The following is a 288,358-nucleotide window of genomic DNA, read 5'->3' on the forward strand; positions in this document are numbered from 1 at the left end:
GGAGTCTCCTCTCTTGGCCAGGTGCTTTTATATTCAACAGAGAAGGAGAAAGACAATTCAGAGGGTTATTGTCTTCTACAGGGAAGAGGTTTCTCTCTGCCAGTGACAAGTTCTGAGAGAGTCTCAGAGTGCTGGGAGCCGTCGCTTTGAACCTGAGTTTCACCTCAAAGAGACACAAAGCAGCCACAGATTCTGAGCCTCCACTTATGGAAATCCATTGCAAAATTTCTGCCCAATTTTACAACGCTCGTCCAAAGAAGGGAATAGAATATAAAAACCATTCTTTTTGAAACAAAACCATCTTTTCCACAATTTGTGTAGAAATATGCTGCAAGTACCAGAAGTGTAGCCCACCTGAGACTACTTAAGGTGTTTCTAAAGGAAGAAATTTCTGCCCTTCCTCCCTTCCTGCTGCCAGCCTGGCTTTTAAAATAATTTGAGTACAATCATGAACAAGAAGAGGGACCATCAAGACTTCCAGAAAAACATCGGGCCATGAAAAATCAAAAGAATAATAGAGTCAGCCTACACCAACAGTATGGAAAAACCAGAATTTTTATATTGAAAAATCCAGGTTAATTTATATACTGGGTAGACCAGCATATCTTACAGAGTGATATAAGGATTAATTGCATTGATTATACTTAGAGAGTGCTTACTACTTATCATTAAAATGATTATGAAAAGAAATAACAGTTCGTTGTGAACTGATAGCAGCATTTTAAAATAGCTTCTTAGCTTTTCAATATGCATAACTTTAAAAGGTTCATGCCTTTGACCTTATAATTCTTCTTCCTTAATTTTCACACTAAAGAAGTAATCCCAAATGCATACAAAGAATGATATTTCAAAAAACTGAAAAAAAATGAAATCTAACATTTGAAGAATAATTATGTTTCAGAAAAATTCATCCAATGGAATTTTAATATGATAAAATTATAATATGAGCCAAAAAAGGGTGGGAGGGGATAGAAAACTGTAGAAATATGACCAAATAAAACATGCCAAAACAGTGGATGCATTTGAATCGTAGAAACATGGATAATATTTCCCATAATAAACATGATGAGGACCGTTAAGTAAAGGCATGTTAAAGGCATAACTTCTCCTGTAGTTATCTTTATTCTACGTGAAGTACTAAATGGGTCACAGAGAAAGGAAAAAATAGAATCTGGTTGTGTCTAGACCTTTACATCTTGCAGGTACATGACACTGGTCACTTTAATTCATGTTTAACCAGCTGAAACCAACTGCCTCAGAATGGTTGTGTCTGGACCAACTTTTCTGTTGGTCTTGACAGCACAGCAATCTGCCACTTTTTTTTTCTTTCAGATTAATTTTCTTCTGCTATTGGAGACTGAAGTCCCGGAGACCTCACCAGCCTTTCCACAGAAATGCCATGTTTTCAGAGGAAGCTGAGTTTGCTTCAAGATAACACGAGAGAGACTTCCCTGGTGGCGCAGTGGTTAAGAATTCACCTGCCAATGCAGAGGAAATGGGTTTGATCCCTGGTCCGGGAAGATCCAACATGCCACGGAGCACCTAAGCCTGTAAGCCACAGCTACTGAGCCTGCGCTCTAGAGCCCACAAGCGACGACTACTGAGCCCGCATGCCACAACTACTGAAGCCCGTGCGCCTAGAGCCTGTGCTCTGCAACAAGAGAAACCACCACAGTGAGAAGCCCGCACACCACAACGAAGAGTAGCCCCCCACTTGCCACAACTAGAGAAAGCCCGTGCGCAGCAATGAACACACAACACAGCCAAAAAATAAAATAAAAATAAATAAATAAATAAGAGAGAGAGAGAAAACACGAGAGATGGGCTGGGGCATAGAAAAGCATCAAAAGCCTCAATACATGAAATACACTGAGAAACATCAAACGTGCTCTGGAGAGGATCCAAGTGCAATTATTACTTACCCGAGTGGAAACAATTCCCATGCTACTTTTAAAATCGGCATTCCTGTGTCTTGTACCAGAATTACTTTTAATTCATTTCCTCCTTTGCCCTCTAGCTCTCTTCTTCACTTAATTCTCTGCCCTATTTCCATCACAAATATTCGTTTCAACTGTAGCTAGGTACAATCCAGCCCTACCCTCACCTCAGGTGAAAAGACTGTGTCCTTAAACAAACTTCATAACTCCCTGTTGGGTTTCAGGCACACTTCTGGATGTTTTCACTTACACATATATTGACCCAGTTAATTCTCATAAAAACACTGCTATTATTTCTATTCTCTAGATGAGAAAACTGAGGCTCAGAGATTTTAAATTACTTTTCCATCACTCATGGAAAATCCAGGGTGTAGAAGAAGATTGTTAATTCTAAACCTCTTTTTTCTACTCTACCAAAATGGATGTTCCCTGGATGACATCTGTTCTGGCTTCCCTACAAATAGTATAACCATAAAATTTACCATCCAAATGGGGACAACTTTTAGAGGGAAAGGAGCATTGTTCATAATTGTGCTGGGACAAACCGGCAAAAATTTGGACCAGTTGGGGAAACCTGGAATAGTTATCCGAACTAACATGGGAAAGATACAAAATGTAGCCAAGAGCCTCCTACAGTCCACCACACACACAACTATGTGTGTAAGGAACATGTCACAACCTGACAAACAAAAAGTTGTCGGCTGAATGGGAGTCATTGAGCCACTGATGTGTCCCAAGGAGCCATACCTAACAGAACATGGGCAGGGACAATTCAGTCAGTGAAGCCACGCAAAATAATCATGCCTGAAAGGAAGCCACACTATTGGGATATCACTAAAGAAAATCGGGAAGAAATGGACAAATTCTTAGAAGGGTACAGTCTCCCAAGACTGAACCAGGAAGAAATAGAAAATATGAACAGATCAATCACAAGTAATGAAATTGAAACTGTGATTAAAAATCTTCCAGCAAATAAAAGTCCAGGACCAGATGGCTTCACAAGTGAATTCTATCAAACATTTAGAGAAGAGCTAACACCCATCCTTCTCAAACTCTTCCAAAAAATTGCAGAGGAAGGAACACTCCCAAACTCATTCTATGAGGCCACCATCACCCTGATAGCAAAACCAGAAAAAGATACTACAAAAAAAAGAAAATTACAGACCAATATCACTAATGAATATAGATGCAAAAATCCTCAACAAAATACTAGCAAACAGAATCCAACAACACATTAAAAGGATCATACACCATGATCCAGTAGGATTTATCCCAGGGATGCAAGGATTCTTCAATATAAGCAAATCATTCAATGGGATACACCATATTAACAAATCGAGGAATAAAAACCATATGATCATCTCAATAGATGTGTAAAAAGCTTTTGCCAAAATTCAACACCCATTTATGATAAAAACTCTCCAGAAATTGGGCATAGAGGGAACCTACCTCAACATAATAAAGGCCATATATGACAAACCCACATCAAACATCATTCTCAATGGTGAAAAACTGAAAGCATTCCCTCTAAGATCAGGAACAAGGCAAGGATGTCCACTATTGCCTCTATTATTCAACACAGTTGTTGAAGTCCTAGCCACAGTAATCAGAGAAGAGAAAGAAATAAAAGGAATTCAAATTGGAAAAGAAGAAGTAAAACTGTCACTGTTTGCAGATGACATGATACTATACAAAGAGAATCCTAAAGATGCCACCAGAAAACTACTAGAGCTAATCAATGAATCTGGTAAAGTTGCAGGGTACAAAATTAATGCACAGAAATCTCTTGCATTCCTATATACTAACAATGAAAGATCAGAAAGAGAAATTAAAGAAACAATCCCATTCACCATTGCAACCATGGCAACAAAAAGAATAAAATACCTAGGAATAAACCTACCTAAGGAGGTAAAAGACCTGTACTCAGAAAACTATAAGACACTGATGAAAGAAATCAAAGATGACACAAACAGATGGAGAGATATACCATGTTCTTGGATTGGAAGAATCAATATTGTGAAAATGACTATACTACCCAAAGCAATCTACAGATTCAATGCAATCCCTATCAAATTACCAATGGCATTTTTTACAGAACTAGAACAAAAAATCTTAAAATTTGTATGGAGTCAGACAGAAAAGACCCCGAATAGCCAAAGCCATCTTAAGGGAAAAAAGACGAAGCTGGAGGAATCAGGCTCCCTGACTTCAGACTATACTACAAAGCTACAGTAATCAAGTCAATATGGTACTTGCACAAAAACAGAAATATAGATCAATGGAACAGGATAGAAAGCCCAGAGATAAACCCATGCACTTATGGTCAACTAGTCTATGACAAAGGAGGTAAGGATATACAATGGAGAAAAGATAGTCTCTTCAATAAGTGGTGCTGGGAAAACTGGACAGCTACATGTAAAAGAATGAAATTAGAACACTCCCTAACACTATACACAAAAATAAACTCAAAATGGATTAAAGAACTAAATGTAAGTCTGGACACTATAAAACTCTTAGAGGAAAACATAGGAAGAACACTCTTTGACATAATCACAGCAAGATCTCTTTTGATCCACCTCCTAGAGTAATGGAAATAAAAACAAAAGCAAACAAATGGGACCTAATGAAACTTCAAAGCTTTTGCAAAGCAAAGGAAACTATAAACAAGACGAAAAGACAACCCTCAGAATGGGAGAAAATATTTGCAAATGAATCAATGGAGAAAGGATTAGTCTCCAAAATGTATAAAAAGCTCATGCAGCTTAGTATTAGAAAAACAAACACCCAATGAAAAAATGGGCAGAAGACTTAAATAGACGTTTCTCCAAAGAAGACACACAAATGGCCAAGAGGCACATGAAAACATGCTCAACATCACTGATTATTAGAGAAATGCAAATCAAAACTACAATGAGTTATCACCTCACACCAGTCAGAATGGCTGTCATCAAAAAATCTTCAAACAATAAATGCTGGAGAGAGTGTGGAGAAAAGGGAACCCTCTTCCACTGTTTGTGGGAATGTAAGTTGATACAGCCACTATGGAGAACAATATGCAGGTTCCTTAAAAAACTAAAAATAGAACTACCATATGACCCAGCAATCCCACTACTGGGCATATAGCCAGAGAAAATCATAATTCAAAAGGACACATGAACCGCAGTGTTCATTGCAGCACTATTTACAATAGCCAGGTCATGAAGCAACCTAAATGCCCATCGACAGACGAATGGATAAAGAATATGTGGTACATATATAAAATGGAATATTACTCAGCCATAAAAAGGAACAAATATTGGTCATTTGTAGAGATGTGGATGAACCTAGAGAGTGAACCTACAGAGTGAAGTAAGTCAGAAAGAGAAAAACAAATATCATATATTAACACATATATGTGGAATCTAGAAAAGTGATACAAATGAACTGGTTTGCAAGGCACAAATAGAGATACAGATGTAGAGAACAAACGTATGGACACCAAGGCGGGGAAGCGGGGGTTGGGGGTGGGATGGGGGTGGTGGGATGAATTGGGAGATTGGGATTAACATATATATACTAATATGTATAAAATACATATGTATAAAATACATAACTAATACATACATAACTAATAAGAACTTGCTGTATAAAGAATATAAATGAAATAAAATTACCAGAAGAGACCAAGAGACATTTTAGAAAAGTCTTTTGGAAAATCAAAACCAATAATCCATGTTAAAGCTGGAATCTCTAGTAGGATCTCTAGCAGCTTAGGAAATTGACTGGGTTGTATTTAAATCTATATGTATCCTAGTTCCTGAAGAGTAGCTGTGTGCAGTCACTATCTCCAGAATAGCTGATCCCAGTTCACTGAGCACTGATGGGCTTGTTCATATGTTTTCACTCATCACACCCAAAATAGTGCATCAGAGGGAGGTAACATCACACAGTAGTCAAAGAGCTGGAGTCTGCACTCAGAGAACATGATTTCAAATCCTGGTTCCACCTCTCATTAAATGTGTGACTGCAAGCACTACTTAATTGCTATAGGTTTCAGTTTCTTCCCCTTCAAAAATGGGGAAGGGGTAATAATGGTGCTTACCTCACAGTGGGGTCTGAGAGTTAAATGAGTCAATATATGTGAAATGGTAGAACAGTGCCTGGCCAATACTATATACCAAGTAAGTGCTGATTCTCATTATGGATAATAGAAACACATGGATTGCTTCTCACAATTGGACAAATTGTTCATACTTCTTGTTGTTTGAATCCCTGTTCCGGAAAGAACGTGAGGCAGCTAACAAAAGTAAAATACAGTAGAATAGCATAATTTTCAAGCGGGAGCAAAAGAAATAAAAGCAAGGGTGGAGCTAAAATTAAGCTAGCGTACTTACTGCATTTTTTTATTGTGAGTTGACCTCGTAAAGGAAAGACAATAGTTAGAGAAATAGGGAAGCTGCATCCTCATGTACAATAAGCCTTATAGCAGATGCTACAGCCTATTCTTAAATAATTTTCTGGTTGGTGTGTCATTATTGCTTCCTTTGAAGTGAACATTTTTGCTGGTTTTGTTCTCTTTCCTTTGCATCACTGATCCTTAACGCTCATGCAGAAATGTAGAGCAGGGATGAGGAACCACTACTAGAGAGAAGACGGGGAGAAGGTGAGGAGGTGGAAGGTTAGAACAAAGGCAGACAGTGCAAAAGGCAAGGAGGAGAATCAGGGCGTCTAAGGGGCTTACAGCACTGCCTCCCCAGTCCTAGAAAGATGTGCTCTATATACGCCAGAGTCCTCTGGGGCTCCCAGGATCTACAAGGAACTCCCAGCCTGACTTCTGCTTCCAATTAATGTTGCCCATTAACATTTTCATGAGGTGATGCATTTGTCTTCTGAATATGGTAATGATCTGAGTTCTTCCTTGTCTTGGGAGAATTTATTCACCAAAAGTGTCTGCTCCAGGAACCAATTAGGAGAGCACTGTCTTAAAGAATTTTACTATGGTTCCATCATCAGGATTAACTTCAGTGTAGGTCATGTTTACATGTCACAGAAACAAGGAAGTTACTGATATTCTTCTAGAACTGGTTGATTACAATAACAATTCATGTTTAGACTCATGAAACTAGAGGGGACCTTTTAGGGATCATTGAATTCTGCTTCCTTATTTTGCAGCTGAGATGAAATAACTTTCCTCAGACCATCTTACACTAATCTTATTAGAGTAAGGGTAGATGCACAAAAGTGAATTTTTCTGTCACAAGAGATTATTGGAACACAATGCATGATTTTCCTCATGTTTCAGTTTTGTCAGTGTCTGAGCATCTTTCCTGCTCTAAGCTGCTGTCTCGGGGGCTAGATGTGTCAGGATGTTCACTACAGTTGTTCTGAGGGGGCCATTCAGGACACTCTGTTGATTCCTTTCTGGCTGCCCAGCTGCCGTCTGTCAGTGTAGCCATTTTTATTTCTCATGAGAATCAGCTATGACTTGAGGTGAGTTCCTACTCCTCAAGGGGAAACCACATCACCAAGATTACTACACTGGGAAGCACATTTTGTTCAAAATGTAATCAGTCAACTCTAGCTGGGGAATCAGAAGGTAATTCTGTACTTGTGTGCATGAGCATGAGCTTTACGCCACCTATTTTTCTGACTTCTTAGAAACATGGTGGCAAAAGAAATGGCCCCTGGCAATAGACTGCCTTGGTTATCAGCTACATGATCTTAGGCTAACCTCACTAAGCTTCAGTTTCCTTATATGAGAATAGAGACTCTAACAATAGTACCAATGACATATGGTTATTGCATGATGTAAATGAGATAAACCAAGTAAAGCACTAGTACATGTAGGCATTAAATAAAGCAAAAGAAGTATCTCAAGCCTGGGGAGTAGACAGACACTCATTTAACATAATAAGGCAATTAAAAAGAGATGCCAAGCTATCAGGAGATTAACCTTTGTAATGCAAGACATCTGACTGTGTTTTTTTAAGATATTTCACTCAGAGAACAGACCTCCAGGCTTCTTCTCCCTCCCCTTCTTTACCCTCATGACTCTATGCTTTCAAGGCTACCACTCCCCCCCACCACACATTCCATTCAGCAAAAAAAAAAAAAATACTGGATTGAGCAAAAAATGACTATCACCCATGTTTTGAGGCTGGACACAGGAAAAGGCAGAAACATGAGGGGTGGGGAGCAAAGGGGTTAAAGGCACTGAGAAACTGTAGGGATTGCCATAAGGAAGAAGGAGGGAAGGCCATCCATGTATCTAACACCCCCAAGAATCTAGAATTCAACTTGTGGGCAAATTGAATAGATCAAGGAATCTAATTTTGCTTCATGGGCCAAATGGGGATTGGGCAGGGGAGTACATGCTGTTTTTCCCCATCCCTACCTCTAACTTCTATCAAACACTTGGATTTCTCCATTTGGAGCTCGGGAGGTAGAGAGAAACAGGTACAGCATTTAGCAACCATCATAGTAATAGCTGACTCAAACAAGAATTATCAAAGGATGATAAAACAATTGGGTAAAAGTTTGATGGAAAACAGGGTGCTTATGTAGTTTCCAAATACTAATTACAAAGAAGAAAGTGTAACTTTACAGTGGATGCCTCATAACCACACAATCCAAGCTAACATCATCAATAACGAGACAAATGGATATTACCTGTCTCCTGATATGATGCATTAAGATGGATACAATATCACTTGTATAGTATTCCTTCCAAAAATGCATAACGTGAAAGTAATCATGAGGAAAGAGTCAGACAAACACAAATCACTGAGCATTTCACAAAACAACTGGCCAGGTACTCTTTCAAAATGCCAATGCCATGAAGGACAACTAAAGGCTGAGGAACTATTCCAGATTAAAGGAGACTCAAGAGTACAATAAGTGATCCTAGATTTGATCCTGAATCAAGAGAAAAATGATACGTATAAGAGATATTATTGAGATGAGAGCTAAACATGAACTGCATATTAAAGACTACTGTTATATCAGTGTTAAGTTTCCTGCATCTGATCATTATATTGTGGGTATGTAAAAGAATATTCTTGTTTTTAAGAGGTACACACAGAAGTATTTAGGGGTAAAAGTTATGGCATCTTGGGCTTCCCTGGTGGCGCAGTGGTTGAGAGTTCGCCTGCCGATGCAGGGGACACGGGTTCGTGCCCCGGTCCGGGAAGATCCCGCATGCCGTGGAGCGGCTGGGCCTGTGAGCCATGGCCGCTGAGCCTGTGCGTCCAGAGCCTGTGCTCCGCAACGGCAGAGGCCACAGCAGTGAGAGGCCCGCATACCGCAAAAAAAAAAAAGTTATGGCATCTCAAATCATTTAGCAAGTTTCATAAGAAGGAAGAGGAGGAGTAGGAAGAAAAGAAGTATGTGCAAGGGGTGGTGAAGCATGTAGAAAGAGAGAAACAAAGCAAGGACTGCAAAATGTTAACATTGGTGAATCTAGGTAAAGGGGTAAGGAAGTTCGTTACATTATACTTGCATCTTTCTGTAAGTTTGAATTTTTTCCAAACAAAACATTGTGTAAAACATTAGAGAAAAAGAGAGAGCAAGACATATATATAAGACAAACAACAAGCTGATTGCAAGATGGACTTTCTGTGGAAGGCACCACCTCCTTGCATGAGAGACACGCTGGCCTGCGTCACTTGGGGTGCCTGGCTGAGCTCCCATATTGTTGCAGGCTCCGAGGGTGTGACCACCAATCATTGTGCTTTCACGGCAAAGACAGACTGCTGATTTTGTGTGGACTTAATTCTTTTGGAATTTACTAAATTTTTTTTTTTTTTTTAGTAAAACTCCTCTTATGTTACCTACTGATCAGGAAGAATAGCTAACTGGTTAACTGCAAAAAGTTTATGAAAGCAGCAAACCATTTTCAAAAATTACGCATACATGGCTTAAATACTTCTTTTCCCTTGAAACTTTGTGTATTTTCTTTGAGTGGGTGTTTGCCAGTTAGAGTTGCATGTTGTCTTTCTTGCATCAAGTACATTCATACAACCCATACATCACCAATTATTTCCAGATTTAGTTTCTTTAAAGTTGAAAGTGCATTTCTTCTAGATGTCTACTTCTTTTCAATCATTTACAGGTGTCTCGCCCACTAATTTTACATAGACTTTTTAAGCACTTGACTTTATCGAGTTCCTCCAGAGCATTCAGCTTATTTTTCATAGAAAAAAGAACCTCTTTCCTTACATGTATCATCAGTTTATGTAATATCTAATTAAATTCTATAATTACAATCTGAAGCACAACTGGGAGGAAGAGATTTGGAAACAAATGCAACTGGGTCTTGGTTAGCACACAGGCATACAGCTCACTCAGGAAGAAGAACGAGGGCGTGATGCTGAGTTGCCGACAGGCTATATGCATTCAGTGGCCATGAGCTCCAGCCAACATGTGTTAGAGAAGAAATGGAAGAACACCGGTGAATTCCATGGGGAGTTGGGTGTCACTACGTAGAGATCATTAAAAGATTTTCTGTATTTACTGACTTTCAGCCAGCAAAAAAAGATTTGATACTCCAAGGATAAAAATACCCTTCTGGTGATGAATATTAATTCTCTATGAAATTTACCACATATCAGAGAAACTAAAAATAGGAATTTGGTTACATACAGAAAATTGAGGGCCTACTATGTGCCAGGCACTGTTCTATGTACTAGGGTACAGAGCTTCCAACATCATGGGTCTAGTTCTGTGGTGGGCCTGCTGGGCTCGGTCTTTCTACCCCGGAGGAATCTGCAAAAAATGCTTGCTTGACTGAATAAGCAAGAAATTAATTCAAGGCTGTCCTTTTTCTCTTCTGAGGACCTGGAAGGATGACAAAGAGGGAATTTTCTTACCCTGTGTCGAGTTAAATGATGTTATCATTTGCCACATATGCAACATGTTGTTTATGGTATAGTCAATTGATCATGACGCCTGAAACCAAGTGATAGATGGGATATGGCTGGAGCGGCAGCAGAAAAACAAGGAAAAATAGCCATAATTAACATATGGAGGCACACTGATGCAATTTGGTGTCTTCTTTTACTTAAGCAATTTTCTAAATTTGAGATGATTCCTTTAATTAATCATAGAGCCAAGGCTTTTCAGTTTCCAGTATTTATCTTTACCTTCAAATTACATCGAAAAGACTGCTGCTGCTTTTAATAGAAAGAACCTTGCCTTCAAGTGGGAAAGGAAACTGGGAAGGTTCCTGAAATATTTGGGTTAAAGAACATAGCTATAGGTTCCAGCATTGATTTCTGCATTGCCTACCCCCCCAACTGGGTCTACCCCTCTTTGCCTGTAATCTGTCTCCACTCCCCTCCTTCCTCAGCTCCCATCCCCACAAGGCAGGCCATCCCCTCTGCAGACATACATCCACCTCTAAGCCCGATGAATAAAAGTGGCCCTGCTAAGAGTGGCTTCCTCCTTCCTCTCCCTGAATTGAATCCTATACTTTGCTAAATGCTCAAATCAAGGCTCCCTTCCTCTGAGCAATTTTCTGTCCCCACTCCTGTCTTATGGATACATAAAAGTGCATCTCATGAATACTTTTTAGAAATGACCAAGTTCAAACTCTTTTATCAGAAGAAAACCGAGGCTGGTAGAGAATGAATAGCACAGCCCCGGTCATATGGTAGAATGGGAGCAAAACTCAAAGTATCCTCTTTCTCAGCTAAGGGCCCTTTCTACTCTCTTATTTTTATTACTTTAGCACTTATTCATATAGCCTCTGCATAAGTGCCCTGAACTTGCTTCCCATCAGAATCCATCTGATTCAGTTATGCGAAGCCTGCCCACCCAATTAGCATGCAGGTTCCTTGAGGGTAGGGACTGTGCGTTTCATGTCCTCGGCTTGTACAGAGCGAGAAGACACTGACTAAAGGACAGTTGAATTTAATTAGCTAAATCTCAAACCAGACAGCATCAGATCCTTCCTCCCAGAAACCTCCCAGTGCCCCAGTAATCTCAGCCAGCACACGTCTTCTGATTGCATTTCCAGGCCCCCCTGTGCTTTTGATTAACTTCTGTATTTTTCAGCTGTTGCATTGCCAAAGCATCCATTTTGTTTCCCCAGGTGGGATATAGAACTGGAGGTAACAGGCAGTTAATAAGCTTAACAGGTAGGGACAGAGGCTCATTAAGGGTTGCTCTGTGATTTGTGGTCAGTTCCCACAGCACCTAAATCTTGAAATAAATATATTCCGAGACTCCGTGATTCCGGAAGAGGACATGGATCATTTTTCTTTCATTAACAATGAGCCACTACAGCAACATTTTTATTTATATGCACACTTCCAAGCCTAAAAGCTTGTCCCTTTAAACCTGCTCGCAGTAAATTTTGATCAGCCCTTGATGAAAGAAGACTTATGGATCGGAGACAACCTGGTAACCATCTGTGCCCAATGCATATTAAAGGAAATGTAAATTCACAAAATCCTCCCCAGCATGTATCAGTTTATCCACTCTGGGAAGACAGAGGATGATTAGATGATCGGGGACCAAAGCTCCAGATTCAGCAGGGCCATGTTAATGAGGAACTTTGCTGAAGTACACAACAGGGAGGTACCTTCAAAAACAGAAATTTCTAGCTAAAGGGTGTGTCCAGTTATCCTTTCTCTGGTTATCTATCTGATGTGGTAGACACTTACAGAGGCCCCTGTCTAACCATAAGATCTCACACACACACTCACGCACACACACATGCATCTCTGAGCCATAATGAACATGGGTCTAGGCAGCCATGTTAATATTGTACGACCTCCTCTCTACTACCACCACCCACTCTCCTCCCTCCCCCTGCTGCCCTACGTCCATAGCCTTGGAGCTGCTTTGGACGCAAGCTGCTAGGCCTATCTATGATCAGAACTTGGGTAATCGCCATATCCCACCCTCTGAACCCTTTGAATTTACTCTAACTTAATCTCAACTAATCAGATTTTCTTTTTTCTGTGACTTTGGAATTGGCACTGAGAGGACCAGCTCTGCTGTTTGCCTGAACTGAGGGCTTTGTAAAATTGGGAGCTAAGAGGTGGCGTCTTCTGCCATGTGCTGGAAGTAACAGCAAAGGTTGGTGCAGTGAGAGAAGAAAAAAGCAGGTACACAGTGACAAGTTGGGAGCCAGAGCCTGGCAAGTCTTAGAGGGAGGCGGAAAGAGAAAGAAACTGTGTTGCATTTTGGACATTTTCCAGGTGCTGGGCCCAGCCAGCCCTGGGCCCATGCCTAGCCTTCCCTTGAGTTTCAGGCAGTAGCCCCAGTTTTGTAACATCAGTCCTTCATTCTGTTTAGTTTGTGTGCAATCAAAATCAGCTTTGAGGAAGACCCCGGGCCAGGTAAGGGCAGGGTCCAATCCAGGCTTCGCGGCCAGCCCTCAGCAAAGTCACGCTGGGCTGGGAGCTTGCCACCACCTGGCCTGACCAGTGCCTGGCCTATTTCAGAAGCAGACCCTCCTGCTGCCACTGAAAGAATCTTTTCAACGCTCTGTCTTTGCCTGAAGCACGTGGAGCCAGAAGACTAAGGCACAAAGGAGGAGGGAGGGAGCCTCCGGCAGAAGTAAAAGCAAACCAGGAACTGCTGTTGACAACTGTGTCTCTCCCTTGCTGTTCTCAAGCTGTAAACTGTTGGGACTCCACCGAAGTGTTCTCAGCTGAATTCTGTCCTGGGGTCAGGGACAAAGAAGCAGCCCCACTTCCCTACAATGGACAGTCAGTCGGTCACATCTAAAAGCTGCAGGGTTGAGTGTTCCAGTGTGGCTGGAACACAGTCCTCCTGCCAGAAGGAAAGAGAGGTGGGCAACTCCCCGTCTCTCCACCACAGTGAAGGTCTGCCTGTTCTTTCTTTAGAAGTATACGATAGGCTCAAGGATGTACTGTACAACATGGGTAATATAGCCAATATTTTGCACTAGTTGTAAATGGAAAATGACCTTAAAAATTGTACAAAAATTTAAGACATCCTGACATATGTGCCCCTAATATGATCACTAAGAAGAGCACGTCGCCCCACAGTGTGCCCGCCAAAAACGTATTACCTCATCCTAACCTTGAGAACACTTAGGCTAAACACAATTTGAGGGGCCTTCCACAAAATCCCTGTACTCCACAAAAGTGTCAAATCACAAGAAGACAAGGGAAGAACAAAGACTTGTCAAAGATCGAAGAAGACAAAGGGAGACGTGACAACAGACTACAACATGGGATCCTGAACTGGATCCTAGAACAGGAAAATGACATTAATGGAAAAACAGGTGAAACCTGAATCCAGTCTGCTGTTAATAGCACTGCACCAATGTCAATGTCTTAGGTTTGATAGCTGTGCAATGGTTAGGTAAGTTGTTAACACTAGGAGAAGCTGGGTGGGTGGGAATTCTCAGTACTGTTTTCCCAACTCTTCTCTGAGTCTAAAATTATCTCAAAATAAAAAGGGTTTTAAAAAATCAAAAAAAAAAAAAGAAGAAGATACTTTATACACTATCCCATTTTCAGTGAAAATTCTATACCCAATCTGGTCAAAGTTCCATCTTTCCTTAGCTCCAATACAGGTTCTAAGTCTCTGATCACTGGACTCCAATCAGTACCAAAAGAATTTCACTTCCCCCAAACAAAGCGGAAGCATGTCCACCCACAGCTCCCTCCAAGGCGATGCCATTCCCCATTGCCCCATCTTTACCCACCATACTTCCTCGATAAGCCTCCCCATTCCTTCTGGAGACCGCCAGAGCAACAGGGAGAAATTTAGTACCACACAGGACACTTTATCCTTGGAGTGCTAAATACAAGTTAAGACTCGTGACTCTTTTCAGCTCTAATCACAGACTAATTTCTCTGATAAAGCCACTCCAGATTTCGATTCAGCTCACACCCTTGGCATCAGACCTCGGAGCTGTTCCCAGCCCAGGCTTCATGGCACATCCTGTGATCTGAGCTCAGGCAGTCACCACATCCCTCCCCCCCTGAACCTTTTAACCTGTTTTGTTTTGATTGTTTTAAAATCCTGCCAAACCCATTAGGGCTAATGCTCAGCTGAAAGCAGCCACGACCTCCTGTCAGTGCTTGGCATGGCAGGGCTATCCGCGACAAGGAGGAAGCTCAGGATCTTCTCCAAAAGAGGCCAGAACCCTCTGCTTCCAAAGTGGGGGGAGCAACAGTGGAAAAGGCACCTCCCGCCTAAACCTCTAAAGTCAAAGTCTCCCCTCCCCCTACAGCTCAGTCCTCAGCTCTCTGAAGGATTTGAGCAGCTTCTGAAGCACCATCGGCCTCACGATTCAAAAAGCCGCACCAGCAGCTCTCTGAGTTTGTAATCAAAACAAAAGCACATCAGCTCGGTGCTTTGTGACCACCTAGAGGGGTGGGATAGGGAGGGTGGGAGGGAGGGAGACGCAAGAGGGAAGAGGTATGGGAACATTTATATATGTATAACTGATTCACTTTGTTACGGGGCGGAAGCTAACACACCACTGTAAAGCAATTATACTCCAATAAAGATGTTAAAAAAAAAAGCACACCTGTGTTTTGGCAGCTTCAAAGGGGTCACAAGTGGGGAGTGAATGCCACATGGTTAAGAGAGAAGCGCTTTGAGTCTACGACTGCTGCAGATGCACCCCAGCGTTCTGGCACCAAGGATGCGTGGTGACCTTGAGGGGTCACCTAATGGACCCTCAACATGAGAGAGTCATAGCTGGTTTGCCTTGAAACAAAGGTGCCCTCAGGAACTCAGTCTATAATTAAAGCCACTCACAGCCTGTCTTTCCAAGGCTTGGATTTGTACCACTTCTCTCTAACGTTGAATCAAAGCTTCCTGCAGCCTCCCCTTTGTTCTTGGCTCCTGGAATGTCCCTCCCTCCCGCAACTCAAATCTGGCACATTCTCTAAGACCCAGCTTTAGTTACTTTTTCTCTAAGGCTTTCTTGGCTGCCTACCACAGCCCTCAAGGCTCCTCCTACAACCCTTTCAGGAGGTTGCACACAATTCTGCAGTCATTTTAGATTCTTTTCTATTGTTCTCAGTCATTATGTCTGTGTTAATATTGTGTCCCTCAATGTCATGAGCTCCTCCAGCCCAAATCATTTTAGTGCACTCTTAGATTGCATGATTGATTAGAAGGAAAGAAAATCATAAAAACAGTGACAGTGCGCATCTCAGGGCATGGTTTCCCAGCCACCCTCCTTAGTATTCGTACTCTGCATCACGAGAATGAAGCGCTGTGTAATTTCCAAAGGTCAGAGCAAGGTGACTGTGGTTGGCCACCAAAGGTCTGGCGAGCCATGACCATCTGTATGTCCCTGCTGTCTATTTCTGTGTAATCCTCCCCTCATTGAGGGAGTCTGCACTGCAAATGGTGGTGGCTTCCAATCCACAATTACATCATCTTTCCTTTAGCCCCAAGTGTGGATCATTTCTGGGTCCCTGCCTTGGCAGCCACAGGGCTTATCCAGCTCTTATCAACTGCAAGAAGTAGTGACAGGACCATAAGGCTCCTACAGCTGCAGGAAGGGACCACAGGTGACCGTAACCACCAGAAATGACCAAAAGGACTCTGCCTGTTTGCTTCACCTTGGGTGTCCTTGGAGGGCCAGGCCTGGCTGAGAGAAGAGTTGGGGAAATCAGAAAGGAGGCTTTGCAGTGTAACGCTGAGGAAAGCTAGCCCTGTGGACCCCCAGAGGTAAAGAGTCCTGAACAGTAGGAAGATAGCAATCCGCATCAACACCACACTCTCAAGGACCCACAGAGACGTGCCCCTGGCTGTGGCTTACCAAGAGTCTTACCTTCCCAGGGAGCAAGGGGCAGGGCCCTCACTGGCCTTGGAATCCCTGATCACTCTCAGTAGTGGAGAAGGAGGAACAAGAAAGAAAATCCACTCAAAGTCAGCTCCTAGCAGAGTCCATATAAGATTAAAACAAAAATTTTTAAGTCAGTTTAGAAGGATCTAGGAGCTCAGTCACTGGCTCATTTCTCTGCACCCAATCCATCATGGACAATCAATGTTTTGGCTCAAGTGCTTCTAAACTGAGGTATGAAGTAAGGGAAACATTATACGTTTTATTTTGTCCTGAGGAGGGGAAACCAATTTTCAGGGGTAATACTGCTGAGGAAGAGGAAGATAAACATTAAAAAAAATGAGGTGAGGGTTTCCCTGGTGGCGCGGTGGTTGAGAGTCCGCCTGCCGATGCAGGGGACGCGGGTTCGTGCCCCGGTCCGGGAGGATCCCACGTGCCGCGGAGCGGCTGGGCTCGTGAGCCATGGCTGCTGAGCCTGCGCGTCCGGAGCCTGTGCTCCGCAACGGGAGAGGCCACAGCAGTGAGAGGCCCTCATACCGCAAAAAAAAAAAAAAAAAAAAAGAGGTGAAAAAAATCAAAATGAATACATCCAAAAAAGCCTCTAAGGCTTCAAATATCATCCTAGCATATACATTTGACAGAGCTGCATTTGCTCTAGGAGGGCTAGACTTCTTTTTCCTGGAAATGTCCTGTTCTCTGCCCACCACGGCCCTCCCATTCCACACTCCGGGACTTCTGTAGACCACCCAGCCCCTCACCACTCACACACCAGCCCAGCAGCTCCAATGGCTGTCAGGAGAATTGCCTGTTATCAGGCTTATGTGAGATTAAATTTAGTCATTATCTTGGAAGACAATTATCCCATGTTGACAAAGTCCCTCAGAGTTCACTGTAGAGAACTTTAATTTCCACATTCAAATGAGATTTGAATTTGATCAGGCATCAATTAAACACTGTGCATTACACAGTGACCTAACTTCTGAAGAAGACACATTACCTGCTCTGGGCTTGTTCAGCTCTAAGGTTTTATTTCCTCCTAAAACTCTAGTCTGAGGTTATAGGGCAGACTTGGAAATAATGGGCAATACATTTACAGTAATACACATGGGTTTGATTGCTGCTTTTAAGAAGAGCCATAACATTCTAAATTACAGGCTAACTTTCCTGGGTCAGCTCAGTCTCAATGAGGATAATACCATGTGGCAGTTAAGAGCAACCAGACAGACCTGAATCCAAATCTCATGCCATTACTTTTAGCCATGTCAAATCAGGCAAGTTAATTAACCTCTCCATGTTCAGTTTCCTCATCTACAACATAGGAAATAACAATGAGATGATGATTATAAAAGGCATAGCACAATGCCTGATATAGAAGAAGCACTCAATAAATGACAGCTGCCACTTTCAGTACCCCTCTTAGGATATTAATCATTTTCTACATTCAATTATTTATTTATTCAATCATCAAATGTATGTTGAGTACCTACTAACCCACTGGGGAAGATAGTAGGTATAGAAAAATAAAAATATGTGGCCTCAAAGAGCTTATAATTTTGAGGTGAGACATACTTCTCATCAAGCTTATGAGACTGTATACACAGTGTTATGAGCATATTGGAGAAGGAGCTTTCAAATTTGACTGAGGAAATCAAGGAAAGCTTTATAGAAGAGGTTGCTCTTAAACTCACATTTGAAGGGTAAGCATGTAGTAAGGACACAAATGCAGGAAGGCCATTCCCTTCAGAGGAAATAGCTTGTGCTGAGTCTCAGGGGCTTGATAGAGCACAGCTCACCCAGGTAACTCTAAGCTGGTCCATCATGCCTGGTGAGGAGAGGTGAAAGCAAAGGTAACGGAGCAAACAAGAGCTGGATGATAAAGGACCACTGTAGACTCTCAGTAAGGAAGAAATTACTTTAGCAGTTTTGCACATTGAGGACAAGGCCCAGATCTTATTCATTTGTACCCAGCACAGAGACATGCTGTGGTGGTGAATTTTATGTATCAACTTGAAAGGGCCACAACATGCCCAGATATCTGGTTAGGTATTATTTCTGAGTGTGTCTGTGAGGGTATCTCCAGAATAGATTAGCATTTTAATTCATGGACTGAGTAAAGCTTCCCCAAAGTGGGGAGGCATCAACCAACCCACTGAGAGCCCAAGTAGAACATAAAGGCAGAAGAACATTGCATTCACTCTCTCTGCCTAAATGCATGAGCTGAGACATCAGTCTTTGCAGACTGGGACTTACACCATCAGGCGATCTCAGACCTTTAGACTCAGACTAGAATTTATACCATTGGCTTTCCTGGGCATCCAGCTTGCAGACAGCAGATCATGCGACTTCTCAGCCTCCATAATCATATATGTATCTGTATCTATTTTGATATCTATCTATTGCACCTATTAGTTCTGTTTCTCTAGAGAAGATTACCTGCACATAGCAGATGCTCAATAAATGTTACTTGAAACACAAATTAATGAATAGATCATCCCAGGATTACTGTCTCACTTTCAGGAATTGGATCAGATTTCGGGGGGGGGGGGATTAAAAGGGGAAAAATGGAAGTTGCCACAGAAATCTGGTCCTAAACCTCTGTATTTTCCCCAGGGAAAGCCAAGACCTCACATGTTAGATCCTAGGACACACCTGAGCATACTTTTCAAGCTATGGACTATCATACAATCAGTTTATACTCAGGTGACATTGCTCTCTGAACATCAGCATTTCCACCCCCAAAATGGGGAGCACTTACTGTAGGGTAAGTCAGTATCTTTGGTAACAAAACAAAACAAAACAGGGGCTTCCCTGGTGACGCAGTGGTTGAGAGTCCGCCCGCCGATGCAGAGGACACGGGTTCGTGCCCCGGTCTGGGAAGATCCTACATGCCGCGGAGCGGCTGGGCCCGTGAGCCATGGCCGCTGAGCCTGCGCGTCCGGAGCCTGTGCTCCGCAACGGGAGAGGCCACAACAGTGAGAGGCCCGCGTACCGCAAACAAAACAAAACAAAACAAACCCAAGCACCTTTCAAAACAAAGGATTTACATGTATGGTTCAGGAATTCAGATGAGCCAGAGCCAGTCCTCTAGTGTGCAAGCACATCTGAAGTGGGAGCAAAAGAAGGGCTGGGCTGGTGGGGCAGGGAATAGAGGAGATCCCCGAGGGAGGAAGACGGTGTCTTCCGGGTTCCTCTGGGGAAAGAAAACCAGAAGGGACCCAGGCGCTTGTCCTCATCCACTAAGCACTGCGTTTCTTCATTAACCATTTTGCTCTGCATTCGTCATGCACGTCCCTATGGGCAGAAATACTACCTAAATAGATGTTCTGTACTTTGCTTATTGTTGGCACCCAAATAAATATTGAATAATAATGAAAATTGTACCTATATAAGTACCATCCGTTTAGCTACACATGCCACAGAGAAGAGGCCTTATGAGCTGCCAGTTTTGGGGATTCACCCACTTACTCCTTGGCTATTCAAGATTACACAGTAAATACAGTAAACCAGAAGGCATAAACGATGTGTTTTCCATATTCATTGGTTTTGGTAGGCACTGACTGAAAAGTAACTTTAGGATCTGGGTAAAAGGGCAGGGTAAGGTGGCTGGTTCTAAGAATTCAAGGGAGCAGAACCCTGTTAATTATGAGGAGAGGAGACCAACAATGCTTTGCTCAGTGGAGTGTCCCATGAAGGGTTTGTCAAGATCACTTTCCCAGAGAAAGAGTGACTTCGATGCTGTTTCCTTTGATTTTGTGTTCTCTCTAAGTTCTTCTGTGGAGAGGATTCTAAATAGAAATTAACTTCCAAGGGAAAAGTAGCAGCATTCGGTAACCAATATTTTTTTAACTTCATTTATAGTCTGTCCTTTCTCTGACCTTCAGCATGTATTAGAAGGAGAGAGCAACGGACAGAAGAAATGCATTTTGAAAGCTGGAGAGTCCTTCGTTGTTCACTTGAAAGAGTTAAGTCTGATTCTCCCAGGCCTAACACATCTTCCTGCCTGTGCTCGATAAAACAACCAGGCTGCTTCTTCCCGTGAAATAACCATACTTGCCACTCAATGAGACTCCTTTTTCCTTCAGAAGGTCTCCCTGGCAATGTTAGCATGCATGTGAACTCTTATTCTCACGTGTTGGTCAAGACGGCGCTTGTTAATTAGATTCCACGGTGGCTTGGGCGAGTGGTCAAAATCACCTTGCATTTGTCTCACTAACAACTTCACACTTGGAGTCAGCCTTCCTGCAAGTCACAGCTGCCCAGAGAGGCTGATCTGGGAAGAACCAGAAAAATCCCACAACCCTTGCCCAAAGATATCTGCACCAACCAGGAGCTACAGGGCTAGAAATGTTGACATTTTCAACTTGTTTTTTTGCAGAGGTAGCATAACCTTTTCAAAGAGTTCTGTATTTTCCATTTGGCAAACATACGTTAAGCATCCTTCAAGCATGCACAGGCATTATGAGAGACTCTGCAGTACGACAGCCTACACTATACAGAGTCCACATGGAAGATGGATAAGTATCAATAACCATGTCTAGGATGAAAAGTATAAGTGTCTTAAGAGAGTTTCGGGTAAAATGCTTTTGGGAACTCAAAAGAGGAAGTTATTGATCACTTTTGACTCAGAGGATCATTTGACATTTGAGCTGTGCCTTAAAGGGTGGGTATGGTTTGCACCTAACTGTAAGGCATTCTAGAGGCGCTGAAATTTGTGAGCTTTTTTCCTGTCTTTTTAACAGTGAATATCCTAAAATAAATAAGTGATTTTGTCTTTCAGATAAATTTTCTCTGTGGCAAGAGAAGTCTGGGATCAGCAAGTGTTTCATCAAGCACCACACCAATCACTTCAAAGGAAAGGGCACCAAAACAGCTGGACTGGTGAACTTCCTAGATTCACATTTTTACCTGTACCAGGCAAAACTTTGATATAAGTGATAGAAACTGATATTTTCCAGTAACTCCTTTGGGGGATATATGATCCCATAGTAGCAGGGGGGCCAAAGCCCTGTCAATGGCTGGGTATGGGGGCTTGGGGAAGGACTGCCCTCAGTCTGGAAGTATATGTAGGAAAGGTGGGCTAGCTATGGTCAATCCAAAGTCAGCAGGTGCGATGTCACAGAAAATGTGGGGCACAAGGTCAATTCTAGCAGTTCCTTGAGATACTGAGACTATGCCTTTTTGTAAAAATCTTTTTTTTTTTTTTTTACTTCTAGTTGTGATAAAATATACATAACATAAAATTCGCCATCTTAACCATTTAAAAAAAAATTTATTGGAGTATAGTTGCTTTACAGTGTTGTGTTTATTTCTGCTGTACAGCAAAGTGAATCAGCTAAATGGGTTAAGCTCATTCACATTGCTGTACAACCAATCTCCACAACTTCATTCACCTTGTGAAACTGAAACTTTACACCCATTAAACAACTCTGCATTTCCCCCTCCCCGCAGCGCCTGGCAACCACCATTCTATTTTCTCTCTCTAAATTTGACTACTCTAAGTACCTCATATAAGTGGAATCAAACAGTATTTGCCCTTTATGTGACTGGCTTTTTTCACTTAGTTAATACCCTCAAGTTTCATCCATGCTGTGGCATATGTCAGAATTTCCTTCCTCTTTAAGGCTGAGTAATATTCCATTGTATGTACCTACCACATTTTGTTTATCCTTTCATTCGTCGATAGGCACTTGGGTTGCTCCCACTTTTTGGCTGCAATGAATGTGGGCACATAGGTATCTCTTCAAGACCCTGCTTTCAGTTCTTTGGGGTACATATATCCAGAAGGGATATATATATATTCCAGAAGAATATATATATATATATATATATATATATATATTCCAGAAGAATATATATATATATATATATTCTTTGGGGTACATATATCCAGAAGGGAAATTATTGGATCACAAAGTGATTCTACTTTTAATTTTTTGAGGAACGACCATACTGTTTCCCGCAGAACTGTACCATTTGACATTGCCACCAACAGTGTACAAGCGTTCCAATTTCTCTACATCTTGCCAACTCTTGCTATTTTCTGGTTTTTTGAAAGTAACCATCCTGATGGGTATGAGGTGGCACAGAGACTTATAATATTGTGCCCAGCGGATGAACCTGCCTCTGCAGGGAGGGAGCCATTAGACAGGAGAACTGGTGCAGCTTCAGTCTTAAAATAGCGATGCCCCTCAGCAAGCCTGCAAAATAAGGCAAAAGAGAGGCTGCCAGGGAAGGGTTGCCTGCCAGCCTGCCTGATCAGGCCCACTTTGAAACTCCTGAGATATGCATGAGCCATCCGCCATCTGAAGCTATTGTCCTGTAACTCAATGGAACAGTTTCAACAGGAAAGGCCTGCATTTGGCAGCATTGTGAAAGGGGAACATATTGCTCAAAGAAGCAGTGTTAGGAGGTGAAGGCGAAATGCCCAACCCCTCCTCCGAGGCTTGATGTACAAGCACAGGGCAGTGCCACAGGCATTGCCAAAGGAATCCCAACCAATGGGGGGCAGTGTGAGAGGCTGAAGGTGTAGCTGGTTCTATCCTGAGCTTAAAACAATCTATAGGTCCTAGAACTGCAATTTTTTTAGTGATACCAGATAATATAATTAGCCCACCATATTATACTATGAACTCTTGGAGGGAGGAGGGTACTGAATATTTTTTTTAGAACACGGGCGTGAATGTTTTTGAAGGGGAAGAACTGGATTTGAACTGCTTTTCTGGCCCATTTAGAGAAATCCCCAGGATTCTGAGTCAAAGCTTCAACCACAGAAATGTGAATCCTTTGAATGTAGATGGGCCCCTTTTTTGCTGGCACCTCTACCCCTGAGATGACACTAAAATTTCCTCCAAATGTCACTGCTCTTAAATAGGCCATCATCTCTCAGCCAGCTTGAACTCTGTCCACCCATGGCCAAAGTGTCCAGATGCTGGGCTCCGTCAGTGTAATCTGAAAACACAAGCATCCAGGCAGTTCTTACCCTGGTTCATAATGATATTTTGGGATACAATCTGCTGTTTAAAACAGCTGTTGTTGATTTACTTGGGACACATGCTGATTTTACATCAAACAGAATGTCACGCAAACTTCTCAAGGAGTCCTAGCGAAAAGAAAGAAGAGCATTTATAAACATTTGCCTACATTTGAATCCCCTGTATAAAAATTTTCAGACATTCTGGGAAATAATGTGCCTATCTGACTTCAGATTTCCTATTTCATCATGCATGCTCTTATGCTTATGTGAACCAAAGAGGAAAGGAAAATATATCTTCTGACAGTGAAGCACTAGTTACACTGAGGAAGCCTCTAATAAATACTGAAATAATAATGAAAAACATTATGACAATTCTTTATTTTCAGGGAGGGACCTTACCTCCCCAAGTCTTCTCTTTTCTGTTCAACCTTCCTTTAGTCCCCTAATCTCAACCACTTTTCATCATCTTTTTCTTTCCAAAATGAAACCAAATTTATTTGGTTTAACAAAGACTTCTTTCTTTGTAGGTTTATTGAGCACAAATAACACAGACTGTGATCAATTTGAGGATATAAATAGAATGGATCTTTTAGCTTCCTGTCAGAAAGACTGCCAGATGTGGGCGCTTAATAAATTCCTAAATAATCAATTAGGTTGAATGAAGAGTTGGTTAGTGCTCCAGAAGGCATCATCTGAGGGACTTCCTGAGTGGAAGTTTGTCTCTGCCTTACCACTCTGCCCTCTCTCCTGCAGATAACTATCTACTCCTATGGCTCAGCCCTGTACTCAACCCCTCACCTTGCCATTGGCCATCAATAGCCTTCCACCTTCCAGCTACTGGGCCTCTTTGCTCTGTCTTTAGGTATCATATTGGTCTGTGCACAAGGCTATCAGTTCTGCTTTCTTCAATGTGCTGGAACCATCCCTGTCCTGGATTACTCTTTTTCCAGTTCACTCTCCTCCATTCTCAAGTTTAATTGGTTCAAACCACAGTCCTCATACTGACACATCTGTGTTTCAGGAAGGTGGCCAAAAAAGAAGAACCGGGTTTTTTATAGTTTCACCAAAAAGCCAATTCCAAAGCACATCCAAGTGGTCAATTTCCCTTATGATCTATGATACACTGACATATCTAGGACTCCTTAGGGAGAAAAAAAAAACACAGAAGTTATAAAGAATCAGTCACGAAACAAACACTGCTACTCAAATTCACTATGATAATAAAGGATAGCATATTGGAGCTATCCAATACAGCAGGCACCTTCTGATTCCACAAAGAAGACCTGGTCTACTTATGGATCAAAAATTCAACATAACAAAGCAATTTTGAAAAATTTAAAAGGTGTGGTGAATTAATCAGAGGTAAAAAAATCACTATGTAGCATGTCTTAATCTATTCAAGCTGTTATAACAAAATATCCCAGACAGGGTAGTTTATAAACAACAGAAATTTATTTCTCACAGTTCTGGAGGCTGGGAAGACCAAGACTGAGGTGCTGGCATGGTCACATTCTGGTGAAAGCCCTCTTCCTGGTACATACCCAGCACCTTCTAGTTATGTCCTCATATGGCAGAAGGGGTGAGGGAGTTCCATGGGATCTCTTTTGTAAGAACACTAATCCCCCAATATAAATCAGTACAATTATTATGGAGAACAGTATGGAGGTTCCTTAAAAAACTAAAAATAGAGCTACCATAGGATCCAGCAATCCCACTCCTGGGCATATATCCGGAGAAAACCATACATGCACCCTAGTGTTCACTGCAGCACTATTTACAACAGCAAAGACATAGAAGCAAACTAAATGTCCATCGACAGAGGAATGGATAAAGAAGATGTGGCACATATATACAATGGAATATTACTCAGCCTTAAAAAAGAATGAAATAATGCCATTTGCAGCAATATGGATGGACCTAGAGATTATCATACTAAGTGAAGTAAATCAGAAAGAGAAAGACAAATATCATATGATATCACTTATATATGGAATCTAAAGAAAAATGATAAGATGAACATTTACAAAACAGAAACAGACTCACAAACTTTGAAAACAAACTTATGGTTACCAAAGGGGAAAGGTAGGGGGAGAGATAAATTAGGAGTTTGGGATTAACATATACACACTACTATATATAAAATAGATAATCAACAAGGACCTACTGTATAGCACAGGGAACTCTACTCAATATTCTGTAATAACCTATATGGAAAAAGAATCTGAAAAAGAATGGATATATATATATGAATAACTGAATCACTTTGCTGTACACCTGAAACTAATACAATGTTGTAAATCAACTATACTCCGATATAAAAAAATGTTTTAAAAAGAACACTAATCCCATTTATGAGGACTCCACCCTCATGACCTAAGCACCTCCCAAAGTCCCCACCTACTAATACCATCACCTTTGGGGTTTGGAATATTAACATCTGAATTTGAGGGGAACACAAACATTCAGACCATAGCACAGCACCCATATAGGCTAGGCTTATCCTAGATACTGAAGATCCAATAGTAAACTTTAAAAGTCCCTGCCTATTGAGAATTTACATTTATTTGGGAAGACAGAGAAAAGCAAGTAAAGACAGTAACTGAAAGATGTACCTTTAAATACTAATAAATGCTCTGAAGAAAATATAATCAGGTTGAGGGATTGTAGTAAAACAGCAGTGGGGGCAAGGACTGTTTTAGGTTGGATGGGTGGGGAAAGAGTCTTTGTGCAAACTCTTTCAAAGATCTGGAAGAGGGCTTCCCTGGTCACGCAGTGGTTGAGAATCCGCCTGCTAATGCAGGGGACATGGGTTCGAGCCCTGGTCCAGGAGGATCCCACATGCCTCGGAGCAACTAAGCCCGTGCGCCACAACTACTGAGCCTGTGCTCTAGAGCCCGCGAGCCACAACTACTGAGCCCGTGAGCCACAACTACTGAAGCCTGCGCGCCTGGAGCCCGTGCTCCGCAACAAGAGAAGCCACTGTAATGAGAAGCCCGCGCACGGCAACAAAGAGTAACCCCCGCTCGCCACAACTACAGAAAGCTCGCGCGCGGCAATGAAGACCTAATGCGGCCAAAAATAAATAAATAAATTTATTTTAAAAATAAATAATAAAGATCTGGAAAAGACTCTTCAGACAGAGGAAAGAGTAATTGCAATAATCCTGAGGAGGAAATAAGCCTGGTGTGTTCATGGGACCTAAGAAAGCTCACATGACCAGAACAGAATATGTAATAGGGACAGAAATTGAAAATTAGATTAGAGAAATAGGAAGAAGCCAAAGTATATGGGCCTTGTTGGCCATGATAAAAATTTTGATTTTATCATAGGTATGATAGGAACATACTGGAGGATTTTGAATGAGAAGTGGCAGAATCTGACTTAGGTTTTAAAAATACAATTGAGGCTGCTGTGTGGAGATTGGATTTGGGTCAGTCTCAACCAGAAGCAAAAAGATTCATAAGGAGGCTTTTGCACTAGTCCAAATGACTGTTTATGGTGATGCAATAGGATAGTAGTTTTGAAATTGAGGAATAGTTAGATTTGAGGTGTAATTTGAAGAATAGACAGGATTTTCTGATAGATAAGATCTAGAATATGAAGTCAACAAAAGACTAAAAGGTGGCTCCTATAGTTTTGACCTGAACAACTGAGTAGATTTATTGTACATGCTAAGTTTGATAAATTTATTGGACATTGGAGATTCCAACAAGGCACCATGCTGTGAATTTGGAGTTCAGATGAGGGGATGAGGCTGAAGGCAGAGGATACACATAATACTTAAAGACATGAAACTAGATGCCTAGTTTCTTAGATGGAATCATCTAGGAATATAAGAAGACAGAGATCTGAGACATGAGCCCCAGTGTACCCCAAATAGTGGTCAGAAAGAAGAGGTGGAGCCAGCAGAGAAGGCTGACAAGTAGTTGAGGATACAGAATGAATATCAGAAAACTGGGATGGCTTAGAAGCCAAGAGAAGAGTGTTTCAAAAATAAGAAGTGAAAATTTGTGTCAAATGATGCTGAGAGTTCCCCAAAGATGAGAACTGTAAGGTGGTTACTAGAGTTGGCAATAGGGAAGGGACTGGGGACTTGACCAGGAGTGGTGAGGACAAAACACAAGGGAATGAATTAAGAAGAGATTCAAAGACGAGCAAGTAGAAGCAGAGTATAGACAACTGTATTGGAGTTTCTGTCATCAAGAAACAGTGAAAACAGTTTGAGCAGTGAAAATAGGATGTAGGTGAAGGAAGACATGGGACTTGGGGTCAAGTTTTCTCTCCTTGTTGTTTATTTTAAGATAGGAAGTATTAAGAGTATTTGTATACCTATGGGAACAATCCAGTAGAGAGGAGAAAATTGATTATATGTGCTATGGACTGACTGTGTCTCCCCAAAAGTCATGTGTTGAAGTCCTATTCCCCAATGTGATGGTATTGAATATTGGAGGTGGACCCTTTGAGAGGTGATTAAATTATAAGGGCAGAGCCCTCATGAATGAGATTAGTGCCCTTATAATAAGAGACACAAGAGAAATAATGTCTCTCCACCATGTGAGATACAGCAAGAAGGCATCTATCTGCAAACCAGAAGTGCTCTCACCAAGAAATGAGGCTGCCATCATCTTGATCTTGGACTTCCAGCTTCCAGACTGTGAGAAACAAATTTCTGTTGTTTAAGCCACCCAGTCTACGGTACTTTTCTTATAACAACCCAAACTAAGACAATACAGGACGGAAAATGAAGAATTGCTGGGGTTTAATTAAAAGAGGATAAGCTCCAGTTCCTAAATGAATAGAGTCATTGGCTTTGATAGGACAAATGCTTTCTAATCTAAGTGTTTTTTTTCCAGAATAAATATACTAATTGCTTCCATTTTTTCCTCCTTTCATATGGGCTACATATGAAACATAGGTATTATTTATTTCCCATTTCACCAGGAAAATGAGACAATATAGTTAAGCAACTTTGTCTGAAGTCAAACACCTAATATCAGTATCAGAGCAGGACTCATACTCTGAGCTTCTGAGGCCCCATTCCTGGGGGGGTCTCCCTACTTCTCCACACAGCACATGTGTAGGTGACATACAATGGAAATGCCACTCTCAGGGGAATGAGTCAAAGCCACCGGTTTAGTAACTTGTGGAAATTAAGTAAGGCAAACTTTTGACAAATTCATTCAAAACGAATGTTTTCAACTTTGAGCTGTACCTGTCTTCCCCAGTCAGCCTAGCCCAGAGACTCAGTACTGACAGATGGTCATTACGACTTACCAACGGAGCACTACTATTCCTTCTCTTCTGCCAGTCCTTCCAGATGCATTTCTTCCCAAATGGCAGACTTATCAAGGATATAGTGTATTCTGCTAGCAAGTAGCCAAGTGATGGACCAGAAACATATTAGACAGCAGAGCAAAGATGGTCTGGAATTATCAGTTTGCTGGGTCTAATGCTCAAATGCATAAGTAACAGCTGACAATAGTTCTGGGTTGGGCACAGTCCTGAAATGGTCAGATCAAGGCATCATCTATAGCACTTAAACCAGGGCATTTGCGATTCTTCTCCCCTTAATTAGGAAGTTGGAAGCTTTCTATCTTAAACAGCTTTTTCTTTTCCCTTTTTTTTTTTCCATCTCTACCACTACCTAACTTGCCCTTTAAAAATATGCTCAGTTTCTTCCAAGGATAAAACCAGAGTGAGAGATAAAGAGGATATGAATCTGAAAGGTAGTCTTTGCTGTTTTGCTACATCTGCTTGAAATTCCACAGCTGGCACTGAATCCTAGAGATTACTGGATGACTAATGAGTCACACAGTTCCCAGTCTTAAATGTGCTTGTGAAAATGTTTAGGGATTTGACCACAACTTTTCAGCATCAAGAATGAGAGGTGTGAGAGCTCTCAGACATCAGCTAGCTCACCTCTTGCCAGGTCTGGATTTTTCCCTTCTGGATGAGATTCTAGTAGATGCTTTAGCTAGTCTCGTTTTATTTATTTTTTAATTATTATTATTATTTTTTGCAGTACGCGGGCCTCTCACTGTTGTGGCCTCTCCCATCGCGGAGCACAGGCTCTGGACGCACAGGCTCAGCAGCCATGGCTCACGGGCCCAGCCGCTCCGCGGCGTGTGGGATCCTCCCAGACCGGGGCACGAACCCGTGTCCCCTGCATCGGCAGGCGGACTCTCAACCACTGCGCCACCAGGGAAGCCCTAGTCTTGTTTTAAATATCTTAAATGATGGCACTCCTTCCCCTTTCCACTGAAAGGCTATTTCACAGTCCAGTGGATCTTATCACCAGACTGTGTTTTCCAGAAAGTTGCCTGAAATTCATTTTTTGTTAATTTCTTAACATAACTCACATTGGCAACTCACCTGTGAGTAGCCTCTCTCCCTCGATGGCAATTAAGCGAGTAAATCTACAACGGAGAGATCATCAGCCAATCACTTCCCACTACTCCTTTTTCCTGTTGGATACACCCAGCATGCTGAGAAGCTTTGGGCACTGAACACCCAGTGGTGTTCTGTGGCTTTTACTCTGTCTCTTCAATTATCACCTCATCACTCTTAGCCACTGCATGGAATGTACCCATCTACCAGGCTTGGCAGGGGATTCAGTCATTAACACAACGCCGTTTATTCACACTGATTCCCTCCCTGGCCCTGACCCCACAAGGATTCTTAACAAATTCTACTGACAGTGATTGCAGGGTGGGGACAGTCAGCAGAAGGTACCCACTGCAAAGGTGGTCAAGGTAGAAGACTTCTCCCACCTCCCTCAAGTGGCTCCCTGTTTCCCACTGCCACAGTGTCCTTGTCCATTCTCATGACAGGTCCTCTGGACTCAAATTCACTGATGCTTTTCCTTCCACTCATCCTCCTCAGTCTAGTCACTACATCTGGCCATCTTTCCAAATTTTCCCATTTCTCTGAACTCATTTCTCTTTCTTCTTCCACCTTACAACTCTTATCTCTGAAATACATTAATCACTTTCATCTTTCTCTCAGGTGATAGACAACCCTGTGGGCTATATAAGACAGACAGTATTTCTTTCAACTTTTCACATACTGGGAAACTGAGATATCATGGTCAAGTGACTTGTCTGAAGTCAAGCAGCTATTATCAGTATAAGAGAAGGACTCCTACCCTGAGCCTCTGCAGCCCCATCCATGGCTCTCCCTGCTTTTCCCCACAGCACGTTCCATTGTGTGTTCATGAGACACAATGGAAGCAGTCTTTGCTATCTACTACCCTGTTTTCCTAGGAGGTACTTCATATCTAAATATACTTATTTTAATGTCATAAAGAATCAACCTTCTAACTTTCCTTTTGGGAAAAGGAAATGCCCAGAATTGGGTATTCTGGATCTGGTTTTAAATGGTTAAAAACAAAGGAGCAGTTTCTTCCAAAGTTATTTCTTTTTCTTTTTGCACTTAGGCTAAATGTGTTTCACTATCTAGAAATGCTTCAGTACCTTATATGATGACTGAAAAGTAATTTAATAGAATTTACATTTTGAATCCAAGAAAATCCCATTAGGCTAAGGATTTATAAAGACAATTTTATTTTGCTCAGTTCTTGCTTGAACTAAACACCCAACTTGCCACAATCAAACAAAAAGCTTTTGTCTTCCTAAACTGATGTCACGTGAGTTGCTCTGTTCTGCTTTAGAATTCACAGGACTAGAGTGAAAAAAAAAGAAACAAAACCAAAACAAAACCAGCAGTAACTGGAAAGCTAACAGGATCAGGAGGATGTGACTAACATAACCTGCATACTGCTTACTAAATTGCTTTGAATTTCCACACAATATGATCTACCGGTCTACTTCAGTTTCCACACTGCACTTTAAGAGTTTTTGCTTCACTACTCTGGTTTAATTTCTAAAAAAACACAGGATTTCAAAGTTATGGCCAACTGCTTATCCCAGGCAAATTAAATTAAGCCCCTGGCATGCAACTAAAAGTTTGTTTCACCTAATTGAGCAGCTAATGGGTATGGATGAATTTGAGGTACAGATAAAAATATTGTTTTCAAAGAGCCTTTCTGATTAGCATGCTCTGAAATGGGCAAAGAAAAATATTTATGCAGCCATTTTTATAAGCACGTTCAAATCCATTCGTTAAGCTCCAGGGAAGATTTTGAAGGACTCTGTCCTGTCTTTACATGAAGTGATCTACTTATTTCTGAAAGAGGACTAAAATCCTTCACCAAAGACATTCTGACATTAGGCTGAATCAACACCCAGCCAGTAGAAAATGTGCTTTTCCCATTACCAGTTTGTGTCTTCACTCGAGGAATGAGTGTGTCTCCATTCCGATGAAACTCTATTGTTTCATCTGATAAATGGCCTCATCTAATAAATGGCTTTAGTGCTACTGTGCCACTAAAGCAGCTCTTAGTGGGATAGAGGAGCAAAGAAACAAATAGCTGGGGAGGATTCTCCGAAATATTAACATTCTGGAACTTGTTGCATTAATTCCCTAGCATTTTGCTGTGTTTGTTTTATAGTATTGAATGTCAGGGCAGATGGCTGTTTCTCCCTATGAATCTCCTTCTTCAATATTGTCTTTTTAAAATAAGCTTTTGTTAACAACAAAACCATATATGTATTATTTTCTACATCTAGAAAAGACATGCAAAAAGACACCATGCTTCTAGAATTCACATGCCATTTTAAAGTCAGTTAACAAAACCTTAGAGACACTATTTTAAATGACAGCTATCACTGTGACAAATTTGCCTCAAATTCTATTATTCCTGTACATCTACAACCTTCTGAGGGTCTTGTGTTTGTCTGTTTGTTCACTGTAGTTCTGGTTTTCTGTTCAGCTCTCCTGCTCATTTATAATGAAAGAACAGAGGAAATACTCTGGGGTGGAGAGTAGGATACAAAAGGCACACGGATTATGTCCCAGCAGCTACATTCCCTGAAAACTAAAGTCAGGTTGTCGTGGGGATAATTCTCTAGCAAATGCTTGACTTGATGGCCTTCCATGCGTTTACTTCATTTGGTCCATAGGTGAACCTGTCATATCACATTTACAAGGAGCAATAAACCTGTTTCCAGTACACCCTGAACCTTAAGGGAGCTCCTACTAAAAACATTCTCTATCCAAGTAATCTGTTTTCCATACCTGTGTCCAGAACTGATTGTCAGAGATGCAAAAGTTGCCATCTTAATACAATTTGTCTCTTCTTTTGCTGAGCTAGGAGCATAGTATCTAGTGGGCACTTTCAAGTTTCAGAACTGTTGTGCAGTTCAGTTGAATTATATCCCCCAGCCCTACCCCAAATTCATATGTTGAAATCCCCAGTACCTCAGAATGTGACCATATTTGGAGGCAAGATCTTTACACAGGTAATCAAGTTAAAATGAGGGCACAGTGTGGGTCCTAATCCAATATGACTGGTGTCCTTATAAAAGGGGAAACTTGGAGACAGAAACATATAGAGGGAGGATGATGTGAAGACACAGGGAGAAGACAGCCATCGACAAGTCAAACAGAAAAGCCTGGAACAGATCCTTCCTTCCTTCACAGCCCTCAGGAGGAACCTGTCTTCAAGATGCCAACATCTTGAACTTATAGCTTCCAGAACTGTGAGAAAATAAATTTCTGTTATTTAAGCCACCTTGGTTGTAGCACTTGGTTATGGAAGCCCTTGAAAACCAATACAGATAATCATTTAATCATCTACTTCCTGTGCTCATTTAATAAATAATCAAGACTGACCTGAAAAGGCTTCCACATCTACTGGTGGGAATCCCTCAGTCTGGCTATTGAGCAATCTTTATAACAAGAAATTCTAATTTTTTGGTGCTGCTCATCAGTCTGCCGCAGATTAAATTCATTCTTATTCCTGGCTTGAGCAAGAAAATTTCACTTCTGTTTGTCCCATTAAGGTGCAGAACTTTTCTTCCCTAACTAACATTAGCGCAGCAAGTAATCGCTCTCTACACTGAGACCAAGATTCCAATTCCATTCTCTTCTGGGTGTAAAAGTAACAGATGCTAATTACACATCATTTTATTGTTCACTTACTACCTCAAAATGCATAGCAAATATAACCTTCCCTTTGTGTGACACATGTACATCCATGAGCCATATGCACACACATACACACACATTTATCAATCTACTTTCCCCCTGTCTACAAACTCTTGCTATGTACCCAGAATTGGCCCATCCTGGAGGTCACAGGTAGAGCTCTCACCTGGAATGGGAGGGAAGAAAGGAAGGAACTTAACACATCTATACCACCTACTATATGTATATAAAGTTAAGACATATACTATCCTAATTAATACTCAAAACAATGCTGCAAGGTATGTACTATTACTTTTACAGATAAAACAAATGAACCCAGGGTGGTAACGGTCACTCACATTTAAGTGTCCTGGCCAGGATAGATACCTTTCTTTTCCCCCAAGTCTTCACTGCAATACCACCCATGCATGTATATCCAGGCTTCCTCCTCAATCAGAGAAAATATCTGACATGTCCAGAAAAAGAAGCACTGTTCAGTCCTCATGACCACAGCAGAGTTTCCTCCTTGAAAGTTTCCATGGTAAGACCATTAATTGGGGCCAACAGCACCTGGAGGCAGGAGCTCTCTTCTCCCCACCTGTCAAGACTTGGCTCACATGCCATCCATCTCACAGGACCAGGGAGTGTTTAATGGAGTGGATTGGGATCAGTGGAGATTGGTGTTTAGGCCGTTCTCCAAGACCTCTAGAATGGCTGGGAAACATGCCTGTTTTTGGCAAGGAGTCCAGTGCTTATTGTGGTTTTAATTTTAAATAAACCTCTCTGACATTTTTTTTAGTTTCCTGTTCTATTGAAAGCTCTTTCACTTATTCAGATCAATTCAATCAGAATTTATTGAGCACCTATTCTGTGCCAGACAGAGCTGGGGTATAAAAAGATCACTAAGATACTGCTCCAGGAACTTGAGGAATGAGGAAGAGGCAAAGACGAGAGCAATGAAGGGTTACAGATAAAGAGCTATAGGAACTCAGGCAAAGGAGGCATCACTTCTGGTTGGAAAAAAGACAACATGCATAAGGAGCTAGCATTCGATACAGACCTTTAGGAATTCAGTCATTCAGTCATTTAGTCATAAAAGATTTAATGAACATCTCTCATGTGCCAGGCATGTGCTAAGAACTGGAGACACAAGAGGGACACAGTCCTTGCCCTCAAGGGATCTGCATTCTAGTGAATAATTATACAAGGGGCAAGTAAACTAATTAATTAATTATAGCTTGTTATGGATATGAGAACTGAATGAGCAGAAGGCACTGATAGTATTAACCAGGGTAGGTGGTGCCGGTGGCAGGGTAGGGTACCTACTTTGGCAAAGTGGGCAGGGAAGGCCTTACTCAGAAGTGAGTTTTAGTGGAAATCTGAGGCATGAGGAAGAACCAGCTATTTGAAAAGCAGGGATTGGAATGATCAAGATTCTGTGAGCATTAAGTGAAAAGTTCTTAAAAAGAAAAAGAATTTGGGATTGTCAAGAAAGAGTCAAAAGGTCACTGTGGCCAGAAAATGGAAGCAATGGGACAGCCAGCTTGAGAAGGGCTGGAGAAATAGGTGGGGTTCAGTCTTGCAAGGCATTGGTCATAGGAAGGAATCTGGATTTTCTCCCAATTGTAGAAGGACCGTTGACGGGTTTTAAGCTGGGCAGTGGCATGAAGCCAATTTGCATTTTGAAAAGAAAGGTCCTCATCCACCAGAGGGCAGAGAGCAGAAACAAGAAGAACTACAATCCTGCAGCCTGTGGAACAACAACCACATTCACAGAAAGATAGACAAGATGAAAAGGCAGAGGGCTATGTACTAGATGAAGGAACAAGATGAAACCCCAGAAAAACAACTAAATGAAGTGGAGATAGGCAACCTTCCAGAAAAAGAATTCAGAATAATGATAGTGAAGATGATCCAGGAGCTCGGAAAAACAATGGAGGCAAAGAGCAAGAAGATGCAAGAAATGTTTAACAAAGACCTAGAAGAATTAAAAAACAAACAAACAGAGATGAGCAACACAATAACTGAAATGAAAAATACACTAGAAGGAATCAATAGCAGAATAACTGAGGCAGAAGAACAGATAAGTGACCTGGAAGACAGAATGGTGGAATTCACCGCTGCACAACAGACTAAAGAAAAAAGAATGAAAATAAATGAAGGACAGCCTAAGAAACCTCTGGGACAACATTAAACTCAACAACATTCACATTATAGGGGTCCCAGAAGAAGAGAGAGAGAAAGACCAGAGAATATATTTAAAGAGATTATAGTCAAAAACTTGCCTAACATGGGAAAGGAAATAGCAACCCAAGTCCAGGAAGCGCAGCGAGTCCAATACAGGATAAACCCAAGGAGAAACACACCAAGATACATAGTAATCAAATTGGCAAAAATTAAAGACAAATTATTGAAAGCAGCAAGGGAAAAATGACAAATAACATACAAGGGAACTCCCAAAAGGTTAATAGCTGATTTCTCAGCAGAAATTCTACAAGCCAGAAGGCAGTGGCATGATATACTTAAAGTGATGAAAGGGAAGAACCTACAACCAAGATTACTCTACCAGCAAGGATCTCATTCAGATTCGATGGAGAAATCAAAAGCTTTACAGACAAGCAAAAGCTAAGAGAATTCAGCACCACCAAACCAGCTCTACAACAAATGCTAAAGGAACTTCTCTAAGTGGGAAACACAAGAGAAGAAAAGGATCTACAAAGACAAACTCAAAACAATTAAGAAAATGGTCATAGGAACATACATATCGATAACTACCTTAAACGTGAATGGAGTAAATGCTCCAACCAAAAGACACAGGCTTGCTGAATGGATACAAAAGCAAGACTCATCTATATGCTGTCTACGAGAGACCGACTTCTGACATAGGGACACATACAGACTGAAAGTGAGGGGATGGAAAAAGATATTCCATGCAAATGGAAATCAAAAGAAAGCTGGAGTAGCTATACTCATATCAGATAAAATAGACTTTAAAATAAAGAATGTTACAAGAGACAGGAAGGACACTACATAATGATCAAGGGATCAATCCAAGAAGAAGATATAACAATTATAAATATATATGCACCCAACATAGGAGCACCTCAATACGTAAGACAACTGCTAACAGCTATAAAAGAGGAAATCGACAGTAACACAATAATAGTGGGGCACTTTAACACCCCATTTTCTCCAATGGACAGATCATCCAAAATGGAAATAAATAAGGAAACACAAGCTTTAAATGATACATTAAACAAGATGGACTTAATTGATATTTATAGGACATTCTGTCCAAAAACAACAGAATACACATTTTTCTCAAGTGCTCATGGAACATTCTCCAGGATAGATCATATCTTGGGTCACAAATCAAGCCTTGGTAAATTTAAGAAAATTGAAATTGTATCAAGTATCTTTTCCAACCACAATGCTATGAGATTAGATATCAATTAGAGGAAAAGATCTATAAAAAATACAAACACATGGAGGCTAAACAATACACTACTTAATAATGAACTGATCCCTGAAGAAATCAAAGAGGAAATAAAAAAATACCTAGAAACAAATGACAATGGAAACATGACAACCCAAAACCTATGGGATGCAGCAAAAACTGTTCTAAGAGGGAGGTTTATAGCAATACAATCCTACCTTAAGAAACAGGAAACATCTCAAATAAACAACCTAACCTTGCACCTAAAGCAATTAGAGAAAGAAGAACAAAAAGTCTCCAAAGTTAGCAGAAGGAAAGAAATCATAAAGATAAGATCAGAAATAAATGAAAAAGAAATGAAGGAAATGATACCAAAGATCAATAAAACTAAAAGCTGGTTCTTTGAAAAGATAAATAAAATTGATAAACCACTAGTCAGACTCATCAAGAAAAAAAGAGAGAAGACTCAAATCAATAGAATTAGAAATGAAAAAGGAGAAGTAACAACTGACACTGCAGAAATACAAAAGATCATGAGAGATTACTCATGATCTTTACAAGCAACTCTATGCCAATAAAATGGACAACCTGGAAGAAATGGACAAACTCTTAGAAATGCACAACCTGCCAAGACTGAACCAGGAAGAAATAGAAAATATGAACAAACCAATCACAAGCACTGAAATTGAGACTGTGAGTAAAAATCTTCCAACAAACAAAAGCCCAGGACCAGATGGCTTCACATGCAAATTCTATCAAACATTTAGAGAAGAGCTAACACCTATCCTTCTCAAACACTTCCAAAATATAGCAGAGGGAGGAACACTCCCAAACTTATTCTATGAGGCAACCATCACCCTGATACCAAAACCAGACAAAGATGATACAAAGAAAGAAAACTAAAGGCCAATATTACTGATGAACATAGATGCAAAAATCCTCAACAAAATACTAGCAAACAGAATCCAACAGCACATTAAAAGGATCATACACCATGATCAAGTGGGGTTTATTCCAGGAATGCAAGGATTCTTCAATATACGCAAATCAATCAATGTGATACACCATATTAACAAATTGAAGGAGAAAAAACATATGATCATCTCAGTAGATGCAGAGAAAGCTTTCGACAAAATTCAACACCCATTTATGATAAAAACCCTGCAGAAAGTAGGCATAGAGGGAACTTTCCTCAACATAATAAAGGCCATATATGACAAACCCACAGCCAACATCATCCTCAATGGTGAAAAACTGAAAGCATTTCCACTAAGATCAGGAACAAGACAAGGTTGCCCAGTCTCACTACTATTATTCAGCGTAGTTTTGGAATTTTTAGCCACAGCAATCAAAGAAGAAAAAGAAATAAAAAGAATCCAAATTGGAAAAGAAGAAATAAAGCTGTCACTGTTTGCAGATGACATGATAGTATACATAGAGAATCCCAAAGATGCTACCAGAAAACTACTAGAGCTAATTAATGAATTTGGTAAAGTAGCAGGATACAAAATTAATGCACAGAAATCTCTGGCATTCCTATACACTAATGATGAAAAATCTGAAAGTGAAATCAAGAAAACACTCCCATTTACCACTGCAACAAAAAGAATAAAATATCTAGGAATAAACCTACCTAAGGAGACAAGAGACCTGTATGCAGAAAATTATAAGACACTGATGAAAGAAATTAAAGATGATACAAATAGATGTATAGATATACCATGTTCTTGGATTGGAAGAATCAACATTGTGAAAATGACTATACTACCCAAAGCAATCCACAGATTCAATTCAATTCCTATCAAACTAACACTGGCATTTTTCAGAGAACTAGAACAAAAAATTTCACAATTTGTATGGAAACACAAAAGACCCCGAATAGCCAAAGCAATCTTGAGAACGAAAAATGGAGCTGGAGGAATCAGGCTCCCTGACTTCAGACTATACTACAAAGCTACAGTAATCAAGACAATATGGTACTGGCACAAAAACAGAAAGATAGATCAATGGAACAGGATAGAAAGCCCAGAGATAAACCATTGTACATATAGTCACCTTATCTTTGATAAAGGAGGCAAGAACATACAGTGGAGAAAAGACAGCCTCTTCAATTAGTGGTGCTGGGAAAACTGGACAGGTACATATAAAAGTATGAGATTAGAACACTCCCTAACACCATACAAAAAAATAAGCTCAAAATGGATTAAAGACCTAAATGTAAGGCCAGAAACTATCAAACTTTTAGAGGAAAACATAGGGAGAACAATCTATGACATAAATCACAGCAAGATCCATTTTGACCTACCTCCTAGAGAAATGGAAATAAAAACAAAAACAAACAAATGGGAACTAATGAAACTTCAAAGCTTTTGCACAGCAAAGGAAACCATAAACAAGACCAAAAGACAACCCTCAGAATGAGAGAAAATATTTGCAAATGAAGCAACTCACAAAGGATTAATCTCCAAGATTTACAAGCAGCTCATGCAGCTGAATAACAAAAAAACAAACAACCCAATCCAAAAATGGGCAGAAGACCTAAATAGAAATTTCTCCAAAGAAGATATACAGACTGCCAACAAACACATGAAAGAATGGTCAACATCATTAATCATTAGAGAAATGCAAATCAAAACTACAATGAGATATCATCTCACACTGGTCAGAGTGGCCATCATCAAAAAATCTAGAAACAATAAATGCTGGAGAGGGTGTGGAGAAAAGGGAAGATTCTTGCACTTCTGGTGGGAATATAAATTGATACCGCCACTATGGAGAACAGTATGGAGGTTCCTTAAAAAACTACAAATAGAACTACCGTATGACCCAGCAATCCCACTACTGGTCATATACCCTGAGAAAACCATAATTCAAAAAGTCATGTACCAAAATGTTCATTGAAGCTCTATATTTGCAGTAGCCAGGAGATGGAAGCAACCTAAGTGTCCATCATCGGATGAATGGATAAAGAAGATGTGGCACATATATACAATGGAATATTACTCAGCCATAAAAAGAACCGAAATTGAGTTATTTGTAGTGAGGTGGATGGACCTAGAGTCTGTCATACAGAGTGAAGTAAGTCAGAAAGAGAAAAACAAATACTGTATGCTTACACATATATATGGAATCTAAGAAAAAAAAATGTCATGAAGAACCTAGGGGTAAGACGGGAATCAAGACACAGACCTACTAGAGAATGGACTTGAGGATATGGGGAGGGGGAAAGGTAAGCTGTGACAAAGTGAGAGAGTGGCATGGACATATATACACTACCAAATGTAAAATAGATAGCTAATGGGAAGCAGCCGCATAGCACAGGGAGATCAGCTCAGTGCTTTGTGACCACTTAGAGGGGTGGGATAGGGAGGGTGGGAGGGAGAGAGAAGCAAGAGGGAGGAGATATGGGAACATATGCATATGTATAACTGATTCACTTTATTATAAAGCAGAAACTAACACACCATTGTAAAGCAATTATACTCCAATAAAGATGTTAAAAAAAAAAACCTAAGGGATACAGCAAAAGCAGTTCTAAGAGGGAAGTTTATATCTATGAAAGCCTACCTCAAGAAACAAGAAAAATTGCAAATTAAGAATGTAACCTTACACCTAAAGGAACTAGAGAAAGAAGAACAATGAAAACCCAAAGTTAGCAGAAGGAAAGAAATCATAAAGATCAGAGCAGAAATAAATGAAATAGAAACAAAGAAAACAATAGCAAAGATCAATAAAACTAAAAGCTGGTTCTTTGAGAAGATAAACAAAATTGATAAACCATTAGCCAGACTCATCAAGAAAAAGAGGGAGAGGACTCAAATAAATAAAATTAGAAATGAAAAAGGAGAACTTACGACAGACACCACAGAAATACAAAGCATCCTGAGACTACTACAAGCAACTCTATGCCAATAAAATGAACAATCTGGAAGAAATGGACAAATTCTTAGAAACGTATAACCCTCAAAGACTGAACCAGGAGAAACAGAAAATATGAACAGACAAATCACAAGTAATGATATTGAAACTGTGATTAAAAATCTTACAACAAAGAAAACTCCAGGACCAGAGGGCTTCACAGGTGAATTCTATCAAACATTTAGAGAAGAGCTAACACCCATCCTTCTCAAACTCTTTCAAAAATTTTCAGGGGAAGGAACACTCCCAAACTCATTCTATGAGGACACCATCGCCCTGATACCAAAACCAGACAAAGATACTACAAAAAAAGAAAATTACAGACCAATGTCACTGATGAATATAGATGCAAAAATCCTCAGCAAAATACCAGCAAACAGAATCCAACAACACATTAAAAGGATCATACACCATGATCAAGTGGAATTTATCCGAGGGATGCAAGGATTCTTCAATATATACAAATCAATCAACGTGATACACCAGATTAACAAATTGAAGGAGAAAAACCATATGTTCATCTCAATAGATGCAGAAAAATCTTTTGACAAAATTTAACACCCATTTATGATAAAAACTCTCCACAAAGTTGGCATAGAGGGAACCTACCTCAACATAATAAAGGCCATATATGACAAACCCACAGCAAACATCATTCTCAATGGAGAAAAACTGAAAGCATTCCCTCTAAGATCAGGCACGAGACAAGGATGTCCACTCTCACCAGTATTATTCCACATAGTTTTGGAAGTCCTAGCCATGGCAATTAGAGAAGAAAAAGAAATAAAAGGAATATAAATTGGAAAAGAAGAAGTAAAACTGTCACTGTTTGCAGATGACATTATACTATACATAGAGAATCCTAAAGATGCGACCAGAAAACTACTAGAGCTAATCAATGGATTTGGTAAAGTTGCAGGATACAAAATTAATGCACAGAAATCTCTTGCATTCCTATACACTAATGATGAAAGATCTGAAAGAGAAATTATGGAAACACTCCCGTTTACCATTGCAACAAAAAGAATAAAATATCTAGGAATAAACCTACCTAGGGAAACAAAAGACCTGTATGTAGAAAACTATAAGACACTGATGAAAGAAATTAAAGATGATACCAACAGAAAGAGAGATATACCATGTTCTTGGACTGGAATAATCAACATTGTGAAAATGACTCTACTACCCAAAGCAATCTACGGATTCAGTGCAATCCCTATCAAATTACCAATGGCAATTTTTACAGAACTAGAACAAAAAATCTTAAAATTTGTATGGAGACAGAAAAGACCCCGAATAGCCAAAGTAGTCCTGAGGGAAAAAAACAGAGCTGGAGGAATCAGACTCCCTGACTTCAGACTATACTACAAAGCTACAGTAATGAAGACAGTATGGTACTGGCACAGAAACAGAAACACAGATCAATGGAACAAGATAGAAAGCCCAGAAATAAACCCACGCACCTATGGTCCACTAATCTATGACAAAGGAGGCAGGGATATACAATGGAGAAAAGACAGTCTCTTCAATAAGTGGTGCTGGGAAAACTGGACAACTACATGTAAAAGAATGAAATTAGAACACTCCATAACACCATACACAAAAATAAACTCAAAATGGATTAGAGACCTAAATGTAAGACTGGACACTATAGAACTCTTAGAGGAAAACAGAGGAAGAACACTCTTTGACATAAATCACAGCAAGATCTTTTTTGATCCTCCCCCTAGAGTAATGGAAATAAAACAAAAATAAACAAATGGGACCTAATGAAACTTAAAATCTTTTTCATAGCAAAGGAAACCATAAACAAGACGAAAAGACAACCCTCAGAATGGGAGAAAATATTCGGAAATGAATCAATGGACAAAGGATTAATCTCCAAAATATATAAACAGCTCATGTAGCTCAATATTAAAGAAACAAAGAACACAATCCAAAAATGCTCAGAAGACCTAAATAGACATTTCTCCAAAGAAGACATACAGATGGCCAAGAAGCACATGAAAAGCTGCTCAACATCACTAATTATTAGAGAAATGCAAAGCAAAACTACAATGAGGTATCACCTCACACTGGTTACAATGGGCATCATCAGAAAATCTACAAACAACAAGTGCTGGAGAGGGTGTGGAGAAAAGGGAACCCTCTTGCACTGTTGGTGCAAATGTAAATTGATACAGCCACTATGGAGAACAGTAAGGAGGTTCCTTAAAAAACTAAAAATAGAATTACCATATGATCCAGCAATCCCACTACTGGGCATATACCCAGAGAAAACCATAATTCAAAAATACACATGCACCCCAATATTCATTGCAGCACTATTTACAATAGCCAGGTAATGGAAGCAACCTAAGTGTCCATCTACAGATTAATGTATAAAGAAGATGTGGTACATATATACAATGGAATATTACTCAGCCATAAAAAAGAATGAAATTGAGTCATTTGTTGAGACGTGGATGGACCTAGAGACTGTCATACAGAGTGAAGTAAGTCAGAAAGAGAAAAACAAATATCGTGTATTGATGCATGTATGTGGAACCTAGAAAAATGGTACAGATGAACTGGTTTGCAGGGCAGAAGTTGAGACACAGGTGTAGAGCACAAATGTATGGACACCAAGGGGAGAAAACCGTGTTGGGGTGGTGATGGTGGTGTGCTGAATTGGGCGATTGGGATTGACATGTATACACTGATGTGTAAAAACTTGGTGATTGATAAGAACCTGCAGTATAAAAAAACAATCAAGAAAAACAACTAATACTAAACTTTCTTTGGGTTATTTGTATGGAAATATGTTAATATAAATGTTTCAGATATTACATGAAATTTCTAAAAATCTTATATGTTCTGGTATAATGTTATAAGTCATAGTTCTAGTTATTAGTTTAAAATGTATATCTGAGAAATAACTAAATTTCCTTGTCAATTGCATTATTACGAACTTTCATCAAATCTTTAACTGTGGTCATTTTTAAGTTTTTTGTCATGTACAGACAGTTCTGGGTGTACTCTGAAGCTTTTGCAAAAATATTCCTATAAAAAAAAAAGGAAAAGAAAGGTCAAGTTGGAGCACCATGTGGAGAATGGGCTGGAGCTGGGAGGGGAATAAGGAGACTGTAGCATTTGTCCATTTGAGACAATGTGTTTTATACAAGGGTGAGGCCCAGAGATACAAAGGTAGATAAATTTGAGACATATTTTGGAAAAACAAACAACAAGAACTACTGGATTTAGGTAGAACACGGCATTTAAGTAGATAAAACCACATAAGCAAAGATTCAGAGGGGAAAAATGGTGGCTCTACGTGGGTTTCATTGAGACTAAAACAGCATAACTCTTCTTTGTAATAGAGCCCTGGGTCAAGGAACAGCATTATCCTCACTTCTTAATTGCAGCTTTACTCCCCACCCCCGCACCTCCACTCTCCACATACGACTCATCATAATAAAAAAAGTAAAGGTTGCTGGAGTTCACAGACACCTAAACAAACATTGAGGCCAACATTCCCCAACATATAGTCTGTGAAATACTTGGTATACTACATGCTTCTTGAAAAAAAGAAAGGGGGTTTGTGGTCAAATAAGTTTAGAAAATGACTTTCACATCCCCTTCCTAGAAAACTACAATGCACATTGGCATACTAAAGACTCCGAGATTTTTTTTTTTTAACACAACAATCTATTTACTTTTGTTAACAGTTAACCCATTTTTTTCCCAAACTGATAGGACTTTGGGTCCCTTATTCCATAGAACAACCCTAGGGATCCTGTAGATCACTGACCTGGCCCACAGGACCAGCTACATAATTTGCACGGCTCAGGGAAAAATGAAAATGCTGGGCCCCTTATTCAAAAATCATTAAGCACTTCAAGTCAGTGACAGCAGAGTACCAACCCAAGGGTAGGGCCATTTAAGCATGGGGTTCTGAGGGACCGCACAGATCTAGTACAACCATGAAGCCAGCCTTGAAGGTCCATCATCTTCAGGTTACAGAGGAGAGAACGACCCAGAAAAGTGAAGTGGCCTCCCCATGATCTCTTGTTAGGTCAGTGGTGGCACAAGATCTGCCCCCTGGGCCTTGTGATCATTTACAGTACGCCAGATTGGCCTCTACAGGGTGAACCAGATACTATGGGAGATGGATCTTGTTGCTACCTCTGTAATTCATGTCACTCCTCAGCCAGGCACTTCAGCAGGCTCCCTACCACCCTAAAGGACCAACTCTGGCACAGCTTACTTCTCATTTGCTACTCAAGCCAATTCCACTGCTCTCTCCAGTCATCACTCTGGTTTATTGAAACTGGTCACAGAACCTAATTACTACCCTAACAGCAGTGTGGGAATAAAGTATGGCTTATAGAAATACTGTGAACTGCCTGGCTACAGATGAATAAGAAAGCCAGGTTAGAGGAGTGGAGGAGAAGACCATGATTATTTGACTCTTCCCCTGTTTGTGAGAAAGAACAAATATTTCCTATCCATATTCCACAGACACATAACACAATATTTTGTAAAGAGCATGTGTCCAAAAAAGAAAGTGCTCTTTCTCCCTTAAAGGTAGGGAAGCTGAAGAAGTCTATGTGGAAATAGAATGAGCAAATTGTAAGGAAACTCCAGTGCCCTGTGAAACTATAAAGTGGGCGATGCCTAGTTCTCCAAGAGTAAAAACAGGGAGTGCTTCAAGGAAAGGATATTAATGAGCTCTAGAACAGACTGCCCTGAAATAGACATATTTCAGGGACAGAAAGGAGAGAATGCAGGTAGATAGAACACACAGCCTGAAAAGGAATACGAAGTCTTAGAGAGAAGAAATGGGGAGTTAGTCTACTGTTTTTCCTGTTATATTAGTTAGCATTTTCCAAAGAAACAGAACCAGTCTGTACACATGGAGAGAGAGAGAGAGGGGGGAGAGAGAGAGAGAGAGAGAGAGAGAGAGAGAGAGAGAGAGAGAAATGGTTCAAGTTATTATGAAAGCTGACAAGTTTCAAGATCTCAACAGGGTGAGTTGGCAAACTGAAGAACCAGGAGAACCAATGATGTAAGTTCTAATCCAAAGACCAGCAGGCTCAAGACCCAGGAAGATACAGGGCAGGAACAGTTGGGGACCACTATGTGAAAAGGACCTACCTGAAAAACAGAGCTGAGAGATGAGGAGAGAGAAAGAGAGAGAAAATGAGTCCTGGTGACATGGTTTGGTTTGACCCCCTGATTCAACTTTGCTTGGACTTTTTAGTGGCATGAGTTATGTGAGTTAGTTGCTTGAGTTTCATTTCATGTTTAAGTTGATTTAAGGTAAGTCCTTTTCTTTTATAAGCAACCAGTCCTGACAGATGCTGTGAGCACATTATGCTCAGAGAATAAGCCAAGGGAATGGGCCTCCCTTATCTAAGGAGCAGAGAGCAAGCAGCTGGCAGTTCTGCTTTCCAAATGGTCCTTTTAAACTAAGTTACAGTGTCACTGAAGGCAGATGAGTGAGCTGGACTTAGCTCCTGAGGCTGAAGTTAAATCTATGAACTACTAATGTCACACTATTAACTGGAAATCATTTTGTTCCTGAAATTCTATCACTTTGACCATGAAAATCATCTGGTGTCATTTAATATGAGCATATATAGTGTACTGTCAGGGCTGGAATGGGGAGAGTGAGCATAGAGCTCAAAATCCAAATACTATTGCTTTGAGTGATAGGAACAGAATTTGGGACCCCGGATGATTCCAGGGATGAGTTAGAGGTACAGGTCAGGGTTACTTGATGTCAGCAAGATGGTGGGATAGGAGGCCCTAAACTCTCCTCTCCTCAGACACACTGATTCAACAACAACACATGGATCAATACCCTTTGTGGGAAATCAGAAACAAGGTGACAGGTTCCTACATCCTAGGCAAGTACAAATCCAGCCACACTAAAACAAATAGGACAAACAGAGAATACCCTCCCACCATCATTCCCACCCCTAGTAAAGGGTCATATGATCAGGAGGGAACCCCCAGCTCAAGGATTCTCCTTAAGAAGCAAAGGAGTTAGACCACACACCTAGTGTCCCAACTTCTCTCAGTGCTACCCAAGGGCCTGGTTTGAATCTTGCCTGTCTCAGAGAGTTAACAGGATCTGGCATTTGCTAGTCCCTGGAGTTACAGAGAACAAAATGATTTGAACTGGTGTACAGGCACTCACCACGGCTCTTCTCTCCAGTTCAGCACATAGTGACAGGCAATAAACCCCAGCTTCTAGCTTCTCCCTGAGGAGTAAAAGAGGTGAATCACACATCTAATGTCCCAAGTTTTCATAGTGCTGCCCAAGGAACTGGCTTCTCACTTGTCTCACCTGTACTGACAGGACCTGGCATACTCTAGGTTCCTGGGGGCTGCTAAGAATAAAGAAAACAGGTTGAACTAGCACAAAAGTTTGAGAGGCCTCCATAATCTCTATCTGGACTTATTGGAGGGTCTTCTCCTCTACAAGGTCAGTCCATGAAGGTTGGGAAAAGTGGCTGTTTTATGTAATGCACAGGCACAAACATAGAGACTCAAGGAAAATAAAGAAACAAGAAAATGTGTCCTCCCATGACCTCTCCCCAAAAAGAACAAGATAAACCTTCAGAAACCAACCATAATGAAATGAAGATATATGATTTACCTGTCCAATGGAATTTTTTACAGAAATAGAAAAAAAACAATTATAAAATTCATATGAAACTGTAAAAGACCATGAATAGCCAAAACAATCTTGATAAAGGAGAACAAAGCTGGAGGTATCACACTTCCTAACTTCAAAATATATTACAAAGCTACAACAATTAAAACAGTATGGTACTGGCATAAAGACAAACATATAGACCAATAGAACAAAATAGAGATCCCAGAAATAAATCCACACATATATGGTTAACAGATCTTCAACAAGAGTGCCAAGAATACATAATGGGGAAAGGATAGTCTCTTCAACAAATGGTGTTGGGAAAACTGGATTTCCACATGCAAAATAATAAAATTGTACCCTATCTCATACCATACACAAAAATCAACTCAAAATGGATTAAAGACTTAAACATAAGAATTGAAACTATAAAACTCCGAGGAGACAATACAGGGGCAAAACTTCATGACATTGGTCTTGGCAATTATTTCATGGATATACCACTAAAAGCATAGGTAACAAAAGCAAAAATAGACAAGTAGGACTACGTTAAACTAAACAGCTTCTGCACAGCAAAGGAAACAATGGAGTAAAAAGGCAACCTATGGAATGGGAGAAAATATTTGCAAACTGTGTATCTGATAGGGGTTAATTTCCAAAATATGTAAGAAATTCAAACAACTCAAGAGCAAAAAAAGCAAAACAAAACCAAAAACACAAAAATCAGAAATGAAAACAAACTAATAACTTGATTTAAAAATGGGCAAATGGGGCTTCCCTGGTGGCGCAGTGGTTGAGAGTCCGCCTGCCGATGCAAGGGACACGGGTTCGTGCCCCGGTCCGGGAAGATCCCACATGCCGCAGAGCGGCTGGGCCCATGAGCCATGGCCGTTGAGCCTGCACGTCCGGAGCCTGTGCTCCGCAACAGGAGAGGCCACAATAGTGAGAGGCCCACATACCGCAAAAAAAAAAGGGCAAATGACTTCAACAGACATTTCTCCAAAGAAGACATACAAATGGCCAATAGGTGTGTGTGTGTATATGCGTATATATATATATATATATATATATATATATATATATATATATATATGGTATAAGGTGTGGATACATAGGATATATAAAGGTATATATAAATGTACTCAACATAAATTAATCATCAGGAAAATGCAAATCAAAACCACAAGATATCACTTCACACCCATTAGGATGGTTATTATCAAAAAAACAAAAGACAATATATTTTGGTGAGGATGAGGAGAAAGCAGAACCCCATAAAGAGTTGGTGGGAATGCAAAATGGTGCAGCTACAATGGAAAACAGTACGGAGGTTCCACAAAAAAATTAAATATAGAACTACCATATGACCCAGCAATTCCACTTCTGGGTATTTATCCAAAAGAATTGAAATTAGGATACAGAAGAGATATTATCACTTTCAGATTTGTTGTAGCACTATTCATATTAGCCAAAATACAGAAACAATCTAAATATCCAAAGATGGATAAATGAATTTTAAAATGTGGTATATACATGCAGTGGAATATTATTCAGCCTTAACTAAAAAGAAGGAAGTCTTACAGTATGCAACAGCATAGATGAATCTTGAGGACATTATGCTAAGTGAGGACATTATGCTAAGTGAAATAAACCAGTCACAAAAAGACAAACCTTGCATGATTCCACTTATATGAAGTAGCTAAAAAAGTCAAATGTATAGCAGCAAAGAATAGAATGGTGGTTGCCAGTGGCTAGGGTTGGGGGAGAGGAAATGGGCAGTTGCTAACCAGTGGGTGTAAAATTTCATTTACGCAAGATGAATAAGTTCTATAGATCTGCTGTGCAATGTTGTACCTATAGTTAACAATACTATAGTATTTTACACTTTAAAATATGTTAAGAGGGTAGATCTCATGTTAAGTGTTCTTGCCACAATAAAACAAGATAAAATAGGAATTTCAACTCCAAAAAACAAAAAATGGCAGCAACAACATAGGATGGGAAGCTGGAGCCACTTGTGCGTCACTGTTAACTTCAAACAAATCCATGTTGATTACTATGTTGTTTTCTTCTTTTCCTCTCTCCCCTCCTCTCTCTTTTCTTACTTTATTTTTTTCCCCACAATTTTTGAGCTCTCAACTGTTCCAAGAACTATGCCAATCACAAAGTTTATGAAAACAAGCACTAAAGACATTCACAAGCTGGGATTAGGAAGGTCATGGTGGTGGGGAGAGGATAAAACATGCATCACTATTACACTACAGTAAGAACAGTGTTGTAATAGTGACACAAATTGCCTTGAAAGCACAGGGAAGGAATGACTCATTCACCATTTGTAGGGTGTAATCAGGAATGTTTTCCAATGCTTTGGGTCTCAGTATCAGGGGAAAAGTAATTCTGAAAAAATAATTTCTATTGCTTAACCTTGGAACCTTGTAATTGGTCACATTTTCTTCTCTGCTTTGACCACTAGGATGCTCAGAACCAATACATGGTCTATATTCTAAAGTAACTCTAGTTCATTATGACAATCATTTCATATCTTAACCTGATCACTGGATATATCTTATTTTTGTAATGTTCTCACTTATTTTCATTCTGCTGTGTTTTGTACATTTGTGTAAAATATTCCAAAGCCTTTGGTAATGAAGCATGAATAAAGAAATTATGTCCATATATGCCTTAGTGAGTAATTTTAGCTATTTAAAATAAATAATATTCTTAAATGATAATTTGAGCAGATAGTAATTCTTTTACAGTAACCCTATGATTCTTATTTAAATAAATAAAGTAATATGTACTGCTTAAAGAAACGATAGGTAAATCAATAGGATAAAATAAACAGCCAAGAACTTGCCAATATTAGTATATATAATAATTTAATGTAAGACAAATGTAGTATCACACCTTTGTGGGGGAAAATGAATATTCAATGAATATTCAAGTGTTGGGATAATTAGCTCATCTTTGAAAAAAAATAAAAGTTTACCTTAATCAGATAAAATTTTTGATGGTTTAAAGAGTGAAATGCTAAAAATTAGCCTCAAACAAATGAGAAGAAAATGTATTTAGTATTTATCAGATCTTAATGTTTGGAATGCCTTTTAAGGAATTAATAAATATAAAAATCAAAACAGAAAAGGGCAGTAGAATTGGTCATAAAATATAAAACTTTCTATATAAAAAATACCATAAACAATTTTAAATGGCAAACAATATACTGGGAGCTGTTACTTGACATGGAATATGCTAGCTCAATACATAATATCTTAAACATGTAAAGAAACAAGAAGAAAAGAGCCCTAACATGGTTATAAAAGTGAGCCAAGGGCTATAACAAAGAATTCAGAAAAGGGAAAGACACAAAAGGCTATTAAGAACAATATTTTAGGGCTTCCCTGGTGGCGCAGTGGTTGAGCGTCCGCCTGCCGATGCAGGGGACACGGGTTCGTGCCCCGGTCCGGGAGGATCCCACATGCTGAGGAGTGGCTGGGCCCGTGAGCCATGGCCACTGAGCCTGCGCGTCCGGAGCCTGTGCTCCGCAACGGGAGAGGCCACAACAGTGAGAGGCCCGCGTACCGCAAAAAAAAAAAAAAAAAAAAAAGAACAATATTTTAACACATTTGTCTCTGTAATCTCAGTTTTTAGGATTTTACCTAAGAAAACAACCTGTGGTAAATCAGATAAATGTTATTAGGATTTGGATGGAGCATTATGTAGAATAGTGAAAAACTGGAAATATCCTAAATGTCCAGCAATAAAGGAATCATCACATAAATTTCAAAGATAATGTAATAAAATGGGAAAAAAACTCATAAAACTTTCAAAAATAACTTTATAAAACTAATAATTTTAAAAATAACCTTAAAGTGCTAAAAACTATGATTCCAAGGCTAGATATGTAAATAAATATAATAAAATAACAGGTAGCAGGAATATAATCAATTTTCAAAGCAACTTTTTTTTCTCAATCTTCAACAATGAGTATATGTTAACTTTACAGACAACAGCAAAGTTTCTTAAATATTGAGGAATTTTGAAAAGATTTTCAGAGAGAAAGAAGACGAGAAATACATTTAAGAGGAGTGTATTTAAGCCTCCTGTTCCCAAAGCAACCTCAGAAAATATAGTCCCTCAAGCTTCCGTGTCTTATTCAGAAACACAGGCATTGAACATGGTCTTACATGGCCTGAATACAGTCATGGCCTCCTGCAGCTGCTTGTGGTAGGGGGCAGGGCAGCAACACCTTTCCTTTGCAGATGCTCAGTTCCCTGGTCTTCTTGCAGCCTTTTCCAGCAGGGCCAGCCTCACAGAATGAGGGAGGGTCAGAGGTTATATCTAAACTTGGTTTAACATCAGACTAGGTGCTAAGGAGCTGGATAAATGCAGGCCTGGCTGACAGGGAGGCCTCTCTTTTGTGTAGAGTCTACACAAAAGAGCCTGTGCTTTGGCATCTTCCAAGCCTGGGTGCCCTCCAGGTTCCCCTTCCTCTCTGTCTCCTCCAAGTTGAGCGACAATAGCACAACTACTTAACCTTCTTGAGTCTCAGTTTCCTCAACTATAAAATAGAAATGATAATCTCTGCCTCATGGTGTTGTAAGCAGGGCTTCCAACCAGGCAGCCCTCAATGGTTCAGCTGTATTGATTGCTAAAATATTAAAAATTTTCAGTACAGGTTGGTAAATAATCACTGCCCAAGCCTCTACAGCCTCCCCATGGCCCCTACTCACACTTCTCTATAATCTTCCAACTAAAGACACAGAGGGGAATTCAGGTCCCTGCTCCAGGCCCTGTTTGAGGGTGCCATTTGAATCATCCATGAAGTTATCTTATTAGTTGTTAAATGTTTTGAATATCATCCCTTGTTGTGGGAATTAAATATGAATGAGGTGATTCACATCCGTGAGATTATAGACTGCAGAGATTTGGAGATTTTTTTCAAGACGCATATACTTGCAGTAACCGACCCAGGTCAAGAGGATATTTTTGCTCCTTGGGACCAAGATACCTCCCCTAAAAAGGTAAGGAAGACTTGAGGAGTGGGTGAAAGAGAAGTGAAGAGTATGACCCAAACGCAACTCTCTTGGCCTTTAATCACTGCCTATTCCAAGTTCAGAGGATTGGGCAAGTCAACCATTCATTAAGCCTTATTATGTAATCACCAGAAGTGACCTTCCTTAGCCTTGTCACTTTGCATATGAAGAAGATAACTAGTTTTTTTCACAATAAAAATAGTTTCTCTGAAGAGAAAGTATACGGCCTCAGAATTTAATAGATCATCTGAGAGTTTCTGACACTGATAAAGTTTAAGTGTTGAACTTATGGTCTATCTGGTTTCAGAGCTGGGCTGCCAACTCTTCAGAAAACAGAGGTGCTAAGAAAAAAAACCCTTAGTTTATGATTCTGGTCTTTTCTCCAGCGTATTTTGTCCATTCCTTACAAAGATGGACCTAGAAGAGTCTGCTCAGAGATATTTCATGAGAGTGATCACTAATTCTGGTAGACACCCCTCATAATGGACAATCCACACCCTTACTCTTTTCCAAAGCATTTTTTTGCCCTTTCATGAGATAATATTGAGAAACCTTCTGGATACTGATGATCTAACACAAATTTGTTAAGAAAAAATATTGTCTACATTTTCTAGACATACGCACATTAATGATACCAAAGTGAGTACAACTTACATAGAATTACTTCTTTCTTGTTCTTGATGTAAATGCTACAAAAACATAACATGTGATATTTAACTGGCCCAGCTTCCAGAGACATTGTTATTCAGTTGGAGTGAGAATTATATTAATCTGAGTGTACTTAAATGGGACAGAATTCAGATACTTTTCTTTCACGTGCTAGGCTTCCTGTTAAAAAATGTGCCTTTCTTAACACTATATGTTCTACTCATTCTCAGTTGTTATTAAGTCCTGGGGAAAAGAGAACAATCCAAATTCTTGTGCCCATGTCTATTCTTTTGGCACTTAATTTTGCACACCTGCTCTACCAATTTGGAAACCTGACACTCAAAAGGCTCCAGTGCCCCTAAAGACAATTTCATGAACTATTACTGTTCTTTTCCTCCAGGTAAAAGGTTCTTTTATCTTGTGAACCTCATGACCAAACTTTGGAGGAAGGCAACCTGCACTTTTCACAGGTGTTCTTGTTTGTCACAAAGAACAAATTAAGTCTCCAAAAAGACTCATCTGCTAGCTTTTTCTGATGACTTCTATTTCAAGGTCTTCTCTAATTAGCCTCCCCAAATGGACTGTTTAATGCATAACTAATCTTGAACTTGCTCTTTTCTTTGACTGAAGAGAAAATTGCACTTCATTTTGTTGAGCTATGGTGCTTATGTTGCACATTTAACAACGAGTGATATTTTAGAATTCTAGATGGCAGCTGTTCAGAGTTTTCTCATTGGCACTATTAGATTGGGAATTACTAATGGTGAATATATAAGCCCTCTTTAATATGCAATCTAATTAAAAATTTTCTAAATATTTAGCTTCTTAAATTCAAATTATTTTCCAAAGTATATTAGTCTAATGTGAAAAAGGAGCATTCTTTTTCGGATCCAGAGGAAAGTTGAAAGCATTTATAACCTTTATCATGTGACCAGATAAATCAATGATGACAATATAATACAGTGTGTTGATCTTAACATCTTCCTAGCTCTATACTAACATCGTTTTATCTATTTCTATTATTTTCTTTTCAACAGTAAATAAAATACTTCAAAAAAATTTAGTGTGGAAAAAAAAAAGCCATACTTTCTTTGTGTTGTTTTACCAAAGTCATTTTTTTTAAGTTTGTTTTTGTTTGTCATTCTACTGCAAGTAAAGAAGTGGAACAAAATAAATATACACAAGCTGAAATACTACAAGCAAATAGAGTTCACAAAATGATTCCTTTCAATGCTTGATGCCACACTTAAGTAGCCAACAAACAACAGTGTCTCTCCTGTCCCTACAAGCAAACAGAGTTCCCTTGAAGCAAGTAAGAATCTGTGGGCAAAGAGCCCAGCATATTGGAAAAACTTCCTAAACTTTTCTTTCTAAGAAGTACAGCCCTTACCTTTTTAAAGGAGCCTTGAATTGAATAGAAAGTGGGAACAAAAACTAAAAATCCTTAGGTTTGGGGGTGGGGAGATATCAACCAAGGAAATAAGAAATTGAGAAGAGTTGCAAAATCAAAGAATTTTATATCAAAAATGGTATAAAACAGGTGCTCTAGGGTGGACTTCACAGAAGGAGGAGGCACTTATCAGGTGGAAGAGAAGAAGAGAAAGTCCCAGACATAAGGAAACAGAGTCGCATGAGTGCTCAAGAGTTACATACACACCACGTCGCCACCCGGCTGTACAGATCTGTCTCCAACTGAACACAACAGGAAACTAAAATGGATCTGGGGCTTGGTTTAGACTGAAGCTCTAAGACTATAGGCAGAAACTGCTCCCAGATTCCAAAATGATGCACCTCTGCAAGGCTTGTATCACACATGGTCCAAAGCCAGTCTTGCCTTTTTCAAAAGAAGGGTAGGAAATGGTTGAAATGAATGCCTACCAGGTTGCTAAAGGAAAAAATGGGCTGTGTTTGGGGAAGATATTGTATTCAAAGATGGAGATGTACCACAAGATATCCAGGGACTGTGAGAGGAAGCCAGTGATTGCTAAAAGCTTGTGTCCACATCAAGGGAAAGGTCAGTGAGAGAATACCAGCAATGGAGAGGGTTCCCAAAGAACCCAGGAAAATGTCCCATGGCAAAGTCAACTTTAAATGTCTACCATTGATTGAGGCCAGTCAGTGAAGACCTTCCCCCATTCTCTTGCCTCTCCTGCCTCCCTCTTACCTTGTTAAGGAGTTGGAGAGTCAGGCAGAGAAGAGCTGGCAGAACAATGAAGCCAGTCACATCCTCTTCACCTTCTCACGTTGGGCTCTGATAGGCCAAAGCTGGAGGAAGGGAGAAATTATAAATTTGAATAAAATTTGGAGTTATGACTGGAAATCCAGGTGATTGAATTGAGACTACTCTGCAGATTAAATATTTTAATTTTCTAACTGTGACCAGAAAAGTCAGTGGTATCTACCTCCAATTTTATCTGGGGAGAGAAATGAACCAGCTTGTGGAGTGGGTTTGCTGCAGCAGTTGTAAGAGAAAAAAAAAATTTAATTACTTTGTTTGTTCCTTATAAGTCCTGTTTGTTCATTGTAATGGTAACATAGAAATGCATATAAACAGTTAAACAGGTAGGTGAAAGAATAGCAGGCTGAAGAATAACACTAAAAAATGAGAAAACATTCCACAGAAGAGATGCAGAATTAGGAAAGACTGAAAATCTGTTGGAGGTACAAAGAAAAATCTGCACTGCATTTAGGAAAATATAGAAATGGAACTAAAGAGGCTCTGATAACAGTAACTGTTTCATAGTAACTATCTTTAAAAAAAAAAATTGTCTCTGGGCTGAAAGACTAACTTCCTTCTCTTGAGGAAAACAAAATAAGAACAATCTACTGATGTGGAAAAGCATTTCTCACTTAATCCTTAAATAAGAAGGGAGTGGTATTTCTGGTGGGACAACTGGTCTATGTTTGGGGGCCACGTGTACCTCCGTGTAATGCAGGAAATCAACTTCCTAATATAAAGTAGTCATGTGTGAGTTTGGGTAACAAGTCAGTTCTCCCAGAACCTCACAACTAGAAGTGTGCTTTCCCCTGGTTCCTTCAAATGCCATGCTGGCACCCTCTGCTGAAGTTTCAGCTCTAGTTGTAAGGTCATACTTGTGACTTCTTTCTCACCCTAGGCCTCTTCTGGTCCACCACTTCTTTCATTTCTCATCCCTGCCAGGGATATAGCACATGGTAGGATATGAATAAATGGGGTGATATCTAAAGCTCAGCCCTCTAGACACCTTCCTAAGCCATTTCTAAAATGCTGTCTGGCACCATGCTAGAAGTAGTGTCATGCCAACTGTGGGGATGCTCTGAAATATATGCTAGGATAAGCCACTGTTCTGGAACATGTTTTTGCCACGTATTCCAAGAAAGTACAACCCCAAGGGGGCCAGACAGCTGGGATATTCATGTCTGATGATTCGTATTTCTTCTCCTTTCTACACTCAAACACCTCCTCTCAAAAATGGAAGGGCCTTGGGCTTCCCTGGTGGCGCAGTGGTTGAGAGTCCGCCTGCCGATGCAGGGGACACGGGTTCGTGCCCCGGTCCGGGAAGATCCCACATGCCACGGAGCGGCTGGGCCCGTGAGCCATGGCTGCTGAGCCTGCATGTAACAAATGTCAGTCCTCTCTACACTATGGCTTAAGATAAAATGCAGTGATCCAGATTCCCTAGGCTTAGGATTTGATTTGTGAAAGGAATTTTGGCAAATTTAAACAACTTTTTTCCCCCTCTCAACAAAGCCTGGATTTCAACACTGTAGTCTCACTGTGAATTTTTTTAAAATACAGTTTTCCACTCACCATCAAGAAATGACTTCTCTGTTCCAAACTCCCATGACGTGATGAAGTCCATTGATTTATTAAGTACAGAGCCACATGACTTCTGGGAATGAAAAAATGTCAGTTTAATGTTTGCAAAAATATTATTCCTGTAAAAATAATAATCTAGATATATCTGCCTTTGGGGAATTGTGAGCTAAGAAAATAATTTATGCAAGTATAACCATTGCATCTAGGGCCATAGATGATAAACAGCTTAAGACCAAATATGGCTGAGTTTCTACAAATTTGGATCTCTTGCAGATGCTAGAATCATAGAAACATAGGGAATAAGACACTGTAGAGATTATTACAGAGAAATTTGGTACAACGAGAGATGACTTCTCCTAGGAAACTAACGAGATTAGTAGTATCTATTCTTTCACAACTTGACCCTAATCTAGTACTCCAGCCATATTTCCCATTCCTCACCTGTGTCAACCTTCTCTTTCAACAAAGCCTGCCAACCCATGGGCCTTCACATCCACTGATTGCATTCCTATATTTGTGTCTTTGGTCTTATTACAGTCACTTCAGTCCGAATGCCCCTAAGTTAGAGCTTTAAAGAGCAAATCCATGAGGATTGAGTATCACAAGTCTTGCCTCCTTATATTTCCATCAAACGAGGGAATCTTGTGTTTCTATAAGAATGGAAGTACAATATTTAGTTAGATTTCCTAAAAAAAATTGGACAATTGTGGTATCATACTTTGAGGGAAAAAGAGGTATGTCCAATTTCCATTTGCTATAGTTTGTCTATTCCTTTCAAAAGGACATCTGAGTGGGAGCCATAAAGCTGAGTCTGGCTCTGAGGAGAGGGAAAAAATGGGAGCATAAACACTGAGCAGAAAGCGGGGAGGCCATGGTTGTTACCATAGTGATGAACATACAGTCCGGATGGTGTTGTTGCCGGCTTGCGCTAGTGAGTGGGAGAAAAACCACCTTCCTTCTGGACTAGTGGAGCTGAGGACAGAAAAATCTGAGTTGACCAATTTAACTCTCTACTTGAGAGCTTAAATTGTGTCTCTGCAGATATGGCCAATGTTTATTAAGCACCAACTAAGTGGTTGGCAATGTGCTGGGTATTTTAGAGGATTTAATGTATGTAAATCCCCAAAGTTAGGGACTAACACCCCTATTTTAAATATGAAGAAAGTAAAGTTTCAAGAGGGTAAATAACTTGTTATTTAATGACCTAGCTAGTAAAAAGGCAGGGCTAAGATTTAAATCCAAGTCTTTAACTTAATTTAATCAAATTTACTTTCAACATAAACCTATTTCCACCAAGCCATAACTATGCCTATCAAATGACAAGGCAGGAAAATTGTGTCCATTTGAATAATGCAAACTTAGGAAATCCATGGTTATTCCAAGCTTTGACATTTTAGTTTTCCTTCTCTTGCAAGTTTCTCAGAAAAATAATTGATGTTAAAGCTTTCTTTCCTTCATTTAAAATAGAATTAGTTTTCTGATAACAAATTAATTGATTAAGAAATGATTCAAAATGACAGCTTTCAATGTATTTTGCATTAATGTGACAGTATCTATGATTTACTGACTGCAAACATCATCTTATAGATAGGCAAAGGTCATTGAATTATCTCATTTGTTCTTTTTCTTCCAAAATAGGGGAAGCTTTGAATTTTTAACAACAATCACTTATTACCAGTAAACATAATAAACAATATCAAGATATTAAAGGCCCTAATAGTTCTATTCCCATTCCCATCCCTAATCTAAAATAATAACTGTTGGCACTTGTGCATTTCGAACATTTATGCACAGTGTAGTGATTCAGAGTGTAAATTCACACTCCAGCTTTACCACTTATTAGCTGTGTGACTAGGCAAATTAACCTTAGACCTCAATTATTTATGTGTAAAATAGGGATAATAATACTACCTAAACACATGTGAATGTTGTATGGAATAAACGAGATGAGATAAATTATGTTAACTGTATAGCACAGTACTTGGCACATTGTAGCACTTTATAAATGGGTGAATACATGTATCTCTTTATACATTTTACAGAAATGGATCATGCTATACATATTGAACTATAATTCTCACTTAACAAAATATCTTAAGACATATATCCATCCATGTCTGTATGTAAGAAGTCACCCTATCAAATGCTGCATAATACTTTATAAGACAATGTGCCCTCACATGGCCTTTCCTCAGTGTGTGTCTGTGGAGGGAGAGAGAGCGAGCTTTCTCATGTCTGTTTACAAGGGCACTAATCCCATATTGGAGGCCCCACCCTCATGACCTCACCTAACACTAATTACCTCTTAAAGGCCCAAATACCATCATTTTGGGGGTTAGGGCTTCAACATATAAATTTTGGGGAGATACAAACATTCAGTTCATGACACATTAACAGAGGGACAAATTTTTAAATTGTAAGTGTTGATATGCATCAGCAGAGTTTCTACAATTTACACTCCTATCAAAATATGTGAGAGTTCCCATCTCTCTACATCTTATCATTAACAGTTTTTATAACTCATTTTATTATTTGATAATCTGATAAAGCACTATATCTAACTTTGGTGTGCATATATTTGACTATGCATGAGGATAAACATTTTTTCATATATTTATTGGTGAACCATATTTCTCCATTTGGGAATTTCCAGTATATATCTATTGTTGATTTTTCTATGTTAATATTTTTCTCATTGATTTCCATGAGTTATTTATACACAAGATATTAACTCCTGTCTGTCAATACTTATCCACACCATACTTTTCCCATGGCATCCAGGCTTGACCTTTCTAATACTCATTATACTTTAAATTGTTCAATGTGATTCCTTACTTACTAAATCACAAGTTTTACACTGAATAAGATCTGTACTTATTTTATTCAGTGTTTTGTTTCCAGCACCAACTACAGTGTCTGGCCCATAGCTGGTGCTCCAAAGCTGTTGAATATATTAATGAATAAAACATATATTGCAAATATTTACCACGGTATATTGTTTTGTTTTTCTTTTAACTCTATTTCTGACATCTTGGTCACACCACTTTTAATTTTTATAATCAAATTTGTCAGGATGGGATAGGGAGGGTGGGAGTGAGGTGCAAAAGGGAGGGGATATATGTATATGTATAGCTGATTCACTTTGTTATAAAGCAGAAATTAACACACCACTATAAAGCAATTATACTCCAATAAAGATGTTTAAAAAAATTTTGTCTAATTGTTTTTACAGCTCTCAAGTTCTTACCTTGCATAGAAATGCCTTCTTCAATCCTAAGTGATTAAAATAGTCTCCTGTATTTTTTCTATTATATGTATAGTCTTAATTTTTGCAATTAACTCTTTAATCTGCCAATTATTTGCATTGTGTGTTTGCGGTAGACATACAATTTCATTTTTCTCTAAATAAAGACCATGCTATTTATTGAATGATCCACCTCTTTACCACCAATGTGAATTGCAATCCTTATATTCTTTACAAGATGTTATATCTGTATGTTTTGTTATGTGATAAGGCAAATCTCTATTTTTCTTCTTTAAAACTTTCTTTCCTAGTCTCCTTCAAGGACACAGCCAGGTAACTGTGTTGTCAATTTATCAAGTCTCTGTTGAGTCAAGTCAATCCCTAAAAGGTAAGCCAATGAGCAGGGCATTGGATCAGGAAAAATTATCTGTCAATCAGGCTGCCTTCATTAGTTTTCCAGTTTTAAGTCGCACAGCTCTGAAAGATCCATAATCATACCTATCTGACCTGCTTCACAGAGATATTATGAGAGAAAAGAGTGCAAATTAATCTTCATATTAATAGTGCTCTAAAAATTAGAAGTTCCTAAGAAGTGAAAATTATTCATATTCTCCATTATTGACAAGTATCCAACCATTTCATCTTGAGAAGACTTTACTCAAATTTATTGGAACTAGATGAATAACTTTCTGTGGTAAGTGGTGGCAAATCACTAAAAACATTTTCCTGTTTTTATTGCAAGTCGTACTCTAAACTGCCAGCGGATAAGTAATCCCACAAAATGAATCAAATACCAAAGGGGTTCCTGTCCAGTTCTGTGCTTCTCTGTTTTTGGCAAAGTGCTGTGTCTGCCACAAATCAACATAATCCTGCAGCCTTTCATTCTCTGACAGGATCCCAGGGGAGACTGGGGAAAGCCCCGTGTGCTTCTCCAGACAGGCAGTGGGATGGTTAGATGTATTCTGAGTACTATATTAGTTTCCTGAGGCTTCTGTAACAAATTACTTCAACTGGGTGGCTTAAAACAACAGAAATTTATCCTCTCACAGTTCTGGAGGCCAGAAGTCTGAAATCAACGTGTCAGCAGGGTCACACTCCCTCGGGAGGATCTAGGGGAGAATCCTCCCGTGACTCTTCCAGCCTTAGGTAGCTGTCAGCGTTCCTTGACTTGGGGTCGCATCTCTCTAGTCTCTGCCTCCGTGGTCACATTGCTTCCTCCTTGCTGTGTTTTCCATGCTGTCTCTTATAAGGATATTTGCATTAGATTTAGGGCCCACCCAGATAATCCATCTCATCTCAAGGTCTTTAATTCAATCACATATGCAAAGACCCTTGTACCACATAAGGTAACATAGCAGGTTCCAGGGATTAGGATATGGACAAATCTCTTGGGACCCCTCCCCATCCCCTGCTTCAACCCACGACACATGCCTATGTCATAAGAGATCAGGCTCAGGATGTGCAGTGCTTTACCAACTTGAGACCTGACAGGACACAACTGACATTTGCCAAATGGAAGTTCATTCCTAAATGGTGGACATGAAGTTCTGACGTCTTTCTCTTTCTAAAATATACTTGTAGCTTCTCTCACACTCAAACTTGACTCAGGTTGAATTCAAAGATATACATCTAATTATTTCCTTCCTGCTCCCACTCCAAATCTTTATGCTTTAAAAAGAAAAGAGTCAAGACAGGATCACCAAACTAACACATTTCTTGCTTCAAACAAACACGACGCAGTATTGGAACAAGATACAGGTCCCATCACCAGCCTTCTCATCAGGCAGTAGCTCAGGCACTTATCACAAGGCAGCTTGTATTTTTTCCCCTAAGCAGTCCTTTCCCTTAATCTTTCAGGGTAAAGCTACACCAGGACTGATTTTTCACCACAGATGGCAAAAGACTAAGATTCCTTGAGATTTAAAGTGATTTCTTAACTTAGTCCTTCAATGGAAGAATCTCCTGTTCCACAGGTCCCTGCACTGATCTGGAGCCCACAACATGTAGGTGCTGTTGGTGCTGACTCACAGCTTGAAACTCAATGGTTTTTACATAATCCTTTTGGGATTTTTTATATTACTCTTCACATTCAGCCTTCAATCTCCCTAGAAAAAGCTTCAGGCTTAGGTGGTTTCAGTGGAAGGAAACCCTGGCATTCACAAAAACAAAACAAAACAAAACAGTTTTTGCATTAAACAGAATATTCCCATTCTGAAACATCTTTCTACCCAAAGGTGCCATACCCCAAACATGCAGAAATAGGACTTCAAAAGGTTATTTGGCAAGAGCTGTGAGCGTTGCCATGGAGAACTGGTAAAAATGCATTTTATTTGATCAGTTAAAATAGCTTTTTGCAAACCAGAAAAACTGTTTAGGAAATCTTTTAATTTGGAAGCTTGGCAGTGTGGCTTTAATGAGCAGATCAGGAAGAAAGATTTCTTAGGAGGTGGAGTGACTTTTCCAAGGTCCCAGTTACTTTTTGCAGAATTGAGACAAGAATCTAGATTGTCAGGCTCCCAGTCTCATGCTCTTTCCACTACTGCTGCCACATTTTCCATTCTTTTATAGTTAAAATGTTCTCAATATTCACTGAAGTGACAAGTCTGGGGATTCCACATCAAGTGGACTCTATAGTCAGATAAAAGGTCTACTTTTTTCTCTAAAGGACCATCAGCAAATATTTTCAGCTTTGTGGGCCATATGGTCTCTGTCACAACTACTCAATTCTGCCTTTGTGGCCATACAGTACCCATAAAAAGTATGTAACAAATGGTATCACTGTGTTCCAATAAGATGTTATTTACACAAACAGGCCGTAGGCTAACTTTGACCTGTGGACTGTAGTTCTCAGACCCCCAGTAGACGAAGACTGGAATTGTATTTCTTTAGCCTTCACTTTCCTTTTCTGTAAAATGGGTATAATAATAGTACAGCCTTTACAGGGTGGCTGTAAGGCATACCTAAGTATGCCATGTATTTACAGTGCCTGGTACATAACACTTAGTAAGTGTTGGCAATGATTATTATGATCATATTTTACTTCTGGCCATGACTTCTGAAAAAGGAAGAGAAAAGGGAATCAGCATTTAGTGATTCTTTCTTTTCCCTCGTCCTCTGACAATATTTGCCCGCTCTCACGAGCCCCCACTGCTCTACCAACATTATCAGGTAGCTGATTGTCATAACCACACAGATGGCAACACCAGACCCTACAGGCCCGAGAGAGACAGTTTGCCTTCTATTGGGAACCCTGGCAAGTTTGGAACTCCTACAGCCTCCTGGCTCCATGGTACCAGGTGTTCAAGTAGGTAGCTTTCTTTTTAAATGTTGAAAAGCTTTCATTTTCATTGTTTATTTCTAGAGATTTTAATGAAACCAGGTGCATATTTTCAAAAACCAGTCATTTTTGCTGGTGCCATCTTGCCCCTTGTGTTCCCTTCTAATTTGAAGTGTTGGCCTTCAAAGGGCTCCATGTCCCCCATACCTGTTAAAGCTGTAAGAACTGGGGCTACAACTTTGTTGAAATCTCAATCATCTCTCATCATGCAAACAGGGTGGGGTTCAGGATCAGGTGGGCTGGTCTTTCACCTTATGTAGTTTTTACTGACTTACAAAACCTCATCATTACGTTTCAATGACACAGGCCCAAGAGACTGCATATGACAAAGTTTTACTAAACTTTAAAATAGTAGACCCTTTTAAAAGTATTTTAATAACGTGTCTCATTAATTCTTTGACCTCTTATCTGGGTGACAAATACTCTAGAGTTTATAGCTGACAAATTAAATTGTAGAGACAGTCCTGAAGTAGATGCACTATGGACTAATGAAAGGAGCTAGTTACTTCGATACCCTGTAAAATGGTTCCGTCCAAGCTTAGATTACTATTTCACTAATAAAATCACTATAGAGTTCTGAAGTCAACAGTCTCATACACAAGAAACTAATTGCCTTAATCAGGCATCACGTGGCTACAATGAAAAAAATCAATTCAGACATATATGCTTCCCTTTCTTCACAATTACTGGCAATTATTAAGGGTTCCTGAAAACTACACACATGCTTCTTTCCTTTCACCTTCTTAAATGTGTTGATCAATCAATATCTATGTGCATACTACCGCATCTCCATTTTCTTCTGTAGAGTCCAAAGTCTAGATACAGATTATGGGGGGCCTTTAAATTATACAAAAACATTTCCAGTATAACTTCCAATGATTTCCCTTCATAAAATTTCCACCAGACATGAGATTTCTTGTTTTCATGCTGTTGGTGCCATGCCACCCTCCTCTCCCACATCTAGTTGGTGATATACTTATATCCTTCCAGGCTCAGCTCAAATCCTCCCACCTCCTCTTCTCCCCTCATCACTCCATATGGAAGCAAAGTCTCCTTCCTATGTGCTTTAAGTACCTTATCATTTGTGCCGCCAGCGCTAACATGGCCCTCTTGCCCTCTGGTCTTCTAGTACCTTAACTCCATGCACGATTTCTCTCCCTTACTAGACAGGAGGGCAAGATTATTAAAATCCCACTCCCCCAGAGCCCAGCACAGGTACCCTGAGCAAATGACAACTTCCATGAATGTTTATTGAAAGCTCAATGCAAAATCTAAAACCAACTGCCTTCAGACTCTATTAATGGGAGCCCACACATTCAATGAAGATGAATTTGTAGATTTTTCTTAAGAAAATAGATTTAAACTTCAAAGTAATCTTATTAACTGCACTTTAAAAATCCATCTAGGAAGATAAAATAAACAAATGAGTCAAATCACTTTTTTTGAAAACTCACTTCCATAGAGCCAGCCCAAAATGTTTTCAATCCTGCATGTGACAAGGACATCCATCCCAAGAAAGGTGAGTGCTCTGATCTGCTCCAGTTGGGGGGGAGTTTTGGATGAAAACAAAGGCCTCCTCACAACTTCAGATCATGCTCTGAAAGTCAACCAATGAGGGCTCCATTTGGTTTAGTAAAAGAGTTTTCACACATCCAGACCCTAGAGACACATCTTGCTTGCTAACATTGCCACTTAGATTTGGGACCAGAAAATGAGCCCCAAGGCTAAGCTTATGAATAAAAAATTGGAAAGCTACATAGAGCACGGGAGCCAAGAACACTGGGTTCCATGTAAGGCCCTTAAAATATGCCCTTTAAAATAGCACTGTTACAATTTCCTTCCTTTGCCTGGTTTGGAGATTCAGAAATTCACTTACAGTCCTTCAAAGATTTAAATCTATTTGGAAAAATCTTAAAATAGTTAAAGAATTAGCTGACATACTTCAAAGAGGCTAGCCTCCACCGACTCATTGCTCCCACCCCAGCCCCTTGGTTTTCTTCCCCTCTGCCTCCAGATTTTGCTTATCATTTGGTTAACATAAGGTTCACCATACTAGAGAAGCCAGCCCCAATTCCACATTTGAGTTGACACTCTCTGAGGGCATATGCCAAAGGAGCTCTGCAGTCTTCAGGCATTTTGCTAGTACACACATCCTGGATTCATTTTGCATTTTTAAAAATCCTGCTTATCATATTTGAAAAAATGTCTACACAATATCATTAAGAACAGTTTTATTTAATATTTTGAGCAAATGTGCAAGGTGGTGGGAGCAATAGGGACAAAGTAAGAGGCTGTGTTCTGAGAAACTGACTTTACAACTAAGCTTTAGTCAGGCAAGTACACATGTACCCATTCAAAACAAGAGAGCACGGTGCTGAGGCAGCAGTGAGGGGCATCAGTTTAAATGTTTTCAGCTCTTTGTAACATAACACTAAACTCGAATTGTCTTAAATACTAAAGTGACATTACTTCATATAACAAGAAGGTGGGAGTTGGTTCATTCAGCAGCTCAGAATCATCAGCTCTACTCATTTGTTATTTGGTCATCCAGTTGACTTTTGTCGTCAGGCTTGTCTCTGCAGGGTTGCAAAATGGCTGCAGCAGCTCCAGCATCAACACTTACACAAAACTGCCTTTGAACTTTGTTGCATGAGGATAAGATGCTCTGCCCTTTTGAGGAGGAGTCCTCTCCCAGAAGCCCTCAACAGACTTCCCATCATAGTTCATTGGCCAAAATTGTGTCACAAGTCAATTCCTAAATCAGTCATCAAGCCTAGAGAAGGAAATCATCGTGACTAATTTAGACCAATCACAATTCACCTCCTGAGGCTTATGACTGATATGTGAATCAAATCAGGATTTTATTAGCAAAGAAGCCAGAGGGCCAGTAGCTGGTTGTTAAGCAACAATATCTTCCATAAAGAGGTCACATCCTTTAGGCAAATTAGGAATGCAGCTTGAAACGTTTATACTTTAATTTCTGGTAATGGGACTTTTCAGCAGGAAAATAACATGAACAAATACAATTAAGATGTAAGGGACTTCACAGCCTTCTCATTCTGAAAATTGCGATTTTTGTTTCTCAACACTTAATGGTGATAAACATTTTCATCAATTTATTGAACACCTATTTTCTGAATGTCTGCTGTTGCAAGTGTGGGGATAACAAGGCTGAATGAACAGCTGGGGTTCCTGCCTTCAGTAGCACTTATATCAGTGAGGAAGGCAAACTGACATGATTTCACACTTGGCTCTGTTAGGAAGAAAGGAAGCAGGGTAATGAAATACTTAGTGAAGAAGTGGAGGTAGGACTTGTATAAATTGGCTGGTCCAGGGAGATTCTTGAGAAGGTGACTATGAACCAAAGCAGAATAACAAGGAGCCTGTCCCAGGAAGGTATGAAAGTAGAATCACTGAAGCAGAGGGAACCAGTGCAAAGCCCTAAAGAAAAGGAATCATAACAGTGTATGAAGGTTCCCTTTTCTCCACATGCTTGCCAACGCTTCTTATTTCTTGCCTTTTTGATAACTGACTTTTTGATAACAGCCATTCTAACAGGCGTGAGAGACTTTGTTTCTTGAAAAATGTTCTAGGCTGGAGCTTTAATATGCACGTTAATCCTCTGGGGGTCCTGCTAAAACGTAGATTATGATTCAGCAGGTCTGGGGGCGGGGAACTAACAAGTTTCCAGGTAATGCCAATGCTTCTGGTCTGAGGACCACACTGAGTAGCAGGATTGTAGCAGAATGTGTCCTCAACTTGCATTTTAAGTTGTATTTCCTATTAGTATCTTATAGCTACCATGTGCTCCAGACCAGGGTTAATACTGTAGACACATGTTGCTATTCAACTAGAATAAGCTGTTCAGTTCCTTAGTTGCACTCTCCACATTTCAAATGTTCAAGAGCCACATGTGGCTAGTGGCTACCATACTGGACAGCACATGTAGAAAGAACCTCGCCATTACCACAGAAAAGTTTTATTGGACGGTGCTGCTCCAGACAGAAGGAACTATTTCTAGTTCTTCAGGCTTGCTGTTACCATGTCCTTCCTCATTCTGGTCTTTTACGGAGTACACGCATATTGTTCTACCTCCTAAAGTCAAATGCATCTTTTAGGAACTATTGATATTTCAAGCCTACCTCTTCTATGAAACCTTTCCTGAAATGGAAGCTAAGTGTGCTTTCTACTTCCTTTAAATTTGCACATTTGTTTTTTCTCAGCAATATTTCGTACTGTATTTTGCCTGCCTAGAATCCATAGTATCCCAGTATCCAACTCCCTTTCCTCTGGTTGTAGAATCCCATTTTCTATGAGATGGGGGGATGATGAGAGGACTATTTCTCACGCTTTTTGCCCATGGGGTTCAGTTGAACCTAACTCTACCCTTAGCCACCATCATTAGGATATGAGCAAGATGACGGCCAGTACTGTCAATCCCAGGACATTTGCTGAAAATGTGGATGAAGGTGCTCTTACCAATGGGGTCACTAAGCCGGCTGGGATGCAAGTCTGAGTCTGCTGGTAGCCATCTTGCCATCAAATGTGCAGTCCTTGCCTGAGAAGAATAACTCAGAGGAAAGCAAAACATGAGAAAAAAAACATATCCTGGATGACATCACCTTAGAGTCGGCTACAGCTGTATTTGGAGTGCTGTCTACCCTTGAACCTTAGGTACTAGGGACAATAAATCACCTGTTTTTGCTTAAGCCAGTGTACGTTGAAGGAGGCTCGTCCATTACCTCTCTTCAGGCATTCTCTATATAGGCTATACGGCAGCATATGTCATAGGGTCCTCCTCCCACTCCCCTTTGGGCCACTACTTCAACCATTCACAGCCACAATCACCCTTAGTTGGTTTCACATCGCAGCTCTGTAGGAGGAATGTGAACATATGCCCACCTACACAAAATTTTTCTTTACCAGTTTTAACATTCAAATGATTTTGACATGCTGACCATCAAATATGCAGCCAAAAATAATTTTCACTATCTGATGATGAAATTAGTATTTTTATTAATATTTCTCTAGGGTTTTATAGCTCAGTACATACATATTACAAATTGATTAATCTCTTTACTTTTTAAGTCACTCAAAACAAGTCCAAACTTCCTAGTCAGCATGTATCATTTGCCTGGGTAACCCATATGTACCTCTGGGATATTTATCCCTCCCCCTCCCCCACCTCCTGGCTTTGAAGGAATTCCCCCCAAACCACTAAGTTGTGTGCTGGTCTGGGCCAGCAGGCTGGCAGAGTGCCTCCAGATTCCACTCTTCCAACACACCTTACCTTCCGGATCAGCTCACACGGACCTTCTTCATTTCACATCTTGGTTTACTCTCATCTTATCCTGGAATACATGGAATGTGACCACAATTCTCGCCCTGCTCATTGGTTCAGAAGGTCCTACAGGCACGGCGTTCCTGGGAAGGTTCCTGGACTCCAACCTCAAAGCTGACCCCAAACCCAGATGTGAAACTCACTATCACCCCCACCTGCTACTTCCTTGCTAAAACTATCTTTTCTAACTAGAATGGACTGAAGAAGGAGCGATTCATTCATAATGGAAGAAAGAACAAGCCCTCACACCTCCACCCTACCCCTCAAAATGTTTTAATATATCTTGTTTACAAAATAGGACTTAAGAACTACTCTAGAGGATCATGTACATGATAATATTTATCTTTTATTAGATATATTACATATTCCCAAAAAGATATAAAATCTTCCAAGAGAAAATATCAAAACCTATTGATTTCAAGGTAAGCAACATAAACAAAATGAAAGCAAAGAATTTCTTCCAGAAAAAGGAATGTGAAAACATTTCAGCACAAATACAACAAAGACATGGGAAGGTAATTACAATGTTTTACATTTTACAGCATTTTGTTTTAATCAGTATTTGTAGAAAACAAGGATGCTGAGTTCTCAAACACTGTAGTTATAAGCACAAATTAAATTTTCAGAAAAAAAATAAGAGAAAGTAATGAACTACTGAACATCTGCAATAATAAATGTAATAAAACATAAGCAAACAAATATGCCACTGAGATCACAACTGAAGTGTATGATTTTTAGTGTGTGCCAGGGTCACTAAACCATTTAATCAGTTCTTGACCACAACCCAAAGCAAAAGCATCCTCTCTTCATTTCCCTGATGATTTATTCTAAAAATAAAAAGCAGAAACTTGCTGGTAAAAGAGAATTTCTGCTTTATCTGTGAGCAGCTCGTGGCAACACACACTGAATAAGACCCCAACCAAACACGGGACAGATCCATCTCAAACAACCGGGAGTGGCAAAACCACTATTATTGCATCAAGATTTTTTTATTTCAATTGATCAGAAATTCCAGAACAATTAAGCACACCCACTTAAACCACAGAACACAGTGAACTCCTATAGGAAGGTTCTACATTTAAGACACAACGAAAATACTGATCTCATTCCTGGGATTTGCTTCTGGTAATCCTAACACCTGTAGATGTCCACAAAAAGGAAGCTTTTTTTTTTTAAAGTTGTTTATCCCCCCAAAATGAGGAAGAAAACTTACAGTACATGTTTATTGCATGAAATTACTCCCTTGTAATATCTCGATCAACACTAGTATTGTTTCCTTAATAATTAAAGGAGAAAGAAGTTTATGAATTTAACATAACAATAATCTTAGGAGCTGCATCCTGACTGAAAATCCAGATGATAATCAGACTACATGATAACATAGAAATTGTGTTTTATTTCTGTATGAAGATGTTGGAATGGCAGGAGGTATAATGGAAGTTTAAAGTCAGGTAATACTAAATCTATTAGTTAACACAAAGAGAATTTTCAGAAGTGCATATAGTCAAGAATCCTTGCTATGCTAAAACTGAATCTTCTAAATGTTGCTAATGTTGCTTTTATTTTAATGTCAAGTTCACGATGATCCCAAATAAATTTTATCAAGAGTACTGTAATGGCACATAGGTTTAGAGCTTCACTTTGAGGTTAGCATGTACAAAAGTCTGGAATTCACTGAACAAACATACTCTTTAATAAGATAAATTATGATGAGCTACGTGTAAGTGGGTTTAAAACAGGGTCTATTTTAAAGCATTCTCTCTTCAAAATGGTGAACTCCTGTGAAATGGAAACAGCATGTGGATTCTGCATGTTACAAAATCCTTGCTTCACGTTGCAGTCTCCTTGGCAGCAGCATATTTTACTTAACAATATTTTTCTTCCTTCTTTTGTTTTCTGACATCTCAGTACATTCAAATAGTCAAAATGTTTAAAGTAACATCACCACAAATTTAATGAAACAGATCAGAACGTGGCCAGCATTGTCAGGCAAAAATTATACAATTTATGTGTCATAGAAAGTACCCACCCCTCCACCTCCCCCCAGCCTCTTCCCTTCCCCCAACCATAATATGGACACCAAAAGATTTAACAAGACTTATAAAAAAATAAGGCACATTTATTCTGATACGATAATTTTAAAATAGAAAACCCCTTCTCAGAACATCTGTATTCAAATGAGCTGTGTAAAAAGACACCTTGTGGTACCTAAAAGAGGTCATGGTACCTATGGAATTGCTTCTTCTATTTTAGTGACAATGGAATAAATTGCACCTATCCCACACTGTCAAGTAATGAAAATATGCCTCTTTGTCTACTACTGAATGAGTCAAAATCTGATATTTCTGGAAATACTTACAAAGGGTAGTAGGGGAGGGGTCAAGTGGTACAAGTGGTAGAAAAACACATAGTCAACTATGTATAAGGGTTGACGGATTGCACTTTTCCACATATTTCAACACATAAAATTTTTCTAACATGTATGAATGATTGCAACCATTTTGGCCATTAGCTATTACCCACCAGCTTTTTATTCCATTTTGGTAAAAATGGGTATTTTTGTAAGACTAACAAAGGGTCAGCAACATGAATACTTACAACAATCTCTTCACAACCCCCAACACAGATATAATTAGTTAACATTTAACCTGAGATACAATCTGTTGAGAGGTTGTCTTTAGACATTTCTTTGTTTGTTGCATCAATTCATACTGACGATGGTAGTTCATGGAAGGAACTTAAAAAAAAAAAAGTTTATAGCATGGCTTTTTTTTTTTTTCCTCTCTTACTGTACTGGTTTAAAAAAAAAAAATCACAGATTTCATGTCCTCACAGTAGCCAGAAGCTAAAATAATGTGCTTCTTTATTGCACGTCAAACCAAGAAGTGTATAAAAGCCAATGCTTCCCAATCCAAATCTGAAAGCCAGGTTCACCTCAACTGGATTCGGAATGTGCTGATTTCCATGGGACTCAAGTTGATCTCACTTATATTTCGGGCGTCTGGAGGTGAATGCATCAAGGATAATGACGAAGGTATGAGACTTACAACAGTAAACTTGTTAAAAAGTTTCTGTACCAATATCTAAAAAGTAAATGATAAAAAAATTGCACGTTTAGAACAACTTTGAAGAAAGATTAGTAGCGCATCTATATATTCAGTGGGAGAAAAAGTGAAAAGTATGTTTGAAGTTCCCTTTTAATGAAAAATAAGGGGAAGGGGAGGGAGATTAAATCCACCTCTACATACTTGAACGTGGAGACTAACCCTGGAGGGAGACACAGGAAACTGTAACGGGAGGATGATGGGCTCTGGATTCCTTTTCTGTTGCTTGAGAACACATCAGGTGCAGGGGCCATTTTTTCAATAAAAGAAAGCACATCTATAGGCCAAGAAGCTTTAAACACATCTATATCCTCTTTCAGTCAATACTTACCCCTAACAGTGGTGCTCATCCACCATATTCCCTGTGCCCAAAGAGCTGGGAGATAGGACACAGGCTGCCACAAGGAAGGCCCATCATGTCAGTGAGTCCCATTTATAGGGTGGGGAGGTTGTTTAGAAAATACTGTCCTCACTTCTAGCAGGTTATTCTAATATGTCTCTCTGGATCGTATAACCCCCTAAAGACTCAATGCCTTAATGTTTGAGTACAAATGTTCACAAGCAAGTATTCTCAGATCATCACTAATAAGGGAGAGTGCAAATGTAATGAAACAAAGATATCAGTGCTTTCTTAGCACCAACCACATACAGGGTGAGGAACAGAAATGCAGAAGCTTATCTATCTAAGCAGATTTAGGCCCCCCTACTATATTTTCTTTTCTTTTTGGGTCCTATGCACATACTAATTTTGTAAGGCTGGAACTGAATTACTTGAGTCTGGTCTACACTATGTCTATTAGGTTTTGGAGAAGAGCTGGGTCCCCTGAGCTGACTTGGTGGAGGAGACCCGCCAGTGTGCTAGAATCAGCCCAAGCATCTTCTTGTAGTTACAGCTAGCTCAGAGCCACAGGCATAAGATTGGAGGCTGATTTGCTTCCAAGGAGAGTTCTCTGATGAGAACTGTCAGCAAGACCGCCTTGAAGTCAGAAATGCGCAGCCACCAAGCAGTGGTCAGCCTGAGGATCTGTTTGGTCTGCAGAGTGTGGACTCATATGCAAATCTTGCTTAATCAGAAGATCTAGCCCTGCATCTTTCCCCTGGGGAAACAACTGACTGGAGCTAAGTACAGCTGCCCTGGGGTCTTCGGTTGAGTTATCCCACTGGCCACAGTCTCATTGCTCCCTCTCTTCCCATACTGCAAGCCAGCACCCCACTTTAGTTACTGTAAAACTTGTCTTGGCCCCTGTAGGACTTGGGTTTGACACTCCTGAACTGGATCATACATGACCATGTCCGAGAGAGGTGGAAATGAGGGGGTGGGCAGGAAGAAGGTGCTATGCAGGTTGGAAATGGAAGACCTAAGAATCGATGAGGACACTGCCTTCAAACGTGTACATGTTTGCCTATGCATTTTAATGGTGACAAGAAGAGACTGAACGTTAAGAAAGGGCTTTCTTAAGATGGGGAAACTTGAACTAATTTGAAGTTGAGGGGAATGAGTCAGCGAAGAGGCAATGAAACATCTCATTGTCAAGATTATCTGCAGAAAGTAAGGATTTCAAAGCACACTAACTCAACAAGCAAAAATAAGCTTTCAGCTCACCTTTCCCTGGGTAGTGGAACAAAGCAGCCCCGTGTCTCTGCTAGAGAAGCAGCAATCAAACCCCTTCCTGTGGAGGATCAAGGCTGCCTCATTGGAATGCTTGCCATCCACCTGCAAATGAGCAGAGCGCCAACACGCCACGGTGACATTAAGGCAAATACTGACACTATTGCATACCCTTGACGTCAGTGTCCCCAAACCACAAATGCTCATTTTATTGAAAAGTGAATCCAGGCAAATCCATTTCCATTCAGGTTCCATGCTCACTGTGCCCACCCACCCCCTGCTACACTCCCTCCCACAAGGAGGCAGGTGATATTATGTTCTAAGAATCCCTGTTAAGTCACTCAAGCCTTGGTTTCCTCCATAGTTCCTGAGGACGTGGGTTATCTTTCGTCCACATATTATATATCGTTTTATCAAAGTTTCTTCAAATAAAGCATTTTATTTTATTTTTAATAAATCCATCAACTGAATAAAGTATACCTGAATTTAGTCCTTATCTTGTCATTGAATGATATATTATCCATCTTAAAACTGAAACATGCTTCTTCGTTGAATACTAATTTTTGCTAATTGCATTAACATTTTTAATCTTTAATGTACTGGTTCATTATTTTTATATAAGAGGCATTTAAATTGAATTAGTTATGCTTATCACTTGCTAAGCCAACCACATTTATTAGATTGATATATCATTTAAATTCACATTACAGAAGCTATTCTTCTTGTGCAGGCAAAAAGGAAAATACTAAACATGGCAAGTCAGCTACAGGGATCAGTATACAGTTTCTTGCAATGAAATTTCTTGTACCCATTTAAGTAGCAATGTCACAAATGCTTCAAGTCCTTGAATATTTAAAATTACAACTATTTAATAAATTTTATGTTTCTAAACTGGGAAAATGTTTATGATAAATAAACTGAATTAAAAATCCTTGGAAAAGTTAAGAAGTGCATATTTATTCCAAGGAGAGTCATGTGCTGCTTGGCACTGACACTGTGACGAAATTGGTCCCTTTTTCTTTTTTGTGGCCACAGATATGAATATGCCCATGTTCTTGATCATCCTTACTAGGGCATAAAATTTTTAATGTGCTACAGAGACATCTTTTCTGAACAGCTGCCAGCATTCCCATCACTGATTTGATTTTAATGTGACTGAACAACTTAAAGCTGTCCTCACCTCAGATTCTTGGCTGGAATAACCTGTTTTATGACATTTAACACTGGTATTTTGCAGTGGTACTGCTGAAATTTTGTTTGAAGGGAGAGAAAAAAGTCATTTAAGGGATTCTGTGAGTCATCACAGGACCACATGATACACACAGTAGGTTGAAATCACATGACAGAGATTTCTAATGAAATTTCAAACAATTTCACAGTCCCAAAATGGCACTAAAAGAGCACATAAGAAAACGCTTTATTTATTATATACAGAAGGATAATAGTTGTGCCAATTGTGAAACCTTGGAATAGTCCTTTATTCTTCCTAATTGTCAGTTTCCTTGTCTGTAAAATGGAGCTAATGCATGTCTACCTCCTTCATGGAGTCATGGTGCAGGTTAACCCATTGAAAATACTATGTAAGGTAGCCCAGCTTATAGGACAGAATGTGCTAGTTAAGAAGCTGTAGAAATGAATGGTTCAGAATCTGAGCTGGGAGTCAGACAGCCTAAGATCTGTATCTTAGTTCTGCAATTTACTAGCTGCTGATTTCAGCAAAACAGTTTTTCCTTTACCATAAAAAAAAAAAAAGAGAGAGAGAGATGAAATGAAATGAAATAGCATAACAAGTACTTAGCCTAGGGTTTGGAGCAGAGGAAGCCCTCAGTATATTGTTATTGTTTCTATCAACATCATCCATCAAATAAATAGTGATTATTTTCATAGTAGTTACAAATTAAACAATATTCTTATCTAACTTCTCATTCACAAATTTCTTTTATTGACATCATAACTTTGTAGCTAAGGATCAGGGAAGCTCCAAATTATATGTCCACAATTATACATCAAAATCAAAACAGAACCCTGATTCAAATTCACAAATTAGATGCCCTCTTAATTAGACTCCAAAAGCACTTATCACTATTAACCTAAAGCATCTGGCCATCTTAACTCACTAGACCATCCTTAAAGAAACACTGATAAGCAGGCATTGCTAAAATTCCTGCAGCACATTTGTTCTTGAATAATGAATATGTAAGGCCTTTAGCAGACTGAAGGTGACAAAAAATTGGGAAGGGAAACACTTTTGGAATTCTGCCACTGAATTTGGTAAGAGATTTAAACAAACAATACAAAAGTAGAGATTAAAGTCATAAAAATTAATTTTCACCAATGGGAAAAAGTTTTACTTTCTCTGAAAACCAAAACTGTACCACTATTCATAAGGACTAAAACACCAAATGAAATGGCATTCATCTTGTGTAAGTTTTAAAAATCAAGTATTCATGAAAGTATCAGTTTTCAAGCAAAAATACCTGAGGCAAAGCAGCAGTTTTTCAGTTTCAAAGTCTGTCTAGACATTTTATTTCCAAGAAAACTGTTTTTCAAAGTAGGGAAACTGTGAATTTAACTTGAATATGTGTACAGGAAAACAGATACCTTCAAGTAGTCACACTATATACTCTAGGAGAGTAAACAAATTTTGAAAGACCTGTTTTTATATTCATTAACACATTAGTAGCATCCAGACCTCAGAAAAGAAGGGGAGGGTGTGGGGAAGAAAACTTACAAATTTTGAAATTGCACCAGGCACTGTGCTAGGTGAGCTTCAAATGAAGTGTCTTTGTAAAACAGTTCAGATCACCATTGAGACTGAACCCCTGCTTGGATGTTCCCAAGTTGCACCAGGAAAATCCACTGTAGAACTTATTTCAGGGGATAAACCAACATCTAGCTCCCAGACTAAGGGGGGGGCCTATGAAATGTCTCCAGCAACTGGGGGAACTAGGGGGGAAGGTGATCTGGCTTACCAAATGAAGCCATCAGGCTCAGAGAAAGCTAGACTGGAGGCAAGGTTTGGTTCCACCACGAATCAGTTAAGTGACTGAGTCTATCCTCTGAAAATTCAGGGAACTAGGTTAGACTTGTGACAAACCCCTTTGAGGATCCACCACAGGGAGGACAATAACAGTAACTGCAGCTAACACTTATTGAGCACCTGCTGTGTGCCAGTCATGTACAGAATGCTTTTCATGGATTAACTCATTTCATCTTGCAACAACCTTTGAAGTAGCTGAGGTGATATACAAGGTGTATTGCTCTCTTTAAAGGTAAAGGAACACCCCTATCACAAAACATTCCCTCTCATACTCAAAGTGCAATTATCACTAATGACTCTACAACGGCCCTTCATGACCGTTCCCCATCAATGGCTGGTGAACACTTCTACGGTGTCCCATCATTATTGAGCAGACAAGAAGAAAACAGGCAGTGTGTTCCCTAACATTTTTAGCACTAGTGCTCCCCTCGTCTTCTCAGGCAGTATAAGGTTCTGAGTAGGGAGATCTGGAGTCAGGCTCTTTGCGGTGTGGCTCCCAGCACCGCCGCTTACTGGCTGTGTGACCTGGAAAGTTACCCCAGCCCTAGGTCAGTCAGTTTTCTCTTCCACACGATGGGGCCCAAATAGTGCCTACTTCCACAGTGTTGTCGTGAGAGTTAAATAAGGCTCACGTAAAGCACTCAGGGTAATACCTGGCATGGAGACACTTCTAGGTACATTGTTTTGGAAAATCTGAGGAATCAGTAATAAACTATATAAGGAATACACATCACAATGATATCAAGATTTACTTTGGCAATACACTTCAACCTTCTCCAATTTATAAAAAAAACAGTGCCAAGATTTTCGCTTCATTATTAGTAACAATCACAACTGCTTATGACTGAATGATCACAGCTGAGAACCTTTATTTGTCAAGCACTTAGTGCTTACTACATGCCAGCTGTTGCTCTAAATGCTTTACAAACATCAACTCATTTAATCCTCTCAGAACATCTCTAAGGTGGGTACTATTACCATTGCCTTGTTACTCGTGAGGAAACTGGGACTCAGAGAATTAAGAGATTTGCTCTAAGACACCCAGCCAGCAAGTACGGGGAATGCACTCAAACCTAGGTGGTCTGACTCCCAAGTCTGTACTTTCACAACTACATTCTCCTGTCTTTGCTCTAGCTGTGGATCCGTGCTCAGAGATACTTAGCTTGGAGGGCAAAGAGGAGGATTGCTTTTGACTTAATATAATGAAAGGCTATCAACTAAAGGAGATCCCCCCTCTGATCCGAGGCTGGAAAAAGGGAGTATTCATTAATGGTTCCAATAGAGCTAAAACCATGATTTACCAAAACATATTCAGAAAGAAAGGTTTAGAAACTATCATTTCTTTCCATCTACAACCCTCCCACCTATCCACTCATCCCATTTTGAAACAGGATTTAAAGTCACTCTGAAAATTACACACACATCTGACAGTCTCTTCTAAGAAAAGGAAGAGCCAAATGTTCCTCTCCTGAGGTGGATGAGAACTCCGCAAAACGTGAGAGCTGAGCTACTCGCATCTCACACCAAAAGAAGCTGGATTTGCTCCTTACAAAAGTGAGGGTCACAAATCTGTAACGCCTGGAAGCTGTGCTAAACAGCATACGTACACACGTTGTTTCTGAGGAAGAGAGGGGTTGTAACTTTGACCAGATTCTCCAAGAAGAATGTGACCCCACCCTTCTCAGAGGATGTGTAAGTTGTACACAGATAAAGGCACAGCTAAACACCTGGTGGGAAAATTTCTCCAACTCGCCCAGATTCTTTGAAAATGCCAAACAACACTCATATTTCAGTGCATTCTGGCAGCTGGGAAGGTTGGGAAATAACCAGTAGAAATTCATTTTCCAGGGCACTCGTTAAAATGTCAATAACGGTTATCCTGTTTTAATCAACAAGATAGCATGACAGAAAGAAAGGGGAAGGTGAATAGCTGTTCTCAGATATGTACAACAAAGGACATTTTTTCCCACAATTTTCACCTTTCGAGAAGCTAGGGAGATCAATAAAGCACCAATCAATTCTTATAAGAAGGGCAAAATAAAGTAAAACCTTAAACTGCCTCTTACAAGAAAAGGAGGGGGTGGTATAAACAAGTTGAGAGAGAAAATCTTATTCAGTAAGTGGTGCTGATGTTGAAATGACTGGTTAACTATTTGTAAGAAACAGTTAAGCACAAATCAAAATAAATTCCATACAGAGTGAAGAGTTAAATGTAATACATAGCTATAGATAGAGAGTATAGATATAAAGATATATATCTAAAATTAAATTAAATAAAAATATATGTAAACATAAAAGCAGTGGAAACAATCTGCAAAAAAAAATTGAAACAGATATCATTGTTCAAAACATCAAGGCAGAATGGCTCCATGAAGCCTAGATGAACAGCTTAATCAAGTTCCTCCTCATCTCTGGAATGTCAGCATTCCAGGATGAACCTTTCACTGTAGCCTGACCCATGATCCGTCCTCCCATGAGATTCTCCCAGCATCCTCTCTACCAAGCCTCTCTTCTCCCTAAATCATTACCCTTTCCTAATGACATGGTTTTCCCGTTTAGTGCACTTGAGTGGTCCTCTTATTCCCCAGTTTTCAAATCTTTATAGAAGCTTCGTTTTGTATCTCAAACTGTTGATAGTGTAAGAACAGAGGGTGATAAAGAGAGCTGGAGGCCAGGCATATAGGATGAGAAGGCTAACATTTAAATTCCTAGACAGGGGCTGGAGCATGCTGGGCCATACAGCTATGAGGCAGGGTTTTAAGAGATGTTTGTTTCCCTCTTCATCTGACTACAAATATATGACATATAATTAAGTTTTTTCCAAAAAAAATTATAAACTAGAAAAGCAAGAGATGCCTATGTAAAAATAAACTCATCTACCAATATAGAACAATTTCTGAAAAACTGGACTTTTTCTCCTTGAGAAACTGGACTTTAAGAACAGATTTAGTAAGTCTTAAAAGGTCAAATACCACCCTCTGAGGCTACGTTCAGCACCCAGGTTCAGAAGACCTGGATGTGGCTCCTGATTCTGCCATTTACTGCTGGGTAGTTTAATTTTAATCATTTAATTTCTCTAACCCTTACTTTCCTAATTTAGCCAATGGTGATAACTCAGCAATTTCTAGAATCATGAGAGTTATTGAAAATTACTGATTCCTAAGCTCTCCACACCAGACCTACAGAATCAGAATCTCAGAGATGGGGGAGTCTGTAAAAGTCTCTTCTTGTAAAAATCTCCGCAGTGTGATCTGGACACAGTGAGTCGGAGAATGATAGCTTGAAATGCTGAACCAGCTCAGTGGTTAGCAAACCTCCAGCCCCCACCTTCCTTCTCTCACTATTGCTTGAGCCCATAACTCCTTTCTCCTCAAGGAGTGAGGGAGACTGAGGCTTAGAACTGAGCAACCTTCAGACAGCAGCCTGGGCATGGGCAAGCAGAGGACGTGTCCTCTGTTACACAGCTGATGGGGGAGGTCAGAAGGGAAGACAGATGTGCCCTTATCATGTCAAGGGGGTCCTCAGACACTTTTCTCATGGAAATACTGTGAGGTGATGGTTAGGAAAATGCTTACTTAGATATAGGCCAATGTAGACCTCTAGTCTTGCTTGGAAGCAGCCAACACCTCTGTTTACATAATTTCAATGGGAAAAATGCACTGCAGTCTCTGAACAACTCATTATTGTATGCTGGAAGCTGCCAGCACACACAAAAAAACAAGAACACAATCCAAAATGATTAGCTCTGGCTTCTGGATTGAGTTATTTTTGTCTTTCTTTTAGTATAATCATGAAATTACACTTGACACCTTTTAAGTATCAAGCTTTCTTTGAATGAATACCTACATTAGCTTCCTTCAATGATTACTTTCCTATTATCAGAGGTTAGGGGACAGAGAGCAATTCTTTAAAGTATCCCTTCGGACTACTGGTAAGTTTTTTCTTTTCCCCCTGCAATTTTATTATTTATTTATTTTTTACATCTTCACTGGAGTATAATTGTACTGGTAAGTTTTTGAACAACTGTTAGAAATACGTGCTAAGAGTCAAAGACTAACATAGAACTGGCACCAATTTATATGATAATGCAAAAAAGCCCCAAATATTTAGTTCTGATCACGTGTTAGGCATTAACCTATGCCTATGGTTAGGCATTTCAGTCTTTATTCTTCCTGGTCAAATTGTTAAATTGCTTTTATTCCCTCTGCTAAAACTCCAGTTTGCACCTGCGTTGGCATGTACTGTAAGCATCATCAGGATAACAATGTATGTCTACAAAGCACTTCTGTTTCAAAGGGCTCTCACAGCACTATTTCATCTGTTTTTCATACTAGACCTGAAACAGGCATATCTGATATCAGGCCCATTTTATAAATGGTAGCTGAGTCAGCAGTCACGCAGCCAGCAGGGAATGAAGGTGGTTCACCTTCCAAAGGTGAGAAGGGCAATGGGAAGCCAGGTGGCTACAGCCAGCGAGGCCAGACTGCAGAGGGACTGAATGCCCAAGGGTCTAAATCAACTTTGTAGGCAATGGGATTTTTAATCCCGAAAGTGATTAGATTTGTATTACAGGAAGCTAGCCAACAGCAGGAAGAATGAAAGGAACAGGTAATCATAAAAAAGAGGTGATCTGGAAAACAAGCAAAAACCTTGGAGGGTAAAACCCTACACTCACCGATTCTGGAGTCAGCTGGTGCTGCTTCCAGAAAATAATCATGGGAAAGAGTCATCTAAAAGTGAGGCTAAAACTTCTCCATGGCCGCCATGGACCCCAGAAGCCCCTGGATCCCTCAGCTCGCTAATGTCCTCTACCATCCATGCCCCGAGGTGGCAGCCTCAGGCTCAGAGTCTGGTGTCTCCACCCTATCCATTCTCTTTAGCCCATGAATTAATGACAGGTTACCTCAGGGAGGCTGCCCATCTCTAGTGCGTTCTTTCCCTGAGTCAAAAAGTAGACCCACAAAAGACCATAGTAGAATCCTAGAGAGAACGCTCGCAAGGTCCATTTGTCCAACAAATTGTCACCGAGCCCCTACTAGGTGCAGGCGCTGTTCTCGGCAGGGGGATACAGCAAGGCATCAAAGAACAGCCCAGGTTTCATGGCTCTTCCATTCTGACCAGCATCTCCTGCCTTCAGGCCTTCCACTTGCTCCTAACTCTTCCCAACCGCTCTACCCTCAGAAATCTGCATTTCTTATTCCCTGACCTCCTTTGGATTTTTACTCCATTATCACCTTTTCTGCAAGGCCTTCTCCAACCACGCTATTCAAATCACCTTCTAAAACTGCCCTTCCTTCCTTCTTCCCCTTCATTATAACACTTATCATCATCTAACATATGTTTCTCTTATTTTTTCATCTTCAATTATTTTTCTCCTCTCACTAGAATCTAAGCTTCAGAAAGGCAAGGGCTCTTGTCTGTTTAGTCCATGACTATACCCCAGTGCCTTTAGCAATAACTGGCATGTAGCAGGCATGAAATAAATCCTGAAGTTCACTCACGTGATCAAACAAGCCCTTTTGACACAGAGGTACACACACAGGCCTCTAACGTTCACTTGCATTCATTATTATTAGACACATGTATTTTCCTACATAGTCAGGCGTAAGTTCCCTATCTTGGACATATAGTTTTAAAGCCCTAAATGTCCAAATTTGTAGGCATTGATCCTTCCTTTGTTTGGTTCTCTTCAGTTCTTTGTTCTTGAGCTAAACATTTTTTCCTCTTACACTCTCTTCCAACATGAACACTCTTCTTTTCGCACTCAGGCCATTTATTATAAGACATTTCCTACAGAATCTATAACCACTCACTATTTCCGGCTAAGTGGATGTCAATCCACAAGATGAAACAGCTTTACAAAACATAAAAATGATGTCAAACCTCTCATCTTTTCTTCTTTTCAAATGCAGTCTCTGACTTTAAAAGTAGGCATGTAGGTAAACTCAAGCAATCAAACTGTGTTAAAATTCCATCCCTAATAAAATCTTCCCTTGTTTCTTCCTCTGATGTGTTTTTATATCTCATCTACATAGCTGGATTCTCAATGCAAAGATTTGGGGTTTTTAGGATTTTTTTTGTATTTTTAGGAGAAAAGATATGAACGTACAAAGTCTCTGGTACAGAAATAATTACACACTATACCTTCTGTTTCTCTAACTCCTGAGAAACACTGACTAATAAGGAGAAACAAATGGAAAATGCCAGTAGGGCTGATCTTAAGGCCTGGTTCTCCCACCTACTAATTATGTGACCTCAGGCCAGTCTCAGCTTCCTTATCTGTAAAAAGAAGCTGATATTCCCTGACCTGCTCACCACACAGAACTTTTCTGAGAATAAAATAAATCAGTCTAAGGAAACACTCTAAACTACAGAGCAACAGTCAAGTGAAAGGTACAATGATGTTGCCTAAAGGTGAAGTCCTCTTAATCATTCTTTGAAGCAGAGTAAAATTTACAGTTTTATTCCTTCCACCCCCTTACACCAAGTATACTACAAAAAGTAATTTTTTATAGATATGTTTTGGGATATACCTTTGATTGTATCGTCCTCAGATTAACCAGATGAATGTCACAAGGGAAAGATGACATTAATGGAGAGAATTCACCGAGCAGCTGAAGGGTGGGCACAGGGACCTTTTCTGTCATTGGAAAGATAGGATGATTCAGGAAAGAAGAAGTTATGTGGCTAAGGAGGGAAGGATAACTGACCGACTTCTTTTCTTCTTCCTATCAAGAAAAAAGAAAAATGCTTAAGAGTTATATATTTGCAGTTCTTACAGTATTAATTGAATTATCAGACAGGGCTTAAACAGGAAAAAAATATACAAATATATTAATACTTTGATTGCATTATATTTTATAAATAAGTCTTAGACAATGCACAGCAGATTACCAAGTTCAGTTCTAAGAAAACAGTGTCCACCTAACTCCCATGTTGAGAAATATCTCTTTTCCATTGCTTTAAAACTAAAAATCCTGACAACATTCTCAACATTCTAGGACAAGGTATAACTTTTTATGAAAATTCTTCCTCAACCTACCACAAAACTCTTAAAGTAGATGGGTTGGGATGTTCATGTATCTTATACATTGTCAAATGCTATCTCTTCTCCCTCAGGTTTTACCCATCATATTCTTATGGTTTCATTTATACACTTAACTAGACTGTAAAGTTATGTATTGATCCAAAGTTATGTTTTATAAATGTTACCCAATGATAGGATTTTTTAAAAAAAACTCAGAAATAAATATTTAAAATAACACAGGTAGCGTAACTAGATCATCTGTTTTTTTTAAATTTGGTAAAATCATTGTCAGTTGCTTCACTTTATTCCAAAAATAGGAACTACTATATGTGTTATAGAATAGTTATCACACATTTACATGGTACACAATTTATTCAGTATAATTTTTAAATACTTTAGTCTTTGCTATGGTGTATGCTTAGAGCCAAGTATTTCAGCATGTTCAAACATTAAGTAAATCTACCAGAACTAGGGATATACATATGGTAGATGACATACACAATTAATTAAATCAATGACTAAGTAGAACCTTAACCAATAATGCCTAAGGTGTAAAAGCAGACACAGAAAAGCACTAAGAAGAAAACATAATTTATGTAGAAAGGTCTTTTGATCACCAGCAACATTTACAGAAAATTTAATTTTATATCTTATTTTTCGTAATGACTATTTCACTGATATCTTCTGATTTTGCATATTTTTAATAGAGGGCTCAAATAAAAGGTTTGGCTACTTATCTGTGTGAAAAGATAAGATTTACAGAAGATACAGAGCTTAAAATTCAGAATGTCAGATTAGCATTGAACAGAGGGTGGTAGCAAAGAGTGAGGAGCATCTTGCCAGCAGCAAACTGTAGATACCATTACAATTCAGACTATGAAGAGAGAAAAGAAAATTTTTTCAAGGCAACAGAGGGACACTACAATATTAAGATACTGACAAAAAATATTAGGTATAAAAAGCGTGGTTAAAAAATTTTATCCATTCCACATTCCTTTTTTTAAGGAAAGATTAAATAAAGCATATAAAATAATATTCTTCAGCAATATTGAAATTTAATGCAGCTTGTAGAATAGCATGAAGAGAGAGGGAACAGTTTCAACAAGAAGCTTTAAGTATACTCAAATATCAAAGGACTTCATAATCTAGGTCAGGATTGCTGACAAAATCACTTTTGAGTAATAAAAGATAAAAGCTTTTTAAGGCAGGAAAACACCTGCCTTATCAGATTCCGGAGGCATTAAGTCCATTCTAGGTCAAGAAACATTCAGAAAAAGCTTTCTGGCTTTGTCTTATGCTCTTGGAGGAATCCTTGGACGCTTCAGTGAGTACGTAGGGTACTTCTTGATAGATTATCTATACCTTAGTAGCAGTGATGTGCATATTTACTATTTCTCCAAACCCAAATCAGTTCTGACCTTCAGTGCTTCCCCCACATTGACCATACATCAGAATCGCTTGGGGAACTTTTAGAAAACACAGATCCCTGGACCCGAACCCAAATCTACTGAATCAGAACCTCCTGGGGTGGGGCCCTCGGAAGGTAAAGTTAAAAGCCCCCCAGATGACTGTCACATAGTCAGTCCCACACCGCTCTGCTGACCTGTGCTAGGAACTGCCACCCCAGACATCCTCCCAACCTTTTAGAAGAAACAAAGCTCCCTTTGGAATCAAAAGTATAAGCCTCATCCTTTAACTTGTTTGGGATTAAAAAAACCAATATGCAGACTCGAAAACATGTTAATGAAAAGTCTTGTCAAATGATACAATGCCGTGAATGTAAGCACTTTTAGCATTCAAGAACTGTGCTATTTATTGTCTCCTAAGCAAGATAAAGAAGAAAAGTTTATATAAGAGTTGTGGTTTGGTGTCAGAAGAGCTCCTTGAACAAGTAACACTGCTGGACACTGACCAAGTCAGGTGTGGCAAAGTCTCAGGCAGAGCGCCATCATTCCCACACTTTCTGAACATATTTATAGCAGTAAGGGGCTAGCAAGATATTTAACTGTGGAGCTATCACCAATCTTTTAACCATAACCCTGATGATAAACCCAAAGCTTATAAAATACATTTACTATAGGAAATTTTACATGTTCATTTAAGCTATAAATGAATTTCCCAGCCTTATAGTAACTAATATACTACTCTAAACATTATTTGGTTTCTTGTAGGTTGGAAGGTTTCAGACTGTACAGGTCTGGTTTTCTCCCTGCATCCTGTTCAACATTAAAAAGAGTTTCTAGCACATTCTGATCCAAACCACACCAAGTTGCGATCTTCTCTATTGGGTTTCAGCCCTTATTTCATAAGTCAGAACTTCTTGCCAGGCTCCTTCGTGCCCTTCATTAAGCCCAGATGAGTTCTCTGATTCCTAAACATCACAGGTTTCCATTCTGTCTACATCAAAACCTGCTAAATTATTAAGAAAAAGATCGTGTTTTTAGTCACCTTTGTTTATTCAGAATGACCTGACACGCGGTGAGAACTTGATAAATGTTTGTTGATGATTAATTAATTTATTAATTACTACATTAACAAGCAATGCAGTATAAATGAAAGAGAAAATTACTGTAGGGGGAAGGATGGGGTAAAAAGACAAAGAGGGAGGAGAGAGAATGAATGAAAATATGTAGACCTGTAAGATTTAGAGATAAATATCATTTAGCGCAGAGCTGAAGTCTAGTAGTATATGGGCCAAGCTGGCCTATTAGACATGTTTTGGTAGCTCTGTATGGTATCAAAAAGTTATTTGTTTTTCAGCCACCTCTCAAAAAAAGAAAAAAATCCAAGAGATTTCACATTAAAATCATCAACACAACAATAATAACAAAAACTCCCCTTAACAGATAACTGTTTTTTTACCCCAAACACTGGAAAATGAAGTCACACTGGGTCCCCACATTCTCATGTGGAAACATCATCTAGGGCTGAGCTGTGGCTCCTAAGTGGTATGTGTCCATCCTCATGTTCACCACAGACCCTCTGGTCACCTCACGTAAGCATTTGCCCTCAAACCTGAACAACCTCCCTCATGCCATCACTTCCCTGAGCCCTGTCAGCATTTGAGTTTTTACCTGATCTCTGCAACTTCCTCTCCTTATATGTGAAGAACTGGTATCCAGAGGTAAAATGACCCAGTTGTAACACACGAACACTTCCTAGTTCAACGCCCCCTTTACTATTATACTAGTCGCCAGAAGAAAGGGGGTAGGAAGTAAGGGTCAAAGAAACAAACCCTGAAGAGTAATGCTGATAAGACAGTTCCTATTTTCCACTTCTGCTGAGCCTTGAGCATTATTCCCACGGATGACAGTCAACCTCACACAGCCACAGTGCTTCACTGGGCATTTACACCTCTCCCAGCAATTATTTATCATTCCAGTCTTGTTCTCACTGCCTCTCTGCAGAACGCTCAAGAACAGGACGCTTTCATTTAGTCATCCAGGATTATTCCCATGAGGCTCAAAGCTTCCCACTAAAATGCGTTCCCTTCCAGGGAGTGTCTCCCCACCTCAGTTTCTACCATTGATATTTTAGTCATAAGTCTGAGTTGAAAATAAAGACACTTTCTAGAAAATTTAAGTTACATGATGACATATTAACATTTCTTAATCAAATGTCTTTTTAATCAATTTTGCTAGAAATTAAAATGTATTTTCTCTTCTCTAGTTCATTTCTTATTTAAAAGAAACTATTGATTTAAGCCCAAGAATTTATAGTTTAGCAAAAGAAAAATTTAACCAACACAGGATTATAAAATCTTTGAATCAAATTTAAATCAATTACTACCCAAAGAGTTCTGAATGACAGTAAACAAATTATTTAACTTCTAAGTGAAAGCTTTATAGATCTGACATGAACATTTTTATTGCCATAGTTAACAGAAGTTTTGTAAATTAGTGTCTATAGAGAGAAAAATCGTCAAAGCCAGAAACATTTCAGGAGGAGCAGAAGATAGTAGCTGCCAGCACTCAGACAATGATTTTTATATAAAGTTTTAATCCTAAAACTAAGCTCTTATCAGTAATTGATTTAAACCACGAGTCTCAAGAACTGGTATAAATCTTGACATCTAAAATGGATATTAAAATCTTTTCCTAAAAGGTTCTAAATACTGGGAGAATTCTTTGCCATAATTAGCTGTTGCCATTTCATTCAATCAACCAGTATTTTATTTATAGAATGCCTACCACAGGCAAGGAGGCCCTGTGGGGCACATGCAAATGAAGTAGACAAATCCCTAGAATCTAGTAGGGGGAATAGAACATGCATACGGTGACAAGGCAGTAAGCAGTAATTGCGATAAATACAGTGGTGCAATGTGCTATCACAGTTCATTCATTTGTGCATTTGTGTATTCATTCACAGAACATACACTGGGTGCTTGCTCTGCTAGGAATAATCCTAGAAGCAGATAGAGACATAAGCCATACTCCCAGTGGGTTTACGGTCCCAAAGAGGAGAAAAACAATGATCACATAATCACACAAACACAAAGGAGAGGTGCATGGTTCTGAGGGAGCGCAGAAGGGGATCTGACCTGGTCAAGCCGAAGCAGTTGATGAAGTAGGCCCTGATCTGAACTATTACTAAGAGTCGCTGGGCAGAGAGATTGAAAGGCGTGTGCAAAGGTGCTTTGAGGGCTGGGTGCATGGGAAGTCCCTATGACTGAAAGAAAAACCAGCTGGCCCAGAGCAGAAACAGGGAAAGCCATGTAGATGAGGATGGGGGACAGGCAGGGCCCATACCACGAGGAGATCTGTGGGCTATGGTAAGGATTTGGCTTTTATATTGAGAGCAATGAGAAGACATAGTGGGGTTAAGCAGGGCACAGGGAGGACAGATTTGGTTTTGAAAAAACAAAAAACACTGCTTACTGGGTTAAAAACAGATATAGCAGAAAGAAGAGACAAGAGTGGATGTGTATAGGCTACCTCCAGGAAACACATGATGCTAGTTTAGATTAGAGTCGCTGAAGTAATCAAGTTCATAGATTTGAAATATTCAGGCAATGAGATAGCCAAGCACTGGTGATGACTCTGCTGTGAGAAGAGAGCAAGCAAAGGAGAAGTGTCTATCAGAGATGACTCATAGGCGGCTGGACTGGATGGAAGGTGGTGCTAGTTATCAAGAGAGGGAACACTGGAAAAGGGCCAGGTGTGAGGGGGAGATCACAAGAATGATATTGGATATGTCGAGCTTGAGATGCCCTTAAAAATGTAGAAAGAAATGCCAGGAAGCAACCAGATAGATGGGTCTGGAGGTGAGAGGTGAAACCGAAGCTGGGGGCTTGTATTTGTGGGTTCCAATTGACGCAGAGGAAGGCCGTACAAAATGAGAAAAGGAAAAGGCCTGGGGCCGAGCCTTGAGGGCTCTAATATTTAATGGCTGAATAAAGAGCTATGAGAGAGACAGAGAAAGAACTACCCCAGAGTCAGGAGGAAAACCAAGTAAAACCAAGTAAGTAGGGCACCATGGAAGCTCGCTAGGCAGTGTTTTAGGATATGACAATGGTCAGTGTCACATGCTGTTGAAAGGTGAAGTAAGATGATAACTGAAAACATCCACTGGATCTAGTGACACTGGCAAGAGCATATGATGGGTGCTCAAACCAGACTGAAATGATCTGAGTGTGAGAGGGAGGTGAGGACACAAACTTACCTCATCAGCTCTGGCTCAGTGGGGTAGAGGAGATAGTGTAGGGGAAACAGAAATGAGAGTCTGAGTGAGGGCTGTTTTTTGTTTTTGTTTTTCATGATAGAAAACGAAGAGCATTTAAAAGCCAACTGAAAGGCTATGAGGAGCAGGGACAGGGAAGGAGGGAGGATGATTAACAAAAGGATCCTCAGGAGGGAGACTGGGGTCAGTTCCAAGGACACTGGAGGGACTGGGCTACAAGGAAAGGAAGGTAACACAAGGGAAGAAGGACAAGGTGGGAGTAGATGCTTGGTATCTAGAACAGAGAGCCCTATGAATGGCTGTTCTCTCTACACAGTGGATGGTGAGGCCACTGGCTGAAAAGAGTAGAAAAGATCTGAAATGGTCAGTGTGGAAAGATGAAAAGCAGAGTAAGTGAAAACGAGCCATGTCCAGGGCCATCTGAGGTGGGTAGTCAGCAGTCTATGGGGGGCTCTGAGGTAACTTTTCTGCCACCTGAAGGAGTATACTGTCAGGTTGGTTCATGTCCGATCAAGCTTTTGCCAGACTCTTTTACATGGAATGCTAGATTTTTGCTTTGAGTAATGAAAACTGAACAAGAAAGCGTTCAAGTAAATCTACTTTCAACAGATGAGCCTAAGACTAGAATGAGTATACTAAGGTTTCAAATAAATTTTATTAATCAAACTTAATCTCCTAAGTACATGACTAAGCTCTATCCTTTAAACTCAATGCTCATTTCTTTCAAAGTAATTTCAGGAAATTTCACCCAAGCTGATTCCTTAACATTATTTTATATCTACACAATAAGCAAAACTAAAAATTAAAATGGCCTGAATGTAAATCTTACACAGTATATATAAATGAAGTTCTCTTTTTTGTGAATACAGGCTAAGTCTATTACAAAAATATCTCAATATTGGAAAATGCAAAAAATAAAAAAGTATAAAGTCATAATTTTGGATGGCAAAGAACAAACAACGTCCGAACATGAGAGCTTTTTTCCTACCATATTCATGACACTTCTTTTTTCTAGTAGTATTCGAAATAAATTAGCTGTAATCTTGTTATCATGGACACCTTGCTCAAGGCCACGATTATCATCTTGCATGAGTCTTCGATCCATGATAACTTCAATCTGACCTACCAAACAAACAAACAGGCCAGGGTTATTCATTGAGAACCTCATAATACAAGGCAGGGTCTTGACTGAAGTTTTTCCTCCAGTCAGGGAGACAGACCTATACAACCCACAGTACCATGGGCTTCCTCTCGATAATAGCGCAAAGCAGCTAGTATAAACTCATAAAGCAAGATTGTATTTCTTCTTTTCTTTATCAGTTTCTAGTAAAATCTAATAAGAAATTTAAAAATGGGACAGAAGAGATCAAAATTAAAGTGAAACTTACAAAAAATGAATAGAACCAGTAAATTAAATCCTCCAAAAATTTAGTGGCTTCATTTGGAATTTAAAAATGTTTATGAGGTTCATTAAAAAATGTACATCACGCATGGAGTAATAAGACAAACACAGAAGGACAGAATCTAAAAAGGATTTGAAGTAAAATTTTAGGTTACTTGATATGCTGTGATTCTCTGAAGCCCTAGAATTTGGAGACACCCACCATGTACCCCCTTCCCTCTCTGATACTGTGTTAGTTTGTCTTTTCTCCTATGGCCCCAAAAGTTGTCATATTTGGCTCCTTTATTTGCTATGCAATAATTCTACAACTCCTTTAGTTTAAATTGTAAGCTAATGGTTAGGTTATAAAATTACAGACTAAAAAAAAAACTGAAAAGAAATCACCCAGAGACATATTTATATGCTTAAGATTATACTCCCCCCAAACCCACTCAAGTTATATGTGTTTAAATATATATATTCATCTATCCATTCATTCATATTTACTACTGTATTGAGCAATCATTTGGCATAAAAGGGAACTACATAAAGGATTTTAATAACTATTATGCTTACATAGTCAAACCAAGTCTGTTTAGTTTCTATCTTCTCAGTTTAGGTATCCAGTACATAAAATTAACAGTGCTGGTTAGAATTTTCATTGTTGTTTTCCCCATATTTCATAAGACAATTGTCCAGAACATGCTCTTCAGGCACTGGGGCTAACTGTCCCCATGCCTATGTAGAATTTGATCTCTTCACACACAAATTAGTATATCAATCTCTTGGTCATTTCTAACTCTTCTCTCTGCCTCCAAATGTTAGCTCATATACTATGTGACACTGAGTAACTTCCTGGCCTGTACTCAAATTGTTTTTATGTCCATAGCTCTCTTGATCAGGGAAGTGAGATAATACTGTTTGGTTCATGACTGCTTGAATCCTAAGGTCTAGTCCCCTATTTAAGTAGAGCCCAGTTTTGAGAATTTAAGGCAGAGTTTAAAAATGGGTAGCTCAGGAGTCATCTCTGACACAAAGAGGCTTTATGTTCTGATTTTTAAAACATTATGTCACAAGTTACAGAATGGGCAACTTCTCATAAAATTCCAAACTTCTGGGCTTTTCTTCAAAAACTGAAAAATTTGGCAACACTGGGCCCCTTTCCCCATGGCGACAAGTAGCTGACACAAAGCAGTGGCCACCCCAGTGTACAGGGGGGATGTGCTCCGCAATTCACTCAAATCCCAAGCACTCCCCACTGGAGCCCCAACATGAGGCCATTATTATTTTTATAACTGTATTCATGTCTTCATGACATGATCTCATGATTTTGTCTAGTGAAGGCCACAAAGAAAAATGATAAGTAGTAAGGTTTTCTGTGTGTGGAAGTACAGAATGCATGTATATACATAATATAAATAGTGGGATTGTATGCATATACCCAATATAAAATGAATATGCCAGGCATCTGTACACATTTATTATCTGCCTGGCTCCATAACATGCTTGTCTTAGCAACTCTTAGTATGTAAGGAAAGAAGAGCAATTGACACGTATATGATAATTAAAAACATGTATTATGAGGGAGAAAGTCTCCCAATAGAAAGTTCTAAAAAAAAAATCAATCAGCGTCTACTATCTCTTTTCTCTTTCACTCCATTACATTCTCTCTTTTGGAATCTGTAAAGTCATGTCTGTCACCTCTTTATCCCCATATCTGTATCATCTCTACTCCCTTTCTTCTTTTCAGCTGGTAGTGTCCTAGAAGGATGGGATTCAGAGAAGGACCTAAGTTTGAACTGTAACTTTCCACCTTTGTAAACCTGGTTAAGTTATCTGAACTCTATCTAAACTTAGTTTAATTTGAGTCTGAATTTCCATTCCCAATCAGTCACAATAATGACAGAATTCTGCAAACAATGAGCCATCAGGTGAAGTAAATTATCTTTAAAAATAATCAGTTTCATGGACTTTTAGGTCCCTCTTTTTTCATCTGAAGATTAAGGAAATTTATTATTTTACATTGGTCTCATAAAGCTCAAAATTAACTAACAGTCTGGTTCTCAAAAGAAGAAAGCCTGTGACTGTGGATGATAATTAACACATATTACCAGCAGAAAGATTATACACTGGGGAGTGAAACTTATAAGAGCAAAAAAGAGTCTAAACAACACACCACTTTTCAAACTTGAAACACCTAAAGATTGAGCAGAGAGCAGGGTCAAGCGATACTCAGCATCCTGGACATATGCCATTGTAGTCATCGGATAAACGTTCGCCTGGAGAGGCAATTTGCTCAGTGTCATTCTAGGTTGAATCTGTAAGACCAAACAGTTCTCGTTAAGGAAAAAAAAAAGCAAGTGATATTTACACATGTACTTAAAAAAATTACTATCGACTACAGATGGTTTTCCTTCCAAACAAAAAAAGGTACAGCACCTTTCTTGTCCAATAGAACAGCTAACTTAGAAATGAAAACATTCTTCAAAACAATATGAAGAAAAATCATGAGCATCTTAGAAAACAATTTTTAAGTGAGAAAGGTAGAACTTGTCCAGATTTTTAAAATAGGCATTACCATTTAAATTCAGAATAAAAATTCTTAACAAGTTTTCTAGCTCTCCAATATTTGCATAAAACAAATTATAAAGGTATTAAGGATTCACTTCTCATTTACATCTAACATACTGCTTTTGTAATGAAGGCTAAGCATAATAGCTCTCTATCCCCTTTCAAGAAATATCTCTTATGATTCTTGTATCAGTTTTAATAAATACCACACATCTCCTCACCAAATCCTCTAACATACTATGTTATAATAATCAAATGCATATTTATATTTAAAAACTATTCAAGGCTTACTCTTCTTGTTTAGTTTCAATGTAGACAGTTCCAAATTCCAATTTTTCTTGGTCTAGTATCTGAATGCATGAAATACAACTCTAATTTTATATTTTGAGAGACTGACAATGCACTAAGCTGATCTGGGTCAAGGAGACTCACTCAAACCTCAGGAGGAGACATCAAACAGAGACTTTGTTATCAGAAATCTTATACCACATAAAAATGCCATCTCTTCTTTTAAACTCATGAAAGTTCGACATGAAACTCAGAAAAGGAGAAGTTCAACATAAACATAATAGTTAACATGTACTGAGTAACCATTAATGCCAGGCACAGTATTGAGAATTTCACAGATAAGATCTTTAATCTTCACAACAACCCTGCAGTAGGTCATTCAACTTACTGGTTCTGAATAGTGTCCCCCCAAATTCATGTTCGCTCAGAACCTGTGAATGTGATTTTACTTTGAAATATGGTCTCTGCAGATAAAATCAAGTTATATTGGATTAGGGTGAGCGATAACCTAAAGAATGGTGTCGGTGCTTTGTGACCGCCTGGAGGGATGGGACAGGGAGGGTGGGAGGGAGGGAGACGCAAGAGGGAAGAGATATGGGAACATATGTATATGTATAACTGATCCACTTTGTTATAAAGCAGAAACTAACACAGCATTGTAAAGCAATTATACTCCAATAAAGATGTAAAAAAAAAAAAAAAAAAAAAAACTAGATGTTTGGGACTTCCCTGGCGGCGCAGTGGTTAAGAATCAGCCTGCCAATGCAGGAGACACGGGTTCAGTCCCTGGTCAGGGAAGATCCCACATGCCACAGAGCAACTAAGTCCGTGCGCCACAACTACTGAAGCCCGTGCGCCCGCACGCCTAGAGCCTCTGCTCCGCAACAAGAGAAGCCACCGCAATGAGAAGCCCGCGCACCGCAACGAAGAGTAGCCCCCGCTCAACGCAACTAGATAAAGCCCGTGCACAGCTATGAAGACCCAACACAGCCAAAAATAAATAAAAAAATAAGATTAAAAAAAAAAAAAAGAATGGTGTCCTTACAAGAAATGGGGAATCTGGACACAGAGAGAGACATTCAGAGGCACAAGGAGACCATGTGACAGCACAGGCAGAGATTGGAGTGATATGTCTACAAGGCAAGGTGTACCAAGGATTGTCTGCAACCACCAGAAGCTAGAAAATGCAAGGTTATACTTCCCTAGAGTCGATGGAAGGAGTGGGGCCCTGCCTACATCTTGATTCTGGACTCCTAATGTCCAAAACTGTGAGAGAATAAATTTTTGTTGTTTTAAGCCACCCAGTTTGTGGCAGTTTATATCACAGCCCTAGGACATTAACAAACTGGTGGAAAAAACAACTGTAAAACGTTAAAAAAAAAAAAAAAAAAGGAAGGAAGGAAGGGAAACTAATTAGAAAGAAATCTCCAATCCTGATCTTCCTACTCCATTTAGTTGTATACTTAAAAAAAAGACATTTAAAACGGTCACAGTTGTGTAGCTGTTACCCTCACTCCCCACCTGCGGGTCTAGATTTCTAGTTTGGCCCAAGTAACTACTCTTTTCAAAGCTTAAGAAATGGCCTATTCTAAAAAAGAGGAAACACTTAGGCTATAGACTTAAAAATAATATTTTCCTATTTATTAAAATGGTCGAACCTTGTAAAGAAAATTCACATTTTTATTCATTTTTACTAAGTTTTTTCATTCATGTATACACCCACACATACATATTACTGCTTCTGTAAGACTTTAAGAAAAGCCTTTCTTTTGTACACAAGGAAAATGAATCACCATAAAGCCAGGGCTTCATTTGAAAACCAAACAGCTGTAGAAGAATTAACATGTTAATTCAAAATGTATGCTGCAATTTTTATGCTCTGAAAAGGTTTAAATTTAACTTTTGCAGGAAATTGTAGAAGAGAAAATTATCACAATCCCTTCCACTCATCCCAGTTGAAAATCAAAGTAACAGCATTTGTGAAATTATTTCTATTCGTAGCCAGAAATTTCTAAAATGCTAATGCCTCAAAAACATGCTCATGGGGCTTCCCTGGTGGCGCAGTGGTTGAGAGTCCGCCTGCGGATGCAGGAGACATGGGTTCGTGCCCCAGTCCGGGAAGATCCCACATGCCACAGAGCGGCTCGGCCCGTGAGCCATGGCCGCTGAGTCTGCGCGTCCGGAGCCTGTGCTCCACAACGGGAGAGGCCACAGCAGTGAGAGGCCCGGGGACCGCAAAACAAACAAACAAACAAAAACAAACATGCTCATGTTTCTAATAGGATTATTTCAAAGATATGTTGTTACACACATACACTCTGAATACAGAGATTTAGGTAACACTCAAAAGAGCTCTAGTAAATTAGAGAAATGACAATCTTAAAAATTTTTATGAATCAATTTTCCCATTACTATTTTAAACTACTTCATGAAAATTTTGACTAAATACACACCTACTCACATTTCTAAACGGATGTTTTTATTTGTATATCTATGTCTATGTACACATATGTGTGTGTATGTATGTACACACACATATACATCAGAGAGAAGAGTTTTCCTGAAATTTAAAAGAGCCCAGTATTAAATCATACATTTAAAAACATATGTGGAATAAACTAAATATACATAGACCAATTCCTTGTGAGGAAAAAAAAAGATATACTCCATCAGTCCCTAATTAATATTCCCTTTCTATTAGATAAATTCATATACATTTTAGCATCAAGGTATTTAACATGCGTAATGGTCACTAAATCTTCCTTTGAAAAAATAAATCCTTACAAATAGACATTTCACAAAATAGTCTTGCAAATATATTTGTTCTAACCTTGAAAATATGGTTGAATACAGAACCTAAAAGTGTGTTAAAATTCAGTTTTATTTTAGAAATAATTTGCAAGCTTAAGCATATTTTTTCAAAGATTCCAAAATTAACTGGCCCATCATCACATATAAAAGTTACATATTATAACCATTACTTAAACATTTTAAAGGGAAATTACCTGGTATCCATTTAGGTCAGTATAAAATCTATTTTGGTTGTTGATGCTAGAAGAAATTCTCATTGCAATCTCACGGTTATGTTCTTTTCGGATGTCCACAATATTGGAAATTTCCACAGACTGTCCTTCTATTCCTAAAGTTAAAAGAATATATACATTAATAAAAAATAATTGACGCGCTTTTCTTAAATATACTATACAGAACTCTTTCTAACGTTACAGGTATTTTCCTGTTTCCTACTTCCTATCTTTACTATCTCTCATATGCCAAATGGTGTCACAATTCACCTTTTTTTAAATCAGACAATAGAAAACATTTATTCAGGGGCATATATAACTCAACAGAAGGATGAAGAGGCTAGAATGAGATAAATGTAGGTGAAATATAACATGCAAATGATTCTGCAATGAGATCCAGAGGGGAAAGAGGACATTAAATGAGAAAAGGTCAGCCACACTACAGGCCAATCCACCACTCATGTGCACTGCCACTCCCCAACAGAGCCATTCAAGCCTACTTCTTCACCAGGCTCTCCTCACACACTGGAAATTATGAGTGGTGAAATTTACACCCTGGTGGTTCAAGAGACAGTGTATTACTGCCCATGATCTATAGCCAGGAAAAGAGACAGGAGGTCCAATGCAATGATTTATGGCTAAAACTGGTATTACCATATTAGTATTTGTGAAGTATAATCTGGAGAGCTCCCCAGAACTTAAATCAATTTAAATTGAGTTTGGTGTCTCTTAGGATCCCTTGTTATGGAGTGATTCATTTTGCCGTTTGCTATATAAAGCAGAGGAGAGCTTGAAAAAGTCCCAGATGTATCGAACATTTTTGTTTTTTTGGATAAGCCTGAAGTATTTACTAATTTCTATCTGTCATGCTACCCTAACTATATCTTCAGGTCCTCAGTGAACCCTTGGGTCTATTTCAGAGCTGGAGAGAGGAGTTATGAAGAAACCCAACACTCTTAATACAGATTTGAGTGGATATAGAAGATACTGTAGGATTTTCTAAGGAAGAGAATGATTACGAAAGTGGTCAAAGAAGAAAGATTGGCCATATCCTATTTCATAGAGCTGAAGTTTTTTGAGGTTCCAAGAACCCTGGACACTTAACCACCGTTGTTATTCATGACCCACCTCTCCCCCTTCTCACACACAATCTGTCACTCTGCTGATAACCAGTATACTCTCTGGAGAAAGAGGGCTGTGTACAGAAAAGCAGGGAGGGGAGAAAGAGGGTGAGGAAGGCTTTTTCCAGGAGCCAAGAAGAATCCCCAGAGTTCAGACAGCAAATAGAAAGGAAGTTTGGATCTGTGGGATTTGTGGAAAAAATGTAAATGCAGCTGGCCCAGGCATTATAGGTTTATGTGAAAAGTACAACTGGAAATTGTACACCATAAATAATAATATGGTAACAATACTAAATGGGCTGCAGTTTCCATCAATATAATTTTCAGCATGCTCACAGAAATTCTCTTCTGGTAGATGTTGTCTTTCCAACTCAACAACCTCAACCAGAGCCAACTTCAGTTTCTTACTATGATGAGCATGATCTCCATGGGTGGGGGAAGGAAGTGCCATTTTTTTTCCTGCTTTATAGCCACAGTCTGAACCACTAACCTCTGCTAATTAAATGCATACATACATTTCCTTCTGAGAATTACCAGAACCTGCCAACATAGTTGATCCAAACTTCTTCACCACTATTGGGAAGTTTGGGGGGGGAAAAAAAAGCAAGTGCGTATGCTGGTGATAGAACAATAGTGTGTTCTTTGAACTGGGAAATGCATTACTTTAGATGCAAACTTTCCTTCCAGTATACTTACATTGTCCAGAATATTTTTCTAAAACCAAATGAATTGTATATAAAATTTTAAAAGACAAGCATCCACAAATGAACCAAAGATGCCCAAAACCCAACATGTAGCACTAGAGATGCTAGTATTAATGCAGCATTAGGGAAAACAGCAGATGGCAAGTGACTCTACTTTACTGAAAGCATTCATAGTGTTTTTAGTACTGCTTTATGTTTTCTCCTCTCTAGATGGACTATTATCTCAGGGGTCAACAAAATACATGAAATGAAATAAAGTCTTCACAAAAGAGACCATCATTAATTTCAAGGTATGTATCTCTGGAAAACATTTACAAAAAACATGCTTCGAGAAAAAATTAGTAATTTCACATTATCTCTAGCAATGATAAATTATTTCCATTGAGAAAATCATCTTTCTCAAGCTCAGTATTATGCTCAGATCCTGTTGGGGCAACAAATGCTTAAAGCTCCTTTAAAAGGAGCCTTCACGTCCATTCACAATTCAGCAAGACATTGATTTAAATTCTGTGCCAGGGTAGACTTAAAATAAGTTCAAACTTAATATACTTATTGTGAACAAACCAAACGAAACCTGTAATGGTAAAAAAAAGCAAGGAGGTATCCCTGAGTTCTCAAAGAAAAATAATTATCTTTAAAAGAAGAACATGTATGAGGGAGAAAGAAGACTGCTGACTTTTCCTATTCTGTGTCAAGAATTCCTAAGATGTGTCAGTCCCAAAGAAGCTCATGGGACTGAGGGCAGAACTCCCCAGGAAGCAGGGGTACAAACCCAGTGGTCCCAGTGATATGCTGGATCTTTGCAGGATGTGGCAGCAAAAGATACTTTTGCTAAAATGGTTCTACCTGAGCATAGATGGCCAGGGCTTTCTAAGTCCTTCTAGTTTTTCTTCAATCCTGGGAAAGAAAATAGCTCCTACTTAACAAGAGTAGTCCATGGGGGAGGGGGAGCGGGTGTGAGGCCATTCCCAGGTTTCAACAGAGAACTAAGTGCCCTTTTGCTAGCACCTCACACTCTGTGCCCTTGGAGAAGAGAGGATGGAGATTGTTTATCCTTATTAACACACAGGCAATGCAAAGTAAAATTTAGCCAGTTCACAGGTGAAAAGCTATAACAGAGAAGCCAAACGAGTGTTTCAGAACCCTGGAGCTCTTTAATTTTTCCTCCCTAGAGCCTATGAGCTGCTCACAAACACAGACTGTCTTATACACTATCTCATATTTCAGTTTTTAACAATGTTTTGGGCAGGTGGTCGGTGCTGAATCACTGTTAAACAGAATGAGTAAAGATGTGAGAGGCTGTCCCTCATGATGCAGAAGTTAACTGGTTGGGAGAAAGCAGATGGGCTATAGATAAGGTTCAAATAGATAAAAGATGAGTAAGTACTTTCATTTTGAGCAAACACATGCATGTTAGAAGGTCAGTTCCTCAGGTATAGGGACCATGTCTTATTTATCTTATGCTCCCAGCACATAATAGGTACACAAGAAGTGAGTGAAGGGTTCAGCTGCATAGGGGAATGACAACAGTCAACAAGTACCAAGTGCTTACTATGTACCATACATTATAGGCTTTACATATAATCATTCCTGACCCTAAGCCTAGGAGGAAATTATCTGCCCCAGATCACAAGGCCTGGCAGAACCAGGACTAAACCTCTCAACCATCATGTCTCAATAGCAGACCAACTACTGGAAAATGCTGAAATTACTTTGGGACCAAGGATTGGGAAAAGCTTTGTAGGAATGCTTAAGTAGAGAGGAGAGCTCCAGACTATTTTCAAACAAGGAGAGAGGGCACTGATCTGGGATCTGATAAGCTGCGAGAGTTACTGAATTGAGTGAAATAAAATTAAGGGACAAGGCTTGCCAGAACCCAAAACTTCTTTAAAACAATCCAAAAATCTCTTCCAAAACGTCACAGTCACTCTAGAAGCCAATAAAGTAATATATATTAAATATTAAAGACACATACCCTAATTACCTCTCTTATCTACCTAAAATGAACACTAATCACGAGCACAAGCATGTTTACAGCGAGTGCACTGGTGCCAAGAGTAAAAAAAAATGGGGAAACATGCTAGATGTCCATCAACAGGCAAATGAATAATAAAATCAGGTACACCCATGCTATGGAATGCTGTGTAGCAAATGAAAAGGAGGAGGCAACTCTGTCCTGGCAGAGAAAGATCTGATGGGAAAAGCAAACAGAGCGTTTGCACAGTACAATAAACTTTATGCTGACACAGACACAAACATAATACTGTACATTTCTGTAGGTGTGTGTGTGTGTGAGAGAGAGAGAGAGAGAGAGAGAGAAAGAGAGAGAGCGTGCAAATATCTGTATTACCTCTCTTGACCAGTGGATAGGGGCCAGACACAGATTCCAGAGAGACTTTATGTTATGTCCATAATGTGTGTAATTTTTGTCAAAAGAGTATGTGTGTAAATAGACACACACACATACATGTATATAATTTGCATTTTATACATAAAAATAATTTTAAGCATTTTTAAAAAAGATTATTTTCTAAGATGGCAGGGAAAAATGAAACTAAGGAGGCAAGGGATCAGGGTCGGAAGGCAAGACCCTCTTGACTCCGTTGATCAGCACTGGTCTTAAGGAAACCAAGAAACATACTCCTTTGAGTATGGAGAGAAAAACTGGAGGGTGCCTTGAACACATGCCCTGTGCCTGAAAGAAGAGGTGGAGCAAATATCCAGGATGGTCTAATGACTAAGTCATGCAGATGGAAAGGCTGGGGTCATGGCTCTGAGCAGCAACTGAGGGCCTCTGGAGAATCCTAGGCATATCTCCTCTGCACAATCTACTCTCTTCATGTCAGATCATTCTAAAATCTATCTGGACCAGCCTAATTCAGCCCTCTCCACTTGCCTAGACCACCTTATTCTAACAATTCTGAAATGCAAGGCATACTTTTCCAAGGAATATAAATCGGACGCCTCTCTCACGACACTGAAGTAGTTATAGGAATAAGAGGCAGCAGCTTGGGGAAAAGAGCAAGAGAGCCCCTCTCTCACTCCAGCAAGAATCCAATATCTTATTAGTGGCACTCAATGTGTGCTTAGGACAAGTTATCAGATCAAGATGGAAAAACAGCAACTGGCCCACACCCACCTGGGAAAATGAAAAGTGAAGGTGAGAGCCCTAAGAGAGGTGTTTAAGCCTTCAAACAAAAGTCTAACTGAAATGTGACATAGATAGGAAATCAAATATAAAATAAATCCTCAAAAAACCCACCCAGGATTTAAAGCAAGGTCTTTCAGTGATTGTCCTTAAAATGTGTGCTCTGGGGCAAAAATGGAACCTTGCTATCAACCTGCTGTCCTCATCCCTTTTCCTCAAATCTGTGTCTGAACGGAGAGAAGGCCTGAGCCCTCATGTCATAGCAGAAGTAAGGCAATAAGAACTGTCATGAAAAACCAGGGCTCCTAATTTTGAATATCTCCCCTTCAATTTTCGGAGTATTTTGTTTTGTATTTAAATGATCAAAAATATAAGAGTAACTCTCCTAGTGTGTATTTACTTTGTGACACTGTTTTTGTAAACTTATCCAACTTAACTGGGAGTTGACACATGATTATTAATTAACACACACTGCTTAGTTTGACACATACACTTAAATGACAATACACAACAATGATAAATTTAGTAGGTCAACATGTAGATAATGTTTCTAAAGAGCAAATATTATCATGACTATATTAAAAAAAAACAAACAAACTGTACTCCCATCTGAAAGTACCAAGAATAGAAATGGTAGTAATTCCCACAACCGGATGACCTTTTTATCCATGTTGACTGACTCAACTTATCATCCATTACAAGATCTAATTTATTCTCTGAGGTACCTGCTGATTTCCAGGCCTGTAAATGTTCACGTTGATTATTTCTCCACAAGTGAAAATTTTAACGTCTGCTTTCAGGAATACACAGTTTAGTAAATTTCATTCCAAGACTCAAATTTAAGAAAATAATGATGCATCACTGTGTTTCATTTATAAAGCACTAGATAAATAACTACCACTGCTGACTGATCAACGTATGAGCTAGGCACTAGTCTACATACTTTATGCTCTTCATTTCAATATTTCTCACAATAACACAAAAGTAAATGCATAATAAGAAAGGTATAGCATTTCGATCACACAGATTACAAATTCTGGTTAAAGATTCTACCAATTAAGTATGATATATGTGAAAAAGGCCTAATAACTGAAACATACACAACAAAACTGGGAATCTGTCATTTTTTTTTCTAATAAACACTGATTTTAAAAAACAACAGGTTTTTTAGAAGCCCTGTTTTGGAGGAACATAACACCTACATCAGTAACATTCTTTTAAATCCAAAACAGACGTGGTCTAACTAACCTGGGAGGCGAATAAACAGCTCATGACCCACAGTCCAGACTTGGGCTGCTCTAGTACAGAGAAGGAAGGATGCTGGAGCAATCTCAGTGGTCTGCCTGCCTCCACACTGACAGTCACTCTGGAGTTGCCTACTTCCTGTTCTTGCAAACATACTCTTTTCCAAGGTGCTTTTAGATAGGAAGCTCAGATTCCACTGAAACAGACCTGCCATGGAAGCATGTGGTTCTTCCTTTTCTTTTTTTTAAACCACACTTTCACTATTCCTTCTCCCAGCTTAACCAAAAAAAAAAGAAAAAAGAAAGAAAAAAAAAGGCAGCAGCATGCCTCTCACCCACCCTAACTCAAGTGGGGCTGAACAAAAACAATTTGAAGTATTGGTGTCTGATTGAACTTCAACAACCAGGGAACAAATATTTTTGCAAAACACATGGTTTTCCAATTGTTGGCTTTCAACAAAATTGAAGGTTACCTAGTAAAGTTGTCAGACAGTAGATCATTAAAAATAATTGATTAATGTTTGGCAATAGATCACTGTGATTTATGGAATATAACTCAGAAGGAGTTCAAGGAATTAAATGGCATTCTCATAACTAAACTCCTTCAATTTCCACCTACTTATTTATGTTAGCAACATTCCTTTGCCTTTCATTTATAAGAACAAGAAGAAAAAAATCAATGCTGAAACCTATCTCTTCTAGCAATAAGTAACATTTACCAATGAATGCATAAACATTTAGGATACAAACGGTACAATTCATGTCATTAAGAAAAATATTTCTATTAAAGTTTATAAATGATCAAAGTGGTAATATATATAGATCAATTATACATTTTGATCAATCATATACTATAACAATTTTTATAACTCAATCCAGAAGAAATTTAATACTTCGAGTTTTAGGATGACAGAATTTTAAAACATATATATATATATATTTAAAACACATATATATATATTTCTTTCAGAAGAAGAATGAAAAGTTGACCAATAATAAGACTCTCAAGCATAAAGTATTAAGATAAAATTTGGTGGAGGAAGTAGAATGGAAATATGAGTTCAAGGAGAAAATAATGCTATGAAATTTGACTGTTTAAGAAGAGTTTGTTGAGGGGCTTCCCTGGTGGCGCAATGGTTGAGAGTCCGCCTGCCGATGCAGGGGACACGGGTTTGTGCCCCAGTCCGGGAAGATCCCACATGCCGCGGAGCGGCTGTGCCCGTGAGCCATGGCCGCTGAGCCTGCGCGTCTAGAGCCTGTGCTCCGCAATGGGAGAGGCCACGACAGTGAGAGGCCCACGTATCGAAGAAAAAAAAAAAAATAAAAGAGTTTGTTGAGGCTTTTAAAAAATGCATGATTTGGGCTTCCCTGGTGGCGCAGTGGTTGAGAATCTGCCTGCCAGCGCAGGGGACATGGGTTTGAGCCCTGGTCTGGGAAGATCCCACATGCCACGGAGCAACTAGGCCCGTGAGCCACAACTACTGAGCCTGCACGTCTGGAGCCTGTGCCCCGCAAACAAGAGAGGCCGCGACAGCGAAAGGCCCGCGCACCGTGATGAAGAGTGGACCCCACTTGCCGCAACTAGAGAAAGCCCTCACATAGAAACGAAGACCCAACACAGCCAAAAAAATTTTAAATAAATAAATAAATAAATAAGTCAGGAGCTCTTAAAAAAAAATGCATGATTTAGTATCAAATTGCTACCCATTGGATATGCTTATCTTAAAATGTCAATATTTACAGTATACCAAAAATAAAACCCTTTGCAAATATTTAAATGTATAAAGGAAAACTAGATGTCAAATTACAAATATGTAACGGACACAGATTCTTCAAATTCTTATAGGAACAAGGGAATTTGATCTCACCCACACCACTTCACACTTTGTGCTATTCTTTTCCTCTTTTCTGCCCATTCAAGTGACATTTCTCTAAGACCTAGCATCTCAGAAACTCACTTCCTTTATCAAATCTTCTCCAAATGCCTCAACCCTCCAATGACCACTCTCTCAGGCCTGCACATCCTTCTTAAGGAGATACAACACTTAGTGTGTGTCAGGTTTTATGTACATTAACTCAGTTAATCCTCCAACACTCCTATGAGGAAGACTCTATTATTGTCATCATTTTTAGGATGATAAAGCCGAGACCATGTATGTAATAACCTGCACAAGGTCAAACACCTGGTAAGCGGCAGAGCAGGTTTGGAAGCTGGGAATGAAATGTACATGGGCTGACTCTGGAGTCGGAGCTCTTAACCGTCACACTTGCCTGTGTTTCCCATCCCTATTCCCTTCATCTGAGTTTAGTACCACACATATTTGTGGGAGATGATGCTATTTCCCACTAAGAAGCCATGCCTTCAATGCAGCAGCTGCTGTCAAACAGCCCCCAAGATAACCTCTGAGTTCTGAATTTGTGTAACCAGAATGTGCTTATAGTCCCTTAAAATAACCTTCCTTTTCACGCCTATAGGGAATAATCAGATTTGACACATAGCTACTTATTTCATTTTTTAAAAGTTCCAATTAACGGGAAAAAAATTCTTAGCAGTCAATTGCATATTATGATATTCCAAAAATGTTTTAATTACCTAAGTCTGCCTAGCCATAACTTACTTAATGCTTTTTACTCTTAAATCAAACTAAATATGGAACGTAGTCCTGGGAAAAATGAGAGATTGATTATAAACCATTTTAATATCCTCATGAATCTTTTTATGGAAATAAAAACAAATTCAGCGAAGCTGTGAGACCTTGTTTGTAAGTGGAAGGACTCCAGGGATGAGGGCCGCAGATTCAAGCATCCTTAGAAGATGAATTTAGGAGCAAGGAGTCAAGCACCAAAGAAACTTGATGTGAAAACAAGTGTTGTTAAGACTCTTTGATGGTGATACCTAATTGACCATCTAGTCTTTCTCTCCTAAGAAGTTAAAGAACAAACTCAAGGTCACTCTAGTTTGCTTAGAGGTGAAACTAAGGATTCAGATCTCTAATTCCCAAAGTGATTCTCTTATATGTTTAACTGGATACAATTCATTTTGACTCTCTAAAAGTCAAGGGTCATGTTATGAATCCATTTAGATTATATATTCAAAACAGAAGAAAAACAAAGCAACTTCTCTTTGATTGCTAAATATGTCCTTGGAAGGAAATTATCAGTCATTTCAGCCAAAGGAAAGTCTTTTCTTCCATACTTCTTGATGGCAGTTCATTATATTTTACCCCCAGGCTACTGTGTACTTTCTTTTGGCAAGATCCACTACATGCAGTACTTTCATAATATGTTGGTGGAAAACAGGCAAAAGTATTTACTGCGTTTAAGGTATTTCTCCTAAGGGCTGAAACATGGTTTACACAGACACATTCACTCACTCACTCACTCACAAACACCTGCCTAGGAGAACATAGTCCTGAGGGGGGAAAAATACCTTGAAGGTATATATTAACAGATCTGGAACCTGAACCTTGTGCCAGTGAAAATGAACATGATACATTGGTAACCCATAGCAACCTAATTCTTCAAAGTAGCAGTTTATGTCAGAAAATAGCACCAGTCTAATAATTACAACTCTGAAGACAAATGAAACTACGGCTCGTGAATGTCACTTACTGATCATAACATCACAGCAACATACGTATTTTTTGTGATGGTAAAATAACAAATTCCTATAACACAAGGTGGTACAGGGGTTTCTGCTTGTATTATATTCTATCTTCTAATCCAAGGTTAATGATAAAAGCTAAAGCAGCATATCTGGTAACATTTACAGCTTCAATTTAATGAAAGATGATTACACTACAAGAAAAATTAATCCCCACCTCTCCCACCTTTTCCTCCAGAAAAATGTTATTTTCTATAAATGAAATAATCTTTTAGAAATCATAAAATAGTCCTAAAAGGGCATTTCATTAAGTTATGGTCACCATAAAAAGGATTTATTTAACTTGATATAAGGCAAAGCATGATGTTTCATTAGAAATCTCTGATCTTTTGAAGCTTTTAAAGCTTGTGAGCACAAAATTTCCTCTAATTTAATATTTCTAAAAACCTTTTGAATGTAATGTCTGAACAATAATGAAAATAAAATCACAGTGTTTTTAATAGCTTAAATGATGTTAAGAGAGAGATTTTAAACTGTACTGCTTATTATTTTCAGAATCTGGAGAGAACACAAATAGAGAAACTGAAGTTAAATACCAAACCAAGAACAAAATCAGAAGTCAGGCTGCACCCGGGCCTCCCAACTCAGTTTGTTTCAAAATCAACAATGATCACACAGTTTATGTAATTTGGGAAGTGTTGGTTGATTTTTGTCCCTGACTTTGTTTTCTGCTGAAGATTAAATTGGGCAAAAGTTACTTTATGGAGAGAAGGATCAAAGAGTAACTAAAAAAGGAGATTGAGAAATTTAAATATATTTTGTCAGGTTTGCATTACCTTAGGTTTTAAAAGAATGTTTCAAGTAAATGGAATTTGAAAGGTTTAATATGAACGGATACTCAGTAAAGACAATCTATAATAAAACTCATTTTCTGTTTCTTCACCCTTCTTGCTCAGAGATAATAAAATCTTTTGTGTGATTAACTGGTTTAGTAAACATACAATTTCAGTATGTAATCTTAAAATATTAATAGTCTCCCTCCCCCCAACCCCCATTGATCAAGAATTTGGTACTAACAACAGGCTCTAGTCATTAATACTCATCCAAATAACCATATCCACTCAGTTTAAAGGGGGCAAAATTAGTTTATGCCTGAAAATAGTTTAATAAGTTAAGTTCAAGAATAGATATTTTTGTTATCTTAAGAACTTTAAAAACAAAGCCAATCTATAAAAGCTTGGAAGTTGGCTGAAGTATTCGTAGCACCTAAGGTCAAAAGTCAGTTTGTCTATGCATTTTGATCAATCACTCAGAAGCGTAGTTTAAAGAGGCCAAAGTTCAAAAGAGCTGTCAAGTATTTCTTAGTACAGACGCTTTAGCGCTGCATAACCAAACCCTTTTCAGGTACTATGAACACCTAGAGAGTCAAACACCCTGAAGATTTCACATCTCTGTCACAGGCCTGGGTTAGTGATTTAATTAAAACCCACTAAGACAGGATCCAGACAACCTGCACCCTCACGCAATAGTGTATGAAAGAAAAGGACAGATGGAAATGGGTCACAGAGGCTACCAAGAAAAGGCTCTATCTCTAGAACTGGGCTTTTTTTCTTTTTTTTCCCAGGAGCTCAGATACAAACATGGGAGGCTATATAGTTTGGAAGAAAGCCTTTCAGGTGATCTAATATCTCCATTTTTCACAAACTGTAGTCTTGTTGGGGAAAAAAAATGCTCTGGGCTTGAGACAGCAAAAAGAAAGATGGATCTGCCACTTTGAATAGTTACATATGCTGGTTTCAGGTTCAGTCCAAGCAAGTACAGTAAAACTCACCTGAACAGCACTTTAAGTTAACTTCACATTATATCCAACTTATTTATCTGTCATTTCCCACAAACTTCTGAAGCTTCCTGCTTCCAAGCTGCAAAAATCTACCATCAGCAAAAAAGGCTTGAGCTCAAGTTTATTCCACTCATTGAGACATCCAGAGGCAATCTGAGGTCTGCATATTTATTTTTTATTAGTATTTTTGTTATGCTAATACTCTAAGTACTCCGTTCAAAACAACCTCTACTCCTTAACTGACTAATCAGAGCCAGATTGCCACCTTGGAGAGCTGGGGCTCAGTGAATTCTCCGTGGCCCCTGCTCCTGCTAAAGGGCTGCTGTCAGCCACTGGGCATTTCTGACTGCTCAGTAGGGGACAGGAGGGGAGGGGAAGAGGAGAAAAGACAAGCATTTAGTTCTGATGAGTGTGTTTATTGGAATAAGTAAACGGGCCAAGTCAGAGCCTATTAATTTCCAAATTGGCCATTGAAGCATGACGGCAAGCTAGGCTACAGCCACAGAAGCAGAAGCGGGCCCTCTAATTTACAGAAACCACCCTTTGATATGAGACCCAGATCCCATGGCCAACAGAAGAAAACTCAGAAGTTGCATTGATGGACGGATGCAATTAAACAGAAGCAAAAGCAATTAAGCAAATACACCTGTTGAGAAGTTGGAATTTTTCTGATGAGTTGCTTCAGCAACTCTGAGACACAGCCTATCCCCAAATATAACTGATGAAAAGCAATAGTAAACCAAGTCTGATGATGGAGATCTGTGCCAAACGGTGCCATGTTATATTCAAGGAAGAACTTCTCCATTAAAACACAATAGTTTTAGCAAACTTACAAAGTAGATAAGCACATCTCCTGTGTGATCATGCTATTTTCTACCCATAAAATGAAACCTTTGGTGAAACATAGGTGAAGATGGAGTTTTAGGGCTCTCAGAAACAGTAAACAATGGCTTATGCAAGAGTACAAAGAGATAGCCAAAAATAGTGTTTCTGACTTCAAAGGTTTTGGGAAACTAAATAAAAGATTATTTCAAAACTACAAACTTTCTTGTAGGTAGCAAAGTGATTTCAGATAATTGCAAAACACACATAGTTAGTGTCTAATATGACTTTACCATCTTCTAGAAGACCTTTTACTTCTTAATTCAACATACAAATCATGGGTAATCCTGAAAACATATCCCATTACCACCTAAGAAGTCACATGAGAAAGTTTGTCCACACCTGAAATTCTACCAAAAGGCAAACATCGTTGAGATTTGAAGTTTAAGAAAGTTAACTAAAAACAAAATCAAATTTAGACACTGAAATTTGAAAACTGAACTTAGTTGTCCAAGAAATTCCCTGAACACAGCAGCCTTTGCTTCCGCACAAAACCTAAAAAGTAAACAGGGCCTGCCCATTCATTTTATCACTGGTTTTGAAATGCTTTATTGTCTACCTGCCTAAAGATTCTGGGAAAGAATATTTTCCTTTTCTAATTTTTCATCTTAGCTAACAGCAACAAAACATTTAAAGTGGCATTTTTATGAGGTCTTTTCTAAGAGAGTTGATATAATGGTAAATGGCCTGGTTATCAGGATTAAACTTGTGGTTGGAAGAGTACTCCATTCTAAAAAGAGCAAATTCAAAATCAACCAACAAAACTGTACAATTCTGAGATTGTTTGGGAACCACAGCTCCACCCAAATCCTATGGAAGGACCAGTGCCACGGTCCACAGTTCAGTTTCTAATGAGATCAAAGGCCTACTTCTTATCACTTGATTAACAAAGAAGCTGCTTCAATACTGTCCTAAAAACAATGAAAACTGCCTGATTTTATGCTCTATAAGCTAAAGAGTCATAAACAAGCAGAACAAGCAGAGAACATTTTTCTTTTAAAGTTAAATTCTAGTAGTACACTATGACAATACATTCTATATTTAAGGCAGGCCGTGTGTGTGTGTGTGTGTGTGTGTGTGTGTGTGTGTGTGTGTGTGTGTGTGTGTGTGTGTGAGACAGAGCTAGTCAGTGATCCATTAATTGAAAGCCACATTTAATATAATTTCCATTTTATAAAATAAAACCACTATACTGTTTTTAAATCTGAGAAATGAGCACATGACTTAAGACAAATACTGTAATAGTAAAGAGAAGATATACAGAAGAAAAGAACAAGTATATGTAAGGCGTTAAATGTTTTACCATTTTTAATTATCAAAGGGTAAATACTACATTTTAAATCATATGATAAGTCTGATGTCAAGGTTAGACAGATGATTGTCATCTCCGAAAACCAACTGCTAATTTATTAAAACCAACAAAAGAAAAGCAAGAATTCAAGAAAAGCAAGAATTCAAGAAACAGTATACATTTGTTTCACATCTGCGTTTCTGTTTTCTTACCATGTATGTTGTACAGTCGAACTCTGTGGGTAACATGTTCAAAAAAGCAAGTCACGTCCGAAAAAAACCTTCCATGTTGCACTATGACAAAGGGTGGTGTTGTGTAAACATAAGGCTGAGGAGGAAATCACATTTTTAAGAAAAGTATTTTGGCTTTTAGTTTTTCCAAGGAATGTTTATTATAGTTTCCAAACTGGCAAATGTATATCACCTGATATTTGTAATTTTAAGTGAAAAGCAAAATTTACGAGGTATCAGAATATGTGCATGCTACAAAAGTTGAATATAAGGTTTTGCACTAGACAAAAACTGCTGAAAATAGAAAATAAAAATTTTACAACCTGATTGGCCTAGATGATCTACAAACATTTCTCCCAGATATAAAAATTTCTAATTAAAATCTTTCTATATTGTCCATATGTTGTTTATTAGAATGAGCAATCGTTCTATAGCAGTGACATTTTCTCAGGTAAACATTTATTATAACCATGGCTCCCTAAAGTTCAGGGGTTGGGAAGGTGGCTAGGATGACCACAGGGAATCATCTTAAGCAAACAGGAAGCAGGAATCAGAAACATAGTTTAATCACAGTCAGGTTTACTACTCTAACACTGCCCTTTTACTCACAAGAACTAGCTGAATATAAAGCCAACTTCCAAACTCGGAAAAACTATGGCAACCACTGGTTTAGTTTTCATTATTTAGAATCTAGATTAAAGAAACTATGGGAATAAAACACATAGCTTATATGACACAGAAACAAAATTTAAAGCATTTATGAAGAATTTTATTTTCTTAAGTATTACACACCTTAGAAAGCTCAACAATAGCCTAAAAAGCTAGGCTTGCAATGTAGCACAAGATTTTCAGAACTGTGTAATTTTCTTCCAAATTTACCTCTTTGGCTAGAGAAAAATATTCTGAAATTAATATAATGCTTTATAGTTAACAAAGTTCTTGTACCTAATTACCATATAGATAGAAAGTAATGGAGGAGAATGAAACCTAGGACGGTGATGTCCGGGCCTTTTTCTGATAAACTCAGCTGTCTCTTTCCCTGATGTTCTTTTATTTCTTCTTTGTAAACATATGATGATTCTCTTTATCCTTCTATCTAATATTAGAGCTATTTAAAGATAAAATCATTTAAAATAAGTTAGTAATTATAATTGTCCATGTATAACATTCTATAGCATAGCTACTTTTTTTTTTAAAAGAAAATGTCAGTCAAAACAAAATGCCTGTCTAATCACAAAAGCTGTTAAGTGAGAAAACACTGATGTAGCTTATACTTAGGATCCACACTGCCTATCCTGAAATGCCTACTATGAGCTGTAGCTTATCTTTAATTCCTCACTGATTTAAAAAAACAGAAACAATGACAAATAACTAGAATCCTGAGTGTGGCCTACACAATCTCTTAAAATCTATATTTGATTTTGGTTAGCAAGCTTTTCTAGAACAAAAGTAACTTTTTCAGGAGACAGGACCCTAGGCAACAAAATACGGAGAATATTTAATTTATCTTAAAGTGGAGAAAACCTGTGTAAGTGTAAAAGCAAAGGAAGAAACTCTAAAGAAAAAAAATACAAAATTGACTACACAAAAATTAAAAACTACCACATAACAGAAAAATAAAAGAATTAACAAACTAAATGACACATTGAGAGCATAAATAGGATATAGGATTGCAATAAATAGGAAAAAGGATTAATTTTACCATATATAAAGAATACTTACAGATCCACAAGTCATATTGATAGAAAAATGGTCAAAGAACTTAAATAGGAAACTCATAAAATAAATATGAAAGATAAAGACATAAAAAAGTTCAACCTCACTAATAATCAAAAAAATCTTAACAGTAAAATATTTTTCACTCATTATTATAGGTAAAGCATTTAATATGGCTAATTCTCAAAGCTTAGAATAGCATACTAGAGAGCTACTCTCAGAAAAACACTGGTGGGAGTGAATATGTATGCCATCTTTCTAGAGGGAAGATAAGTAGTACGTATATGTCAAAAGCCTTAAAAGGCTTCCTCCACTGACACAAAATGACTCTTCTGGAAAGTTATTCTCAGGAAATAATTAGCACTGTACAAAAAGAATGCTACAGAGAAAGCTTATCACAATGTTACAGCAGTAAAGTATTGGGAGAAAATGTACATATGCAACAATAGGAAATTCTTTTTTTTTCCCCACATATATACACACACACACACGTTTTTTGTGTGAGAACACTTAAGTTCTACCCTCTTAGCAAATTTCAATTATATAATACAGTGCTATCAACTAGTTACCATATTATATATCAGACCCTCAGACCTCATTCATCTTATAGCTAAAAGTTTTAAAACACAAAAGTGTATATTAAAACTGTGTTTTCAGGGCTTCCCTGGTGGCGCAGTGGTTGAGAGTCCACCTGCCGATGCAGGGCACACGGGTTCGTGCCCCGGTCCGGGAAGATCCCACATGCCGCGGAGCGGCTGGGCCCGTGAGCCATGGCCGCTGAGCCTGCACGTCCGGAGCCTGTGCTCCGCAACGGGAGAGGCCACAGCAGTGAGAGGCCCGCATACCGCAAAAAACAAAAAAAAAAACAAAAAAAAAACCGTGTTTTCAAAGAACATATCAAATTGTGAGCACTGTCTCAATGAAAAATAAAATATGTTCATGTAGGAAGACAAAAACTTAAAAATGGGGGAAAAAAGATATGCACAGAATAAAAGACAGTAAAAATATATCAAAATGTTGGCAGAGGTTTTCATGGGCTTGTGGAATAGTTGGCAAATTTTATTGTTTTCTTAGTTTTCTGCATTAAATGTGCTAAGATTTGCATATACTACCTTTACAGTCAAGGGTAGGAAAACATTTTTTTGTTTGCTTTTTAAAGTGCTAAAATTTAAGGAGAAAAATGGCTCAGTGGTCAATCTATTTTTCTCATATGGCTAGGAATTTTGTGTCTATATATATGCCATGCCACATATGTACACAACAACACAGCAGCACCCTAATCTTAAATCAAATCTAGCTTCTTTCCATAGAAAGCATTTGTCCACTGTAGCATCCTAACTGAATTTCAACTCTGAGAAATTATTTGTTTATCTAACATTCAACTAGAAATTGCTAAGTGTCAATAATGATATATATAATGGAGCCAACTCATTTATTCCTAATAGATAACAAAATGTTGAGATGCATTTATTTTGCTCCTCATTATTCTTTCAATAAGTGCTTATTCACTGCTCAGCTCACCAGCACTTACCTTGGCTTCCCCATCTGGTAAGAAGAGGTAGGCACCACTTTTGTCCTTTTTACTCGTGGTTCCATACCATGAAAACTGCACTTTTACTTCATGACTTTTACCATCTCCTTTATTTATCATTTCCTAAGGATAAAAAAAAAAAAAATTAAGGTAACTCACAATTAAGACATTAACAAGTTGTATCTAGTTACACGTATATGTCAATTTCAAAAAAAAAAAAAAATTACCAGGCAATAGATTCAAAAATGATAACATTCACCCTCTAATAGTCACAATTCTTAGATAAACACTCAAAATTTTATACTTAACCTTAGGATTTAAAATCTTTGCCATAGGAACAAAAAGAACACATTTCACCAAGGAAGAAAGAGATACACAAATTAAGAGATTAGACCAGTACTTCTCAAACTTTCTGTAGCAAAGGAGTGGATTTATTTTTATTTCCAATATGCATGGAACAATATTTTTGTAAAATACAATGAAAGTGAATTACTAGAAAAATTAAAGTGATATGCCAAATATACACTCAAATTTTTTATTATTAGATTCAATAGGCATAATTTTATTCAGTCAAATTACTTTAAAGTTTCCATAAACATTTCTAAACAGCCACAGCTTCCATACTTATCTTGTGGACAAATAACAAACAGTCCACTGAGCAGCACCCCCCCCAGACCACACTTAGAAGGAGCAAGTGGTCACTGTGGACCACAAGGAGAAGGTACATATAGCTCATCTATCCTTTCTCCCAGAGAATCTGTGTCCACTTTTCCCACTTTGCAGAAGTAATCTGCATATATTATAATAAAAGTGACAAGACTTCTATAAATTTCAGAACTATTCAGAACATACCTCCATAAGCCCAGAGTGACCAAACCGCAGCTTAATAAAGGAGTTCTCTAGAGTTATATCTTCTTGAGCACTTTTTATATTATTCATGTTGAAAATTCCTTTATTTGCTATATGACCATTATATAGGGCATATTCAGCTAAATGTGGATTTGAACTTGCTGTTTCCAAAATCTTATATACTTTCAGTCCCAATGGTGGCATCTGTGCTAGAAAAGAGATCTTTACAAGATAAAGGAGAGAATTTATTAAAGAGAAATGTATCTACTGAAAGGAAACCATATATACTTCTAGTAAAAAGGAGAAACTACCATATTTAAAAAAGAGAATATAGTAATATTCCATAAATATATTTTGATAACTTATGGGTAGAGTATCCACATCTCTGTTTATCCAGGGAAACTAATAACTTCAAGTGGGTAAGACTATCAAAGACATTACTGCTTTCATCCAATATATGAAATTATGTGACCATCCTCAATTGTCCTACGGTGCTCATAATGGATGCTCAGACAGGGAAATTCTCCATGAAGGTAAGGGTTTATTGTGAACAATGATTTTTCCTAATTATTAGGAATCTTTTAATAATACTATAATATTTCAGTACATTAAAAATAAAAATGGTAAGTGTAACAGTATAAAAATTAAGCACATTAGTTCAATCAACACCAGCCATCAAATGCCTGGGGGCCAGCAGACACTGAACAAGGCATGGAGGATGCACCCACCATGAGACATGACTCCTGCCTTCCAGGAGCTACTGTTCCATTCTCTAAATGGGGTGTTTCCTGTAAAATCTGACCAAAACTGGTGTTATACTTTCCTTTCTATCTAAAGGATTATGAATTTATAAGAGCAGCCAGCAATGGCTTTTAATTTTCTTTTAGAGTTCCTAGCTTATGTCTGTGTCTTTAGGGTTTGGAGAACAATTTAAATTGTACTCCAAACTGTAAAATTTAGATCTTTCCAGTGATATGGGGGTTCAGTTTACTATTGCTTATTTTAAGACATATCCCCCTCAAAATGTCTATTATTTGAATCCAGATTTTTTCCATAATTATCTCAGAAAAGAAGCATCTTACTTATTTTAGGAAGTCTTTCTTTCACAGTATATTAATGTCACCTTTGCAGTGAAAAGTTGAAAGTATCCCAAGTTATTTAGAAGGATGGTATTTATCTCCATTTCAATATTTATAACTGTCATTAAATTAAGTTAGACAAAAAATTCAAAATTTTATGAGAAATGATTACTTCATGACTTCAGGAACAAGTTACAATAGATATACAAAGATATACAATATACATACTAATAACATTCTAAAAATAACATACAACACACATACTAACAAAGATATTAATATTTTGGAAAGCACAGGATCTATTTTCCTTTAGTGTCATTTAATTCACCAGTTAAATCCTCTGGCATTTACAACTTTAACCACTTTACATACACCAACTTGACAGCTCTCAGGGATATATATTAATACACATATAAACTATATACTGGCTATGCTTTTTTCATGTTGCCTCTCTAAGTTCTATAGAGAGCACATACCTCATAGGCTGTCTGTGAAACAGTACTTGCTGTATCCCACACTGCACTCATTTGAATTTCCACGGGCTTTCCTGAAGCAGAGGATACTTGCGCTGTCGGGGAGCTCACACAGACTGAGACTACTGAGTTTCGGTCTTGTTCTGAAGGATTGTAGACCACAAGATACCTGCAAAAACAGTCGCTTTACTATTGGGGTCTCAAGATATTTGAACTTTTCCACCTTATTTGTGAGATTTCAGGTCATAGACAGTCATAAAGCCAACACAAGGAGAAGAATTATAAGAAATAGTCTGGTAAAACTTTTGGAGAACAGGCAATTTCATCACAACAAATACCACACAGTACAAAGAGTAATGAAATAATGACTCAGACTTTCTAAGAATAAATGTTATACAAATGAAAGACATTAATACAACTATAATTAAGTTATTTCTATGTCCCAGAAAATGACTTATATACATATGGTTTTATTGGTCTTTCTAAAATAACCAGCCCTATACCACTAATATCCTGATCCCTGCCTAACTCACTGAACAAGAAAATACATAAATTGTCTGTTTGCATTTTAGTCACAACTAATTTCAATTAAAATTCATTTAGTTCATTCATTTTAGATCATTAAAACACAGTGAAATGTACGGCTATACATGCAGAATCACATAATTCACATATATATTTTATACACAGGGGCCCTTATTATCCAAGAGAGTTGGTTCTAGAGGAAAGGTCATTTGAAGTGAATCCACGTAAAATAGAGGATGAAATTTTATAATAAATGGTGGTAAAATAATTGATTGGAACTTGGCTAGAAAAGGGAAATAACGACTATTAAAATAAGTTTAGGCAATATTTGCAACTAAGTATAATTCTTAGAATGAAGTAGGGTTTTTGGCAAAATTTTTCCAACAATATTTTATATTAGTACATTATGACATCCTTCACATAACATTTCATTTTTACAGGATGGTTTTAAACATAACTATATTTATAAAAAATATTCAAGGACTTAATCATTTTTCTAAAAGTTCTCTCTCAATTCTTTGATATTTAAATAATTGTCAGTTGAATCCCCTAACATCCTTGGTTTTCTCAGTAGCATAACTCTGCTGGATCCTCACTGCTTCATGGCTTTGCCTGTGAGTAAAAACGTTCTAGATCATCATGTCACAGACTTCATGAATTATGCACTCTTTGTAACATTTATGATTTTACTTTATAAACAATTTGCATCATATTATCTTCAAATAAAATAAGCAGTATCAAAGAGGATATTTGACTAATAATATAACTGATTCAATAGTGAATATTTTCATGATCTGAAATATTTTGCTTTCCTACATAATTTTGTAACTTCAGGAACACAGAAATGAATAGTCAGTCAACCACTTCTCCCTCTTACCCACAGTGATATCAGACTTGGTCCAAACAAGCTAGCATTGTTTATTTAGTGCATCAGAAAGCCTAGCAGCGCTGTTTTATCCTATATGTCTCCTGTATATTTCAAATGCATTGCAAATGGTTTGTCAGGAAATAAAACTAATAGTGGCCAAAACTAAAGTGAAGGATAACAGAAAAGCACGAAGGAAAAGAAAGAGGATGTAGCGTAAAACCTATAAAATGTTTGACTTATAAGCTGTTTATCAGCTGAAGCACTTTTGATTGAGACAGTACTGTGAGATACCAAAGGTAACAATATATGACAATAAGAACGTCTCTGGCTCCTATTAGGCTTGTAGTATATACATCAGGATCACAAGATCTAACTTACACCATTTACATTCATTGAGATTCCACATGTATACAAGAAAAGAGCAGCTGAAGCATGCAGGCAAAAACATATCTACAAAGGGCACTGAAGCCTCAAAGTGCTAGGCAAAACCCCATTTTTATCCACAGAAGCAATTCTCAAGGAGAGTGAGAATACTGCCCCCTTGAGAGGTGTGCTTAACAGACTTACCTGAAGGAATCAACCTATTTGCACCCTCCCACTGCCCTCCACCAGAGCTCACGTTTTGCCTGATTGTTCTCCTATCACAAACACACCTGGAGAATCACAAATGCCAGGGTTCATTGTTATCAACTACACTATATTATATTCCTCAGATACACGGGAGAAGAAAAGCAGTTGAGGATCACTCATGTCCAGCACCAAAGATGTTCAAACCAGCATCCCAGAAATGAGTGACTTACTACTGAACCCCATGTGCCCAGAGGCTTAGAGCCAGTATGTGAAGAACTCTAGAACATGTAGTCTGAAGACTTAGGCCAGTCCCTTAATTCTGCAGAAGTCATGAGGCAGACCTAGGTTCAGAACCCAGAATTCCCACTTCAAGTTCTCTGATGCTCTACTACCCAGAGCTGGCTATAAAGGCTCTGATAATAAAATATAATGTGTCCAAGCAATAAATTAGGTAGCAAGCACCCAAAACACTGATTCTTCCCAGCGAGGAAGAAAATGACTCAAATTTAAAGCAAATAATAATTTCAACCATACATTTCGTTTTGTACAATATTAAATAGCTTTTAATAATAAGCTGTGAACTAGGTTCTGTTTTGTTTCATTTTCATAGCTAATTAGTATTTGACCATAATGATGTTTCTACTGTACTGAATGATTATGTAATTATCATGCCATGAATCTATTCAAAAACTAAATGTGTAGAGTATATAATGAGTATAAAGCTGCACTAAGAAAACAATTTTTTAACATAATTAGAGATTCCCAGCATGTTCAAGTGCATCACAGCACACATTTATCTGATACACAAACCTCTACGTACATTTCAAGTAGAGTACAGAGAAAGCATTATCATACATGAATTATATTTCCTTGGGAAATAAGTACAGCATCACAAATTAACTAAATTTTCATTGTCATTATCATGTTTAGTAGTCAAACATTTGTTACACTGCCAATATCTCCAAACATGAATCCTTTTAAGTCAATCAATTGTGAACGGAACCAGGAGGTTTCATATCATAATATCATACTCACTTATTAAAAATTAATATTATTTCATCCACACTAACAGATGAAAAGAGTAAAATATCGCTGAAAAATGGGGCTAGTTAATTTCTATTTTATCTTGGAAGTAACTATATAGGAAGCTCAGAAATATTTTTTCCCAATTTCCCCTATATTTGCATTAGCTTCTTATCTATCATCTGTCACCAAGTCACATCCAGCCTCCTAGCTCGCATTATGACATTAAGCCCCTGCAACTTGCCTACAGGCAATTATCTCAATTTTCTATATACAATGAACAACCTTCACCTCATGAAGATACCTGCCAATCAAATGAGAGGGCAAACTATGATCTACTGTGGCTGAGGGAAAAAGGAATGGAGAGAAATGAAAAGACATCTGTACGCTCATGTCAAACTGGGAGTCATTTTAGGAAGAACTATAATTCCACTGTAAACGAGGTTCTGTCCTTGAAGATTCTAATGAGGAGGAGTATATTTAGAATTTCCTCACTCCTTTTGTAGAAATGATTTATGTCATTTATGTCATGTTAAGAAAGACAACTGTGGCATTCCAGGTCCTCTCTCTGAGGCAAATCTAATCAGTGCCTACTATGAACAAAAGACTAGGACCACGTGGACTTCCTTCTTGGACTGGACATAGGGCAGAATGAAAGTAAGATGCCTCTTGGTGAGAGTGAAGCTGGAGTTAACCACTTACAGAGTGCTTCCTGTATGCCGGGGTTCAGTCCTCAGGCCTATAATCTATGAGGCACAGCCTTTCATCCTTCACTGGACAGATAGGAGAGCTGAGGTTCAGGGAGGTTAGGTATGTTGCAGAGGCGCAAGCAGCTACAAGTGCCACAACAGACTTAGAACTCAGTCCTACCCCTATTACCATCTTCTTAACCATCCTAACCACTTTATTCACAGGCCAAGCTTATAACAACCATTTTGACAACTGCGGTTTCCTGTGGAGATTCCCTTAGTTCCTAATTCACTTGAGAAGAACTTTGACTTCACTGATGCCAAAGATCCCCACAGACCTTCTATATTCAGGAAGCTCAGGATGAACAAAGAGCTATTTACATTTCAGTACATTTTATCTGTGAAAGAAAATTTATAAACTGGAAGGCTGGCATAGAAAATATCTTGTAACATATACTAAAGAGTTTATCTTATGACCTCACTGCATGAGAAAAGCAAAAACATTATTCAAAAAACCATTAAAAAATACTACATACATTTATGGCTGTGCAAAGAAGACAGAAATGAAAAATATTTGCAAGTCCCCTGTAAGTGCAGTTTAAAACCAATTAAGCGAACACCAGGTTATATGAAAAGTAATTGTAACTTCATGTGCCTAGTGTAGTACCTGGCATGGAATAACATTCAATAAATAGTTGATGAATGAGTAACACACAAAAATCCCAGTAGGAGAATTTATCATTTGTGAATAATACCTACTAGTGTGGAGCTTTATCATTTTCATTTTGATTATTTTAATTCCTTAAAAAATAGCATCGACAAGCTATGCAATTAACCCCTTTGCAAAGATGGGGGAAATGACAGATCCAAGATCACAGAGAAAGTTAAGAACAAAGCAAAGAGTAGAGCTCACTCTGTTCAATTCTTAATCAATGACAGCATATTAAAAAATTCAAACAATATATTCATCTTCTTTAAGTAGCCTCATTAGTGGAGCATCATCTAAAGAAGAGTAGTAACCTTTGTACCGTATTCTGAATACGAAAATATATAGTTTTATATGTTTACAAAAATTGCACTTTCTAGATATGAACTTTTCATATAGTCTACCTAGTTTTCTAGGTTTAAAACATAATGCTTACCATATTAGCCATCAGGAAAAAAAATTAATCTATAAAAACAAAGGGAGCCTTTCTGAGATACATTAGATCTTCAAAAATCATGATTAGTTCTGTGAGTCCTTAGCTCTGGAGTCAGATACATTCAAGTTCAAAAACCCACTACAGCACTTCAAATTTGAGAGGCTTTGGACACGTGATTTCATTTCTTCAAGCCTTAATATCTTTATTTACAAAATCAGGAGACAAGATTGCAATTAGGGTTAAATGATAAAATGTTTGGAAAATCACAGAGCTCAGAGCTCAGACCTGGCACAAAGTAGAATCTCAACAGCAATTAAATCTCTCCTTTCCATTATAAGACCCTCCTGGTGTCCTGACCAGATACCCTGCTACATGAATCACACGAATGGCGGAATGAATGTTTTAATTAACTCAGGTCACTGAGCTGCCTTATATGCTTTCTTATGTAAGGCATATATAAATCTAAATGAAAGAAATTAACAAAACCACACATGTTATACATAGATACCTTAAAACAAGAGTTCAGATAATATGGCGGGGGGGGGGTGGAGATAAATAAAGAGATGCACAGAATCTACACACGTACAAAGTAACCATATGGCATGTGGCTAAATTAAAAGGCAAGAAAAAAAAAAAAAAGGACAGAGAGAAGGACTCCTCATGGTATGTGTAGTTATAACCTTATGAATGTGACTACATAGTCCCTGTTCTGAATATCTATAGTCTAGAAGGGGAGAAAGAGAAATTGTTGAGTTCAGTATAATAGGGTAGGTAATAATACAAAACTATGTACAGTGTGTCTTGTGATACACACAAAAAGATGGCAGTCAGGATGATTAAGAATTAATCAGGAGAGCATTCAAAACAGAAAATTAATTAATACAAAATGAGCAAAATGTATATACAGAAGTTGACAGAACTTTACTGAGGGACATAAAAGTGAATGAATGAAGAGACATACTTTTCTAGGTGAGAAAACTAAAATACTGCAAAATATACAACTCTCCTAAAATTAATTCATGAATCTTATGCACTGCCAACCAAAATCCCACAGAAATCCTTTTATTGGGAGAAAGGGAGCAAAACAATCCTATGATACATCTACAGTAATAGATGGGCAAGATAAATGGTTAAACAAATGCATTAAAACAATATGCCAACACTGATTCTAGATGAATTAAAAAATTTAAAAACAGAAAAAATGATACAAAATCAGTAAGAAAAATAAATATAAAATTTGTGGTACAAATTCTCTTTTTAACCATAACAGAAAAATACAGCAAAGCAAAAGACTGGCAGATTTGATAACAAAAAGCTTAGAACATTTTCTATATTAAAAAATAAGATTAAAGAATAAAAAAATAAAAGGAGATCAAATTTGGGATATTTGTAAAGTGCTCCTACAAATCAATAAAATATAAACACTCAAGTGGAAAAAATGAGCATTTTTCTTTCACCAAACTGAAGTTGAAAAATAAACAATGCTTCCACTTCCAGGAGAGATGAAGTAGTTGACGAGAGCTCTCACTTCTATGGGCCAACTAGAAAAACCAGATAAAATACAGTAATCATCTGCTTGAAGGCAACAGAGAACTGCTGAGGAGAAACAACTGCAGAGAAGAGAGCTGCCTTCTCTAGCCATTTTCACCCTGGGCTGTGCCAATTCTCAGCATGGGAAAGGCTGAGTTCCCTGCAAAACCCAGAACAAAAGCCTAGAGAAGTTTCACTGTGGTGGCAAAGAGGCTAAAAGGCACTTGGTGAGGATGTAGAAAGCTTCAAGTGCACAGTTGGCTTTCTCATCAGTCCATGTGCCAAACACTGGGAGCTGCACAGAAAAGGAGGCTTAAAATCTAAACAGAAAGCTTCTAAAAAGTAGAGCAGAGACATATCATGAGGTTTTAGAACCCACCAGGGAATAGGGCCTACAGAATATACCAGGCTATTAGTTGAAAACTTAATGAGCTAGATGAAGAAGACATTGAGAGAATTAGCCTCAATTTAGCACAGCCCTTGATTGGAGTAAGAGTGAACACTCTCTAGAAGATAGTTTCTAGAGCCTATAAAATTTTTCTACACAATGTCTAGCACTTAATATAAAAAGCTGAGACATCTGCAAAGACAGAGCCACATGATTAAACAACAAAAAGACAGAAGAATTAGAACCACACATCTGGATATTGGCGTTAACTGATAAGCCTTTAAAATGATAATTACTATGTCCAAGGAAAGAGGAAAACATGAATACAGTAGATGAAAAGATAAAGAACTCCACCACAGAAACTGAATACGTCAAAAATTAACTGAATGAAATTCTAGAAGGATAAATATTTGAAATTAAGGACTCAGCCGATATGTTTAACAACAGAGTAGATTAAGCAGAAGAGAAGTTAAACTGTTAACAGAGATACTTCCTCTAGATTCTGGGATTTTTAGCGAACATCCTGCAGCTACTTTTTAGACATCTAGATATAAAACACTATTTTACAAAAAGTACGTATTTTTTAAATAATCAGAAAAATACAACCACAAAAACATGTAACTTTTTAAAAGGTCAGGGAGAGATAGCCAAGTAAAAGTAGGGAAATACACTCTAGGTACAGTGACCATAAGAATAATGGCACAGATATATAAAGAAAAAAAGGACATTATTTTCAGGACATACAGGTCATTCAATATCACTAGAATCTACATAGTAAAGCGCATGTCTAAAATGCCAATATATGGAGCTAGAAAGAGAGATAAATCTCAAATCACAGTGAGGAGTGAGGTGTCTTTAAGTCATCACAAATTGCTAAAAACCTTATTATATGGGGTATGGGGAGTGACTTGAAGGTTTAACATGGTCAGATTCATTTTTAATAGGTACTTCTAGTTGCCAGGTAGAGGAAGGATTTAAGGAGTCAAGACTCAAAGGAGGAAGACCAAGTAAATAGCTACAACAGCCAAGGTAGAAAAGGTGAAAACCTAAGTTACAGGAGCTGGTAGAAATGCAAAAAGAGGAACAAGTCTGAGAAACAGGTAGGAATTCTTATTAATAGGAATTTTTGGATTCCTTGGAGAAGGATGCATAAGCCACAAGGAAAAGCCTGTAATTCCTGTTTTGCAGTTAGAGTGGCATAGATATGGTAGCGCCACTAACCAAGATTGAACCCCTAAGGATGGGTGGAAGACATATCAAGATAAAGGTGATAAATCCAGTATCAGACCTCTCGAACTTGAGGTACCTGAGGGATATCTACATAGATTTATCCTGATGTTCTTAAATTAATTATCCCACTTATCCACTGGAAATACACTGGTTTCCAGGTATGGTAGGCAGAATAATTCCGCCCCCCTGTCCACCCCAGGATGTCCACATCCTAATCCCCAGAACCTATGAATATGTTACCTTACATAGCAAAAGAGACTTTGCAGATGTGATTAAATTAAGGGTCTTGGGATAGGGAGATTTCCTGGATTATCCAAGTGGGCCCAATATAATCACAAGGTCCTTATAAGAGAGAGACTGAGAAGTCTAACAGAGAAGGTGGCCACGTGACAACAGAAGCAAGAGGCTGGAATGTGTGTGGAAGGGGCCACAGGCCAAGCAATGCAGGTGACCATTAGACGATGAAACAGGCAAAGGATCAGATTTTTCCCTCAGAGCCTCCAGGAGGAACAAGGCCTGCCAATACTTTGTCAGCCCAGTGAAACTGATTTTGGACTTCTGACCTCCGAAACTGTAGATAATAAATTTGTGTTTTTTTTGAAAGACTAAGTTTGTGGTTATTTGGTACAGCAGCACTAGGGAATTGATACACCAGGTTATACTATTCCTCTTGAAAATGAGGGCCAACTTCCGGTTTCACATCACAAAGACCACCATACACAGAAAAGAAACTCTTGAATGCTGGAAAAGGGGGCAGGGGTGGGGGTGGGCGAAGGGCAATGAGAAGAGCTTGGGGTCCTTGGAACTGGGCCCAAGCAAAGACTGAAGTAAGTGTGTCTAGCCCTCTGACCTGCTCTCTCGTGGAGGACTTCCTCATACTTTCTCATCCGCTGGCTACAAGGTCTGACGTGCCCAAATTCACATTGTCCTTGTGCAAGTGCCCACAGATAACAATAAGGAAAAAGCAGAGGAGAAAACCCCCAGACCTGCACTTCATAAAAAGCAAATGATTGACAGTCCCTTACACTGACCAAGGTGGTTATTTTTAACCTTTTAAAATTCTACTTATCTTCTAATCTTTGAATGCCTTATACAGACACCATTCACTGAAGAAATGCACACATGCACAAGATTTTTCATGTAACTTCCAAGGCCTCCCAGTTTAAAAACGTTTCTATTCCTATAAAACAGGCCTTCTTAAATAGGCAAACATTTAGCTGTTTTCCCATAAAAACCTCTCTAGAAACTATACAATAACAATCTCACTTATCTTCCATGACCAGATATGGGACTTTATATTTGCAAGAGGAAAAATAAAACATGACATTTTATGGAAGCTTCTAATTGATTTTGTAACATATATTATTTGGCCTCATTTAAGAAGAAGAAAAATTCAACACTGAAGAACAGAACACAATTTCATTTCAGCAACCAAAATTAGGATTGCACTTGAATATAGTAGTACATAAATGTTATCTGAATTTCCTAACACATGAAAGTTTATTTCAACATTTTTTTCTACATTTAGGAGAAATAAATTAAAATTCATGGACAAAACTATTATAAATCTATCATCCCATGAAAGTCATTCACCCAAGGGCAAGAGTCAAAAGGAAAGTAAACAAGTGTACTGCAGGGTGATCGAATCTAGTGTGAAGATGCCCTTTATGAAACAGTAAGATGATAGTAGTACCTAAAACTGCTGTTGTCAACTAAGGTTTTGATTTCTGAAAATACCTTACAAAATCCAAGAACTCCATTAAATATTACTGAGAAGAGTTCTTAGTTTAGATGAAAAGTATGCAATTATTAAGAAAATATTCTAGAAAGCTCTATGTTAGAAGACATTACCTTGTGTAGAGAATTATGTTTATAATACTAATAGGCAAAGCAGTAAATCAAAAATAAAATTTTATATTATTAAAGGGATATTTTTTGCTACTTTTAACTCAAAGTAAATTTGACTTGGTAAGTGGCAGAGAGTTTTCCAGATGTTAATAGTAACAACAACAACAATAACAGTAATACCAAACAGCTAGCACTAACGAGCCTTTAGAACAGTGCCTAGCATACAGCATGTGCTGTACTTGAATTAACTCCTTTCAGCTTCACAACCAACTTATCAAGTTCTAAAATCATGCCCATTTTATAGATGTGTAGACTGGCTTGGTATCCAGCTCATGGTTCACAGCCATTTAAATGGTAGAGCCAGGATTCAAATTCAAGCAGTCAGGCTTTAAGGCATCTTGGAGGTGGGGTAGGTGGCCCTGCTCTTCTCCAGTGGGTAAGGGACTCGGGTTGTATATGCTAGAAGCACAGAGTCCCACCAGAGTTCCATTTCCCCAAGTCTCTCTGAACTCTGCTTCATCAGAGGGCTCCACCTCCACCCTAGCAAAGAGCCCTCACTCTGAAAGCCCCCAGCCAGCTGTAATGGCAGGACTGGGGTAAGGGGTTTTCTCTGAGGTGATGAAACTGAGCTACTTATCAAAGCTGCTCTAATAACAACACAAACTGTTCTTTCAGTAGTTCTTACTTTATGTAAGAGGCAGTGGGAGAGGAATTGTTAAATTACAGGTCTTCATTTTGCAATACTGGTGATATTTTGGAAAATAGTTTCCTTATCCTATGTCCCAGTTACTGAACAAACTTGGTTATTTTCCAGAGTTGAGTTTTCTACCCCCAAACTTCCTTTCCCAGTGTTCATCCAAACGAATGCTTTATAAATGATTTGTGTTGTAACAGACAAAAAAACTAAATGTCAGTTGGATGTAACCCTGGGGATTATCTACTTTAGCCCCTCTCACCCAAGACATATTGCAAATGCAACTAACGTTTCAAAAAAAGAAGGCTGGTTAGTGCCAGAGGTGGGACCAGAATGAGCCCTCTGACTCTCAGTCCAAGGCTCCCTTCACAACACTGTGCTCTTTCCAGGTATCTGACAGTAAGATCTGCCCAAAGCTCAATGGTATAGAAGCAAAAGAGTATCATAAATGTTCGAATTTATAGCTGCAAATGCAACTCAATACTATCAATTAAAATCTTAACCCTCAAAAGTAAAACTATATTTCAGGCTTTCCTACATTGAGAAAAGCATTTCTAAAAGAATAAATAAAACCACAACCAAATTAGAATTAACATGTAATTTTATAACTTTTTTAAACAAAATAAGGTTGAAAAATCTTGCAATTATTCCCAGTGCATAAGAGAAAATAGCAAGTCAATGAAAAGGATGAATATTCTTTTCCAACTATTCTAAAATTTTGGGTACTAAAGCAATAAAAAGAAACAGACACAAAAACTGTACATAATTTGGCTGACCCCAAGAGTCTTGTCACCAGTTAAGATGCTTTCACTCTGAGAGAGTTTTGCCTAAAACAAAAACACCATCTGTTTTACCTAAAACATTAAGATGTTCTATTTTCTTGTCAATTCAGAAATCACATCTGTAACCATTTTCTGAAAAGACAGCAAAAGACATTATATTTATGGGTGACTGCATAAGGAATGATGTTCAATCAAAATGTAATTTTCATCTACTAGAAGAAAATTTCATTTCTCCAATGACTGTAACGCCATAACTTTGGAGGAATACATAGTACATAAACAGGCTGATTTTTACACATAAAAAGATCTTAAAAGTTAATACAGTAAAATAAGGTTATTTTGTTGTGAAAGACAAAAATGGCAAATACGTTTGTATTCATTTTGACAACTGAAAACCTATCTTGTGTGAGGCTTTCAGGTGAAGAGAAAACAACAACTTTTTACTGTTGCAACATCTCTTCATGCTAGTGAGCTATCATGTAAGAGGTAAAAATATGAAAACAACAAAAACACAAACCACTCTCTCTTTTCAAAACACTTTTACACAATATCAGTTCTGGGAAAGATACCCTACAATCCAGTGAACCGACTGAAGAAGATACAAAACACTAGAAAAAACATCACTCACAGTGAAGGCAAACACCATGTCACAAGAGATAAAGAACACGTTTCGAAGAAAAACACACAAGCCATCCAAACACCTATAGTACTTTGAGTATACATTAAGTACCTACAAAATATCAAAATCTAAAACCCAAGTATGTTTTAGTTTGAAAAGTACCCCAATTTCACAGTTAATTTTCTTGCCTAAAAAAAATAAAGCTACTCTCCAAATAAGGATGAAATAAATAAGTCCAAAGGCTCTATTTAAAATGTTTCTTTTACCACAAAGTTGTGAAGTGTTCTGAAGTCCAAGATGGGCTTGAAGCCCTCCCTGACTTTTTCAGGATCAGGATACCTTCACTAAAATCCTTTTCCTTGTTCCTCTTGTAGTGCACGGTTTATTAATCTGCATTCAGAAGGAAAAAAAATCTGGTTCAGAAGAATGGAAGACTTTGAAATATGCCGCATCACTTCAGTCTGTGCTCTGAACTGCTCTGAGTTAATGAGTTTTGTGTTAGCAATTTCAGAAGACATGATGGACACTGGGAGGAAGAGAAGAGAGAGGACAGAGAACTAAGTGTGCACAAAACTAGAAAAAATAAGGAATCGCTCTCACATACTCGTCAATTCTCCCCAACCCAATACAAATCACTCAAGAAATCATTCATACGCCAGATATTTAATTTACTTTAACACTTTCACAGTGCATGACATACTCCAACTAATGGGGGAAAAAACTTGGGTGCTACAAGCAATAACACAGAACAGAATCACTCAAACTTTGCACTTTCCTTAGATTCTACAAAGTTACTTATTTCCAAATACCTCAATTGGAAATTATTATAGTCCTTCCTAGATCGTAGGTGGTAGTCCCCATGCTAACTCTGCCTTCATATTGTAAGATATCAAAATAACATCATAATCCTACATATAGAGGCACATATTACTGTTCCCCATCTTCTGCACTTTCTTGATTGTGGTCCTTGATGGAGTAATTGTAAGATGTTGTAAGCAATGTGCAAAAGTCACTTTAATTTCATTAGACAAACCACACAACTTAAACACCCTGTGTAAACTTAATTCACTGTATAATAATCTGACAACAATAAATTAGAACCACACAGCTAGTTAAGAAAGTTTGATTTAAAGTATAAACAATAAAAAGGCAATTAAAACATAGACTAACCAGGAAATTTAGCAGGTGTTCACTGAACATGTAACTACTTTGCCATTGTTTTTAAACAAATAAACATTAAAACAATCATTTAAAATGCAGTCTGGGGCTTCCCTGGTGGTGCAGTGGTTGAGAGTCCGCCTGCCGATGCAGGGGACGTGGGTTCGTGCCCCGGTCCGGGAAGATCCCACATGCCGCGGAGCGGCTGGGCCTGTGAGCCATGGCTGCAGAGCCTGCGCATCTGGAGCCTGTGTTCCGCAACGGGAGAGGCCACAACAGTGAGAGGTCCGCGTACCGCAAAAAAAAAAAAAAAAAAAAAAATGCAGTCTGTTCAATCACTTCTACAAATGAAACCTAAATCCAATAAATCTAAAATAATTTTGTACCTAGGAACAAAAATCAGAGCAGACTAATTATAAGGGACTGGGAAGAAGTTGTACTTTTCAAGTTTATGTAAAATTGATGAAAACAATGGTTTAAGATACCATACCCTGAAAACACTAAGGAGACAAATTCCACATTGTGACTCTTTAACTTTTTGAGAATTCAAAAGAGTTTTTAAAAAAAAATATTTTCTGGTCTCTGTAATAAATTAAGAGATAAGTTGTTCTTCTCAGTCTTCATGTTACCCTAATTTTCATCATTTTGCAGAGCTTTTTCACGTGTTTCCTATGATAACTTTCCATTTACTTATCCTCACAGAAATAGATATCCAACACAAGAGGGAGGAGATATGGGAATATATGTATATGTATAGCTGATTCACTTTGTTATAAAACAGAAACTAACACACGATTGTAAAGCAATTATACTCCAATAAAGATGTTAAAAAAAAGAAATAGACATCCATCCAGCCCCTGTGTATGAGAAAGGTACCTCTTGGTCTTTATTGTGGTATTGCTTGAAGTTCATCTCTTATTTAGAATTAGTTATTTGACAAATATTTGTTGAGCACCTACAATGTACCAGGTATTTGCCACGGGATTTGAAAGAACAAGAGCTAATACTTTAGCAAGGGAGATGCACAACCAGAAATAAAGGAAATAATCAGTTTGTTAATAATGTCTGAAGGATGTAAAGAAGATGCAGTAATGGAGAAAAGAATGAGTGAAAAATAGGTTCACATGCATAGATGCAGTCTGACTGCAAGTTCCCAAAAGGCTACTATCCAAGGGGGCTATTGTCTGTAGCATTCAGTCTTCTATACCAGCTCTGCTGTTCTGAACAAATGGAGGGCTTCTTTCTTCAACAAACAATATCAGGTACTCTTCTGGCCCATGCCACCACCAACAGCGATTTCCTTGAGTGGATACTGCCCTAGATCAATGCTCTGTCATCAGTTCCCCATTTGCTCCTGCCTATTTTATTTCTGGCAGATTCAGTCTCCAAATTGGTTGTAAAATAGAGACACAGTGAAAGCCATCAATGTGATTAAGGTTGGCAATAGATCCATTAACTGAAAGAGTTAAAGCTGACTTGAAAGTAAAAATTAAAGTAGGACATCTTTAAGGTGCATGTATGTATGTGTATGTGTGTGTGTGTGTGTGTGTGTGTATGTGTGTATATATATATATATATATATATATATATATATATATATACTTTACCATAAAACATACAAATGTGTATCATGTCCCAGTCTACTGATGTAAGAGCAAAGCTTCTGCTTTGATTATGGGACCACTAATTGGCATTCTCTGTCATATTTTCTGCATAACCATACATATGATAAATTATCTGTGGTTTCTAGCTTAGTTTTTCTAAAGTAGAACAAGAACTTAAACACTTAAAAGTATAAAGCAATCTGAGTGCAGATTGCTTCTACATCTTTACAATTTCTTCCCAAATCTTTTGTAGTCATCTCGTCAGTATTTATCAGTGACTCAAAGCACTCAACTTTATATTAAAACAAAATCTTTTTGCTTAATTCATCAGTTTAATAAAAATCAAATTATCAGAGAAAAATAACAAGAAAAACTGATTTGGGAATAAGTAATTGATTGGTGGTAATCACACAACTCAACTGAAATACTGGAGAGAAAGAAGTGTGCCAGCCTGCTAGCTAGTAGCCTATTAGCAACAAGGTCAGGGTGCCATGGGCACAGAAAAGAAATGTAGAGTATCAGTTGATCCAGCTGGTCAATTAAGTAGAGGTTTTTTAATAGAGATCTTAGGCAAAGAGGATGAAAAGTAAAGAACAGCTACCTATCTAGCTATAAAAAGTAGCACCTTCCTTGCAGAAAAACATTTGTCCATTTTTCTTGTTGGTAAAGTACCAGAATTTCAAAGCCTTGGGGGCAGACATTATGGAAAGGCAAAGGAATCAATCTCCACACCTGCTTTTAGAAACCTGCATGGTGTCTTTATTTCTAACTGTTTATCATTGGTCAGTGACTAACTGCATTTCTCAGTCCAGTTCGATCAGCGTTGCAGTTTGAGGTTATCTTAGATTGTGGCAATAGGGTGACTGTCAAACCAAGGTTTTGGTGCTCCTCTGACTGTCATCTTCATGTTTTCATGAGTTTTAATAAAAAATTGAGAAAGTCAGTCTCAGGGTTCCTAGTCAGCCATCATATAAAATGGAAGTGTCAACATTTTAAAAAAAGAAACATGTAATAGGTGTTATTTCATCTAAGTCAATGTGAGGTTGAAAGAGTATTTCAGGAATTAATACTCATCATTCCTGATATAATAAAATAAATAGAAATAATAAGGGTGGGGAGAATAGTGTGGGAAAGGTGGAGTCTTTCCTCCTACTCGCTCCCCAAAGATCTATTTCCCTGAAAAATCAGGGAGAAAGCAAACCAGTGAATGACTGACTTAAAATGGCAAACTCCAGGCAAGGTTATTTATTTTCCTTGCCAGACGTGACTGTTCGTTCCAAAACTAGTTCCAACCACTAGGCAAAGAAGTTTTAACATAAAGTTAACTAATGTACCATGGGGAAGGTATCTCCAGTTCCCTAAGAAACTTCTGATTGTTTAAATAATATACTATATTCCACTCAGTCTTCTGAGTAAAACATGCCCTCTAAAAATATTCCAGATTACAACCAGGCTGAAACGTGCTTCTGGATAATCAGAGAACTGGTCAATATACATCTTAAAAACAGTCATAATTAACAAAACACAACTCAGGTGGAATGTAGATGAAAATACACAAATATCCTTCACAAGCAATTAATATTTAAACAGAAAAGTATCTCGGAGAAGAGTTTAGGAACTCATCCTTCAAGTCCAGTAATGACTCAACTCATAAATGGACTATGCAATTAATACCCAGATAGACCTAGACTAGAATAGCTCAGCTTTTTTGAGTCTCCGGTACTGTCAGTTAATAATTCCCCCATTAAAAGAGAAGTTCTAAACTAGTTTTCTCAGGAAAGGACATTTGGGCTGCTCTCAGAATAACAGAACCTCTGGAGAGTACAGTGTCAAATCCTAGTCAAATCATGTATTCTATTATCACCTTGAATTCCCTTGGTATAATTTTAAAATGCAACCCACCATTTTCAAGAAAAAAAAAAAAAGCTCAATCTTCTTGATTGTATCCATTTATCTTTCTGCTAACTAATGTGAAGACACTTCTATACTAGCTTTCTAGTACATGATAAGACTTGAGCTTGAACATTACAATCCATGAAAAACAAGCACAGTGCTTACACTAATTATCACTGCTAATGCTTTTCCATCTCCCCCAAAGAAAAACAGTGAATATTCCAAACAATAAAAATAAGGTTGTGAACTTGGTTTCTTCACTTAAAACCTATGTTTAAATAACTGGTAGAGATGTTAGATACCTTCTTACTTACATTCTGACGTGGTATAAAAATAGGTTGATGACATAGTGACCAATCAGAAAATGCCCTAAAGCCTTGAATCCCATCACACTAGTAGATAATTACTACCAGAAGAACTGTTTCTGGGAACAATATTAAAAACACAAAACGTAGAATCAGGCAAATACTCTTATGTCAACAACAATAAAAAAAGTCTTATGATCTGATAAGGCAACTCATTCAGGTATTTGGGAGTATCTTTTGAACACTCATTCTGATGAGCCCCCAAGGATGCAACCCCAACGAAGTTCATTCTACAAGAATGCAATGATGCTGAGATGCAACCCTGAATTTTTCAAGTCTCATAGTATGAAACTCTGAAATCTCAAATGAGCAGTTGTCTAAATGCTGATCAAATTCAAAGCTATATTGAATTACTGCTGATTTTTACTTGTATTAGTATTTAGTGGATTGGAAGTCTTCTGCCACTCAACCCACAAATATTAGATGAAAGAATCAATTGGGGAGAATATACACCAGGATACTACATTTTCACATAGAATATGGTTCACATAGAATGTGAACCATATTCTATGCATATCTGGTGTCTGAAGTTTAATATCCTCTTCAAGCAATAATAAAATATATTACAACAAATCTTTATTAAATTCTTACTATGTTGAATATCATACCATAGGCATAGTGGTGGACATAAATGACAGAAATAATTCGTACCCTCGAGGAGTTTACAGTCTAGTGGGATTAACTTCAAATAATTATACTGGCAGAAATAAGCCAATCACAATTCCCAGCCATACGGCTGAGCCGTGTTGGACCTGATTTAGATGAAAAATTGGGGCCACTATCATAATGGGATGAGATCTTGGGCAACTTGGGAGGAGGGTGAGTTTATTTTATTTTGCACATGGGAGGTATGTGAATTGTGGTGGTCAGTGGCAAACTGTGGTAGATAGTCCCCAGAGATGACCGCCATCATTCCCTTTGCTTCCTGCACATGCTCCTCACATCAAGTAATGGAGAATAATTCCCCTCTCTTATATCCTGGATGGCCTTAGTGACTTGCTTGACGAGTAGAATGTAGTGAAAATGACATTCTAGGACTTTTGAGTCTAGGTCCTAAGAAGCCTTGCTGTTTCTAGCCAGGTAACTTTTTCAGAGTTCTGCTTTGGGTAGATTCCTCAGATAACTACATAAATTATAGTTAATAATTTAGGCACAGAGAAAGGCCTTGGGGCAAGAAGCCACTGCAGTAGTTCAAGCAAAACATAAAGGATGGCTTAAAACCAAAGTAACAGAAAGAGAGGAGAGGATGGATGTCAGCGATGAGTAAAGCTAAAATCCAAAACACTCTACAATTGATGATACTTAAGGAATGAGAAAAGACAGAAGTCAAAGTGTTTTCTGGGGTTACAGAACCTAGACAGCTAAAAAGAAAATGATGCTCTCAATCAAGATTAGAATCCAAAAAAAGTATATATGGAGAAAAACAGAGGAAATTAAATTAGAGGGGCAGGGAGGTCATCCAACAAACGAATGGCAATACTCCAAGTGAATGGGTTAACAAGTGCCTTTTTGGAGTTCTTTCCTTTTTAAATCTGGCTAAGCCTAGAAAACATTGACTTCATTTGTGTCTCCACATGGTTAATGTTTTCTTTTCAAAGTAATCCCTTCTTTTTCTAGCCAAAAGAAACAGATGTACGATTCCTTACCAATAAATACCTTGCTAAAAATTAAAAGCATTTAAAGGTAAATTTGTAATAGTGGTTTGAATAAATTACTCTCAAACTAAAAACATATCTATTACTTAAAAAGTTAAACTTTCAGATTTACAGACGCAATCTCGATGTAACTTTGATTACATACTTGGTGGCATTTCAAATTATCTACCATTAAAAAAAAAGTTCCTTTATACCTTGTCAAACCATGTGACTTACAGACCTGTGCTGTGGCAACATTTAATCCTGTCCTGCCTGAACAGATGGAATGCTGAAAGAAGACTGAAATCTCTTTGCCTGTCTCAGATTTTACCTTGCATCCTCAGTGTTCTCTAAGTTCCTAATCCTGTAAATCTTTGTATTAAGTGTCCTTACAGTTGCTTTCCTTAGGCAATTGTGAATGTAGAGAAACAGAAACATCTTTGTACATTTAAGGATTATTTAAGGCTAGACAATTTATGACTTGTCCAGGGTGCCCTAACTTTTAATCACATCTGCTTTCTATACAAAGGCTAAGAATGTATTCATTATACAGCTCACATAACCTTGTGAATTAAATTAGGCTCACTGACATGTACTATGTCACTTTCAGCAGATCATGGACTACTTTTTAAATACTCACAAACTAAATCATGTTAGGTTATAACTGTAATGTTGCCAACAGCATGATCAAATTCATTCACATGTATTATTTAAACTGTATGGATTTAGACCAGTGTTTCTCAACCTTTTTTTATTACAACCTCCTTAAAGATTCTTTTTAGACATTTTTTTTCCTAATTATCCCTCTACACAATTTTAGTACAAAAAAATAAGTGTTTTTCACCGCCCCCCACCCTGCCACCAAGAACCAATTCTTAGCCTCCTAGGGAAGACATCTCCCTATTGAGAATGCATGTTTTATTTAGATTAATAATATGTCATTCAAATAAGTATTATTCTTATAAGGAAAATAAAGCTAAGCCTTAGAGCATCACAGAAGACTCACAAAGAATAGAAGACTGAGTTATGGCCACTCTTTTTTTTTTGTTCTTTTGTTGTTTTACAGTACACGGGCCTGTCACTGCTGTAGCCTCTCCCGTTGCGGAGCAGAGGCTCCGGACGCGCAGGCTCAGCGGCCGTGGCTCACGGCCCCAGCTGCTCCGCGGCATGTGGGATCCTCCCAGACCGGGGCACGAACCCGTGTGCCCTGCATCGGCAGGCGGACTCTCAACCACTGCACCACCAGGGAAGACCATGGCCACTCTTTTGAAACTGCCAATTTAAAGACTGAGAAGTACAGACAATTATTTAACTTTCGGTACCTGCAAAATAAAACTACCAAAGGCTTCCATTTTAAAGGCCATCGTCAGTCCTCCATTCTTCACTGATTTTACTGAAAGATCAATAACTCAGAAAATTTGTGGCTAACAAGTAAAAAATAGATTTTAAAACCAAAAATATAAGTGGTTTTATTCATGAGGTTCTAAAGTTCAAAAAGGACAATAAAGATAAAAATAGGAATCAGACAATCCTAAGTATTCCCAATTCACCTAACTACGGAAACAGGAGCATTGACATTTGGTAGAAAAGAACTCTGAAGATATAATATTAAAATGAAGAACACTATTTAAATACAAACTGTTTAAATGGAAATATCAAAAAGTGACTGTTTTCCTAATAGATTCAAAAAGCCTACTTATGTTTATCTTTAATTAAAACTCTTCAATATTAAAAGCTCAAAAATATATTAATTAATAGACCTCTATCTCCTAACTTTCTTCCTCTGGCATAAGTAAGGCTGAATTATCACTTACGTCTGGCTGAGGCAAGGACAGAGCACAGAGCATGAGTCCTCTGACTCATTATGGCCCCATCCCCACTGCATCCCACCCACCTTAACATGTACCCACAGGAAGACTAATGGGCTGGGGATGGAGCATGAATTACGTATAGCAAGCATAAGTTATTCTTAGAGTCAGCAAAAAAGAAGATCTTTCCCCAACAAAATAGAAAAAGATAAAAAAGGTAATAGATAAGAGGATTATGCCAAAAGCCAAATAGATTTACTGACACCACAGTTTATTAGGGACACAATATATAAAGAATGCCCATACAACCCAAAATTCATCAAAACATTACTTATTTTAAGACAAAGAAAATGTTTTGTAATTTTACATCTGATTTTTCTTTCAATATCATTATCCTTTCATCCTAACTATGGCCTGGCAATATGAAAGCTTTAAGACTTCAGCAAGACTAAACTTAAGACTTAAACTTTCTTTTCAAATTAATCCCTTCTTTTTTCCAGCCAAATGAGATGTAGGGTTTCTTTAGTATTACTTTAGTGATACTTTAGTATTACTAAAATATACTTACCTTCCTGTTCTAAGGTTGACCTTTATATGCTTTAAGTTTCTATTTACTGAAGAAGTTTAGTCAGCTAAGGCTCTAGTCTATGTTTAACTGAAATCTCAACTTTATTAACAATTATAAAATTTCTGTGATAACTTTGATTCCATTTATTTTAAAATAATTTTAATAAAGTGTAAAATCATGAATTACACTTTACAATTACTCTTTTATTCTACAATTTATAACAGGTGATACTCAATTTCTCAATTTAGGTAGTAAAAAGTTATATTACAAAACTACGCTGTGTATCTGCATACACTGGGTACTGACTGATTGATATTTGCTCATTAAAAATGGATAACTTGGTTAAATAATTGTCAATAAAAACATAAAAGGTTTCTTTGTAAATCAGAGGCAGCCATCCATTAAATGCCCCATTTTTAGGTCGACTGAACACCTTTCCCATTTACTTAAACATAAATCAACAATGTGAAAATGAGGCAGTTTTACAAGCACAATGACAGTTACTTAGTAAATAATTTACAGTAGGAACCCTTATCTTCTAATAGTAATTACGTCTCTTCTTTCATTTAAAAATACAGGATCAGAGATTAATGAAAACAAGGTAAGTAAATAAAAAGGTAATCAAGAAAGAACACACTCTAAAAATAATCAATATTGTAAATATAAGGTAATTTTTAGAATAAAGCTATATATTTACCATCCAACATCAAGTATTCTGTAAGAAATATTGTTATAATAGTTTATTCAGCTATCAAGGTACCAAACGCCGTGTTAGCTGTTAGCATTGAATACAACACAGTCGTGGGGGAAAATCCATTTCTTCAAAACAATTGTTTTAAATTTGTAAGTTGATTAAATGAAATACTGCCTTATGATATATGCTGGGTCCAGAACAAAATCATGAAAACCCCAAAAAGTTAAGTCATAGAAGTGGTCAAAGTTTATGAGAAATTATGCTATTTACCTTGGCTCCGCACTCAGACTTATTACATTTTTTTGTGGCAGAGAACTTTGTGTTCTTTGTTTCAAATCCTATAAAATGAACAGAAGTTTTTATTTTACTTTTAAAACTTGTTTCAAAGTTAGCTATGTAATAGTACCTTAAAAAAACATGAAAAGGGCACAGTAGGAAAAAAAAACCCCTTTCCAGCTACATGAAGTCCATCATAGTTCAAAACAAATAAATCTTGTGTCTGTGCGCATGTATTGTGTATTTAGATTTCAAGTACAGCATATGTTACGGGTACTAGAGTCCATAACGAGCAGTTCTAACTAGGAATCAAATCAGAATTCTAGAGACAATTCTGCAAAAAGTTTTACTATGTTACTTTTGTGTCATATGTTTCATATCTTTAAAAAATGTAAGTCTGTTTATTGCATTCTTACTTTAATATGAAAACATATGATCAAGGAGCTTCTAATTAAAGCTAAGGAAAATAACAATTATAATGTCCAGTTACCTTACTATATCACTTAAGTGTTCTAAAAGCCTGTATGCTTTACATACCTTGAAATAAGTTCATTATTTTATTTTTCATGCTTAGATTTAGTGAGAATAAAATACACACCATAAATCAAATAGAGTCACACTTATGGGAAAGGACACACAGGTAATTTATATAAAGTGATAAAAATTCTTCCAAATAATGTAAAAAGAAATAATTATATTTCAATGTCTCTTTTTATTAAGATTCTCACTCCCTTTTCCAACCGAAGAACAAAAGAATCACACATTTTTATTATGAAAATAGAAGATATCAACTAACCATTTCTAGGAAGGTATCAGAAGAGTAAGAGTCGTATGAGCGTTTGTCCTTCAAAATAAGCAGCAGTGCAGAATGTCCAATTATCTTCTTTAAATTCATCAATGAATGAAAGAGTCTGTGAACCAAAAATTTTACTAGTCTGAGAAGTAATTCAAAAATCTCTATGCGGTATAAAAAATAAATAAAATAAAATTCCCCCCCCAAATCTCTATACAATATTTTCCTAGAGAACAGACTTGTGGTTGCCAAGGGGGAAGGCGGTGGGGGAGGGTTGGATTGGGAGTTTGGGATTAGTCAGATGCAAACTATTATACACAGAATGGGTAAACAACAAGGTCCTACTGTATAGTGCACGGATCTATATACAATATCCTGTGATTAAACCATAATGGAAAAGAATATGAAAATATGTATGTGTATAACTGAATCACTGCTGTACAGTAGAAATTAACACAACATTGTACGTCAACTATACTTTAATAAAAACATTTAAAAAAATCTGTATATAATATTTTCAGTTTCTTTAATTATGGCCAAACCACTATCACCTTCATCCTGTATTCAAAGTGAAACCTATAATAAACCTATGATGAATTGGCTCTTTTTTTTTTTTTACCCTGAATGAAGTACTTAGGGATAAAAAAAAGTTAATCAGAAGGTATCACTGATAAGGATTCATTTAAAATAAGAAAACTTTCTAGACACACCCGAAACACATAAACTTATTCAAACTACTTATATTCTACATGAATATCATACCAAATAATAACAATAGCCAACATGATCACCCCAATAGCTCTAAGGCGTTCTACCAAAAAGCAATGATTTGATACTTTACTTTAGAAAAATCTTTAACAAGCATTGAAATAATGACAAAAGAAGACATGAGATTAACTCTCATTCACAAAAAAATTCAATCAGTATACACATTTCAAAGAATTTAAATTCCTGAAGAATTCAAATATATATTTTGTGAATTTAGTTTCATGTTCTTGTTCAAGAGAACTAGAGAAAAAAAGTATTTCACAGATCCAGTTAATGAAATTGTCTTTGTCCTTATCATATTTCTTTGTCATTGAAATTCTTAACTGTATTCAAATTGTATAATTATGTCTGAGGAGCCAAAGGGATGCTTATGAATCAACTGTTTCAAGATCAATTCTGGAATAGAATCTCAGTACATTACCAGCTATTGGTGAAGCACTACACATAGGGGAAAAACCGCCTTTTTTCCAAATTTAATCTTACTATTTAAAGCTTTAGAGAGCAGGCACCTCTAAGCAAGCTCATATTGGAGAAATCTGTAGAGAAACTTTGCTAATCATGTTTTCAATCAACCATTAGAATAAATCTATTATGTTTATAGAGTGACTATATTATTTTCCCCAACACAGGAAGCAATTTTGGATCTATCTGTTAAAAACATTTTTGTTGGCATGCAACAACAAAAAAATTGTAAAAGAACTAGATAGAAATAACTTCTTTTTTCCAGAGCATTAAGATTAACTTCAAAGATGTAAGCGATCATGATCAATAAGTTATGAATTAAATGCATTTACATAGTAACTCTGTAACCATAGTATTAAAATCTTATGGATTTAAGTTCAGACCATCATCCACCTAAATTTCTCAGTCTATTCAAATGTTTTACTACATAGTAGTAAGTGTTCTCACCAGACTAAAAGACCATATACATGAATGAATACAATTCAGTTACAAAAACAACTCCTTCAATCTAAGTTTATTTTTATTATCTACATGGCTATCTTTATGAGGTCATCTGAACATGAAGAATAAGTCATGTTCTCCATCAGCTAAAACCTTATATGTGTTACAGTGTATTAAAGTAGTCCTAATTAAACTGAGTGAATGTCACGAATCAATTTTCGTGTCCTAAAGGCACACACGCAGTCTTCTTATGAGATGACCGCTAAGGACAGGCGCATTTCCCAAACACTTTCTCAGTATGTATAAAGCTATTTTATTGAAAACAAAACAAAGCTAAACACAGTAAATAAGTCTGGGGAAAACTGGGTAGAACAAAATTTTACATGTTTCAACATTTCATCAACGTGGTATTTCTCAGAGCCTCTAATTTCCTAACCTGCCCTTATCCTATTATAAAACAGTTCAGGAAACATCATTTTGGAATCACAGTTTTCTAGTTTGCTACCATTCCTGCAGTCTAAAGGAGACGTTATCATGTCTGTTATTCAACAGTTTGATCTACATGTTAGGAGTCTCGTTTGTTCTTACCCTCTGTTCATTTTCTTCTCCTACCTATCTTTATTACAACTTAGCAATGGACAGAATTCTTAATCTTTCTGTAATTGACCTCATTACCATTCCTTCTTCACACAGCCCCATTAACCACTTTTAAGCTGAACATCCACATAGACACTGCCCATTCTAATTCATTTTTTATGCCATGATTAGAATTAACAGCCAAATATGCCATGATGTATGCTTGCTCTCCAGTTTATAATTACATAAAGATTCAATCTACTGTTGATAGCATGACACTAAGAGTCACCCTTAAACGGCAGAAGAGAGAGCTAAAAGGGCCTGGAGCCCTGATGGCATTGTGGAGCTGTCACACCTGAACCAGTGACCTGCAGACTTCTTTCACATGGCCTAAAAATAAGCAGGATAGGATTAATTCTGTTCCGAGTTGCTATTACTAGCAGCCAAAGACAGCCCCTAACTCATACACTTGTTCACTGGGACATTTCTGCCAACATCTGAATAAAAAGTAGTCAACAATCCAAGGACAAGAGACCACCCAATACTAGCTGCCTCTTTATTTATAATTCTCTAACTTGTGTTTTGAAATTTCCTACTTAAAATGTCTGTGCTAATGACTTGATAATTGTTTACGACTTTTCAATGAAGTGTGAAGTACTCACAAAGCAAATTTACAAATGTCAAGTACAACTTGAGAATTATTGTGTCTTTTTTCTCTGAGATGCAATTTTGTATGGGGATGCTTTTATAAGCTAAAAGCAACACCAAACATATGGAGGAACTAATGACAGGCCGCTGGAGAGGTTATGAGACAGAAAATGTTCTGTAGCAAAAACCCAGTGACCTGTACCCAAATTTCTTTCAATATCACAGCCAGAGAGATAGCAAGTAGGTAGTGGAGGAGGATGACTTCTCTATTTCCTCTTAGGAGCTCTGCTCTGGTCTGATTCCCAGCAGCCTCACTTTTAAACTCTCAATAAACCAAGAAGACAGGAACAGGTGAAAAAGAAAAATGGAGTATCTGACCTTACTTTCAAAAATGCTTTCTGTGGAAGAAATAACATCATTATCATACAATGAGTTTTTCTTACTTTAAGCTCAGCTCAATCTCAATAGACGGATGCTAAATACATCTGCCATAAGAAAACTGAGAAGATATTCAAGGTACTACCTTGAATATATTTTTTAAAGACTCAAGTCAACTAATGAAACCTCAAGAACACTTTTTTCCCAAGTTTAGGGAAAGGAAGTCGAAATACTGTAACTAAAACTTTAATTAACCCTCATTACAATTAGTAGTATCAGTTGTGGATCAAGTTTTTAATAATGACTTTATGTGCTATGTACACTTTCCACATATGAGAATACCTATAAAAGAGATTAACTTTTAAAATCTATAATCAGAACATATTTTTAATGATTTAGAAATAATATCAAAGCATAATCTGGAAGAAATACTAACCTAAGCTACAGTGAAACAATAGGCAAAACTCCTCCCCCAGTGTGGGAATCTCCTCTGCACTGATCCTAACGAATGGCAGCCTCAACTCTGGTATGATGATGGAAATCTCACTATCACAAAAGGTAAGCTTATTGGGAAGCACTGTTTACAAAGCCCTCTGCTATTCTGAGCCAAAGGCTGTACTCATTGTTTCTGATCTGCAGTATGAAAATAACTGAGTTCTACTCCATCATTCATTTGACAGACCATCCAAGAGCTAAAGATGGCTTTGATATCAATACCCAGGCCATCGCTTTTCATCCCAATTCCTTATATCGGCCATATATGACAAGGTTTCTAGGCTCTTCTACTTCCTGGCTATTCTTCCAGCCTTAAACTTTTTTGTCAATGCCCCTATCAAAAAATGAGGTATCCAAGAACAAATGGATATGAAATAGGATGAAATTAAATGGCTATATAATGAAGTGGAGCTCTTTATCTCCCTGGATTATAACTATGATTTACTTGATACCAAATCCTTGGTCAATTACCACACTGTACTTGGGGAAAAGTGGGATCGGTTTTATAATAATGTTTTACTACTCCATTTACAGAAATGCGCTACAATAAAAAGTTGAGACAGCCAGTACTTTGTCAACAGATTTCTTGAAAAACTGGTGACTCTGAAAATTGGTGGGTTTTCTAAAGCAAACCTTATAAGGGATATAATTATTAAAAACTTCATCAAAACATAAGCATTTTGGGCTGTCAGCATAACTGAAAATGTTTTCTTGGTGTGACACATGTATCTTTGAAATTGGTTTGACTTAGTGTGCTTTTACTTCAGTAAAAATTCAGCATTACAATTAAAAAAGACACTTCATCAAAAATAAAAGCTTATGACCTGAAATTTTAAAAGATTTTGTTTTAAGTCCACTTTTCAATATATTACCTGGTACCATAATCCACAACCACCCAATCTTTTGCAGTTCCTGTGATAGCATCATGATGTTGAAATAGTCCCAAATTCCTTCTTGCTTCTGTCAGCATCATATAATGGGATGATGAAAGAAATTTACTTATCTTGTATTGCTGAGCTTGTTTCAGGGCGAAATAGTAAAGAATTTCAGCAGCCCTAATTGCATAAAACAGTCATTAATTTTTATTTCAAAACAAACATTTTAGTTTACTACCTAAAATAGGTGGCACTGATACATTTTCAAATGTGTTTTTTTTTAAATCCATGATTTCAGTACAATCAGTTTATAAGACAGATACTGATAATAAACATTTCTATAAAACCACAAAGGTATCCACCTAATACATCTAAATTCTCAATCATCAAAGAACACCATGTCTCAGTGATATAAGGAAGAGAAGTCAGTACCTGTTGGCAGAAAGATATGTCCATTTACATATAACATAGGGAAAAAATATCTCAAAGCAGTAAGAACTGGATAAATGTTTCCGTCCTTTCTTCTTAGCAGCTTAGACATATACCATGAACTTCATCACCAGAAAGCCATTTACTCTCACATAGGTACATTAAGAGGAGAGGTGGTGGGGAAATGCATGGCCACGTGAGTGTTAGACTAACAGTAAAGGAGAAGAAGAAAATGATGGCCAGACAGCTCAGAGACAAGAGTTAGTCCAAGTGCTGAATGATAACATACAACAACTATAGAGAATTTAACATTAGAAACTGAAAGATGATAAATCTTATGCCATCTTTTCTTAGTATTTTAAAGTAAAAAATAAAAATACTTTAGCTTAAGGACAGTTTTGAGCAATAATATGGGGGTTTATAATTTTCATCTTTAATGTTTTTCATCTGAGGACATGGTTCAAGATGGGTTTCTTAAAAGTTCTTTAAAAAGAGACATGCCTTGATGGAGTGAAAAATATAAGAAGATTCTTTACCACAAACATGTTAAGATGATGGAGAGGAAAATCAAGGAAGCATGAAAATGTACCAAGGTATCAAAAAACAAGGAGAGATTCAAACTGCTTAAAAAAAAAAAAAAGAATTCGTTTGAATTGTTGAAATAATTTAAAGAAACTAAATATTCTCCACTTTACAAAATTATAAGCCTTCTGAAATTCATGGCATGGGAATCACTATATAGGAATTAAGGAAACTGTATGTATATGTATGCATATATATCCAGAGCAAGTATTCCTGGTTATGGAAAGAATATATATACATATAAATACTCCAAAATGTAAAAAAGTGGATTTCAAGAATATTTTCTTCTTTGTACATTTCTATTTTATACACATTTTTTACAAATGAGCTGAGGATGAAATATCATTATCACACAATTAACTTATTTTCAAATAAATTAATTACATTTTGAAATTCAACTTACTATAGGTTTATTGTTTTAGTTTAAAGCAGCAGAATTATCAAAATATATTACCAGTAGTAATATATTTAAGTAACACCTTAAACAAGCTTAATAAATTAAGATTGAACCAATATTCATAACTCTTTGCCACTAAAAAATACTTGACCCAAAAATTATGAATAACATAAAGATAACTAACTGTAAAGATAACTAACATAAAGATAACTAAGATTCTATTGGGTAAGAATGCAGAAATCTCTGTAATATATAATTCTATTTTGTTACAAATAATGTATATTCATCTGGCACGTTTGTGAATATTCCCCCAAATAGTCAAAGGTTAGGCTTTTTAAATAACAGTTACTGTTAGTTTGTGGGAACAGTAGCACAACAACAGTAAAAATAATAAAAACACACACTACTATAAAAAAGTACAATTCTTAAAGAAATTATTGATTTTTATAAAAAGTCTGTCCAAAATATATTCAATATCCATTAGTACATAGAAGAGGGTGGGTTTGATATAAATTTTTATTTTTAATACTGAGATTCATCATGAATTCATATTTTGAACTTAACTGACAATGAATTTGTCATGAAAATAAATTACTCTCCTGAGCTACACACATAGAAAAAGCCTCAGGATTCCCTTGGGGTGGTTTCTCTTTATCAAAAAACAATGAGACTCAGTTACATAGAATTGTACTCTCCACTATGACAGCCACTAGCCACATGTGGCTATGTATATTAAAATTCATTAAAATTAAATAAAATTAAGAGTTCAGTTCCTCAGTCCCATTGGTCAAATTTCAAGTGCTCTATAGTTACATGTGGCTAGTGGCTACGATACTTCATAAACAGTGCAGAAATAGAGTATTTCTATCACTGCAGAAAGTTCTATTGGATAGTGACTGAAAAGAACTGGATAATGCACGGTTAGAGTGTTTTTATGTTTTTCTAATGACTTTCCTATCGTCTCCATATCTGTTTACTTTTTCAACCAATCACTCTGCCTCCATCTGTTCTCATCTCTTTCAAATTTTCTTCTTCTAAGCAGAAAATCATACCTATAGAAATGTGTTTCAAATAAATAAATAAGAACTGAGATGGAGCCTCTAAAGTTCTCCCACATATAAAGTACATTGGTTTTAGAGTATGTACTTTGAGGCCTACATTTTGGCTACTGAGAGACCCTATTTGCTCCTTTTGACCCTCGTCCCTGTTTCCAACAATTCAGCTTGCCAGGTTACTGACCTGCAGACACACGATGATGTCACTGAATACTACCATGGTGTGCAAATAATATAAGTAGTTTAATTAGAAAAATATAAAACATTGAATACAACTCCCAGAAAATCTAATTACATAAACTGCTTTTCCTTCCAGAATAAAAGCCTCTGTAATAATCTGATTATGGTTTGGAGACACATCTCTGATTGCATTAAAATTTCACAATTACATTAAATGCATCCTAACACTGTATAAATGCTGTATATTATGCAAAACTCTACAGATAGGTTATGATAACATAAAAGAAGTGAAAAAATAAATGTAGCTATCTAAAGGTAACTGTACCTTAAATGGGATTCCAATATCCTATCCATTCGTTTGTAAAAGGGTCTGGATGTAAAGTAGCCACTCCAGTAATGATCATCTCTGTCAGCATAAGTGAAAAAATCTCCACTTAGAACCGGGAACATTGATTGGCTATTCTTTCTATTGGCTGCATCTTCTTTATCCAGTGCATCAAAATAATCTGATAAAGTCCCAAACTGTATCTAGAAAAAAAAAAAAAAAGGTACATTTCACTTATTCACACATTCATCTCTACCTTAAAATTGCTTCTAGCACTGAAAGGAAAAGTTACTAATAAATATTTAAGACATGCTTCCAAGTTAAGATAAATATATAGCTCAGACTTACTCAAATGCAGGGGGGGAAGCACTCAGTGACTTTCTTTTACTTGCATCAAGTCCCAAATTAAACTAAGAGAAAACTTGTACACCTATGCAGTAAGAAGAGTTATTTAGAGCTACAAATTTGTGGATCTGAAAACTCCTTACATATCCCTAGAATCTCCAAGTGTGCAAGGATCAGGATATGGAATAATCCAGAGATGAATGGAAAGTGGGGGAAGCAGCAAAAATAAAAGACACGTATTTTGAGTAAAATGTTCCAGACGTCTGGAAAAACAGTTTTGTTAGCTATTAAGTATTTTCATATATCATATGCACATACCCTCCCCTGGCCTCCCCTTCTCCCCAGTTTCTGTTCTTTATAATGGAGAGAAGAGAGACTTTTGAGAACAGCAGGTCATTAAAAAAAATGGACTTTCTCTACCAGCAGGTAACAATGAATATAGGTAAAACACAAAGAGGGAAAAGAAATGCAAGGCTGACTGCTCAAATGAAAAGGTTTTTCTGACTAGTGACTCAAATTACTAGTACATAAATCCATTTTTATGAGCCCAAACGATTCTATAAATCAAAGGAAAAAAGAAACATTATACCAGACCTCATAAACAGATATTAAAAGGCAGTGTTGCTAGAAGTAAACAGACAATTAGACAATTAAGTAGGGAATGTGTTCTTTTAAATAAGATGCTAATTTTGCTGTTTCTGACCTTATACATCATACATACATACACACACACAGATATTGAGAGCCATTTTGATTCAGTGTGGCAGAAAAATAATTAAAGTAGTCAAAAGGAGTTAGTGGCACTCCAACAGTTATTAAGAGCAGCACAGAAGCTGGATCCTGATGATGTGGGTTTGAATTCCATCTCTACCACTTATGAAACATGTGATTTTGAGCATAGTATATAATGTCTCTGGGTCTCTCTGTGTTACAGCTAATAGGGTTCTAAGTAAAATGCTTAGAAACATGATGGCAAATAACGGTATAAGTTTTAGCTATTATTCTTCCATTGCAAAGGCAAAATATTAACCAGAAACATAACAATGATATTAGTAAGATAAATATGTCATTATATATAAATATAAGTCATTATAATGACTTGTAAGATAATATAAGTCATTATAATCTAATATAATTGTGATATAATAAATTTTGTAACAGCAAAGTGGATGTCTATTTCCAAATCCTTATGCTTACATTAAAGAAAATCAATTTTCAACTATATTATCTACTCTTATCTTGGCTTCACCAAATATAGTGTTTCTTGGGCAAGTTAATCTATTTGTGCCTCAGTTTCCTCATGAGTAATTATAGTACCTACCAGAAAATGTTCGGAGAATTCAATAATTGTTAAAGTAAAGCACTTTACTTGAGGGCATTATGCTAAGTAGATAAAGAGAAAGATAAATACTGTGGATCTCACTTACATGTGAAATGTAATAATAATAATAAACAACTCAGGAAAAGAGAGCAGATGTGTGGTTATCAGAGGTGGTGGGTAGGGAGGAGGAGTTGGAGAAAGGTAGTCCAAAGGTATAAACTTCCAGTTATAAGAGAAATAAGTACTAGGAATGTAATATACAATATGATGACTACAGTTAACACTGCTGTATTTGTATGAAAATTGTGAAGAGAGTAAATCCTAAGAGTTCTCATCACAAGGAAAATATTTTTTCTTTTTCTTTTTTTTATTATACCTGTATGAGATGATGGATGCTAATTAAACTTATTGAGGTAATCATTCCACAATATATGTAGGTCAAATCATTATGCTGTACACCTTAAACACCTTAAACATAAACAGTGATATATGTCAAATTATATCTCAGTAAAACTAGAAAAAAATTTTTAAATAAAGTAAAGCACTTAAAAAACTTAATTATCAAATCATAATCTCTCAATACATTTTAGTTAATATTACGTATTACTCCCTAATCTCATTACCAGGAAGCAGAATGTAATTACTAGGAAGCAGAATATGTGTGTGTGAACATGCAAGAAATGAGGGTCACAAATACAAGGAAATACAGCGTTAACTTCAGACCCAATAGGTTCAGATGAGCTCAATAACCAATGCAATATTGAGGAGAACAAAACTAGAAGAATTATACTATCAGACAGTAAGATCTATTATAAAGCTGTAGTAATTAAGACAGTATGAGATCAGTCAGATAGACAAAAATGAATAGAAAGTCTAGACACAGACCCACACATACATTCATCTCACTCATGATTAATGATAAAGACGACACTGCAGTACAGTGGGCAAACTGTGGTCTTCAATAAATGGTGCTGGATATTCACATAGGCAAAAAGTATCTCGATCCCTCCCTTCACACAATACACAACAATCTATTCCAAACATACTACAGACCTAAATGTTGAAGGTAAAACAATAAAACTTCTAGAGGATAGCTTCAGAAGAAATATATTTTCATGACTATAGGGGTAAACAAAATTTTCTTAAGCGAAACATAACATGCACTAACCATAAAGGAAAATACTGCTGTATTACATTCAATTAAAATTAAGAATTTGTTCATCAAAAGACAGCATTAAGAGAGAGAAAACACAAGCTATACAGTGGGAGACAACATGTGTATAACTTTTATCTGAAAAAAAGACTCAATCCAAAATACATAAGAGAACTATAAATGGTTAGGAAAAAGACAGATGACCCAATTTAATAAAAAAAAATCATCAAAAGACTTAAATAGGCACTTCACAAAAGAGGATATCCAAATGGCAATAAACTTATGAAAAGAGACTCAACCTCATTAACTACCAGAAATACAAAATAAAACCATCACATCTATCATAAAGGATTAAAAAAAAATCCTGACAATACAAAGTCTGAGTAAGGAAGTGGAGCAACTGAAACCGTCATACAATGCAATATCCAGTGCTTCTGTTTTGGAATCTTGTTTGGCAATATCTAGTGATGTTGAACATGTAAATTCCCAATAACCCCAGAACTCCATCCCATTTTATACCCACATAAATTCATACACATGTATACCAAAACATGCCATACACATGTATACATACACATGTATACCAAAACATGCACAAAATGTTCAAAGCAGCATTATTTGTAATAGGCAAAAACTGGAAACAACCCAAATGTTCATCAACAATAGAATGGATAAATGGTGGTATATATATATCAAATGGATACTAGAAATACTATACGGCATTGGGACTTCCCTGGTGGTCCAGTGGCTAAGACTCCACACTCCCAATGCAGGGGGTCTGGGTTCGATCCCTGGTCAGGGAACTAGATCCCACATGCTGCAACCAAGAGTTTGCATGCCGCAACTAAAGATCCCGCATGCCACAACAAAGATCCCGCATTTGGCAAACGAAGATCCCGCATGCCGCAACTAAGGCCCGATGCAGCCAAATAAATAAATAAATATTCCTTAAAAAGGAAAAAAGAAAAACTATACAGCATAAAAAGTTAATGAACTACTGTTACAGCAACACGTAACGGTGGATGGATGAATTTCAAAAACATAATGTGGAGCAAAAAAAGCTAGACACAAAATAACACATATTTAAGATTCCCTTCTCATAAAATTCAAAAACAGGCAACACTAATCGCAGTGATAGAAATGAAAATAGTGGTTACTTTTGAAGGAATTGGTAATGACTTAGAGGACATCTGTGGGACCCTTCCAGGGGCTATAAATGTTCTACATCTTGATCTGGATGGTGGTTACATGGGGGGGTTAATTATTTTTTTTATTTTTTTTTATTGAAGTACAGTTGATTTACAATGCTGTGCCAATCTCTGCTGTACAGCAAAGTGACTCAGTTATACACATATAGACATTCTTTTTTTTTTATATTACATGGGGGTTTTAAAACTTGAAAATATTCTTTGCATAGTTAGTGGTTTGCACACTTCTATGTATATGATACATCAACTTTTTAAATTACTTTAAAATTGTTCTAGTGGGCAAACAAAGGAGGAAATAGGTAAAATACTAAAAGCAGGATTAAATTCTTCAGAATCATGCAGTGGATCCTTTTGCAGACCTCAAAACCATTCCCCAAGAAGATAATGAGATAAGATCCCCACATACATATGGACTCTTCTAATCAAACGTCCATGTATGCACTTTATCTTTGAGATTACAGGGATGATTTAAATATAGGCCCGATGCTCAGAGTTTATAACACGGTAGAAATTCAGTTTTAAGTATCTTGAATAACCTCAATATTTTATTTAAGTACATTTATTTATTTAATATTATTTAAGGTTACTTAATAAATTTGAATTCTCACTACATAAAAGGTGGTATATCATCAGCTTTCTAATTTCCTACCAGGTATATCACTTCCTCTCTATGGTATTTTCACATATCTTTTACTGTCTTCAAGGTTCATATGTGAATATAATAAACTGTTGGATAATTCATTTTCTCATATAGGGTCCAACATATGACTCTTGTTTGAATCCTGACTTACACAATGTATCTGTTACAAATAAAAAAAAAATGCTTTTGTGAGATCAGGAAAATTTGAATCTATCTGGATATATGATATTAAATTACTTTTAATTTTTTAGATGTGATAATGGTATTACGATCATACTTTTTACACCGAGTCCTTTTCATTTAGAGATACATACTGAAATCGTTATAGACAAAAATACATGACCGCTGAGATTTGCTCCAAAATAATTCGAGAGAGAGGAGTGAGATGACAGTGGGGCACAGCTGAAACAAGAGTGACCTTGAGTTGATGAATGCTGTAGCTGAGTCATGGATATGGGAAGCAGGAGTGGGGTGGAGGAAGGAATTTTCACTATTCTCACAACTTTAGGGTACATAATAGATTTTCCACAGGGGGGAAGAAAGAGCAAGAACGACAGACAAATGATTAATTTTAGAAGCCTTCTCATCTAAGAAAAACGCTACTGTAGTCTCTGGATACAAGACGTTTGTTTGCAAAATTCTTGACATGTGCATCTGCCAGTCACACTACTAAATCACAGGACGCAAATGTAAGAAACAACACACTTTCAGTAGGAAAGGAAAACAGGGCATCACTGGAAAATGAACATTACAACTTAGTAGGTGCATGTTTTCAACTACATAAAGTAATGCCTCTTTAATCCTCAATGAGTGGTAAGAAAGGGACAACTTTAGAAATGGAACTGTAATATAAGATAATTTTCCTCTTCATGAATTATACTTTTATAGAAGAACTACATATTCTACGAAATACTGGGATGTGGGACAAAGAAACTAAGGCTATTGTGTTTTAGCCTCTCTTAATAATGAAGGGTCAACTTCAAATACAGTCTCATAATAAAATATTTTCTCATTACCTTAACATTATATTGAGAACGAGAATTCATATAGTCAAAAAGCAGTTGGTAATTCTTGAACTGATGATCCCATTCCGTGCGTTCACAGTAGCGGAAATCATCTCCTAGGGGGGCCAGGACAATTGTGGTACGGAAAAGCTTTGACTTCTTTCGGTACTGATCTAGAAGCATCTCAGCCCTACAAAAGAAAAAAGGAAAATACTACTAAGAAAAGAACAAGGGGGTAACTCATTAAAAAGTGTATTATATTAAAATATTGTGTATTTTACCTATATTCTATCTTAGCATAATTTATGAGGCAGACTTTTTAAACTACCATAGTGATTTTCTTTATCCATTTAAAATATTCATAAATTCTTATCAGAGGGAAAAACCCATAGTTTTCCAATGGAATATCCTTAGAGAAATAAAGTCACATACCAACTTTGGCATATAATTACTGGGGGCATCAATGCCCTCCTAAAGGTCAGCCACAGAGATTGGCTCCCAGATAGCCTGTCGTAAAACAATTTAGTCCAAGAAGACAGGATTTCTCATCTATATAAACTTTGAAGTTTGCTTTGACTTAATTCCCTTTCTCTAATTTAATCTAAAATTGCCTAATTAAACATAAAAAGGTATTTAGAATGAAGCCAATTATAGAACCATATTTCCTTTTCTAAAGGAAGAAAATCAACTCACTTAACACCTTCCGTCAATAATCTGAGTATTCCTCACGGTGTCCTTCTTAATACTGATCAACAGATAAAGCTTAGGAGTTGAATGAGCTATTTTGGTTTCTATCTCTCTGGGCGCTAACCCATGACTCAAAAGGTCAGCTAAACACAACGTGCTGCTGTGCTTCATATATTTCATATTCTCGTATTCTGTAAAAAACCCTTTGGGAGATGCTGAATCGGAGAACCATTTGAGGAAGTCTGGGAACACAAACTAAGAGGAAGCGCTTCTGAAAGTGAAATTAAACAAGCAGATGAACCCAGAGTAGTTCTCCATATTTCTAATGCCAAAGCTTAAAAAAACAGTGACAAATGACAAATACACTTTTTTACACACTATTCCAATTTTCATTTCAAGGATTATCCAGAATTAGATTCTAATTCACAATATTAAAATTTATGAAGAAATCTCAAAGAATATCAATGATGGAAAGAGGCATTTTGTAGAAATTATGAAAAAAAATTTAACTAAATTTAGAATCTCATATGATCTTTTTATATTGATAGTCTTTTTATATTGACAGTCTCTATTTATATTTATATTAAAAAATTTAATATTTTGCAAATATTAAATTAGCAAAAATTTAATAACTTGGTGGGTAAAATGTAACAGTAATATTCTTTTTTAAATTTAAATTTATTTATTTTTTTATACAGCAGTTCTTATTAGTTACCTATTTTATACATATTAGTGTATATATGTCAATCCCAATCTCCCAATTCATCCCACTACCACCACCACCCCCTGCCGCTTTTCCCCCTTGGTGTCCATACGTTTGTTCTCTACATCTGTGTCTCAATTTCTGCCCTGCAAACAGGTTCATCTGTACCATTTCTCTAGGTTCCACATATATGCGTTAATATACGATATTTGTTTTTCTCTTTCTGACTTACTTCACTCTGTATGACAGTCTCTAGATCCATCCACGTCTCTACAAATGACCCAATTATATAACATATAATACTTAGTTTTCTGAGATTAGCATTCAATATAGTACTTAATTTTTACTAGTAATTTACTAATATTCCACATTTTCCAAAAACAATTTTAGATTATTACTTACAATTAAAAAACACACATACGATGAAATTAATCACATAGAAAGATATATAAGACCAAAGAAACACGAGGAAAAAATATACACATAAATCGCCGATACTAGTATGAGTGAGCATCCAACTAGATCCCCCAGGCAACCAGCATAAAAAAGGGTATGCGATCATTTAAATGCATCCCAAGGTTTACTACTGTAAGATATACCATATTTTGCATGTATATGTGTAAAACACATAAGAGGAAAGAAATCACAGACTCTAATGAAGTGCCTTTTCTATTCAGCATCTATCCTAACTAACTCCCAAGCTCCTGCTCACAAAGTGTCAATGCTGGGAAAGCCAAGGGACCAACCTAACCCACCTGGCAGGTAGTGGGTACTCACTAATGCACAGTAAACTTATGACAAATGTACTGACCAACATCACATTTAAAGATGCACAGCTGCAATTCTCTTCATTTATTCTACCACGTAAGAAGGAGCAACTTAACTAGAACAAAGAAAAAAAGAATTCCCTGAAACATCAAATCACCTGACATGTGAATCATCAATCATATGTAAAATATATGGTACTAGAGCAAAAACTGAACTTGTTGAAGAATGGTATTTCTTTATCTGCAAAGTAGAGGAACCTGATAAACTGAACTTATTAAATGTATCACCTGTACCTTATAGTTAAATTTCATTTTGTTTAGGGAATTAAAAAATCAAATGCCATTAAGCTGGAATGCCGACGTTTGATCTTTGTTCATCACAACTTCAAAAGGAAGGTGATATCTGCACAGGAATAACCAGCAGAGCTAAGACTTCAAGACTTGCAAGAAGTTTAAAAAAAAAAAACTATGTAGGTATTATATAGATTCTTTCATCCGTATGTCCTAGGTGCCTGGAAACCACTTTCAGGATCACTGGAACTGACTGACCACAAGATGTGTTCTTGGGGGGATAGGGGGGTAATCTTTGAAGGGTTCTATGATACAGCGACGGGATTACACAAAATAGTTCTCAGGTACTCTAAGGAGCACCCAAAAAAGAAAAAAACGGGCCTCAAAATATCTATGAGTGCACTGGGATTCCGGTTACCCTTCAAAAAGTTTCCTATCCCTGACCACTGGAGCTGAAAGGAGTGTAAATACCATTCAGTTACAGCTGTTTTCCCAAGTAGACAGGCAAGAATCCCCCCCCCTCAAACATGCACACACACACTGCCCCAATCCACCACCACTTCCTTTCCACTACTCCTTTTGCTACATAATATACTGGATTACTCTCTTAGCCTAAGTAGCCTGACCCTAGAAAGCAGGCTGTTCAGGGTCTCCCATTGACCCTCACTTCTCTAGGAATCAAGAAAATGAAACCAGGTTGATCCCAAACCTTGGACAGTTTTTCAAAACAACTATGAAAGCCAGATTTTGATACAAAGGATCCATGGCTTCAAGAAGGCTGCCATGCTAAAATACTTTTTTGTCTGCCGGTGAGAGGCTCACACTGGAATGTTTTCTTTATGGCCACAAGGACACTCAATGCAAAGAGACCCAATCCCACCTTCATCCTCACACACACTTTTTTAAAAGCCTTTTTTTTTTTTAGTAGTTAATTCTTTTTTTTTTTTAACATCTTTATTGGAGTATAATTGCTTTACAATGGTGTGTTAGTTTCTGCTTTATAACAAAGTGAATCAGTTATACATATACATATGCTCAAAAATAAAGAGATTTGAGCCCAGAGCAACGATCTTACAAGGCTATATTATTTTTCTAGCAGAGTTGAGTGGTTTATATTACAACACAATGTTTTATTTTCATGCATTAACATGCCACTAATTTTAAAGTGAAGAAATTAAACTTTAAAAGCACCAGAATTAGAAGTATAGGTAGCTTGGTTTAATGAGATGCTTCCATCATTAGGACAGTTTTCTTCTAAGAAAAAAAAATAATTCATTCCTTTGATTTTTATTTAAAAATCTTTAAGTATGAATATTCCTAATTAAAGTTTTCTGTAAGTCAAAAACATCAGAAAGATGCAGATGTGTATTCATCAGAGCTGGGCAGCATTCACTATTACTGAAATTGTTGTTAAGGGAACAGATAATTACACTCTTTATGTGTTCCATTTCAATAAATGTGTTTTTGCAGTTGGGCTGCTTTTCTTACCAATTTATACCATAGAGACCGTAAGTTTTCTTATCAACGAAAGTATATGAAATCAATCAAACACAGTAGAAGGCTTTTATAATGAGGGCAAAGGAGACAGTAATAACAGTGTATTATAGGTTATCCATTGTATACTAATCTACTATTGTTCACTTTCCATTAAGTTATAACATACAAGACAAATAGTCAAGGCTCTGGTATTTTTAAGTTGCTTTAGATCTAGTTTGAATGAATACCTTGAACAAGGATAAGCTGGCTACTAAAAACCATTTATTCAATCCTTCAGCAACAAGCCACTGATGCTTGCTTGTTCAAGATATTGTCTTACAAAATGCATATTTTCGTACCTGTTCTGGAGATTTCCAAGATATATTGTTTCTGGGGGGACTCCCCAGGGACAACCATATCTGCCTCCAGGAAGTCGTTTAAAATCAAACTGGCAGCATATTTTAGGATCAGGTCCGCAAGTGTGAGGGATGTCATAGCTGTAGAAGGGCATCATGTGGCAAAAAATATCTGTGACAGATCCCAGATCTAAAATAAAGAGCCAACAGACCTGCATTTATAAATTTTGTTTTCCCCAAACTGTTCAAATTTCCAGTACTTTATACATACATAATGCAAGCTCTACCCTAAATCAACAACCCCTTCAACTACTAGAACACACACCCAAGCAGCGTTTAATGACCACCAGCCAGAAGGAGGATACTCACATCTGTCTCTATCTACCTCTTCTATCTAAACTTAGCTGAGAGAGAAAAGCCCCGCCATAAAGCAGCATCTGCTGACCTGGAAGGATATAAACTGAGCAGAAGCAAAATTTATAACCAGCTCATCCAAAATTATGGCCGTGTCTATCCCTGGCTGCCAGCTCCGGCCACATCTGCTCCCACCTCAGGTAACAGGACACTCTGAGAGAGACCATTAGCAGCAGAGACTAGGTGAGAAGAGAGGAAGGGAGTAAAAAGGGGACCTGGAAGAATAAGGGAAGAAGAAGGAGGGGGTTGTGAAGATACTGGGGAAATACTGGTTTTGTAGTGATGAGAAAGAAGTGTACTCAGGAGAGTTTTGTGGAGTCACCCTGATGTTCACCAATAAAGAGCCAATGACGCTTTTCTCCATGGAGGCAGAGGAAAAGTAAAAGTAATTTTCAAAAGCAAAAAGAAGAATCAAAACAAAGCAAACAAAAAAGATACAGAAAACGAGCACTGGTTCCTGACACAGAATTGTTTTTAATAGAAACCTCAATGCCAGTATGTGTTGATATCACTGCTTTCCAGAGGTCAAAAGCCTCCCACCAAGTAAGGCTGAAGGACTTTGATAAGAGTTAAAAGTGGTATCTTTTTATGATTCTGACCTGCAAATACCTCTTCCCCTTTATGTATGGATCTCCAATTCTCAGCAATGCATTGCTTTTATAAGAAACACAGACAACAAGAAAAAACAAACAAGCAACGTGTACATTTAAAAAAACTGAAAACAACTGCTTCATTAAGAACCAGAACACACAAAGAAGCTCTACTTGATTCCAAAACATCATTTTTAAAGCAACATGTCCAAATCTATCAAGTAAGTCTTAAAATATTCCAGTTTTCTCTCACACTCCATTTAGTCAAAATAATTACCAGGTCTTTTCCAAACTTTAAAGCTATTATAATCCGTACATTTGTGTGCTGTAAGTTGTTTCACTGAATCACATTCATGATTGTCACATCATGGATGCTGGTCGCTAATGCTTGCTATCTGCACAGAGGCTGTCATAGTCCCAGGACTTATGGCAACTTCCTTTCCTTTCTGCTATGAATCAAGGACATACTCCACATCCTACTACCTCTCTTCATGCCATACTATTTAGCAGCTCATTTACACATTTCAGTTTATCTGCTGTATTTGGTGGTGTTTGTCTTTTATCAAATTAGACTATAATTTTCTTGTAAGCAAGATTTCTTCTTAACATGGTATTAAGAACATAAAAGTACTCAGTAATTTCCTGGTGATAGATATTTTATGGGCAATTTGAATGTAAGCAATATTTTAAGTAGAGCTTCCTCAAATTAATAATCCTTTTTATAAAACAATTAGTATGCTCCTTTGCATTTGATCAAAGTATACAGGATGCAATCCCCTACAAGCTCTTGTTTTCCCTACAGATTAGGTTTAATTTTCCAGGGTAAAAAATTATATAGCTATTATGTTTCCTTATTGAAAAAAACAACAGTACACATAAAGATACCATCTAAATTTACAAATGACTTTTCCGAAACACTTCAGGAGGGTCTTAGATTACACAGAGAAGCAAGTATGATGTAATGTAGTGATTTCTGAACATTGTCTTAGCAATGAAATCCTTTTTTTGGATGAAATTTTACCAAGAACTTAATACTGATGGTGGTATATACTAGGGGTTAGGGACCTGGGCTTTGGAACAGCACAGAACTGGATTCAAATCTCAGCTCTGTACCCACTACCTCTATGACTTTTGGCAAATGGCTTCACATATCTAAGCCTCCATTTCTTCACCATTTAAAAGGGATAATTATAGAAACTAATTTAAAGAATTATAAAGATTCAATGAAAGAGTGAATATAAAGCATCTAACACCATGCATGGCCCATAATAAGGACTCAATAAATAAAATTAAGTAAGAAAATAAGGTGTTCTGAATTACATGGGGGTTGGGAAAGGCAAAGGCCTCTCAGGAGGCCTAAATCTTGTCACCCCTGCCCCAGCAAAGAGCTGGAGAAGTACATCTTTAGAACACCTGCGTGCCCACAGAACAGTGTGAAAACAAGCGACACAGGTAATAGGAGGGCTGTTCTAGTAGGACAGGATTAAGGTTTTAAAAGGCAACTCTTACTAGATGCAGAGACAGGAGAGACAGAAGGAAGAAACACTGGCTGAATGAGAGATATATGACTGGACATTAATTCTAATGCACATACAACTTTGTGATAAAACAGGTACTTTTTAAAAGAGAAGCAAGTGAAAGCATTACTTGCAAAAGACTAATTACTTGTATTTATTTACTTCCATTAGGCTTAAAAAAGAATCTACAATGTTCTATAGGTAAATATCTTCACCAATGCTTAAAAGACTCCTGACACAAATACATTGAAAAAACAATTATGTGTATCTTTAGGCAACCATATTTTCAAGACTGACACTCTGAATAAAACCCATAACAGCATGAGTTCATAACCCCTGTGAAATAACATCTAGGTCAAGTGAGATCTTCAACTTTCATCAAACCCTACATACCCCAATTCTGTCTCCAAAAAAACTCCAGCATTTTATGCAATGCAAAATGTTTTTTAACTGCATAATGAACTCTCTGGATAAGCATGTGAGAAAATCCAGCACGTTTTAGAAGATAAGCCATTGTTGGTGAATGTCCAAAAGGATCGATAGACCAGCCAGACCGAGGTTTCACCCCTGTTGATAAAGAAAATGTGTTATTGTTTTAAATTGATAAATGAAACAGAAGAAGTCACAACACATTTAGACCCATCAGAGTTCTTTTGGTCTCCTGGATTCTAAAATAAAGGGGCTGCCCAGCATTACCCTTAGCGAGCATTCCCAGCAGGACTCCCTGAGAGGAGGATTCTGCCACTGCTGTGTTCTCCCGGGCAGGGTGAATAACACTGGAAGTTAATCAGCTGGAGGTGAAATAAGCACTCTGCCACCTGATAGATATTAGAACGCTTCTGCACTCAGTGGAGGCAGAGAAAGAATCAGGACCAAGTCACTGCCCTCTAGGATCTAACAGTCCTGTCTTCTGTGGAGACGCATAACCCAGCAACTCCCTGTTACATAATATAGAAAAGTAACCTAAGTCATTTCAACTTGCACTCCCCAACCCCAACATTAAGGGATTTTAAACTATCTTGTATAGCTTACAATAGTCCCAAATCATCATAATATACAGTAGCAGAAATGGCCAAAGTAACTGTACCATATTTCATTAAATCTTAAGACATTTTGATGCTGGTGCTTTCTACCAAGAATGGGTCAATAGAATTTTTCACACCTGACTCACACCAATTCTAAGAGTGAAGCCCTAAAGATATATCTCAATTTCACAGAGGATAAAATATAACAAACATAATAAATGCACAGATTAGAATTAATGGAATAAGATTATTCATTGGGCATTATACAAATCTGATCTTTTATTTATTCAGGATTCTCAAAGAAGGCGTCTACAAACAGCCTATAAATCGACATAAGTAATAGAATTGTGCACATTTTTTTCACTCAAACACTTGTTTAGCACCTTTCATATGCCGAAGCCTAAAAGAGGCCCTAGGATTACAAAAATGAGTCAATCTTGATCCTGATTCTAGTTGCAGAGATTATGATGCAAATACGTGTAACACAGGATAACAGAAAAGAGAACAGAGAGAACTCTGTAGAACAATATTGAAGATTAACACAGAGGTGAGAAGCACCAAGGAGACTGAGAAGGAAAAGTCAGAACTGTCAGAGGACCAAGAGTATGTGTCAAAACTCAAAGTGACCATGTAATTTGTCCATTTCACGTATGTAATTTACCTCCAAAAAATTATAAAGAAATCTTGAACTCTATTTAGTAATTTTGGGTTTTTGTGGTAGTATAGGTTTAGCAATTCTGAAACTTTCATGTGTTTCAAGACTGAGTAAATTAGAATAAAGGAGCCAGGTTTTACACTGTTAAGGAAAGGAACTATAGAGTATGTAAATATGAAAGAGCAGAACCCTATGATACTGAGTTGAAATAGGAGATAGTAGTACTAACATGAATAAATATACATATATACACACAAATATATATTTAAACAAACTCTCTCTATATATAGATATACACACACATGCACATACACACACACACACACACACACACACACATTTCTTAGCTCAGTGCAATAACACCTCAGTACCAAAAACATTATCTTCAATCCCAGACTTTGACCTCTAAATGCCATGCTCTATTAAAAATAACCTTAAAGAAATTACTTATTCCAGGGCTGAGGCTAGGAAAGTACAAGATAACCCTGGAACATATTCTTGGGGCATAAATTAAAGAAATGGTCAAAGGGTCATGGGAACATATAAAAATAAATCAGGAGATAGTTGAAGGGGCTTCCACTGGCCAAATGCAGGACAACTGGGGAATCAAAATAAATACTAATAGTACTGGACTATAGCCCATTGAATAAAATAAGAACCCATGAGCTCACAAATAAATTGAAAATAAAAAGGAAAGCTCTTCCTTTTAGTATTAATAGAATACTAACTGATAATTATAGAAGCAATGATGGAATTAGAAAATCACCAATGGATCCTAAAACTAAAACATTAAAGTTTGACGAGGAACAGGATATTTACCTATTCTCAATGTATGTCCTACAAATTAGTTATTAATTCGAAAGGCAGAAAATGTAACAGTACAGTAAAGAAAATTAAAAGACACAACTTAAACAAGTGATCAAGAATAGCATCACCAATATGGGGACAAAGAGATGACAAGTGCCTTCTGACAGGATGCATTGAGGAAAACAGAAAATAACTACAGTGATATTCTAGCAAAATAAATTAGGTTAGATTACATAGATAGATCAGCTAGATAAATAACCTAAAGCTAATCAAAAGGAAACAGACAAACTCAAATTGAGAGACTTTCTACAACAGAGGTCTGCACTCCTCAAAAATATCAACGTCAAGAAATCCAGAGAAAGGCTGAGGTCTGTTTCAGGTTAAGGAGACTAAAAGGACATGACAAGTACAAGCAATACGTGATCCTAGGTTGGATTCTGGATTTGGAGGGGAAAAAGCAGTCTTTATTAAAAAACATTATTGAGACAATTGACAAAATTTGAATATAACCTGTGAACTAGATTGTAGTATTGCTAACGCTCCTGATTTGATAACTATCTTCTGCTTATCTAAGAAAACATCCTTATTTCTTATGAAATAACACAATGAAGTATTGAGAGACAAAGAGACAAGATGCCTCCAGCTTACTCTCAAATGGTCCAGAAAAACACGTATGGGAATCTAACTAGAGTCCCTTGGTATCCAGGGAAGATTGGTTTCAGGACCCCTGAAGATACCAGAATCTTTGGATGTCAAGTCATATAAAATGGTGTAGTAGTTGCATATAACCTACACACATCCTCTTGTATACAGGCATACCTCCAAGATACTGTGGGTTTGGTTCCAGACCACTGCAATAAAGTGAATATCACAATATTTTGGTTTCCCTGTACATATAAAAGTTATGTTTACGGTAGTCTATTAAGTGTACAATAGCATTATGTCTAAAAAAAATGTACACACCTTAGTTAAAAAATACTTTATATGTGGAGAAAAAAGAACCCTTGTGCACTGTTGGTGGGAATGTAAATTGGTACAGCCACTATGGAAAACAGTATGGAGAATTCTCAAAAAATTAGAAAGAGAACTACCATATGACCCAGCAATTCCACTCCTGGGTATTGATCTGAAGAAAACAAAAACACGAATCTGAAAAGATACATGTACCCCCATGTTCACTGCAGCATTATTTACAATAGCCAAGATATGGAAGCAACCTAAGTATCCACAGATGGATCAATGAATAAAGAAAACGTGATGGTGTGTGTGTGTGTGTATATATATGTGTGTGTGTGTATATATATATACACACACACACATATATATAAAATGGATTCCTATTCAGGCATATGAAAGAATGAAATCTTGCCATTTGTGACAACACTGACGGAACTTGAGGACATATTTCTGATGAAATAAGTCAGACAGAGAAAGACAAATACTGTAATGATTTCACTTATATGTGGAAGTTAAAAAACAAAATGAATAAACATAATAAAACATAAACAGAGTCATAGATACAGAGAACAAACAGGTGGTTACCAGAAGGGAGGGGGCTGGGAGGAGGAAAGAAATAGGTGAGGGAAATTAAGAGGTACAAACTTCCAGTTGCAAAATAAATGAGTCATGGGTATGCAATGTACAGTGTGGGGAATATAGTCAATAACTATGTAATATCTTTGCATGGTGCCATATCTAGACTTATCGTGATGATCAATTTGAAATGCATAGAAATATCGAATCACTATGCTGTATAACAGGAACTAACATAATGTTGTAGGTCAAATATACTTCAAAAACAAACAAACAAACTTATAGAAAAAAGAGATCAGATCTATGGTTACTAGAGGTGAGGGTGGGAGAAGGAATTGAATGAAGACAGGCAAAAGGTAAACTTCCAGTTATAAAGATAAATAAGTACTAGGAATGTAATGTACAACGCGATAAATATAATTAACACTGCTACATGTTATATATGAAAGCTGTTAAGAGAGTCAAATCCTAAGAGTTCTCAGACAAGAGAAAATTGTTTTTTCTGTTTCTTTAATTTTGTATTTATATGAGGTGACAGATGTTCACTAAACTTGCTGAGATAATCTTTTCACGATGTATGTAAGTCAAATCACTATGCTGTATATCTTAAACCTACACAGTGCTGTATATCAATTATATCTCAATAAAACTGGAAGAAAACCAAAACAAAATAAAACTTTATTGCTAAAAATCAGCTAAGCATCGCTAGCCTTCAGCAAGTCATAATCCTTTTGCAATAGAAACAAAGATCACTGATCTCAGCTCACCATAACAAATACATTAACAATGAAAAAGTCTGAAATATTGCTAGAATTACCAAAATGTGACACAGAGACACAAAGTGAACAAATGCTGTTGGAAAAATGACACCAACAGACTTACTCAACACAGGGCTGTGACAAATCTTCAATCTGTAAAAAACGTAGTATCTGTGAAGCACAGTAAAATGAGGTATGCCTATAATTTAAATCACCTCCAGATTACTTATAATACCTAATACAATGTAAATGCTATGTAAATAGTGATAAATACAATGTAAATACTATGTAAGTAGCTGCCAGGCATGGCAAATTCAAGTTTTGCTATTTGGAACTTTCCAGATTTTTTTTTTCAATTATTTTCTGTCCACTGTTGGTTGAATCATCAGATGTGGAACTGGTGAATACAGAGGGCCAAGCCTACAGGATATATAGGAGCCCCTCTCAAATACTATCATGCGACTCTATAAATTTGAAATGAAATGAAATGAAGCTATAAAATAAAAAAAAAGGAGTATGTGTTGTCCCAAATAACTAGGACAGAATAAGCTTACAAACAAGAATAAAAATCAACATGAAAAGTTAGTGATGCCTGAGATTTCATCATCACTGATGATCTTTTCTGCATCAAAATCACCTGATACACAGGAATAGCAACCTAGCTGCAACAGATTAAAGAATCCCTGAGAACTAACGATGTAGAAGAGAAAGAACGTAAACTACATTTTTAAAAACTGATACAAAATGAGGTAGAAGCTAGGGAGAGACATAAAAAGGACCCCAGTATCCTTCTAGGATTTTCCTTGGTATAAGCGAATCTGTTTTTTTAAAGGGGGCAAGTGAAAGACTTAGGGGGGAAATGCAGTATATGAAAAATCCAAAATTTTATAAAGATGGTACATATGCCAATAAAACCAGGAAAGATTTTGTGTTTTCATGTAAGAACAAGACTGTCAAAATATAAAAAAGTAAAAACAAGAAAAATTACAGGAAACAATCATTAAAAAGAGTAAAATACATCATTCAGTTTTTGGCAAATCTAATAGACTTAAAAATTAGAACATGAGCAACATGAATAATATAATTAATAAAACTGGATTATTCCAAATATATCTAGTATTAAAGCTTAAGAGGAGTCAGAGAACAGTTACAAAATGGATATTTTAGGCAAAAGATAACCTTAAAACCTCAAACTTAGTTTCTAATGGTCAAATTTATATAATAAAGTTAGTAAAAGCAGAAATTAACCACCAAAGACTAAACAATTTAAAAAGTATCCCAAACCAAATGTAAAAACAGTGTCCAAAACAACATGTTGTTCTAAACTGTTTAAACAAAACTGAGAATACTACTCTAATTTACAAGGTGCAGAGTTACATTTGTCAAAACTCAAACTCTACAGTTAAGATTTATGTGTTGCACTGCATGTAAATTACACATCCATAAAAGCTAAACGTAAAAAAAAATCCACAAAAACTGAGGTTTATAAAGTGACTATTTTGGCTTAGAATATAAAGTATTTAAGAAAAGTGGCACTGAGTAGGGGGTCCCCAAGTCCACTCCCAGATTTCACGACTTAAGAAAACTTACAGCACTAGACATATAGTCATACTCACAGCTATGATTTATTATAGTGAAAAGATACAAAGCAAAATCAGCAAAGAGAAAAGGCACACAGGGCAGAGTCCACAGGAAACCAGGCAGAAGCTTCTAAGAGTTCTCTCCCTGTGGATCACCCAGGATGAGTTAATTACTCCACTAGTGAATGGTGACAATACCTGAAATGCTGTCAACCCAGAAAGCTCACTAGAGACTCAGTGTCCAAGGTTTTTACTGGGGTCTGGTCATGCAGGCACCCTCTGTCTAGTACATAATATGATTCTAGACTCCCAGAAGGGAAACAAATGTTTAGCATACACTGCCTGTTTGTATAGTTTAAACACAGTGAGTCACTCATCATTTAAGAAATCCAAGTCCTCAGACACCAGCCAACAGCCAACTTTGCAAGCAAGATCTTTCTAAGGATAGCAGTTTCAGATCTGCTATGTTAACTCTTTTCAGCACAGGTATGATATTTGCAACTTACTCTATAACAATCACAACAATAACAATATGGAAAGAGGAAAAAATAGGCAAATGTGTCAAAATAATGACTGGTGAATCTGGTTGGGGGCCTTATGGGAGTTCTTTGTAGTATTCCTACAACTTTTAAGTTTGAAATTATTCCAAAATAAAAAGTAAACAAAATATTAATGGAGGTGGGGGGATTTTATCCCTAACAGAAGAATTCTTTAAAATAATAAACTATTTAGAAATAACTTCAATAAAAACATGTATATTTACCATAAACTACAAAATTGTACTGAGAGATATGAAATATTTGAAAACAATTACATACCATGTTGCAGAATGCAAATATTCGATACCACAAAGATTTCGAGTAGTCCTATGTTCTTATGAGTTGTATGAACATCTGATTTTATCAGTTCAGAATACCCTTCCCCACTTCTTGTTGTAACAGGATACTTCTTCCCCATGGAGGACCCATTCACATGGTTCAGGCAAGGCTGACCCTGCCCCAAACCACTTTCCCTACATGATCATTTCCATCAAATTAACCAGGCCTCAGGGATTTCAGCTCCTTTAACTCTGGCCTCAGTAAACTGGCTCAGAGATAAGCGCCTAACCCAAAGTGGGTCAATTAGGTAAGGTATTAAGGAAAACTCCTCCTAATTGTTAGACCAAGAAGATCAGAGTCCTGGTTGTCTACGGCAGAGTCAAGAGACAGTATCCCAATGACATAATCTAAGTCCTCTGGATCCAACCTTACCTGAAGCTACCCTATCTCTGGAATTCTCAATGACAAAACTAACATTTTTCTTTCCTTTTTTCTTTCTTTGCTTAAGCTAGTAAACTAGGTTTTTGCCTTTTATGATCAAGTGTCTTAACTAATATATAATTAAAATCCCAGGGGGATAGATTTAGAAAAAAATACTAAAATTAATAAATAGGTAAAATTGATAAATAGGTGAAACAAGGTAGATGACCCTAAGAGTGACCATATTATATCTATGTAACTGAGTTTATGATCCAAGAAACATCATAAATCAATAAAAAAATAAATTATTCAGTAATAATCAGTGCTAGAAAAATTAGTTATTAAAAAAAATAAAAAGCCCCATCTCACATTCCCCAAAATTAATTTTCCAAAGCAGTCCAAATGAAAGAGAAAGATAAGAATACATACCTAGATTTTTTTCCAGCCACTGATGTCCTTCAATTAGTTGGTCAATTAAGGCAAAATAATGTGGAGCAGCTTCATCAGGCATAACCCAGCCACCTGTCACAATTTCAAACTGACCGTTTTCTAGTAAACTAGGGAGAAAATAACATAAGAGTTTACATTAACATATATAAGAAAAGTTCAAATAAAAATGTAAGACATCATAAACATTAGAGACAGCCTTTACATGTAACCAGTATTCACACTAGTTGTTAATTTTTTTTTTTAAACCAGTGGATGAATTTCAACTTTGGGACCCTGGTGATAAAGCGTCCTTAGTAAAGTATCTGCTCCTCCTGCCCTAGGCAAAGCCATGCAGGTCACTCTGCCAGTTCTATTTCATAAGGGTATAATCTCCCATACAACTTCAAAGATTCCTGATGTCAGCAGCCACGTCTGATTTACTTCTGGATCTGGCCGAGCACCTAGCAAATACCTGAGTATATGCTTGATGAATGTTAATTGGAGGACTGTCATTTTAAGCACAATATTTGTTTCATTACACCTATGCTGAAAAATCAGGACTTATTTTAGTACTTCTGACACTGATAAGTTAATCATGCAAACTACAGAAGTAATAAAAATAAAAGTAAAGCTAGTAAATATCACATGCTTCTGGGAATACAGAAAACATTATAAAGCACCCTGCTCCAGTCGATTATAATGTAGGCTATATATAGTTTATCTTTCATTATTGAGCCAAAAGCTCTAACATTATCATTATCTGTTCATTGAGTGCTCTTTACCATAATACTTCACAAAGTAACTAGACCACAGCCCTGGAGAACTAAATTGTTACAAGAAGATACCTTCCTCAGAGACAGAAAAAAATCATCAACTATCAAAAATTTGAAGAACTACCTGAGGAAGTGTAAATGGTCAGAACTTAAGCAAGCCTTTTAAGTGTCACAGACTTCTGAGTTTGCGACAAGGTGGTTTTGAAAACGATGTAAAATTTCAGAAGCAAAAGCAGCTTTAATAAGGATAAACATCACGGAATGCCTATAGCTAACAGCCAAGCACCAAGCCAAATTTAGTTGAAACAGACCAGAGGCATAAAGAATAAACATTTTCCTACAAAGCATGTAACAGAAGCCACAGCATTAACAGAACATCCAATTTTTTCAAATATATGCATGATCATAGAACCAATGACAGAGTGGATAATGGACACAATTTCTAAAAATGAATGAATACATGAGTGATTTCCTTGTATAAAATAAAAAGAGATTACATCTATATTACCATGGGGATCACCAAATAATACAATTTCATATGGAGAATATGATGGCTCATTATATAGTGTCTAAAGAAACTCCAATGTTCCAGTCAAACCTCAGATTCTCACAGGCCCACATCAAGAACTTGTAAGAAAGAAGCTGGAAATTTCTGAAAATTGTATTTCTTTAAGAACACAACTAAATCCAAGGCTATTTTGTCCCACTCTTACTGCCTATGGGACTTTGCTTACAGTTAGTTCTTCTTGTCTTTCTGGTGATTGCCTGATTTAGCCACACCCTGGAAGCCATGGACCAGTCACACCCCTTATGCCTATGAGCAGTATTTGGAAGCCTGAGATGTCAGGACAGATTTGGGACTTAATCTCTAGTCATCAAATATAGAAACTTGACCTCCTTATCTCAGTATTCCAATAAACAGATCTTCTGGAAAATATCAGAAATAAATTGGTCAAAACAAATGCTTTGCTGCTCTTGAATAGAGAATAGAAACTATAAATTAAGTAATCTTAATATTAAATGGAAAAAAATCACTCCACTGATGGAATTTCTCACCTATATCAGTTTTATTTTGCTACATATTCCCTGTCCCATAGGCATAAATGGGCTCCAAGAAACAGCCAACCAAGCAAAGAATGACACATATTATATTTCCTCAGCTCTATCTGTGAATAATTTATCCCTTCCCCCTCTGCATGATGCCTGAGATGCTACTGTGATTGTGTACAGAGTTCTTATCTGTACACAATGATTAAAGACTATCCTATCTATTACTATGGGGGAGACATGAAAGCCTCTCACTCATTAATATGTTTTTCAGGATTTTCTTATCTATTTTCTTCTCTCCTATCTTTCCCAACATGGCTGATCCCAGCTGCCCTCATTTCTCAGCTCAAATAAAAGTCTCTGGGACACCCACAAAGTCTCTGGGCCACAGAGCCTAAATCAACACTCCCACTGTACCTCCACACTCTATCACACAATAGTATTTTTCACAAACCAGAATGGCCTTGTTCATTTACTGCTTCCTCTCCCTCCTCACCCCACCCACCATTATAACATAAGCTCCAAGAGAACAAGGACCAGGACATGTTTTGTTCACTTTTCCAGGCCCAGCACTGAGAAGCTTACTTGGCATTTAATGGGTACTCTCTGTTGTTAGATGAAGAGGGAATGAGTGAATGAGATTCTCAGTGTAAAATGAGTAGTAACATAAAGTTTGTTATTAGATGAAGTTCACAGACATATGCAACATAAGTTGAACAGGGAAGGTCAGTTAAAAAGGAGTGTGAAAAATATAGGTATAAAGTGACATGACCTGGAATATGATTCATGTAGGAGAAATGAACGGGGAGGAAGAGAGAGGAGATGCTTCACGAAGCATCAGTGGGAATTGAGAAATATCTTGACATAGAAGAAAGGATTAAAGTACGAATGACTTAGGGTTTTGATTCCAGGGGTCTAATGGGGTGGTGGTGTTAATACACATAGACAGTGCAGTTCAGTTGAGAAGGGAATCATTTTGCAGTAATAAACATAAATTTGGATAAGGCTATTTGATGTGACAGTGAGGCAGCCAAAAGGACCTAACTGAAAAAGAAAACTAAGTTTAGGGGAAAAGGCCAATATAAAATTAAGTTTTGGAGGAATGAAACAAAGATGAAATAGAGAATGATGGGAAGTCTGGAGAAAACAGTCAAAAGGAGAGTTAAGGACCAAGCAGAAGGACAGTGTAAGAGGAAATTGAGGTGAAAAGAAATGTTAAAGATAAAAAGGTCAAATCTGTGACTATGACCTGAGACATTCTAGAAAAGAGTAATGAGGCACAACCTGCACTTCTCCTTGGTAAAAGTTGTTTTCATAGTTTAAAAAGCTACCATATGGGCTTCCCTGGTGGCGCAGTGGTTGAGAGTCTGCCTGCCGATGTGGGGGACACGGGTTCGTGACCCGGTCCGGAGGGATCCCGCATGCCGCGGAGCGGCTGGGCCCGTGAGCCATGGCCGCTGGGCCTGCGCGTCCGGAGCCTGTGTTCCGCGACCGGAGAGGCTACAACAGTGAGAGGCCCGCGTACCGCAAAAAAAAAAAAAAAAAAAAAAAAAGCTACCATATAACTGTGACTTACTCAGAAATGGACACATCAGTAGGTCAGAATATAAAGTTGAGAAATAAATTTAAAAAATTTTTATATTATTAAAATAGCCATTAAATTAGTGGGGAAGAATGGATTGCGGTTTATTTTTTTTAATCTTCAGTCTGAGTGATTTAAAACAAACTCATAAGAAAGCCAAAATATTATGTCGTGGAAGCCAAAGGACTGATATTTGAAATGGCTCACACAGGTTTTTACTAAAAACTACATGAGGAGGTCACAAGAGGCATAAGTGATGTTATAATAGCAGGCCAGAAAGAACTTAGGTTTTAGTTTTTCTTAAGAAAGTTTCTCTAATCAGGTAGAACAAAAGGGAAGAAAATAGACAACATGATTTAAGATATGAAGCAATGTGACAATGAGTGGACACCTGGCCAAATAATCAGGTTAGTGAGTACTCCTATTTCACTCAACTGCCTGTTCTCCCTAGTCTATACATATGAATGGTGAAAACCAGATTATAAACCAGACATTCTTACAGGCAGGAAGGTCAGGCTTGATATAAAATATTCACTGTGTTAGGCAAAAACACATGCCACTTGACCAGTTAAACAAACAAAAAATACACATGCACACATAAAAACTGCAGAAGTGCACACATTTGCCATGTTTACCCCTGATTTCTAGAACATATGTGATAAGCACTTAAGAAGTACCTGAAGAATGACAGGAAAACAAAATGGTCCAAATATACATGAGGAAAACACTGACCTAATGACTGAAAAGCACAGCCACCATCATCATCAGGTAGTGATAGGTACAAAAAATAGGCCTGACAGTCTTACAGAAACAACACTCCAGGAAATACTGAGAAAAATATTTATAAGCAATGGCAGAAAAGCTATGTTAGCCTACAAAAGGTACCATATTTAAAATCGCCATTGTTAGCAACACAAAATAAAGACAGACTGCAAGCTGTATATTCCACACCTTCGTAATTTTTTAAAAATCAGGTAATGGGAAACACCTATAGAAAAAGTTACTTAGAATAAGTACAGGTGCTTCCAAGTATTTCCACTCACTTAGTGCTCAACAAGCATGAATTGAGCTAGTTCTCTGCAATTGTCAGGGGAGTACAAGGACCTACTGTATGGCACAGGGAACTATAGTCAGTATCTTTTAATAATCTATAATGGAAAAGACTCTGAAAAAGAGTATATATACACACACACACACACACACACACATATATGCATAACTGAATCACTTTGCTGTGTACACCTGGAACTAACACAACATTGTAAATCAACTATACTTCAATAGAAGGTTGTTCGGAAAAAAAAGAAAATGGGCATACTACTTATACTACTTTTAGGAGAGCAATGCCTATTGTTTTAATGATAAAAGTTGAAAGGATGCAGAAAATTGTAAATAAAAGTTACCCAGATCTAATTCCCCAATAACAACCACTGCTCTAACTCTGAAAAAAAAAAAGGGAAATACAAAATCAAAGAAGATGTGACCACCTCATAGGGTCTATTGCTTAATTTCTACCAAGAGACGCTCTGGTTTCTGGCAAATTTTTTGCATGAATGCTCTTCCTAATATTTTCTAATAAACAAGAGATCCAGAAACAAATGAAAAGATTGGGAAAGAGAGGGAGAGAAAGAAGTATATACGTGCAGCAAATCCAGAAAATAGGAAAACAGGCACTAACTTTCACAATTCACAACACCCTTACTTTTTTAATTGGTTGATTTGTAAGCCATTATGTACTTCTCTGTTTCTACAATTTCTCTGCTTGAGAATCTGATATAAAAGACTTAAGAAAATACTGATCAAAATTAAGCTGAGTATATCTGTCACAGCTCACTTTGCCCAAGATCCAGAATTTACATTTATGAATTTACTTGCCAAGCACAAGAAGTTGCGAATCATTTTCTCTGAGTGTCACTTTTTCCCCTATGTAGACACATCACACATTTGAAATTTAGTCACACACAGAAGGACAGTCTCAAAGAGCTTTGTTCCCTAATGGGAAAATTGTTACAGATAACTTAGTAGCAAACAATGCATTATTTAGCAAGCTTCAAAGAATCACAAATTAATTTCACATGAGAAAACGAGTTGAATTTGTATGGGGAAATATGAAATAATACAAGATGATGTATGGTGATTCATTCTTAAATAAAAAATTAGTTAAATGGAAAATTAAAAAAGATGGAGGCTCTCAATGAATCAATTAATAGGCTAAAAGCATTTGCTCATCAGATTATCTGACTCGTATGACTTTCGTGGGGAATATCTAATAAGAGCATAAAAATAAGATTTGTTTTAAAAACCACTCACATAATAATTGGGGAAACTGATCATATATCTCTGAGTATTATAGACACCCATCTTTAGAGAGTATACGAGGGACAGATGACCAATGAGTCATCTCCTCATTTCTTCCTCACTTCATTCCAGCCATACCCTTTCTTTGAGTTTGCAGTCCATGCTCTCTGTCTGGAATGTTTTTCCTCCCAGTATTTACCTCACTGGCTCATAGCGGATCTATCAGGAGCCTTCTCTGGCCACCACACTCCACCCAAACCCCACCTAAGTTGTTATCTTTCATAAAATCCAAAACTTTTCTTTCATAGCATTTATCACAAAATTTAATAACACATCTGCATGTTTACTGTCTTTGTCCCTCAATAGACTGTAAGCTCATGAAGGCAGGAATCATATCTGTTTTGCTCGCCATTTAAATATGGGCGTTCCTACTAGAAAAGGGTACCAACAACCCAAAAGAAAAGCAAACAAAAGATATGAAGCAGATATTTCAGAAATAACTAGCTCCTGAAAATGAAAAGAAGTTTAATATCACTCATGAGGAAATGCAAATTAAAACTTCAGTGAGATCAAAAAGTTGTGTAACATGTGATGTCAAGGATATTTACAAATAGGTATTGTTACTTAAGGCTGGCAATAACTATCAAATTTTAAAATGCATATATACTTTTATCTATGCTCATTAAAATGAAGTCAGAAAATACATAAAAATAAATAAAAGCACTGTACAGTCAGCCCTACATATCCACAGGTTCTGCATCCACAAATTCAATCAACTTCTGAAGGAAAATTTTAAAAAGAAAAATATTTCCAGAAAGTTTCAAAAAGCAAAACTTGAATTTACCACACACTAGCAACTATGTACATAGCATTGACATTGTATTTACAACTAGTTACATAACATTTACATTGTATTAAATATTATAAGTAATCTCAAGATGATTTCAAGTACACAGGAGAATGTGCGTAGGTTAAATGCGAATACTACTCAATTTTGTATAAGGATTTGGGTATCTGGGGCAGGTTCTGCAAGCAACCCCCTGAGGATTATCAACGGATGACTATATACACTAAAGATAAAGATACACTTTATGCATTCACAAAAGACCAGAAACAAAACTACAGGGTCATTAATCAGGAGAAGTTACATAAATTAAGGCCCACTTGCAAGAGGGAAGAGATATGGGAACATATGTATATGTATAACTGATTCACTTTGTTATAAAGCAGAAACTAACACACCATTGTAAAGCAATTATACCCCAATAAAGATGTTAAAAAAAAAAATTAAGGCCCACTCATAACAAACACTTTTATATAGTTTTTAAAAAGAAAGGTTCCTGAAAGGTTCTCCAAGATATATTAAGTTTAAAAACCATGGTACAAAACCCATTAGGGGCTATTATCCAAAAAAAAAAAAAAGTAAGAAAAGAAAAGAAAAACAGGAAACCGGTGTTGATAAGGAATGTGGAGAAACTGGAAAGCTCAGGTACTACTGGTGGCAATGTGAAATGGTGCAGCTGTTGTGGAAAACAGTATGGGACTTCTGTGAAATATTAAACATAGAACTGCTATATGATCCAGCAATTCCACTTCTGGGTATATACACAAGAGAACTGAAATCAAGGACTCAAACTGATATTTGTACACTCATATTCATAGCAGCATTTTTACAATAGCCAAAAGGTAAAAACAATCCAAACGTCCATTGATGAATGAATGAAAAAACAAAACATGGTATATTCATGCAATGGAATATTATTCAGTCCTAGAAAGGAAGGAAATTGACACATGCTTCCACATGGATGAACCTTGAAGACATTATGTTAGGTGAAATAAGCCAGACACACACAAAAACAAATATTGTATGATTCTACTTATATGGGGTACCTAGCATAGTCAAATTTATAGAGACAGAAGGCAGAATGGTAGTTGCCAGGGCAGAGGGGAAGGGGAATTATTAACAGGTATAGCATTTCAGTTTGGGATGATGAAAAAGTTCTGGAGATGGTTATGGTTGCAAGACAATGTGAATATATGTAATGCCGCTGAATGTCACACATAAAATCATTAAAATGGTAAATTTTAAGTTATGTACATTTTACCACAATAAAAAAAAAAGATGCACTCAAAAAAAAAGCACAATGTGCATGGCATGCTATCATTTGTATAATATGAATATGTCTTTGCACATATGTACATGCACATATTTTTCCTGTGTATCTATAAATTAGATAAGCATCTGGTCAAAGTAGCTGCCTCCTGTGAGAAGAGTTAGATGCCAAGAAGACAGGAGTAGTCACACCTTACCTTTCATTGTATACCCTTTATATATTCAGGCTTATATTAAAATATGAATTAAATAAAAATTTTTTCTGAACTATAAATGTTATACTACCCTGATTTCTCCTAAGCACTAAAAACAAACAAAACTATAGCATAAAATAGTCATGAAATTTTATTTAAGAATATTTCTTATATTAGATGATTGAATTAATAGTTTCTGTTAAGTTTTAATAATTAGATATACTTTAAATATTTCACTGTATAGTAAATATTACTTCATTTTCTCACTTTTCTAAAACAAAATAAACTGTTCATTCAAATAAACCAGAAAATATATGAGGTTGAAAAATAAAATTTAAAAATCCACTCAATATCTTGCTATAAATGCATAAAGGGTCATGGTAGGCATAGTTTTTAATCAATTTATTTCACTTAGTACTATATACCATGACCATCTTTCCATCTTAATAAACAGACATATATCATTATGTTTATGGATGTACTGTATTTTCTAAAGTATTTATAATTGAGATATAACAACACATAATATACATGTGTTCAGTTTGATGTATTTTGACAACTGTTTATACCCCTGTTACTACCCAAAACAACTGATATTTGTACACTCAAGACATAGGCTATTCCCATCAACTCAGAGAGTTCCCTTCTGCCCCTTTCCAATCAATTCCTACCTTACTCCCCCGCCAACAAAAAAGACATTCTTACTTAGTGATTTATATCACAATAGATTAGTTTACTTACTCTCAGACTTCATAAAATGGAGTCATACAATACTCTTTGGTGTCAGGATTCTTTTGCTAATGTGTTTGTTAGATTCATTCATACTTCTGTGTATTTCAGTAACTCATTATTTTTCATTGCTGAGTGGTACTCCATTGTTTAAATATGGCACAAAATTTTAATCCAATATCTTACTGATGGACATTTGAAGTGTTTCCTGTTCACCAAAACATTGGTGAACATGTTTTTACTTTTCTTGGATAAATTCCTAGGAAGGAGCTCCCAGGTCACATGATGTATATTTAACTTTGGAGAGAATTCCAGTTGCGGCATATTCTTTTCAAGCCTTGGTGTTGTCAGTCTTTTTGATTTTAGCCATTCTAAGGTGTTTGGGATAGTATCTTGTAGTAGTTTTAATCTGCATCTCCCTGACGACCACATATTACTCAGCCCCTGCATGCACACCCTCCCCTGCACTGTTGCAGCCTAATAAACTTCTTTCAGGTGTTTGAACATGCCATGTTCTTGCTAATCCCTGGCCCATAATCACAATTCTCCTCTCATAACCTGGAATTCCTTCCTCACCCTCTGCCACCCTCTTTATACCTGGCTAGTTCTAACAGCCTTTCAAGTTTCAGCTTGAATACCACCTGCTTCAGGAAGCTTTCCAAGACCCACTTCTTGCTTCCACAGAAGAAAATGCTTTATTCTGATACTGTGTTAATTATATTGTCTTCCTTGCTCTGCCCTGAGAGTGGGGATCAGGTAAGTCTCACTCACTTCCTGTATCCCTGGAGTCTAGCACAGTCAATATTTGTTGAATAGATGACGGAGGAAATACAGGAAGGCTTTGGAGATGAGGTAATATTTCAGCTGAGTATTGAAGAATAAATAGGATTGAGATTATCCAATGTACAAAAGGAAAAATATATTCTCAGCTAAACTCATGGGCAAGTTCCTAAGAAGCAGGAAATAACCTGTGACTGAGGACACCCACGTGGCTCAGCATGGCTAAGAGGGGGGTGTGAGGCAGGAAGTGATCTGAGGTAAGGGTGGACAAGCAGGGAGGAATCAGAGGACAAAAGCAAGGATGTGCCAGGCAAAGGAGGTTGGGCTGTACCTTTTGACAATGAATTGTCACTGAAGCATTTGAAAGCCAAGAAGAGACATGGGCAGACTCATATATTAGAAACCTAATTCTGTGGGTGAAATGGAGGACACCTGGAAGTGGCAAAGCTGGAAACAGGAAGACCAGTTGGAGGTTTTCGTTAAAGCAGGAAACAAGAGTAAGGGGGACAGAGCGGGGGCGGGGGGTGACTGTGCAGAGATACTAAAAAGGCAGAGCTGACAGGCTTGTGGGGACTGACTGGATGACATGAACAGCAGACCGAAAGGCAGAGCACACAGTGGGCAGGAGCACTGGTTCTGGGGAGAGCCTTCCTGGTTCTGGTCCTCAGTCCACACTTAATTGCTGGGGGACCTTAGGCGCATTCCTTACCACCTCTGCATTGGTTTCCTCAGCAGTAGAATGAGAATAATGAAGGATCTTAACACAGGGATGTTACAGCATGGGCTGAATGAATACATCTAAGTGTTTAGAACAAGCCTCCTACGTTGAGTACAGAGTAAGCATTCAATAGTGTTAGCTGTTACTGTTACCCTTAACTAGGGAAGAAGAACGAAATTGAGGTTGGAGCTTTAGATCTGGAAGCAGCCCACACACCTGGAAATTAAAACAACAGTGTGGCAGGGCATGCAAAATGAGGAGAACCAAAACGGTGCTACCCCACAGAAGAGAACTGGGATATTTAGGAAAGAGCAGAGGAGGGAGTCAGAGGGATGATGACAAAGGGATGTTCAGCAATGCAGGACTAGAACCAGGAGAAAGAGCTCTGGCTCACAGAAGACAAAAAAAAAAAGGAAAGAATTTTAAGGAGAATGGAGTGAGTGGTCAGTGTCAATGCTGCAAAGAAATTCTCCCAGAGGACTGAAGAAGTATCCAACAGACAGAGCGGCTGAGAAGTCCTCATGGCTTTTGCCTATAGCTGATGTAAATGAGAGGTGAAAGCAAAGCAAAGACACCTCAATCCAGGTGAATGGGGATGGGATACATACTTTCTAAAATAAATGTACACCACTGCTTCAACTAGTAGAATCAAAGTTATTTTAGACACTGGTTTGATTCCTTTGAGAGACTGCTTTGATTCCTTTGATGAAATGCTATGTATCTTTAGGCTCTAAACTAAATCCAAATCTGCAATTTACTCTGAACATCACAAGACACACTGTAACTTCTCACTGCTCTGCAAATTTTACAGCAGGCTTTGGTTAAATAGCACAAAATCTGACCTGTATAAAATGTATAATAAATTAGCTAGTATAAGAACTTTAAAGGTATTTTTTTTTTCTAGTGAACTCATAATGCAGAATGCATGTAAGTTTGCAAAATGTAAGTTTGGATTTGTATTATTTGTATTACTTAAGAAAGTAATCTCAAACTTTTCTCTGATTTCAATAAGCAGAGATAGTTATAAGGACAGGGTAGAAGGTTCACTTAACTATAAACCTAGGAAAAAAGAGGTAAGATTAGATAAAGACTTTGCGGTCTCAGCAGAGCAATGAAATCCAGCAATGCAGTGAAGACACAATATCTAATGGTACCCTTCCCCATTCACACATTTGGAGCCTTATGTTATACCAAAAGGTCCACACAGAGAAGCTGGTCAAGATTCTGGCAAACACATAAACTGTTCTAGGTTCCAACAGCCCAGTGCGCTTCTCAATTGAACACTGGTCTCAACAGCAGAAGCAGATGCAATGTAAAAACTCTTTCAATGTCTCAGAGCCCAGAGAGGAAAAATGAATATGTAATATGCTGGGTGCTAGTCAAAGGAAACGCTAAGGCTAATGTTTCAGCTGTTTGACTCTGAATAGGGTTCACATTTTGATGTATTATAAACGTCATGCAGTACTTAACTGCATTTAGCCAAAAAGTATTCAAATAGAAAGCCTAAAAAGTAAAAAGGATGTTAGCATACCAGTCATTTTCAAAATAAAACAAGCGTAGATGGAAAATGTGCTGATTATAACAAGGTAGTTTCTTTTAAATCCACTGGATATGTGTTACAAGTAGGAACCATGACTATACTTGATTAAATTACTCTGAGTCACACAAAATAAAAAAGCTAGATGTTGTTTGCATGGATCTCCCTTTAGTTAACCAGATTTTCATTTTTGAAAGCTGATAGAGCTGAATATTGCTGCCACAGGGGGGAAGAATCAAACAAGTCATTGCTAGCATAGATTATGAGGATCACTTGAGTTATGTTTCTGTTAAGTTCCCACAATCAACTGATATTCTTCAGGGACAATAAAACCTTACACAGAACTCTGCTAGAATTAACAGGTTCTTCTCTTCAACAGGTAGCTTGCAAATTTAGGTACAGATATTTAATCCACAGACTCATCTTCAAAAACAAGCCATTGCATAAGCATTACAGTAGTAGTCAAAAAAATTCTATCATTAATGCCACTTAGTACAAGCTCAGAATTTTAAATAACGGGAGCAAACCTATGTATCTATTAAGTTTTTCTGTTTGTTTGTTTTGTTTTTTCTGGAACCCAGCTCTCCAACAAAGGATTTGAGGAGAAATATATCAGCTAGCTTTCTTGGTCGCAAGCAACACTGACTGACTGAACAGGAAATGTATTGGGGGACAGTCCTGGGTACACAGAACTGAGAACAGGCTAAAAGTCCAGGCTTAACAAAGGACTGGAAAAAAATGAGAGGCCATGCTACAGGCATGACAGGGTCCGTGACACAGGACAGGAAGAATCTTGCGGATGCACCAGTGCTGTGAGGGCTGACCTGCAACCTTCCCTCCATTCTGCTTCCCTTCTTTGCATCTCTTTACCCTCGCTTCACTCTAAAGGCTCAAAACCCTGGGAAATAATATATTGATTAGCTGAGCTCATCATCACTGACCTATCTGACCTGGGGCAGGACAATGAAGGATCTGACTTCCGTGTTTGGAGACCATTTCCTAAAAGGAAATCAGGTGAAATGGATGGGAAACAAAGTGTTTGGTTAGAAAAGGAAGGGCTTTGAGTCGAGTTACACTCTCTGTTTTGAAACAAATTCCAGGTGTGGATACATGTTACTGCTCATGGATGAATTAAAAAAAAGGAAAATGCTTGGACTTACAGACAACAATATAAAGAACCCAGAACTAAAGGGTAATTAAAAAGCACAGTTAAAACCAAGCATTTGAAGCCAGAAAAGAACAGGCTCCACACCATCGAGAAGAATGTGAGGTGGAAAGAAAACAAAAAACCTTGAGAAAAACCTCACATAATGCAGTAAATATAACCAAAAAATTAAAGTGCATATGCCAAAGAGAGACCAGAGACTTAACAATTAGATAACTGAATTCTAAAACAAATGAAATAAAACCAGTAATTAATTAGTAAGAGCAAAAAAAATAAGCTGAAAAATATTCTGAATTGATAGATGGACAATTTAATAAGTTATACATACCCAGATATATGGCAAAAGTTTGGAATTTTAGGGATCAATGGCACTGTTTCTCAAAAATCTAAAGAATAAAAATTGTGCAGTCCATATTCTCTGACCACAAGACATTAAAACCACCTTTTAACACCTAAAGTATAACTGAGAAAAAAATAGGATTTTGAAAATTTTCCTAACATACTCAAGTCAAAGAGAAAACAATACATACAGAATATTTAGGAAAAAAATAACATAAAAATGTGAAAGCTAATAAGAGCAGTAAAAAGGCAAACACAGAGGGAGAAATGCTCCTTGTTAAAATAAATCAACTGGCCCATTTAGCATTAGTAAAAAACAGGTAGAAGGAATTAAATAAAAGCAGAAAAGTCAAGAGTAAATACCAGTAAAATATAAATATAATAGTTTTTTTGGGGTACAAAAACCAACAGAAATAGTAAAAGCTTTAGCTGATCTAATTAAGATGAAGAAAAAAATCAGATTCCCCAAATAATAAGAAAACAAAAACAAGCAAACAAAATAACTACAGGTGCAATAAAATCTTAAAATCTGAACAATCTGAGTAAAACACTATAAAATTATAAGAAACTATGAAGTATTATTTGTACTCAAGGAGCAATATAAGACCTAGACAGACAAAAAAATCTGTTTTAATCTCTAAAATTAGTAAAAGAAAAAATATGTATAGACAAACACCAATTCTGCAGGGTTTCACAGGGCAGTTCTTAATTTTTGAAACACTGCAAACCAGTAGGTAACTCGATTTAAACGAAGGATTTGTGTGTGTGTATGTGTATGTTAACCTAAATTGGCTGCTAACATTTCAACTTAAAAAGTCAAGACATTTTATGTAACATTTTGGAATTCCAGCTTGTCAAGAATAACTGGAAGAATATCCTGACAACTCTGGTTCCCGTGGCCACACATGGCAGGAGTGGAAGAAGGGGTAGTCCTTTTGGGTGTGGCAGTTACTCCTGGTACATTCAGGATCCTCAGACTCTACAGCCTTCAGTTATGGCACCTTCCTGGCCACTCTTATAAGCATTTTAAGCATGCTCTCGGTGAGGGGGGGAAATGTCTGATAGATAATAATGGAACACCAATTCTCTCTAAATTACCTTTAAACGTTTATGTCAATATCTATCAAAATCCCCCCCCCCTTTTTTTTTTGATAGGGTAGGAAGAATTTAGCAAGTTAATTCTAAAGCTCTCTGGGAAAATTAAGTGGTCACTCATTAAAAGAACTTTTCAATAAAGAGAAACAAGAGGAGATTTAAACTGTCTGTTATTGAAACACATAAGGCCGCAACAATTACAGTTAAACAGAAAAGTCCATGAAAGAGGTCAGAAAGCCCAGAAATCAATGCATATTGAAATACAATAAAGATGGCACTTCAAGTCAGTAGAAAAGAATGGACTATGTAAGTCTTAGGGAAGCAGCACAGCACAATGTGCAAGGGAACAAACAGCCTGTGGGGCTGGACAGGCTGGACTGGATGGTAACTAGTGCAGCATGTGCAGCTGGGTGACCCTGGATGACAAGTGTCCTTATCTGTAAAATCAAGATAGTCATTATATCTACTTCACAGGATTGTTGCGAGGATTATCAGTTATCATTTGCAAGGTACTTAAAACAGGAAGTAATACAGTAAGCACTGTATATGTGATGTTAAATAAGTAAAAGAAAGCAATTGACGCTAAGACAATCCTTAAAGTCCTGGGAGCAAGGAGGAGGGAGACATGGGGAGCAAAACCTCCCATCACACCACATTAAAAAAATAAACTGGAGGATTTATAAAAGTGAACAATAAAAAACTAAATTGGGGGAAAAAAGACTATCTCATCTCTTGGATTGGGGAAGACTTTTTAAATATGACAGCATATTAAATATGACAGCAAAGTCAATCAAGAAAACAGATTAATACATTTGACTACATAAATATTTTAAAAGTCTTTATATCAAACACTAAGAATTAAGAAGAAATATAAAGCTTCAGGAAAAATAAAGGTTGGTATGTATATAATAAATATTCTTACAAATCAGTAAGAAAAAGTACATGATCAAGCAATTCAAAAAAAGCTCTGCCTGTATATATGAGAAAGCATGGAACACTATCACTAATCAAAAATTCACATTTTTCACCACTTAAATTGGTCAAACTTTTAGAAAAAATTATATTGTTGCCTAATATGCAGAGAAATTTGTACCTTTCTATATGGAAGACTGAAGAATACACTGAAACCCACCCTTCTAGGGGTCACTTTGATTATATGCTTCAAAAAATGTTTAAAATATTAAGCCCCTTTGACCTAGTAATTCCATTTCTAGGACAAAGATGGAACATAAGGATTTCAATGGAAAAGTTTCAAGTCACTTTTTCAGAGATGAACCAGAATCAAGGAAAAACAGAATGCGAAGAAATATTTTAACTTTCAGATATAAAGCTAAGAATTTTCACGTTCTAAAAATTCAACACCTGTTTCACTGTATAATTAATGTTTAATATTACCAAATTAAAAAAAAAAACAGTTTTAAAAAACAAACCTTTTAACAGCATCCTTCTTCTGAATATCTATAGTTTCCCACCACTTTGAAAGGTAAGAGATCTCAGACCACATAAATTTCCTCCGTGGGTCTTCTTTCAACTTGATGACCATGTTATTAAAAATATACTGAGTCTTCTCTCGAAAGTAGTCATCAAAAGTCTTCAACCAACCTAAATTAAGACACAAATATACCACAAAGGTCTGATTTAAACTGTCACATTCCATTGCATTACCCTTGCATAACCTCACGTTTCATTCATATAAAGACATATTTAAAAATTTAGCAAACGTTATGTTAATGAAATTCCACTTAAATGGATGTGAGACTCAAAAAGCCACTAATAGGGCTTCCCTGGTGGCGCAGTGGTTGAGAGTCCGCCTGCTGATGCAGGGGACACGGGTGCGTGCCCCGGTCCGGGAAGATCCAACATGCCGCAGGGCGCCTGGGCCCGTGAGCCATGGCCGCTGAGCCTGCGCGTCCGGAGCCTCTGCTCCGCAATGGGAGAGGCCGCAACAGTGAGAGGCCCGCGTACCGCAAAAAAAAAAAGAAAAAAAGCCACTAATATTGAAATGATAAAAATACTCTGAAAACTGTACAAATTCAGATATCAATGAGAAAAATGAAAAAGCCAAAAAGCATTTCATATGTAATTATAATATCTAATTCAACTATTTATAATTTATCTCTAATTTAAGGAATTATATATATATATATATATATATATACATATATTTTTTTTTTTTTTTTTTTTTTTTTTTTTTTTTTGCGGTACGCGGGCCTCTCACTGTTGTGGCCTCTCCCGTTGAGGAGCACAGGCTCCGGACGCGCAGGCTCAGCGGCCATGGCTCAGGGGCCCAGCCGCTCTGCAGCACGTGGGATCTTCCCGGACCGGGGCACAAACCCGCGTGCCTTGCATCGGCAGGCGGACTCTCAACCACTGCACCACCAGGGAAGACCAATTTAAGGAATTTTTTAAATTAAAAAAATCTGAACAGTGTTGACAAGCTGACAGTAATATTCTCATAATATGGAATCAAAATTTTATCCTCTCTCATACCACATCTAAAATTTCCTATCCATTAAGTAACCTAAACTAAGAAAAAGAAAATCACAAGTACAAACTCTACTGAAAAGCCAGCAGCAGAGCAATAATCAAACAACAAATATGTACACATCTATGTAAAGTTGTTTTCAAAAAAGAATTGATGTTGACAACTTAGTTCTTTGACTTTTCCTACTGCATCTCAAAGATCCTGGAGACTTTATCTAAAGACATTTGCAATTCAACTATAAAGAAATATTTTTAACAAGACCTATAGCTCCAAATACAGCCCCATCCAGCAGAGTAATAAAGCAACGTGATGAGTGGCTGAAGCAAAACATACACAGCCACCAATTCCACCTACTGGTGGGACACAAAATATACCCTGCTGAGCATAATCTCTTACCTATGAAATCTAAAAGGAAGGGGACTTTCTATAGAGACAGGCTTAACCACTGTGCTATTGTTACCAAGCCTCAAGCATATGGGAGGTCTAAGATACAAGGGATACAACTGGCTATTTCTTTTGTCTGTCTACAATTAAGTGAATATTCAATGCATACTGTATTTGCTGGCAGAAAATAACAAAAACCTACGAGGGCTTAGCCGGCAATATACTATTCTGACAATGCAAATATGAGCCTCTAAAGGGCACTGCCAGTGTGACTATATTTCTCCCTTTTGCTTTAAGTGAACTCTATTCATTCTACGGTTATTTACTGAGCACCTACAAAGTGATGGGTATGAAGCTATGAGCCAAATAGGAATATAGTGTAAAATATTCTTTATAGGACTTTCTTGATCTGGAGTACTTTTAAGCTGGTTTGTCACCAAAGAATACTACCTGAATAATTCAACTTTTTCATGTTTAAATAAAAAGCCTGTACCTACAGAAAACGCAAAGATGTCTCATAAAATAGTGGTTTACAAAGAATCCCATCTTGCTTCACAAAGGTACAACCTAGACCCTGTCCCAGAGCACTGAGGCCAGGATCCACATCTGGATTCCCAGGGACAAGCAAAGAAAATTCAACTTATCCTTAAATGGAGATGCCCTAACTCCCTGCTGACCATGCAGCACCCCTGAGAGACAAAAAATATCAAGTGCTCAGACCTGAGCCCAGTATATAATATAGCACTTAATAATAATAATAGTAGCTGCTGCTACTATTATTATTATCATAATCATCATCAGTCTTTAATTGCCCCTTCCACATCTCTACAATCAAACTGGGTCAAAGGAGAAATAAAAGATATTCCTAACATCTAATTTTGAAAGAGTATACAATTTATTTAAAACATTAAATAAATTGCTCCACATCTTAAACATATTGGTTACCCAACACTTCAATTTGCATAGAATTCATTTTATGCCCCCATTATGGGCTGAATTGTGTCCCCTTGAAACTCATATGTTGAAGTCCTAACACCCACTTCAGAATGTGACTGTATTTGGATGTAAGGTCTTTAAAGAGATAATGAAGGTAAAATGAAGTCATGAGAATGGGCCTTAATCCAATACAGGCATAACTCGTTTTATTGCACTTTGCTTTATTTTGCTTCACAGGTGTTGCATGTTTTACAAATTGAAGGTTTGTGGCAACCATCTGTCAAACAAATCGATCAGTGCCATTTTTCCAACAGCATTTGCTCACTTTGTGTCTCTGTCACATTTTGGTAATTCTCATAATATTTCAAAAATTTTAATTATCATTATATTTGTTACCATGAACTGTAAACAGTGATCTTTGATGTTGCTGCTGCAGTTGTTTTGGGGGTGCCATGAACCACACCCACATAAGACAGTGAACTTAAACAATGTTCTGACTGCTCTACAGGCCATTCCCCATCTCTCTCCCTCCCCTCCAGCCTGCTTATTCCCTGATACAAAACAACATTGAAATTAGGCCAATGAATAACCCTGCAATGACCTCCAAGTGTTCAGTGAAAGGAAGAATCACATGTCTCTCACCTTTAATCGAAAGCTAGAAATGATTAAGCTTAGTGAGGAAGGCGTGTCAAAAGCTGAGAGAGACTAAAAGCTAGACCTCCTGCACCAAACAGTTAGCCAAGTTATGAATGCAAAGGAAAAGTTCTTGAAGGAAATGAAAACTGCTACCCAATCAAAACATGAATGATGAGAATGCTAAACAACCTTATTGCTGATATAGAGAAAGTTTTTGTGGTCTGGATAGAAGATCAAACCAATCACGACCTTCCCTTAAGTCAAAGTGTAATAATCCAGAGCAAGGCCCTAACTCTCTTCAATTCTATGAAGGCTGAGAGAGTTGAGGAAGATAAAGAAGAAAAGTTTGAAGCTAGCAGAGGCTGGTTCATGAGGTTGAAAGAAATAAGCCAACTTCCTAACATAAAAGTGCAAGGTGAAGCAGCAAGTGCTGAAGCAAGATATCCAGAAAAATCTAGCTCAGATAATGAACGAAGGTGGCTACACTAAACAAGAGATTTTCAATGTAGATGAAACAGCCTTCTATTGGAAGAAGATGCCATCTCGGACTTCCTTAGCTAGAGAGGAGAAGTCAATGCCTGGCTTCAAAGCCTCAAAGGACAGGTTGACTGTCTTGTTGTGGGCTAATGCAGCTGGTGACTAGTGAAGTTAAAGCCAATGCTCACTCACCATTCTGAAAATTCTAGGGCCCTTAAGAATTATGCTAAATCTACTCCACCTGTGCTCTATAAATGGAAGAGCAAAGCCTGGATAACAGCACATCTGTTTACAATACAGTTTACTCAATACTTTAAGCCCATTACTGAAACCGTGTACTCAGAAAAAAAGATTCCTTTCAAAATAGTACTGCTCATTAGCAATGGTCACCTGGTCACCCAAGAACTCTGACGGAGATGTACAACGAGATTCACATTGGTTTCATGCCTGCTCACACAACATCCACTCTGCAGCTCATGGATCAAGTAGTAATTTTGACTTTCAAGTCTTATTCTTTAAGAAATACCTTTCATAAGACTATAGCTGCCATAGACGGTGATTCCTCTGCTGGGTCTAGGCAAAGTCAACTGAAAATCTTCTGGAAAGGATTTGCCATTCCAGATACCATTAAGAACCTCTGCGATTCATGGGAAGAGGTCAAAATATCAACATTAACAGGATTTTGGAATACGTTGATTCCAACCCTCAGGGATAACTTTGAGGGATTCAAGACTTCAGCAGAGGAAGTCACTGCAAATGTGGTGGAAAAAACATGAGAACCAGAATTAAATGTGGAGGCTGAAAATGACTGAATTGCTGCAATTTCCTGATAAAACTTTAAGGGATGAGGAGTTGCTCCTTATAGATGAGCAAAGAAGTGGTTTCTTAAGATGGAATCTACTCCTGATGAAGATGCTGTGAAGACTGTTGAAATAACAACTAAGGATTTAGAATATTATATAACTGTAGTTGATAAAGCAGCAGCGGAAAGGTTTGAAAGGACTGACTCCAATTTTTAAAGAAGTCTTACTTGTAGGCAAAACGCTATCAAGCAACATTGCATGCTACAGAGATATCATTCATGAAAGAAGGAGTCGACGCAGCAAACTTTACTGTCATCTTATTTTAAGAAACTGCCACAGTCACCCCAGGCTTCAGCCGCCACCACCCTGATCGGTCAGCAGCCAGCAACATCGAGGCAAGACCCTCTATCGGCTGAAGACTCCGATGATGCCTAGCACTTTTAAGCAATAAAGTATCTATTAATTAAGATCTGTATGTTGTGTTTTTTTAGACAATGTTATTGCACTTTGAATACAGTATAGTGTAAACAAAACTTTTATACGCACTGGGAAAAAATTCGTGTGACTCACTTTATTGCAGTGGTCTCGAACCAAACCTGCAATACGTGCAAGGTACCATGCATGTCCTTCTAAGAAGAGGCATTTAGGGCATAGACACACACAGAGGGAAGCCCATGTAAAGACAAAGGGAGAAGAATGATCATCTACAAGCCAGGACAAGAGACCCATAGAAGAAACAAACCCTGCAGACACCTTGATTTTGGGCTTTTAGCCTCCAGAACTGTGAGGAAATAATTTTCTGTTGTTTAAGCCACCTGATCTGTGGTACTTTTTTAGGGCAGCCCTGGCGAACCAATATCACACTAGAAAACATAAGTGTTATTACTATTCAAAAAATGCAGAGAGAATCTACTTTACCAAATACCATCATAATACTTAATATACATCTACCTCTGTATTGCAAGACCGAGCTGAAATCAAATGTAAGTAACATCAATTTGCGTACCATGTTATTATATGTACTCAATAAGGACCATCTAAATTACTAAATGGCTCTACTAGAATTATGGTCCCTAAGACATCACATCTATCTTCTACCTAAATTTTAACAAAGGTCAAAATTAATCCCTAATTATTTGACTGATAACTCAATTAAAGAAAGGAACTATGAACAGAGGAATGCCTCCAAAATTAATTCAATAATAAAACACTAGAAACCTAGCAGAAGAGGCAAATTTAGAAAAAATAGTCTTTATGAAGATTAATAAGTGAAAGGGTTATTTTCTTAAATACAATTACTTATTTTCATCAGTTATACGTTGTCATGAACTCAGGCCATTTCAAAGAATAGTTTTCACGGGAGTTTTCATAGAGGAATCACAGTGACTGATTAATCCATTCTGCCTTCAACAATCATGCAGAAAATATGTCAAAGATATTTACGTGAGCCAAAATACAAGCTCAGAGATGTCAACTTAAAGGCCTTGCATAAAACTCATCTATAATAGATACTACTATCACTATAATACAGCACAATTAATTAAGAATGAACTGAAAGATAGCCTCTTGCAGTTTTCAATATTGAGTAATATAACAGTAAATTAGCTTTTACTGCTCTTATACAATAGCATAATCAAGTATTCCTTTTTACATTGAATTGGCTCTTTCTTTTTCTAAATTACTGTAAAACTCCAATTGTATATCAACATGAGACCAATCACAAAGATAGTATTTCACAAAAAGTTGTATGGGATGAATTTTTGTGACATAAAATTATATTCCTACCTCTAGATTGAGTAATCTTGGGACATTCGGTTGCAAACTGATTTACTTAAGTGGTCAATTCACAGCCTTTTTCTTTCCCTTGAATACACTTGGAAATTGAACCAGGGCTAGAACAGCATTAATACTTTTCAATTTATTCTTTCTCATTCTAACGACACTATCACCCATAAAACACCTAATCACTATTTTAAATAAGTGGGGAAATATTAAAAACAAAGAGTACACAACTAGAAGTTCTATACAGCCAGCATAATTCCAAATTCACTATCACTATTTTATCATAAAATGTTTTTAAGTTCTAAAACAGAAAACTAATAAAGTTGAAAACTCTACTGCTTATTTTTAATGTGCATAAACAAATAGACACCTAGTAATTGTTCGCTAACAAAATACAATTTATTTTTTAAATTTTGGACCCAATCTAGCTTTGAAGTCTACAGACTTCGTGGAGACCTGATCCTCTTAAGGAACACTTCGTTTTATTTGGTTCAAGGGCATACACAGTACCACCCTTAGGACCTGGGCAAAGACTGTCCCACCCTGAGCACTGGACTCGAGAGGGCTCTCCCTATTCTTCCTCTGACCACATCCCTTTCCACATGATAAATCCACAGTGCAAAGAACTTGCCCGCCCAGTCTGTCCTACCCAGCCCTGCCGTTCTGAGTCCCCGAGACCCAGAAATTTGTGTCCAAACATCCCCAAGCCAGCTTTCTGAGCCTCCCGAGGCCTTCTATAATGCCTTTACCTGCCAGGACAGTCGAACTTGCAGGTCGAACAGTCGAACTAGCCTGGGCAGTAGCCAAGGGGCTGCAGTTTGTAGGGGCGTGGGAAGAGTGCTGGGGTGTCTGCAAGAAGAGCCCCTCCTGGGTTAGGACAAGGCCAGGTCTGGGAGGAGAGGGGGCTGGGCCACCTGGAGGCTGGCTCTCCCCACACCAGCACATTCCAGTGGGGAAGTGGAGCCCAAGCAATCTAAACCCACACCTGGACTTCCAGATCTCTGAGCTATTTCTCAAGGGAGTAGGAAGAGACCTATTTTATTTAGCAATGTATTAGTTTGATTTATAACTTTTAAATGTTTAGACAGAGTGTCTGACAGCCTCCATGTACTTTTGCCCCAGGTCCTGCAAATTTTAGAAGCAAGCCTAGACACATGCTACAACCTGAACTTCAAATGAGTCAGTTCTCGTGAATCTAGCACCTGGTACAGTCTACAACAGCAAGAGTTCAGTAAGTGCTTGATAGATGAATGAAGTGTGGTGCCGAAAGGACTGGAAAAAAATGCAAGTGGAGTATAAATGCAAACTTACTACTTCAACTAGAAATGAACCAAAGGTCAAAGATACCACATACTATTAGCTCTGCTATGTTCACTCTCTGTTCTGATACTAACCTAATAATCTTTGAACAATATCTCTAAGTTCCTATTTTATATTTAAAAAGCCTCTGTCAGCCCTAAGATGATTTAAAAACACACATCCGGAAGAAGGCATGCCCCTCAAATCATTGTTACATTTTTACGGTTTTAACTGCTACAATAATGATTTTTTAATGAGTACATTAATTCCACTCAAAAGTTAAATAGGTACCAACTGTTAAGAAAACATAAAAAGATTCTGAGTCAAAAATAATTATATCCAGATAATAAACATTGAAAAACTACAATATGCTTCAATTTATTTCCATTTTAACATAATATTCTCAAATTTAAAAATACAAGTAGAGTGCATTAAAAAAATCTCCTTTATTTTAGTCATTAAGTTATTCTACATGGACAACGGTTTCTTCCATCACTTGTCAAACCCTTCAATATTCGACTGCAACATCCAATCTTACACTTAAAGGGTCACATACAACTTTAATTGGTATTACCATAACTCACATGCTGATTAATTTTAATTCCAACATCTCTATTATAAAATAAGCTTATTTTCCCCCCCGATAAACTGTGGAAGAGTTTTAATTAACGTTCTGTTCTGGTTTATTCGTTCAAACACAAACCAAGCATCTAATAAGGGCAAAACGATAAAGCTAAGCTAAATGAAAACAGATTCTACAGTGAACGTATGAACCAAATGCCATGGGAATAAAGAAATGGTAAATTCCTACCAGAAGGACAGAAGAGAGATTCTTAAATTAGATGTCATCTGGTTAGACAGAAAAGGTGGAAGTTCCAAATACGGAAGAGGATATGGAAAAGACACTAAGCCATGAAATTGTGTGTCAGTTTCAGGTAGCAGAAGGCAGTTGGGTATGGCTGCACTGCAGCTTACATGGTGGGAGCATGGTGAGATAAATAGAAGTAGGGGGTCAGATCACAGAAACCTTCTAAACGATCCTTGTTTCTCACCAAGAACTTAGGAGAGAGGCAGTTAAGGTATTCTGAGCTGTGTTTTCAAAAATAACTGGACTGTGAGTATAAAGGATAGACTAACAAGGTAAAGTAGAAGAAAAACAGGAAATGAGGTCACTGCAATAATTCTGCTAAAATATGGTAATGGATCGCAGTGGAAACAAACAGAGGGAAATAAGAGGCCAAGGAGGCAAAATGAAGTGCCTTTACTAATTGACTTAAGTTTCCAGAAGAGAGTCGAGGGAGAATCAAAGATGAAGCTGAGTCTTTGGAAACCTGCAAACCTGCTGATTCCTCTAAATGCTTTTAAACTCAGATTTTCAAAATAACCCAACCTTTTTGCCAGGTGATTCAGTGTCATCTAATAGTTTTTAAAGCATATCAGCTTCACTTCCATTAACTTGTTTGAGATACAGCATTTTTTTTGAACCCATGTAAGATGCGGTCACTGGAAATTCTATCCCACACCACAAGAACCTATTTGCATTACTATTAGGACAGCTGGGGTTTTGTTCACCCCAGCTGTATATGTATAATGGCCAAATGTGACCTCTTACTGTACTGCTTTTCTAAATGCCCTTTAAAAGACCTGCATACCTTGATACCTGACACCTGCAATTGTGAGATCAACCTCTAAAATACTTTCTAAGTCGGTGCTAAAGTTACCTCCCTCTCTTGTTAAGAATTTCATCCATGAGTATCTACTCACACCAAATGAGGACACTTCAGGTCTAATAAGTCCTCTCCAAATAGAGTTTGGTTGTCTATAATATGAGAGACATGTATATTCCTTTGAGGCATTACTCTTAGGATATGTGAGGAGTCTATGTACTTAGCCGTATGAGTAAGCCAATACTGGACAAATAATCAAAGCTTCTAGAAGAAACCATTTAAAAGCTGGAAAATATGGCTTCTCAATCACTTTCTAATTGTAAAATATGTGGCAATGAGGAAAACCACTCACCATTTCATGTACTAATTTAGTATTTAAGGACAAAGATGTCTGTTTCAATAAGGATAGAAGAGAAGAAAAAAAGGATAGGAAACAGTGCAATGAGGAACCTACTTTTGCAAGAGAGTTACTAAAATGTTTTACGTGATTAATAATACTAAAGTAGATAGCATTTGGCTTGGAAAAACTTGAAGACTTTCTTCCTAAAAGCTCTCCTATGGGTTCAGAAGTATTACCTGCAAGAGGCAATATTTAATGGTTACAAGTTCTGATTCCAGAACCAGATGGCTTGGGTTCAAACCCAGCCCTGCCACTGACACATTACTTATCCTCTCTTCTGCCTCAGTTTTCTTATCTGCAAAATGAGGGTAAAAACAGGATTTTTTGTCATAAAGTTGCTGAGAGGAGTGATGGATTCAATACATGTAAAATACCTAGAACAGCGCCTGGAACATAGTAAATTCCCATAGTGCCAGCAATTATTTGTGTAACCAGCATACTGGTGAGCTCTGATGCACCCAGGATTGATGACAGACAAAAGTAATCAAAATAGGGGAATCGGGAGACGTTTATATGATCACCTACATCTCTTAGGCGCTACACCTGACATTTGTGCTCCTAAGGAATACAGTCCAGTCACAGCCCAAACAATCAGACTTTTTCCCTCTAAAAAGGAACCTCAATACACCAATTCCAGAGATCTCTTAAAAAGACAACCCTAAAGAGCCATGTAAATATTTAACTTTTAAATGCCACTATTTCTTAGCAATTAAGATTGCCCAATAAAATACAGGATGCCAAGTTAAATTTGAACTTCAGATAAATAATAAATGTTTAGTATAAGTGTGTCGTCCCATACAATATTTGCAACACATGTAAAAAAAATATTCATTGTTTATAGGAAATTTAAATTTAACTGAGCAGCCTGTTTTTCTTTTTTTCCCCAGCTAAATCTGGCAACTCTATTAACAACCCAAAGTTCAGATAAATGTGCTAATAAATTAGCTAATACCCATAAAGCAAGAAGAAAATAAATACTAGCATCATCTGAACTAAATAAAGTATCTTAAGCGGCAGTATAGAAAATGGAAAGAACGTGGATCTTAGAATCAGGTAAATCTGAGATCCAGTTCACTCCTCTGCCCATTTATTTATGACTGACTGACCTGGAACAAATAACTACACTTTCTCTAACCTTACTGTCCTCACCTGGTAAATGGGATTTAAATTTACCACTTCTCAGGGTTGCAGGACAGATTCCATGAAGTAACACACACCAAACACACCCTGAGGCAGGACGGGCAATGAATGTCATAGTACCTTAGCTCCAGAAACGCAAATTTCCCATCACAGTAGCCAAAACCAAAGAACTCGCTTTATCCCACAATAACTAAACAGAAAAATATACTCCCCAAACCGTGCCCGCGTACAATGCTCTCCTCCTCCTGACCATCTCATTCCACTAGGCAGGTTCCTTTGGCAGCCTGAGTTCTGTCCCCACTGCCTTTCACCTACATGCGCGGTACTCAACCATGGCTGGCCAGAACTGGTTTCTTCTGACTGTGCTTAACAGTATTTGAACAGAAAAGCTGTGAAATAACATTACACTGTGATGTCCTCACATGTTTTTTTTCTTTTTCACAAACTTTTTAAGAATAAGGATACATAAACAAATTCATTTCAAATTATCATATAATACTAAATGCAAAAATCTGCTCTTAATTTTCAAAAAAAAAGGCTGAAAATCCTAATCACTAAATCAAGTCAATAAAAATTCTGCAGAAGAACTGCAAATGCATGAAAGAAAATTATTTTCCATTGTGACTCTTGGGCCTAGGTCTTCCTTCTGTTTTGGAGTCATACCACACGGGGGATTATTTTCTAACACTCATTTTACAAATTGCTTAACTAACAATATGCTGTCCAATTTTTCATTTAGTATACCTTATCTTCTCTCTACACACTGTGATTTCTTTGAAGGAAAATTAACTAAATATTTCAGCAGTTTAACTAGTGGGAAGCAAAGAATTAAGATTGTAGATACAAAGGTGCTGTAACTGTGTTTTAATCAGCTTATTAAATACAACATGAACATGTATCAATCAACTAACATTTAATTTCATGGTCTATGATTCAAAACTTTTGAAAAGCATAAAGGTACAAAATTATCAGTATTTACTCAACAATTCCTTTCCAACTTTGTTTTATCTCATATAAACCATGTAAAATATTATATGATAATTGTTACATGTCCTTATGGACTGGAAGAAGACATAATTAGGAATTTTATTAATATACAAAAATAATTTGAAATTTATCTTTCCAATTTGATCCCAAAAGAAAAATATCTCCACATATAAAAATACAGCAACATAATTTTTTAAGTACGGTGACTAAATATAGGAATCTTCTAAACTCTATCCCCAACAGACAACACTTCACTGATAAACTACTGAGCTAAAGTTTGTTTTAAATTGTTGTGGCAGAAAATGGAAACAAATCTCTATAAATTTCATTTAGAAAGTAAACTGCCTTAATTGCACATTCATTTAGGAGTATTATACAAAGATTTCCCATCAGAGTCACACTTTGACTTGGAATGTATGTGTACATACTTATCTCTTCTCTACTGAAAGAGTGGTTTTTTATGATCTGAGTGATTCAGTTTTTCAAAGAATAATTTAGTTTATCTGAATTCTATTCTTGTTAAGGAGCAGTGAAAATTATTAAGGAAAGTCAGGTTCTTCTCTAGCATTTTGCTTGATAGCAAAAATTACTTTAGTTTTAAAAGGTCTGTTTCTGACCATTATTTTTGTCTCAAGTGGAGAAGGGCCTGAGGGTAAGGGTCATTAACATCTTTCACTAAGACAAAAGGATTCAACTGTGGTTGCTAGGATACCAACAGACAGATTCACTTATTACAGTCAGGAACAGTTATTCATAATGTCTTCTCACAAAACAACATACTAACTGCAACAAGAAGGAAGCTTAATGCAAACAAAGTCTAAAGGGCAGAGGCAGTCCCTGCCCTTTAAGAGCTTAATATTGTCTGTTACTGGTATTTAAAAGTACATTTTAAATAAGCTATTTTTTAAAGGAATGGAAATAAGTAGACAGCAGGAAGAAGTGAAGGAGGGAAGTTAAATGTATAGGCCAAAGAATAAGTCAACTGTTTCATCTGAGTCTGTAGTCACATTCCTTTGTTCACTAACTTATTTAACTGAATGACTCTGTACTATGTGCTGATTACTGTTCTAGGCATTAACCCCAGTGGTTAATAAGACAAAGTTCAAGCCCTCATTGAGCTTACACTCCAGGAAGGAGACCAAGGAGAAGTTAATATTTGTGCCTATAGGCAAGCATGAATGCGTGTGTGTGTGTGTGTGTGTGTGTGTATACACAAGCATGAATGCGTGTGTATACACACCATGTGAAAAGGGCACGGAGGCAGGTCAGTGAAGGCCTTACATATATTTAGCGTTTACTACATGCCAAGTGCTAGGCTAGGCAATGAGGACAGAGTGTAACAAGAGACACATGTTTTCTGACACTCAAGTTTATCTGGGTGGGAGATCCAGGTAAACTAACAGGGAAGCATTCTGGTGCCACTTACTGCCTGTGTAACCTTGGCAAGTTGGTAACACCTTTATCATGAATAGTGGCACTAACCTTCAAAAGTTATTGTGAACATTAGATGTTTATAAAACGTTTGGCACATTGCCTGGTAAACTACAAATTTTATTATTTCAGTTAAGAGCCCATGTTATAGAATAACAAGAAATGAGATTGATGGAAATTGAGGATGGCAGAAAAGAGGAAAGGATAATAAAGGTCTGTAAAAAATCAAAAAGGGAGGAGAGTTGGGTTTGCATTAGAAGCTCTTTGTAAAACACACCGCTAAGTGTATTTATAAGCCTACAAGGAATAGTATACAATGGAATCATATCACATACCCAATTAAGTGACAAAAATTAAATGATACATGATTGGCAGAGAAAAGAGGAGGAGAGAACAATTTAAATAATAAAAGTGGCTCTGCCACTATCTCACTCAATGAGGGACTATTTCAGAGTAAATGAGATTTACAGAAAAAAAATCTGCAGTCCTACAGGCAAGTCTCAGATCCCACATGTAAAGTGTGAGCACCTCACCTCACTGAGTCCAGATATAAACAAAGACTGTTTTCATATGTGTCCCCTAAATGCAAATGTACTATTTAATCTGGTGCTCAAGTGGATAAATAGCAAAAGGAATTTTTATTAGATGTGATTTTCATCACTTTTGTACTTATTTTATAACTAATTCTTGTCCACTATATGACCTCCATTTTATAGATACACAATTTTCTACATTTTATAGATAAATAAGCCCAAGGACACCAGAAGGTCTGCTTCATTCTGCCTGGCTCCAAATCTCTGTAGCCTTTATTCAGTGCCCAGGCAACCCTGAGTTTTGATTTGAAGGGAAAGGCTAAGACTAAGGAGGAAGATGATATAAAACATGTAAGAGAAAAAGTTAATAAGACTAATAGGGATTTTTAGGAAAAGATAAAGACATTAAGACCAAAGACAAGGAAACCAAGTCAGAAGCTGATGTGTAGTAACTGCTCATCACAAATTTCCAGAACAATATTGACTTCACATATATTATACCTCTGTGCATACTAAATATTGAAGTATACTGGAAATTCAAACATTTCAGCATCCAAGCTCTATCTCCCAGACTATCTCTCACACCCAAAAGCAGGGTGCATGCGTACACACACACACACACACACACACACACACACACACACACAAAGCTTCACCAAATCATTTGTCTGGACATAAAGTAACAAGTTCTATTGTCTTAGAAACAGAAATAAATACATAACAATAAACTTGTTGAAAAGAATATAAGTATGACAAAATTGAAAATAAAGAATAAAACCTTCAAAGTAGTAAATGAATATGGTGCCTCTGATAGTAATAATGAAATTGAGAAAAATAACAAATAGAAGCAAAAGTAAGTCATTCAAAAGAGGTCTTTGGAAGTATATTCCAAAAAAAAATCCTGCAACTTAATTCACTGGGCATTTATTCATTGCCTGTGTCCTCACACTAACAGAGATAAACATCAAATCATATTTCCCATCATCATTTTAGCAACTTCCCTTTACCATGGGGGGAAAATCTCTGGCTCCAGTAAATAACAAAAGTTGTTATATGAAAGAATAACAACATTAATGATAATGATAGCAGTTACTCTAGGGCTGTGTAACATACCTTTAACATTTTACCCTATGAAGTAAGTACTTTAGCCTGATTCCACCTAGGAAAAAACTTACTCTCATGTTAAGAAGCTGGCCTAAAGTTGTTTAACACTGTTGGGATTGGGACTCACTCTCATGTCTGCTTAACATCAAGGCTCTTAACCACTTTATACTGTTTCTACATTTTAAAGATACAAACTTTCCCATGAGCACTCTGCATTTTCTAACATGGAGTTTATGGACATGAAATAATTCTCCCACACAATACGTAAGAAGTAACTAAAATGAACTATCAGTGCCTTAAATACATGTAACTTTTCATCTCCCAAAGCTAAGACCTCTTTTTTTTTTTTTTTTTTTTTTTTTGCAGTACGCGGGCCTCTCGCTGTTGTGGCCTCTCCCATTGCGGAGAACGGGCTCCGGACGCGCAGGCTCAGCGGCCATGGCTCACGGGCCCAGCCACTCCGTGGCATGTGGGATCTTCCCTGACCGGGGCACGAACCCGTGTCCCCTGCATCAGCAGGCGGACTCTCAACCACTGCGCCATCAGGGAAGCCCGCTAAGACCTTCTTGTGTTTATTCCTATTTCATACTATACAAGTATTATCCTTGAATGGCTCATAAATTGATAAAATGAGAACACAACTACATATAAAATAAATATGTTATTGTTAAAAGTCAGAGAATAAACGTCTCAAATATATGAGAAGTGGGTTATACCAGATTCTCATTAAAATACTCTGGGCCTACAAGGGCTTATTAACCTCTAGATTTTTGAAGTACTAATTTTACCTGGGTCATTATGGGAATGAGGCACCACAAAGACTTGAAGGGGCTTAGTATCCCATTCATCAGCTTTATAGGTAATGTCAAATCCTTGCTTCCAAACTCCACCATCCGGATTGTCAAAAGGAATTAGACTGTAAACATCTAACATCTAAAAATATGAGACAAAGAAAAAAAGTTAAATTTAATCATGTATAACCATTATTAATTTAAACTTAATGTTGGAAATATTTGCTCAAAACTACTCCTTGCTATACTGTATATATATTTTAAAAGATAAAACTATTTCTGTAGACATTATCTAAAGAGTTTAAGACAGAAAATATTTCATCACCATTCAAAGGGTTAAAATGCTATTTGTATTATATAATTAACCTGATAAATAATCCCCTTCCTCTTCTGCTTCTAATATAAAATATCTTCATTCAATTCTTCTTCCCTTGCTTTACTTCCAATACAATTTAATAGAAAATAATGGGAACTGAAGAGCAAACAAAAAAAAATTTCATCATGATCAAGTATTTTAGCATTTTCAAACACGGTACTGAAAATTATTTTATACTTCATCTTTATATTATAATCAATCTCCTATGTATCTGAATCTGAATGGAAATGGATCTGTAGCTATTCTTTAATTTTGCCTATGTATGTTTACCTTTTTTATTCTAAAAATAAAACTATAACAGGGTCAACTAGGTTTAAAAATGGAAGCATTTTTTACATTGAGATTTATCTTTTAGTGTTCAAATATTTTCTAAGTTTCCAATGTAGTGTTCCTTCTAGATAATAATCTTTTTAGACAAAAAGGAAAAAAAAATTACCAAAAAACAAAGCCAAACAAACCTAAAAAGTTATTTTTCATACTCTTTATAATAGTAAGTGTAACAAGGAACACAAACCTCCTTTGGTAAAATTCAAACTAAAAAATTACATCCTAATAAATACATAAATGGGTTAAAAATTTTTTTAAGATAAGCAAGTCATATAAAAGTGAATACAAAGTATTTTAAGACAATAATATATCTTTCACTTGGAAGTTTATAACTAAAATAAAATACTCCCAAGGATGAGAACAAATCTTTGGTAACCAGCTGGATAAGAGGATGTGAGAGCACTCTCTGCTATTCCTTCCAGGTCTTTCTGGGGCCCTGCAGCTTTCCCAGTACCCTGCTGCCTTGCTCTGCCTCATTTCCATGGCTGCTCTGCAGCTCCTTTCTGTCCAGCTCAGATTTAGACCCTTCCCCTCCCCCCCAAAAAAGATTTTATCATTTCCCTTTAAAAGGTACTTAATTAAAACCTAAACAAAGCCAAGCCTCACAGAAATAGATACCCCTTCAAAGCACAGGATCGTGATCCTATCTTAACCTGGCCACACACTAGGCTGATGAGGCTGTAGGCACACAGCCCGGGCAGCTCCACTGTCCCCAGCTTCCGGTGTGGCCTGTGAGCCATGGCCTCGAGATCATATCATGTTCTCTGTCCCCAAGAGTTAATGAAAACTTCTACTCTGAAGCAAGGCCAGAGCCAACTCCTTTTGTCCAACTTTAAAATATTCACACCCCAGGGTCCTGTCACCACGTTCCAGTTTCCAGTCTAAGGTACAACGGTAAAATAGCTCTTTGCCAATCTGTAGAACAGAGCAAACATGAGTGACACACCAAAAGTTTAAGAAAGGCAGAAGTCCTTTCTTACCTTAGTTTTCAACTCCCCTACCCTCTAGAACAGTGCTACCCGAGGGAAATATTATGCAAGCCAAATACATAATTTAAAATTTTCTAGTAAAATGAAATAGGTAAAATTAATTTTGATGATATATTTTTTAACCTGATATATTCGAAATTTTACCATCGCAAGATGTAATGAATGAGCAAGATATTTTACATTCTTTTTTCACATTAACTCTTCAACACTTTGTGTGGATATTAGTGCACATCTTAACTCAAATTAGCCACACTTGAAGTGCTCATTAACCGCAGGTGGACAGCAGCCTCCATCCTGGACAGCACAGCTTTAGAACATTTCCCTTCCCTCTCACAAAGACATATTCAGTAAAAAGAATCTAACCTTACACTGTGTGAAACCTATAATGTAGAACAGATATATACTAAGAGTAGGGCTTTTCTGGTACTCTCCAAAGGAAGGTAAAAAAAATCTCTTTGGCCAGATTTAAACCTCTGGAGGTCTTCAACTATTACAGAAAATAAGACCTAAGAAGCATACAGAAAAGGCCATAGTCAGGAAGTATAAAATAAGAAAAATTAGGAGAAACACAGAATTACAGTAATTTATCACTAAAAAGAACATTAATGATCATTTGACTAATCAAATGATTTTACAAAAATAGAAACGATAATCCAGAGAATTCAGCAACTAAGAACAGATACCAGATCAAATCTAAAAAAACAAAAACAAATCAAAGCCCAGTGATTATTAACGAATGCATACATTACCTGCACATCTGAACCCTGACTTCCACTTTGTGAAGCAAACAGACAGTCTCCAGGATCAACTGTGAGAGACAACTGTTTCGATGGCAGAAGAGGTGAGCCGGCACCTTGGCTGAAATTGCCTTTTGAGCTTTTCGAACCATCTTCCACAGACTCACTCAAATTGATGACCGAGTCTCTAATATTTGAGATGATCTCATTATTCTCAGCTAGCAAACGTTCCAAATGGTCTATTTTTTCTTGCAACATTGAGAGCTGGCCCTGCAATAAAAAAGAAAAAGGCAGCTATATGAAACTCTAATATAGCTCTGCAGAGACACACAACATTTTCTTTAAACTATGTGCCTGACCAAGAGGGCAGCTACTCTCCCTTCACTATCCACTTTTATAAGTTGGATCACATAATGCATGAATGCGTAACAGCTGGCTGTTAAAACACCAATTTACAGCAGAAAATCTTCTCCATGGCTGCAATCTTTGTTTAGTCATATTTTAAAATGTGCAACAGAAAGACCAAAAATATTGGGGGCTATATTTTCTATTACCCCAAACCCAGCCCTAAAAGATCTTCAGGTCTCTAAAATCACTAAGTATAACACCGTATTATACTCAGCTATGAAATTTTAAATTTAACTATAATTGATTCCAGTTACTTATAAGAGCAAAAATGTATGAACCTAAAAAAGATCATTCCATTTCAATCAGTAACACTAGTGAACAATCCTAAAGAAGAACTATCATCAATAGAAAAATCAACTAGTCAATTCTTAATTAGCGATATTATGAAAAAGATTGGCATGAACCTTCCCCAAGCAACTGCACTGTAAGTCATTTAGATTGCTTCTACTATACTACTGTGTATCTTTCAGTTTTTTTAATTGATCCTCACATGTAGAGGCTTGCCACCTCTAAACATAAACCATGCTATATAGAATAAACCTTCAACTTATGAGACCAATGACAATCTTTGTCTTGTTCACTCCTATATCTTGGGTCCCAAATACATAGTACTTATATGTTTATCACATGGCCCTCACATTTCTTCAACTCAACAATAATTCTTTAGTGAACACCCACTGTACAGGCATCAGGCTACATGCTGGAAAGACAGATGTGCATTAGATATGGGCCCCTGTCTGAATACACAAGGTGACATTGCATTTGTGCCACAGCAATAGCAATAGCCTGCGCTATGACCCCAAAAATGTCCACATTAAGGTTTAATAAAATATATGCATAGAAAATAAACAAATCCGTACACCCAGAAACAAAAATTCTCTCACCAGTAAATAACAGGAAGACAGAAAGGGGGAAGGAAAAGAAGTAGAAAAAACACCTACATGTCCCAAAGTGAAGGACTGGTCAAGTGATACATCTAATATCATGAAACAGTTTTCAGTCGCTAAAAAGTTAGAAATACAAATTTTTTAAACAAAGAAATATTGGGAAGTTACTTTCAGGAGACACAGTGAAGAAAACCCAGTTTTAAAATAGTATGTATGAAAAACGTAGCATGTATGACATGATTGATCCTCTTTTGATTAAAAAAATACATAAGGAAGGCCATAATCAAGATGGAAAAAACTGGTTAAGGGTATTTATACTCTTCTTTAGTCCGTTTTGAGTGGTTGTGGATTTAGTAATGGGGAGGCCAAGAATAAGAAAGATTCAAGTTCCAAGTATTGGCCAGTTCAGCAAGGGGTGGGGAGAAATCAAAAGAGTGCTATCTACCAAGAGAAGACCACTTCAGCAAACTGTGAGAGAGGTGACAGAAGTCTGAAGGGACTAAGGGAGATACTTTGGAATAAGAAAAAAAGTACAGCAAGTCCCCTACATACGAATGAGTTCCATTCCAAGAGCGCGTCTGTAAGTCCAATTTGTTTGCGAGTCCAACAAAGTTAGCCTAGGTACCCAGCTAACACAATCGGCTATATATTGATAGCACTGTACTGTAGTAAGTTTGTAATACATTCGCATCTTTGAAAGTTCGCAGCTTGAAGGTTCGTATGTAGGGGACTTACTATAGCCAAGATGAGAAGCAAACCAGCAGGAAGGTACCTTGAGGGTGAGCGGGAGAGACAACACTGGAGATGAATACCCAAAGCCTAGACGTTGAAGAAACAAAGAGCACAAGATGGCCATGGACCTCCTCAGACCTGAAAGATACTCTCACAGGCCTCTCTACTTAGACACATATGATAGAAAGAGCCCCCTACAGGTCAGAACTGTAGTCCTTTAAGGCAACTGTCACCTCTAGGGTGGGGTGCCATGTCCTACAAGGAAGAATTCAAGCCTGTTCATCTATGTATAGAGAAGCAGAAAGTGCAAGGTCTTAGCAAAGAACTCATCCTGCAAGACAAGCCTCACTTCCCCCCATGAAAAGCAAGAGAGAGAATATGGATCAGTCCTTGACTAGAAATGGCAAAACAAATGAAACCTGATGGATCACTGACACACTAGTTCAGGGTCCAAAGAAGCTAGCTGAATGATGGAGGTTGCCGGTCAGCAACTGAGCAATATTACACTACAAATCTTTCTCTATAGGCACACATCCGTATTGGTCGATTGGCTCTCGTGGAAAGACCAAAGGGGGCCCCTTGGCCTAACCCAAAGTTCACCCAAAGAAGCTAAAAATATTTGAGAGTTAGGTACACAGCTGACTAATCCGTATTTAATTTCCTAAACAGACATACTATCAAAGGCTGTCTGAAATAAGGGAAAAACTTTTCTTCACTCATTATCACAACACCCCGGACTGAGGCTTTTTGAAATTACCACTGATGAGTTTCGTTGAATATTTCCAATACTGAAGATACAAGCCTACTTCATGTGATGCTTGCAATTTCTACCGCAGCAGGTAACAACAGTAAATTAAGTTCCTCTGAATCCAAGCAGAATTAGAACATGTTGCCTTGTCTTGCCTGCGGTAAAGCTACACACCTCCATAAAATAAAACCTTAGCTTAGTCTAAAATACCACCATCGCAGAGCTTTTAAAGATGCTACGTGTTTTATCAGACGCTTATAATGTATAAATTAATTCATGGGTGCCCATGTTTCTCCAGATCTTTCTGTACTTTCGGGAAAAGATAATTTTGGAGGCATGCACATAGCAAAGCCACCTATAGCTTAAAAGAACACACTGAGAAAAAAGAGCCTCCTTTTGCGAATATTCTCACTATGGCCACAGTCCCAAAACCCATGGATGAGAGTATTATACAAAATAAACATTACAGGCGATGGATGTTCCATGAAAAAAGATCCTGCAGGCATTAAAGAAGACTTTCAATCTCATTGTAGCTTTAAAGATACAATTAATGATCAGTACCTGGAATTCTGTACAGAATTAATAAGTCCATGGAGAAAATTGTGGCCTAGAGATATGTTAGCATAATGGTCTAATGAAAATCATTTTTTAAACTATATTATGCAGTGGAATAAAGTCTCGCTACAAACAGCTAAAATTCTTGAAATATACATACTTCCATAAGCAAATTCTGTACACAGGACAGAGAAGCATGATATGACCTTAAAAAGATACACTTGTAGTCTGCATTAAAGTAACAGAAATCATAGATAATGTTTCAGTTATGCTGACAAGTCAAAGAATGCTGATGGTAATATTGAAAAAGACAATTTTCTGTAGGGCAAGAAAATCACTTGTGAGAAAACCACTTTATTCTTTGATTTGCTAATCAGTTCTACAGGGAGGCCACAGTGTTGCACTGCCAAGGAGTGGGGAAGGAGGTCATGATATTTGATTTACTCTGCTTCTGGTGAAAAAGAAAAACTGAGAAAAAAAAAAATCACTGATAGCAAAGACTTTTGAGAGAAAATTTAGAGCCTACTACAAGCAAACCAAGATCAGTACCCACACCGCCCTATGAACAAAATCAATCTATATACACCTAACTGCTAAATCCAAAAACTTATATAATTATTTGTCCCATAAGACATTAGCTGCTGGGATTGGCATCACTGTAATCACTCAAGCATGGCTGAATGTGCATATCATTCTTCCTTCCTGTTACAACTGAAAAAATATGTGCCTCCCTGCCCCGCTTCAAAGACCAACACTCCACTGGTGAGCTCCAAACCCATCTCTCCCAATTGCTCAAAGGCTGTATTCTTTTGGTTAAACTCCCTCAACACTGCTTCATCAAACTCGCCTTCTAAAAGCAACTCATCCTCAATAGTATAATGTATTATATTAGGTCAAATTATATGAAATTGCCATTCTCATAAGCCAAAAATAGTCCAATGTCACCAATTTCTTATGGTTCAACTTAATACTATATCCTATCTAATAAAATAAACTCTGGTGCTTCCCTTAGCCCCACCATTCCCTTACTCATCATCTCGAGGAGCATTTGGCCCAGTGGACCACTCCCTCCTCCCTGAAATATTTTCTTCACTTGCTTGCAGCACCGCATGCTCTTGGTTTTCCTCCTGCCAACTGTTTATCAGTCTCTTTCTCTCCCCAGTATCTAAACAATGGAGGCCCTCAAGGTTAGCTCCTGAGAAATCTGCCTTCTCTATACTGTCTTAAATGATCTCATCCACTTCTTGGTTTAAATTCCATTTTCTGTACTGATGTATCCCATATTTATATCTCCAAATGAAACCTCTTCTCTGAAAAATAGACCCATGTATCCAAATGATTACCTGACTTCTCCACTTCGGTTTCAAACTTAAGTCTGAAAGATTACTTTCCCCAAAAAGCCATCTTATAGGCCTCCAGTCTTTACTAAGTAGCTTCAATGTCTACCTCGTTGGCCACTCCTGAAATCCTCCTCACCCTGCTCACACATCCAACCCACCTGCAAGTTCATTCATCCTATCTCCAAAATATTTACCGAATCCATCTACCTCTCTCCCTCTCAACTGCTACCACACTGGTCCAAGCCACCAACAATCTCTCCTAGCCTAGTATAGCAGCCTCTTAACGGATTTCCTGTATCCACATCCTTCAACCATGCCCTACTCAGCTGTAATACCTTTATTACAATCCAGTGCTAGTTTCTTATCACACTTAAAAAAAAAATTAAAACACCTCACACTAGACTCAATAAGGACCTGCATATCCATCTCCCCACGCTGCTCTCTTTCTCTCTCTCCTCCAACTTAGCTTCACCCTGATCTTATCTCAGTTCTAAACCTGCTCCTCTCCACCCCATCAAGACCTTGGCTCATGTTCTCTTTACAGAATGCTCCAGCTCCCTTCTGCTCCAAATGTCCCCTCTGCATAGTCTTCTCTAGCCATCCTCTCGAAAATAGGCCTCCTCATGTTATACTCTATGTCAGCTTATTTTTTGTTTCTTCCACAGCATTTTTACCTATTTTATTCATGTACTATTTCCCCATCTTCATCACTAAATGAATCACTATATTCAGAACAAGCACCACCGTTGTTTTACTCATCATTGTACCCTGATCCCTAGCACAACACCTGGCACACAATAGAAATGCAAATATTTACTTAAAAAAAAAAAAAAGACAGAAAAACAGTGTGTAACATTTTTCCTAAGACAAGGAAGTAGTAAATGTCATTTTTTGGCACATATACCTACACCAAAAATAATACAAATAAAAATGAAACTAATAATTTTTAAAGAAAGAAAATCCAGAAAAACTCTTCACTGTAACCCAAAAAGTAGGTAAGAAAAGAATCAGGAGTCCTAAATAATAGGGTGATCTTCATGGACTGTTTGGGAAATGAAATAAAAAATGACCCATATTCGGTCACATAGTGACAATCACGACCTCGTGAGTAGAGTAAAATACGTGGCTCCTTTTCTAGGGCAAAGATTATGGATTCTGTACAGTCCAATCAAATGTTTTCAGATTACACAACCTTCAGTAAACATGGCTCAATGGGCTATGATTTTCAACTGACGTGTGGGGGGCAGGGTGGAGGGAGTTTGGATAAAGAACGCTGAGATGATTCTAGAATCCTTCTTACCGTGGTAGTAATATGAAATCTTCATTCAACCAAATCAAATTCATAATTAAGAGAACTCTAGAGGAAATATTATTACATGTATATTATATAACCACCAATGGCAAAATGCAAAAGAAACTTCACCCAAAGAAACAAAACTTCACCCCAATATGTGTGTGTGTGTATATACCTGCAACTCTAGATCTATACCCCCTTTCATTTATGCTTTTCCCCCCTTTAAATTTAATTTTGTTAGATTCAGCATGTCACTCCATCACATCAAGATTTTTCTGCACTTGGATTCTGTCACTGAAGTGTCCTTCATGAAGTGAATGTGGTTGGGTGAACGAGGCTCTAACAGTGACCATTAGACTCATTGCAAAGGTTGCTCAAAATTACAGATCCCTGGGATTCATCCTGGAATCTCAGGTAGGGCCCCAGAAGCTGCAATGTTAATGTTCCACAAGTGACTCAGGTGATTAGCCAAGTTTGGGACCTATGGCTCTGACATCATGCATTTTAGTGAAATACCTAAGAGAATGCAGCAGACAATAAACCATTTGGCAAGTCATCCCTCAACTCCCCACAGGGTGACATGAATTCACAGACCTGCACCCTTTGATAATCTGTTTAAATAGATATTAACTCTCCTCCATCTCATGCTCTAGGATATTATACCTTACCACATTTTTATTTTTAAATAACAGCAAATAATGATTACTTTTAATGACTCCTTTTACCAGATAAAGGTAAAGGCAGTTTAGCTAAATAGTTAAGCACACGGGCTCTGGGTCAGACTGTTTGGGTTCCAATCCTAGATGTGGCACTTACAAGCACTGTGACCTTGAGGAAGTACAAAGCTTAACTTTGGGGAGCCTCAGTTTCATTATGGCTAAATGCAGTGCTAATACCCATTGCTTGGAATGGCTGTAAATGAACTTAGCACAGAACCTGCCACCAAGTAAGCACTCAAGAAGATATTACTGCTGCTACTGCTATAATAAAAGTTTGGCTTTCTAAAATTACTTTGAAGGGGAACAACAACTGTGATTAAGAACAGACTCTAAAGCCAAGTCAAGAGAGTAGCATAACCAAAACAGCAGCATAGGAGACCCCAGCCTCCATCTTCCCACAAAGATCAACAATTAAACAGCTATCCACAAACAAAATAGTTCTGGGAGAGCTCTGGAGTCTACTTACAGAATTTCAGCAACACAGTGGAACAACAAACTGAGAATATCACACAAAAAAAGAAGGAAAGCAGCTTCATTTTGCCTGCATCATGCTGTCCCCCAAGCCAACATTGTTCACTGCCAAGAGCGAACTCCACAGCTAGAAAGAGTTCCCCTTGCTGGGAAAGAAAAGTGGGTAAGTGATCAACCTCCTCAGCCCTTTGGAGCACTGTACAAAGAGACACATAGAGACACCTAGGAACAAGGAAGAAAAGCAGGGGCTACCAATAGCAGTCACACAGCAGGAGGTCACAGTGACCAGCTCTGCAGAGAAACCCAGCAGCTTCCATCACTGAAGAAGGAACCAATAGCCAGCACAGTAGTCACAGAACCCCTGCAGATTTCACCAGTTTTCACCTCACATGTGTTCACATTCATTGACTCCAGCCCCGTGTCCCTTCCTGCTTCCTCCACACCCATCCCCTCTGGAGCCCAGGAACCACATCAGCAGCCAAACCAGGCCTCTGTGGCTGCTCAAGTGCAAGATTCCAGCCTAGACCCCCACTACCATGGGAGCCCCTCCAGCTGTGCACTTGCAAGCTGCTGCCAACCTGATGCCTATCACCAGCCTCCATCACCTGCACACACCCAGGAAGAGACTGTGCAGCCATGGGAAAGCATGCCTACCGCAAGGGCCCCCACAGCTGCTTGTGGGTCAGGATGTGGTCCTGTCTTCTGTCACCGGCAGGCAACACTGTGCCCACCGGCAGCTAGACCTGCCAGCTGTGCACCTGCACACCCCCAGACTGCTCCTGTCACCAGCCTCCACTGCGGCATGCTCATGGTGAGACGGAGCAGTCACAGTAGTACACATCAACCACCGGGGCCCTGCAACTACCAGTGTACCCATAGTTGGCTCCAGCTTTGCTGCCTGACTTGTAGTGCCACAAATACATGTACGTCTGCAACCGGCCCTGCCACTACACTGGCCCCTGTAGCTGGCTCCCATGGGCAAATGTGTGCACCCCCACCAGCTCTGGCCATCACTGCTGCCTGCTCTGATACCTAGCCATGGAACCTAGCGATGCCACTGAGGACTCAGACAGCCCTTGCAGCCACTGAAAACACCCTGCATCACTCACCAGAGACCACACACATCAATGTCGTGAAATCCAGTGGCCTGAGCCAAAGAGACATCACACTGACCCTCAAAACTGATGCAGCCACACACCCCTGCACTTGAAGCTCTGCACCACTAGACCTGGGGTCACAACATGCTCCAGCATGCCCCCACCCACAGGTGAAAGGCTTCTCTTACCAGTCAGTCCATAGTTTGGAGAAGGTCACTGCTTCTTCAAATGCAGACACCTTTACTAGGCTACAGGGATCACAAAGAATCAGGGAAGCATGGCTCCACCAAAGGAATACAGTAAACCTCTAGTAATTGGTCTCAAACAAATGAAGATACATTGGTTGGAATTGCCCAACAAATAATTCACAATTGTTCAAAAGATGCTCAGAGTTACAAGAGAAAACAGATAAGCAACATAACAATATCATAAAAACAATATAAGAACAATATTAGAAGTTCAATGAAGAGATGGAAAACATATATAAGAACCAAACAAGAAATTTTCAAGCTGAGGAATACAGTGATCAGTAGAGAGCTCTAACATCAGACTTGACCAAGCAAGTGAGCTCAAAGATAGATCAACTGAAATCATTCAATCAAGAGAAAAAAGAAAAAGGAATGAAAAAGAATTTTAAAAGCCTACATGTTCTGTGGGATACCAACAAAAGAACTGGTTTGCAAATTATTGGAGTTTGGGAAGGAGAAGAGTGCAGAAAGCTTATTTAATGAAATAATGGCTGAGAACTTTCCCAAACTGAGGAGAGATTTGGATATCAGGTTCATGAAGCTAATAGGTCACCAAACCGAATCAATTTAAAGTGATCCTCTCCAAGAGTTTAACAAAATTGACAGAAATCAAAGACAAAGAAAAATCTTAAAAGCTGGAAGAGAAAAAAAGCTTGTAACGCTCAAGGGAACCCCCAATAGGCTACTGGTGGATTTCTAAGCAGAAATCTTACGGGGCAGGAGAGAGCAGGATGATATATTCAAAGGGCTGAAAGAAGAAAACTGCCAACCAAGGATACTTTCTTTACCTGGCAACGCTGTCATTCAGAAATGAAGAAGGGATAAAGATTCTCCCAGACAAACAAAAGCTAAGGGAACTCATCACAACACCTGCCTTACAAGAAATGCTGGAAAAAGTCTTCCAGCTGAAATGAAAACACACTAATTAGTAACATGAAAACACAGAAAATACAAAACACACTGGTAAAGATAAGTATATAGTCAAATTCAGAATACTCTAATACTGTAATAAAGTACAGTGGAGTGCTAACCATTTAACTCTAATAAAATAAAGTTATACATATATATACATATATACAATGGAATATTACTCAGCCATAAAAAGGAATGAAATTGGTTCATCTGTAGAGACGTGGATGAATCTAGAGACTGTCATTCAGAGTGAAGTAAGTCAGAGAAAAACACATATCGCATATTAACGCATATATGTGGAACCTAGAAAAATGGTATAGATGAACTGGTTTGCAGGGCAGAAACTGAGACACAGATGTAGAGAACAAACGTATGGACACCAAGGGGGGAAAGTAGTGGCGGGTGGGGGTGGGGGTGTGATGAACTGGGAGATTGGCATTGACATATATACACTGATGTGTATAAAACTGATGACTAATAAGAACCTGCTGTATAAAAAAATAAAATAAAATTCAAAAACAAAAGTTAAGGAAAAAGCATTAAAATAACTAGCTACAGTAATTTGTTAATGGATACACAATATAAAAAGAAGTAAATTGTGACTTCAAAGGGGAGAGTAAAAGGGTAAAGTTTTTGTGTGTGATCTAAGTTATCATCGTAAAATACATTGTTAAAACTATGAAATGTTTTATGTAAGCCTCATGGTAGCCACAAAGCAAAATGCTACAGCAGATTCACAAAAGACAGAGAGAAGAGAATCAAAGCATACTGCTACAGAAAATCAAGTCACAAAGGAAGGCAGCAAGACAGGAATAAAGAACAAGGGAACTACAAAACAGCCAGACAACAAGATGATATTAGTAAGTTCTTACCAATCAGTAATTACTCTAAATGTAAATGCATTAAATTCTGCAATCAAAAGACAGAGTGAGGGCTTCCCTGGTGGTGCAGTGGTTGAGAGTCCGCCTGCCGATGCAGGGGACACGGGTTCGTTCCCCGGTCCGGGAAGATCCCACATGCCGCGGAGCGGCTAGGCCCGTGAGCCATGGCCGCTGAGCCTGCGCGTCCGGAGCCTGTGCTCCACAACGGGAGAGGCCACAACAGTGAGAGGCCTGCGTAACACAAAAAACAAACAAACAAAAAAAAGACAGAGTGGCTGGATGGACAAAAAGCAAGACCTAACTATATACTGGCTACACAACACTCACTTCAGCTTTAAGGACACACACAAATTCAAAGTGAAGGGGTGGAAAAAGATATTCTGGGGAATTCCCTGGTTCCCTGGTCTAGTGGTTAGGACGTAGTGCTTTCACTGCCGGGGCCCAGGTCTGATCCCTGGTTGGGGAACTAAGATCCCTCAAGCCGTGTGACCCGGCCAAAAAAATAAATAAATAAACTAGCAATTTAAAAAAAAAAGATATTCTGTACAAATGGAAACCAAAACTGAACAGAAGTAAATATAATTTTATCAGACAAAATAGACTTTAAGACAAAAATGGTAAAAAGAAACAAAAAGGTCATTATATATTGATAAAGCAATCAATTAGTCAACAAGGCATAACACTCCTAAATGTATATGTGCCCAACATTGGAGTACCTAAATATATTAAGCAATTATTAACAGACCTGAAGGAAAAATAGGCAATATAATAATAGTAGGGGACTTCAGTACCCCACATTCGACAATAGACAGATCATCCAGACAGAAAATCAACAAGGAAACATTGGACTTGAGCCACACTTTGGAACGAATGAACCTAATGGACATATATAGAACATTTCAACCAACAATAGCAGAATACATATTCTTTTCAAGCACACATGGAACATTCTCCAGAACAGATGATACGATAGATCACAAAGCAAGTTTAGCAAATTTAAGAAGACTGAAAGCACATCAAGCATCTTTTCCCACCAGAATGGAATCTAACTAGGAATGAACTAACAGAAGGAATGCTGGAAAATTCACGAATATGTGGAAATTACATAACACACTCCTGAATAACTAATGGGTCAAAGAAGAAACCAAAAGGGAAATCAAAAAATACCTTTACACAAATGAAAAGGGAAACACAGCATACCAAAACCCAGTAAATGCTGCAAAAGCAGTTCTAAAAGGGAAGTTTATAGTGATAAATGCCTACATTAAGAAAAAAGAGGGCTTCCCTGGTGGCGCAGTGGTTGAGAGTCTGCCTGCCGATGCAGGGGACTCGGGTTCGTACCCCGGTCCGGGAAGATCCCACATGCCGCGGAGAGGCTGGGCCCGTGAGCCATGGCCGCTGAGCCTGTGCGTCCGGAGCCTGTGCTCCTCAATGGGAGAGGCCACAGCAGTGAGAGGCCCGCGTACCGCAAAAAAAAAAGAAAAAAGAAAAAAGAAAAAAAGATCTCAAATAAACAACGTAACTTTACAACTCAAGGAACTAGAGAAAGAAGAACGAACTAAGCCCAAAGTTAGCAGAGGAAGGAATGAACAAATATTAGAGCAGAAACAAATGGAAAGATATCCCTTGTTCATGAGTCAAAAGAACAAATATTGTTAAAATGTTCATATTACCCAACACCGTCCCTATCAAAATTCAATGCAATCCCTATCAAAATTCCAATGGCATTTTTTCAGAAATGGAAAAAACAATCGTGTGATTTGTATAAAATGATGAAAGACCTCAAAAAGCCAAAGCAATACTGAGAAAGAAGAGTAAAGCTGGAGGCATCACACTTCCTGATTTTAAACTGTACTACAAAGCTATAGTAATCAAAACAGTATGGTACTGGCATAAAAACTGACACATAGGCCAATGAAACAGAATCAGGAGCTCAGAAATAAATCCTCACATATATGGTCAACTAATATTTGACAAGGGAGCCAAAAATACTCAAAGAGGAATGGATATTCTATTCCATAAACAATGTTGAGAATACTGGAAAACCACAAGCAGAAGAATGGAATTAGATCCCAATCTTATACCACTGAAATGGATTCAGGACTTAAACATAAGAACTGAAACTGTAAAACCCCTAGAAAAAAACATAAGGAAAATGTTTGACATAGGTCTGGGCAACAATTTTTTGGATGTGACCCCAAAAGCACAAGCAACAAAAGCAAAAATTAGTACGTGGGGCTACATCAAACTAAAAAGCTCTGCACAGCAAAAGAAATAATCAACAACAAAAAAAGGGAACCTATGGAATAAGAGAAAATATTTGCAAACATGTATCTAATAAGGGGTTAATACCCAATATATAAAGAATGCATACAACTCAGTAGTTTAAAAAAAAACTGATTAAAAATTGAGCAGAGGAATAGATATTTTTCCAAAGCTGATATACAGATGGCCAACAGGTACATGAAAAGGTGCTCAACAGCACTAATCATCAGGGAAATGCAAATCAAAACCACAATGAGATATCACCTATCACCTCACAATGGATAAAATGGCTGTCATCAAAAAGACAGGAGGTAACAAGTGTTGGTGAGGGTATAGAGAAAATAGAACCCTTGAGCACTGTCAGTGGGAATGTAATCTGGTGCATCCATTATGGAAAACAGTATGGAGGTTCCTCAACAAATAAAAATAGAACTACTATAGGATCCAGCAATGCCACTTCTGGGTATGTATCAAAAGGAAATGAAAACAGGATCTCAAAGAAATGTTCACTGCAGCATTACTCACAACAGCCAAGATACCAAAACAATCTAAGTGTCCATCAACAAATGAATAAAGAAAATGTGGTACATGTGTACACACACACACACCTTAGCAATAAAAAAAGAAGGAAATCTTCTATTTGTGATAATACAGATGGGCCTTGAGGACATTATGCTAAGTGAAATAAGTCAAAAAAAATACATATACTATATGGTACCATTTACATGTGGAATCTAAAAAATCATAGAAACACAGAATAGAATGGTATTAATAGTTACTCGGGGCTGGGAGGAGGGGAAAACGGGGAGATGTTAATCAAAGGGTACAAACTACCAGTTATAAGATGAATAAATTCTAGGGATCTAATGTATAGCACGATGATTACAGTTAACGATACTGTATATAAATATGTGTTCCCACCACAAAAAAGAAATGGTAATTATGTGAGGTGATGGATTTGTCAACTAATATTATTAGAGTAATCATTTCGTAATATATACATGTATCAAAGCATCATTTGTACACCTTAAACTTATATAATGTTATACGTCAATTATTTCTCAATAAATCTGGAAAATAAGATAAAAAATAAAGCCTAGCCAAATTTGAATTATGGTTCCACTATTAATGGCTGTATAACCTTGGGCAAGTTACATAATTTCTCTGTGCCTCAGTTTCCTCATCTGTAAAATGGGGACCACTAATAATACCTAACTCATAGGATGGTTATGAGTGTTAAATTAGTTTGCATACACAAATCAGTTTAAATAGCGCCTGGTGTGGCAGGCAGAATAATGGCCTCCCAATGATGTCCATGTCCTAATCCCTGAAAACTGTGAATCTGTTACTTTACATGGCAAAAGGAACTTTGCTGATGTGATTAACTTAAGATTTTTGAGATGGGGAGGCTGTCCTAGAATATTCAGGTAGTCCCAACATAATCACATGGGGCCTTATAATGGAAAACAAGGTGATGGAAGAGTCACAGTCAGAGGAGATATGAAGACAGAAGAGCAGGTGAAAGTGATGCCAGGCTAGAAGGGGAACTTTGAGCAGCAAATGCAGGCAGCCTCTAGAGGCTGGAAAAGGTGAGGAAATGGATTCTCCCTTAAAGTCTCCATGAGGAAATCAGCCCTGCCAACGTCTTGATTTTAGTCAAATAAGACCCTTTCCAAACTTCTGACCTGTAGAACTGTAAGATAATACATTTTTCTTGTTTTAAGCCACTAAGTTTGTTGTGATTTATTAGGAAAGTAATACACCTGGCAGAGAGCTGTCCTATATAAAGCTCAGCAAGTATCCTTACACTTGAAGTCCCTGTGAGTGGAAGTCTGCCCAAATGTCCATCAGAAGAGGCGGAGAGCTGGGAGCCTAAGGAGCTGAGAGCCCATACAATGAAGCAAGGAAGGTGAGACCATGTGACTTTATAAGCTGTTTCCCAGGGGCATATTTTGATCTAACAAGACTATATACTATCTTTGAATAAAGGAGGCAGAAAAAGACGTTATGGTTAAAAATATTTTTCAGGGAAAGAAACATCCGTATCTTCATCCTGGACAGTTTTGGGATCAATGAACAAAAAGTGTTTTAAAGCTATCCTGGTGCTGTAGTGAAGCAGTGGAGGAAGAGGTTACTGCAGTTTGCCAGGTAAACATCAAGGTAGCCAGGGCCGAGCCAAGGCAGCAGAGGTGGAGGAATGTGAAAGGATTTGACAGGACAGATGAACTGGGCGGGGTGTGGGTGGGGGTCTGGGGGGCAGGAAAGCAAGAAAAATGGCCCCTTATTTTTGCTGAGACAACTGGGAGGATGATGGTTTTTGCTGGGGAACTGGGAGGATAGTGGGTGGCATTTTAAGAAAACAAGGAATGTTGGGGAAGGTACAGAGTGAGGGGCAAAGGTTCCATTCTGGAACTATTAGATAGCTCAACGGTGGTGTCACACTGACATGCAAGTCTGAAAGTCAGGAGAGTATATAAACTTGAGTGGTCAGTATAAATATGAATTTAAGGCCATGGGAATGAATGGGATTACCCAGAGAGAGAGTGCACAGATCTGCCTTTTATCATTGTAAAAGGCTCACCAGGCAATTCTCACACATATCCAGTTAAGAACCACTGCATTAAAGCTAAATATAGGAACAGTGATTTGGTAAAAGAGAGTCTGTATTTCCAGCAGGGGTGTCACCGTTATTGCCTTAGTTCCACGTCAGTCAGCTGCTATGCAACTACACAGAAAAATCCTGCTATTTAGTCAGATCTCAGGCACGTGACAGGAAAGCATTTTGGTTTGATAAAATGACAAGGCACCCAAGTGACCACTCCACCCCTTAAGATGTGCAGTGCTGAGGCCAGAAAGAGTGTGAACTAAGGCTGTGGCCACAGTTATGTATGTAACTCTACTACTCTATCAACAAGCCACAAACCACAATTACAAATGACCTTTCAGTGATTTACCCAGACCTGGAGCTGATCATGCCTGAATCTCTTCCAAGGTATTGTCTTTGTGCTTCTACTTGTCCATTCAAAGAAATAAATGCCCTCACCGTGGGAGCACAAAGAATACTTAATTACATAATACCCTGTCAAAACACAAGAGCCAAGGCACTCTTTGCCCTGGAAATCATCATTCATAAATCTCACACCTGCCTAGGTGTGACAGTGACAAAGGCTACTTGGATGTAGGTATATGAATAGAGTGCCAAGTGACTGTGAAGGGAAGAGCTGGGACTCCAAGTTCACCATCCCTTGCTTCCTTCAGGGAACCCAAAAGACTCCTCCTGGCTGCATGTGGGTAACCACTCTGTAGCTGCTGGAATCACTACAGAGGATCCCAGCCCTGACCCAGAAAAACAACAGACCACAGTGGTTCTCCCCATCTTTGTAATCCCATTCTCTCACCACCTCCAAAGTACGGTCAGGATTCCAATTGCTGGCAGCTTTCTGTGGGCTCCAGGACATAGCTCTCCTTCCACCCTATGGGTTTCCAGATGTTTACGGGAATTGGAACCCTATCATCCCCATCCACAGCAGCCCAGTGCAGCTGCACAGGAACCACCTCCTGTTGAGGCCACATTTTAGGCACCGAGCCACTGTATAAAGTGAAATTCTGCAAGACAGGTATCTTTTTAAAAATGATTATGAGAACAAGGCCTTGCAGGCAGCACAAAATGTTTACGTTATAAAATATTTTCATACAGTACAGTTTTATTACTTTCAAATATAGTTAATAACTGCAATTAAGTGGCACTAAGCAAATTAGGTGTTGACTAATAGAATTCTTTAATTCAGCACTTTGCAAACTCTTCCATGGGACATTACTTTTCTTTATAGTTTTGTAACTTTTTAAAAAATCATACTAATTTTTCTTCTAAAACATATTTTATATTTTAATGGAATTTCTATCCTTACACATAGTACTCTGAGATAATATGTCAACAATGTATCCCACCCAAGAACATGCATAAAAGTTCATGGGATACACTTTCAGACTGCAACAATTCCCAAGGAACCAGGATCATACTGTCATGCATTCATCTGATCAAAGACTTCTGGTCTATGTTGTCAATCTATCTTATATTTTTTGACATATGCCTGTCTTTGTACACAAGGGTTACTATGCACAATCCATTTATACTACCTAACTCATTCTCCATGAAGGAATGACATATATTATACTTCAGGATCTGCTAATAAAAGTTCTATCGACATATTATAATTTTACACAAGTAATTTTGAGGAACACAATTTTAATGTAAAAAGAAAGTAACTGTCAAAAATGGAAAAAACAAATATCCTAAACAGTGTTAGCCTATTAAAATAAATGCAATTGGCATGTCTAAGACGGTTTTTCATACAGAAATAGTTCTGGGGAATCTCTGAAGGCAGGATTGTATTAAGTAGATAATCAGCCTACCTTCAGTCTTGCTTATACTATTCATTTCCTGAATAAGCCCCTCTATTCCTTACAGACAAGAGACAGGTGTTTAGGCAAGTCCCACCTGAATTATTGTAAATTCTGAATTTCCTTACTTTTCTTTCCAAGCATCAAATATTCTAAAGTTTTACAAATCCTTTCCTAGTGACTTTGTAAAAATCAGTCTGATGGAGAACAGGCTTGTGGTTGCCGAAGGGGAGGAGGGGGGAATGGGTTGGGAGTTTGGGATTAGCAGATGCAAACTATTATATACAGAATGGATAAACAACAAGGTCCTACTGTATAGCACAGGGAACTATATTCAACGTCCTGTGATACACCGAAAAGGAAAAGAATATGAAAAAGAATGTGTATATATATGTATAACTAAATCACTTTGCTGTACAGCAGAAATTAACACAACACTGTAAATTAACTATACTTCAATAAAATAAATTTAAAAAAAAATCGGTCTGAACCAATTGATCTACAAGGGCAAGGAGGAGCATGATAAATACCACAGACACAACAAAAGCAATAGTAAGGCACAATGCAACATAAAAGAATGTAAAATAGCAAACTTCTAAATATCATACTATCAGCTATCAGAGATGAGTTAAAGATATTAATTTCTTGGGTTCTTCAAATTTTTTTTCTTTTAAACAGTTATTGGTTAGATCTCCCCTGAAAGTCACAAGAAGTATCAGGGTTGGCCAAAAAGTTCGTCCGAGTTTTTCCGTAACATCTTATGGAAAAACCCAAAAGAAATTTTTGGCCAGCCCAATATCTTGCATCTTGAGTGTTGTCATTTGGCCCTACAAATTTTCACTAATTGGTCTGGGGACAAAAAGAGTTCTTCTTCAGTTCTGGGGTGAGGGACATGAGGCTAGCCACCATTCAAATGGGACAGGCTCTTCTTTGCTATAAACAACAGGCAGTTTGGGGGTATCCTCAGAAATCTGTTTGATCTTCAGAACAACCTTGAGCTATGAGGCCCCTGCTTAGAGTGCTGCCTTTTGGTCTTTAATAAATCTCTCTTTTCCTCCCTCTCCCTCCCCCACCCCCCAACATACACACACCCCACATGCACACACACATAGAGTAATCTATTTTTTGTTCTTATAACCTAGAAAAAATAATTTAGTCCCATAATTTGGGCCAAAGGTGAAATGGGCCTTTTTTCATTTCCTACTGAAATCCTTCTTTGTAATCCTTCCTTATGATAGCCTTACCTTTTCTGAGGTATGCTGACCAATGAACTGGTCTCTGACAATTTGAATACAAGCTGCTGCATTTTATTAACATCTGCTACACAGTAATCTTAATCTAAGAAGCATAGCTTTTGGCTATAAGAAATGTTACTTGGCTCTCTGCTGTCTTCTCACAAGGCCCCATGTGAGCTCATTCATTCTCGACTGTGCTGATGATACCAGATCAGCATCTCCCTTCCCCGATCTCTCACTCTGGCACTCCAGCCCACTTGGCTATTTCCACTCACATCCACCTCATCATACACGAAACTGAACTTGGCTTCCCAAACTAGCTTATCCTTCCAACTATCCCCTTCTGCAAGCAGTACAAGCAGTCTCCAAATGCCCCAAAGGAAAAAGGTGGGAGAACCTTTTTTATTCAAGCCACCCATCATTACCCTTTATCAAATCTGTTAGAAAGCCCGACACTTCTTACAAAATGTCTCCACATTTTCCCTCTTCCTCTTGATTCCAGCCAATTCAATACTGGTACAGGGATTTACTGCCTTATGTCTGTATTACCTCAAACAGATTCTCAGCTGCCTTCCTGCTTCTGAGTCTTCCTACACACCTGCTACCAGAATAATTTAGATTTAATATTCTCTTAGCTCCCTTCCAGGTCTAAAATTTTCTATGAAATTAATTCTCCAACACTGGTTTTCTCAAGCAGCTTCCTGACATACTCAATAACTTCGAATGGTTCACCACCATCCAACTCATAACTCCTCGCACTGGCTCTCAGGAAAATTCACAATCTGATCCCAAACTACCTGCTGTGTTTTCCCAATTACTCTTTATAAGCTCCAAATATTATAAATCAAACCAACCTCCTAACCTCTTCTCATTGGGCCAGGCTCCGAGCCTTCGGAAGCATTGTACTTCACACTAGGAATGTCTTTTCTCCTTTCAAAGTCCTACCCAATCAGAAAAGCCTAGCTTCTGTCCCATGTCCTTTGGTCAGTTGGAGCTAGGCCATTACACGAACTTAGTTCTGAATTCTCTTTAAGGCCTTTGCCCTTATATTAAGAATATAAATTAAGATCATGGACTCTTATTTTATTCTTAGTTCCTTTATACCCAGAACCTACAACAATGCCTTGTACATAATAGATACTATATAAACCTCTGTTCATTGGTAATAGTTAGCATTTATTGAGCATTTGCTACATGCCAGGCACTGTTCTTTTTTAAATTAACTCTTCTAAAGAATAACTAAATAACACTCAACTGTCTCTAATTGTTTCAGAAATGGCAGCTGTGTCTCCTCAAATAACTAAGAAGCTCTATTAAAAAGCAAATAATATATCTGGCATGTCTATCACAATTTCCATAGTACCTAACGCATAGTGAGTCATCAAATATATGCTGGCTGTAGTACAACGAAAGATCATTGAATTACAGGACAGCAAGCATGTCCCAGGTATGCTATGACTAGTTATGGGACCTAAGCCAAAAAACCAAAACAAAACTGCTGAGGTCCAGTTTACACGTCTGTGTCCTTATCTGAAAAATCAAAGACTAAATTATCTAACCTTGGAAGGGCCCTCCAAAAATTCTATGACTCTTTCCTATTATGACTTTTCTGGGGAACTGATGACTGCTAAGAGAATGACTACCTCACTGATTCTAAAAACAGAAATTCAGGACTTCTTTTATGTAGAAAATAATTCTGAGAATGATTCAGACTGTCAGGCTTCCATCCTCTAATGCTCCGCAGGTAAAAATGTTGCCACAAAGGCCAGGACCAATAAATTCCAGATTCCTCCACACCCGCAGGAGGGAAAAGAGGGTAAAGCTGCCAAGTACACCTTCAGGCCCAACGTACAGCTTCATCCTGAAGAGGAAGAGCTTCCCATTACAAAACTAAACACCATCAGACCTGGAAGAAACATGTATTTAGAAGAAAAAAAAAAAAATGGCAAGTTTCCCGGCTCTCCAGACTCCTGATTCAGGACAATAATGTTCACTGGTAGGATCAGGTCTCATTTGGGACCTGCTCTGCCTTTGCAAAAAGCAGTTGATTTTGCTGGACTTCTGAAGGCAACTACCTGCAAAGGAAGCCAGTGCAGAAATCCACTTACATGTGAAAAATGCACACATGCATATATTTGAAAATGAAAGAAAAAAAAAACACTTAAAAGTTGCACTCAATGAGACGCATTACACTCATTTTGTTCAGAGGAAGTGCACTACATTTTAATGGTGACAGTAAAGTCTTTGAGCACACAAACGGGATGGTGGCCTGTGCCACAGGAATGATGAAAGTCACACATAATCATTAAGAAGCATAAAGAAGGATCAAAATTAGCAGGAATTAATTACTCTTGGATAACCAGAGTAGCACAGTGCCCCTGCAGACACCCTGGTAGTCAGTTCTTTGCCTTCAAGCTGAGCAGTCGTCGGGGTCCCACCGATGACTGCCAAGTTCCGGCCTAGATCTATGGTTTTTGCAGAAGATACCTTTTGCAGAAGGACCTGGGCTCTCCTTCCACGGTACTAACCAACCCAAGCAGTCAGATTAGGCTCAGAATTCAGCCCATCTGTGAATTACAGCAAATCCAAGACACAATAAAGTCATGGTTTGCAATCTCAAGACTATGGATCAATTTTGCTTAGTTCATGCCCTAGAACCCTCTGTCCCAGATCGGTCCCAGAGTGAGAAATCTTCAGGTGATAGAAGGGAAACAAATTAAACATGTCAAGCATGCCCGTGCTCTAGCATAGAAGTTCCCCAAGGACCCTTGGAAATCTATGAAACACATAGACAACACAAGTTTTAAACCACACTCTCAAAACACAAACTAAGTTTGAATAATGCTTACCTAATAACCAGTTTACGAGAACTTTGTTTGTTTTTAATTAACCCACCTCTGCTTCAACAGATCTAACCACACTATTTGCTTCCAATGTTAATAACAGAGAAATACGGTTTAAACCAAGGGTTGGCAAACTTTTTCTGCAAAGGGTCAAACAGTAAATATTTTAGGCTTTGTGGGCTACACTTTCTGTCACAACCTCTCAACTCTGCCCTTGTAACACAAAAGCAGCCAGAGATGATTCGATTCACAGGGGAATGAGTGTAACCATGTCATGACATATTTAACCATTTTAAAATGTAAGAATCATTCTTAGCTTGTGGCCCTACATAAACAGGTGTCAGGCCAGACTGGGCCCACAGTTAGCTGACTTCAGCAAAGTTCAAGACCGCAGGCCTTCGGACAAAAGGGAAGGAAGGAGAATATTTGCCCCGAATTTCATTCTTTTCCTACCCCTACCTCCACCCCCTTTCTTTAAAAAGGCTGTTTAGAACCAAATGAAATGAACAGGAAGGAAGTCTCCATCCACTTTATTTTCCAGTTTCTTTCCCTGCTTTTTCTAATCTCAAAAAGGAATACAAAATGCAGTAACCAGAATCATCAGAATTAGCAGAAATAAAACAAGTAATACACTGAAGAAAGTAAATATCTTGCCTGAGAAAGCTTTAGACAACTCAAATTATTTTTGCATATGCCTTCCATACTACCTTATTACTAATCAATATATCTTATTTTCCTGTGCTAAAAGGCAAGGGGAATAAATCTAGACTACTGCTAAACTCTAACTAAGCTTGCGGAAAGTAAAACGTGGTCTATTTACTATCACTTGACCAAATGCTTTTCTCAGAATAATAAGCATGGTCCAATTTTTTTAATTAAGTTTCATTACAATAATCTTCCATTTTTAATTTCCATATGAACATAATCTACCCCTGTATTTTCTATAACATACTGCAATGCAGAATCCTAAAAATATAAGTGAATTTGGGGCATCTAGTGAAAGGATACTTTCAGTCATCAAAAAAATGCTAGTTATCCTTGAGTATTAGAATTAAGCCTTTTGACTTAAATACAAGACATGACACCATAAAACTCCTCGAAGAGAACATAGGCAAAACAGTCTCTGACATAAATCGTACCAGCGTTTTCTTAGGTCAGTCTCCCAAAGCAATAGAAATAAAAGCAAAAATAAACAAATGGGACCTAATCAAATTTATAAATTTTTGCACAGCAAAGGAAACCATAAACAAAACAAAAAGACAACCTATGGACTGAGAGAAATTATTTGCAAACAATGTGACTGACAAGGGCTTAACTTCCAAAATATAAAAACAGCTCAAACAACTCAAAAAACAAACAACCCAGTCAAAAAATGGGCAGAAGCCATAAACAGACATTTCTCCAAAGAAGACATACAGATGGTCAATAGGCACATGAAAAGATGCTCGACATCTCTAATTCTTAGAGAAATGCAAATCAAAACTACAATGAGATACCACCTCACACGAGTCAAAATGGCCATCATTAAAAAGTCTACAAATAACAAATGCTGGAGAGGGTGTGGAGAAAAGGGAACCCTCCTCCTACGCTGTTAGTGAGAATGCAAATTGGTGCAGCCACTATGGAGAACAGTATGGACGTTCCTCAAAAAACTAAAAATAGAGTTGCCATATGATCCTGCAATCCCACTCCTGGGCATTTATCCAGACAAAACTATAATATAATTCAAAAAGATACATGCACCCCTATGCTCACAGCAGCACTATTTACAATAGCCAAGACAGGGAAACAAACTAAATGTCCATCTAAAGATGAATGGACAAAGAGGATATGGCATACACACACACACACACACACACACACACACACACACACACACACACACACACACGACTATTACCCAGAAATAAAAAAAGAATGAAATAATGCCATTTGCAGCTACATGGATAGACCTAGAGATTATCCTACTAAATAAGGTGAGTCACAAAGAGAAAAACAAATACCATACGATATATGTGGAATCTAAAATATGACACAAATGAACTTATCTACAAAACAGAAACAGACTCACAAACATAGAGAACAGACTTGTGGTTGCCAAGGGGGAGGGGGGAAGGGTTGGACTGGGAGTTTGGGACGAGCAGATGCAAACTATTATATATAGAATGGATAAACAACATGGTCCTATTATATAGCACAGGGAAGTATATTCAATATCCCATAATAAGCCATAATGGAAAAGCATATGTAAAAGAAGATATATATACACACACACACATACACATATATAACTGAATCACTCTGCTGTACACCAGAAACTAACACAACATTGTAACTCTACTATACTTCAATTAAAAAAAAAAAGAATTAAGCCTTTTGATCACTCCTTCCTAAAATGCAAAGTGCTAACAAAGTGCTATGGGTATAAAGAATAGGCCTTTGGCTAGACTGCAGCCAAAGTGGTTTTCAACAGGGTTGATTTTTTTTCCCCCGGGGGACATACAGCAATGTGCGGAGACACTTTTGGTTGCTACAAGTTGGGGAAAGGTGTTCCTGGCATATACTGGGTAGAGACCGGGGATGCTGCTAAACATCCTGTGATGCACAGGACAGCCCCCCACATCAAAGAATCCAGCCCCAAATGTCAGTAGCAAAGAGTTTGTGAGGCAGCCAAAGGTAGAGATGTACACGTTTAAACTAGCTTTCTTCAAGGTTGATCTTTTCTTTAGATATAACATGTTAAATTTACAAATTTAACATGAAATATTTACTAGATACCTACTATGCACTGGTCTGAACAGAAGTATTGCAATACAAATAGCATTACCTTAAATACACTGTCTCACAGAAAAGCTACATTGTAACCTCAAGAGACTGAGTGTACTCAAATCAAATCATTTACTTCCTCCCTATCACAAGGCAAATTCAGCAATACTCAAGCACTAGGTCTCAACTCCATTTCAGAACAATGGTCCCTCAAACTTGTTTGAACCTAAACACAGTTTCAACCTTAAAATTAGCAGCTTTGGTGTAACACCTGTAACTGAAACAGAAACCCCTTTTAGCTAAAATGGTCTACACTTCCTCTCCTGATCAACTTACTAATCACAACTGTGAAAAGAAGCAAAATTTGCTCTTTAGAGTTCCTCCTCCTCTCTTCCACAGGTACTATAAAAGCTGATCTACCAGGAATATGACCACCAGGACGGAAGGGGCCAAAAACGCAATGAGGCCTTTATAATCCAGCAACCAGAGATTATATTCCAGCTGTTGAATATCCTCCCATTTTCTTACAGATCTCCATGGAAGTGAGGGAACAACAAGGGAAAACTAAGACTGCTGGACTCAAAAAACTAAGAGTAAAAACAGGGAATCAGAAGCAGCTACTGAACTACTCTTTCTAGGACAACCTCAACACTTAGTCCAGTCTGTCAAAAAAAGTCAAAGTTTTAACAGCTATCACCAAAATAAATAGCTGACTCAAAATAAAAAACAACAAATAAAAGTGGTAATTTTAGTCAATGTTTTGCCCACAGCCCAGATATCCTTTAATGCTAATTAATGAGTCACAGAGAAAATCCCCTTCAGATAAACAGGACTGCAACATCTCCCAAGCAAAAGCATTTGTTTAGGTCCTGACAGCAGTGCTGCTCTGGGAATAACACATTCAATTCAATTTAAAAAATAATAAACTTAAGCCTTCAGACCAGATGCAGTCATGACTGTCTGTCCTAGTTCGTGTATAGGAAGACTCTTGAGTCTTAGTGAAACATGCTGGCAGGAGGAGTCCTGAAGGACTGCTGGACTCCACTCTGGAGGGGGTGGAGGAAACCAGCCCTTTTCAGGGGCTTTCATGTTCTTGCACTCATTTCTCCTAAATCCCTGGTTGTCACCACGGTCAAGGTCAAAGTTCCATCACTTCCCAAAAGTCACAGCTCTCAAACAGTGTACCCCAAGGAATGAAACAAACTTCCTTCTACACACCTGCACAAACCCTAAGAAGAGCTATTGTTTATAAATAGAGTGCACTGGAGTGTGGAGAAGCAGGAAAAATCGTATTATTCTATTTATTATTCTTAAGATTCACAGATTTCTAAAAGCAAGAAAAAACAACTGGGGGACTGAGGTCAACTTTAATTAAACATATACTGTGTTGAACGCTTAAGAAAGTAGTAGAGATATAAAGTGTTTAAGCATGTTTTTATATGTGTATTATATTTTCACAGTAAAAGTTAAAAAAAAAAAGACATAAAAGTCCCCACCTACCAACGTCTTTCAATCAAATACTTAAAGACATTCACACTTTCTCACTTGATAAATGTTTTCTGGGCACCAAGATAAAATCTGAACTTCACTTTCATATTTTCCATCAGTCCCGATCTCTGAACTTTCAAGGGTTAATATGAATCGCTATTACCATATGCTATACTACTTATTTAAAGATCGATCATTTGTTATACAAAACCTGAGTCATTAATTCTGCAGATTCAAACATAAGACATTAATAAGCCATCCTCTTATACACAAAGTAGATAGTAAGCAACTTGTGAAATCGCTTGTAGGAAGTGATGAAGAATTTCAGGAAGACCTTAACAATGTTTCTCTTTTCCATCTGCTCGAATTCTTACATTACCTCAAAGCACCTTCAGGGCATTAGGCCCTGGCCAGCCTCTCATTCACAGTGGAATTTTTATTAATTTTTCTAGCTGAGATTTATTAACCCTAAAATACACACAAGCTAAAACAGACAAAGCCACCTGTTGCCTCAAGGCCTCAAAGGAATTCCTCCCAGAAGCACAGGGGAAAGTCTTCCAAGGACTATCTCAGAGGCAGGCAGCTGCTCCAGGGTGGGAGAACCTAGAGCACCCAGAGTTGGGCCCACTTCCACCCCAGAGTCTGGTCAAGTGGTGGGAAAACACACTTGGGGAGGAGGCAAAAAGAAAGAAAGCCAGAATTACAGCAAATAGACTGCTCTCAACTGAAGACGGTTTTAAAACATATCTTGTTTACATGATGGACCATGTAAGGTTCCATGTTAACTGGAAGGAACTAAAATGGACAATTCGGAGGAAATCAATCCCTTTCTAGAGAAATCATTCTGCTAGACACCCAAAATGATTTATAGTGACTGACTAGCTTGGCTCTATTAAAACTAAGGAATTCAAAACCCAAACTCATCAAAGAAATATAATTTAGTGCAACCTAGCTTTGCTATGCTTGGTGTTCTCATCAGATTAAGATTTACATAGGAGTTAGGCGTAGTGAAAAAATAAAAATCAACTCAAATGCTAGGCTGCTATGCTGCATAATGGTTTTCATTATAATGTTTACCTCTCAAGTGAGCTAGAAGACATTCTGGGAGAGAGATAAATCTCAACCATTAAACATTTCATAAAAAGGAGCACATTCGGTGGTCTGGAACTGAACCTGCAATATCTCTGAGGTATGCCTGTACCCTATGACCCAGCAATTGTACTCCTGGGCATTTTTCAGAGAAATGAGGGCTTATGTGAATGTTTATAACCTTCATAGCAGTTTTATTTGAAATAAACTGCCCCAAGTTGGAAACTACCCAGATGTCCTTCAATGGGTGAATGGTTAAACAAACTGTGCTCTATCTATGGAATACTACTCAGCAATAATAAGGAACAAAAGAAAAATGAAAAGATAATAACATCAGCAAAAAATAATAAGGAACAAACATGTAACAACCTGGATGCCTCTGCAGAGATTTAGACTGAGTGAAAAAAGCCAATCCCCAAAGGTTGCACACTACATGATTTCACTTGTCATTCTTGAAATGACAAAATTACAGAAATTGAGAACAGGTGAGTAATTGCCAGGGGCTAGAAGGGAACAGGGACAGGAGGAAAATGGTTGTGGCTATAAAAGGGCAATGTAAGGGGTCCTTGTGGTGATGGAAATATTCTGTATATTGACTGTATCAAGATATAAATATCCAAGGTGTGATACTATATTATAGTTTTGCAAGATGGTACCACTGGGGGAAACTGGTAAAGGATACATGTGATCTCTGTATTATTACTTATATGTGCATGTGAATCTACAATTATCTCAAAATCAAACACTTATTTTTTTTTAAAAAGGCTTAAAAAAAAAGCAGCACATTCATTAGGGCTTCATAATAAAAACTCCTTTAAAAAAAAAAGTCATAAGCTAAGGAGCTGCAGAGCATTATGCTCTATTTTCCACAAGCAAGTTGGGGGACTAAACAGTAGGCAAAGCATTACTAAAGGGGGCAGTACAGCATAGTGGCTGAGAGCTCAGACTCCAAAGGCTGCCTGTTGAAATCTCAGCTCTTAGCTGTGTGATTCTGGGCAAGTTACTCTCTCTGTGCCTAAGTTTCCTCACCTACTGGGTGGTGATTGTGTGAATGCAGTTTACCATGTAAGACTAAGACACACAGGCTGATATCAGACATACAAGAGTTAGGCTTATACAGCATTTATCCAGTCCACCTGCGTGGGGATTCAGTGGCTCTCCAAAACTAAATCAGCAAAGGTGCCTTTTGCACCGAAAAGCCAGTACTGAAAATCTGAGAAAGGCAAACTTAAGTATAAAACGTTCCACCTTCCAAACCCTCTCCCCTTGCACACAAAACAGAATATACGCAGGGCCTTCTCTCCCAGCAGCCACTGTCACTTTCCATTAAATGCTTTATGTTGTAAGCAGAACTTCAGCCCCTTGACAAGGACTAGGGCTGGATATTAAAATATTGGAATTAACTTCGCCTAAGACGTCCCAGTAACCAAATGACTCACTCACTTCTTTAGAAACAGTAAAATGTCAAGGTTGCCAGAGAACCCCAGCCCCAGATGTGTGCATAAATCATTGAGAAGTGTTCATTAAGCCAAAGCCAAAGGACATTACTCAAGATAACACTTTAAGTAAAATCTATCAGTTTTTATGGTTTTTCCTGTAATGGAGAAAATTCGAAAAAATAGGATTGCTGGAGGGAAAATCACGGTAAGTTAAGCCCCAAAATTGTACAACATATTTTAAAAAGGCTTAGAACTCCTCCTTTTGCTCTGGCTTCAGAGAGTTTACCCTTCCTCCCTCCCGCCCCTTTTTTTAACTGTTTTATTCAATCTCATCAACAAGCACTGGACAACCTCTAAACTATTTTCTCTATAATACTACCTAAAAGCAGAAGCTTTTAAATTTTTTGATACATCTGTTTACAACCAGATTTTTAATATCTCTCATCTGCAAAGCATTGTGAATGCTCTGTATTGATGACACCATCCACAAAGGGGTCTTTTTTTCACTTTCACAATAATTCAGGTAAAATTAGTAGTCTAATTTCATTAAACTCAAGCCTTTTGTCCTAGCGTTTCACAAGAACAAAAGGCAAGAATATTCCTTGGTCATTTACACTGTCACACAAAAGAAAAACAAACAAACAAAAAAACACCAACTTGTTCACGTCCTACGTTTCTCTACCCTTGAATGAAGTAGTTGATAAATCAGCTTGTCAGGGTTTTGAGTTCTTCGGTTCATTCATTACAGGGGATACTACCCAATATCCAGTTTTACTAAAATTTCTGGATCGTACAGGTCATTGGCAAATAACTTGAAACAAATCGCACACGCGGTATATCCTCCCAAACAGAACCGATTGTCTCCATTTGCTTATTTTTAGTAACTTGAGATAAAAGACTTAAGACGGGTCGTTTTCCCAACTCGTTTGACAATTTGACCGCTGCCTCGGGACTGAGCGCCCCATAGCTACAGGCTGGAGTATAACAAGCGCTTCCCCACTAGGCTCCCTCATCCGCTCCAAACAAACCCCATGTAATAGCTGAAGAATGACGACACTAAAATCAACCCCACAGATTCATACCTTAGAGGTTTGCAACACGGAATAAACTTTTTTTCCTCAAGCGACAGTGCAGTTTAAATAAATAAATAAATGTAACACCCAGATGGGGGTTTATTTGATCCATTCCCGCGACTGGGTGCGCGCAGGGGGTAAGTGCAGCTTAACCCTGTGTGGGCCTAGGGGCTCACCAACAGCTGTCAGTGGGCGCTGCGCCGGCGAGGGAGCGCCTCACGCCGCGCCGGTTCACTGGCCAGCAGGTGACCACCCCAACAAGCCCGGGTGCGAAGTGCGGAAACACGGCCACTTCCCCCTGAGCGCGATCCGGCCACCGCACGTCGCCTGGTACTTTGTTAACTCCGCGCGCCCGGGATGAGGTGGCTGCGGAGCCCAGGCTGGAGGAGGATCCAAGCCTCCTCCAGTTTGGCCTCGCCCTGCCGGAGCGCGGAGCCTCGGCGGGAGGGAGAGGTCGTGGAGCAGCGGGTAACTACGGGTCCCCACCCCTACACTCTCGGAGCCCCGTGTCCCCACTTCCTCGTTCCTTACCTGAGGAAAGGAGCCCTCGCGGCGCGGGCTCTTGGGGTAGTCTAAGTGACCCCGGTCCAGCATCAGGTAGAGCGAAAAGATCACCACACAAAAGATAGCGCTGCCAAACACGGTGAACTGGCGGCTTAACTTCATTTTTCCTCGATAGACTCGGGGCCAGGGCACTGTCCTCACCCGGAGGAAGAGGCGGACTGTGGACTCCTGGAAGCGGCCGCCGGAGGCTCCCTGCTCCCGGGCTTGTGCTCTCCGCGCTCTCCGCTGCGGATGCGGGTCCGGGCGGCGCTCCGCACCTTATCTCCGGCGCCACCACGCGCCCTTGGCCTTCGCCCCGGCCCAACGCCCTCTCTGGGGCCGGGCGTCCCTCCTGAGGCGGGATTCGCCTGCAGCCCGGAAGGGGCCCGCTCAAACTAGATCTCGAGTTCAGCGCCGGCACCCGGCAGGGCGCGCGGAGCAGGCGGAGGAAAGGTCGCTGTCTGGACTTCCTGCCACCGTCGCCCGACCAAGTCGGCAGGAAAAGTTTTCTCGACCAGGGCAGGCGTGTCCTCTTCACCCAGGAGGTGCCGGCTCGGCGGCTCTAGGGTCGGCGGCGCGGAACTGGGTCCGAGGAGCCGTGGGGAAAGAAACCAGGTTGGGAGGAGCCGGGCCCCACAACTTAGCGCCGGGACAGCCGGGCCCGCCCCCGTGGCACCGCCCCCGCCTCCCCCGACTGAGCCCCTTCCTGCTGCCGCCGCCGCCGCTGAGGCCGGGCCGGGGTGCACCCTGGGCGCGGGGACGCACGGGTCCGGCAGGAGTTTCCTCCGAGCGCGCGTCCGCCCGCCGGCGCCTCCCGCCCCCCACCGCCCTTTTCGCTCAGCTCTCGGACCCGGGCTGCGCTCGGAGGGCGCAGGGGGCGGGCGGCGGCGGCGCGCGGAGGAGGAAAAGGAGAGCAAGGAGAGGACCTTCCCCGGAGAGAAGCCCGCTCCAGCTGCAGCCGCGAGTCCCCTCCCTCCCTCCCGCCCCGCAAATGCGGAGATGGCGGCAGCAACGGCGGAGAAACGCCGGTTCTCCAGCGCCACTCGGCGCTCCTGCACCGCCCGCCACGAGCAGGAGGAGACAGCAGCGGTGCAGTGGCCGCTGGGTCAATAGGCGCCGGCAGCCACGGAGCTGAGCAGGCGGCGGGCCCCGCCTCCTCCCGACGCTCCGGGATGAGGGGGCGGGCTCCCCGGCGCCCAATCACAACGCGCCGCTCGCAGGGCCCGCCCCGCGTCGGCCTGCCGGAGCCCCCAGCGATGGGAAGACCTCAGACTGCTTTTGTGACCTGGGAGGCGGCATTGCTCAAGTTGAGGCCCCGAGAGACCCTGGGGCACCAGCAGCCCAGTTCTGCTGCGCTTTCTCCCCACTTCCTTTTCACTGACCAGGTTTCCTGTCCTTGAGGTCCCAGGCCTGGGGTGCCTTGGACGGAAACTCGGTGAGGAGAAGGGGGCTGCGAATTCTGTTCAGACTTATCTTTTCCTCTGCGGCTTTTGATGACGTCTGGGGAAACCTGAGGGAAAGGAGCCTGCCGAAGGACTCTCCAGACAGGTGTAGACGTCTGGCTACAAAAATCTGTGAGGGGAGCCTGCTTGTGCCGGTTATTGATTTATTGCCTCTCAACTCCAAATTCACCCTTTTTGACTGCACTGTGAAAATGGATCTGGGCCTTTTAAAGTAAGTTTTCCTTTGCCAGCAGGGGCTGAAGCTTTGTCCGTAGAGGATGTTGAAGAGACATTACAGGAAGAAAAGTATTTTGCTACCTGGTTTTGGTGCATTAGTAGGCAGGTTCTTGCAGCATACCTGGCTTGCTCCAGGGCCGAGCTCCTATGCTGCTCAGGGGCCAGCGGTTTCTTCCCACGTCCCCAAGTCTAGTGATTTTGTAGTAGGGGGGCTAAAGATAGACACTACCTCGAGAATAGCTTTCTGGGCACCCTGGAGGCAAGATCTGTAGCCAGTTCCAGAGGGCCGATTTTTCACAAGGTGTGGCACCACAGTGATTTCTCTGCCATTCAGTGAGCCAGGCTGTGCCCTCTCCAGTAATTTTTGGATCTTAGCCCTGGGAAGGGCTGGGGGAGCTCTTCTTTGCGAACTCTATCTCCTAGTCCAAGGGTTACTTATAAGGTTAGCTCCTTAAAGCTGCTCTTTCTATATTCTCTAGGGTTCTCTTACTAGTGAATCTCTCGTTATTCCAAAACCCTGTTATAGTTAATAATTCTTTTTATTAAACTTTATTTGTAGTCCCAAGAGATAGACCTGCAAAGATAGGATTAGGAGTTTGGTTTGATTGGGCCTTTGGGCTTGAGCTCAGTGCTGAGATCCTTGCCAAAGTGAATTAAGACGCTAATAATTCATAGTACATGGGGCATCCCAATTAACCAGTCATCTGTGGCTGACTGTGGTGAACTACCAAGTTCCTTGGAGCCCCAAGTGGCAGCTACACTGGACAGTTACGGCTGTAAGGTAACTATAAGGACTATGGTGTGAGATGTATTCTTTTGAGTTCCTTTGAATGCTTTTTTTTTTAAAGTTTTTACAGTTTTATTGAGAAATAATTGACATACACCACTGAATAAGTTTAAGGTATACAGCATGATGGTTTGCTTTACATATATTATAAAATGATTACCACAATAAGTTTAGTTCTCATCCATCATCTCATATAGATACAATAAGAAGAAAAAAAGTTTTTTCTTACAATGAGCACTTTTAGGACCTGCTCTCTTAACAATTTTCCTATATATTATACAGCAATATAAACTATCATCATCATGTTGTACATCACATCCCTAGTATTTTTTTAAATTGTAGTTTATTTTTTTATACAGCAGGTTCTTATTAGTTATCTGTTTTATACGTATTAGTGTATATATGTCAATCCCTATCTCCCAATTCATCCCACCGCCACCACCACCACCACCCACACCTTGAATGCTTAAAAAGAGAAATGACAAGCACAGTTCCAAGTTACGGTATGAGAACCAGAGAGACAGACTCCATACAATTCTAAAGGAAGCGCTTATTGATTGTAGCAACAAAATGATATTACTGAAAATCAAAACACAAAATTTAAATTTTCATGTTACTGAATTACAACTTCTGTTGAATTCATGGATGTGCAAGTTTCTCATGTAAAAGTTAGGGTGCTGTAAAATAATAGGATCCCAAAACTTGGAGTGGGTTAGACCCAAATGAAACTGACAGTCTTGAACCCCCAAGTCACTCTGAGCCTCTCTTACTAGTGGAAGTAGGTTGCCCTCCAGTTTCTGAAGAGGTAGGCTTCCTCTGCTTGAAAACTCACCTGGGGCAGATGCCTTGAGAGGAAATTCACATTCTCCTCAAAGCCCACAGTAATCACCCTCTACTACAGTGTACTCACAACTAGGATCAAATTTCAGCATGCTCCTGGGGTATAGATGCACACTCTGATGGAGGAAGTAGTAACTTACACACCAAAGTAACTACAAGACTTTGATAATATATAGGCAGAAACCTGGAGAACGTGTGGGAGTGGATTCTGAGAGTGTTAGACCATGGAGGATGGAATGTAATACTGTACTGAGCCAGATTTATTGTTATGGTGTTTATTATATGTGTTAGCTCATGCAGCTAGAGCTTACTTGGTTGGCTGGTGGAAACGTGGACTCATCAGCTGCCTAGAGTTTGTGAGGTTGAAATGCCGGAGCTTCCCTGACATGATGTGGAACAGGGAATACAAAAGTTTACGGAAATGTTACACTGGGCTTATCATATGTAATCTGCATGCACATCCCCCAGCTGTGTTCCATGCAAAGGCCCAGAAGATGCTCCTTCAATGAAGAATTGAGAAATAACATTAGTGAGGGGAAGACATGCATCTTTGAAAATCTCTGTGGATGTTTCCCTCTGTAGGCCATGTATGACTATAGAGGATGCCACTATTGAGGTGCACTCACTGATAACAATGGGGATGACAGGATCCCAAAATAGCACAGACCACCAAAGGTAATGTGGGTACATCTGCCTTATGAAAGGGCAACAGCTGTGTACAGGCAATCAGAGTGCCTTGGCCCACAGAGATGCCCTAGGAAAAAAATAGATAGGCAACCTAATAGAGTACTACTTAATATTTATTAACAAGAAAAGCTCTAAATCAGGTAGCCAGTATCTGACCTGAGTCACCACAGTGGACTCTCACTCAGTTTTTAGACCTATATCAATTCACAGACCCAGAACCCCTTGATTGAAGGAGAGTCTGTGTACTCTTTAGGAATTACCTTGCACCACTGCCACAGTACACGTTGTAAATGTTCCCTCAACCTTGTCCCCCCAAAATGTGTGGCTATATACTAGAGTGGCAGTACGTTGGAGAAAAGGATATATGGAGATCTTTTGAGGTTTTCTAGACATCAGATCTGAACTGATGCTAATTCCTAGGGACTCAAAACACCACTGTGACTCTTCAACCAAAGCTGGAGTTTATCTTGGTCAGTAGATAGATGAAGTCTTAGCTCATATCCAGCTCACAGTTGGTTGGTAGGTCACTTGATCCACACACCAACTGTGTGATTATTTTCTCAGTTCTAGAACTGAGCATATCCCCATTTTGGCTTTCTTATCCATAGGATGAAGTCCATTATAATAGGAAGAGCTAAGTGGATGTGCCTAGAAATCTCACTCTCTTCCAAGATAGTAAAGCAATTAATGTTGTTACTGGGTACAAGCTCATGCTGCTCGCCGCATGACAGGCCAGTGAATCAAGAGACGGTATGTTGGGACAAGGAATAGTGACTTTACTTAGAAAGCCAGCAGACCAAGAAGATGGTGGACTGGTGTCCCAATGAACTATCTTGCCTGCGTTTGGTTGCTAGTTTCTTTTATAGAGCAAAGAGGAAGAGGTGAGGAGGTAAAGTAAAAAAAGCTGATAAGTTTTTGCAAATATTTCTGGGTTTCAGCAGACTCTGGAGGGGATGTGTTAATTTCTTCTTTCCTGCAGCCATTTACAGGTGGGCCTGGTCAGGATGTTTCCTGTGAGCTAAACGAAAGTATTTAAGCTTAAGTTCTGGCATGGGAGGCTGGGTTCCCAGAGATGGGCCCTTATGCATACTTTAAGCTATAGGCAAAATCTCTTAAGTGATTAACTTGTAGCAAAAGCAATAGAATACAAACGTTAAAGTAAAAGAAACTGATCAAATGTGGAGTCACATTTGTTCTTCCCTGTTACAATGTCATCATAAAAGACTTGAAAAAAAGCAGGGGTGCTGATACCTATCACATTCTCATTTAACTCACCAGTTTAGCCAGTGCAAAAGTGGATCTTGAAAAATGACTGTGGACTATTATAAACTTAACCAGGCAGTAATTCTAATTGTGGCCACTGTCCCCAGGTGCAGTGTTTTTACTGAAACAAATCAACACAGCACCTGGTACTTGGTATAAAGCTACTGACATGGATAATGCTGTCTTCTCTATACTTACTCATAAAAACCACCAGAAGCAGCTGGCTTTTACCTAACAGGGCCAACAGTATGTTACTGCATCCTGGCTCGAACTGCTTACCGCTCAACAGGCCAATAACTCAAGAGACAAGTTATTGGAGCAAGGAATAGGAACTTTATTTGGAAAGCCAGCAGACTGAGAAGATGGTGGACTAGTGTCCCAAAGAACCATCTTTCTCATTAGAATTCAGGCTTCTTTTATACCAAAAGGGGAGGGGATGTGGTTAGTTGTTGCAAACTTCTTGGTGTCAGAATCCTTTGTTCTTACAACTGTCCAGGTAGGTCAGGTGGCCATGTTCCTGTAAACCCCCAACAAGAAATGTTATTCTCTGTTCTGCAACTTTTTATCTCTATGTGAATGGAAAAGTGTTATACCCTTAAAGATCAGAGCCTTGAGAATGGGCTATCCTGTATATTTCAGGCTATAGGCAACATTCTTAACTTGTAGCAAAAGCAATAGAATACAAAGGTTAAAGTAAAAGAAACAGATTAAATGTGGAGTCATATTTGTTCTTCCCTATTACAAGTATACCTCCACAGTATTGCCTCAGGGACACATCAGTTCTCCTCAATATAGCCTACAGAAATATTGATCATCTTGACATTCCAAAAAACACCACACAGGTTCATCTTGGTTGTTTATAATGACAACAGTATGCTGATTGAATATGATAAGCAGGAAGCAGCAAGTATTTTATACACCTTAATAAGATTTGTTTGAACTAGAGGGCATCAGATAGTAATCAGGAGTGTGAGATGACAACTCTGAAGTGGTCCTGGCAAGGCCCACACCTCAGGGGTGGGATAAGTTCTAGGATGGTACAAGCTATACAAGGAAAAAGCCACTAAGAGAGAAATCCAAGCAAATGGTGCTGGTTAGAAATTATAGGATTGGAAAAATAGTGACGTGAGTGCTGCAGACACCAGTCATACCAATCATGTGGCTATGGAAGGAAATCAACAGTACAACTGGTGGAAAAGGAACACCCTAAACCCCAGGAAGTTAAGAGTCGGGGGAAGACTCATTAACCTCTCTTGGCTCTTACCTGTAGGACACCTGGCCTGGTATCTCAGGATGCTTTGGTATCTGAATACCGATTCTTAACTCAGATCCTAGATCCTTAGATCTTAGGACATAGATCCTTAGTCCTTAGATCTTAAACTCAGGACTGTTGACCTTTCAGATGGATGACTTCCGCCCACGATGACAGAACAAGATTAATTTTCTGGACGTTAATATGGCTCCATCTAGCCTGAGATTATTCAGTCCCATGTGTTCTCTATTTACCAGCTTAAAAAAAAAAAAAAATCTCTTCTATGCTTTCCCCAGACCATTGCTCATGCTCTGAATTTGACTGATTGCTGTATCTATCACTCCCTCCTGACCCTACTGCCAAATACTTAACAGATGTTCCTTTGGACACTGAAAAGTCAAACCTTGACCCCCATGTCAGCAAAATGCTGTTGCTGAAGTCACTATAAACCTATTAGCAGAATCTAGTTTACCTGGAGCAGTTCTTGCTGTAAAGGCTAGGCTGATTGGCTGTGACAGCCAGATTGTTCTCCTCAAAAGCACTGCAGGCTGCTTTGCAGGAATAATTTAGGTTTAACCACGGGGTTTGTCCATCACAAGGGACACAAAATTGACTGGCTGCAATAAATGATACTAAACACTCCTAATACAGTTTATGCCCCCAATAGGGTACTACCTCTAATGTGGACATCAGGCCTATACTTGCCTAACAAAAACCAGTCTGAATTCTCTAATGGAGGTGGTTATAGACAATCACATTTCTCTGGACCTCCTGCTGGCCAATGAAGGTAAAATATATTCAAATGCCAGCACCTGTTGCTGCACTGATATTAATAAATCAGAGCAGGTGGAGCGATATATCTCCTACCTTAGAGAGAAAGCTGTGTGGCCCTCTAAGGTCTATATCAGTGGTACCTGAGATGTACTTAGCTGGCTTGGCTCTGGTTGGGAGCTTGTTTGCAATTTAGCCTTCAAATGGGTCTGATCATCCTGCTAGGAGTCAGAGTCATGGTCACTCTCATCTGAGGTAGCCTAAGAAACATAGAAACTATTTGGTTCAAGCCCCTGCAGTTAATCAGTAGAGTTAATTAGGTAATCTAATGGGTGGCCTGAATTCCTGAAAATAATTCTTTCTTAGATACATGAAGGGTCAGGGATGGAGTTACTGAGAGACAGCTCTGCTACCACATGGCTTTACATGGCTTTATGTAGGCCAGTCAGGCAAATCTGACCAGAGTCCTCCTGGAATGCCCTGCAATTCCTTCTCGACCAGCGGGAGATAAGCTTCTTGTGCGGAGCTACCATAAAACCATTTCTCATCCCTCTCCCTCATTTCAGCTGAGCCTAGGACTTTCCATCTAACTCCATCTTCCTTCAAATACAGCTGCAAGCTTCTGTGTAAGTCTAGAAACTGCCTGGCTATAGTTGAGATGGCTTCTCAGTAGTAGATCAACCATCACTCCTGTCTCTGTCACTGGGTCCCTCCAGTTCAGTGTCCTTCAGTGGGACTAGAGATGTGGGGAGGTGACACCATCCTGGTATTGTTTTTGCTGTGCAAGTAATAAATTGTCTAAATTCAGTTGAGCCTGTGGTCACCTTAATGGCTGATGCCACAGCTATTAAGTGTGGCAAACCAACCTAGAAGCTTTTGTTGTGATCCTTGTGGCTCTGTTAGCCACTGCACTGTTGCTTAGGGGCTGCTCAGCCACTTGTTACTTAGAAGGGTAGGATTTTCCCAATCTGAAGAGTGAATTAAGCCAGTATAATTCATGTGAAAAAGTAGGAGTGAGCAGAAGCAAGTATTTGATATATTGGGGCAGCTAAAGGCTGTAGGGATGAAGTAAGTGGAGAGAGATTGAAGACACAGGAAAAAGAAGAGTTTAGTAATATATCAAGGTAGTAGAGAAGAAGATACAGTGACAGTGATGGGGACCAATAGCTTGGTAGAGAGAACCACTCTGGAAAGGAAGACACTCCCTTCCCTGAGACCAAAGAAGCCTCCTTCCTATCCTTTTCTATCATGGCGCTCCCATTCTCTTCTGGTCTATCTCTTACCAGGTCTCCTGACTATCTTGTCCTACTGTCACAACTTTCCCAATTGCCTAAAAATCCTTCAGTAGTTCCCCAGCACCTTCACATTTGATACTAATCACATTAGTATGTACCCTAAGTTCCTTCAAGTTCTGACCTCTGCCATTTTATTTTTAATTTTAAAAAAATATCATTTTTAAAGGTTACTTTCCATTTATAATTATTACAAAATATTGGCTATATTTGTTGTGTTGTACAATACATCCTTGAGCCTGTCTTACACCCAATAGTTTGTACCTCCCACTTTCCCACCCCTATGTTGCCCCTCCCCCGATAACCATTAGTTTGCTCTCTATATCTGTGTCTGCTTCTTTTATGTTTTATTCACTAGTATGTTGTATTCTTTAGATTACGCATATGAATGATATCATACAGTAATTTCTCTGTCTGACTTACTTCACTTAGCATAATGCCCTCCAAGTCCATCCATGTTTCTGCAAATGACAAAATCTCGTTCTTTTTCATGGTTGTGTAGTTTTCCATTGTATATGTATACCACATCTCCTTTATCCATTCATCTGTTGATGACCACTTAGGTTGCTTCCATACCTTGACTATTGTAAATAATGCTGCTATGAATATTGGGGTGTATGTATCTTTCCAAATGAGTGTTTTGGGGTTTTTTTGGTTATATACCTGGGAGTCTGACGTCTGCCTTTCTATCCAGGCTTATCTCCTATCGCACTTTCACACACAATCTTCACTCCAGTTATGTTGAACAACTTACCTCTCTCTAATGGGCTAGGCAGACAGGGCTGCTGTGTATGGTTGTACAGACTGCACATGGAACATCTCCAAGAAGTGCCACACATATTGCTGATATTGTCAGTTTGTATAGTTATTAGAACTATTTTCTGGAAGATGGCAGTAGACTGTCCTATTCTAATAAAATTAATATGACAGATTTGTGACAAACAGAAATAGAGTACTACCTTGAAGAAAGTGTCCGTTTTATAAAAACTTGAACAAAGATGTACCTCAAATCCTTGGTATAAGTTTTTATGTTTAGAATGTCCTTCAGCTGCCTTGTCCACCAGCAAACTCCTACTCATTCCACATAAGGAAACTCAAACACTATCTCTCTATCTCTTCAAATATTGCCAGGTAGTTTTTATAGCTACTTATCTCATGGTCTAGAAGTATTTGCGGTTCTTATCCCTCCTCTGAATTGTCTAGTAGTGGGTTTTTAATATCCATCTTTATTCATTTTATCCTGAATGAGCACATGAGGTGTTCTGGATCAGAGGCAAATTTCTTATTATCCCACAGTAAGTAAGAACTGCATGCTCCCCTCTCCCAGTTTGCCCCAGGCCTTACCCCTGGGACAACGAAGTGATGAAAAAGAATGGAAATTTCCTTATATGAGTGGCCAGATACTCTGTGGACAAAGGACAAGGGAAAATGATTTTTCTCTGCTTATAAAGATAAAGGAGGCAGCTGTGCCCCTCCTCTCCTGGAAGGGTCTCCTCCTTACTCCAGATGTCTTCAAACTCCAGGGCCTAGGAATGTCTTCATTCCTAGTTGAAATTTAAATAACTAGAAAGATAACACTCCAGTCTCCCCAGCACCTTCAGAACTAACCTAGGTGCCTTTCCCAGGATATAATTTTTTGCTTTGGGGAAGATAAGAGAGGTTTTATTAACCCTTTGGATCATAGCAGTTAGCTCTGTCATTAGGAAAACAAGCAGCTACAGATATAATATTTATAGTATGAGAAATGTATCTAGGAAAAGTGAAAGAAAACATTCTCTGTAGTGCATACATTTCTGTGGCTTAGGAGGCTAGAGCGTCTTACAGGAACACTAAAAAAAAAAAAAAAAAAAAACCCAGGGAAGTTTTATTTTCCCATTTCTAAAGCCTACATGAGTGAGGTCCCATGTCATAAAGATTTCTTCTGATTCCTTCTCCAGGACACACAGCCTTTGTCATTTTGGGAGAGTTACATAAAATCTCCAAAACTATTTTCTAATGTATCCCATTGAGATAATAATAACTATTTTTCAGCATTTGCTGTAGGAATCAAGAGGTAACAAATGACATGTTGGGAGAGCATTCCCCAGTTGCCTTCCATTTTCTCTGGGAAATGGAAAAATGGGTTCCATGAAGGGGTGAATAGGGTAGAGAACATTTGAAATTACCACCATTGGAAGTGGAGAGTGGAGTCCACATAGATAAATTGGACAACATTGATTTATTATGGAGCAAGTCTACAATTTTCTCTCCCTGGCTTGAAAGCGCAAGGAAAGTGGACTCTGAGGATGACCCATGAATGGCGCTTTCTACCAGGATTCAAGAGCAGTGGCCATACAAGGAGAGCTCAGGGCTGAGAACATATCATATTCTGCCCTTTTCCCTCCCACATAAATATATGTTTGCAGTGGAGGTTTGTTAAAATGAGCACTCAATGATAGCTTGAATAGGAAAAGAGCCTAGGGTGAGGTTTCTAGGTGTGAGGTCTAGCACCATGCTTCTGGAGATGAGAGGCTGTATATCCATACAGAAGCCTCAGGTTATATTTGGTAATAACTGGAAAATCTATCTCTTCCCCTATCAACTTCTTCTGTAATCTGTCTGAGGTCTTCAATTGCCTAAATATATCACATCTAGGGTGAAAGTTTCGAAGGGAGTAGAAACAAAGTTCTAACTTCTAAGACCTTAGAAAATTTTGTAGTTATGATTGCACAAAACTGTAAAGGATGGAGGGTTCAATTATTTTCTCCCCTCTACCTGTTGGGAAAAGCAATCTGCCAAGGGTCCTGAGCATCTCTGTACATTATTTCTGGGTATGCCAAGGATGCAGAGCCCAGACTACTCTTTACTTGGGTCATTTCTCAGGGTTGGATTTGTAGCAAGCAACCTTGAGCAACCAAGTAATAGCTTCCTCCCAAAGAGTAGGATTGCTTACCAAACACTATAAAAGCAGTAAATTCCCCGAGTTCAATATTCCTTGGCTGTGACAGAAAACCACTGAGTATGTGGCAGCCACCTGGACCCCTCCCCTTAGACCCCATGGGATTTTGGGGGCATAAGAAACAAGTGCCAACATCATGCTAATGCTGCTTTGACATATGCTCCTTTGTCTCTAATCCAGGCATCATCTATTTTCTGCTGGCATCCATGAAACAGTAACAGGCCCCAGACTCTTCACATATCCTGAAACTACTCGCCTACCTAAGAGAATCTTGACATTATTGGCATAATCTCCACCAACGTATGCCCTTCCTCCCATGAAAGGAAGCTGAGAGACGGGATGAGTCAAGTAACATAATAAACTTCTGAGAAGGTAAGGGAAAGAGAGCTAAAGGAAGAATGCCTTTTTTCATAATCCTTCTCATTATTTGAAATTATATGCTGACTTATTTTATGTCAGTCTCTCCCAGTAGAATGCAAGCTCCTGGAAGTCAGGGACCTTTTTATTTACCACTGTATCTTAATGAGTAAAGTAGTGCCTAGAAATGTTGAGGCTTAATAAATATTTGTTGAGATAATTAACAAATTATCTGGGCCCTGAGCCACCAGTTGGGATGAATTGGTAGTACTCATAATAGAAGTCTGTTTGCTCTTGAGCTGAGTTTAAAGATATTCCTCTTGTCTTTGTGAATCAGCGCCAAATCTCTGTGTTCCTACAAGGTCTTTTTAAAGTCCTTTAAAGAGAATTTCCCCCAAAATTATTTTGCTAATCACCTCAGTCACCAAAGGACATCCCATATGGGGACAGAAAGAAATGAACTCTATTTAGTGAGTGACCATTCAATGCTAGATACTAAGTACATAGATACTTGGCTTGTGTTGCCTCATTTAATTCTCACAACTCTACAAGATTAGTATACTGATATCTATTTCATGTATATGTGTGTGTGTGTGTGTGTGTGTGTGTGTGTGTGTATGAACTTAGATACAAAGAGGTTAAATAACTTGCTTAAGGATACATAACTACTAAACTAGCTTGTTTTTTCTAGTTTCAAAACCCCTCCTCTATTTGCTATAGCATTCTCTAGAGTTATAATACTTTGCATCTTGTGTTATGGTGAATAGATTTTCCAAAATAATATCTAGGATGTGGATCAGTAGGATTCAGTGCAAAAAAAATAGAAACAATTCTAAGTATTTTAAGCAAGAAGGTATTTAATACAGGGTACTTTCAAAAATCCACGTCAGGATTGGAGAAGTGCGTTAACAGACTAGGCCTGTAAGAACGAACGATTCCAGCATAATACAGAGTTGACCTATCAGTGGAGCTATTATTGCTGAGGATGACTGGAACACTGGGTTCAGAAACATAACCCTGTGATAGAAGGTGGAGTCAAAAAGCTACTACTCTCATAGCTGCCGCAACTGCTGATTGCTTCCAGGAGGCTGAGTAATAAACTATGGAACATTGCTCTAGAAAAATGTTTCCATGACCTTAATTATAAGAGAAATACAGTCAGAAGTGGTCAGAAGGTTGCCTCAACTTCTCTTATGTTTTCTAAATCTTGCACAAGTATACCTAACTGGCAGACCAAATTCATATCCATAGCTCTAGGTGCAAAGAAGTCTAGGACATTTTTTAAGCTTCCAGTCTCTGTATTATGAACGCCGCCATAAGAGGACGGTAGAATGGACATTGGGTGAGCCAACCTGCAGTACTTAGCCCAGGCAGTATTTGGAGAAATACAAATACTTCTACAGAGAGAATGGGTTAAAATGTTCAAAACTGACTCTGTCCAGGAAAACCTATATGATATGATTATTTATTTGAACTCCAAACTCCTAACATGCAACTCTTAATGGCTATGACTTATCCTGGGAAAAATGTTCCCTATGCATGTTAAGGCCAAAATGTACACATGTCAGAAATGAGAAAATTATCTGTGATGTGGAATCATTACTTTCATTTTTCCATAGCCTTTTGTTTGCTGACACTATTATTGGCATGAATTTTCAGAAGAGGAGGCTTATTTCCAGCAGGCTCCAGGCCTTTCTCTGGATTCTTTTTTACTCTGATTTCTCATATGCCAACACAATACTCACATAGGAAGGGCTTAACAATTTAGTACTCTAAAGCTTCAAAGACACAGCACATCCAAACATCTTACATGGAGGCCCCAGAGAAGTAAAAAGATTTGCCCAAGATCTCATGGAGACTAGACTAGAAGCCAAGTTCTCTGGCTCCCTGTCCAAAGCTTTTTTTCATCACAACATAACCAAGCCTTGGATTGTATGCTTCCTAAATACAGTGATATTGTGTGTGTGTGTGTGAGAGAGAGAGAGAGAGAGAGAGAGAGAGAGAGAGAGAGGGAGAGAGAGAGAGAGAGATTCCATTTATATTAAGTTCAATAACATGCAAAATGAAGCTATACTTTTAGGGAAGCATACTCAGATGTTAAAGTATGAAGCAGAACAAGGAAGTGTTAACCATCAAATTCTGATTAGTGGTGGAGGTGGGGAGTTGTTACTGGAAAAATGCACATGGGGATTTTGGGGATGATGGCAATGTCTCAGGAAACTCAGTTTTGTAAAACTCAAGCTTATTTTTTTAACCCAGTATAATGTATTTGATTTTTTTGTCTTTAATAACACTTAGTCTTAGTACTCACTGTATGAAAGAGCCAGGCTATGTGCTTTCCATGGATTATTTCATTTAACTCTCACTAGAACACGCTAATAGAGGCACTATTAGTATGCCCATTTTATAGATGAGGAAACTGAGGCATAGCCTTTACTAATCTGTCCAAATCCACACAGTTAGGTAGCAGAGCTGGTATTTGATTCATCAGGCCCCAGTGTCAGGTGCTTAGTACTCTGCTAATGCTAGCCAACAGAAATTTTGTGGTTGAGTCTAGTTATAGACCCCTTTATTATCATTATTTCATAGTTATAAAAGTTATAGTTATGAAAACCATATTAATAAGAGAAAAAATCTGGTTGCAAAACTATACACACACAGAACTATGATTACATCTATGTTAAGTATATATATGCATAAGTATAAAAAGACCAAAATATAAAACACTAAGTTAGGATGATGAAAATATAGGTGCTTTTTACCCCTCTTTTTTGTTTTCCAAATTTATTGTAAAGTAGCCATATTAAATTTATAATGGGAAAATGTGCTCTAAAATAAACTTCCCATTTACCTGAAACATAAAATTTCTTTCTACACTCTCCTTTCCTGCAGCTTTGTATAATCTTTTAGAAGCCTCTTCTGTTCAATGAGTAACTTCATTACTAAATTGATGGCACCGGATCATTCTAGCTATGCAAATCACAGACCCACAGCCAGCTCAGGAAAAAGATTACATTAAAAATTAAAGCAACGTGTGGAGATGTGGAGATAATGTGCTTACAATTATTTCTACATATTTAATATTTATGTAGTTACAAAGCCAGTCATGACAAATCTTAAATATTGAGTCATATTCCTTTTGCCCTCTAATATTTTTGACCTTGAACTGAGACTGCCAAATAATATATAAAAAATGGCTGTGGGAGAAGCATTTCTTTTGGCCTATAAATGATAAATGCTTTTTTCTTAGAAAGTGATCTCATTTCTTCCTAGCCTTTGTTTATTTTCAATGCCTTGTATTTTTTTTTACACTGTTGCATTCTGATCACCCTTGAAAGCGCTGGGCTTTCGGTCTTCCACAGTTTGGTTGTATCGTTTTCTGGTAGTGCTGCTGCTGCTGTGATGTGTTTTCTGTCAGAGGAAATTTACAGGCACATTAGCCTACTTGACAGGCACAACAAGCCACAGGCTCTCCTAAGGAGAAACAACCACGTGCTGTGGTGAGGTTTTCTGTGTCTCTCCATCTCACCTTCCCTCTTAAACCTTAGCACCCCACCATGATTCAGATACAAGTCCCCACCACTTTTGCTTGTAGGTATCGCCTTGGGTCCCGGATTTAACTCTCTGGTTCCTGGTGACAGCAGTACATTGGGTCCTGCAGTAATTAATTCATATTTTGGCAACAATCTGACTATAGCAGTTTGTGGATAAAGCCCATGTCTTCACTTAGAGCCATATAGATACCAAGTAAGGAACTGGTGGGAACTTTTCTGTTCCTGTGATGAGTCATTGACACAAAGGGTAAAGTAGCATCCAAAAACTATACAAAGGAAAAGCACTATCATTACATTTTATGGAAGGCGTTTAGAGAGAAAATTCTCAAACACTCAATTTACTTTTCTCCATGTGCCATAGAAAAATGGTCAACAAAAATCAATGACTTACTAAAAATTCAAAAACATAAAATGAGACATAAATGAAAGGGTAAACTGTTTCCTTGGCAGATTCCAAATAAATTAGAGTACTACCCTACAGCCGCTGGGGAGCCAAAGGCCTGTGCATTTTAAGTTTAATATAGATTATGTTGCCCCTGAGGGAGTAAATCTGCTAACGATATAGCAGTTCTGGTACATTCGGACCCTGACTTCATGCCAAGCCATCTCTTCAATTTATGATCTTCCAGACCTTTTAAATAATTTTTGAAGGGTGATTTTATTTTGAGAATATTCCCTTTATCCTTGGTATATTTGACCATACACATGTAACTATGTAACCTACAGAAATTACTAGAATAGTCCAAAATCATATGTAAGTTTCTTGCTTGATTCTCTGTCAAGAAGCAGACATATTTACCAAGCCAATCCATAGCGTTGGTCTGAGCTGCTCTATTTATTGAATGAGTAAATACATAAATGAACTTTGCATTATCTGGAAACCAGGAATAGGTGGTTTCCTGGTAGATTTATTTTTTAGAGAATTAACTAGGAACATTGTTAGTTTGTCTCTGTCCTAAGCATTTCAGGCTTCTGTAAAAATATAGACTAGGCAGCTTACAAACAGCAGAAATCTATTGCTCACAAATTTGGAGGTTGGAAATCTGAGATCAGGGTGCCAGCACGGTCGGGCGAGGGCCCTTTTCCAGGATGCAGGCTTCTCATTGAGTCTCTAAGTGGCCGAAGGGGCTAGGGAGCTCTGTGGACTCTCTTTCTTCATAAGAGCACTAATCCCATGCATGAGGGCTCTACCCTCATGACCCAAGCACCTCCCAATGGCCCTACCTCCTATACCATCAACTTTGGGGGGTTAGGATTTCAAAATATAAATTTTGTTGAAAATGAAATAGTCAGGCCATTGCAGGCCCCCTTTCCTTTTTTCTCTTTCTTGGGGCCATGCTCTCCCAAAGGTTTCAGTATAGCCAGCTGCAGCTGTGTTCTCACCTATGCCCTCTGTCCCTCCCCATCCTTAAGAGGACAAATGAAAGTTTTTTGGTTCTGGCAGCCTGGTGGTCCTTGGAGAGACTGACTCATTCCTCAGGCTCCCTAAGAGTGACAGCAGACCATACATTCCTATCTTTAGATTGACTCTTCCTTAGTCTGGTTTTCTGCAATGACAGTGGTTCTCCTCTCTGCCTTTTGATCCTCTGTAGTGACTGCAAGGATGAGAAGAGAGACCTAGTTTTCCAGGTTGTCAGGATGACTAGAGGTCTTTCCAGCTAGTTCAGAGCAATGGCAACAGGCACCATTAATCTTGCGCACCATCTGGAAAACACGGAATACCTGAAGAGCAGGAATTATTTATCCTCACACAAAGAAAACCAAGGTGCCAGTCACTGGACTTTATATATAGCCATTCTCCATCTAAATGTCTTTAGAAGTAGAATTCATTAACCTAGGGTGATTTGAGGAAGATTCTTTCTGAAACAAGAGGCCAATTTAAATAAAACCCAAGGTGTCTTTAAACTCATTTTTTGTTTGTTTTGTTTTTTACCTGAAAAGGTCATAAAAAATGGATAAATTTTCATAAATAATATAAATTTCTCTCTGCATCTAGTGGGAGATTTCCTCTAATTTTAACACTGAAATGTTTTAACAAATAATCATCAAATGCCTATTATGTGCCAGGCAGGCACTGTTGTAGATGCTGGAAATATAGCATAATGTGTACATTAAATCTCCAATGTGAAGACTGCATACAGACGCTGAGAATTCTTCAGGCTCTCTGATGAATCCATTCACATTTTCTGTACCCATTCATACTTTAAACTGTAGTCAGGTGAGCTCTCTAAACTGGGTTTCACTTGCCTCCCTGATCTCCTAGGACTAAACCAAAGGTATTAAATCCCAGCTCCTTCATCCCCAACCCCAGCCTAGTGGATGCATTTTCAATGGGATGGGTGTATCCAGGAGTAGAATTTTATCAGGCGCCCAAGGGCCTGAGGAGTTTTTCTTTCAGTACCAAGAAGTCTTTCCTGAAAGTCAGCATCCAGGTAGATTAACTGACAAAAAGGACCCTAAAACATGGAAGCATTTGCCAGTCTGGACATCTGCACTGATAGCTATCTGGGGAGCTACTATAAAATGCATGGAGGGGGAAAATTACTCATTTGGAATCCTGGCTGTCAAAGAAAATCCAAACCCAGGAGCTTTTCTCCTAAGAATCCCTGTGACATTTTATTCTTTAAATAAATCTTTTCTTCCTCTCTTTAGGTAAGAGATTGACATTTTAAGATCAATCATGCCTCTGCTTTTCAGGGTTGGTAGACTTAGAACAGGATAAATGGAAATTAAGCAAAATTTCCATTTTTTTGAATAAAAATGCTCAAAATAGCTATATTCTAACTCAGTATAAAAGAGGGATGCTCTTCCTCCAGTGGTCATTCTCATTACTGTGGTTATCTCAAGACCTTTTGATGTCAAAATTTCACCCTATTTTCTCTAAAAGAACCATTCTGAACATACGCCTGCTGTTTGAATAGCAGCAGAAAGCAAAGGAATCTCATACTATGTTTTTCTCCATCGTAGCCAAGGATGCTTTAGTGCTTCTGATATAGTCACAGGTCACCAGCCTTTCTAGCCCCTCATCGTCATGGGGTGTTTCACCTTGTTACTACAGGCTATAGTTGAATTCTTTCCTCCTGTTTATATTATTCAGCAGCCCCCTTCTTGCTCATAATGGTCTTGTTGCAATTGGCTAGGCCTCTCTGAGAAGCACATTTGTTCAGTGTTTTTAAGTAAGTTAAAATGATGTTTTTAATTATTAAGGTTCTCAGGCCATTCAGTTAGTCAATACACATTTATTGTGAGTCTACTACGTGCCAGGCATTGGAGGAGGCGTTGGGTACTGTAGAATTCTAGGGAGCATGCTGTGGTCAAAGGAGCAACTAGATGAGGTCAGGAGGTGCCATTCTAATAGAAACAGCCTTACCCCTGACATGTGTGGCCTGGGCAAGGCCATCAACCTCTGGGATTCCAGTTTTCTCACATGCAAAATAGGAGGTGGACAGAGCTTCTCTAACTTCAGACCCTAACATTCTGTGATTACTTCTGGTTTGGTTTACTCATTGCCCTGGAAACCCAGTAGCTTCCCAAAGGTGAATGCTTTTATAAGCCTTCCCAAAGGGTCCTAATTCTAATCCAAAGAGCAGTTTTGTGCTAAAATGAATGCTTTTCAAAGACCCAAGAAGACATTTAAAGACAGGGTACCTATATGTTTTTCACTTTACTGTGTATTTGAGCATATTTTCCCCAAAAATGCTTAGCTACTTTCTATTTGCTAGGTAGTATAAGGGAATAATTTCCAAGTGTGGAGGTTCATTTAGAATTCCAAACACCATGGTCTAATCTCTCCAGGATAATAATAAATCAAAGATACAAACACAAGCGATGAGTCCAGATAATTCTGCACTTAAAATAGTGACAGTTCATCAGGGCATGTTAAAACTCCCTAATTCTGTGCCATTTCAGTAGTTCCAACTGTTTTCAAAGCATCTGAGACTATTATTGTTATGTATTTATTTGTATTGACAATAAAATGAATGCTTCCTTATTTTCAAGCCACTAGATAGTCTTCTAATATAATGTGAAAATTACTTTTTCGTCTATTTTCTCACTATTTGACATGTATTTTATAAATTTTTTTTTAAATGCATCTCAATTTGCAAAGCATGCAATGGTTTGGTATTGGGACCAGGCAAATTATTTGAAATTCAGCATGATTCCCCAGTTTCTAACATAAAAAAGCAAGGGAAATAAAGGAAACTTTGTATTGCTTTTTAGACCTCATCTTCCTGCATTTGTGGTTAGTTCATTTCAATTTTTTGTATCAGAATACTATAGTAACTCATCATATACCATTGATCAGAGGGAGGAGATTTCCTCTTTCTGTTTCTTAGAAAAGACTCCACATATATATCACACATTAAAAAAAATTTTTTTTTTAAATGAAGAACAGGTAGTAAGGTATGAGTTATACTGAGTAGCTCTATTTCCCTGACTTCCTAGTAACATTTCATGGTTTTCTCTCCTTTCTTTCCCCCTTCACTATAAATATCAAGGCTGATGACTGACTTTTACTGCTGCCTTTCATGCAAACTCCTCAGGCTTGCAAATCAGCTACTGATTCCAGGAAGCATCTCCCTGTCTCCTGTCCTTGCTCACACAGTTTTCTAATGGAGCTAAGGGGCCACAGAGGATACACAAACATTTTGTAGCATGTTAATTTGAATAGTAAGACTCAAAGGGTGGATGTTAGACTCATTGCATCAGCTCATTTCAGTCCCCTTGGTGCATGGCACAAGGCAGCCATCCCCTGAACATTTTGCCTATTGAGAGGATGGCAAAAGGGCAACCTGGACAGGTGACAAAAATGGAGAAGGAAAACAGAAATGTTTGCTGAAAGCCTTCCTGCAAGCAGAAATTCTAATCCCTACTTCAAATACTGTTGCTCTTTTAAAATGACATTTCAAGGTACTTTACCTTTCTAAAATGAGTTATCTTCCCTAATAATGATCCCATATAACATTCTATTATACCTATCCTCTAACTTTCTCATAGTACTTTACACTCACATTCTTGTTCTGCCTGATCAAAACTTACGAAGCAGGTTTAGTGGATCTGTTGGCGGGGTGTGTGTGTATATATGCACACATATATATCCAAATGCCATGTTGATTTAGAAACATAGAAGAATGGAATAATTAACCATGGTAATTAACATTTTTGAGAACATACAATGTGCCAGGGACTGTTCTCTCTCTCTTGCTTGCTTGCTTGCTCTCTCTCTCTCTCTCTCTCTCTCTCTCTCTCACACACACACACACTCATTCTCATTTAACACAATTTGAGGTAGAAACTGTTAGCTCCATTTTCTAGGTAAGGAAACTGAGACACAGAGATGTTAAGTGACTTGCTCAGGGTAACACAGCAGAGGGTATCAGAGCAGGACCGCTAACCCAAGCACTACACTCCTTTGCCTAAAATTGAGATGCTCCGCATAGCCCAAAAAGTGACACAATGTGTGTTTTCTTTGGGAAGTTGGTTCCAAACATTAACTAAACTTGAGTGTTACTGCCAAACTTCTGAATTTTATGACAATTTTATCCCCTCAAAAAGTGACAGTTCTTAGAGTTATAGCTCCTGGAAACAAACTTTTAAACCTCAGGCTCTTGGACTGTGCTGGCTGATATGATAGCACATTGGCTATTAAAATTAAATTCAAAATAAATTAATGTAAGGCCCCCAGTTGCACTAGCCACATTTCAAATGCTCAATGGCGGCATGTAGCTCGTGTCCACTCTGCTAGTCAGCACAGCTATGGGACATTTCCACCATGATAGCAGCAGTGCTCCAGGAGACACATAACTGAGGAGATACAAAAGAGTAAATGATCCTTGAGTCCCTTCTAGAAAAGGCACTGACGTGTGTTTCCAAGCAAGAACATTTATTGAGTGCCTGCTCTTGGCCAGGCACTGTGCTAGGTGCCAAGGGTACAATGATCCCTACCGATTGATGAGGCAGACATGATCTCTGCCCTTCCTGGAACTCACAGTCTCTGTCTGAGCCAGTCACCAGAATGAGCACTGCAGTGATAGGGAAGGTCTAACATGCTAGGAGACATAGAAAACCTAGAATATGTGGGGTTAGGGGTCAGCTAAGACTTTCTGGAGGAGAGAGGAGTCTAAACTAAGGCCTTGACTTTGAGAAAGCTTAAGAAACAAATACAAGAGGAAAAGTGTTCTAATCGAAGGAACAGCCTGTGTGAAGACTCATAAGGGAAAGAGAGCATGCCATGTTTTGGAGAAGTTTAAAGAAGTCAATAAAATTATTTTCTCTATTCTGTTTCTTAGGATCAGAGCTTGAATTAAAAAGAAAGAAAACTTTTTTTTGCATTGTCTGAATTACTTGGCACAAAGGGAGGGCAGTAGAGAAAGAAAAAGCAGAGGGTAGTTCAGAGCAGGTATGCAGGAGCCAGAAGTGGCTAGTAGCTATGCCCCCCACCAAGTGCTCCAATATGAAGAATGTGCTTGGAGAGCAGCCTTGGCATGATAACAGCAACATGGCAGCCATTTTAGTTGAAGGGCATGTACCAGATACCCTTCTGGGCAGTTCAATAGCATTATTTTACTCAGTCCTCATCATAAGCAAAGCTATTTTCCTACATTTACATAATTAGAAATTGGTAGAGCAACCCATGAGATAGAACAACCCAAACTCACAAACTCTTATTTATTTGCTTGAATACCAAGCTGTATAGGCTCCCCGGTTATTGCTTCTTCCCTGTCCCAGGCTAGTACCACCTGAGATGACCAGGTAGAGGAATGGTTTAACTGACATGAAGACATGGAAGCTAAGTCAGAGAGTAGAACTAAGAAAACCTGTGCTGCAGAGAATTAATTTCCAAAAAAGAAACAAATGACTAGGGAAAATGCCCTATCTCTCTTTCAGAACTAATTCCTATAATGATTAACCGTTTACCACTAGTGATTAAGCCCAATAGAAGAATTTTGTTTTTTAGAATTTTCCAGAAAAGCACTAAACTAGAAACACTTGTATTTGTCATCTTATCCAGCAATATTCAGACTGACTCAAAACATTTATGACTTACAGTCAGATAGTTCAAGCCAACTTTCTTCACAAACTTCCCTCTAAGATTGCCTCAATCTGTTGAAAACTGTTTTATGACTCAACCCAGCTAAAATTCCAGCAGCGCATATCTTCGGGTAAAACGCTTCATTCACATCAAGCAGTAATTAAATGTGCAGGGCATGAAATAAGCAGCAAGTTTGGCTTCAGAGCCATCTTGCAATCTGTAAACGATCCAAGATAGACCATATGCCTTTAAATCTAGATGACTGTATACGTATCCAAGAGAAAGCTAATTGCCATTTCTGCATGAGAGTCATCAAAAGATGAAAAAAGACAGATTTATGTAGCTTGTCTGATAAATGTATGTTAATATATATGTCCATTGAGGTTTGATAAACCGCCCTTAACTTTCCCTATTGCGTTCTTGATTCCATTCTTCTAGAGAAAACATTCAAATTGACAACTCAAACCAACAGTATTCTTCAGTAGCTCATTGCATTGGACTAGGGTAGCCGTTTGGACAGACAGAGTTTTCCTCTCTCTAGCAAGGGTTGCCACCCTCTTCTTTTGGCTTTTTAAGGCAACTTCCCCCCACTTCACACTGGGACTATCCACCCCTGTGCCACCCTGACTCCTGCACATGCTCACAATGCTTGGGTAGGGGGGTGGGAAATTGGTTCAGTCATGAACATGTGACATATGGAGCATGCCCCACCCTGAATCTTCCTTGGGCTTGTTGTGCATACATGGGAAGGAGAAGTCTTCCATCCATGGGCTTGCTAAGACAGGAGGATGTGAGAATGGAGCCGCTGGTGTCATCTTGCTACCGAATGAGAAGAACCTATGTGAGAACAGTCAGGCAGGGTAAAGCAGAACTGGGAGATGGAGACAGAGTCCTGACCACATTGTTTGGGCCCCTGGATTCCTTCATGTTTGATGTCACTTCATGAGTATTGAATGAGTTAAGCAGTGTCTGGTAACACAGGAGGTGCTCAATAAATGTTATTTGCCATCTCTTTTCCTCCCTCTTTGACTTTGGCAGCTGCCAGACAAGGATTCAAACCATCTTTGGCAGCCAGCACTTCTGTTTCTTGCTTTTAGAGGAAAGCCAATCAGACAGGCTGGAAAATGATGAGCACAAAGTCAGCACCCTAGAGCAATGCAAGCTCCCTCTGCATCTGACAGATGTCTCTTTGGAAACAGCCATTCTTTGCTCAGTGCACTCTCATAGCTTAGACGACAGCCCAGCCATACTAAAGCTGGTACAAAAATGGCACTCTATTACCTAGGGAAGGAAGGAGATGCCTTGGTCAAACCATAAAGTGGGAGCTACTACAGGAAGCAGGCTTGCTACAAAAGCACCTCAGAGTGCAGTTTTCCAATGGCCAATTGGATGAAGGTACCAATCTGTGCTTGTTTGGCTATTTGCCAGTGGTACCATTCTGTAGAAAGCAGGCAACCCAGACTGTTAAAAATATAGAACTTAGCAACCTGACACAGTGTTTAATCTCATGAAAACCAGACATCATGGTGGTTATTAGTGCTAAATATTAAGTGATCTAAAATTCAGTTAAAATAGGGCAAATAAAACCATCACTACTGAGTGATGTTTGCAGAACATGCATCCTCTCACCCCTGCACAGTTTTTCAGAAAAACTGTTTGCTTGCACAATAAATGCTGGTGGTTGGTTGATTATCAAATTGAGTTGTTTATGTGATACAATCCCTGTAGTACAAAAGTCTTAAAAGTAATGTCTGAGACCTTATGTTTGTGATATTTTCAGACTCAATAAGCAATGTCATAAAAAATCGTAGAATTTAGAACTGGAATGGATCCTATAGATGAAAGAAGTTAAGGCTCAGAAAGGTTTAATGAGTTGTTAAATGGCAAGGTGGGGGCCGTAAGCCCTGTCTTCTGGTTTTTAGTTGGACATCTCTGTCATATGGCATTCTCTCATAGATGATAGCACAGAACATGAGAGTTGGGAAGGATCCTTTACATCATCTAATCCAACCTGCTCATTTACAAGTAAGAAAATGGGGACCAAAGAGATGAGGTTCTCTCTGAAGTTCAGGAAGGAATTAGGCTAAAATTTATTGACTCCTGGGTAAGTATTCTTTATGAAACTTAGTTTGGTAAGTTTGACAAGTTATCCCACCATTTAATTTCTGTCAGAGGGCAAACAAATTAACAAACACCCAGTAATCACCAGAAAAATCTGGCAGGGGTTAAAGTCTGGCAATAAAATTTTTTAGAGAAACAGGGTCTCTTAGTCAAGTAAGTGTGTGGTGAAGTATAAATAAACAACTGAGCTGAAAGACTATAATCTGCCAGGTGTGTTGTGGTATTTTATTTTTCCCATAGTCACTGAGATCTGAAGGCTGCAGCTATTTCTGATAATGAAACCTTGCTGGCTTCTCTAAGAAGGCCTTTAAATGGCCTACAGCGTCAAGTCTTTTCTCTGTTCCTGGTTCCTAATTTATTCTGATACGGTAGACGGGGTTAAGCGAAGAGTATTTGTGTTGTTGTCATAATTTGAAGTTCACTGCTTTCTAACTTCCTGTAGGATGTGCGTATACCAGGTGGAGTCTGCAAAACTGTTGATAAGTCTCTCTCCCCCATCCGCCACCCCCGACTCTCTCTCTCTCTCTCTCTCTGAAAATTCGAAGAGTTAAGTCATTCTATCTAAGGAAGAGGGGAAAGGAGAGAAGCAAGCCTCTGAGTTGCCTGTCCGCCTACAGAAGAACATTAACATTGTTAATCAGCATTACAGGCTTGGGTTTGCTTCCCAGGGAAATGGTAGGTAGAGACAGAAAATGTTTTAATCCTTTCCAAGCAATGTTGTCCTTGGTGATAGCCAGGAAGGAGGGATTTTTTTCTTTTCATTTATACCTTTTTAGCAATCTTGTACAGTTTTGAGTTACTAACAGTAAGAAGCAAACTTGTCAAATAATGTCATATCAGGTTAGTGAGGAATTATCAACTGTACTGTGCCCAACATTGTCCTCAGCCCTACCTGTGAGGCAAAAAATAATATTGTCTTTGCCCTTGAAGAGTTCACCGTCTTCTTAGAGCAACAATATTTAATTTAAAAAACAATAAAATGTTTTTCTCCCTTGGGTATAGTGAATTCTGGTACAGATGACCCTTATCCAGTGGGGCATGACTTGTGGAAGTGGTCAGAAGGCCAGGGAGGATAAGAAGGTTCTGATGAACCCAGGATGAACAGGAAGGCTGTTTCACATGACCTCATGACTGGAGTCATCTCTTTTTTTTTTTTTCTTTCTTGTTTGCTTTGGCTTCCTGCAGCAAGGACTCTGAGGCTGCAATGTAAAGGGTCCCTCACCCCACACTCTACCCCTTGTACTGTATGTGGTCTGTTATGTGGCTTAGAAAGTGGTGGTCTCAAAGCCTCAGAGAAATGGTATGAAACAGCCCCTTGGTAATCTTGCTTGAAATACCTTTGGCCTCAGACCCAGGGACTGTTATGGATCTGAACAGATGCTTTCCTCTGATCCTAAGTGATTAGCCTTAGATCAAACCTGCAGTCTCGACTGTCTTATTATGAAGAATGAGATGTGGTTTTGGTTGCTGTTGTTTTCCTTATATTTTTACCTCCACAGCCTACATCTTTATCTTTTATGCAAATAACTCCCTTGATGGATCCACTCTATTTGTTCTTCAGTTATATTCTGATTTATCTGAGTCTTGGGTAAACAAAGCTGAGGCAGCAGTCAATCAACCCATTAATCCTGTTGGAGCAAAGTAGATGTACCTGCTAGCTGTTGGTTCTGAACTGCTTATCCGGTTACAGTTACTAGCAAGGACTTGGGAGACACACGCAAGCTAGTGGGGGTTCCCAAATAAGTTATTTAACTTCTCACAGTCTTTGCTTCCTTATGTCTAAAACAGAAACAATAATAATCCTACCTCCTAATGATGTCAGGAGGATTAAATGTAGTACTACACACAAGGTGCTAAATACTGTGAATAAGCAATTTGGGCTTTTATTTTGATCATTATCCTTAACACTGATCTTAATGTCCTTTCAGTTCAATTTACTGTATCAAAAAATGCTGGGGGTGAGTCAGAGGAAGGCCACAATGTGCTCTGCCATTAGTCAAAGAAGAGGGAATGCTGAATTTAGCCACAGACCCATAACAGTTGAACTCTAGCAGAACTTTTACTGTTCAGTCAGCAGTCAAATCATACCATATGATAAAAAGAGCAGCAAAGTATCTACTACTACTCCTCACCCTAACAAATCAATTATTATTTTTTTATGTTCTTTTTCAAGTTTGTCCGTCGTCAAACATAATTTTGCAGTTGCATGTGTAGCAGTTTGGATTCATTCAAAAAAGCAAATAAATCCCCTAATGAGCAATTATTGACTGCCTACTAAGTACCAGGCACTATTCTAAGGTGCTGAGAACACAAAGAAGAAAACACCTTGAAAACTGACAGTCAATCTAAATAAAATATTGGGTTTTGTTTTGGTAGTGTATTTTTTTTTCCACAGCATAAGGGTTTTCACATGTTGCTAGAGAGGAATAGAGGAAGAGTCAAGAAACAGAAGATAATGCATATTTCAGAGCTGGTAGTAAAATAGAGAAGTGACTGGAGAATGCCTGACCAATCCGTGCATAATAGCTGAGCCCATTCTAAGAGGCATAGGAATATCCTGCATTAGGAATCATTTATGTTACAGAAAAGGTAAAAATAGGAGTGATACAAAAAAAAATAAAGAAAGAAAGGAGTTCATGTGACACATGCATCATGGGATAGGTGCAATAGTCATGACCTAAGAAATAAATAAAAATAAGTAAAGAGTAATTAAAAGTATGAAAAGGGACTATTTGTGAAATTGAGGCCATTAAGGAAATGAAAGAGATGAAAACTCAACTCATACTTAAAGATAAACTTGTTCGTATTCACTATTAGCTTTATGTTGGTAGGTACCACAAAATGGGGGGATGTCAACCAAAAAAGAGAACCCTATCCATTAATAGAAAGATAAGAAGTCAATTTCCACTTAAAAAATTGTATAACACTCAAAAGCAACAACAACAACAATCTCTATAAAAATAAATAAGTGGGAGGCATTTGGCATATTTTATGGGAGATTTTTTGAATCCTCCTTTGCACTTTGAATTATCTTGCTGCTATTATTCCGTTTCTTGTGGGAATCACACAGACAATTATGCAATGTACACAGGCTAAGTTGAGATCTTACTGATCCATGGCCTTTTTGGTAAGCATTCATTGTCATCAAAAAGAAAATTATATAATTGGCCATCAAAATAATAAATTTTCCTAAATTGTAGTAAATTCTCACCCAGAAATGAAAGCATAAGTGTATTTTACTGACAAAAGTCCTGATGCTAGGAAGCTTATTGCTTTAGTTAACTGGTTTACGGAACACTGCTAGAGAAGTAGAGTATGAATCATTAATGGGACAGAGGCTGGCATGGGTTGGATATTGGTGAATTTCAAGTCTTTCCTCTAGTCAGTTGATATTCGTTACTCAATAATAGGATGGACAATCCATGATCTTATTAAAAGTAATCTAGCATATCCCATACTCTTGGATTGAAAGAATTAATATTGTTAAAATGGACATACTACCCAAAGCAATCGACATTTTATGTGATCCCTATCAAACTACCCATTACATTTTTCACAGAACTAGAACACATAATCCTCAAATTTATATGGGACCACAAAAGACCCAGAATTGCTAAAGCAATCCTGAGGATAAAGAACAAAGCTGGAGGCATAATCCTCCCAGACTTCAGACAATACTACAAAGATACAGCAATCAAAACAGCATGGTATTGGCAACAAAAACAGACATATGGATCAATGGAACAGAATGGAGAGCCCAGAAATAAACCCACATAGCTACAGTCAGTCAATCTTTGACAAAGAAGGCAAGAATATACAATGGAGAAAAGACAATCTCTTCAGCATGCGCTGTTGGAAAGCTGGACAGCCACATATAAATCAATGAAGTTAGAACACTCGGTCATATCATACACAAAAATAAACTCAAATGGCTTAAAGACTTAACTATAAGATGTGATACCATAAAACTCCCAGAAAAGAACATAGGCAAAACATTCTCTGACATACATCATAGCAATATTTTCTTAATTTCCCAAGGCAATAGAAAAAAGAAAGCAGATAAAATCTAATCAAACTTATAAACTTTTGCACAGCAAAGGAAACCATAAACAAAATGTAAAGGAAATCTACAGACTAGGAGAAAATATTTGCAAATGATGCAACCAACAAGGGCTTAACTTCCAAAATATACAAACATCTCATACAACTCAATAACAAAAAAACGAACAACCCAATCAAAAAAATTGGCAAAAGGCCTAAAGAGACATTCCTCCAGAGAAGATATCCAGATGGCCAACAGGCACATGAAAAGCTACTCAACATCTCTAATTATTAGAGAAATGCAAATCAAAACTGTAATGAGGTACCACCTCACACTGGTCAAAATGGCCATCATCAAAAAGTCAAATAATAAATGCTGGAAAAAAATAAAAATAAATAAATGCTGGAGAGGGTGTGGAGAAAAGGGAACCCTCCTACACTGTTGATGGGAATGTAAATTGGTGTAGCCACTATGGAAAGTAGTATGGAGGTTCCTTAAAAAACTAAAGAGATACCATATGATCTAGCAATCCCACTCCTGGGCATATATCTACAGAAAACTCTAATTCGAAAAGATACATGCACCCCATTTTTCATAGCAGCACTATTGACAATAGCCAAGATATAGAAGCAACCTAAATGTCCATCAACAAATGAATGGGTAAAGAAGATATGATATACATATATATATATATATATATATATATATATATATATATATATACACACACACACACACAATGGACCATTACTCAGAAATAAAAGAGAATGAAATAATGCCATTTACAGCAACATGGATAGACCTAGAGATTATTACTAAGTGAAGTAAGTCAGACAGAGGAAGACAAATATCATATGATATCACTTATTTGTGGAATCTAAAAAATGATGCAAATTAGCTTATTTACAAAACAGAAATAGACTCACAGACATAGAAAACAAACTTACTGTTACCAAAGGGGAAAGTTTGGGGAGGGATAAATTAGGCATTTGGGATTAGCAGATACAAACTACTGTATATAAAATAAATAAGCAACAAGATCCTACTGTATAGCACAGGGAACTATATTCAATATCTTGTAATAAACTATAATGGAGAAGAATCTGAAAAAAATCATATATATGTATATGTGTATGTGTATGTGTGTGTATATATATATATATATAAAACTGAATCACTTTTTGGTACACCAGAAACTAACACAACATTTTAAGTCAATTATACTTCAATAAAAAAGTAATCTACCAAAAAATACCTCAAAATATCTTGAATGTTAATAAATTGAAGACTAAAAATTATAATACATCCAATGCAATGCAGTACTAATCAGCTATTAAAATAACATGTACACCCAAATGTATTTAAATATTTTACAGAAATCACATAATTAGGATGGATAGATAAGATGTAGATACTCAAGATGTAGCAAGATATTCAAGGTAGCTATTAAGTGAAAAAATAATTCTAGTTATATAATGGTATCATATATATACCTTTTTAAAGGGAAAATACATATATAAATATAATTATTTCTGGAAGGATACACAAGAGATTGTGAACAGTGACTACCTCTAGGAGTGAAACTGTGGTGAGAGGTGTATTTATACTTTTCAGTGTGTATATATTCATATTCTTTAAATTTTTAGACATGAGCATGAATTACCATAATAGTAAACTAGTTTAAAGCTGAGAAAAAATTAATAAAAAACTGTAAGGACAGTTAATGGCAAATATCAAATACATCAAAGAAAAAAACTGTAAGTTTAACAAAGGGAAATCATTATTTGGTCAAAAAGTGAGATAAATAATTTTCAGTGGAGATAAATTTATCTCTTGGTTCTAAAATAAAACAACCAGAAAATAAATGCTGAACAATACAGTAAACACATTAGTTGCCATGTGTTAACAGCACTAAATTACCAACAAAACTGTGAAGCTAATGGTTCCCTTTCAGTCAGTTGCTTTAATTATCAAGAATCAAATTTATAAATGAAACTTGAGTCTCCCCATGAATATGCATCTAAAAGACAGAAGGCTTCTTCCCTTCTTCCTAACTACACTTACTCACAGCTCTGCCATCACTGTCAGCAGATGCTCACTACTGAAGGGAAATTTAATTTCATGACCCACTTAAAATATTGACATCTAAATGTAGACATTCCTTTCATTGGAATAACTGCTGTGACCATATCCTTACATGGAAAAGACAAATTCAAAGGAATATATACATTTTGGAGTGTGTCAAATGGTGACTTAACATGTGGCGTTTGGAAAGGATAGGCTTTGGGGTAGTAGGAGGTATCTCCTTGCTTTACCCATTTTGGGCCAAATCATACCTGTTGTCAGATGTGTCTACTGCTTCACTCCTTTCAGGATTCATGTTAATATCACAAGGGATTCTTGTAATGCCGAACTCTATGATGACAGTGGAAGGGGCAATATAAGAATGCCTGAATCCACACTGGGGAATGAATATAGGGGATCATAAATAGGTAATTAGGCACACAAATACTATATGGTCTGTCAGTAATCCCAGATTATGCTCATTAAAGGATTGGTGAAGTCTTGAGCCTGGTCCCATTTGGATTCTCACCTTCTTCCATGTCTTCCACTGATCCTCATCCAAGTCCTTTTACTGTTATCAGTAAGTACTATTATTAATGATGATTCTTGTTACCATATATTGTGAACCTAGCATATGTCAAGCACTGTGCCAACCACATTGCATGTATTTTCCAATTTCTTATAACTCCATAAGGAAGTAAGGGCTCTGAGAGGACACACAGGTAATAATTGTGAAAGCTAAATGGGAACCCTAGTGTACCGCTTAGGGTTCTGGGTTGCAAACAGTAGCTCTCATTCTGGTTAACATAAAGCAGAAGAGTAATTCATTGAAAGGATATCAGAAACATCACAACATCTATGTGTATCCTTCCAGAAATTATATATACATGTGTTTTTCCCCTTTAAAAAAAAGTATACTATTACACTGGAGAAATAGGCTCAGAACTAAGCAGAGGGTCAAAGGAGAGCCTAGGCAGTCAGAAGCTCACCCCAAATTATGCCACTTGTTCATAATAGAAAAAGAAATATAGACAGTGAAAGGCTATGAAGGAGAATGGCTGAATAAATTATGATGGAATTAATTGAATGTAATGCAGCCACTAATTAAGATGAATAACACTCTCCCTGGTACCTTGGATAAATTTTCATAAGGAATTGCTGATTAAGAAAAGTACTTATACCAGAAGTGATTGGCTGAGGTGGGAATGGGAGGGAGGGGTTGCAGGGTGAGGGTTGATGGAAGCAAGCAAAAAAAGGCAAGGCAAAAAATCTAAGAAGATACACCATATGTATATGATTATATTTCTACATTTATGTAAAGGTGTGTTTATGTAATACATGTAATAAATAATTTTTTAAATGCTAGAGGAGGGTCTGGTTAGGATTCTCTAACTGCTGCTGCCACCATCAACACGAGCTCTCTGCATCTGTACCTTCTCTGCATTCTTTGCTCCAGAAGGAGAGCATCTAAGGATGGAGAGCATCTGCCTTGGTCTGGGCAAGTGTATTAGTCAGCTCAGGTGCATAACAAACTACCACAGGCTGGGTGGCTTAAACAGAAATTTTCTTCTCATAGTTCTGGAGGCTATAAGTCCAAGATCAAGGTTTGGCCAAGTCCAGGTCTGTGAAACCTCTCTTCCTGGCTTACAGATGGCCTCTGTCTCAAAGCATCCTCACATGACCTCTTCTTTGTGTGCCAGCAGAGATTTCTCTTTTTCTCTTTCTCCCTCCCACTCTCTTTCTTCCTCTCTTCCTCTTCTTATAAGGCCACTAGTCTTATTAGATTAGAGTCCTACCCTATGACTTCATTTAACCTTAATTACCTCCTAAAGACCCTATCTCCAAATACAGTTACATTGGGGCTAGGATGTCAACACATGAATTTTGTGGACACACAATTCAGTCAATAACAGTGAACCAGCTTCTTTATTTTTCTTCCATCATGGGAGTCTAGGTCCTGACTTCCGCTAGACTTACACATGCAGTGACAGATTCTCCAAACACACAAAAGTGGTTTGGCAGAGTAGCGAAAGACACTTGACAAACATGCAGATATCTGACTCCAAAAGCTGTGTGCACTTTTCACAATTACAGGTTGCTTTCCCTGCAAAGAAATTTAGTCTCTGTTTCAATGATGTATGTTCAGGCTTTAGGTATAGCGTCTTGAGCAACTGTATGTCTATTGCATTAGCCACCAAAGTTCCTAATTTGCTATTGTACGGATCCAAACTTAATCTGCAGTGTAATTGCTTTTAGGTATTGAGGTTGGGAGAGAGGCATTTGAGAGATCTCTTTTATATGTCTGTGCTTTCTCTTTTTGCTTGTTGTGATAATGAGAAGGATTATTCAGACCACCCTGCCTTTTGGAGAGAAAATATTAATTCATACTTGAAAAAAATTCTTCTTCTGAGCAAGAGTTATTTTTCTTATCTCACACATCAAATGCCTCCTGGCTACAGTCATGTGAAATTTTGCTATTTATTTATTTCATATCCACCTTAATGGATTAAGCCACTGTGCCTAGAAATTATTATTTTTCAGGACCCCTTGGTAGGCCAGAAATCCAAAATGACTCCTTACTGTCTAATTCACACATAATTTCTATGAGGCTAAGACCCATAGTCGTTACAAATGCATAAAAATTCTTAAATCTTGGAAATCTATTGAATATATGCAACAGATGTTACATAATGGATACTAAAATTCAAAGCCATGTTTAACAAAATGCCTCTGATAGAAAGTGAGCCAGAAAAGTGCAAAGGAATATAAATACTATGCTACCACTTGTGTAAGAAGGGAAATAAGAAAACATTTACCTATCTACTTATCTTTACAAAAATAAACATAGGAAGGTATTGTAGACTGAATTGTGTCCCCTTAAAATTCATATGCTGAAGTCCTAACCCCCAGTATCTAAGAATGTGACTGTATTTAGAGATAGGACCTTTAAGGAGGTAATTAAATTAAAATGAGACCATTAGGGTGGGCCCTAACCCAATCTGACTGGTGTCTTTAAGAGGAAGATATTAGGATACACAGAGAGACACCTGGAGTTTTCATGCACAGAGGGTTGGCCGTGTGAAGAGGCAGCAAAAGGGCAGCCAAGCAGAGAGGCCTCAAAGGAAAACAACACTGCTGGCACCTTGATCTTGGACATCCAGCCTCCAAAACTGTGAGAAAACAAATTTCCATTATTTAAGCCAACCAGCCTGTGGTATTTTGTTAACGGCAACTCTACCAAACTAAAACAGAAGGATAAACCAGAGAACAATGAACTTGGTTACTTACAATGGGGACAGTAAATAGGGTGAAAGGGATACAAGAAGGAGTTCCACTTCTTTCATTATACCTTTTTGCATAGTTTTGACTTTTGGAAGCATGTTAGTGTTCTACAAGTTGAAAGTAAAATTAATTCGCCAAGATGAAAAGGGGAAAAAACTACAATGGAAAACCACCTGCAATAAACAAACACAATTGTATTTCAAATGCATGTCATAACTACACTGAACGGGGTGGGGGTGAAAAGTTCTAGTCAAAGTTATTTATAAACACAGTATTTGACTATATACTCTCAGTCTTGGTTGGGGGATGGGATGGGATGAGAATTTAAGTAAATTCTGAGGTCTTCTTAGTAGGTTTATTTATTTGTTTTGTAATGTTATGGAAAAAACAATTTTGGAGCCATTTTAGATGCATTGCAGAGTTAAGCAAGATAATAAATATACTGATGATGTTAAGAGCCAGTGTTCTCACTATGAAAGAAGAGACCCACATATATAGAGCTGAGAAAGACAGGAAATATTTCCACGGTGATGAATTAGACTCGAAGAAATGAATATGAATTCATGATTTCTAAAATATGTATATGTATGTGCACAGGCATATCTAAGTGCATGTGTATATGCATATATGTATACATATGTATATATGATTATATCTACATATATGCATATATTTCCTAGCCCTGGCCACATAGGAATAAAGAGACCACAGTCAAAATGAGCATACTTAGCATGCTTATTTTGTTGTCTAACATTCCTTTATGTAAAGGATCCAGGGCTTCTCAGAGAAAGGGCTGTTTACAAGACTGGAGCAGAATAGGTACAAGATGAACTTATAATATTTTGTCGTGCCAGAAATAAAGGAAGTGATTAAAAAAAATAATAGAGGCCAGTTTGAAGGAGATGACATCTGCCAAATCTGGGACAATTTTAGTGCCAAAATAACTGAATACAGTAATGAATTATAAACCAATTATAAGATAGGAATCCATGTGTTCATACTGATAATAGATAAATCGATAGAGGATGAGTAGGGCTCTTGCTTACCGTAGAGTGCTGAGTGTAGAGTGGCAAATGTGGAGGGAGAGCTGAAGTTGGATAAATATTAATTCACAAAGATTGGCCCAGGTTAGAATCACCAATAGATGCTGAATATAGGGATAATTTTTATGGGGAGCAGGATATTTGCATGGTCTTCAAGAAATCCCCATAGGTTGCTTATTAGTTATGAGGGAAAAAATAATAACTATGTAGTAAACAAATAGTACAGCACCTTTGCCATGTAATCAAAATTAACATCACTAGTGAAGGGCAAATATACATCATTCACTTCTAGATATGATACATTGAAAAGGATACAACATTGCTTTTGTGATATTCTGGCCAGTAATGTATAAGCTGAATCAAATCAGAGGAAATATCAGACAACCCTAAATGAGAGATATTATTGTATATTTTTATTTACTTCCAAAAAACTCAATAACATGAAACACTGTGGAAGCCTGTGGAAATAGTCCAATGAAAGGCTGATAAGTAAATGCAATATCTGATTCTAGGCTGGATCCCATATTGGAGGGAAAAAATGCTATAAAGATGTTATTTTATTAATAGGTAAAATTGACATGTGGATAGTGGACTAGGTCTAAGTGTTGTTTCATTGTATGTTTACTGAAGTTGAAGACTTTATTGTGGTTACTTATGTAAAAGAATATCCCTAATATTATGAAATATACACTGACGTATTTAGGGATAAAGAACATGATATATACATTTTACTGTCAAATTGTTGACAGGAAAATATTTTATATGTAAATATACATATATATGTATATACACACACGATGGATGGGTAGATAAATAGAAAGCAAGCAAGCAAAAACAAAGCAGTGGAGTAGAATATTAACAGTAGGTGAATCTGGGTAAAGCGAATGTTGGTATTTTCTGTAATATTCTTGTATCTTTGTATAAGTTTGAAATTATTTCCAAATTAAAAGGGTGGGGTTTTTTTGTTTGTTTGCTGGGACTTGTTTATGTTTCTTGTATGTTTGGGAAAGACACTTTTAAGAAAAGGGCTTTTTCATCTGAAGAGTTTCCTGTTTAAGAATCCGTCTTCTCATAGTGAACTGTTTTTCCGTCTTTTAGAGGACCACTGACCTGTAGAGAAGATGGCAGTAATTAGGAATGCAGCTAAAGAAGCTGGTTAGGAGTACTAATTTGCTCCAAGAAAAGATATTTTTTCTTATACTGAGAAGTTGTTAGCTCAAGAATGAATAAAATTCTAATGGGAAGAATATAAAATTGCAAGTATAGCAAATTTACTTATAGCTTTAACATTTTACTTTAAATAAATGACAATATGTGAGAGAAAACAAACTACTTTCCAGAGAATAGGTATGATATCTTTGAGAAAAAACGAAAGGAAAACTTACAGTGCTTCTTTAGAAACCATCGTTGTCCTCTAGTACTTTCTCCTTTAAGTTGTGTAAGGAATAAATTCAGTTCTCTGCTTCATTTTGACTGTTCACAGTCTACTTTGCTCATGTCTACCTTCCTCTCCTCACTGTGAGTTAGAGATAATGCAGAGATTCTCTGAATGCCAGGAACAGCAAACCTCTCCACCTGCTTATATACCTAGATTTGTCTTATTTCAGTTTCAGGACCATGTGATTGTAATTATTTTAAGCCATTAATTTGTAATTGAAGTAGTCCCAAATGAAGGGCTAATCTCTAAGGTAGTTCTGTTAGAATTTTTACAAATAGTCATATTCAGGTACATAAAACTGATTGTAATGCTACAAACCTCATAAAGACTACAGTGTCCAAAAGACATTTTATAAAATATGTATACTCTCACTCTATACTTTAGAATTTATTTTACTTTTAAAACTTTTTTGTTATGGAAATGTTCAAACATACACAAAAGTAGAGAGCATTATATAATGATCTCCCATACACCAATCCCATAGCTTCAACAGTCATCAACATATGCGCACTCTGGTTTCACCTATTACCCCACTTTTTTCATATCTCATTCCCCACTGGATTATTTTGGGGGCAACTCTCAGATATTATTCCATTTATAAATACTTCAGCATGTAGCTCTTTGGAAAAACTATCATTATTACCCTGAATAATAATTATTTAAAGGCAATTTTAAATTAAAACTTTATTTTCAAGTATTTGGTTTTTTCCTTCTTTTTTTATCATTTCTTCTTGATCTGTCTCTTTGACCTCTAACCCTTTCTGTACAATATTGAGACATAAAAAGGCAAAGGCATTGCTTAAAGTACAAGAAACCACCCCCAGCTTATAAATAGTTTACAGAGTTATGCTCATAATCTAAAGCTACATAGTCTTAAAATTTTTTTAACTCTTTATTGTAAAATGAAACACAGATACAGAAAGCTATATAAACGTACAGCTTAATGAACTATTACAAGGTTACCTCAAAAGCCTCTCCACATGAATTGTCTCAACATCAGCTGTCTGTCCCTCAAAAGCAACCACTACCTTTATAATTATCCCCTGCATGCTTTGCTTTATAGTTCTGTCGCCCAAGAGTACAAACCTGGACCCTATAGTTTTAACCTTGCCCATTTTTGTTTAATTTGGTATACCTTTTCGAAGCTACATGTCCTTTAAGACAGGCTACATGCTTTTTCCATTGAATTTTCTCTACCTTCCCCATCCATGAAAAGTAATTAGGTTTTAAACATTCTTTCCTTCAATGTACCATTACTATAACCAAAACATATTCAACTAAACCCACACAAAAATTAAAAGCAAACACTTTTTTCCTGATGTAAGCAGACAAATTAGTCCAAAATACTTTGATCTAGATTGAGGTGGGATGTACGAAGCACATTCTTATAATTTCAGCCAACACTAGAAAGGCCAACAGTGTTTCACTGTATTTTGAATAACTTCTGGTGGCATAGTTTCCTCTTAGTTGTCATGACAATATTCACATTCTTTACAATGTGGAAGCAATTAGAGAGTACCTGGGAGATTAGAAGGAAAAAAAAAAAGAAACTTCTAGACAAAGGTGTTTATTTCGGATAATCAGGGTGAAATAAAGACTAATACTTTTTGTGCTGGAGAGGTTGTGGAGAAAAGGAAACCCTCTTGCACTGTTGGTGGGAGTGTAAATTGATACAGCCACTATGGAGAACAGTATGGAGGTTTCTTAAAAAACGAAAAATAGAACTACCATACGACCCAGCAATCCCACTACTGGGCATATACCCTGAAAAAAACAGAATTCAAAAAGAGTCATGTACCAAAATGTTCATTGCAGCTCTATTTACAATAGCCAGGGCATGGAAGCAACCTAAGTGTCCATCAGCAGATGAGTGGATAAAGAAGACAAGGCATATATACAATGGAATATTACTCAGCCATAAAAAGGAACGAAACAGTTATTTGTAGTGAGGTGGATGGACCTAGAGACTGTCATACAGAGTGAAGTCAGTCAGAAAGAGAAAAACAAATACCATATGCTAACATATATATATGGAATCTAAAAAAAGAAAATGGTCAGAAGAACCTAGGGGCAAGATGGAAATAAAGATGCAGACCTAGTAGAAAATGGACTTGAGGATACGGGGAGGGGGAAGGGTAAGCTGGGACAAAGTGAGAGAGTGGCATGGACATATATGCACTACCAAATATAAAATAGATAGCTAGTGGGAAGCAGCCACATAGCACAGGGAGATCAGCTCAGTGCTTTGTGACCACCTAGAGGGGTGGGATAGGGAGGGTGGGAGGGAGGGAGATGCAAGAGGGAAGAGATATGGGGACATATGTATATGTACAAATGATTCACTTTGTTATAGAGCAGAAACTGACACACCATTGTAAAGCAATTATACTCTAATAAAGATGTTAAAAAAAGACTAATACATTTTGATCACTTCTGGGGAGAACATTTTTCTGAAAATCCTTCCACCTCTACTTTTTTTTTTTTTTACATCTTTATTGGAGTATAATTGCTTTACAATGGTGTGTCAGTTTCTGCTCTATAACAAAGTGAATCAGCTATACATATACATATGTCCCCATATCTTCTCCCTCTTGCGTCTCCCTCCCACACTCCCTATCCCACCCCTCTAGGTGGTCACAAAGCACTGAACTGATCTCCCTGTGCTATGTGGCTGCTTCCCACTAGCTCTCTATTTTATATTTGGTAGTGCATATATGTCCATGCCACTCTCTCACTTTGTCCCAGCTTACCCTTCCCCCTCCCCACCTCTACTTTTATTGATTAGGGCAGCTCTGTGATTGAAGAAAATTATAAAAAAGGGCATATATTAAAATATGAATTCCCATTTTGTATTCTGTCTTATCACTGTCTGTTATGCTTACACATCATAAGGTAAAATTTAGAAACGTAGCTTATGCTGCAAAAAGGGTATCCATTTTAGAAATGGTGTCAGCAAAAGCTTGCCTCCAATAAGGCAGTAAATAATTGTAAGATATTTTTCTTCACTTACATTTCATAGTCAGATTTAGGTTAGAAAGAAACTGAAAAAAGTCTCTAGCATTAACAGTCATATTTGGTAAATGAGAATAACAGTAACATTACTGTTTGTAACTTGATTCTTGTTCAATGTTTTGTATCTTGGTGAGAGTGATAGATCCTAGAATTTCATGCGTTTCCCTTCAGTTTTCCTTCCTTCTTTATATCTAGGCTTTTAGAAAAATAATCATGTGTCATTGATTATCCACTAGCTATAATATAATCTTTAATATAAAAAGTGATTGGTTTTATAAGACCTGAAAGAATAATAAGTCTTGAAGGTGCTAATAAAATGCACCATTGTTTAATTTTGGTCATATTTATTACCCGAAAGAGAATTAGCTGGAGAAATAACCGTGCTACTATTACCATGCATTTACATCAATGAGTTTTCATGTTAACCTATATTTTTTCCATCAATATTACATATGGCAATGAAGGTCCAACTGAATAAATATCTCTCCTTGTGAAATTGTGAGTCATCTGTTAAACTATGCTCTAAATTTAATTCTCACTGAATCATATCACTTATTTTTCCTTAAATACGTAACGATTAGAAGTCATTGTTTATCTGTGCGATCTTGATATTACCTTAAGCTCTTGAGGAGCCTAGCAAAGATGTGACCTCTGTCCTAAGTTTTATATTTCAAATTCCTTTAAGAGGAAAAACAATGACCTCAAGATTTGGTCACCATTTCTCAGCTGTCAAAAATGTCTTTTCTGGGCTTCCCTGGTGGCGCAGTGGTTGGGAGTCTGCCTGCCGATGCAGGGGACACGGGTTCGTGCCCCGGTCTGGGAAAATCTCACATGCCGCGGAGGAGCTAGGCCCGTGAGCCACGGCCGCTGAGCCTGCGTGTCCAGAGCCTGTGCTCCGCAGCGGGAGAGGCCACAACAGTGAGAGGCCCGCGTACGGCAAAAAAAAAAAAAAAAAAAAAAAAAGTCTTTTCTTTCTGGTGGTAGAGAAATAATCACGTTGCCCTGCTTTGTTTCAAGGTCGTCTGTCAAGAGTCTCAATTTACCTGCAAGTCTTGATGGATCTTAAACATCAATAAATGGCTCATTCCTACCTTGCAATATAAAACTGAGTCTGTTCTTTCGTCATCTAATAAGACTATGAGTGCTTTTTTAGCAGTGTTAGCAGTAAACGCTCAAAAGCATCACATCTAGTTCTCTTTTCTTTCTCTCTTGAGAGAGGACGGAGATGTCTTCTCCTAAGGAATAGAAACTCTCTGGCATCACCTCTTTGTCAAACAGCTCTCCTCCTAATGAAGCAATAATCTTTCTATATACAGAATCTTTAAAAAAATATGGGTTTTTTTGTCCCTATTGTGAAAGAGACACTGTCCCTGCCTGGACTGTCCATAAAACATCCCTTTTGTGTGCATCCTCCCTATTTTCATGGAATTTTTGGCATTCTTTTACATTGATATACCAAACAGCCATCTGGACTACACAGTAGTGGGCAGTTTATTAAAGAGAAGTTTTAAATAGGAAACTGTAAGAGCCTATTTTATTCTTTACATTGCAAGTGTAAGGACATCAAATGTCAGTGAATTTATTTTTGTGTGATTCTGGGTCCCTTTTTGTGGAACATAAGCTTAACAATTCTTTGTGAAGTTTAAATCCTCATGTCCATGCCCAGGAAGCCTAGATAGGCTAGGATATGACTGGACAAGTTATTTAATTCATTTTCCATAATTATCATGAATGCTAATCATTATAACATTTTGTGAGGGCACTCTGTTTTAAGTAGGTTGGCACTGTGCTTCACATTTCCCTTTATGCCATTATCTTTTATCCAACAGAGGGTCAGAAAATTAATTTGTTTATTTATTCAGCCATCAGATATATTTATGGAGGACTTTCTACATGCAAGGCACTCTTCTTAGTGTTAGAGAATATTCAAATGAGTTTAAGAAAAGGCCCTTGCTTTCAAAGACCCTATGCTCTTACAGAGGCTGTAAGACCTGCTTTCAAAAACCCATAATACAGAGCAATGCTATTTGAGTGGTAAAGGAAGGGAAATATGTATTGATCATCTAAATGCACTCACATATGATCTCATATAATTCTTACAGCCATCCTCCCCCGGGAGTATTATTATCATTGCTTTTTTTGCTAAAAAAATGAAGAAATTGCTGAAAGTCATGGAATTTTAAAGTGGATCTGTCTGAGTCCAAAGCCCACATTTATTCTAGTAGGAGCACAATCTTACACTTTCAGGAAAGGAAAAGGTCACTTCAAAATTTGGTTGAATGGGATAGAGGATGTTCCAGAATAAAGCACAGGGAAGGGAGTAGGGGGTAAAAGGAAGGATTCACTTGGGGAACTGCAAGTAGTAGTGCTGGTAAGTAGTGCTGGAATAGGAGGCTAGAACTAGCAGCTGTGGGTCTGAGGAGTAAGGCTATTTAGTGGTGGACTGTGGAGGCTGCACTTTCTCCTGCAATCAAAAGACCACTGGAAAATTCTGATTAAGGACATGTGCCAGCAGTGTTCAGAGGGAATAGATGCAAGCTATTCTGTCATTCCCACTGCAAGCCACACTTCTGGTTTCTGGGTTGGCCCAGGAAGCTGCCAACTATGCTTTTTGTGGTCTGTGGTGAACATGTTCACTCCTTCCTGTGTGAGATGCACAGTTCCTTCTTAGTTCTAAGTGTGTCATGGAGAAGTGTTTCTGTGGCTGACAAAAAATAGAGGGGCAAGGCAAGAAAAAGGGGAGATTTAAACTCATTATTTAAACTCATTATTATTACTCAGTGCAGTGAAAATAATGATTGTACTCTCCGATTAAAGGACAAGAGTAAGCTCAACTTTTTTTTTTTTAACATTTATTTATTTATTTTGGCTGCGCCAAGTCTTGGTTGCGGCACATGGGATCTTCACTGCAGCATGCTTAGTTGTGGCATGTGGGATCTTTAGTTGCAGCATGCAGGCTTCTTAGTTGCGGCACTTGAACTCTTAGTTGCGGCATGCATGTGGGATCTAGTTGCCCAACCAGGGGTTGAAGCTGGGCTCCCTGCATTGGGAGCACAGAGTCTTACCACCAGGGAAGTCCCTAAGCTCAACTTTTTTTGTGCATTTTTTTTATCTCACAATAAGGCAAATGTTCGTTCTGGCAGGAACGAAGAGTGAAAGAAGTGATTCTGAGGTCATGGCAACTTCATAAATACCCTTCAAAAATGCATACTTAATAAAAGTTCTAAAAGGTCTAGGTGGAGAGGAGTGGAGGGCTTAAAAGGGAATGGCATTATCGATGCTTCTGTAGCATATGGTTAGAGGTTGAGGGTAGGAGTTCACTACTAGGAGACACAGATATGCCCAGATGTTGTAGGAGGGCCCAAACCTTACACCTAAACTACCTTGACTGTCCTACATTAGAGAGTAATGTTTATCCTCCCTGGTTGCACATTAGAATCACCTCAAGAGTTTTGAAACAAAAATACTCATATCCAGGCCCTACTGCCAAGAGGTCCTGAATTACGTGCTGAGATTTTTTTCCTTTTTTAAAAAAATTGAGTTTAATTTACAGAGAATAACACATGCAGATTTTTGGTCTACCATTGATGAGGGATCCAGTTTTTGAAATTGAGATGCCATAAAATTCAGAGATGCACAGTCTTTGACCTTCAAGCAGCACATTGAATACCTATAAGGCTAGAAGAAATTCAGAGACTTAGAAGAAATGGAGATGATTATTAAAATTAGCTTTAAAATATATTTTGGGCTAAATTTACTCAGAAGGTACAGTTTGACCAGAGTCACAATATATAATTTTCTTTTTTGAGTATATACACTAGAACACCAAATTAATGATGCACATCAATGAATTCTGGGAAGACCATGAAGCCAGAAGTTATTTTTCCCTTGTGATTCACCCCACTGATATGACCTTAAGTCCTGTTATGGAGAAATAGGATTGTATGAGAAGAATGAGTGCAGGGGGCTGCTCTTGGCGGTATGATCTTGTCACCAAAGCTTTAATAGAGACCCTTACTTGGTCCTGTTATTATATAGAGAGAAGGTGGGAGAGGGAGTAACACAGGTAATTCTACCAGCACCAGCCTGTCTAAAGGAAAAAGACTTGTCTGGTGTCATGCTTCCAAGAGAAACATCCTCTGCATGGAAAAATACTAGAGAATACCAAAAAGTCAAATGCAGAGGAGCACGAAGGAAGGACAAATAGAACCAGAAATTTAAGGCATTGTTCAATTTTCCTTATCACGATTAAAACTGCTTTTGAAACACTGATAAGAGGGAGGATCGGGAATTTTTTCAGTATGAAAAATAGTGATTTGGTAAACATGTAAGCACTTAAACATGCAAGATGTAACTTTATTGTTCGATGTTCATTTCTGGCATTCTTTCTGGGAGAACGACACACTAAAACCTAATTTCTGGAACCAGTTTTTGGCAGCTCAGATTTTAAATTCTTATTGGTTATTGAAAATAAGCAAACTAAGTCTTTTTTTTGTAATTCCCTCTGGTTCTTTATTAAGCTTTCTATAACTGTCATACAAGATTTGAAGCATTTGGCCAGATACACCTCCTGACACAAACTAGCATTTTGAAATTGATATGCATATATAGAGTGGACAACATCCCCAATTATATTTAAGATATAGAGTTCCCCCAAGATAGAGTTGAAAATACCATAGTTTTAACCTTTCATTCTGTTAATGTAGTGTATTACATTTATTGATTTGTGTGTGTTGAACCGTCTTTGCACCCCAGGGATAAATCCCACTTGATCATGGTGTATGAGTCTTTTAATGTGCTGTTGAATTTGGTTTGCTAGTATCTTGTTGAGAATTTTTGCATCTATATTCATCAGGGATATTGGCCTGTAGTTTTCTTTTCTTGTTGTATCCTTATCTGGCTTTGGTATCAGGATAATGCTCACCTCATAAGATGAGTTTGGGAAGGTTCCCTACTCTTCAATTTTTTGGAAGCGTTTGAGAAAGATTGGCATTAATTCTTTAAGTGTTTGGTAGAATTCATCGGTGAAACCATCTGATCCTGGGCTTTTCTTTGTTAGGAGGTTTTGATTACTGATTCAAAATCTTTACCCATTATTGATTTGTTCAGATTTTCTATTTCTTCCAGACTCAGTCTTCGTAGATTATATGTTTCTAGGAATTTATCCATTTCTTTTGGGTCATCCAATTTGTTAGCAGATAATTACTTATATAGTCTCTGGATTTCTGTAGTCTTTGCTTTCATTTATAACTTTATTTATTTGAGTCCTAGATCTTTTTGTCTTGGTTAGTCCAGCTAAAATTTTGTCAATTTTATCTTTTCGCCAACTAATTCGTAAGAAGGCAGAGAAACTACACATGATCTCCATTTCAACTAGCATTAGGCCTAGGAAAATATTTAGTAGTAAATTTGAACATTCTCATTTCAGAGATGTGTTTAAAATGGGTGAATAAAAATCATGTATAAGTTTAGTTAGCTAAAAAGATTTTAGTATTTCGAAATGTAAGCATAGCAATGAAACATCATTGAGTCATCATTTCCCCTCAGTGCCCTGTATATAAATGGGCACTGAAGGGAATAACTTTTAAGAGTTTCCCACATGCCAGGCCAGGCTCTGGGAAAAGTTCATTATGTGGTTTATCTCATTTAATTCTCACAACACTTTCATGGTGTGGGTCCTGTTATTATTATTATTCCCATTTCACAGATGAAGGAATTAAGAAGTTAAATAACTTATCCACCTCTCAGGGGCAGAGGCAGGACTAGAACCCAGGCAGGCTGTTTCAGACTCAGGGATATGCACAGTATTAATAGTCAAGTGCCTATGTTCAGTGCACAGCACCAAAAATATAGTCCAGGGACCCCAGTGAAACCTGTTCAGAGGCAGGATAGGAAAGATGGGGAACTGAAATCCATTCCTGCTTCACCTACCCTCTCGCCTTCGGTGAGTCCTCACAAGAAGCATCAGACAATCAGGTAGTTTTCTTCTCTGACCTCTCTCCTCCCTTCAAGCAGCCGATTCAAAGTGATAAGAACAACAGTCACAGTAGCAGATAGGGACAGTAGACAGGGGGTCTCCTCTGCCGGTCACCGCATGAAGTGGAGGACATTTCAGAACATCGTCAGCACCAGGCCCCAGGTAGACGGCTGTGTCCGAGCTTAGATAAGTGGTTCTGAGGAGCCCCCTCTATCCGTGAGCATCTTTGTCACTGTGCCTTTAACTCTGCTATTCAACCTTTGAACCAAAAGAATGTATCCAGAGAAATAATAGTGATAAGTAAGTCGTACATAATTCTTACTAACTGCATGCCACTGTGTCCAAGTACCTTATGTACACAGCTCCTTTAATCCTTGTTCCAATCCTGTGAGGTGGGTCCCAAGGTGACCAGCTTGTTCCCATTTACTTGGAAGTTCCTCAGTTTGAGCAGTGAAAGACCTGTATCCCAGGAACCTCCTTAGTCCCCGGCAAGCTGGGATGGTTGGTCACCCAAGCAGGTAGTCCTACAAATAAAAAACAATGGGAGGCACAGGGAGGTTAAGGGACTTCCTCAAGATCAAAGACGTAGCAAGTGGCAGAGGCAGCACTTGAAGCCAGGAGGTCTGGCTCCAGAGCCCTCACTCTTAACTTCTAAGATATAAATGGTCTCTCTATAATCAATAGTATTGTAATAACTTTGTAGGATGACAGATGATAAATCAGACTTATAGTGGTGATTATTTTCTAGTGTATAAAAATATCAAATCCCTATATTGTACACATGAAACTAATATAATATTGTAAGTCAATTATACTTTAAAAGAATTTGTAACAAACATTTCACCAAAAAAAAAGTGATATAAATTGCTCTCTCTTGAGAACAGGGGAACCTTAGTGATGGACAAATAAAAATGATAATAATATCATCCCAAAGATATTTGAGCTGGGAAATTGGAAAAGGGAAGAAACATTATTGGGACACTGTGCTAGTCAGGCCCTTCAGTTAAATGATTTCATTTAACCCTCACAACAACCTAGTTAGGTATCATTATTCCCATTTTATGAATGAAGAAACACAGGCTCAGGAAACTTAAAAGCTTTGCTTAACTCTACAGGGCTAGGAAGCACAGCAATGGATTTCAAATCTAATTCTTGCTGTCTCTGAAGTCAATGATTACTTCATAACATCTGACTGGCTCTAACACAAATGTGCACTTTACAGTTTACAAAGCTTCGTCACGGGTATCACCTTTTAAATTTTTTATCGAAGTATAGTTGATTTACAATATTATATTATTTTCGGATGTACAACATAACGATTCAATATTTTTATAGATTATACTCCATTTAAAGTTAATATAAAATATTAGCTATATTTCCAGTGCTGTATAATATATCCTTGCAGCTTATTTATTTTATACATAGTAGTCTGTACCTCTTAATGCCCTAATTCTGTCTTGCCTCTCCCCTATTCCGTCTCCCCACTGGTAACCACTAGTTTATTCTCTATATCTGTGAATCTACGAATCTGTCTTATTATATTAATATGTTTGTTTTATTTTTTAGATTTCATGTTAGAATTTACAAAGTTGAATGATATGATTATTATATATCATATAAGTGACAAGATACAGTATTTGTCTTTCTCTGTCTAACTTATTTCACTAACATAATACCTTCCAGGTCCAGGTCCACCCACATTTTTGCAAATGAAAAAATTGCATTTTTCCATGGCTGAGTAGCACTTTATTATATATATATAATATATATAATATATATCATACTATATATTATGTATATCATATTGATATATATATATATAAATACCACATCTTATAAAATCAGGAACAAGACAAGGATGCCCACTCTCGCCACTTCTATTTAACAATATTCTTACATATATACTACATCTTCTTTAACCATTCATCTGTTGATGGGCACTTAGTTGCTTCCATATCTTGGCTATTGTAAATAACGCTGCTGTGAACATTGGGGTGCATGTACCTTTTCGAATTTGTGTTTTCATTTTCTTTGGATGTATAACCAGGAGTGGAATTGCTGGATCATGTGACAGTTCTATTTTTGATATTTTGAGGAACCTCCATACCGTCTTCCATAATGGTTGCACCAATTTACCTTCCCACCAACAGTGTACTAAGGTTCTCTTTTCTCCACATCCTCCCCAACATTAGTTATTTGTAGACTCTTTAATGATAGACATTCTAATAGGTATGAGGTGATATCTCATTGTGGTTTTAATTTGCATTTCTCTGATGATTAGTGATGTTGAGCATCTTTTCATGTATCTGTTGGCCATCTGTATATCTTCTTTGGAAAAATGTCTATTCAGGTCTTCTGTCATTTTTTCATCAGGTTTTTTGGGTTTTTTGGATTTGGGGTTGTATGAGCTATTTATATATTTGGATATTAATCCCCTATCAGTCTATCATTTGTAAATATGTTCTCCCATTCAGTAGGTTGTCTTTTCATTTTGTCAATGGTTTTCTTTGCTGTGCAAAAGCTTTTAGGTTTAATTACGTCCCATTGGTTTATTTTTGCTTTTGTTTCCTTTGCCTTAGGAGACAGATCAAAAGAATATTGCTATGATTTATGTCAAAGAGTGTTCTGCCTATGTTTTCTTCTAGGAGTTTAATGGTTCCCGGTCTTACATTTATGTTATTAATCCATTTTGAATTTATTTTTGTATATGACGTGAGAAAATGTTCTAATTTCATTCTTTTACATGTAGCTGTTGTAAAGCTTTGTCATGTGTATCACCTTTTTAATTCTAGCACCATGGTTTTTTTTTGCTTTTTCTTTTGGCGATACGCGGGCCTCTCACTGTCATGGCCTCTCCCGTTGCAGAGCACAGGCTCCGGATGTGCAGGCTCTGGACGTGCAGGCTCAGTGGCCATGGCTCACGGGCTCAGCCGCTCCACGGCATGTGGGGTCTTCCCGGACCGGGGCACGAACCCGTGTCCCCTGCGTCGGCAGGCAGACTCTCAACCACTGTGCCACCGGGGAAGCCCTAGCACCATGTTTTGAAGAGACTGTCTTTTCTCCATTATATATTCTTGCCTCCTTATTTGTAGATTAATTGACCATAAGTGTGTGGGGTTATTTCTAGGCTCTATATTCTTTTCCATGGATCTGTGTGTGTTTTTGTGCCAGCACCATGTTGTTTTAATTACTGTAGCTTTGTAGTATAGTCTGAAGCCAAGGAATATGATACCTCCAGCTTTGTTCTTTTGTCTCAAGATTGCTTTGGCTATTCAGGGTCTTTTGTGGTTCTGTATAAATTTTAGGATTATTTGTTCTAGTTCTTTGAAATCTGTCATGGTTGTTTTGATAGGGATTGAATTAAATTTGTAGATTGCTTTGTGTATATGGCCATTTAAACAATATTAATTCTTCCAATCCATGAACATGGCATATCTTTCCATTTCTTTATATCATCTTCACTTTCCTTCATCAGTGTTTTATAGTATGGGTCTTTCATCTTCTTGGTTAAGTTTATTCCTAGGTATTTTATTCTTTTTGATGCAATTATAAAGGGTATTGTTTTCTTGCTTTCTCTTTCTGATAGTTCATTATTTGTGTATAGAAACACAATGGATTTCTGTATAATAATGTTGTATTCTGCAATCTTGCTGAAATCATTTATTCTAATAGTTTTTTGTGGGGTTTTTTGGCAGAGATGTGAGGGTTTTCTATATATAGTTCATGTCATCTGCAAATAGTGACAGTTTTACTTCTTCCCTTCCAATTGAATGCCTTTTATTTCTTTTTCTTGTCTGATTGCTGTGGATAGGATTTCCAATAGTATGTTAAGTAGAAGTGGTAAGAGTGGACATCCTTGTCATTTTTCTGATTTTGGAGGAAAAGCTTTCACGGTGGAGTATGATGTTAGCTGTGGGTTTGTCTTAAACAGCCTTTATTATGTTGAGATATGTTTCCACTATACCCACTTTAATGAGAGTTTTTATCATGAATGCATGTTGAATTTTGTCTAATGCTTTTTCTGCATCTATTGAGATGATCATATGATTTGTACCCTTCCTTTTGTTAATGTGGTGTATCACATTGTTTGATTTGTGAATATTGAACCATCCTAGCATCCCTAAAATAAATCCCACCTGATCATGGTGTATGATCCTTTTTATACATTGTTGAATTCAGTTTGCTAATATTTTGTTGAGAATTTTCACTTCTATATTGATCAGAGATATCGGCCTGGATTTTCTTTCTTTGTTGTGTCTTTGGTTTTGGTATCAGGGTAATATTTGCCTTATAGAATGAATTTGGAAGTGTTCCCTACTCTTCAGCAGTATTTTGGAATAATTTGAGAAGTATAGGTATTGGTTCTTCTTTATATGTTTGGTAGAATTCCTCTGTGAAGACATCTGGTCCTGGACTCTTATTAGCTGGGAGGGGTTTTTTAATTATTATTATAGATTCATTTTCACTACTAGTGATTAGTTTATTCAGATTGTCTATTTCCTCCTGATTCAGTCTTGGAAGATTGTGTGTTTCTAGAAATTTGTCTATTTCTTCTAGGTTGTCCAGTTTATTTGCATATAACTGTTCATAGTATCCTCTTACGATAGTTTTTGTATCTCTGTGATATCAGTTGTTACTTCTCCTCTTTTGTTTCTTATTTTGTTTATTTGGGTCCTCTTTCTCCTTTTTTTTTTTTTTGATGAGCCTGGCTAAAGGCTTATCAATTTTGTTTATCTTTTTAAAAAGCCAGCTCTTGGTTTCATTGATCTTTTCTATTATTTTTTTGGTCTCTATTTTATTTATTTCCTCTCTGATCTTTATTATTTCCTTCCTGATGCTGACTTTGGGCTTTGTTTATTCTTCTTTTTCTAGTTCCTTTAGGTGGTAGGTTAAATGTTTATTTGAGATTTTTCTTGTTTCTTGAAGGCCTGTATCACTATAAACTTCCCTCTTGGAACTGCTTTTGTTATGTCTCAAAGATTTTGGAAAGTTTTGTTTTTATTTTCATTTGTCTCAAGGTATTTTCTGATTTCCTCTTTGATTTCTTCATTGACCCTTTGACTTTTTTAGTGAAATGTTGTTTAGTTTCCACGTGTTTGTGTTTTTCCCACTTTTTTCTTCCCATTATTGGTTTCTAGTTTCATACTGTTGTGGTTGGGAAAAAATGCTTGTATCACCTTCTTTGATCCTCATGAACTCACTGAAGTAGGCATAGCACTAATAACATTTTCACTTATATATGAAGACACCAAATAACCTAAAGGTTACATGTTCTCCTGAGGTGACACAGGTATCATGTGGCTGAAATGACCTGGAAGCTGAGTTTTCTGAAAAGTTAATGTTATGGAGTGAATGTTTGGTTTGGTCCAAATTCATTTGTTGAAACCTAATCCTCAGTGTAATGGTTTTAGAAGATGGAGTCTTTGGGAGGTGCTGATGTCATGATGGTGGGACCCTTATGAATGGAATTAGTGCCCTTATAAGAAAGACCACAGAGAGTTCTCTTGCCTCTTTTGCCATGTGAGCATGTGAGGACATAGAGAGAAGATGGGGTTATGAGAGAGGAAGTGGGCTCTCCTAAGACACTGTATCTGCTAGTGCCTTGATTGTGTACTTCTTAGTCTCCAGAACTATGAGACATCTATTTCTGTTGTTTGTAAGCACTCAGTCTATGGTAATTTGTAATAGCAGCCCAAATAGACTAAAACACTTAATGTTCTTTCATTGTTTCTTCCTAACTTTTTAAGAATATATTCTGTAGGATAGTCATGAACCTATGTGACAGAAATAAATGGGTAAGGTTATGGGTGTAAGGAAGGAGGTAGAGCAGATGGTGAAATCCAGTCCCAGGAATTAAAGTCACAGTAGGCTAGGATGCAAATACTATTGGAATTTCTAAATAGGCAGGCAAAGAGGGGCCAGGAGGAAATAGGTCTACACTTTTCTGACATTTCAGTAAAGACCAGAAGAAATTTTACATACTGTATAAAAAAATCTCTTGTGTCTCCAACTCATTCATTCATTCAACACACATTTAGTGAGTCCCTTAGTGAGTACTTAAGGAGGGGGATACAAGAGTGAACAATATAGATACAGGAGAGCTGGACACAGGTGTAGGGGGGAATACAACCACATGCCAGTCCTGGCTCTCCCCATAGCAGCTGGTGGTGAGGGGAACAACTACTTGGTATAGGTTTGTCCAATTCATGGTGTAAGTAGTCCCACCTGTGGCTGATAGTAAGTTGCCAAGGTGATGTCAGTTAATTCACAAAATTCCTGAAAATTTGTTCAGAAAATTTGTTCAGTTCTCCAGGCTTGGCACGGCACTAAAACTACCTCCCATCTTACCCACCTTACCCTTACATAATTAACAGCAGGAATTATTATTCCTTACAAATTCTAAAGGGTTTTAAACCTAGGAGTGTGTTCACAGCACTAGGAGGGTAGCATCAAAGTTGGGAAACTATTGGGTAGTTTAGTTTTTTGCCCAGAGTGACAGAAGTGTGGACAGGGGAATCAAGTAATCTGCCAAAGCATGTCTATGGAACTCTATAGAAAGAAAAGCTGGAGCACATTCAGAACCTGCTAAAGATCTAGAAGTGTACCCCCACTGCAAGAGAAGGACCACTTCAGCAAGTCTGATTTCTCCACAGCTTTTACTCTTTCAGGCCCATTTTCTCATATAAGATCTTTACCTGAGAGATGTATCCATGAAGGTGGGTCAGTAGATCACACTTGTCTGCATTTTGCTGAGGATATATCCTCAAAATTCTTAAAAAGTGCTTTGGAGAGAGCTAGGTTCAAGGGGTGAGAAACTTGCTGGAGAGAATGTATTTAGGTGAGAACTCAGAAAGCAGAGTGGGGAAAACACCAACGCCTCTTAAATCCTGCTTCATAATTTTTCCTGGGGCTGGTGAAATATGCACATTTTGAGCTATCAGCAGATATAAAGTGGCCATGATGATAAAATCAGGTCAAAAAATAAAGTAAGGTATTTTGGAAGGATTTTTTACCTCCTATCTTTTCTAATAACCCTGCAAAAGACATTTGACAGCAAATAAGAGTTTACAGCTGTTATGGCTCCCATAGAGACTACAGGTTAGTCTTGGCAATACTCTGCAGTACTTAGCAGCATGTGTGAAATTACTCATGGAAATGCTTCTCATTTTGTGCATTTTATTTATTTATTATATTTTTAACTATGGTATGAAACTGAATGCTTTCTAGATGCAGTAAAGTGAGCCTCCAGATTGCTTTTCAGTGACAGTACAAAACTTTCTGCCCACCTAAGGAAGAAAAAACATTACAAGTGACATTTGGTACTACATCAAAATACCTGAAGTTCTGCTCAGTTGGAAATTATTTATGTAATGCTTGAAGGTGTTTGGTAATCGGAAAATGTTGCAAATTTGTAATGAGAAATTGGTCAAATGAGTTGGTGGTGACAATATATTTAATTCTTTTTTTTTTTTTTTTTTTTTTTTTTGCGGTATGCGGGCCTCTCACTGTTGTGGCCTCTCCCATTGCGGAGCACAGGCCCTGGATGCGCAGGCTCAGCGGCCATGGCTCACGGGCCTAGTCGCTCCACGGCATGTGGGATCTTCCCGGACCGGGGCCTGAACCCGTGTCCCCTGCATCAGCAGGCGGACTCTCAACCACTGCGCCACCAGGGAAGCCCTTTAATTCTTTTTTAATGCAGACTGTAAACAAGACTCAGTACTTTAAGATTTTTACTTGACAGATAACAACCAAAAAAACCCCCAACAACCTGGGTGTGATTGGATTTCAGCCTGGTCTCCTCGAGGATGATCCCATGTGTATAACAGATGCTGAAAAGATGGTGGTAAAGAAAGGAAAGTGCAGTTTCACTGTGACATTAATGGTTTCAGTATTTCCATATAATAGTTTATCAACATCTATTTGCGCATAGCCTCCACATAATGTTCAACTGGTAAATAGTACAACTAACATACACAGACACTGCTGAAACAATACATTGTAGGAAATTTTGGGCAAACTGTGATGGCTTCTAAAATCATGTCTCAAATAATAAATTCACTTGGATTAAAGTATATGCGAACATACTTCAATACATAACCCTGTCTGTTTTCTAATTCTTGATTACAGGACATATTTTCTTTCCTTTTTCCCCGTCCTATCACTGGGAATTACAGTTTGACAATAAAACAAATGTACCTCAAGATTTAGTAGGTGCTTCTTTTAGAAGCTAGATTTTTCTCTTCTTCATAGATTTATTACCATACCATTCCCAACTCTTATCCCAAATGACATTGAGTTTCAATGCTCAAGGAATCTAAGCTCCTAATTAAAATTAGGATAAAAAGACTACCCTGAAGAATCAGAGACCCACAAAAAAATACAGCTCAAACAAGTTAACTCTAGTGCCTAACAAATATTTTCCTATTTTTTGCTTCCTTTAAATTATAAAATCAATATAAAACCAATATTAAAGAAAATTTTGAAAAAATTAAAACTCAGCTGTTATCCTGGATGCCAACAAAATTACTTTCAGTTGTACATTTGCTATTGCGTTCTTCAGCCCAAGGTATATGCATTTTACATAGTTGTCATTAAAGCATATACTCAAATTTTTATTACTTTGATTATATTCATTGAAGTCTTTTAATTGTCATTTGCTGGGTTTTTTTCATTACTGAATATCCAATAAGTACCTAAAACAGTGCCTGGCATATAGTAGGTGTCATAAATAAATACTTTCATAAAGGATGGCAGAAATGTCAAAGTGCCTGGATGCTCTCGAAAAGGAGAATATGTGATGCTTTATACTAAATTGGATCCCCTTAGGTTCCAGATGGAACAGAGTAGCAGCTGTTACTTGTGAGACAAAGTGTGAGTTGATGAATCACTCTATCCTTTTCACATGTTTCAAGTCTCTCCTTAGGCAGGATGCCCCAGCCTCAGGCCTGACATGAGCTTTGGGTTCTGCCAGTGTGGCCTTGGACTTGTTTTTGAAGACTGTGCATGCCATTGACCTTCACGGCTCGAAAGGGACAAGAAGGACACCTTCTTCCTTTGCAACTCGTGTTTTCTTTCTTTCTCTGATAGTGAGATTAAGCAGTCCACCCTCTTGGTAGCTAAACAGGACAGTTGAAAGGAGAGGCAGGTCATGGTGAGGACCGGCAGGGCTGGAATCCATCCCATTTTAGTGTGACATAGCATGGGACATGAAGATGGCCTTCACCCGAATGGGCCACATTTTCCCAATGCCAATGAAACTCTCTTCTTCAAGGTGGTCTCCTGTGGAGGCTGCCTAAATTCCAGCCCACTGTATTACAAGGTGCCTGAGTGTACTAGAGTCATGGGCACAAGAACAGTCCTGCACACTTTCTCCCCTTGCCTGGTTCGCAATTAGAGGTGTGCAGAATAAGAAAGTCGCTAAACTGTTCTGATAACTTTCTGTTGGACAGAATAGCTCAAGATCATCTCAGATACTGTCTTAATGGACTGACCAAATTAATGTAATCTTTCTTGGTTATTTAGTGGAAAGAGCCTGGACTTTGGATTTAGACAGATCAGTGTTCAAATTCTGACTCTGCCACATAATACGAGGGTTATAGGACTTAAGTCACATGAATGAATTTCCAAGTGTCCTGTCTTGGAAACTGGGGAGAATAATTCCAACATAGCAGGGCTTTGTGAGTATTAAATAAGATCACAGATATTATCATTTGAAGTGTAGTGTTAATAGCATATGGTAGGCAGTCAATTAGAGTTTTTCTCTCCTTTCCAGCCATCAGCTAAGGCCCTGGTGGAGTCTGGTTATTTAAGCACAGCCCTCTGTCTCATTAGGAGCAGTGGTCTTCTAGTTTTAAGATAGTCGTAGAAAATAGAAGCCTAAAGCCATTTCAGAAATGGTAAAGGTTTTCTAGAAGTCCCCAGTGCCAACTGTAACTTTGTAATTATATGAGATCAATTTGGAGACTTGACTGTCCTCACTGCCCTGTGTGTAGTTGATCTAACAGAACACTAGGTTCAACCAGAAGGCACATCCTAGGCCTTACTTACACACAGAAAGCAACCCGACAGCAAATCCCGCAGAGCTCAGATTTCCACTGATAGAATTCAACCGTGGACATAAAATACACGGTGCTTACAAGGCAAATGAAACACAATCTATCAAGATGGAATAACCAAGCCTGCACCTCACAGCCAAAATGAATGTGATTGAAACAAGCTTCTTTGCAGATTCTTATTTCAGATTCTGACATTTTGCAACAGTTTGTTTAAAAGTTTTCTGAAGTAACTGAAAAGTGCAATAATTGTATTTTTTGGCAACATAGAATTCCTAGGAAAGCACTTGAAATGTAGCAGCTGTTGGCATAGGAAGAGGAGACTATGCTTGATTGTAGATATTCTGCTAGAGATTTAAAAGTATTTTTGTGCACTGAAGAATTGCAACTTAATTATCTTACTTTAGACAGTAGCACCTTCTTTGCCTTCAATAGAAAATGCTGATAATTTACCAATCTACCAAAAATTCTTGACCAGCCTAGTCTTCTCAGAAAAAATAATATAAGGTTTTAAGAAAATGAGTAAGCGTAGGTGGCTATCAAACTGTTTGATCTTTTCCTATCTGATAGGTGAAATATTGTATCTCCTTGTATCAACTACCCTGCCAGGTGTGGGCAGGTCCTCAGCTCTCCTCTCTGGCATCTCTGTAAGTCTCCACAGGAGACAGGTGCTAGGCTTGGCAGCTGGCATCCTGGCAGCTGATGTGGGGTTCCTTATCATGTCTGCAGCTACTCGACGGGGCACTTGTTATCCGCACTGCCTTCAGGCAGTGGTCCAGGTGGTCTTCACAGTGCTGTATGGATCAGGGAAGGGCTAGAGACAGGGCAGCAGTGGCCCTGTGTGTGGTGCGGGATCTGTTGTTTGTCGGGGCTGGAGAAAGGAGGTTCAGATGGAGAAATATTCCTCCCTCCTACAGTTTTCTCTGCTTCCGCCAGCATGTATTCACTAGGGATTGTAGGGCAATCACACCTGCGGAACCGCTTCAGCTTTTTTGCATGCTGCAGGTAAAATAAGAGAAGGCAAACAAGGAGATGCCCTGCCTTGGGGCGAGGTGGGCCTTTAGGTCACTTTTTCCCATCACCAGCACATAAGCAGGTAGGAGACACTATCCTGCAGAACTTATTTGGAAAAGCATCATTTATTGAATTTCCTGTATTAAAATAATTTCTGTTTTACTAGATATGTGACCCAATACGTTTTTGTTCCCTGACATATCAATTTCTGTTTTATTTTCTGAATTATTCTAAATTTTACTATAAAACGGATTGTGCCCTTCATCAAGTGACACATCTTAGCAACCATTCTTTTGGTGTGACCAAAAATTGTTTTCTCCTCCATGCTGTATAAGAATTTATCAATACATTTGAAGAATTGGTTTAGCATTCATTAATTCATTCAGTGAATGATTTATTGAATACTTATTCCATTCCAGTCATTATGCTAGAGGTCTAGGAGTAATAAAGAAAACTAAAATGTCCCTGTTCTCAAGATGCTTATGATCTAGAGTGCTTTTCCCAAACTGTGTTGCAGAGAATACATTCCTGCAATTGCTTCACTTCCCTTTCTCTGTAAGTCTCTTTCCCACCCCCGCCCCCTGCCCCGGTCTCTCTCTCTGATCAAACACATTTGGGAAATGCCATGCACAGGGTGCATCAACATATTAAAAGTTCTGGGTGTTTGGTGATAAAGAATCATATTTAATTTTATTTCATTCAGATAAATTTAGTTATACCTTTTGTGTTATACCTATTGACAGTCCAAGAAACTAGCATTTCTCAAACAACCAGCGGGAGATGCTTTTCTGAACATCTTTCCCATTCTGGTGGAGGAAGAATTCTCAGATTTCCCAGATACATTACTGAATTCAGAATTTTTAAGGAGATAATGTATATTATATATTTGAAAGAGTTGTATGTAAGTTCCAACTATGCATTATTATCCCATATAATTGCATTAAAATACACTGAACTCCTGCAAGAAAGGTTTAAAGGATTGTCCTAACAGATCACCTTTCCCTGCAACTTTATCATGGTGGTTCACTGGTTTCCTCCTAAGTATGTAGGTCTCCAAGCGCTGTAAATTATCTGGGCCTTTGGTGTAATTAATCAGATCTCAGGAAGATCATATGTTTAGTGGCCTGGCATGGGTTGGAAGCAGGAGTCCCCATCCTTTTTTTTGGGGTCGGGGGGACAGGGCTTCCTGTTTTCTAATGCCCTGACCTCATGGAGGGATTCGTGATAGCATCTGGCTCTGTCACTTTTCCCGCTTGAAATACTCTTGAGCAGCTGCCCCTCACAGCAGGGTGGCTGCAAGTGACTGGCTGGGGAACCCTGTTGTAAATGACAGCTGCAGGGTGGTTTTGGTCATGGCTGCCAAGAGGCAGAAGTCGAGTGGAAACATTATAGAATTTTCATTATTCATTGTGGCAGTGTGTTCA

At 38.1% G+C, this 288,358-nt stretch overlaps 1 protein-coding gene across 1 annotated transcript; it reads right to left on the bottom strand.

The window, feature by feature from the left end:
- Positions 1 to 71,147: 71,147 nt before the first annotated feature.
- MAN2A1 (mannosidase alpha class 2A member 1) lies at positions 71,148 to 230,688 on the bottom strand. The gene is made up of 22 exons (XM_060009039.1): positions 230,425 to 230,688; positions 201,015 to 201,272; positions 198,571 to 198,715; positions 183,149 to 183,320; positions 167,349 to 167,476; positions 159,717 to 159,890; positions 156,806 to 156,992; positions 152,535 to 152,712; positions 146,852 to 147,054; positions 143,881 to 144,063; positions 139,244 to 139,358; positions 138,442 to 138,509; positions 116,543 to 116,708; positions 114,991 to 115,209; positions 114,139 to 114,261; positions 110,874 to 110,988; positions 96,810 to 96,943; positions 93,122 to 93,263; positions 90,553 to 90,686; positions 83,392 to 83,586; positions 73,813 to 73,923; positions 71,148 to 72,188 (listed from the first exon to the last, which is right to left on the bottom strand). Exons 1-22 carry the CDS (start codon positions 230,557 to 230,559, stop codon positions 72,036 to 72,038), a joined length of 3,438 nt encoding a protein of 1,145 aa, XP_059865022.1. The 5' UTR covers positions 230,560 to 230,688; the 3' UTR covers positions 71,148 to 72,035.
- Positions 230,689 to 288,358: the final 57,670 nt, after the last annotated feature.

This window comes from Delphinus delphis, chromosome 3 (genome assembly GCF_949987515.2).
Source record: "Delphinus delphis chromosome 3, mDelDel1.2, whole genome shotgun sequence".
NCBI classification, from domain to species: domain Eukaryota; kingdom Metazoa; phylum Chordata; class Mammalia; order Artiodactyla; family Delphinidae; genus Delphinus; species Delphinus delphis.

Coding starts and splice junctions, on each gene's coding strand:
- MAN2A1 (XM_060009039.1), bottom strand. CDS start 230,559: ATGAAGTTAAGCCGCCAGTTCACCGTGTTTGGCAGCGCTATCTTTTGT. Junction 159,891..167,348: donor GTGGCTGGAAAAAAATCTAG/GTATGTATTCTT, acceptor CTTTATCAACAG/GGGTGAAACCTCGGTCTGGC. Junction 156,993..159,716: donor TTTTTGGAGACAGAATTGGG/GTATGTAGGGTT, acceptor TCTTTATTTTAG/ATCTGGGATCTGTCACAGAT.